This window comes from Parus major, chromosome 1, assembly GCF_001522545.3.
Source record: "Parus major isolate Abel chromosome 1, Parus_major1.1, whole genome shotgun sequence".
Classification (NCBI taxonomy): domain Eukaryota; kingdom Metazoa; phylum Chordata; class Aves; order Passeriformes; family Paridae; genus Parus; species Parus major.
Window position 1 is genome coordinate 25,866,968 of NC_031768.1, and position 267,917 is coordinate 26,134,884.

The 267,917-nt window shown below is 40.8% G+C and overlaps 3 protein-coding genes across 5 annotated transcripts in view; 1 reads left to right on the plus strand and 2 right to left on the minus strand.

Annotated features, from left to right (window-relative positions):
- Positions 1–22,111, plus strand: part of TMEM255B (transmembrane protein 255B) — a 66,344-nt gene extending 44,233 nt beyond the window's left edge. Inside the window, exons 6-10 of the mRNA XM_015637556.1 lie at positions 5,530–5,610; positions 9,476–9,561; positions 12,302–12,461; positions 18,500–18,643; positions 21,446–22,111. Coding sequence (XP_015493042.1) covers positions 5,530–5,610; positions 9,476–9,561; positions 12,302–12,461; positions 18,500–18,643; positions 21,446–21,613 — 639 coding nt within the window. The 3' untranslated portion in view covers positions 21,614–22,111. The remainder of the gene's footprint in view (positions 1–5,529; positions 5,611–9,475; positions 9,562–12,301; positions 12,462–18,499; positions 18,644–21,445) is intronic.
- Positions 22,112–26,128: 4,017 nt separating this feature from the next.
- On the minus strand, positions 26,129–65,992 carry GAS6 (growth arrest specific 6). The gene is made up of 15 exons (XM_015638645.1): positions 65,881–65,992; positions 65,361–65,527; positions 51,804–51,828; positions 50,945–51,007; positions 46,100–46,222; positions 44,426–44,545; positions 42,305–42,430; positions 40,978–41,099; positions 40,745–40,863; positions 40,166–40,355; positions 34,438–34,602; positions 32,803–32,971; positions 31,055–31,227; positions 30,042–30,267; positions 26,129–26,709 (listed from the first exon to the last, which is right to left on the minus strand). The coding sequence occupies exons 1-15, from the start codon at positions 65,948–65,950 to the stop codon at positions 26,558–26,560; spliced, it is 2,010 nt and encodes a 669-aa protein (XP_015494131.1). The 5' UTR covers positions 65,951–65,992; the 3' UTR covers positions 26,129–26,557.
- Positions 65,993–114,303: 48,311 nt separating this feature from the next.
- Positions 114,304–242,773, minus strand: RASA3 (RAS p21 protein activator 3). 3 transcript variants are annotated; one of them, XM_033513158.1, is made up of 24 exons: positions 242,679–242,773; positions 205,716–205,833; positions 194,359–194,462; positions 182,403–182,497; positions 170,142–170,218; positions 147,977–148,057; positions 145,172–145,244; positions 140,827–140,906; positions 136,787–136,891; positions 136,130–136,286; positions 135,169–135,317; positions 133,163–133,277; positions 132,225–132,299; positions 131,387–131,510; positions 130,123–130,229; positions 129,405–129,482; positions 128,413–128,490; positions 127,787–127,860; positions 124,043–124,149; positions 123,029–123,111; positions 119,495–119,706; positions 118,640–118,743; positions 116,696–116,879; positions 114,304–116,140 (listed from the first exon to the last, which is right to left on the minus strand). In XM_033513158.1, exons 2-24 carry the CDS (start codon positions 205,790–205,792, stop codon positions 116,065–116,067), a joined length of 2,415 nt encoding a protein of 804 aa, XP_033369049.1. In that variant the 5' UTR covers positions 205,793–205,833; positions 242,679–242,773; the 3' UTR covers positions 114,304–116,064. The 3 variants fall into 3 exon arrangements, with proteins under 3 accessions (XP_033369049.1, XP_015495570.1, XP_033369051.1); XM_015640084.3 differs by lacking the exon at positions 242,679–242,773 and adding an exon at positions 241,762–242,005; XM_033513160.1 differs by lacking the exons at positions 140,827–140,906; positions 145,172–145,244; positions 147,977–148,057; ... (3 more) ...; positions 205,716–205,833; positions 242,679–242,773 and adding an exon at positions 137,142–137,165.
- Between the last annotated feature and the right edge of the window lie 25,144 nt (positions 242,774–267,917).

A 267,917-nucleotide genomic window follows, 5' to 3' on the forward strand; every position in this document is an offset into this window, starting at 1 on the left:
TGTTGTGAGCAATGTGAAGTATTTTAAGACCAGTCTGTCAGGAATACTTTTATAGCTTTAAAGTATGTCTCATTTGCCTTTGGTATTAGACACTCCTATAAAGTCCAGCGGGTGCTTATGTGGTATGACATACTGTCGGATAACTTTCAAACACTTTTTAATATCTATGTGGTGCCCAATTCATATAAACACCTGAGTGGACAGACAGACAGACCACAGCACCTGTGTGGCATGAAAATAGAAGCTTTTACCAATGCAACCTTTTAGCATCCCCAGTGCACCTTTACTTAAAAGCTGTGCACTTTAGGTGTTGAATTCTCTAGGTGTCTGGACAAGGCCAATGTTATCTAATCTTTGTTATTTTTGTTCACTCGATCATCACTCATTTATTTGGTTGCACATAGGGATGCATTTAGAAAATGGACTGAATGCAGAAGGCTGGCTGTACTAGTGCAGTAGGCTTGCTGTTCAGAATTAGGTGCATGAAGGAAGGTGATCGCTTGCCATGATTGTGCATGCAAATGTAATAACTGTATTCACTGTGGCCGCTTCCAAGACACAGCTCTGGCCTTTTTACTGCACAGCAATATCAAGCCATAATAGGTGGTACAGATAAATCAATGAACTCTTACCTCAGAGGACAGTGCTGCTTCCAGTCACAAGCACACTTGGATGAAAGGTGTGCTTGTATTCTCCATCAAAGACCAAACCAATAAAAGAAACAATTTATTTTTCAAGAGGAAGAAGGTCTAAGAGGTAGAAAAACTGTGTAAGGCAAGAGGTCAGGGCCAAAAGTGTCTTCCTGTACTTGATGGAGGCAGATTAGACAGCTTTCTCACTGCCTTTAAGAAGGAAGATATAGTGGTGTCTGGGGGCAGTATCTTAGCATTCAGGGTCAGACTCAGCCTCATAGTGTGACGTGGTAGTGTCACTCATCAGCAACCTGTAGTAAGATATGAGTGCCCCAAAGGTAAGGCCAGGGAACATCTGTCTCCAGGTGCTAAGGTATATCTGCTAAACTCATAACCTATGATACTTTGAGAGAACTTGTTGATCTGCTCATATCCTGACATAGACTCTGACCCTCTTCATAGAATCAGAGTTGATGAGACTGGGCAGAAACTCTGGAGATTTCTAATCAACCACCTGTGCTTAGAGCAGTGTCAGCTAGTACAGGTGGCTCAGAACTGTGTCCAGTTTGACTATCTCCAAGGATGGAGACTCCACTACCACTCTGGGAAACCTGTTCCAGTGTTTAATCACCAATAGAATAAAAAATGGTTTCTTCTTATGTTTAAGTGGAATTTCCCATATTTCAGTTTGTGCCCACTGCATCTCATCATTTTTCTGGACACTTCTGAGAGAATTGTGGCTCAGTCTTCTTCACTTCCCCATCAGGTATTTATCCATATTGATAAGGTACATGGGAACCTTCTCTTGTCTAGGCTGAACAGTCCCAGCTCTGCTTCTCTTATGACAGGTATTCCAGTCAGTTAATTCACAGACCATGTCTGGGGTTGCTCTCATACTGGGGAGCCCAGCACTTTACCCAATATTCCACATGTGTCTCACCAGTGTTAGGAGGAAGGATCACCTGCCTGGGCCTGCTGGTGGTGCTCTTTCTAATGCAGTAAAAGGTACAGCTGGCTTTTCTTGCCACAAGGACACACTGCTGGCTCATATTTAACTTGCTACCTACCAGGACTCTCTGTAAAGCTGCTCTCCAGCCAGTCAGGCCCCAGTCATTTCTGGTGCATGGGATTATTCCTCCCCAGGAGCAGAATTTGACATCTTCCTGTACTGAACTTGTTGAGGTTCCTGTGGGCCATTTCTCCAGCCCAGGTCATACAGAACAGTGACATGGTCCTGTGGTGTTTCAGCCACTCATCCCAGTTTTGTATCATCTGCTAGCACTCTACCCATCATCCAGTTCAGTAATTGAGATGTTACACAATATTGTCCCCTGGGTAGACAACTATTAAGTCACCTCTGGTTGGACTTCATGTCACTGCTCCCAACACTACAACCTCAGCAGTTCTGCCAGCTTTCAGTCCACCTGGCTCTACCTTTATTTAGCCCATATTTCATCAGCTTATCTGAGAGAATGAGACACTGCCAGAGGGATTAGTGAAGATAAAGATCCAGAAGCAGATGAGCAAGAAGTTCCACTCATCCACCAAGCTAGTCACATCCTTGTAGAAGGTCAACAGGTGGGTCAGACATGACTCTCCCTTTGTAAATCCATGCTGACTAGTCCAAATCACCTTTGTGTCCTTGAGATGCTTGGAAATTGTTTCCAAGATTATTTGCTCCACCCTTCCCATCAGGGTATTTTTCCCTTGATTGTCTTTCTTGTCATCCTTGAAGACCGAATGTATCTCCAGTCTGTTTTAATGTCCCAATCCCCCTTTAACAAGGGTAATTCTTTCTTGTGCCAGACTTTCTCACTGGTTTCCACTGTAGGCCAAGGCAAAGAAGGCACTGAATACTTAGATCTCATCATGTTTTTGTACAGTGTTGCCTGCCTTATTCAGTAATGTGCACATATTTTCCTGATATCTCTTTTGCTGCTAATACACCCCACAGAAGCCCTTCTTCCTGCCCTTTACAACCCTTGCTGGACTGAATTCCAAGTGAGCTTTGGCATTCCTAACCCCATCTGTGCATACTCATATAATTTTTCTATTTTCCTCCCTGGTGATTTCCCTTTTCTTGCAGTTCTCATAGACTTCCTATTCATGCCTGGGTTACATCTGGAACTCCTTGTTTATCCACACAGGCCTCATGCTGCCTTTGCTTGATTTCCTGCTAGATGGGATGAACCAATTTGGAGGAGATGAACCTTGAATATCAACCCACTTTCCTGGACCTCATTGCTTTCTAGGACTGCATCCCATAGAATTCTTCCAAACATAAAAATGACATGAAAAGTCAAAGTCTCCTTTCTTCAAGTCCAGAGTTGGGATCCTGCTCCATCCTCTCCAGATTCTGAACCCCACCACATCATTAGGGGCAAGGCTGCCCCTGACCTTCACATCCCTGAGCAATCTTTCCTTGTTTGTAACTATGAAGTCTAGCAGAGGTCCTCTCCTTGTCAGCTCCTTGTTCTGGCAGAGATATTGCAATCCTCTTGGACCTCCAAACCAGATCTGTCCCTGGAAGTCATGGCTAAAGGCTAATGCTTTCCCAGGACTGTGGAAGAATGTTGGCCTTGTTCAAGACACGGCATGCTGTTCATGTGGTATTTGCGTTTCCTGTAGACAAAAAAAAAATTACTGAAGCATTCTTTCTTACACTTGTGTAGTATAAATAAATATTTTTGGATGCAGGAAGCTAACCTTTCTCTAACCCCTGAGAGCTGGTGTCCAAACTTGCTTAAGCTTGCTGGAGTAATCAGAAAGGCAAACAAGCTGATGGAGGAACTTTATTCATTGATCTAGCTGCATTCCTGCCAAACTCTGCATTTTAACTAATTATGTACTTTGGATCAGCAGATGTATACAGTTCACACTTCATTATCCAACAAGCAGAGAATACTCTGCTTGTGATCTGAAGTAGTGCAGATCTTTCTGCAAAATCCAGATTATTCCTGGATGGATCTTAAATATTTAAATTGCAGTGAAAGTTAATCAGTGAAGATTTCTGTTAGCAACATAAATAGTCCTTTGCTTGTAAGTTGGCATGGAAAGAGGGGATGGCAGAGAGTGTTTCCATCTTCTGTCTTGGATCTGATCTGACTGACATACTGAGGAGCAATGAGCATTTGAGTGCTTTCACAGAATCACAGGGTTGGAAGAGACCTTTAAGATCATTGAGTCCAACCCATGATCAAACACCTCAACTCAATCATTGCACCAATGCCACATCCAGTCTTTTTTAAACACATCCAGGGATGGTGACTCTACCACCTCCCCAGGCAGACCATTCCAGTACTTTATCACTCCTTCCATAAAGATCTTTTTCCTAATATCCAAGCTATATTTCCCTTGATGCAGCTTTAGACTGTGTCTTCTTGTTCTGCCAGTTGTTGCCTGGAGAAAGAGATCAACCCCACCTGACTACAGCCACCTCTCAGGGAGCTGTAGAGAGCGATAAGGTCTCCCCTGAGTCTCCTTTTCTCCAGGCTAAACAACCCCAGCTCCCTCAGCCATTCCTCACAGGGTTTGTGTTCCCAGCCCCTCACCAGCCTCACTGCCCTCCTCTGGACACACTCCAGTGTCTCAATGTCCTTCCCAAACTGAGGGGCCCAGAACTGGACACAGCACTCCAGGTGTGGCCTCACCAGTGCTGAATACAGGGGAAGAATGACCTCCCTGCTCCTGCTGGCCACACCATTCCTGATCCAGGTCAGGATGCCATTGTTCTTCTTGGCCACCAGGGCACAGGGCTGGCTCACGTCCAGCCGGCTGTCACCAGCACCCCCAGGTCCCTTTCCACCTGAGCACTGTCCAGCCACACCATCCCCAGCCTATGACACTGCACGGGGTTATTGTGGCCAAAATGCAGGACTCAGCACTTGGACTTATTAAATGTTATCTTATTGGACTCTTCCCATTCATCCAACCATTCCAGGTCTCTCTGCAGAGCCCTCCTCCCTTCCAACAGATCGACACATGCTCCCAGCTCTTCACATTTTGAAAGCACAGATCAGGACTAGATAAGTGACAAAAAGTTGGAAAAGCCAACATAAGTAATTCCAACACTGCTTTGGGGTAGACACTGGATCACAGAGGACTCAAGTTGTCAAATCTTTGCAAAACAAACATGGTCTAGTCCTGAAAGTAACTGAGGTATGCACCCTCCAGCTTTCAAAGTGGCTGTTTGCCAAGGTCAGAAACACACATTTTCCATCTGGCCAAGGATATTTCATTGTGTTCTTCCTTTATATCAGTTTGTGGGAACCGTTACAAACAAAATATGAAATATGAGCAGTAAATGCATCTTTTGCAATAGCATAAATGGAAAATAAGGCAAAACCAAGCAATGTAAATTGCTTTCTCTTTATGCCTTAATTTCTTCATTATTCATTGTTTTACTTCTGGGGTTTGGAGTGTGTGTTATAAGTGGAATATCCAAACTATTATCTATTTTACTTTGTTCTCACCATGGACACTGTGAAAATTCTTTAAAAAGAAAGTCCCATATCTTGAAAACAATCTGCAAAGTAAATCTTGGTTCTTAGGTAAGAAACTGTACCAGCAAAAAGAGTGACTGGACCATTCTCAGAGCAGTACTATTTGACGTCAAGTGTGGTTAAATGACATCAAGTGGTTAAATGCCAGAGGTGATTTACTTTAGAGAAAAATAGGTGAAACCAACATAGCTTAGTGGTAGAGTGAGGATGGAAAATGCAGCCCTGAGGAGAACCATTCCAGAAAGAAAGCCAGCATAGGGGGTGTGAGCTGTTTACTCAAGTGACTGTGTTGCTTTACCTCCACAGAGCTGTAAGCATCTACATGGGGATGTGGGACATGGTGCCTTCCCTTCCTCCAAACCAATCACTTTTTTTGGCTGCTTTTCTCTTTACAGGAACCCAGACCTCTGTATAACAAAAGATGCCAGTTTTATTCCAGTGGAATAGGATTCCTGTATGATGCCTACCAGACTGAGGTAAACAAACTCACCTCATCATGTGTTCATTTCTGCTGTGCTGGGGAGGAGGGAGGGAGATGTTTGAGAGCATGTCTGTGCACATAGATCGTGGGTAGATAGAAACCTTACTGTTTTTCTCCCACAAGTGACTCCCTGCTTGTCCAGGCCTCTGATGATTCCAAATCACTACAGTCAGTGAGGTTTTGAGTCATCATCAGTGTTTGTATCCAGTACATTACTCTGGGACAGGAATTTTTCCTAGTCCATCTATTCTGTAGAGTAACTGTCTGGAATGTGTTTGTCATATTGGCATCTTCCTCTGAGAAGGCTTTTGTAGACTCCAGGTGGAATAAGAAATATCTAAATTAATCCATTTGTATCATTCAGAATACTTCAAATCTCTGTATTTATCCAGCACAGGCTAAGAACATCAGTGGTTTGAATGAAACATTTTTATTATCTCAATGACATTGTCATGGTCAGAAAAGTGGCCATATCCAAATGGCTATCTTCCTAAGAAGTTCAGATTTTGTTTATTTTCCTATTTTATTATTGTGGTAAATTGGTGGGAGAGAATAGAAAAGCAAAATGGAGAGCAGCTAAACAGTGATATAACTTTCAAGAAGCCAGTTGTTCTTCATCACTGTTCCTGCCATGGCTAAGAAAAGGTGTATGGGGAATGTTACCACTAATATTTCTAGAAAGCTTAGTAAACTCTACTACCAAATTTAGCAGCTCCTTAAATCCTGCTGCTAGGGCATCCTGTTGTTGATTCCAGAAAATGCATGACAAAAATATTTCACTGATCTCCTCATGTAAAGACTGACCCAGACAAACCTCTGCAGTGTGACACCCTTTCCTGTAATATTTACTCCTTCCTCTTCTAAAGTGTGTATGCACACTCAGACATGGCCTGAGAAATGCTTCTGACTCCTGTAATAAGCATGTAGTTGGCGTCACACTGACCACAACTCCTTGCAGGTGACCCCAGCCTCAGGCTTCTGGTCAGACAGTTTTCCACAGCTCTGTTGATTCTGGGAATGTCTAAACTTGGGCACCCAGAACTCCTTCCTCTATTCTGGAAAAAAAACAAACCACATATCTTTTAAAAGTGTAGGTAGTTTCTAATAACATTCTTGTCTGGTTGTTCACTGATTTAGAGTTAGGGTATGCTAATTCAGAGTTAAGGATCTGTGGCATTTATACTTGGCTTTTGCTTTTCCAAAGGTAGCCAGCTAGTGAGCAGGAGACATGCTCTGCATGTCAGGCAAACACTTAACTAGGAAAGCAGATTATTTACTGGCTGCAAGTTTCTTTTTGATTGGTATCTCTCACCTGTAAGTGGTCTCTGGCTCATTTGGTGTGCCTGTTTCAGTTGTCTTTGCTCAAAGCAGAAAGTATTTTATTTTCTTGTAATTACCATGAGAGGAGAACATATCTTCAATTGGTGCCTTGGAGATAATCAATCACAAATGTCCAGGACATGAAAAAAGCTGTTTGTCTGGTCACTGAAATGAAATGATAGGTCTTGACATGCAGAATGCCTACAAATGGCCTGTTTCTTCCACCCTTGCTCACACCACACACTGTTTTATTTATTTTGGTTTATTCACTGTTCTCCTAAAAAGGAGTGTCTTGTTCTATGCATGTTTTAAAAATGCAGTGATAAAAATAGATAGCTACTGTAACTTTCTTGGCCAAGAATATGTGTCTTGTAGTGTAGAAGCAGCTAAGAACATGTTTAAGATCATGCTAATCTCCCTGTTTTGCACTTCTAGCCTTCTCCAGTAAAACAGACAGGCTGGCCTTGTTATTGTTTGGAGAGGGAAAAACTACTTTTATTTCCTGGTGGTCCCCAAATCATGCATCAGAACAAACCACATTTTAACAGCCCATTCCATCTCATAAAGCCCTCCTATCCCAATCATGTATGTGTAATGGGAAAAGGGTATTTTAACTCTGTAGATCCTAGGCCATTTTTACCACATACAGGAGGTCAAAACCAAGGTCTGACAATACACTGAATGCAAAAGCATAGGGCATCCCACAAAATGGCTGAGGTGGCACACTGTGCTTCAGGATTGGTTTTCAGCCTTCTGTAGGATGTAGCCAGGTGGGATGGTTCAGTCACTGCCTTGATAAAACTGATGCAGTCAGTGGCAGTACATGCTTCTCTTCTGCAGTAAACTGCAGCTCAGGCTGACAGCTGCAGCTGAATGTGACTTCAGGCCAACAAAGCCCTTAGGTTACACTCCAGTAAGTTCAGACACAATGGAGCAATGGTGATGGAACAAGACCCTGTCTTTGTGACAAGTGGGATGTGTCTGTATCAATTTGTGAGCTCCATTTCCAGACTGCAACTTAGACTGAGACTGTCCTTTCATAACCTAATATTTCAGGATAGAAGAGCTGATTTGTATGAGATACTAACCACAGCTACAGCCTTGTCCTGAGCAGCAAAGCAATCCCAAGGAATAATTTTAATCTCCTTCTGACTTCAGTTTTGTCACCCATCATCCACTGCTTGATCAAATCCTGCTAAGGACAAGTGTGACAAGTCTGAGACCAGTTGTGAGATGAACTTCCTCTGTTGCTGAGTGTGTGTGTTTAAGGCTTTCCTTTTTGCTGGAAACAAGCACGTGAGGAGTACAGACTCATCAACAGTGACAGTTTTCATACTAAAATGATACACAGATCCAGAACTTAGGAAGTGAGAAACATCTGATTTAACATCTCTTGTGGACACTATTCCGTACAGTAACACGTTCGTGGCTCAGCCAGAGCTGTCTGATAAACTGTATTCCTAAGCATGCTCCTACTTATTCATTATGAAGGGTTTTCTATTCGATAATACATTTTAATTGCATTTTGTGAACAAAATAGTTCTCAGTTGTTTCGGTTTGGATTTTTTTCCCTATCAAATAGAAGCTATAGAAAGAATTTATTTTCTGACTGCTAGCTTTTAAAAGCTGACAGCTCTCCAGGATTTCAAAGTCAATAAGCTAAAACCCTCAGGAAAAAAAAAAAAAAAGAAAAAAAAAAAAGCCTTACTTATTAAATATTTGGTCTGTAGTGCCAAATAGAAGTGATTACTGCTTACCACACTTAAGGAGTCATTAAAATGATTTTGTGTCTGGATGGAGAGTGGCTTACATGTGCCTGCCTTTATTGTTCTAACATCTGTCCATCCCTGCAATTTCTCCTCACATAAATAAACCTTTTCAGTTTTGTATTCAAGAGCCTGCAATAAACGGTACTCATTTGCTGGAGTGCTTGGATCTTTTCTGAGTTATTCTGTTTGTGGGTTTGAAGATTGTTCTCGCTGCTGTTCATAATTATTTCCTTCTTCAGGAGGGTTTCACTGAAAGGGGAGAGCTCCCATTTATTGGGAGCTGTTCAGATAAATTGGCTCCCTTGCCATTTCCCCACTATTACAGATTGGTTCTCTTATCCACTTCAGTGCTTGCTGTAGTGTAGTGTATTTCTCCAGACCCGTGGTCAGTTCATCACAGCTGTAGAGATCTGAGGCTCATGACTGCACACTCTGGGTCTCAGCAGAATAGCACCAGGCAGTACAGCAAAGTGCTTGAAAACTCTGGCAGCCCTGGCTGCAGGCTGGTGCTGGGAGCTCTGGGCTTCACGGTGCAAATACCCTCACACTCAGGGGCTGTCATCCTGGCTAAAACTCCTGTGAGCTCAGGGATGTTTTTCTGGCTTCCAGTCATGAGTTTTGGAACCTCAGTGTCTTTCTGCATAACAGGTAATACAACTTGACAATTTTGTAGTAGCTGTTTGTTTTGGGGTTTTTTTGTGGTCAGTGCAGTACAATGATTCACACAACATTGAAACATTGAGCATAAAAGTAATTCTGCTTTTTTGGCAGGTGACATGTCATACCTTAAACAGCAAGTGCCAGCTGAAAGTGAAGAGTAACACATGCTATTGCTGTGATCTGTACAACTGTGAGAAGTAAGTACCTGTGTGCATTCCATGGCCTCCGAGAAATTCTTGATAGGTTGTCCTTATTCATAAATGGTAGGGCCTGAAGAAGTAACACAAGGAGCTTGTATACTGAGAAATCCAATTCCTCTGCAATTGAAGTCCTGATGCCAGCATGAAGTAGGTCAAGAGTTGTTCATTAGTGTGCTGTGTGATCAAAACTGATCACTCAGTTACATTCCTGTTCAGATATATGTTGGTATGGCAATGCATCTTCCCATTAGATTTACTGAATCTTCTGCTGGGCTCACCCTTTGCACATCTCACTGTTATAGAATGGCAGAATGGTGTTGGTTGGAAGGGACTTCCAAGACCATCTAGTTCATTCTCCCCTGCCATGGGCTGGGACACCTTCCACTGGACCAGGCTCTGATCCAGTCTGGCCTTGAACACTTCCACTAATAGCACATCCACAAGTTCTCTGGGCAATCTGTTCCAGTGTCTCACCATCCTCACAGTGAGGAATCTCTTCCTAATATCTAAATCTTCCCTGTTTTGTTTTAAACCATTCTCCCTTGTCTTATCTCCACCTGCCCTTGTATATCATCTTACCATGCTCTCTCATGCAACCTCTGCAACCACTACAGTTCAGCCACAGGCACTTTTCCTTCTTTCCCCCCCTGTGTATTTCTCATCTTTCTTCCTTCCTACATCTATCTGATTTTGGTTTTGCCTCATCTTCACATGCTAGCAGCCCTGAATAACCCCAGTCCTCTGTAAGACTTGGCTTGTGTGATGCCAGACATAAACACTTTAGGCATGGGGCAACAAGGTGGGAACAATCAAACTTCTATAAAAGGCTTCTGCATGAAAAAGTAACTCTTAGCCAGATGATATCTCAGCTAGAGAAGTAAAATGACATTTGAGACTAGAGGGAAGTGATTTATGCATGCATATTTCTTATGTAGATGGGAGACACAAAGTGAATGAATTTCTATGGAGTGGATTAAAATCTTCTGTAGAGTCTTTTGCTTAAGTAAGAAATGTTAAATCTGTACATGATAGAGGTATACAAAACAGGTGGGAAAGGTAGAGAATGCTCAACTTTGGTACCTTTTCTATGACAGACAGATGATGGAACATCATATTTGCAATGCGGTATGTATATATTGAGAGTGTTTCCTTCCGTGGTAGGCTGCTCATGCCTGCATGTTAACACTGAAACAAACAGCCCAACTCAACACAGAAAAGAGCAAGGGTGTTAAAGGGGTGAAAGTATTTGAAGTTGTCAAAAAAAGTGACTTAAACTGTTGCTTAAAGTATAAAGTAACCACAAGGAGAGATGAGGCATATTTTCCCTTTCAGATGGAGATCCTCAGTACCATTTTTCCAAGATATTGAGTTTGTCTGGAACACTTGGGACTGATCACTGCTGTGACATTATTCAATGATATAATTAAATGTGTGTGTTCTACTATTGTCAACATTCTACAGTGGACAGCAAGATCTTATGCCACTGGCATAGACAAATCCAGGGTAAATAAGCAGTCACACTTCTCGAGAGACTTGGCAATTCCAGTTCACAGGATGGCTAGAGAGAAGTAGGAGGAGGCACAGGCCCCAAAAGTGATTTTTTTATCAGCCATGGAATAGACTGATATGAAGGCAGGGTTGCAAATCTGATTTTCTCAGCCTTATGGCAGCTGAAGCTGTAGATTTATTTAGTTAAGATGGGCTCATAGCAGGGCCCAGGTGAACTCAACAGTAGTGGTTCTTCAGTGCCAGAGCTATGAGCTGAAGCCATTGATTGGATATTTCCAGAAGTTACCGTGCCTGGCTTGGTTCTTCCCAGAAATGTTGTGGACTGCTCTGCAGAGCTTTCCCTAACCACACATGCACATGTACTGGGGATGGAGGAACAGAAGAGTGAACACAAACTGCTCACTTCTGGTTTCCACCATAATCTGATGGCAATTTGCCAATTTCCTAACAGTGGAAAAACAGGCTTGGCATTTAAAAAAATCTTTCTAACTCAAATAGCTGCCCTAGGAGCTCATTAGTGGTCTCATATTAAGGCAGGTACTGGAAAGAATTGCAGGAACCCATGGTTTCAAATTTGGCAGTAGGATATTTCTGGCTTTTGGCAAGGCACTGAGGTGTAACTTCACCACATGCCTGATCTACAATAACCAATGTGGTATAGAAATATGAACAAAGATTTCTGGATAGTGCAATCCTGAGTGTAAAGACATCTTTACACTGTACTGTGTTGCATTAATTTGGAACCACAGACACCATAAACAAATGTAACCAGCTGGCAATATCTCTCTTCCTGTGGTTGAATTAATGCTTAAGCAACTTGCCTTTCCCAATTTCTGAGATGCCAGCAGATTTCTAGGTGAGCTGAGAAGAAAAGCAAAGCAAAGCAAGCTTTATCTGGTAGCTAAATGACAAGGGCAGCATCCATATACCGAGATTATGTCTCTGCTTAGAGACACTGAACAAAAAATAAAGAAGGGTCCATGCTGGTAACCACCACCAATCAGCCAAACTAGGGTTGGTATCAGTTGGATTACATTTGATGCTGGTCTTAGCAGAGCCAGTTTTTCAGCAGGGCTTTCTCCAGTTGTTCTGAGCAGTTTTGGTGAGAGCATGGATGTAGTACTTTGCCAAAGACAAAAGCAAGCAGGAAGGAGTCAGATGCTGTAGTGCTCTGCATTATGTGCAAAACCATTCCTGCCCCAGTGATGCTGACTGCATTCTCTTTCAGTTCAGACCAGTCCTCCAGCTACTATGAATTTCTCGGTGTGAGCAGCTGTCAGGATGTGCTTCACCTGTACAGACTCTTGTGGTCCTCCACAGTCCTCAACATCATCGGCTTGTTTCTGGGGATTATCACAGCAGCCATTCTTGGGGCATTTAAAGACATGGTAAGGCTCACAGTATTTTGCCTTATGTGAGGGCTTTCTGCTTGTCGGCATTATCAAATTAGTTAAGGACGTATAAATGTACAAAGGAGATGCTTTAAATGTGTTTCCTGAAGTTGTTGTGGGAGTCTGGAGTGTTGTGAGTCACTGCAGAAGATGAGTGTAACCCAGATTCTTGTTAATAGCTCCTTTGGGGCAGATTAGAATGAAACAACGCTGAATGGTCAGTGCTCTTAAATAAACAGTGTAGGGTTTATTATAGAACAATTTGGTTGCAAAGGAAAAGAGGTATGGAGCCATTTCGGTGGTTATCATCTATAGTGACACAACAACACAAAAGCATTGCAATAGAAAAGCACAACATCACCCAAGGACACACACAAGGGAAAAAAAGGGAGAGAGAAAATTCAAGAGTGTGAGGATCTCACCACCCACAAGTGACAAGACTTGGTTGCTGCACAGTCTTGGTTAAAGTGGTGGTGGCTGACCACATCTGTCTGGTGGTGGAGGAAATCCCCAGAACACAACAACTATTGGGTCTATGTTCACTGTGGTTCAAGAGGGAATGCTCAGGTACCTCCCCCTAGGTGGGGAGCTTGATGTAATAATGTGAATCACCTTCTAAGACAACACAGCTGCCTATCCTAGCAGCAGTTCAGTAAGTTAAGTCCCATCAGCAGAGATAAACATGTTGAGGTCACAGGCAAATAACCTGAATTCCCTGGTACCTCCCCTGGGGGAGGAGGCGAAGCCCCACAACTCAGCGGTCTGTGCAAGGGAGCACAGCATAGCGTGACAAGGGGCACAATCCTCTCCACTGGATCCACAGCCACATTCATCCTGTGCCTTATCAGATCAGAGGTTTAGCCACTACACACCCAAAAGTTCACCTCCTCCATCTCAACGCAGCACCCTGGGGTCTCAACAAAGGTGGGGATGTTTTGAGTCATTGTCCCTTAACAATTCGGCCTCTTTCATGGGTTTATACCTTTAGTCGAAGCTGTTGCCAGCTGTTCACAGCTAAGTGGGTCAAGCCCAATCAAATACATGAATGGACGAAAACAAACCTCAACAGTGTGAACAAATGCTGGCAATTCATTTAGCGGCATATTTTTTTCCCCTTCTAATTCATTGCTGAATGTGTGGGCCAGCACTGGAGTCTGAGCATGCTAGTTTGTAGCTAACATGTGAGTCAAGGCCTATGTGTGATTGTTCTACACTTCAACATCCTGTTTTGTTTCACTAAGGAATTCCACCTTCTAACTGCTCCCTGTGGTGTTGTGCTGATGTGCACCACAGCATTCAGAAGAGACTGTGTGGTGGGAGGGATTCTCCAATAAAGCCCCTCATTTGATTGGGTTTACTGACACCTTAAAGGGTGAAGTTGTGCTTCCTGGGATTATCACTGTCAGTGGCCATGTTTACTAAAGCAATGCCTAAAGACCAAGAAAGGGGCTCACTATTTCCTAGGCTCTCAGGTGAGTGGTAGAACTAAATGGGCAGAGGCTTGGAGATGGAGGTGAAATGCAGGAACCAAAGGGAGGTGTGATAGCAGCACAGGTCCTCTTAGATCCATGACATGTCTGGTCACTGTTGCAGAGGAGGAAACTGAATAGAAAGATGGGTAAAATGAATAAAAAGAGAGAGAGCAAGGAAGAGAAGGAAAGAGATAGCTAAGGGGATAGCTAAGATCAGGACAGGAGGGGGAACAGACTGGCAGGAAGGGACTGCTCAGAACTGGCATCCAGTAAGCCAAGGACCCAGTCAGACTGGAGGCTGTCCAGGCCCAGCTCTGACCACCCAGCATTCCTTAGGAAGCATGCCCATGTAGGACATGCTTCCTAAGGAATTTAAGCACCCAACACATGATGTAGGCTAGCTACAACACGTGTTGGGTGCTTAAAATCATGCTTAAAATAGAGCAGGGCCATATGAGTTGATTGAAATTCACCTTTGTTAAGAGTTGCAACATTTCCTGGAAATATTCCTTTATCCAGCTTAAGCCAAACAAGCGCACTGAGCTATCACATGTAAGAAATGTGCAGCTGAGGTCTCCTTTTTGCAGGGGACTCCTGCAAGGAGTTGATGATAACATCTTGCAGCCAGCCACTAAAGAGCTGCCCAAAGGGAGTAAAAGCAGTTTTCCCATCTTAATTCATCCTCTTCCTGTGAGAGGAACTGAAGGGGAACAGAAACAACCACAGAGGAAATGAGGGGAAGAGCAGCTTGCATGTAGAGTGAAGGCAGCTCTCATCTACAGTAAGTTTTTGGGAGAGCACTGCAGCTTAGTGCTGCTATAAATGTTTTCTCCTGCCTAGCAGATGGGTGCAAGTGCAGCTGTGGGAAGCATGCAGAGAGCCAACCAGAGTCCACCTAGCGTGTCTTGCTCAATGCTAAGCTTACATGAGATTTGGGCTGATGCTTTGATACAGCTCTGTGCTTTGCTTTCTTGCATTGCTTGTGAGGAGCACCAAGCCAAGGAGATGTTCCTGGGAGAACTGCAGTCTCCATGATCTGGCACATTCCCTTTCTGGGAGGCAGAGTCTGGTCTGGCTCCTCTGACTGGGTGGCATAAAAGCATGGGGGGAAATTGCAGCAGCAGTGGATGTGCAGCTTGACCCCAAGCTTAGCTGGAGTGAGTCTGTCAGGGCTCCAGCTAAAAACCTCATCTGAATCTGAATCTGTTCAGTGTCTCCACTGAGTGTGAGCAGGAAAAGGATGTCATAGTCCAAGGGAAAGATGAGTTTGTGCCAGTCACCTCAGCTACACTTGTAAAAGTCTTACTAAAGCACCAATCCAAAAATGAATAATTTGCTCCTTGCTCCTGCCTGTGCTTTTCAGGGTTCTTCTGAGTTAGTGCCAGAGATAATTTTCTAATCTGCTTCTCCCTTTCCTCACAAAAGGAGTAACTCTTGGAGGAAGACGGGCCAAGAAAACATCAAGCAGAAGAGGAAAAGAAAGGGGCATGGGACTGAAATAAAAATAGCAAAAAAACCCATTAAAATATGTGAGAGAACTATTTGCTTTGCTTTAAGATTTCACCTTCTCACATAAACGCTCACTGGCATTTTTCAGAGAGAGCTGCAAAGCCCCCTGAAATGCCTCAGGGCATTGCTTTGGGGTTGACTTCCAGAACACACAAGGCCAGGTTGACCAGTCAAACAAAAACCACCATGTTTATCTCAGGGGAATGCTGGCAGCCAAAACATGTTACAAAGGGGAGAGTTTGCAAAACAGTGCCCTTTCCTTTAAACCTGTCGTATTTCCTGGACAGAAAAATAAGTGTTTTGGTTGTTTCAGCTTTTCTTTCTTGTGACAAATCCCTGGCACACTCCCTGTGGTTTTGCTGCCTGCCTGAGGGCTGTGCTGGCTCAGTGGGACAGTATTTCATTCTCTTCTGACCCCCAAGGTGTCAGCTCAGTGGCTGTTGTGTTGCCCATGGGGCTGCTCTCTGTGGTCTGCAGGATGCTGGGGGAGCTGCAGTGCTTACAACAGGAACCCTCCTTTTAAGATCTACAGCATGCTTGGATATAGGACATGAGACCAGTTCCCTTAAAGTCACCTCTGAAAAGCAGATTTAGATATTACATCAATACATGTAAGAGCCAATAGATATAATAGCCAAAGAACCCAAAATGATAACGCACTGTGATTATTTGTTAGAGAAGTTGCAGCTAAAGAATTACATGGAAAATTTCACTTGCTGATGCTGAGTTAATCTAGCAACTCCCTTCCCTGTCCTGGTATTCATTTGATGCCTTCTGGATGTTTTTCTGACACACCTTGCCAAGGAATCTGCCTGCCCTGAGTTTAGGGCTGCATTAATCTGAATTACTGATATTCCTGAGGGGAGCATGGTGGGGTGGGAAGGGGATGCCTTTTAAAATGTTTATTAATTAGTCTCCTTCTTGCAGTCCTTAAAGGAATTTAAACAGATGAAATAGCATTGCTTTATCCCCTCTCCTCTTCCCTCACCCTGCTCTAAAAAGGAAAGCAAAACTAACCCCTAATTGCTGAGCTACCTGGCACAGGTTTATGTCTTAGCACTCTTGCAACTAAAGGTGCAGTCAGATGTAAATAGTAGCTGGAGGTCAGACATAAATGCTCTGACAGGTCTGTTTGAAGCCAGTGAGCTGACACTGTTAGCACTCCCTGGCTAGTTCATAGCTCCTTATCAATTTGACTTGGGTGTTGGTGCAGTTTAGAACGTCTCAACCTACCCTTGTATTTTCGGTGAGTAATTTGACACAGAGTAATTACTGGAATACTCGATAAAAGCATCCAACACACTTCAATAACTGCAAATTGTTGCTAGCCCTGGGCTGAGACCAGACAGCATGTTAATAAGGTGCTTTGATTAGTGTATGTGGCATGGATGATTCCCCAAATTTGTCTTCTAGGACTCTTGAGATGTTCATCCTTAACAATTAGAGAGCCCTGCTCTGTGGGTGGATGGAATGTGAGAGGACTGAGAGAGGTTCCCAAGAGAAGACGCCAAAGGGGGTCAAACAATGGCACCCAAAGAGACCCACACCAGGAAGTTGGTGACAGATGCAGAGCATCTGCATCTGTATTCCACATCTGTGGATAAAGCAAATGTTTCTTGACTCACTTATGTCAGAGGGATCTGATTTCATCCCTCTGAGGGAGGAAGGGCACACTCTGGGGCTGTGGCACTGGCCCCAAACCTTTGGGTGTGAAGCAAGCAGGTTACCTGTTTCTCCCTGCTCCTGAGGCACTGTCTTTACATCTCTCCCCACCATATCCACCCAGCAGGGCAGGTAGAAAGCTGGGTACCTTGTAGATGAGAGTGTTTTGAGGAGGGTGCCTTGAAGATGAGAGTCTTGCCTTATCCCATGAAATAAGCTCTCTGCCTTTGATCCCAGTCTTTCTCCATGCCAGCTCCTGAAATGCCAAATTTCTTCAGGAAACTAAGGCCTGGGTTTTTCAGTAACCTCATGTGGTACATCAGTGACCGAGATTATGTTTTCCATGTTCAAATACCATTAATATACCTCTTTCCCAATCACAGAGAGATCTCACACTGTCTCCAGAGGATGTAGCAGTTTATATCTCCCACTGATAAATTTGAAAGGAAATTAAAAAAAAAAAAAAAAAAGTCCTGGCTGCTGGTTTCAGCGTTTGTCTGGCAACTACCATATTTTATTATTTCAGTGAAAAGAAAATTCCATGCTCTCATGTGGAGGAATCTGCTAACAAAAACAAAGGAAATAAAAGAAACCACTGGATTTATCTTATGAAAATATTCCACAAAGCTTTGTTGCTCTGCTGTCCTTCACAAATTGTTATATGGCATAGGGTTTTAGGGTTTAACACAAACCCTTTTTCACATTTAGCATTTGGGGTTTTTTCCTGACCACGATTTTTTAGCTGGTTTAATGTGAGTTATTACTTCTTCCTGCAAACTTCATTTTGCATTGTAATTAAAAGACATGCCAATAAAGCCATAAGAGAAGGATTTTCTGCAGTAGGGATGAGGTAAGCACACTGAGAGTGATGCTGGTGAGCCAACAACAAACTCTATTTTCCAAGTGAGAGTGAGCTGTGAAAGAGGAGCAACTGGTCTGGAAAGGGAGATCTAGGTAAATCTGTGTAGGAAAGCAGAGAAAAAAGACTTGAGGGCATCAGGTAGTTGCTGCTGGAAGGAGTCTGCAGCAAGTGGTGAAGGACTTGGTGTTTGGTGCTGGATGAATAGGAAGAGGCAGCCAAAGCTCTGTGCTGTGCTCTTCAGGGTGTCTCAGATCTGGAGCCCTGCCAGTGCTTCTGTAACTGTTGCTAGGGAAGCACCAGCAGCCTTTTTCCAAGGGAAAAAGATTAAAATAGCTGCGTATTTTTACTCAGAAAATTAATTCCGGATACACCCTCCTCTCATTCTGTCTGCTCCATGGTTTTCTGTACTACTGGTATTGTGTTGGAAAATAGAAAGTTGTTAAATTGTCTTGTTGCTTGTGTTAGGAGCAGCTCCTGCTTCAGCCCCCTCTACATTGTACTGATGTATTGCTGTCTTCTGTGCTCAACAGGTACCTCTGTCCCAAATTGCTTTCAGTGCTGCACCTCCTCCTCAGATCCTGTACAACCCTGCCCAGCAGATCCTGACATACGCTGGGTTCTGTCCTTCTGCGGCAACCATTTCTACATATCCATCCTACCCATTACCTCTTCAGGTACAGTACAAAAACACACCCTTCTCACACCATCAGAAAAGTACAAGCTGCTATTTGCTCAGTACAAACTTTGCAGATCTTAGCTGGATCCCAGCTCCCAGGTTTGTCTGTGGGATGATTTAGTCTGTGCCTTGTTTTCTGGTCTGTTCTCAGACCTCAGGCTTCCTCTGGTTGTACTTTGGACTCTTACCTGCTGATGAGGTAAAAATAGCCAAGAGTAGAGAGAGAAGGGGATAGAGACACATGAAATTAAGCTGAAAATATTCAGGTAAGTAGTCATGAGGATCCATTGTGACTGTTCAGTCCTGTGTCCACTGAGAAACAAATACATTGCATTTACTCCAAATTCTTATCTGCACTCCAAAAGAAACACAGTTATTTCCCCTAGATTTCTACTTTTTCAAATAAGTGTGTTCATTTATCTTCCTTCCTCTTCATGACATTGAGGGAGACACCACCAGCTATCCTCAAGTCAGGAGAGGTTAGTCAGAAACACTGGAATCCACTGGAATGGTTACTAACAAACAATGAGAAAACTTAACTCTATTCCTGAGGAAAAAACATAAAAGCAAGCCACCTCTCTGTATGTATGAGCTCATTATGTTAAAGTTTGGAGAGAAGTAATTGCTGCATCAGTATATGAATTGAAAAAATCATAATAAATATATTCAAAGGTAAAAATTGTGAATGGATGATTAGGAGCAGCCAAAAGCTTAACTGTCGTCTGCTTCTATAGCTTGAAAACTGTGGGCTGAATCCATGGGACTGCAGGTCTGAGGTCTTCATGTTCCATTTAAGTACTTTAAGCTACTGGGTTCAGGCCTTCACAAGGCCTGCTCAGATGTAGCCCTTAATCCCAGTCTGGGTCTGGGATTCATCTGACTGAGCACAGGGGCTGTTGGCATGTAGGAATCTAGAATGATAACTGTTTGATAATGAGATCAAGTAGCCACCTGTCCCCTGCTGCTGCTCTGAGAGGGCCCAGGTTCAGGTCCCATTGTCTCCAGATCACATCTGTGTGGACATCTGGGATATCCCATGGCATCCCAAAAGGGCTGGACACTTAGATGTGGGAAACTGAATTAAGTTTTAGCTGTCCACAGAGTATAGAAGACCCTGCCTGAGCTGGTCTACCCTTTAGAGCCACCAGTGGATTATCTCAGGCTAAAGGTATATGACATTCATTCCTGGACCTCTGCTGAATCCAGTATCTCACTGAATAAATGCTTGCCAGAGAGGCAAAGTCTATAAAAGAGATCAGCCATATGGCAAAAAGGAAGGTTTATAGCAGGAATGCATTTTGAAAGGATGTAACCAGCATTTATTTTGTTTACTGTGACAGGTGCCAATAAAATAATACATCCCTCAATGGTACAGTTCAGCCACAACTGATCTTGGTAACAAGCCTGCCAGCTGGGCAGGTAATGGTCCTGATTAGCTGGGCAGGGACTGGTGATGACAGCAGTTATGGGTTGTGCCTGTTATTCCTGCTAGAGAAGAACTCACTACAGAAACAATTCCAGGCAAACAGATGGAAGCAGTGGTTGCAGTTTGAGAGGGGAGGGAAGCAATAACTCCAAAATAAATAAAACCCCAATCCAACCCAAACCCACAACAACTGGAGGTTTGGAGCTGATGTATCTACCAGGACTGTCAGTATACCTGCCCTGCCTCAGAGAGTTAAAGGGCAGAAATAAGCCTTCCTGTTGGGATGCCCCCATTCTCACTCACTAAATCACCGTGTGGTACAAATGCAGGACAACATTCTCTTTGTCAGGAGGGTTTGACCCAGGGCAGCAGCTCCTGCTCACATGGAGACACATAGAAGAAGCAAACACCTTGGCATGGGGTCTGCCAGCCCTGGACAGCTCTGAGATGCCATTGTCCAAGGGCCAGCCTTGGTCTTGGCCTTCTAGATTGTGGCTATTAATGTTTTTAGCAGCAGGGAATATCACTTGCCCAGATTTTTTATTTCCTTTAAAAAAGATCCATGATTACTTTATCTTGTTTTTAAATTCCAGGCACTTTAAGTTCACCTAAAGTCTGAACCTGAGGGGGTTGAGCCCAAGTCTTCAGTTGAAGCCCATAGACAGGCGTGTGCTAGTGTATGAGAGGAGGAGTAAAATCCTCACCCTCTGGAAATCAGTCACAAAACTTGGCTTAAAGCAGTAGTAGGATTTTATCCTGAATATTATTCCCTACATGAATTCTTTTCTTTTAATAAACCCTGCTTCTTCCTGAAGATGGGCTACTTCCAAAGCTCTATTTATTTTTCATGCCTTTTTCAGCTAAAGCCCCATTACAGCTGACTACCAAAGAGGGAGACACGTGCCTACCTGTAAAATTTTCTCTTAAGAAGAATCTGCATTTGGCAAAGGAGCAAGACCTTGCATTTATGCAAGTATTATAGCAGAGATTAATTACAACTGAGGTAATTTAAATTTCACAGCGATGCCTGGAAACGAGCAGCCACACGTAACCTAATCAGTCAGGCAGGTGCTGTGCCTCACCCAGGAAGCCAAGCATCTTTTCCTGCAGAATTTCCTGTTCTGCTCTATTGCCTAGCTGTCTACACAATGTCTATTAAAAATGACTTGGCTTACAGATGGAATCTCTCTTTTTTCACTAGACACCATCATTGTTACAGTTAAGCAGGTGCTTTGGAACTAAAGTTAATGTTGTGCTGCGATGCATGAGAAATTTAATCATGGAGCTTGTTATGTAACACATGGCAAACAACACCAAACTGCAATGGGGTTGTACTCCTTTACTGAAGAAGTTATTTCTCTTTGTCTCATACAGCCTGCCAGCAATTTTCCAGGAACATCATCTACTGACATTTCTTTATCAGAAGAAACCCAGCCTCCTTCTCAGTCCAGCTCCAGCTATGCTCTTCCCCCAAATGCTCCAGCCCTCTATACACCAACCTACTGCTTGCCTGGAGAAAAGCCTCCACCATATGCACCATAGAACAAAGAATTTATTTCAGTGGCTGGTAGTCTTTTATTTTATTTTATAGAAACCTCTGGAATCTGTGCTGTGCAGGCACTAGGCTTCCCAAAGGAACCCAGCACAGCGTGTGCTACTGCCACTCCGCTTGTACCCACATCTCCTGTGAGCAGGGCAGAGAGCTGGAACTCTAGGGACAGGAACATCACCACTGAGTTTGCCTCAGTCAGATGTAGTAGAACCTTCTGGCTACTGTAAGCATGAGATGTTTCCCTCTCACTCCACTGCAGAATTGATTTTCTTCAAGAGGAAAAAATGAAGAAAACACTCTGGATATGTGTTCTGCTTTCATAAACCAGTATCAAAGGGTTTTAGCCTGCGTTGTCTGAGCTCTCAGAATCAATCATTTTGGGTAGCAAGAGTTTGTTTGCTTGTAGTGTTTGATAACTCTTCTGGTGAAAGTGTTGTACCAATAAAGCGTGGCAATTATTTTACAATAAAGTTCACAGTGAATATTTATACTACACCTAAGGCTGTGTATATTTGGAAGGAAAGGAAACAAGAGAACAGAGGAAGAAGTAACCTACCAAATAGTCTCCCTTTTCAAGTTTCAGATAGAAAGGCTAATTCTATTGGGACTGTTTTAGCTGAACTTCATGCCAGTCTAGCCTACATAGTAAAATGTCATGTTAATGCACTAAAAATACCATTTCCAGATGTGTATTTTAGGCTACACTTTAGTGTTCAAATTAATTCCTTTCTAGTCAAAAGAGCACCACAACCAAAACCATCTTAGGATAAATGCCTCTTATTTATTTTTAAGTTAATCCAAGACCTAATGCAGGTATTTTACAATGACTGAAACAGAGTGAATGAAGGGGTCCAATTCCTTTTTTAAGTTGTTTATTTTCTCCTCAGGCTGAGCAATACCTTTGCTCAGTGCCATTGACAGGAAAAAAAGCCATTTTTCTGTTGTGTGCACCCTGCTTCCTCACCATGTACCACATTAGCTGGGATTCCTTTTGGCACACACCTGCCGTATTTTGGGATGGGGTACTCACAACCAGCATGAAATCCCATCTGAATGCTGCATCCCTTTTTGTGCTCCTGCAGGAAGGGTGCTGCTTGCTTCATAGATCTTACAGTCTAGACAGCAATGAAGCTCTAGAAATTTCCGGAAATGCCAAAAACAGGGAATGGAAGGTATTTCTCATTTACATTTTAAGCAGCTGCTCTGTATTATGAAGATATTGAAAAAAACTATATAAACAAAACCAGCTTACTTGACAGTTTCCTTTGAAAGGAAGTGACACCATCAGACCTGCTGAAAATAGAAAAAAGATGATCATCCTTTTGCATAACACTTTGTAAGTTTCAAGAAATATCTGTTAATTCATATGTTTTACCTCTATGCATAAAAGTCAGATTCAGTACTGATACACATAAGAAGAGAGATTAATTTATGTGGACCATTAAAGCCACCTTTTGTTCAGTTAAGGTTTTTCTGAGATGCAAAGTTTTAGTGAGTAGTGATGAGGTGTATTGTTGACAAGGTGAGTTACAAGAATGTGGCTGAGGGAAATTAGACATTAATTTAATGCATACAAAATGCTTAGTTCTTCTGGAAATAGATGCTGTGAAACACACTCTGATTATGAAATAAGTGAAGTTACACATCTACTTCTTTACTTGCTAGGAATACTATCAGGGGAACCACCTGGGTTTATTTTGAGGGCTCAAAGTCCAGAACAGACTTGATCCCTTTGGGTTGAGCACCTAGGCTAACTGAACAAGGATGAAATCAATGTTTCTCTTGGGTTGAAACAAGTGACTGAGAAGGAATGAAGGAATGTTTATTGCAGCTGCTTCTTCCTCCAGACCTTTCTCCAGTATGGAACTGAGGTAGGGTATGGAAAAAATTCACCTTTACACTACCCCCACCCCCCCCACATACTTCCCCACCTCTTTTGTCATTCTCCAGACTGAGAAATTCTGAGTTTCTCTTCTAAACCACATATTGACTCAAGGGTGCATTGTGGACTATGCAAAATATCTTCATATATATGCACAGATATGCAAAGTCCAGGAGCAATTTCTGCTCTGAATTAGAAAATTAAATGTTCTTGCACATGTGACATTTAGTATGGAACTGCAGAGTACCATAACATACCACAGGACTCACATTTCCAGGACCCAAAATAATTCTGGCCTCATAAATAGTGTCACTTTCATTAACACAAAGGTCAGACATGTTTGTGATTCATTTATGCCACATGGTAGTTTTGTGAGAACTACCACAGAGATTTTACAAAAATACCAGACATGAAACTATTTTGCTAGCATATTTGATTTGAAAAGAACAAAGTAAGACAGGGCTTGTTTCATCTTCTTTGTTTAAAAATGTGTCTTCCGAGTCTGTATTTTTTTTTCAGTGGAGTTTTTCCAAGTTTAATAGATGGGAGATTTTTGTGGTTAAATCCCAGCCGGCAGCCTGGCCCCAGGCAGCCACTCGCTCACTTTCTGTCCCTGGGACTGGGGAGAGAGTCAGAGGGGTAAAAGTGAGAAACTCGTGGGCTGAAATAGAGACAGTTTAATAGGTAAAGGAAAATCTGCACACACCAGCAAAGCAGAACAAGGAATTCATCCACCACTTCCTGTGAGCAGGCAGGTGCTCAGACATCTCCAGGAAAGCTGGGCAACGTTTCATGAAGAAGTGACTTGTGACTTGGGAAGACAAAGACCATCACTCTGAGTGTCCCTTCCCTTCCCCTTTTGTCCCCCAGCTTTATGTGTTGATCATGAGGCCATATGGTGTGGGATATGCTTCTGGTCACTTGGGACCAACTGTCCCATCTGTGTCCCTTCCCAACTCCTTGTGCACCCCCATGCCCAGCACTGGTGGTTGGGGTGAGGAACAGAAAAGGTCTTGACACTGTGCAAGCCCTGCTCAGCAATGCCTAAAACACCCCAGAGTTATCAACATTGTTTCCAGCACAAACCTAAACTACAGCCCCATACTGGCTACTGTGAAGAATATTAACAAAAACAAGCACAGAGTTCTATTTCAGTAAAGGACTAAAATAGCTATTAAAAACGTACAGAAAATAAAACACTGCAGTGTGGACATTTCATTAAACAGAGTATCTTTAAGATTTCCAGCTCCTACTGAAGAAACAAATCTAATCTTTCTTGGGTACTCCATCAAATCACAAATTGATCCAGTGTCACCAGCTGTAACATTAAGCACCTTCAGGAACAAGGTGGTTTCCCTTGCTCAGCTGAAAAAAGCAAAAACATAGAACTCTTCCTTGGTTTTCCTCTCCATGCACAGTCTGCCACTAAGGTAGAGGGAAATTTCCTTTCAAACTTGTGTCTGACCTGAAGTAGATCCTTCTCCAAGTATAAATGAGTAGGTTGGTTGAAAGTGATAAAGTTCTGTTCTTTTCTGCCCTATTGCACTACTGCTAATTGATTTGCTCATGATAAGAAGCTATGATGCCATGTCTAACAGCAAATAGGGTACCTTCCTCTTCTCTGATAATCAAAGCACGGATCTTTGCCAGAAAATATGCTTGGAACAGTCTTCCCTTTCTTTCCTCTTTTCCTCTGGGACAGTTGTATCTTCACAGTTGGGTCACAGATGTCACCGCACGTGAGGATTATTAGACTAATGTGTCATCTCCTTATCTGCTTAGGGAAAATAACATGACTGGCCAAGAATAATTTATAAACGACCTTGTAGAATTAGGCCTTTTTCATGCTGATCCTCTGAAGGGTGATGTAACATTAGCCACCCAGTACTTGGATTTTGCACCACAGCATATACCACTATTACTCAGTTTATTTATTTGATGCAAGACAAAGACCAATTAAAACAAGATTTAAGTGACTCAAGACAGGCTAGGCAAAGCCCATCCCAACTTCAGAAAGATAGCTGAAAAGCTGAACACACTTTATGGCTCTAAAACCTTTCCTGCATAAACCCCCACAGATATTCTCACCTCATGCAGTTCAGCCTGGCTAACTCTCACAGCTCAAGCCTCTCTGCTCCCACTAGGCTCACAGAGAATGAGCCAGGCTAAGAATGCAGCAGCAAAAACATGTCATCACCAGATAATATTCCCCAATTCTCAACACCTCATCATTTGCTCCAGCAGCTATTGACACAAAAGCCGTATGGCTTTCAAGTTATTGAGTCTTTTCTTCTAAATGTTTCCTGCTGACCCAACTTCATTTTCCATTTTCTGTTGACCAAGAGTTTTTCTAAAGGTCACAACAGAGTCTTCTTTCTGTGGTACCAGAAAGAGAAACTCTAGCAGCAAGAATAGCAGCCACTATTTGCTCTGCAGCTGAGAAGATATGAAATACTGATGTAAGCATTAAAAACCCCCAACCTCAAACTAAAATTAAAAAAAATTTAAAAAAATCCAAACCAAAAAAGCAGCCCTTTCCCCTCCCCCCAGTGTAACCTCCACATCATGTACAGTCCAAGTCATTGTCTCCAAATACCAGAACACAGAATAATCTCAGTACAGGTAAATTAAAAACTTGTATGTAAATATTTTATTCTCTCATGTTTTGCAAATCAGAAAGCAATGTTTGGTAATAAAAAATAATACAGAATTATTATTTTTCTTCCAGTCCACACTCATGTAGGTTTCCCACATTACAGATGAAACTGTCTCTTACAGTCTAAAGATAGCATTCACTTTCAGTATATTCTGTACTTTTGACTTATTTAATATTAGTCTTCTGAACTATTTACAAATATATTACAACCTTTAAACCTCAAAGCAAAGAGTATTTCAATAATCAGTCTGACATAAGGATCAGTAGCTTCTACATAACTTCAGTGTTTAAGAGAAACTATACACGCAGTGCGGTAGATCTGAATAATTTATATCTTTTAAAAAAAGAAAAGCACTGAAAGTTTCTGAGTATAAAACTTCCGCATTGCAGGGGTACCTACTGACCCTCCTGGACTGGAGGACAGGAATGTGAGGTGATATCACTGTGCTTGTAGAGAGCCTCATCTAAGTCCAGTGCCGTGTTGCTCAGCTTGAGGGTCATGCAGCCGTGGTAGGACGCGGTGACTGGAGTGGAAGTGACAGGAACGTCTGTGGGAAAGGGGAGATATTTATCTCTGACAGCTGCTTTTAAATAAATACCTACCTAGGCTCATTGGCTCTCACTTCAATGAATTCAAGCTCACCTCTTTCCATGCTAGTGGTTCTACCTCCCTCTGCCCAGGCATGAGGAAAACACCATCTGTCCTGGTGCACAAAAGCCCTTCTCCCAGGCTGAACCCTTTCTCAGCTGTTCTGTATCTCTGCAAGCTCTCCAGACGTGATGAAACCACGAAACCTTGTGCTGCACAGCAGCAAGGCTTCACTGCAGTGGCACAATGTGCTCACACAGCCCCATGTTTTCCCCCCTCCATCTCCAGACCCTCTGCTTTGTTATTGGAGGAGACATTAGACCTTCCCCTAAAGCTCTTTCTCTTCAAAATAGCTTCCAAAAGATTATAGGAAGAATTTTATGACAGGAAAGCATTTCCCATATGCAACCTCTAGCACTTGCTGGACTCGTCTTTACCACAATTTTGCTGTGTATGAGCACAGGAAGGTTGCTGGCCTTCATCAGAAAGGTGCTGGAATGCATCAGTTGAATTGGTCAGACTAATGAGACTAAATTTTACTGTGGAGATCCACACTGATGTTCTTTTAATCAGTTTACCAGAGGCAGAAAACAGATGGCAAGGAAGAAGACAATAAGTACAATCCAATAGACTAGAGGAAATTAGTCAGTCTAACTACTAACTTCTGTAATATCATATGCACCCTGACCATAAACAAACAAAAAACCCCACACACTAACATAACGACAAGAAAACCTACATGAGCTCTGTCCTCTACCTTTCCCCAAAGGTCATTAGTTTATTTACAACCCAAAGCTGAGCCAATCAAACTGGTTGTGCAATGGAAAATAATGAACACCTAAAAGAATATTTAACTTTACAGTGATTCAGGTAGCTAAATAAGTCACTTATATTTGCATCAAAGCAAGGACAACTAGAACAATAGGTTGTCCTGTTGACCCAAGATTATATGAAATTTAAAGTGTTCTGCCTGGAGATATGCAGGGCTGATGTGATCAGACACAGCTCAGACACAATCTATGACTGAGTGAGAGACAGAACATTTGTGGGAGATCTGTAAGCCACAAAGAAATACTAAAAATCTTTTCAGCTTCCTAGATGAGAAGTACCATTACTCAGTAGTTGTTTTAACTAATGATGTTATCTATTTCCCATTCCTCCACATTTACCAAAGTTTATCTGCAAAGTCTGCTTAAAGGAATGCAGCCTCTCTGTTGTAATACCTCAGATAAATGTAAACTAAATTTTGAGTCAGAAGTTGAAGCTCTGTCTTCACAGCTTGAAGACTCCTCTAAGGAACGAAGCATATTGCTGTTACATGTGCCACAGGGCTGGCTGAAACACAGTGTGTGCTTTCAGATGGATTTGTTAGAGATTAAAAATTATTTTTCTCTGTGTTGTAGCTGTAAATCAGATGAAATACTTCGTTTTCTGTTTTGACTAGAAATGGATCTGTCCAAAATGTGGTCATGCAAAGATTTTAACTTATTTAAATTTAGTTTAAATTTTTATTTAAACTTTGTAAAAGTTTAAAGGTTCTTTCACCTGGTGGAATGCATATTTCCTGAAAAATCACCTATGCATCACATAATTTAGGACTTACCAGAACTGAAAAGCCTATAGAAAATGTAATAAATGCCTACACATTCCCTCTTATCTGTTGCAACTCTTGTATTTCTTCCACATTTGCAACACTAGCTGTGCTTAGGATGAGATATATTTCATATTTGGATCCAGAATTCTTTCTTTATTTGTGCAAATGGAATAAAGACGTGAAGTTTGACCACTATACTGTTTTTTCCACACAGTATGGAAGTATGGAAAAAACGAAAAACTACGTAATGTTTTCAAAATCTGAATGAGCCAAACTCACTTAGATCTGACCATTCACTATCATTACTTAGCCCAGAGTTATTAATCCAGCTGAAGTGCTGAAATGTTTATTTATTTGGCAAATGACAGGGTTTCTCAGTGCTGGGTTCCTCTCAATGGCAAAAGCAGAGTGCTGGCAGGAATCCCCGTTGCTAAGCAAAGCAGATCAAAGAGGGGATAGTAGCTAAACCTACAGCAGCCAGCTGAGTCTGAGCTGCCACAGCCATGGTATCTCACACTTAGTTCTGGCAAATTAAAACCAGCCCTGCACCCAGCACAGGTAGCCTGAGCAAACCACAGAGAACTTGGGACAGTGACAGAATGGGATAATTTTCTGAGCTGTGGAAATCTCTGCTGTGCATCCGAGAGCTGCTTAAAAGAAAGCAGGCAACCTCTCCTGCCTGTGCAATGGCCAGCTTACATAATTCAATCTGAGACTGGAAAATGCTGTGTTTGGGATTTCAGCTCTGCTCCTGCCAGAGGATGTGGCCTCCCCCTTTCAGGTGTGACTGAGAGCCATTTGCAACATCAGCATAAAACCTCTGTGAACTCTTGCTCATGGTGGAGACAGCCAAGTGTCCTAGCTCATGTGGCACCTCAGCCTGACTGCTTCAGGCAGCTACCAAGGGGCCAACATTTGTACCTCTCCCTTGCTTGGGCAAGTAAGGGCAAGATTTTGCTTAGCTGCTGGCATCATGTGCATCAGAGACGTAAGTGTTCCTTTAAGAGCATTCCTCAGCAGAAGGGACTGATAAACCAGTTCAGGCAGAACAAGAAACAAACTCCCAAACCTGGCCAAAACTCACGATTCAGATGAAAGTTTGATTTTACAGGTTTAGAAAAGAGGAGCAAACTGACCTCCCAGAAGAAACCCCTCTGTTCCTGAAAAGCCAAAGAAACTATCAGTGGTGTTAACCCCTTGGTTCTGCCCTACGTGCCCTCTGCTGGGAGGCAGTCAATTAACTGTGTCGTGCTGTGACCAGTTCAAAGAGAGCATCAGCCAGGGAGAATCACCACTCTGGGCTTGCCAAGTTTCAGGGAAAACAACTTGAGGCCCTAGTACTCCCCTCAAGCAGTGCTCCCACAGCTTCATTACATTAATGAACCAGCAGTCCAGCTCCTCTGGATTTTACCAGGTTTAAGATAATAACACAGTTTACAGCAATCCTTCAGATTAAATCATTCCTGTTGTTGAACAAGCAAAATCCCCTCTATTTTTGCCTCCAGCTGTCCTGAGAAGGACACAATCATTCAAGGAAAGTGCAACCCCAGATCCATTATGTTCCTGCACTGCAGACAAAGCCTGCTCAAGCAGAAACAGAGGAGTCTCACAGCTTGAACAAAAACAGTTTCCCTGACTCCCAGCTCACCAAGGCAAGTTGGAAGTCTGTGGTCCACGGTACAAAACTGGAGGCTCACCTGGCAATCCTCCCACGTATGTCTTCGTTGACTGCAAAGAGCTCTCCAAGATAGACAGACTATCTTCCAATTCAGAGCTGCTTAGTTCACTCTCTCCTGCTACCCCATCTACCCTCAGGGATAAGTGATCTTTCTGGAGGAGGATGTCTACAGAGTGTTCCTTCTTATCACAGAGATTTATTGCCAGTCTGGACACAACTGTATTCTCCAAGGCCACGATGATAAACTGAACAGCAGGGGAAAGAAAGAAAAACAGGCAGTGAGCAGAAAAATACCTAGCTACACTTACCCTGTACCAGGATGAGCCCAATGTGCCCTTTATTACAAATATTTTGCAGAGCCTCCAGAGAATTAGGCTTATTACTATTGCTGATTGTGTTCTGAGTTCATTGCATAGATGAAAAACCAATGAACCAGTGGGACTAATTCTTGAAATCATGTTTTGTCAGAGAGAGTTCTTAGTGGGTCTTGCTGAAGTCATTACATTGCACTGGAACTAAACCAACAGAAACAACTATAAATGAAAACTGGCTCATGTGAGTTAGTGAAATCCTCCCTGGTTTACCCCTGTGGAATGCCAGAATCTAGCCCTTTGTTATGAATGCCATTAAATAGTAGCTTCAACACTGCACCAAAACTGGTCTTTTCCAGCATCTTTCCCACACCTAAAGCCTGTCTCTTGGCTACTTTGGGACACATACTGATAAGCGAGAATAGAAATCCCTGGTTTATGGCACTAAACAGTTTCTGTGCCAGGAAAATGAAAAAAAAGCCTGCATTCAAGAGAGCAGTTCTGTCTTTTACCTAAGCCACATTTGTCAAGAGCTCTCCATTAGCATCTGACACACACCTGTAAGGCAGAACTTCAGGCAAGCACTGTTGTTTCAGACTGTGCTCTGAACAGGTGGGACAAATAATGAGGCAGGCAGCAAACCTGACAACTGTTTTTGAAATTGACTTCCAGTTACCAGGAAACAGCAAGGAAACTTCTCTACAAAAATACTTGTTTGTACCTGTTGTTTCAGTTTCTTTGTGGAGTGATAGTCAATCAGAGATAGTGATAAAGGGACAGATGCTTCTTCTGTAACCAGGGCAAACAGCACACCAGTGTCTGTTGCTGGCTGAATTACAGCATTTACTTCAATTTCCCAATTTGTCTTGGTTTCATTTCCAGAAGAAGGTTGTACTGCAGAAAAATAAATTCATAGGACAATGTGTTAAGTGGGTAAGCTGTTCAATTCCTCCCTGGAGAAGAGCATAGGCAGATGAGCATCTGGAGGGACTGTCACATTTTTTTATTTAAAAAAAAAAAAAATCATTCCAAAGCACCTGAACATAAAATTGGACAAGAAAATGGCATCAGATTCCTTGTGTTACCTTATGCATTCTGCTGCTTTTCAGAATTCAAAGGATAACATTAAGCTTTTTTTTATCACAAAGAGTTATTTTGTTATAGTCCCATGGCTGCCAATCTGACACATTCAAAGAACTGCTGAAAGATAGGTCAATCAAAAACCATTTTTTGAACCAGTCTGCCCAAAGATTGTTGAGAAATCTAAGTTGAAATTTGACATGCTGGAAACATTTCTATGAAAGCCTGTATTAAACTAAAAAATTGTATAAGCATACTACACTCAAATTCTTCCTGATCACCAATCTCTCAGAAGTGTGGTGTGTTTTATTTTACCTGTTGAACCCTGAATTAAACTTTCTGGTCTCTTCTTACTGCCTCAGTGCCCTTATAATTTAAAAGGTAATGCAGGCTGCAAAGAAAGATCTCAGTCCTGCTCCTGCAACCTCTCATCACATATTGAAATACAGTGATCCATTCCTTATTAAGCTTACCACTGCAAAGCAAAAAAAAAAAAAAAAAAAAAAAAGAGAGAATAATTGTTTGAAAAAAAATGCAGGTGCTGAGGCCTTATCTTGGCTGAGTCCTGTCATCTCCACCTCTTCACCTGCACTTTAGATGCTCCCTTATCTTCACTTTGCAACTTTTGGATCCATGTGCTAAGTAATATGACAGACACCTGGTACTCCCTAATTAACCATGGCACAGCGGAAAAATGCACACAACGCTGAACAGATGGCTCTTGCAGAGCAGGACTTAAACACTGAAATAGATGGTCTGCATTTGTGTGGATTCAGAAATACTGAGAGTTGATTACACAGATAAGCAAACATAATAATTTAGAACAATGAAAGATGCCTTTCTGAGTACTACATTAGTATGGACAAGTTTGATTTGAAGCCTATTATTACTGTATGCCAATTTCATTGGCTTCTATCAGAGATATGCTTAGTGCATTTGTCCCAAGTGTAAGTAATGACACCCCATGATTAAAAGTGAATCCAAGACAATAGACAATATTAATTTTTCTGTCTATCATGACCTCAAAATACAGCAGTATGGCTTGCAGATCTCTCTGTTGAGCAGAAAACAATGGTAAGGACCAGAAGCACCTAAGCTGCTGACAGAGAGATGTAAAGCCTCTAAGGCTGAGGATGAACTTGAGGCAGTCTGGGTGTAAAATGTATTACTGGAGCTACACAGAAACCACCTAATCCATGCTGGGCATATTTGCACTGGCTTGAACTATCATATATAGGCCCTCCTTCACAGGAGAAGAGCCACAAGTTTAGTCTTTTCTGCACCAATCCACAGTGAATCTGGCATACATCTAAATGTTACACCGTTTGTTAGCCAGGTATGATTAATGGCAGGACAACAGCTCAGAAATAAAAATCCCAGCATACTTACTGTAAGTAAGATTAAACACAGCAAAACCTCGGCCAGGATAGAAAGACCCTCGTCCTGCTACAGCAAAGCACTGCATCTTTTCGTTCATCTTTATGGTCTCCTGGATAGAGGTGTCCTCCCCATTCAGCCAGTTCCACGCTCGCATGCAACCATCCAGACGAGGGTTTATCTAGGAAGATATAGCAGTATCTTATGTCTCAAACTACTGTTCAGTGAAGAGGAATTGTGTGCAAAGGAATACTGAGTTATACTATGGTACCAAACAGTAGAAACAATTTTGACTTATTATGCACATTCAAACCAATAGGCTGCAACCCCAAACCTGCAACCCCAAGCAAGTGAGTGGTCGGTATTTCCCCAGAAAACTCCCCTGAGCTCAGCCTGTTTACACAGGCCACAAGGGCACTAGCTAGTGCAGGTGCTGATTTGGTTGTATTGATTCTGTAAGCTCCTCTATGTGTTGCCCATCATTAGTATGACTTATTTCTAAAGTTCTGTAGCCAAAGCTCTGTAATTCTGCATTGCAAATGCTGGAGGCTAACTTATGGCTGAAAATCCCATTCCATTTTGTCATTGCAAACACCCTGACACACAAGACAGACATTGAAGATGATCATGGTATAAGTTTTAGGTTCTGGCTCAAGGAGGGGCACCTGCACCATAAGACCAGCACACCATTCTGTACACACCTTATTCCTTCCAGCTTCTAGTTAGGCTGTCCTGTACCAAACATCAGCATTAAAATGTGAGTCAGTGTGTAAAGAGAAGGCTCCTTGCAAAGCCTTTAAACCAGCACCACTCCCCCCAATTAACTGAATGAGAGAGAATTAAGTGTCTGAGCCAGGATAAAAACCTGAGGAGTTTCTGGCTCTCAATCCTAAATTCTGACTACACCCTAAAGCTTACTGTTTCTGACATGCAGTGGCCCTGAATGACTTCTTGTGAGGCATAGGAGCTGTGAGGCTCAGCTGCTGCACTCCCAGTCACAGAGCCACAAGCTCATCACCTCATTTAGGAATAAACAGATGCAAATTTGGATTTCAAGGTGCCAGCTTTGCTTGTGGTGGACATTCAAACCAGCCTGAGCAGCAGCTATTCCAGAAACACAGCAATCATCTAATCTCACCCAAGCACCCAAAAGAATAACTTTTATTCATGTTCTTAATCTACTTCAATTAGGAGGAAATAAAGAAAAATAAGCTTCTGTTTTTCCTTGTGTCTCACTAAACAGGAAACAGCAAACTGTGACATGTTATACATGAAGCACAAAGTTTGATCACAACACAAAACATGCCACTAATGTTGGTTCCAGATTCCCCTGAGCCACTCATGCTCTCCAAGCCAGCAGGACCACTCTGCATTCTGTCACATGCTCCAGTTTTGCTGTGCCCTAACTCTGCAGGTGGGATACATCTCATCCAAACTTACCAATCAAAAAATCTGGAGTCTCAACTTTGCTACTGGTTTAGGCTCCTGCTATAGTCAATGGACAGAAAGCTGTATCCAGAAGGTGATAATACACCTGTTTCAGGGCAGGTGGAACTGCTCTCAGGAATGACCTACATTACCCCAAGAGAAGATGAAATCAAGCCCTTCAGGCATGCAAAGGAACACAAGTTATCATGCTATACTTACTGGTAGAATAAGGTCTTTTGTTTTGAAAGGAATGCCTCCTACTGTCAAATTCAGCTGATACACTCCCTTGTCTAGTGTAAACAGGTCCCCTGAGACAGCTATTTTCATAACTGCATCCCTGTTGACCTTTACAATCAAATTTCTTTCGAGTTCCTCAACAGAGATCTGAAAAAGCAAAATTTCAAATTGAATAATTCAGTATGAAAAGAACTTAGTATCTGCAGCCTCAGCTACAGGACAGACCCCAGAGAAATCCCCAGGACAAAGAAATATTTTCGGTCCCCAAACCTCTTCATTCACCTTTTAAGTTACATTCCATCTTGATATGTAAATCTACTCTACAAAGCAGTCTGTGATTACTCTTAATAGTGAAGAGACTCCAGCTACTTCAGAGCAGTTACATGTGATAAATGTGACTGGATTAAATACATGACTTTTGTAGGCTGTTCTATGCAAAATGTAAATGAAATCATGGCTTAATAATGAGAAACTTCCTATTGCAGCTGCAGGTGAAAGGAAAAGCTGGAAAGACAAACAAGATGTATTTTGTTGGATCAGTGGAAGATAACACAGAAGACTCCCTGATCCAGTCTTTGAATACCAACCCCTGCAAAAAGCACAACAGAGGATGTAATTCTTGAGAGGGTAATAAAAATGTGTAATAGGCAATAATTTTTCTCTCAAAAAAGCATATGCACATTTTCCCTCCATGTCTCTGAAAAGCTACTTCTAGGAAGATTCTATTACCACTGAATTTTTTTAAAAAAATCTCATAATTTTGATTATAATCAGACTACATAGACAGGCACTATAAAGCTTCTGTGGAGGGAGAGGAGGTGATACCCAAAGCTGAAGCATCAGACTGATGAACAACAGATGAGATTCTACTGCCTTGGGACATGGGTCCCACCACCAACAGGGTTTTCTGTGGCTGTAGCAGAAGACAATCCCAGTCCTCCTGCAGAGAAGGAGAAGGGAACACACCTCCACTATTTCATAATCTTCCCACTCTGACAGATACTCCACCTACTCATTCTTCATCTCTACAGCTCTGTCCCCTGGGACACCCAGATGCTGCTTCCATCAGTGAGCTGCTGTACAGACAGAGCCCATTATCTATTTCAGAGGATGTTTAGACACGTCCTTCCCTCTCCCTGCTAGCAGGCCAGGTCCTGAGCACCTTTCTCTGCGTTTTGCAGTCCCAAATCCAATTTGCAATCCCTTACCAGCCATTCTCAGCTCTTGCTCTGTGGCTGTAACACAAAGGAGGACAGGGTTGAGCAGGTTTGTACCTGGCACTCCCTTTGGATTGCTGTCTTCAGTAATGAAGATAAAGTGAATTTGATAGTTGAAAAGATTATTCAGAGACTTTCTTCTTCTCATGAACCTTTTTTCTTCTCTTGTGGATTCCAGTACAATCTGGTTCATATTGCTACAGCACTGTTTACACCTGGTGTGCTGTCCTGTGCCATATCCTACAGGACATGAACTTATTTGTCTGCAGCTTGCTTGTTTAAAGTAGCACCTACACCTCCAGACTGCATTCCATGGAGACACACAAGCCAGTCTCAAACAGGCTTTTTTTGGATATTGGATGGCTGCAAAGCTCATTCAGTGTGTGGGAACCTAAGCCCACAGGTCCTGGCAGCCACAGCTGAGCTACATGGGCTGTGTAGCCAAAAACTCACACAGACACCTCCGCTCAGTGTCGTGGTCACCACTGCCCCAATGCTCTTGGGCCACAAGGAGCTGGCACAGACCATCTCCCTGCTCCTGGCACAGACAGTGGGCAGACAAAGCACATGGGAATTGGGAAAAGCTGGCAGCAGCAGTGCCCATACTGTGAAGAAATACTGCTACTGACAGGGTCACCAGAAATCAAGGGCCTTCTAAAATTTTATTAGATTGCATAGCAAGTAATAACATAAAAATTAAAAAAAGAAAAAAAAAGAAAAAATTCTGAGTTCTTAGCTGCATCTGATCTTTAATACAAGCAAACTCAAATTAGTGAAGACTTCCATAAGAGAAGGGGCTAATCCCTGTGGGAATTCTCAACAGATTCCAGTTTAGGAAATTACATTCTGCTTACTTTACAATGCCCTCTGGCTGTTTAAGCTCCTGCTTCTTACAGTCAAAACTTAATTGCTGGTGCACCACCATGACATATAAACCAAAAGAGGAAGCTCTTCAGTAGTTAGCATCCTGATCCAGTCCCCCACTCTTGTGGCAAGGAGAAGCTACTTGTGCCTGCCACCATGGCTTAGGGACATTCAGGAGGACAGTTCTCATAGTTAAAGGTTCCCATATGGTTAGTCATAAGGCATTCAGCTTTGTGTTTTGGATTCATGTCCTGGATAGCTCATAGCACATAGCCAGCCTGTCCACTGTTTGCTGAAAAGCAAGTGGACAGCACTGAAAAGGGACAGAGCTACAGTCAGCTGCAGGGTTAGAACCAAATACCAATCTTGTGATTGCTTAACTTTCAGCCCTGACATTTAACAGCGCAGGTAAGTTATTATTTTTGCTAACCAGACTGTGTCCTCAGAGCAGTACCGAACTGAACACTGAAAATAAGACAAAATGAGGGCTGTTTTTGGAAATGAAAAACAAACAGAAGGAAAGTGCATTCTCTACTATCATAATTTCATATGTGCCACTTCATCCAGCTGGGTTACACACAAATAACCACATTAAATTTTTTCCTGAGGTTTGCTTGTTTGTGTTTTCAATGCTGGTTCAATGCTCATTTCAAAATATCTTAGGAAGGATTAACACCAGTGAAAATACCTAGGCAGAAATATTGGCCTGAAGTTTTGAAAATGCCATTGTATTTCCATTAAAGTATGCAACTTTTGCTCAAGAGATGGGAACACTGCTTACGCTTTTTCATATATTTTGCTTTTAAATACTTGTTGTTTTTTCATCCACTGAAAGTCAAATACTAAAACTGCTATTTTCTCATTACCCATAGGAAGTTCTCTCCAGTATCCAAAGACCTCTGGTTAATATCTAACCAAAACTAAGGGTTTGATTCTGTGCATACTGAAGTCCAGACTAAAGCTCACAACTGCACTTAAACCTGGACTGTGACGTCTGGAGATTGTTGGGGCTGTGCTTTATGGAAAGCGAGCTGGCAAAGTACACTACACACAAGTTCATGCTTACAATGAAATGTGTGGCTACATGTTTTGTAATAGGAGACAGTAAAAAGAAATCCTTCAACAGGATTTCCTAAATTAAAAACCATGCCAGACAAAGAAAAACAGAAATGCAGGAGGAGATAAAACATAGGAACATATTTATAGTTGTATCAGTCAGCCATATAGATTAAATTGCATTTAGAGGTGTGTGACACTAGATGTCAAGCCGAAGAAAGCCAAGTATCTCTAAGGTGAAAGCCAGAGATAAGAAAATACAGCAGAAAAAGGAGAAATCAGCAGCTCCCCAGCAAACCAGGCAAGGTCCCAGGTCTCAAAGGTGTAAACTATGAAATCAAGAGACTAAAGGCTCCTTCCTCCTGCTGCTGTTCATCTGTGAGTAAATCCTTGTGCTTTGGGGCAGTATCAGCACTGCACTGTGTCACTTTGGGAGGCAGTCACCAGAATTATGGCCATTGACCTGCTCCAGGCACACATTCCTGTGCCAGCACTGCATGCTGCTCTCTCCTCCACTCGTGCCATACTCTCTATGCCTCTGGCAGCTGCCCAGCCCTGCTCAGCCCACATGCAGGGCAGCACCACTGGCTGCAGGGACACATCTGCCTCCACCCCATCAGTGTGGCTCCTGCCCCACACAGCACCCACAGCTTGGTCTGGACTGTCCCAAAAAGGCTCAGGGAAGGATTTCTGGGGGAATCACACAATCCCTCAGAACATGTGCAGGGTGCATTGCTCCAGCCACTCAGCCAGGCAATTTCTTGGTTAGAATGATACCTGGGGATAAGAGCCCTGACACTGATAGCTGGCAGGAGATATTTAACTCTTGTCTAACCATGACACTTACTTTTATCACACTGCCTTTCTCCCTGAAGAAAGGAAACACATTTCAGCTGTGTCCCCTCAAACTAATATGGGGTAGTTTGTAATTACCTCATAATGAGTAATTACCTCATAACAAGTATGTTAGCTCCTGTGTTAAACTAATTAACTTGGTAACTGCTGATTTTTGTGACTCCCAAGTCACCCCAGTGGCATCCACTCTGCTTTTGACATCTTCTGTCACCATCCTCTCTTTGCAGACAATTACAATTGTCATATTTCAGATTAGCAGAACTACTCTTACCATAAAATTAAGTAAGAACTGGCTTGAAGCTATTCTTATATGTAAAGATACAGCATGTCACATATTTTATCTACAGCTTCACTGAACCTCTCCAGTTCTCCATTTGGAATCTAAAATTATTTCACTGACATTAAAAGGACTGAACCAAACATCACCTCATCTGCTGGAAACATTACCAAATGTCAGTAGTTGATAGTGAATGTATTCAAGAACTTCTTCATTTATTAATTAGAAACAAATTTTTCCCTTCCTTGTTTTTTTCTTTAATGTATAATTTTGATTTATACTAAAATATTATTTAAAATATAATATTGATTTTATTTATATATATAAATATATATTATTTATATAATATTTTAGTATAAATCAAAATATAATTTTGATTTATACTAAAATATTATATAAAATTATACTACTATAATTTTGATATATACTGAAAAATGTAAACCAGAAAATGATTCACAGTTACCAGTATCTGCATTTGTCTCAAATGTGAGTTAGCTGTGAACTTCCCACCCACTCCCCAAGAGGCTCATCAACTTAAAAGTTAAAAGAACTAATTAAGTAAGAAAAAATTAAAAGAGAAGAAAAGGCAGAAGTGAGAAAGCATGTATAAACTGCTCATCTAGTGTAGATCATACTGCAGGATGCTTTTCATGATCCTGGCACAAATGGCAACAAGCATAACACTCCCAAAATCAGCAGTCGATGTTCTGTGAGATGCCAAGAAGAACATGAATCCTGACAATCTCATGAGATTGCTGGGATTATGGTATCAATAAAAAGATGCTTTAGGGGTTAAAGTGGTGGTGCTGGGTTGACAGTTGGCCTTGATGATGTTGGAGGTCTCTTAAAATCTTTTTTGGAATTCTATGATTCTAGAATAGACCCCAGTATCTTTACAAGGGAAGCAGTTTATTTTGTATATCAACAGGCCTGAAGATTTTATAAAAAATATCCTGTACAGTAAGAGATTTGTCAAGGCCTCAGAAAATCTGAGGCCTGTGACTAAACAAATGAATGAATAAACAAAAGCAACCACGCCCCCCAACACACACACATCAAACACACTTGGAAACGGTCTTAAAAGAACAGATGCAGAGTTCCTTCCCTCTTACTCACTTCCAGCCCTCATGCAGAGAGCATCTCCTTGAGCTGACATGAAGTCATCCTAGCCCTACTGCATCTCAAAGGCACTGTTTGTGCAAGTGGTTGCTCTGGTTGTGCAAATTAGAGATGCAGTCTATATTACAATGGATATAAAGTATAATTCAATCTATTAAGACAAATATCCCCTTCTCACCTTAGAATGTATAGCATTATCCATTAATTGATAGATAGGTTGGAAAAGCATTTTCCCATGAATACACGAAGTCTATCTGCACTTGATGAGCACATCCCAAACGAGCCAAGAAGGAGTAAGGCCTCAGCAGGGGTGTGGACTCACCGTTTGCCACATGCCATGGCTGATAAGTGGTCCGGTGCTGGTCACACGGCCGATTCCATTGTATTTCAGCTGCAGCTCCAGCCGTCCTTTGCGCAAAGCCAACACTATCCATGTGCTGTCTTGATGGCCTCCAGCAAAGAAAAGGATACCTTCAGGATCAAAGGTTCTAAAGTCGAACTCAGCCACAAGTCTGACCGCACAGGTGCCAAGAAATAAATTAGTTATGCAGAGTTCAAAAACCACAGAGTACTTTCCATACAGATAGCATCAATTCTAGCAGCTCTAAAGCTCTAAAACTTTCTAGCTTTTAATGCAGTCCTGAAAGCCTTAAGATGAAAATACAGCTTTTAAAACATCATTAAGAATAAAGATTACAATACTATATTTCAGTAATTATCCTAACAGCTCTGTGGTCAAGCCTGCCTTTCTTAATTACTGGTTTAGGTAATGTTTAGCCTTACGGGACTTCATAATCCAAGCAAATAATGATGAATGTAGGGTAAATTACTATTGTAACAACTTCCTTGCATGCATCAGAGCCAGTCAAAGCGTTTCACTGTCATTCTAAATTGTCCTCACCTCGTCAGTTGTTTCCTTTTGAAGCGCAGCCTGATAACAGGAGTGCCGCTGAACATCCTCCCCAGGTGCAAGGATTTAACACTCCTTCCAACAGCAAAAGGCACACATGGTATGATGTTCTATAATCAAAACACATTTCTGAGTGCTTATTCTCCTCATGCAGCAGAAAGAGAATCAGAGAGTGCATTAAAGTAAAGGTCTGTTTGCAGTTACTGTAATGAACACTGACATACCTCACATGTATTCATGTCCTGGGAAAGTTTCACTCCCCCTCTGCCATCACAATGACAGGTGTAACTCCCTGGTGAGTTGACACAGGTCTGCTCACAGAGCTTTTCTTCGCATTCATCTATATCTACACAAGACCACCAAAGAAGAAGAAACTCAGTTTTTTTAAACGTGATGGAACTGAGAGAATGGCCTGAAGTTGTGTCAGGGAAGGTTTAGGTTGGATATTACAAAAAGGTTCTTCACCCAGAGGTGGTTGGGCACTGGAACAGGTTCTCCAGGGAAGTGGTCACAGCACTAAGCCTGACAGAGTTCAATAAGTGTTTGGACAATGGTCTTGGGCACGTGGTGTGACTCTTGGGGATGGTGCTGTGCAGGGCTGGGAGTTGGACTCTATCCTTGGATCCTTGTGGGTCCCTCCCAACTTGGCTTATTCTGCAAAATTTATTTTCACAGGGAGATTCCAGCTGCCCAAAGATACATAGCAAGTCAGTGGGAAGGCTGGAAGCAGAACTCAACTACTTGTCTGCTGGAGCAGAGCCCTAGGCTTTCACTTCTAGACAAGATTCCACCCTTCAGGCCCCTTCTGCTATGCCTGTACTGACTGGCTCCTGCTCCTTGCAGTCAGGGACTGCACATAAAACCTGAGTTTCTCATTCACTGCTTTCTTTCCTTTTTTCTTCATCTATTTTTTATCTTCTTCACAAGCATGTGCAGGAAAGCAAACTGTGACAGTCCATGGGGATCTCTTCAGGCAGAGTTTAGCGCTTAATGTCCAACAGAACCGGTTGGAGTGTAATTGGAATCATTACATTAACTTAGACGAAAGGCAGGGAGCAATGCTGGTTTTGGAATACTTTCAAAACTTACTCTGTTGAGAAAGCTTGCAGCAGTGTAGCCAGCAGAACTGTGCATGGTTCCAGTATATATTAAGTTCCTAGTTCAGAGTAATAGCACAAGACAGGTTTTGAAAAAAGAGCTACTGCTTTGTAGCTTTTCTTGTCCTATGAAGAGAGACAGCAACATGCACAGAAGCTTCTGAGCTTTCACCAGATCTTGCACTTGCTGAAATTTCAAGAAATCTCAGTACTTTTGCTCATACAGCTTGATTCAAGTCATCAAAGATGACTGCAGACTCACTGAACTCAAAGATGACAGCAAGCTCGATGAACTCAAAGGTGACCGCAAACTGCAAACTCACTCCCAGCCAGAGAAAGGGAACAGAACTCCAGTGTGTAAGCAAGATTAAAAAAAGAAATAGCCTGAAACTAAATTCCTGGGGTTCTATAGATTTAAATTATGTAATAAATGCTAACATTTTTGTTGACTTACCCTGACAAGTTTTTCTCACATCATCGTACTTGTAGCCTGCATCGCAAAGGCATTCATATGAGCTTATTAAATTTTTACAATGAGCTTCTCCACAGATGTCTGCTGATGCTGTGCATTCATCTATGTCTGCAAAACAAGCAATTAAACAACACGACTTCAGAGGAGTATAATCACATCACTGTTCACATGGAGTGATCCCTGCATAATTTTGCAAACTGAAAGAATCAGTATCTTTAAGAATCTACTTTTAGGGTTAGCTAGCTATAAAAAGTGACTTCAGGCTTCAAAAATTAGTTGGTCCTTTTTAGCTTAAGCCATTAACCACTGTTGGAAAAAGCAATGCAAAATTAAACAGGAAAAAAACCTGTAAAACAAAACAACTACCACAAAACCAAAAAGCCCCTCCAATCAGGGGGGCTGAAACTGCAGGTTAAAAAAAAGCAACAGGCAAAAACTTAGGAGCAGCAGCATGAATTTTACCAAAACACTGAAGGAGCACTCAGCTTGTGGCACTTCAGAGATTTCTGTTCTGTGTCATCAGACAGGCAAACAATAAATTTTCATATATTCACAAAGCTAAAATCTAAATCTGCTAGTCTGTAGTGGCAAAGGAGAATTGAAGCAGCCCAATTTGTCACAGAGAACAAGCCATGCCAGAGAGCTGTGGAGTTTCACCATAAAGCAATGAACTGGAACTGGCAGCCCATAAAAAAATCTGTTTTCCTCACATGTTAACTAAAACCCTGCAGAATCTCAGTGTTGACAAAACATTTGCAGTATACCGAGAGTTAAATATTTACTTTTGCTTTCTAGTATGTGTTCAAACTACAATTACACACTGCTCTTGTTGATTTTCCCACGTTTGAGTGAATTGGCTGAGTACCCTATGTAGCTTAGGCTGCAAATCACAGCAAGAGGGAACATTTGTGTGTATGCTCATGATGACAGGAACAAACATAAGAAAAGTCAAAATGCAATGATAAATCTGAGCTATCAATAACCACACCTGACAGTAATCCCAGCAGCTGGAAGGTCACACGTTGAAGCTACAGAATGCTTAAATAGTAGTGCTCACAGTGCTCTAGGAGACATTACTAGGGTATGGAACAAATGTACATACACAGGAAAACAAACACATATGTGGGCCCCTCGCCATCCACCTGTCCATGCTGCTGGCAGTAGAGGACAATTCAAAAGTTGGCTTTTCTAAATTGCTGCTCCCGTTAGGAAGGGATGCCATGTAATCTACACAGTCATCACTCTTTTGAGTGAAAGTGACATAGAAACAAAATCTTGCTCTTTTTCTTTTTGCTGGTAGCATTAATAAGCTGTTCAGGTCATGTATGCAAATTGTTTAGAAATATGTCATCACATCTATCCCTAAGATATATATACCTGTTTTTTCATAAGATGAACGTAACTTTAACAAGCCACCTGTTGTTGAGTTATTGAGTATGTCGCAGCATGCAGCTTCTTAACACTTATAAAATCTCAGTTGCTTAAGTTCTGGTTATGTAAATTCATAGTTTCAATCAGAAACTTCAGGTCCTCACTTTCTGTTCTCAGCTGGTATGTAAAATAGCTGCCAAACTTCTCTAGGGCCTTTCTACACCTATTAATATTGAGTTTCAGTGAATTTGAAACAGCTATCTGTATCTATCTGAATGCATTGGCTGCTGCACACATCCAAATCCAAAAAAATAAAATAAGAAACACACAAAAGAAAAACAAATGGCTCACATACTACAACACTGTGAGACTGGAAAGAATCATAACAACACATCAGGCCAGCACTTCCTCCTGTCAATGTCAGGATATGAGGACTGATCAACTAAACCAATTTAGCACAATCCAAGCCACAAATCCTCAATGAATCACGCCTGTGCTATGCTTTTGAGAGCATCATGGTCCAACTGCTGACAAGCCCAGGCATGTAGGCTGGCTGGAGCACCCAGCACAACCCCAGTGGAGGGGCTCGTGGGGAGTAGAGGAGCTACCAGCAAGTTTCTGCTGGGCTAAGGAGCAGACCAGCACTGCTCAGGGCAAGCCAGCTCTTCAAAATAGAGACACAAGTCACAAGCATCCTCCCTGAAGCAAACTGAGAGTCCCAGGAAAGCTTACCTTCACATATTTTGCTGTCTTTAAGAGCATAACCACTGTAGCAGGAGCACCGGTAGCTGCCTAGCTTGTTGAGGCAGAGCTGGTTACAGCCACCATTCTGTGTTCTGCATTCATCAATATCTACATCAAAAGAATGAAAGTGAAAGCTTTTCACATCTGTAAATAATCTACAGGGTGAGAGTGGAATAGGCGTTGGAATGGAGAAAGACCAAACAAGAAACAGTATTAGAGATGCAACACAGTGATAACAAAAAGCACAAATATTGCATTCAAACTTCATGCATATAAGCTAAAATTTGTTTAACTTACAAAAAAAAAAAAAAGGGGGGGGGAAGGAAGAGAGAAGGATCTGTAACAGAATAATATCTCCTTCACAGCTCTGAGAATACATAGAAGTATCTTTAGTAACTCTGGAGGCAAAGAAGCCTGTTTGCAGAAGCAAACTAGTTATGTATTTTATATCATAATTAAGTACTAAAATTATGCTATGGCCAGTAAGTTCAGGACAAAAGCTTTAAATAAAACAGAAACACTCTATTGTTACTACAAAACTCATGAGAACACAGGAAGTTTCAAGTTCACACCTGCTGAACATTGTGAGCTTAACTGTGCCCCACTGAAGTTGGCAGCAAAAGCCTGTAAAATCCAGCAGAGCCTAAGTTTCACCCTCAATCTACCCTAGCTGCTCATTATGTCCTGCTTGTCTATGGGATTCCAGAGTTAGCTGATGGGTAGAACAGCATGTCATGGCATTTTATTAGAAAATAAGAAAATATGTCTCAGACTGATCCGTGTCTGAGCTCTCAGAGCCAACTGGATACTGACTGGTCTGCTTTCTGAACTGATTAGATAACATGCTTGAGTGATCCTATAAACCCATCACAATATTTACATGAGAAGGAAAGGCCTGGATCTCCTGCTGCCTTGGTTGCCACAATTCTGGACTGTCTGAATACTATTTCTAGTCATTACTTACTATTGGCAAGCAAAAAAGCAGTGGCCCTGAAAGGAAGCCTTGCAGTCAGAAGGAAAAAACACAAATAAACCAGAAAAAAAGAGGAAGGAAGAAAACTTGTAGAGAAAGCTCTGTGGACAGCTGGAACATCTTGCACAAATAGTTTCTGTCTGAAATTCTCTTTTGAAGTGATGGAAATACACCAATGGAATATGTGGAATAAAGTGGACATGGAATAAAGTCGTACTAGCAAGGAGGCTTTAACAGACTAATTTAATCAGTCTGTGTGTCATCAGACTCAGACTTCAGCTTGCTGACTGAAGGTCGTTGTTCCCACTGCAGGGATGCTAGGATGGGAATATGGGTCAGCTTCTCTGGCTCTATGGTCTATGAACACCAGGGTTCACAGCAGCAGCTGATGCATTCTCCTTGAAAAGCCACTACTACTCTATTTCTGCTGCTGCTTTCAGAAGGGTAGAGCAGAAAGTTGGAGATCAACTTCTTGGATTACCTTGCCAAAACCAAGATGAACTCCACTCGAGTCACATAAAAATGTTGATGTGAAAAAACTGCCTGTTTTCCAGACGAGTAAAATGTGTGTAATCCAGTTCAGTTCTGTGACTTTTGAATTGTGCAGCAGAGTATCAGTGACCATTTGAAAACACAACAAAACCCAAAATATCTTTGTTACAGGAATAAAAGATAATAAACCAAATTACCTTTTTCACAATTTTTCCCCTGCCAGCCATGCTTGCATTCACAGTAGAAATCCCCCTTGAGATCCTCACATTTGACAGTCCCTTCTTCGTGACAAGGATTGGGAGAACACTGGTTTGGCAAATCTGATTTAAACAAGGAATAAAAAAACCAAAACAAAACAGAACAATACACTGAAGTCACTGACAAGCAGGTGTTTCACTCTCATTAGAAGATGGGAAGCTTGAACAATATTGGGGAATCACTCAAAAATACTTGCAGCTGGCAAAACTATAAGCTAATTCTTAGCTCTCACATGCCAAACGAGGTGTGCCAGGAATTTTGCAGTTGAAGTGGAATTCACTTCATTGCGAAAGGGAGTGAGCTACCACCCCCATATCTGAAAGACACATTCTGAAACAACTCAAAGTAGCTTATTTTTCTACTCTTGCTCATTTTTGAGGAAGGAAAAAAAAACAAAACAGCATCAACTAAAGTACTCAAGAAAGGATGAGTACTCTTTTCAATCATTTTTGGAAGTTCAGCTGAGGATCTTACCAGGGCTGATAGATTTCTGGTGAGCAGAAGTTTATAAATGAAATTTTTTGTTATATCTTTTCTATTACATAGAATGAAAATAAAAAATCAATACCCATATATCAACAGCCAAGGAACAGCAAACCACTAATCCAGTTTACAAATAGCACAATGTTCCTATGGGGGTGTTTAAGCCAGATTCCAGGATTTGGCAATGAGTTTTTTCATTGGAAAGAGGCAGGGGAGTAGTAACCACACTTTGGAAACGATCGAAGGAATAAATCACAAAGTATCATGTAACTACTCACCAGCTGTAATCACCTGTCCAAATTTACCTATCCACTTACCTGCACAACACCCAGGGACAGCACTTCACAGAGGTAGCTAAAGGAAGGATGAGAGAATACCCTCGTTTCCACAAAAAAGTGAGTTGCTATCTATCATGTACTAGTAACCCGTTAGCACCAGTGCTCTAGACCAGTGGTCTTCAAATACAGGAATGTGTTAACTGTTTCCACAGCTTCAACCAGAAGGAACAGTGCAGATTCTCAATCTCATTCTGCAGATTGCAAACCTCACCAGTTCAAGAGCCTTTCTTTTCATGTATTTCCTCCCAGCATTTGAAAGTGCCCAGTGTGTACACATTAAGGGAGCAGCAGCAGAAAAGACTTGCACTGGTTTCCATGCACTGGTTCTGCTGAGTCCAGTACAGACTCTTGATATTCTGAAATAATGGCTTTGTAGCATGGCAGGAAAGCTTTGAGGAGAGGAACTGTTCATAGATTAGCAGCCCCATCCTCAAACTGAGAAAAGTTTAGACTCCTACTTTTGTCAGGATTATTCTACTTCTACATGTCTCTTCTTAGCTTCCTCTGTGTGATCCTGAAAGTCACTGTCGTGACTTTGTGCTTGGAAAGAACTTTAACACTTCTGTGAGTGCAGGCATTAGCAGCTCTATTTGATGTCTCATAAAGCACTGAACAGCAGTTTTGTTTGCAGTGACTGTTCCAGATTTCAGCCTCAGGTGGTTGAGGTTGGCAGGCATCTCTGGAGGTCCCTTGAGCAACCTCCCTGCTCAAGCAGGGCCACCTACAGCCAGTTGCTCAGGACCATGGCCAGAAGACTTTTGATTATCCCAGGGATGGTGACTCCACAAGCTCCCTGGGCCACTTCTGCCAGTTCTGGTTCACTCTCACAGTAAAAAAGTGTTTCCCAATGTTCAGATGAAACCTTCCAGATGTGCAGAGCTGGGGCAAAGCCACAGCCAAAGAGGCCAGGCCACACAAAACAGAACACAACTACATGGGCTGTCTTAACATCCACCCACCGGAACACCTCCCAGTAAATCGCTGCCCAGCTGACACACTGCTGGAGGTGGAGGAGCTGAGGAAGGAGAGACCAGGTTAAGGTGGCCATGAACCACAATAGAGCAAGTCTGCTCAGGATATTCCTTTTCCTAGACAGATCAGAATGTGTACATTAAACAAAATGCTTTAGGTATAGTAAGCCAAGTATTTTTTTTTTAGCAGCATACACTAAGCCTCCTAAATATGGCAGTGTTTTCAGTCATTTGATAAGCAAATCAAGTCAACATGGTCATGCACAACTCATCTGGTATATCCACAATTTCTGATTCTTCCCCTCAAACTGGACTCTGACATGCCTTGCAGAGCCAGATGGTAGTAACACTGCCCAGCAGGGTAACAACCCATGGTATAATCCATGGATATCAACCACAGAGATTTCTATCACATCACTACTGTGCTGATGGTTTGCTCCCTCTTATGAGAGTTTGAGAACATAAGACACACTCTTATACTCTTCTGGTGGCTTCACAGTTGTGAAGCCATTCTCCTGGCTTCATAGAAGGTGCTCCTGATTGAAACCATTGCAAAAGAAAAAAAAGGAGCTTTTGTTTCCATTCATTTACATGACAGATTTTAGTAAAGCTGTTAAAAGTGCTGAGCATGACCTTTTCATGTGCTTTAAGCTGTGTCTGATAGCACCTATGAAGTTTATAAGTGCAGGCAGACAATAGAACTACCAATTCCGTCTTTGAAATCTGTATGGAAACAAGAATATGCTTATGCCCACTGACTGTCACTTTCAGTTCATTACTTTGTTTTGTGAATTTATTTTTTGATACTTCGATACAAAATGGTTCTTACTGAAACTTCATCAAATGCTAGACTGCAAATAATATTGCACTCAGTAATATAATAGTAAAAAGCAGGCACTTGTGACCTAACAAAAAATCTCACTGTGTCTTTTAAGGCCATGTGAAGCTTCACTTTGCAAAAGTTCTGTAGTTTTCCACAGCCTTGCAGAACCAAATCCTTATTTCCTACATGACCTGCAAGATCTCTTTTAGAAAAAGATCCAGATATGCAAAGAAAGTATAGGTATCTAAGTGTAAAGTAAGCATCTATCTGCAAAGCAATTATAAATACTCATTGCAGTCAGTGGAGACAGTACAATAAAGAGAGGCTGTAGAGGATCTCAGGTTTCCCCAGAGCAGACAGTTTGGTTGGGGAAATCCTTCTAGAACCAGAGGAGATTAACTCTCTGTTACCTCTGATGGGAATACTGCTCATGTAAGCACCCATGCTGGAAATACCTGCTTACACACTGTATTGAATCCTCTGAACCTGGAGATGAATCCTAGCTGTAACTTCACCTCAAGAGTTTATGAAACTAGGAATCCTCATATATTCTGTCTAAGATGTCTAATCACTGTCATACTTAAAATTTCTACCCTATTTCCAGCATAAACTAGTGCAGTTAATCACCCTCCAGCCCTTAGGCTGCTCAGTGTCTTTGTACACCAAGTCAAAAGAACCTTCCACTACCCGGTTTTGAGAAGAGAAAGGCTGTTAAGAAACAAAGTTTAGAAGTGTCTTGCAGGCACAAACCCATAGAGCTACATAGTCTTTTGGCACCATCTGTGAAAAATTAAGAGACATGCTAGAATTGGCCAAGCACAAAGCCTGTCATTCTTCCAAGCATGTTTCAGACTCCTTCTCTGTTACTTCTCCTGTGAATTGATGATGGCTAGCCAAAACTCAGCCTTTTTAAAAACCTTTTAATATTTTAATGGGGGAAAATATTATCATTTTCTTTCCAAACCATTGCATCTGCAATGGGCAGAAATCCCTGAAAACAAATATTGAGTTTTTATTTGTTCAGATTTTTTTATCACTACCCTTTGGACTCTCATTTCCACTGATCAGCTGTTTGGAACAAGTGTTCCTAGTCATTAACACCATTTTCAGCAGAAACTCCTGCCTCTTTGCTGTGCCACATGCACAAGTAAATGTAAGCATTCGGCCTCACATCCCACTCTGGACCAGCTGGCATACTGCAGCCAACACAGGTACCACAGGTCTGAGAATTCCCAGTTCGAGGGACTCAACATCCATAAGTGAAACTGCTGCAATATGTGAGGGAAATTCTTCACATACCACTTATTAATCTCGGAATTCACTCTTAAAAAAGGTTGTTCTAATGCAGTTTATAAATGTGAAAAGTTGACTAAATACTGATCCTGCTTTGGAAGCACTTGTATGAACACATGATTAATTAAACTTATAATTATTTAAACTTAAATCACAATAAAAGGCTGAAACCCAGGGCTAAAAAGAAAATAAATGTACATACATCTATTTTTTTACCATATTTGAACAGCTCACTGGACATATTTAGAATACTTATGCAGTTTTCTACCTTTAGCACTGCTAAGCTTCAAAAGGCAACTAGAAAGGTATTAGAAGAATTCATTAAATTCTCTTATCTAGTACTAGTGAAGGACAAAAAACCCTTCACCCTCTACAACGTTATCAGTTTGGCTTCCAAACTGATTTGAGGTTTTAAAGGTAGCAATATTCAAACACAGTCGCATAATACATGAACCTGTTCTCTTAATGTAAAGAAGGCTGACACAAGCCTGATTTGACTTTAAACTTTTCTTGAGGTTCCTTGAGGAACCAAAGCTAGCATTCAAAGGAACAGAAAACGAGGGGCCAAACATAGTGTACAGCCTTATGGTACCTCCTATTTCTTGTCCCTCTTGCTTCTCATATTATTCAAACCTTGGGAAACTGGTGGGAAAGAAACTTGCACCATAAAATATCAAAGCACTAAAACATGACAGCAAGATGGCATTAGGTTATAAAATAGGAAAAATTTTGTTTAGTGATATAGAGTCTTAAGCCTGGAGAACAGGAAGAGCAGTATTGAAATATTACCAAAAATAGAGATGGCTGAGCTAGTTCCACACCTTCAGGTAGAAAGAGAGAACATTTAACTACAATATAACAACCAAAAATGCTTACTATGAACACATGTGAGGAAATCTGGATTTCTTGTATATGGAGACCCATATTTCGTAATACAAGCTGAAAAACAGAAAATGAAATTGTTATTGTTACTGTGGTAAGGGACAGCTGTTCAAAGCACACAAAATGATACCTGGCCTGCAAGGATTTGGAAGGTGGGTGCAAAATCTATCCTTAAAAAATCTATATTATCATCTCCCAGATGCCTTAAAATTCTGAAGTTCATTAAAATCTTTTCACTTTGATGTACAGCAGTTAAAAGCCATTTGAAGAGGATGATCACTTAACAAGGCACTACTACAATTCTAAAACTGTGGTAACTACTCCAATTTGACCAATGGAACTTCTTAAAATATCTGAAAAGCACATGTTTTTTTTCCCACTGTGGCATTTGTGATCTAAAGTACAACATGTTAAACACTAATAGAAAACAGTATGATGCCATGGCTATGATATAGTCAATAGAATAAGAGTAGTTCAATCAGGCACCTTTTTTTTCTTTTTTTTTAAAGGAGATTAGTTAATAACTAACTTAATTAAAATGGGGAAAAGGTAGAAAACTACAAATTATGTCATAACACTGCAAGTCACAGGTATATATGCAACATCAAGATTTTAACATGGAGAAAACACAGAAAGCATCTCTCTCTGCAAATTTAGGTGTAAATAAAAACACACACCTCAAAGTACAATAAGGAACATAAAGTCTATCTGAAAAGCTAGCAATACATGTTTATTGCAGAGACTTAGCAGAGACTTCAGCTGTGAGACTTAGCAGAGACTTCAGCTGTGACAAACTGCAGTGTAAGGCATATACCAGCACTCCCACAAAGTGAAAATAAAAGCTGCAACTCACCTAAGTATTTCGGGTAAAAATATTCCTGTAGAAGGGAAAAAAAAAAAACAAAAGCAAAGATTTACTGAATCATATTTGCTTCTATTGTCATGCTATTTAAGAGCTCCTGTTACTTTAGTGGTTTTGTTTAACAGTTCCAAATACCTAATTTCCTTTTATTCAGAACCAGAAGCAGCACAGTATTATACATGTATTATGTCATTTGAAAAGGAAAAAAGAACATTAGCTCATCTCAATGTATTTTTTGATGTCAGCTAATCCGGTCAGTGCTTGAGCATGAATACACCCTCCAAGAGATAAAGCTGCTAATGGCATGAGATAGGGAAAGGAATTGGAATCTAGGGGCAAAACCCTAGAGGGAAGGGTACAGGATGGTGGAGTCACCCTGTGCCTCCTCAAAGGCATTCTGCTGATGCCATGGCCAGCACATGAACACCACAGCCACTAGAAAAAGTACCTTTTGCTCTTGCAAGGAGCACCCTGCAACTCAAACAGTGCCCATTGCTGTTCCACCCACACATCACATCCTGGATACTCAAAGAAGGGAGCAATGACACTTTGCAAGAGAGGGAAAAATTGATACCCATGACTCTAAAACCAGACTGCAAAGGACATTGCCATTTCTCCCGTGCTACATGGTCACGCATTACTGTTCCCTACTTTCCATCAACAAAGTGTAGCCATACAGTGAGAGCAGCATCATTTTGCTGATGTGCTGTGACTCTAACCTTGCATGGTAGAACAGCCAGCCTGGTGAGGCCTTGCAAGTCATAGGGCTGCTTGCACCAACATAGGGAAACAGCAGAAAAATGCAGTTGTGCTGCATGGAAGAATGGGAGATTGGCTAAAGCTGACAATTGCATCACATTATTAACAAAATACAAAACTTCATGGCCAGGAAATAAGCACTTTTTTCCCAGCTTCATGCTGGTTTTCATAATATATAAGTCACTAATTCAAGTGCTTTTGAAATGGTAATTTGGGCATTGAATGAGGAAAACTTATGAATTGTATCAGTGCTTAATTTTTATTTGTTTAAATAAACCACTTTTCAGCGAACTATGAAAGCATATGCACAGTATAATTATCTTTTATGTAAGAGGAGTAATTTCCATATAACACTATCTTCAGTGACATTAGGACAATAAATACCCTGTATTCGACAAAATTTAATTGGTCTATACAATGTGCAAGAGAAGAAACTATTTTATCTTCTCTTTTACCGCAGATGCTTGGATTGGATCTATACAGGTATGTATAAACAACAGAGACAGGCACACACCATGATTCAGTCTGATCTGGACTCTCCAGTGCAATCAATGATGCTGCTGTCATTTACCAGAAGAATCAATTGCTTCTGGCAAATATGCTCCAGTTATTGAAATGCACCAGCCTAAATTATGAAAGCATCATCAAAGACTTAGAAGCAGCAACTTATGTTAATTTTCAATTCTGACATGAGAGCGATATGCTTGGCATCTTTTGGGGTTGAGCTTTGAAACATTTCTTCAGCTTGAAATGTAGTGATGAGCTCAGAACCCACTATGGTCCTTGTTCCCTCCCTTTTTATTTTTTTTTTTTTAAGGTTTAGTTTGGAAAAGACAAGTCAAAAAATGCAGTCAAAATAAAAACAAAACTAAGCAGTCTAAGCATTTAGATGTGTGCCCATTTGTGCTATAACCACAAACTGAACTTCAACCAGCACTTGAGGAGAAAAAGATAGGGGCATGTAATAAAATATTCCAAACATTTATTTCATTATTTCCCCTTTATTCCATGGACTTCACAAGAATGTGCAGATGTATTTAACCACCAACAGGATAATCCAGACTCTGGCAAGAACAACTGTTTTGGCACTCACAGGACAATAAATAGGAGCTTTCATATTCAAGGCTATCAGCCTAATTGCTCCATGTCAGTGGTGGCAAAGGCATTTTCTCCTTGACCTCTGATGAATGAGTTGAGTGCTAGAAAAGTGGTATAGAATTTACTTTTGTAAAAGTAACTTCCAAATTCAAACTGACTGTGTATTGATTCAATGCCAGTTGAACAGCAGATAAGTGAAACTTCAAGGTATTGTACCACCCCAAGCTTCATTCCACAAAGTATGCAGCCAAGTGATTTAAACAGGAGGCTATTAATAGAAATTTAACTCTTCTTTCCCTGTCTTTCTCATTTGCTTATGTTATACAAAAGCACTTGCTGATCAGTAGCACTTCTCCAGGTTTACAGAACCTGCTGATACTATCATTCTAAAATAAAGACACATGTTCACAAGTTCTAACATCATTTATTCTTGTATGTTTAGCTTTTAATTTTTTCCATACTCAATTTTTCTTACAGTTGGCTTCTGTAAATACAATGACAATGTATTTACATTCAGAGAAAAGAAGAATGAAGAATGAGATCTTACACCTCAAGAAAATGAACCTGCTTAAACTGAAGTCCCTTTTCAAAAACACTGATGAGAAATTTTCTCAGTTAAAAATTCAAGCTGCACGTAACCTGATACAGATACTGATTATTTCTCACTTGAGCACTCAACCCTTCAATATTTTTTCATAGATATCTATGATGTACTAAGGTACTTAGTACCTGTGATGTACTAAGGCTTAATGACCCCCAGATGTCAATGAAAATGAAAATCCTATGCAGGGTTAGGTCCCTGTTAAAAGTGTGCAACTAACCTTCTCTCTACTAGAAATCCTCAATTGTATTTTCAGGATTCTACAAAAATGCCAAAAGAAATGCTTTGAGACTTGCTAAGGACGAGTTGGCAAAGATTCTCTGTTACTATTTTTCTGATTTCTCAACAAGCCACCTTCAATTTCAGGCTCAATAAACTTCTCACCATCCAGAAAGTCACACACTGTTCACAGGATCAAAACACAGGAAGTTATTTAACTGTTACCACTAGGGTGGCAAAAATCACCACAGAATTATGTAAGTGTTAAATTTTCAGCTCAGATTCTTACAAAAAAGGTCAACATTTAAGTGTGGTCAGGCCTTCCCCTTTAGATTTGCTTCCTAATTACAATAAAAGCAGGAGCAATTGGCTTTTTAAATAAAAAGCAATAAAAAAAAATCATGTTGGACATAAACATCCTCTGGACAGGCTGCTGTGCAGATGCTGACCTCACCAAGCTCTCTAACCCACCTGTCCAGAAGTAATGTCCCAGTGCAGGCAAAAGGAAGACAAAGGCTGCAGAAGCTCCCACCTCCAGAAGAGGTCAAACATCACAAATGTGGCTTCAAGAATTCCAACATCGCTGACTGCTCCCACCAAGAAAACTTCAATGTATTTCCACCTCTCCTTTGTGACCCACCAAACTTTCTGTCTGTCTGGTTTCCACGTATCAAGCATTATGGCTGGGATAGAAGAAGCTACAATAGTCAAGGACACTGGCAGCCTGTGGTGCCCTGAATGATCCTTTTGTAAATGACATCTTTTATCTGCTGCCACTACAGGTCAAACACGTAGTGGAGCTAGACACCAGAGCTGTAGCTCACCCATGAGTTACATGCCATGTGCCACCCAAAGTACAGCTCAGCAGAGATCTCAGGTAAAGAGGAAGAAACAGGAGAGACTGGGAAGTGCCTGACATCTGCACATCTCCACCCTTTCAGTGAGGTGGAAAGCACGGCATCAGGCCAGTCTCCAGGCAGGTCCTGGCTTGCTTGTTTCAGCTCAGTTCCACAGACCTTTCTCTTGCTGCCCAGGAGACAGAGCTGTGCATTAATAGAAAAGATTTAAGCTCTACAGCCCCCAACCCTTTCACACAAATATATGTACATGCTAGAAGTAAGTCTTCTGATGCATGAAATGCAATTATTTGCTTGCACAACAGTGTTGCAAGATCTAAGTGCAACACTGTTGTGGAAACAAAAATGCATGCTTTTGTTTCAAGGCAGAGCAGCACCAAACATGGGCATAAGAATTCTGTTCATGGGGCTAAGGTTCTCCTCTCCCACCTGCAGCTAAAGTTTACTATTACCCTGATAAAACAGCCACTCAACACTTAGTCTGTATACCTAGGAGAGTGTAATTCTAAAAGTGTCCTCAAAAAAGCTAACCCAAGGAAACAACCCCCAAAACTCTAGCTTGCTCATTTTTATGAGTTTGGATTTTTTCCCTCCAAATGATAAGAGCAGTTTCTCTGGGGCCACCCCCACAACACCTCGCATTGAAACAACTGAGGAGAACAGCAACATTCACACTGTGGAGTGGAAGGGGAAGAAACACCTAGCCTCCCTGCCAAAGGAAACCTACATTGTGACTGGGGTCACCATCTATTTTCAACTCCATGGCCAAAGTCCATAGTGGTACAATCCAGAAGTTTGTGTAATTACACTGGGTATGCATTAGCCCTGCTGCATTTTTAGAGAAGATGGAAAAACACCAAATCAGAACAGGCGTTAACATGAGTCACTGTATAAAAATAGCCCTTCTGAAAACATAACAATGACCCTGTCGACACCAGGAAAATGTTCTCACTGTTGCTTTACTTGAAAGTAATTGGTAACACTGGAGACCTCAGAAAAAAGGCCTGCTTACTGCTTCTGTTTATTTTGCTTGAGTGCCAGGTCAGGTAAGACTGTAAGGCACGGAATCTAATGAAAATCATGTTTGAGCTCTAGAGGCCACAAATAAAAGGCGTAGTTTATAGGAAGGTTGCTTGTGTTTCTGGACATCTGGCTCTTGGTGGCCCTGCTTGGGCAAGGAGGGACCAAAAGGCCTCCAGAGGTGCCTGCCAACCTCAACCACTCTGTGATTCTGTCACTGCAGACTACTGCCACTAGCACTGGAGCATTTCACTGGCTTGTGTTAGCAATGGTGATTTCTAAAAAAGCACTTTCTTAGTTACCTAGTTACAACTAAGAGAGTAGCAACAACTCCCACATTATGCCCTTTCCTTATTTCCATATAATGACTCTCCCTTTTCCTCTTTCCTTCAGGGCTGAATGTTTGTCTTGGACATGGCCAGACCTCATTTATAAATGTTCTTCATGTTTCCACACTATGGGCTTGCATTATCCTTGAAGAAATTACTGCTACCAGCCATAATTGGCTATAACTCAGTCTTTGCCAGTTTTTAACTGTTACAGCCTGAGAATGCAAATCTCACTAATACTCAAGAACTGTTCTCCTTTTTTCAAAATCTCATCCCTAGACTTTAGGTGCATAGCAAATCTCACACTGCACAGTTGGGCCCTTCCACCTATATCAGGGCATTAAGCAGTTCTGCAATTCAGAATTTTAAATATGTAGAACCAGTAGCTATAGAATTTATGCTCAAATGAATGCCATGTTGCCTGAACAAGCTCTTCTTTTCATCATGAGGAATCCATCACTCAGCCAGGTTAATTTCCTTCCTATTTTGCTTTGTGGCAATCTGTACTCTCTATATGAAGAGCAAAGAGAAGCTCTCTCCACAATTTGGCAATTGAGGCATTAGAGAAGCAAGTAGGTCACATTAGAATCCAAAAGCAGCCTCCAAGTCTCATCTCCTACCACCCAAGTTACAGCTGCTTAGGGTAGTTTTTAGGTTTTTTGTCCATTTGTCAAGTATCCACACTGTCCAGCTATTCAGGTGCACAAAGACTGGGATTTCCCCTTCTACCAAGCTGCTGAACTTTCCAAAATAAAAGCATTCAGGACCATACTCTCCAGCATGACATCTTCCATAGAGACTAGGTACCTCTGCAGAATCCTTAAGTCTGAAATAAAACCCCTCTATTGTCATAACTTCCTTTGCTCTGTTCTGGACAGCAAGACTGTTTCCCAACAACTTACTGAGGTGCCACTTCAGCAAAAATTGTTTCTCTGCAATGAGGAAATACCCACCAATTACTGGAATGCACAATTAAAGGGGATAAAAAAAATACTGAAAGGAAATACAAAAAAAAAGTTGGCATATGTCACAGATAACTTCACATTTTGTGAAGATGCAGGGGGCACAGGGATATGATTTCTACAGGTGGCCTGAGGCAGGGTTTGATTAGACAGTGAACAGTGAAATTGATATAACTGATGCCAAATACTTCAACAATAATTTGTAGTGTGATTCCAATTGGTTGCATGTGCTTCTAAGTTATTCTGGCAGAAATCTGATCACAAATGTCTTGAGGTTTCCTCCACTGCTTCAGAACTGAAAGGCTACTTTACCTCCAGCTGCAATAATGTGCAAGGTCTCAATTTGATGACAAATTTTCACTCAATGTTGCTTGTTTGAATCCTTCCTTGTTGCAAGAGTTACAGTATTTGTATGTGGGTAAACTAACACTCAGATAGTTTAGTCAAATTCAGGAAAACAGAATCTGACAAAACACATAGCATAAGTAAAAGGCTGTCTCTCCAACAACATTATATTCACTCTGTAATTATTTTAGCCATAGTTGAAACAGAACATGTCATATATCCCACCAAACATGATTTAAATATCTACGATTTCTCATAGGTTTTGTGACATTTTATCCCTAAAGTTTTTCCCCTCCTGAATAATGTAATCACACTGTTTCTTTGGCTCTTGTTTATCTGCAGAGGTTGCAACTCATACTAACAGCACTCAATCACACTAAGGCATTTAAGGATTTGGATTCAGAGGGCACAGGCAAATAAAGAATAGGGAAGCGACATCTTAGATGACACCAGGCCTTTGTGACAGAATCTGATCTCATACTTCCCTGTTCATTACTTTAAAAATTAAGTAACTTTTGCTTTTCTGTTCATGTCCTAAATATTTTCTGGAATTGAACTAGGACTCCCTTTTCCAGGAATCAGCCAAATATGGTAGCTTTCCTGGTGCATGTGTTTCTGGGCAGTGCAAGCAAGACCCGTTCTCCATTTATCTCTTCATTTATGTACCCTTCTTCCTGGCAGGTATGTAGAGTGAAGACAACACCAACACTTATTCCCCTCCCTGGGTATCCTCCTTACTTCCCAACTTTGCTCTTCTTCTAGCTCCCACTGCTGGTGCTCAAAGGAGTATAAGTAAAAATAAGTAAATTTCCTCACAGATGTCCATGCATGGGGAACCTATAGAAGAGCAGATGTAACAAAACTGTGATGAAAGCAAAGATACAGAAGGGACACATGCTGAAAAACTTCAATCAGATTCTCCAAGGCCTGGTTGTTCATTCATTGCTTTGACAGGCTGAGCTGTGACAACCATTTGTGTTTCTATTCCAGCACCTGTCTTTCCCATACTAACCTCAGGCTGTCCTTTCCATTGTGTCAGTCCCCACTGGACTGGGGAATGGATCCAGCTGCAAAAATTACCATTTTTCTCTGCAGGTTACTTTTCTTTAGGTTAAGTTAGTTTAATTGGTCCATGCAGTCACCCAAATTGCTGTGCAAGAAGGGTGAAAAGAACAGGTAAAGGAGTTGCTTATCTCTGCTTGATTCAGCTGAATCCCCAGTGTGAAACCAAAGCTTGAAAAGTAATGTGAGGGGAGAAGTAAACCTTGTTGCTCTGTTACTTCTCAGTTTCTTCTTAATCTGTGGTAGTGCCTCCATCCTTATTCTTCATACTTAATGGAAAGTGACTGCTTGTAATTCATGAAGCTCACTCAGAGTATGGAACACATATCAATCACAGCTGCCAATTTATACACATTCATGTTTGTCTTACCTGATTCTTAGGCAGCTGCACTAAAAAATTGTATTAATTCCCAGTAGGCTGCTCCTTTTTTTTATAATAAAAAAAAAATAAAATTAAATGAGCTCATGGCCACAAAACTGTTTTCTTAAATTTTAATTGTCTTTATTCCCCTCTCACGTATTTACATAAAACTTATTGTACTGCTCTAGAAAACTGACTTACCCTAACTTCATCACTTTTTTCATTATCATCCATTTTGAAACCAGTATAAATCCCCCACTTCAGTTTGTCATTCTTAGCACCTTTCTCCACCCTATCTTCAAACAGCCCCTCAGCATAATACTGGTCCCTTTTGTCTTCTCTTGCTCCTTCCCTCCTGCTGCACAGGCCATTTAGAGTATACTTCTTCTGTGATGTGCTGTGTCAGTATTTCCAGTCTATTCTGAATTTTTGGGATGCTGTCCTGTGAGTGGAAACTGATACAGATGAGGTAGGTATGAGTCCAGCAGAGCTGATGAAGTTGTGTCTGCTTCCACGAAAAGCAAACTTGGCTCACTCTTCTCAATAACTTTTGAAAAATCAGCATTTAGTCAATAAATGCATAACCTACTTCCTAAGGCAGACAGGGAATAAATATTCCCATATTTTCTTTCTCAAAAGCTATTAAGCAGGTACCACTGTGCCTGGGAATCCATTCTTCCATGTACTGAGTCCAAGAAGGTTAAAGCATCAGCACAGAGTTTTCAATAACTCTTTCTCTGCACCAATAAGAAGAGATAAAGAAATTAATACCAGCTATTAATCTAGCCCTTTCTCCATGCTCTGCCAAAATGTCAAAACAAATCAGTATATTGAGAAGAACTGTCACAGCAAAGAAAACCAGATTCTTGCCTGGATCTAGGAAGGAATATTCTATACAGGGATGATGACATCTGTATCTAAAGATGATACCAGTATTTTTCATGTCTAGACTACACAACATTCACTAAATTACTTGAAGAAATTTTACACTGCTTTATTCTCCCAGTAGCTCCTTTCTTCCCTCTACACGCCTTCATGCTTTCCTGATTAATATTTACAAGTGTGTCTCTACATTGTTATTCTTAGAAATAACATCTAAACATTGCCTGACAAGCATGCCTCCTAAAAGATCAGAATGAAGATTGGATGACCCTAGTCCATGGATGAAGCTCATCTGTGTTATCAAGACATCATATAATGGTACACATAAAAAATAAAACCAAGTGAGCCATCAACACACTGAAAACCAATCAAACTGACCCTTATCACACCCTATTCATTGCTTCATCTGCATCTCAGCTTCTCAATAAACCCAGCCTTGCAGAAAGAATGCTGACATTACTGGATGTTTAGTTAGGATCAGTAATTTTCAAGAGAAGATTGTTAAAAGCCCCCAAAAACTTGGTCTGGTGTCACTGCTGTCCTTGCCATGAGTGGGAGAGAGAAGTAGATTCTTCTTCAGTCCTAAGTTACGCTGTGATTGTCTGCCAGTGTTTTGTGTATCTGACAAGCAGTAGATTTTAATAATATTTTGGATGCAAGTCCTTCAAAAACCAGAATTTTCACGTGTCTGCCTATGAATCAGATGTCCGTTCTGCACGCACATGGAAACCAGCTGGCTTTCCACAGGGCTCTGCTGAGGGCCAAATCCATAAACAGTAAACACAGGTGGCCAGGCTGACCTACATCAGCGTTTCTGGTGTGCCTAACAGTTTTCAATGCATTCAGCACAGTAATTTCAATGGTGAGCTGCAGGAAGGGCAGGAATTCTTCAGCAGTAACAACAACAAGCAAGATGTGCAGGGACAGATGCTCTACTATGGTACCAAAGGATAAGAGGCTGCATTCAAGTGTCTTCCCTATGCTGAGCCTTTTAAAACAGAAAAACTCCTTGCACAAGGACACTTTCTTCTTCAGTGAAATACAATGTTTCTGAGAAGATCAGGATCTACACTCCCTTCTGCCCTTTGTTTTACATGCTTGGATGGCCAGATTTTTAGGACTGGTCAACCAAATTCCAGAGTAGTTTATCAGTCACTTAACAAGCTGTAATACCTTGACTGCATACCAAGGTCAAATATTTCTGCAGTGCTGCTTTTATAAGGCCTTGTCAACATCTTAAATAAGATAACATTCTTATCTCTGTATCCAAGATATTTTGCAACTTCATCCCATCTATCACACTTAGCATATATTTTGAATAGATCACATTTAGAAACAGTCTGCATACCTCCCATCAAGATGTTTTCTATCCTCCTTTTTATTACCACCATATTATCTTTAAATTTTTCTGTTTGGCACCTCTAGCATAAATGAAATTATGAAACAGGAACCACCCCAGAATTCTGCAGCAATGTTTAAGGATGTTATAATCAGCTTCATAAAAAAGGTAAGCTGCAAGACTCATTAATCCAGACTACTTGCTTTTACCATGTATAGTCATACAAGTGGCACAGACTGAGTTTTGTCCTGCCTCTTAAAAAAAAACAAACAAAAAAACAATCTAAAACTGTTTCAATTGATCTTCCTTCCTCTAGTCTGAGCGAGCTGATATTTATATTTTCCGTAACATAGAAGACAAAAGCTGCACTGCCCTGCACATGAATGGCTCTTGGGCCCCGCCTGATACACTATTCTTAGCAGCTGATGTCAGTAATCCCACATGTGAAAAAACCCACATTCAGGTTTCAGAGAATGTGCATCTTCTGCTGACTGCCTGCAGATGTTGCTTTGAAAAGCTGAGCACTGAAACAATGGAAGACACAGAAAAAGGGTGCTCTGGTACAGGTATGTGACACTATTTCATTTATTGATCTGCCCAGGAAATAGGTATCTTTCTGTAAAATTCTTGGCTAGATGTTACAATTGGCTGCATAGAGATATGGCTTTACCTGGGAAGCATCACGTGAGCTACATCACAGCCTTGCTTCATCTTACCTCAACTTCTGGAACTGTTTTATTGAATCAGTAAATGCAATTTCCTATCACATCTTTAGGTCTTGAAATTAGGCCTTGAAATTCTCCTCACACAACCACAGGATAGTCAAGAATGGCAAGGTTGGTAAGGAAGACTCATACATTTCATTAGCATCTAATGGAGGGGAAAAGGGAAGAGGGACAACACTTTTGGTCTGACATCACAAGCCTTCCTTGAGGCTGACCCAAGAAGCATCACGACTGATTAACTAATCTGAACCTAACTTTCAGTTGTCAAGGCTGCAAGACCTGTTCCCATGGGACAGAAAACAGCCAAATGCCTTCACAGATGCTCAGCTGGTGCTTTAAAGCCTAAAACCTGGGAGATGCAACAGGACAGACTGCACTGCTGAGTTTGTCATGGCTTGCCTGCATAGGCTCACAAGGGGTTTTTTTTGCTGTAGCAAACAAATGCTGTAGCCGTTTCTTTCTGCTACAACCTAGGTAGTTAATCCCTGTGACCAGGTTCAGCAGGCATATGTAGAAATTTCAGCCCTAAACTACAAGGAATCATCTTCTGCCAACAGAAATCTCTACACTTCCCTGGTCAGTAAAAGCTCACTTTACCAGCATGGATAGCTGCAGCCTGGCAATATGCTGAAGCATAACTGCAGTTACTGTAGTTCTTCAAAAAGCTTGGTGTTGTTTACAACAGCTTTTGGCTTTCCTAAATCAGGTCTGTCTCAACTAGCTCCCTTCTTCTGTCAGTCACTAGGACTGGATGTACAGCACGGCATCAGTGAAATGACAGCACAACAACTCCCTGCTGATTAAAATACACTTCCATTGTGAGTTAATACTCTGTCCATGAAATCCACAGGTGCTGCTGGAGGAGTAGTCACCTATGCATTACAAAACAGTGAAGTCTTCCAGTGCAGAGCAGCAACAGCCCCCATACATAACCTCTGCCACCACGCATTAGAAAGCTGCTACTGAACAGTAGCTGCTGCTTTCATGTCACATACTGATTGCAAAAGGGACAGGAAGGGTCATAAATCCTCCTGATTTATTACTGCACACTTGCTTCTCAATCAAATTGAAGCAAAGTAAAGCAAGAAGTAGGGCATACTCCACTTAAAAAGAAACTTCAAAGCTCTTGGTAGGTTTGTGTTAAAAAAGGGTAGGATCTTATGTTACTGCAGATGTAAGTGTCCTGGTGTAGAAGGACATGTTAGGGGGCACGGACATTAGAAATCCATCCAACCTTTCTTCAGGTTCTCAGAATGGAGTGAAACCTAGCAGAAATAGCAAAGGAAGGGCACCAAAAAAATCAAAATCACTTGCAATGACAGAAAGCCAGCACTGTCCTACAAAACACACAAAGTATGAGGGTATCTTAAAGAATTTATATTATATGTGAAAATATTTTAAACCAGAATTGTTTCACTATTGTCATTTCAGTAGGAGAACTGTGTACTCTTTACAATTTACAAAAATCAGTACCCAACACTGTTAAAAACTCCTGACATATTTGTACACTATTCTACCCTTAAACTGATCTATCAATGCATTGCCTTTGGCTACTTTCTTGGCCAGCAGCCAGCTAGTAAAGTAGTGACCTTAGATCACCTTTGTTCCAGAAGGCTACAAAATCACACTCATCGTAGCTTTCCCTGTAGTCACTGCTGTGCAATGAATATTTACATCGAGTTTAAAGTTATAGTACTCAACAAGAATATGGAAGAAGTTGTGCCAGCCACTCTCACCCCATTACAGTTATCCACATTCTGAAGTAGCTCCGTTTTTGCAGAACAGAAGCAAACACATGCAGGTGTGACTACACATACACATAAAAGCTGTAACATTAAACGCCGCCTGGGAAAGCGTTCCATATTAATCTTGAAAATAAAGATTGCCAAAAATCTCTTTTGCTTTTGCTGTACTTACTACTGCCTTGTGACAGCAAGCTACTGCACTGTCTATCCAGTGCTGAGGCTGCTAATGAGGCACACATGTCAAGACTTGCCTTACTGAAGCATAAAACATCTCCTCTGCCGAGTCCCTCCCTCGCCTGTGGTTTGTGTCTCTGTGTACACACACACGTGCTCGCTTGCTCTCTCTCCCTCTCTGTCCTATCTTCTCCCTGGAGCATCATACCATTAACAGGAACATGCTGTGCAGAACTGAGCTTCGGTTTGAACACCAAGAAAATCCACTTCCCACTACTAAATCAATGCCAGATAGTCTTTGCAATGAGAAGAGCCTATCCAAAACAGTGTTGAGAGGAGGTGTAAAGTGACTGGAGGAGTAAGCCAAGCTTAGTAAAGCATCCACATGCTGCTTGAAGTGGGAAGACTGAAGTGAAAGTCAGCCTTGATAAGACTGGAAAAGACAGCTCTGCATGCAGTGTGCAGTCTGCAACTGTGTGAATCCACAGTGTTAGAAGTACAGCAGTACTTCCCATGTATGTGCTCTCCTGCTGTAGTGACAGGTCCCGAACCTACTGATTCTAAGGCGTTGACCAAGCTGAACTGGCCCCCAGGGATTTAAGACACAGTTAGAACATTCTGAGAAGCCCAATTGTGACAGATGCTGCAACACTACAGGGATTTTAAATACATCAGGGATGGGAAGTTTGAGCGAAGAGCAGGGATGGTAAAGTATCCAGACAGAGAAGCTGTATCATTATGATGCACTGGTCTTGCTTCATGGCTTTAAACCATGGGTGAACAGGATCCTTCCACTCTCCAGAGACAGTCCTGCCAGCCGGTGCCAGGCTGGGCTGCTCACCCAGACCCCGCTCACCGAGGCGCGCCTGACTGCACAGCCCTGACACCGCCCTTGTTCAGGCTGAGCACCAGTGTGTCTTCCAGTCATTCACCCAATGGCCCTGGGTCCTCCTCCTCCCGATGCCTTTCCCAGCTGTGCCGGTAGCTGGCATCCAGCCGCGGATATAGGGTGGGCGGGAGCGCAGAGCCGGACACCCCCCCAAATCTCCGCGGCGGCTCTGCGTCCTTACCGTCTCTGGGTCATTCTCAAACACCTCCCGGGCCTCCTCCTTGCTGCAGTGCTCCTCCACGCACTCCCTCTCCAGGTGTCCTTGCTTGGTCTCCTCGAAGATCTGGTAGGCTCGCCGCTGCCTCTGCCGCAGGAACTGGGCAGCTTCCGGGGCTCGCAGCAGCACGGCTGGGCAGCCGAGGGGGAGGCCAGGAGCAGGACGAGGAGGAGGAGAGGAGCAGGAGGAAGGGCAGGCAGCGGTGAACAGCTGAGCCCGCCTGGTCGCCCCGGATCCCCCGACCCCCACCCCGCGCCCCAGACCGCCCCTGCGGGGGGCACCGAGCGCTCTCCCTGCTCGGGGAGCCGCCCGTGGGTGCCCTCGGCCTCACCCGCGTCCCCCTGACCCCCCGCAGCCGCTCCCGCTCCGCATCCCCCCGCCCCGCAGCCCGCTCCGGCGGCACAGCCCGCAGCCGCGCACCCGCAGGGCGGCGGGGGATGCTCGGCGGCGTGTGCGGAGGGACGAATCCCCCCGCGGTACTCACTCTGCGAGGAGTCCGCAGCCAGCAGGACGAGCAGCAGCGCGGCCCCGAGGGGCACCGCGGGATGCGGCATCACGATGCGGCGGTGGCCGGGGCCGGGGCGGGGGCCGGGGCCGGGCGCTGGCGGCGCGGCGGGAGCGGAGCGGGAGCGGCGAGGGCGGCGAGCACGCTGCTCGTGCGGGAGCGCGGCGACGGAGCCCGGCGGGGGAGCGGCGGAGCCCGGCGGGGGAGCCGCGGAGCCGCTCGCCCGCCCTGCCCAATCCTCAGAAGGCAGCGCCGAGCCGCGCTGGGACACACCTCGCGGCGGAGCGGCCGCCGGCCCGGCCCCGCGTACCTGCCCGGCCGGCCGTGCCGAGCGGAGGGGGCGGTCACGGGGAGCCGGGCCGATGGGCGGCCAGATGGACGTGGGGAGCGGGCGGGGAGACTGCGCCCTCACCTCCAGGCGCATCTCTTTAATAGCTCCGGGGCTCATGGCTAGGAAGGGAGAAGCTGGCACCAAACCCAACCGAGTCCTGCCGTAAATCAGGAACTTGGGTTCTCCCCACACACCAACACAGGTTTTCGTCAGAAATGCGTTTTCAGTTTGTTCCAGCATTTTAGGATGAGCTCCCCAGGAAATGTCGTTTATTACCAATATGTTGCAAGCCATGCTTTACTGTCCTTTGTCCATCTGTAGTTACACAGGACACGTCCACTGTGGAAAACCCTATTGGCTGTAACCTGGAGCTGTAGGGTCAGAGCTCAGAGCTGCACTTAGGGTATCAATGCCACTCCTTTAAAGCCACCCCTTTTATCTGTACTGCTCTGTCGAACGGTCAATGTGACCTATAGCTCCAGTAACATCATATCTATACATTCTTCAAGAAAACTTCACTGAAATAATTTGTTTCAGAAAAAGAACTTCTCTAGTTTAACTTTGTTATTTAGGTATATCTAATACAGACTTTGTGTCTCCACAATAATTACTGCAAATATAACAATTGTAAACAATGTATTCATATCACATGTAGTTGAAGTAAAGTAGGTGAAAACAAGAGCCAGCCTCATTCAAAGCAACTGTCCCTAGGCTGGTATCCTCTGTCCGACAACAGCCAATAGTAGAGATACAGGTAAGAGATAAAAAAAAAACATATAAACCACCATTTACTGGCCTTTTCTTTCTGTTTTCAGCTTGTGAAGTGCAGAGGAAAAACTCTCAGGTGAAAACTATATCCACTGCAGCCCTAACAGCCAGAAATGTACCACTTCTCTATGACTTTGTCAAATAGCTTTTTGATCTCTTGGTACCCCTGGCCTCCAGGAGTGGTGGGAGCGTCTCAGATTTGCACAAAGGCTAGACAGGAACTTTTTCTCACTAGTTTTAAATCCAGTGCTTAATAATTTTACAGGGTACTTGAATTTTTGTCGTCTGAGAAATAGTGAATGATCGTGCCCTATTTGTTTTCACTGTAATGGTTTATAGACCTCTCTCATTTTTGAGACTTCTGAACCATCCTTTTTCCTGAACTATGGAGCTTTGGTCTCTTGTTTCCAAACCCTTTTGAACTGGTATTGCTCAAAGGAGCAGCGCTTCCAGTCCCTGTTGCTTTTTCCTGTCCTTTGGCACATCCATTTTTTGTGCTAGCATGCCGCAAACCCAATCAGAATAATCCAAGAAAAATTAATTTTGTTTCAGATCAGCTCCCCCACTGAGCTGCTGAACAGCTGCACAAACACCAAAATGGAGAGGCTTTCAGGGGTAACAGCAAGTTAAGCTTGTAAGTAAGCAGGCAAAGGAGGTTGGGCCTAATGTCATCAGCAAAGCTGGCCAAAATGGTTGCTGCAGCTAGAGCTGAAGGTAGCCTAGGACTGGCTGCCACTTTGTGTCCCCCTGCCCACATCCACAGGTGTGGCTGTGCCATTTCAGCTCAGTCACCTGGCAGGGGACATTTTTTTGGCGTGTATGTATTTTCTACCATGTTACTGTGCTGAACCAGCTCAGTGGCAGCATGAAGCGTGGAGTGGGATTGCGGCAGTAAATCCATAGTCTGTTCTGGGATTGGAGCCTGAGCCTCTCAAACAGAAGCCATTCCCCATCTTTTCATCCTGCCCTGTATGTTTTCTATTTATACTTCTTTTCAGACAATGTGGACAAAACTACAAGCAATATTCAAGATATGATTTTATAGCAATAGTGTCCTGCTTCTTTCTGTTTGTTTCCTTACAATTTTCAAACATTGCATGGGTCACTTCTTGACCTCTTCTTTCCAAAGAGCCATGAACAAGAGATCTGAGATCTCTTTCCTGAGTGGAAAACACTTTTCTGAGTGATGATTTACCAGTGAAGGTGAGGGTAGTCTTTCATGGGTGTGTCACTTTGTGTGTCTGTATATTAAATTTTGCTTGTCATTTATTACCCTGTCACATTAAGATGGTACCAAGTGATACAGCCAAGCCAACTGAACAGCTTTCTGCTGCCAAAACAGGATGTCCCACTCTACCCTCTCTCTATGCTTCCACCTCATCCCTGGATGTACAATCTTTGTACACTTTTGTCACTGATGTGACCTCTCTGCAAGACAATTCAACTCACTAAGCCAAGATAGAAGTTGGGTTTTTTTGCTAAAAGTCTTTTGATATTCTTGATTACCAGTTAAAGATTTGTCTGTTCAGATGAATTTTGTATTATCTGCCAACTGACCTCATGGCATTAAGCTTCTCCATAAAATTTCTGAAGATGTTGAGCAGCAGAGATTTTTGTGGGTTCTGGAAACTGCATTATATTGTGTAATCTAATGATGAGCTTTCTTTCAGATGGTTTTTTTTCCTTTTCTGTTTATCCCATATGATCACACTTTGAAAGCACATGGTAAAACACCAGCTCAATTTTCTTTTTCTTTAAATCCAAATATCTACTATTATCAGAACCATCCTTATCTAAATAAATATCACTCCTTGAATCTCAAATAGGTTTGCAAAGCAAGACATCCTTCTTGGAATGCAATGCTGATTTTTCTCCAACATATCATTCAGTTCACCAGTTCTATTCTTTATTATGTTTTCCAGCAAGTTACTTGGCAAAGACATCAAACACTGATTTTGGTGAGCTCACAAGTCTTTTCAATAGTTGTATTTTCCACCTTCCATTCTTCTGGCATGGTAGCATTTCAGGCAGATTTAAGCAATGAACTGAATAAAGCAACAGTTTAATTTTCTTCAGAATTCATGTTGTGGGGTTTTTTTGTTGTTATCTGGTCTCAGCTGTCCCAGTAATATCTTAGGGAACATGAAAAACAGGATAGAGAAATAATGCTGAAAATATTAAAACAATTTTGTACTTTCAGCATGTCCCATTGTAGACTCTCTTCTGATTTTAGAGTAAGCTAGACACAGAGGTTTCCAAATATAAATATGAACCTGTAGGATTAGTTTCCAGTGGTTTTTAGATACTAACTAGAAATATGCGCCAAATTTAACAAGTTCTGAGAGTAGTGACTAAAAATACAACTAGAAGGTGTTTGTTAAGGACCAAAAAATCTAAAAGTGATTCATTGGTTACCAGACCTTGAGACACTTACTCCAAATTCCAATTGATGTCCTTTGGTTTCTTTTTCTTAATTAATCCCAACAGAAATCAGTGCGTAGTGTGTAGCCAAGCTGCACAGGTGTAGCAGAAGAGGGTTTAACTGAGCAAAGATCCTTTAGGTTCCTGTAACTAACTAAATTTGTAATTTGTCACCAAACTGCAGAATGAAATATAGGTATATATTATATAGGTATATATCAGGTATATAAGTATATAGGTATATAAGTATATAGGCCTCACAACTTTGGAGTTGAAGAAGAAGAAGAGTTGAAGTTGTGAAGGAGCATAAATCATATGAGGAGCTGCTGAGGGGGCTGGGGTTGCTTAACTTGGAGTAAAAAGGGCTCAGGGAGCACCTACAACCACAATTACCTGAAAGGAGGCTGCAGTGAGGTGGAGGTCAGTCTCTTCTCCCAGCTAACAAAACATATGACAAGAAGAAATGGCCTCAAGTTGTGCCAGGGGAAGTTTAGATTGGATATTGGGAAAAATTTCTTCACTGTAAGAACAGTCTGGCATTGGCACAGGCTGCCCAGGGAAATAGCAGAATCATCATCCCTGAAAGTGGTCAAAAAAATGTGTGGGTGTGGCACTTGGGGACGTGGTTTAGTGGTGGACTTGGAAGTGCTGGGTTACCAGGATCTGATGATCTTAGAGTTTTTTCCCAACCTAAACAATTCTATGATTCCACATATTCATTGAGGACAGTTGAAGGGAAGCCTGCCCTTCCTTCCTTCCTTCCATCAGTCCTCTAGCCAGGGACACTATGAGGTGCACTGTTCTTGACTTCTACCCATCTGTGTAAAGTACTTTTTTGACCCCAAGGTAGAACTGGTTAGACATGTCCTACGGATTGTCCTGCACTGCCAAAGTATCTCAGATTTTAGAGGAAGCGACTGTTTCACATGCTCATTCCACATTCATTTCTTGTTATTTTTCCTTTGAAAGTATTCCTAAGATGTCATTTCTTTTTTTTTTTTTTTTTTTTTTTGTATTCTATGAGTAGGGAGAAGTAGAAGGCTATAAGATTGCATCAGAATATTAGGAAATTAAATGATTGTAGAAGGCAACATACTTAACCAGAAAATCCATCTGAGAGTAAGAAAGCTGATTCCATGATCCTTGACCTCAATGCAGTACAGGCTGGCCATATGCCAAATATACTCAGCACATTAAGATTTGGAACTTGCTGCTTAGTGTCAACTATAATTCATGGGCTGATGCTAGGAAATAAACTGGAAGTTTCAAGGACGAGGAAGTTCTGAACTGTCATCTTGTTCTCTCCATGCCTGTCTTGGTTCCAGGTGAATGAGATTTCCTGTCATTACAGGCTAAAATGGTGGCTGAAAATGGCTTTCTAGGTACTAGCAAAACCAAATTGCTTATCTGGGCAGTGGCACACCATCTGCAGCAAGCAAAACAAGCAAACTCCTGGGCAGAATGCACCGCTGCCATCCACAGGTGAGCTCTCAGACTAAATGGCACCGACCAACACCACCAGACCTCCTGCCACAACCCACAGGACATCACAGCTCCTGGTTTATTACATACCTCTGCAGGACATTGAAGGGTTGAGGTGGGGATGCAGGACCCCAGGATCTGTTTTCTGTGCAGTCTGGGTCATCACTAAGCACTTGGTGGCAGGAGACCCAATGGGGCTGTTGTATTTATCATGACAAGATGCTGTGGAGAAGAAGAAACTAGAAGAGAATCTTCCATAACTGACTCTGCTTTTTGCTTCTTACTCCCTTTGAAAAGAATAGCTTTGCTTTTCTCTGTTTTTAAAGCAGCCTCTGTACCTCTGGGATCCAAGCATTAGATTGTGAAGTTGACTGCATTGTGGAGGAAGCCCAGCTCCTTTTATCCCACTCCTGCCTTTGCATGTCTGTTATCCAGTGGAATTCAGTTAAATTCAGTTGTAATAGATTTCTTGCTTGATGATTAAGTGCCCACTGCACCATCACTAAACGTTTCTCTAGTGTCTCTTTATGTTGCCATTTTGCATTAGAATTTTGTAGAGGTTTAAGTTATCTTGATTTTCACCCACATATGACAAGGCAAAGAAGGGAGCTCACAAACTGGAACTACTGTGGGCAGACAGACCACAGATAACTCTAGAATACCCCTGACAAGTAATTTACATCAAAAAAGTAGAACCCCAGATATCCTATTGTCTACACACACACAGACACACACACACACAGGAATCTTGATTGCATGGAAAAATCACACAAAAATTCCTTACCAAAACAGCGTCATTTTGAAGACCTGAGAATTTCTAATTTTGTTTCACTCAAAGATGAAAAAGCTCCTGTAGCAGTGTGTGTAGCTTGCCCAGGTGGACCTCAGTTAATTAGACAAAGTATGGGTTCCCACACCAAAAATTTAAGATTCCTTCTTGTCATCAGCAGGATTTGAACACAGACTGCAAGACAGGAACCTTCAATGGTACCAATGCAATCCCTGCTGCTTGGGAAATCTGTTTGGTTCATCCATCTGGACCTTCTCCTAATGTGCCTCTGCCACAGATGAGCTGGAGCTTTTTTGCACAGCCTGCACTTTCCATTCTAAAAATTCAACAGAGTTTTGAACATGTCAGCTTCATTTAATGCCTGGCTGTAAAGTGAGTCAAAAAAATTAAAACTGTCAAGTATTTGTGATGATGAGAATTGAAAGTTGGAAGGTAACAAAAACGGGATGTGAGCCTTCCAAGAACATTTCCAGGCACTCAGCATGGTGCTGGATAGTCATGCAGCTCTACTGAAGGACATTACTAACAGATATGTGAGACCTCATTCAAAGACACACATTGATGTAGAATGGAGGTGGTGATGAAAAAGAGTGTCAGAAGGATGAGAAACTGCAATTAAAAGCTATTAGAAGCCATACTTAGATTCAGGGATAAATATGAAAAACTACTTTCTCCTCTTCCAAATATAAGTCCTTCTTGGAGCCACAACAAACATGTGTCTTAGTTTAGATCAGGCTAATATTTTTGTGTGAGAATGTGAAATTTCATTCAGAGGTCTTTAATAATGTCAATGGCATAAAATTCCTCTTCTCTGGTGTGTTCAAGTTAAACATTTTCTAATAAAAACAATAACAGAAAAGGTGCCCTTATACTGCACAATTCTTTTGAGTGATTAGCATATAGTAACTCAAGAAGAAAAGGGTTAACTTTCAGACATGCTTAATTCTAGTGATGATGAAATGGATGAGAAGAACAAGTAAATGTAGATTAGAGACAGAAACAAAGACTTGGGTAAAAAATGGAGCTGAATGCATGGAGAGAAATGTAGAAGAAAGGTTGTTCATCTTTCATGCATGTCATTTACTCAAAAAGAAATTTCATAAAAGGCTCTGTAATTAATGTCTCTCTTCAATAACTGATCCAAACTCTATTTTTTGACAGTGATGCATTATGATGGAGGGAGAAGGAGAAAAGCTTCTTTTCCTACAGTTGCTAGTCATGCCTGTGTCCATAAGCTGAATTGAAGGGCCAGAGGAATAACCTTTGCAAGGGATCAATTTCTCTTCAGCTTTCCTCCTGGATGCTCTGCAGCTGAGACGACTAAATCTTGCTTTGAAGCATTGCACCAACATGCATGCTTATGTTTCTTCTGTTTTCTCTGATGTCCTCAGCCCAGTGGAGGTGTGCTGATTTAAAACAAGGGCACCCTGATGGTGAGGAAATTATCGTGACCTGCGAGATTGTCGGGAAAGAGTTGAGAGAAAATGCAGAGTCAGCAGAGAGAGCCCAGTTCTGACTTACACTGAGGACAAGAGTTCAAGAAACCTGAATCCCAAACCAGACTCTGAGCAGGAATGAACTTTTTAGTAGTGTAAGTGGTTTCATAAGCATTGGTGGTGGATGGGATTTGTGTTTTATTATTGGTGTATCGATGTACTGTGAGGTCATCATGGCTTCCTTTCCTCTGCATTCCACATGTGCTTGTGTCCTAGGGAATTTTTAGTTGGTTGAATAAAGCCTAAAATAAATATAAATAAATTCAAGGGTGACAGGAGGAGGAGAATAATATTGCAGAAGAACTGTAAGAACAAATATAAGCCCACATAATGTGTTCTATCCCACAAAACCTCACTAGGATTGATATAAACACCACAATGGCAAGTGGAGTTGCTGAGACATTCCTTGAGTTGGAGCTGTCTCTGCAAGGCAGGAGACAGAGTACTGATACCCATTCCTGCCTTTCAAAAGGGCTTCTTAGCAGAAGACCATGATATGTTCTTTATCATTCTCATTAACTCAAAGCAATAAACCCCATAGCTTAAAAAATTATTTGTGGATTGAAAAAACAATTAGCTTATTTCAAGTCAATGGCTAAACACCCAGCTGTATAACAATATAATGTGACAGTGAGAGGCAAAAACAGAGTTTTAATGAAATGTAGCTCTTGCCAATGCTTTGAGCTCTTGAGAACAGAGTTCTGAAGCAGCCTCCATGCATCAGTCAGGGTTTGGAAGAAGGGAGAAGAGCTGTCACTGTAGAGCAGCTCTCAAACCCTGATCCCTGGGGCAAGCTACTGATGGTTGGGAAGAGTTGCCTGGTTACAAGGAGCTTCCGCCTTCTCATTTCCAGCTGTTAAACTGCATTGGAAGGAGCTGAATAATACCAGAATAGAAACCTAGCTTATAATTTGTGGTTTAATGTAAAAAATTTAAAAAAATAAAATTAAATGAAAAAAAAACCAGGAGACATTTTATGGCATCTCTAAATTGTTTAGGACGAGTCTTTGCAGCAGAGTTCTAGCAAGTCCATGCTGCAAAATGGAAACAGAGATTTCTGTAATCTTTTATTGATCAGCTTCCTGTTCCAACAAGATTTGCCAGTGGAGTGTAAAGGATGGGGAAAAGGTAATAGCAGAGGGGATTTTAACAGAGCAGCACAAGAAACAGACATAAACAAGAAAACAAAAACTCTTTTTCTGGAAACTGTATGCAAATCTATGTATTAAAATATCAACATTTATATTTCATTTTTGAATGGAAAATACAATATCTAATGTGCTGATTTCTTCATGCAAATGGAAATGTGTACATTTACCTATTGGTAATAACAACAACAACAACAACAACAACAACAATAATAATAATGATAATAATAATAATGAAAATAATAATAATAATAATTGTCAGAGTTTAATTCTAAAACATGTGTTCTGCTTTCTTTTCTGGAATGGAAAGTCTAGCTGACCAGTTTGAGAGGGACTGAGATGTGAATGAGACCTGTTAATATCTCTGTGAGAGACAAAGAAAAATGGAAGTGTGGGTCAGGCCAGAGCAGAGGGTTATCCCACCAGAAGATATCATCATTGAGAGGAGGAGTTTCCAGATATGTCGTTGGGCAACCTGTAGTGACCACCATGAAGTTTCCATCTTCAAAATCTGGAAGAAAGGAAAATTCCTGCAAAAACCCAAAGCAGCAGATGAAAAGGAGGTGTGAGCCATCCTCTGAAGTCCTGGGAACAAATGGTGGCACTGATGTGGGCTTTGGCAGGGAAGGCAGTCATGGGGCCTGCTTATGTTCTTTCAAAGGGTTGTAAGCAACAGAAAGAAAGTATCAGCTTTGGTTGAAATTTAAAAAATCATAGTTCAATGTTCTGCTTTTGGCTGGGGTAGAGTTAATTGCCTTTATAGGAATAGCCATTATGGGGCTATGGCTGTAAGAGTGTTGGTACCTTGGGTTGTTTTAGCCATTGCTGAGCAGGGCTTGCACAGTGCCAAGGCCTTTTGTGCCTCTCACCCCACCCACCAGTCAGCGGCTGGGGGTGCACAAGGAGATGGGAGGGGACACAGCTGGGACAGTGGACTCCAAGTGAGCAGAGGGAATATCCCACACCATATGGTGTCATGACCAGTGTATAAAGCCGGGGGAAGAAAAAGGAAGGGGATTGTATGGATTGATTGTGTTTATCTTCTCAAGTCACCATTGCACGTGATGTTGCTAGCCTTTCCTGGGTTGACTGGATACTTGCCTGCCCATGGGAAGTGGTGGATGAGTTCCTTGTTCTGCTTTGCTCACATGTGTGGCTTTTGCTTTCCCTGTTAAACTGTCTTTGCCTCAACCCACGAGTTTCTCACTTTTACCCTTCTGGTTCTCTCCCCTCTCCCACAGGGGAAGAGCGAGTGAGCAGCTGTGTGGGGCTGGAGTTTGCTGGAGTCTGGAATACAGAGTGTGTGCCCTTGTTTCTGATACTTAGTTCTAAGATCCAGATAAACACTGAATTTCATATAATATGAAATTCATGAGCATGTTTTCATGGTGATACATGAAAACAAATGTTGAAGTTAGATAGAAAAAGCTAAAAGTGTAAATGTGTAGATTAGAAAGTTTTTTTTAAATCACTGGGTGAAAAAGTTAGTTTAGAGAACAGGAGACAAGATGGAGGATTTAGGGTGTTGTTCCTTGTCCCTTCTTCTTTCTTCTTCATGTTCTTCTCCTACAGGTTTTTGGGTAGTAGTAAGTGATTGGACAGAGAATGCTGCAGTGCATCACAGAGGTGGTGGGTCACTGGGTCATTAAGAAAAATAATATATGTCTCTATTGTTAATTGGGTAAAAATAGGTATAAAGAAAAAAGAACTATGTATTTCAGGGCCACTTTGTGCATCAGGCATGAAGTGTGCCACAAGGTTTTATTTGTACCATCAGAAGAAAGAAATGTACCAGATTGCAAAGATTAACCTTGTGCAGCCAGTCTGGAGAGACCTGCCAAGTTTTGTGATGACCTTTTAATAAACACAAGAAACAAGATTCTAACGAGCTTGGGAGTTTTCTTCAAATCATAAGAACTGAGATAAGCAGGGCTCCCCACGAGGGAAGATCCCAAAATAATTCAGTGCAAAGGAGGCTGAGAAATCCAAGAATAAAAAGAAAAATACAAAAGAGATGCAGCAGAAACAGAGAAACAGAAAAAGGATTTTTTAGAGAAAAGTTATGGAGTTCAACCATGGCATTCAGAAACATGGTATTTTAACCAGGAATATTAGGGAGGGAGAGGGATATCTAGGTGAAATATGACTTCCCATTACAGATTGCTCTGAAAGATATGGTAGTGTCACAATACATTGCTAGTGAGACCTGGTTTTGAGCCTGTGTTGTGCTAATTTTATCAAATACCAAAACCTTCTAAGACTGTTACTTAAAATGGGCAAGAAATATGTAAAGCAAATATGTTTCATTCATGTGCAATCTGATCCTCACTAAACGTACAAAAATTCTCTTCTCTACAAGAAATCTTTTGTGTATAAGGAAGACAGTGATAACGTGAAAACAAAAAACAGGAGGCACACAAAAACAAAATCAGTCTGCACCCCCATCCATAGAGGCATATAAATATGCAAATATATGTATATCCATAGCCATGCATGTATAGCCATGTCCCAACATCCTACAAACATGAATCAGTTAAGCTTCTAACAACAGTCTTCTGAGACAGGAAGGTATTATTCCTGTTTACAGATTAAAAAGCAGAAGTCTCAGGGAAGTTCAAATGTAAAACCCAGGAAGAATTGGAATTGACTTTATTTTTTAAATTCCAGTATGGGGGGTTTATGTCCAAGATTTAGGATATCATAATTTCATTTTATTGTTTGACTTGATTTCAAAATTTCTATGACAAAGAGAGAAAAATCATGTAATAGAATAGTGTTCAAATAAAAGGAGAAAATTGTTGTTTCCTTTTAAATTGAAAGAGGGAAAATCTTTCATCTTAGCTTGTATCAGAGTGGTAATTTAAAAATGAAGTGCTGATTCTTCAAAAAGAAATTTTGTTTTTCTATCATTGATGCCAGCTGGGTCTGCAAGCTCTACCACAGGAAGAGATGAATAAGTGGTTGAGAAAACCTGAATGGATTACACTTGGACCACAGTAATTAAAGCCCTTCTTGTATCTTAAGGACTGGAACCAGAAAAACAATGATCCAAGAGACCCAGTCCAGCACCATTGCATTTTGGTGTGGGCAGTCCAGTGCATAATAAAAACTCAGCAGCACCTTGCTTTGAATGGGATTAATGGGGCAAGGCAGGTCTGGAGGGGCAGCAACCCCTTTTACAGACTGGTATAAGGGGCAAATAAATCCACCCCCACTGCAGGACACAGGCAGGGGCTTTCTTCAGCCTATGGTGCAGACTCCTTGTCCCTGAGGAGTGCACCTTCACTTCACCATGTTGTGAAGCAATGGAGATGATGGAGAGACCTGTGATCCTGTGGTGCACGGAGAGGATGCTCAGGAGGGAATACGGTGTCTCCTACATTAGCCTCCTTCAGAATTTTTATGATGTTTTATACATTTATATAATGTACAATATAGAGTGACTGTATATTGTATACAACACCCATCCTAACACTGGATACTGGCCTCTGCTGCAGATTCTTCTCTAGATTTACTGAGAGATTATTTGTATTGACTCTCTTCAAAGGAAACCCGGTCACCAAGTTGTTGCTCTTTGTCTATAATCACTTTGCTTTCATCTATTGTTTGGCACCAGCTACATGTAATTACAGTTTGATTCTAAGTTATTTGACCAGAACTTCAAATTCTAAGTCCCAGAAATTACACATTGGTTATAACTAAAAAAAAAAACAATGACAAGTATTCTGTTAAGAAAATGGTATTAGGCAGAATACTCCTAAGTCAAACTTATTGCAAGAAAAATACCTTAGTATCTTAAAAATCCCCTCAAAATAAAATAGACAGAAACTTTAAATGTTATCTGGCTGTAAAATTAAGTTCAGCTGTTTTCTTACTAGAGCTTCTCAGTTCTTACTTTTATTGTGTGCAGTGTTTATATATTGTGCTCTAGAAATATTTTATTGCATAAATGGTTGGCTTAAGGGAAGGAGTAAAGTGTGGGGAAAAACCCCAACAAATAATCCAGTGTATTTAAGGATTTCAGCCTGTATATACACTGCAAGGAAGATTCCAACAGTGTGGCTTTCAATATGCCAGGTGCATTTGCTGCCTGGAAACAAAGCTCAGCTTTCCACAGCACTTGCCACTCCGTTGAAACTAGAAATCTTCAATATGCCATCACATGTGCAGACACCAGCTCTTAGGGCAAGTGTAGTAAATGCAAAGGAATGCAGATTTTGGTGATGAAGCCATCTAAACCTCACGTGCAGCATCCTGAAGCAGTAGACTTGCTGTGTGTGGGTGGAACGAGTTACGTACCACGAGCAGAGGAGCTGCCCTCGCTGTGCAGTGGTGGGTTTGCAGCAAGGCCAGCCAGTGCAAGGCACTTGATGGGACATGGAGGCAAAAGATGCTGTACCAGCTGCACTGCTGCTGTCCTGCAGCGCCACACTTCAACCTTCAGTTAGAAAAGGGCACATGAGGCCAAAACTTTGTGCTGGGTGTCAAACATAAAACCCTGTGGCACTGCCGCTGGTGTGACTCCTGCACATGTGTTAACCCATAGCACAGGAGCTCATGTGTGGCCCCATGTACACACATCCCACACAGCTATACAGACTCTGCACACGGAGAAGGTGATTGCCCTCAGCAGTGCTTCAGGTGTCTCAACTCAAAGCTGTGGCTGCATCCTGGGTGCCATGCAAGGAGCCATTAAATCTGGGCCCAGAACCTCCCCAAGCACCAGCACACACTTACCTGGGGTGCAGAGGCATAGAACCTCCTACAGCCCTCTCCATCCTTCTCTGTGTGCCCAGATATCTCCAGACAGATCCTGTTGCTTGAAACCCATGGATGGGAGCCACAGAGAGCTGCAGCACAAGTTGTTCCCATGTGATGTTCCCTGAACCCCGATCTTGTCTCCCTGTCTCTTGCTGCAGTGCCCCTGTAGCAACATTTACCCCTGGGAGTAAATGGAGGGGCTCCTCTGGTGTTCACCCAGCTCCTCCTGCTGTGCCTGGGAGTGCTGTCTCCACCCCAAAAATTCTCCCTACAAGTGCACAAGTGCACTGCCTTCTTCCTTCCCTGAGTTCAGCTTTTAATATGCATCCCTATAGCGTTGTGCAGCTTCTGACAGGGGCTGATAAGCAGATTGCTACTTTTATTTCTTTAAAGGCAAAAAACTAATGCAAATGACATTCACTGTGGGTTTTGATATGTGTGGCTTGATGCTTATCAGCTCAATTATACTGCAGGGAAAGGAATGGCAGGATTGTTCTCCTAGTCCTACAAGGAGTTTAACAAGGAAAACCGAAACTCTGTGTTACAATCAAGTGTAACTGTGGCCTTCACAATTCCAGAAGTAAAGTTGGTTCTCTGGCCAAATTAAAGAAAGTGGAGAATTGCCAAGGAAAAACGTTTTTGTCCGGTTTAGCTTATCTGATGTTACCAGCATGTAGTGATACATTATCATAGAGAGATACTTCCTCTGTTAAACATAGAAGCAAGAGTAAGGATGGATAAACAATGCATGCAAACAAACCCTGAGTGTTTAATTATTTTAGCTTACCATGGTGGGAAGCAGGGGTGGAGGGGGAAGGAGATAAAATTAAGCATTCCTCAAAGAACCCAGCTACTGCTTTCTATGTAGGAATTGTCTCCACCAGAGAAGGAAGCCTGAAGCACAGAGCAAGTGGCTGTCCAGCAGACAAAAGGTCTTGCAGAGACCCAGTCTGTTGCAAAAGGGGAGCCCTCTGAGCAAGGTTGTGGGGCTGAGTCAGGGTGACCCAGATCTCATGGCCTGGGAAGTGCACAGGAGGAATCAAACATTTTAGATGTGTCTGGAGCAGATATTTGTGTGTGATCCACTCGCTCCAGGCTTTCCTCATGGCAAGCAGAGGGATGCAGATACGGGCATGGCTCATCTGACACTTATTTCAGGTGTCTGGTTTACATTATACATTGGTTAAAAGGAGGCTATTCCATACTAAATGTCTATGTTATAAATATCAATATTTCATTGAAAGAGCCCAAAGGCCACCACAAGATTTCCTTGTGGCAGTTGCCATCAGCAGTCATTGCTGACCACAGGGATCTGTATGGCTTTGCACACCCAACAGGCAAAGAAAGTGAAGAAAACCAGAAATCTTCCTCTCTATGAATAAGATGCTAACACTTCAAAGCAAATGAGTGAAGTTGCACTGCAACAAGGAAAAGTGACAAGGCTTGTCTACTCAGTTAATGCAGTTTCACAGGCACTTATCCCTTTAATGTTGAATCCCATAGTTGAAGTATTTAGATAATTCCAGTGTATCCCAGACCAGAAGTCTCTGAGCAAATCAGAACTTACAGAAAAATGTCAAAGAGAAAGAATATGGTACAGTAAATGTTGCTAATTACCACTATAAACCAGTCTTTAATACAGCAGTTTTGCTGCAGAACTGTTTGCTAGGATAAATTTTAATACTGCCAAGATAACATACAAAGGACCAGAGGGATTTTTCATTATGAAGGGCTAGTTTATGTTAGTGTGGCTGAGATGGGGGTTTTGTGTGGTAGCACCCCATTACCACCATACCTGGAAGATGAGGAGCAGAGCTTTGGCTGAATGTCCAGAACAAGTTCTGGGTTGTGAAATCTGTGTGAGGGAGCAATGACAGCTCAGCTGACCTTCAGGTCTGGCTCAGGTAAGGCGGTGTCAGCACACTGCCTCCCCTCCTATTGCTTGGAGAGTAAACCATGAATGGGGGTGTCATTTCCTCACTGATAATCTGCAGGCCACTGGATCCTTTTTGCACATAAAAATGTATTTGACATGCTAAGATACAGCTCCTGATTATACCTTTTTCAGTTAAATTGTGCAGGGTGAGACACAGCCTCTTCCAACAGCATATTTTGGTTCATGAACTAGGACATTCATTGGCACAGCAGCAAAAAATGTGTTTGCTAACCCTTATGTACAACAAACAGGTGTTGATGGCAAAAACTTGTTTTGCAGAAGGTCCCAAGTAACCTCAAGGCTGAACAGAGAGCTGCAGAGTTGTCTCATTCCCTGCCAGCAGTCCTAGGATGTCATCCAAAATTACCCGTGGCTTCTCGAGTTTAGTTCAGTTGGAGCTGAGAATCGGCAAGATAAGTGTGTGTAAGCACCTATATATGCAGAAGCAAAATAAGTGACATATTGAAGACTGTATCTTGGTAGCCTCCAGGTAAGTCCAGGGGAACACCATAAAAAAATACATATTTAAGCATGTATACATTTTCCAGTAGCCACTTGAGAGCCTCAGTTTTAATTCATGATGCTGAAAGTCTTGATTCAGAATGACATCAATCAACACTGTCTATCAGAAGCTGGTGCTTTGGATTTCACTACTTTGTCTCACAGTGGTGTGGAGCAATATCTCATGGGGCTTTCTGTACTAAATCCAGTCCAGACAAGCTATCAAGTGTGTGTTACTTCAGGTGTGTAGAAAGTCATTTGTGCATCTTGATTTGAGGTAGACTGCTTATATTCTTTTGTGGTGTGGAGCTGTACATCTACATTCATGAGTGGGAACCAGATGCTAAACAAGAGTTGAGAACATCAATGTCTTTGTAAAATTAAACCTCTAAGTCAAGCCCTGGATATTTTCCTCCAGATAATCCTCTAAACTAAAAATTATAAAGAAAGAAACCAGCCGAATCTTGAATCTAGGTGTGGTCTACTGAAATTTTAATCAGCAACAAATATTCCTATTTCAAGAGAATGAAATAAGATAGGGAGAGCATGGTGAAATCAGCAGAAAGTATCTCTAATCCTAAATTTCTTAAAACTAATTTAAAAAATAATGACTCAGTGACATTAAAGCCTAGTCTAAGCAGTCTCTTGTTCTCTTTCTCTAACTAATTTCTAGAAATCAAGCTAGAACAAGCCCCAAGTATAAAAGGCTCCAAAGCTCACAGGAATTTTTGGAAGTTTCCAATAGGCTGTGGTGGGACTCATCTGAAAAGGACAAAAAGATAGGATAAACAGTAGATGGACATTTTTCCTTGTGTGCTTGTAGGCATGTCCATGTACCATCTGAAACTGAGTCTTGTAGACACCAACAGTTGTGTGGGTGTGAGAAGAGAGAGAACTAAGCCAAACAAGCCAACAGAGAAGCTGTTCACCATTTCTGTGGAGATAGGGTAGTTGCTCCCACATGGAAACAGCTCATCCCCACATACCATGTTCCACCTGCCAGGTGCAGTGTCACTGTAGTTCACAACATCAGTTCAGAGCTCTTGTGAAGCTAGGAGAGGGGCATGGGGTATCCTCTGCTTTAAATGTATTTGCACACTGCACAGTGAACTTCAATAGGTGATTTCATGGATCCAGCTATAATACATGCAGGGATTCTCAAGACCAAGCCATGCCCAGCAGTCTGGCTGCCTCCACCCATTGCCCTAACAGTGGCACAGGCAGTGGTAGCAGAAAGCCCAAACTGGGTCAGACTTTGCTATTGTTTCCTCATCTGTGGGAAGTGTACAGAGGGCTGAGACTGGAATCAAAAGGTCTACAGTGGGGAAAACTAAAAAAGCCTAAAGGGATACAGAGTGGTTTAAAAGACTTCAAGTTTGTTTACATCCGCTTATTTTTCGTTTTTCCTTATTCTCTGGTACTTCAAGAGTAGCAAGAAACATCTTACAGTGGAAAGGTTAGGCCAGTCATGGAAAGATATACACTGAACAAGGTTCTGGCATCAAATAAAGGTCTTCCTACCACAAGCAATACTAGCATGGTCAGGGTTAATTTCGTGTGTGGGATTGAAACCTATGCAGCCTGTTTTGAGTCAAAGGACCTTTTGGCTCCCTGCAATAAAAAATTATTGAATTTTTCATCAGCCCTGTTTATACTTACACATACTTGTCTGGTTAAAATGTGGGAGTTTTGTGGGTCATTTGTGTTCTGTCTCTGTGACTGTGGCATATTTTTAAAAAAAATCAACCTGAAATATCAACAATATCAAGAGGAGACAACAGTGACTGTCTGAGATTACTCTAAGCGCTCTCTTTCTTACAGAGGAAGAAAAAAAAGTTTATATCTACTTTTATATGTATACACATATATATACTTAATGCATTTTATTATAGGATTATAATGATAATAATATATAATTATATATTATATAATGAATTTATAATTAATAAATTATAGGATAACTTATGAAGTCTTTCAGGAATTCTGTACTGTTCAGACAATTTTCATTGTCATTGGGGGGCAACAGCAAAGTTTGGTACCTTGCTGAGGAACGTTTGTGCCTTTGGCATCTCCCAAAGACTCATCTGCAGTCATATTGTACACCACAGTGATCCATTCTGCAGGTCACTTCAAGCCTAGTTCTGATTTTAATGGGAATAATGGCAGTTCTGAATACTCTCTTTTGGAGCAAGTGAATACAGTACATTCATTTCAGTTGACAAAAGTTAAGTATATGTAATATTTTCCTTCTGAAAATAAATGGAAATATCTTTAAACATGAGCCTGAAATAGATATTTACATAAAAGACTGCTCCTTATGTTCTTCCAATTTGTATTCATTTTGGCTCCTTCAACAGCAGCTATTGGTGATGAAGTAGTTGAAAAAGAGCATAAGTCATTGAATCAGAGTTAAATCACATAGCACCATGACCCATATATTCCTATTAGGTGACTTGTTACACTTGCATGGTTCCAAGTCGAAAGGAATGTGTGTTTCTCTGGGAACATATAGCTTGGAAAAAGCATATATGCGATAATAACAAAAAAGCATCCAGCCGAACATGGAAAGATATATCTGTGAGTAACTGCTGCTGTACTTTTTCTCAAAATACATCTATTTATCATAAAATACATCTATTTATCATAAATTTTCATGTCTGTGCAAGCATATTAGCAGATATTGGGTGATGTGGTAGTTATTGGAATCATTACAAAACCAACAAACCTGAGGAGAAAGCCAGTTTTTCAACATTCTATTTACTATAGAGGACAAGCAATAGAATACACTGGTAAAATTTTTAAACTTCACGGTTACAGTGAGTAAGCACTCAGTAAGAAAAGCACCATTTTGCAGCCAGTTTCAATTACACCCATAGTGGATTTCAGGGCAGTTACATCAGCTCCTATATGCTGGGTAAATCAAGAGACTGATCAGCATGGATGAATTGTGCAAATAGAAGCCTGTGCTTCCTCTCTCAGTAATTTCACCTCCATTTTCTTCTGTGAACACACAGATTTCTCAGGAAGCAGTCAATGTTTTCAAAATAGGCCTGTAATGAACTGTAGGCAGGTTTTGCTTGTTCAGTGATCCGGCTGCTGATGAAATTATCTTCCCTGAGAACCCAGGAGTCTGTGATCATGTTGGCTGTTTTCAGTTGTCTGTTCAGAACTATGTTAAATTCTTGCCTTATGCAGGCACAATTTCTATTGCACTATTCACCAGAAAAAAAAAATACCAGCAACACAAACATTTTCCCAGTTCAATCACTAAGAGGCAGACTGCCATTTGGAAGTATATTTTAAATGGGAAGAGGGAGAGACTTCACAAAAGATTATGTTGTTTGATGTCCTAAACTAGGACAATACTTTAAAAACAAACTGAGAATTGGAAAAAAATCTGTAGGATAAATATGGCCTCTATAAGCTTTTAAAAACCCCAGTTTTTATACTGGAGTTTATACTGGGGTCCTCTAGGGCTACAATTATAAAATCAGCAAGCCAAATACCATGATCAATTGCTTGTGTAGACATAAGCTTTCCACCTCCTTTCCAGGCCTTCTCTGTCTCAACAGCCATTCCTGAAAAACCTCAGCAGTGACTGCCTGCACGTTCTTGTAGACAAGCAAGGAATCTCCCTGTGATGGTCTGAACATCCCAGTGATCTATTTCATTCTGCAGTTTGACTTGGGGGAGCGAGCTTCCTCTGAGGCGAGAGGCAAGGGACGACGAAGTGTATCTCCAAAATGATGCGGTAAGAAAAGGTGAATGCAGAGATGTTTTGAGCAGATCTGAGAGGACTGGTGTGTGTGGCTGTGGTGGAGGGTGCCTGAGAAGATGGTGAGGTTGTCAAGCTGCCCAAGCTGGGAATTGTTGTTGACTTCAGCAGTGCTGGCAGGTGCAGCAATGGGGCTCACGTGGCTGCAGGAGCCATAAGATACCTGCGAGGAGAAGATGCAGCAGCCACAGGAAGACTCTTTGGCTGTACCCCTTTTGCCTTGTCTTCCCCTTCTGCTCTCAGCAAACCTGCGGTGAGGAGAAGCCTGCAGGAGCTGCAGACAATGTCTGCAGCTGAGGTGGAGGCAGGCAGGGCAGATTCTGCTGCCCACCAAGTGTCTATAGCCATGGGCCACACATGGAGCTCACAGCAGATCTGTTTCCAAATGTGGGAAGAGGTGGGTGGGATGAAGATTGCCTCCCTGAAGGGTCCCAGGACTGGTGGACAGCACAGTCCTTGTGTGAGCACTGTGAGGGCAAGGGGCTGGTGGACATACAGGGCTCTCAGTGGTTAGAGAGGCTGGGAAAAGAAGTTCTCTGCAAGCTGGGATAGAGGGCTGGCTTTGCTGGAGCAGCAGAATAGGGGTGCTGCAACCCACAGAGCTAACAAAGGGGAGCACGCTGAAAGAGCTTCAGTCGATTGAGGACTACAGTGATCTGTCAAAAAGAAGGACAAATCCCCATCCTGTCATTGCATGGCTGGCCAAAAACTTCAGAAAAATTCAGTGCAATTTCCTTTCCAGAAGAAAATGTTGTTTTGAAGTAAGCCTGTGCATTTCACAGATGTGCCAATATACCGGCTGACACAGCTCCTATTCCAAAAGAAGAATATATTATTTCTTTTTGATAGGAGGTCAAATAAAGAAGGGAATGGACTGAAACCAAATTCCAGTATATTTGTTATTTCCAAGCTCCTAATTCAGAAACACAGTGTTGCACAACATTTTTTGCGATTTCATCCATGATTGTTCTCTGAGGGATCAACATTACAAGACACACTCATGTGGACTGCCTGGGCAAATATCTCCTTAAAAATTCCATGAGGATGAAGAACAAGGCTTTCTGGAAATCACTCAGTTCAAAACACTGTCCAGATTCCATTTGAAGAAAAAGACATGTACACTAATCAAGCACACAGAGAAACTTCCAGACTTCGATGGCAAATCTCATTTTGCTTTTACTTCTGCTCTCAGATAGGAAGACTGCTGTGCTCTTAAAAACCCTGTAAGCACCAATACTTCTTCCTCCTCCCTCTGTCCCCCAACAGGATCTTCTGGTTTTAGCTTCTCACTTTGGGATTTTCATAGCTATTCCACTCAAGAAAAAAGGGCAGAGGGTCAGCTAGAGCCCTGTACTGCCTGCACACTTCATGTTTAGCGGAGTTCTGGACTGCTCTGCACAGCTCTCTGCTGCATGTGCCTGACCTAGAGAGCCTTAATCAGCACAAATGTGACCTGAGGTCTTGAGTGATCCTTGAGTCCTCCAGTATCCTCTGATACATGGTCCTTGCCAGTTTAGCTGAGAAGAACCATCCTCTAAATCCTGCTTCTCTGAAAGCAAAACCAGAGAGCTCCACCCTTTCCAGCCCACACTGCTGCAGCCAGGTGTGCGTGGTGTCAGGCAGCACAGCTGGCAGGGTTGCACGAGCAACTAAAGGTGACATGGGAAGGAACTGGGAAGAGGCTGGGAGTCTTGGGAAAGTAATATTCCTTTGGTTTAAAGTTCTAGTTGTCTTCCCTCATCTCTCTCTTTCGAGTGTTTGTTTTTTTTTAATAATGATTTATGAATTCATCTATACACAGGATAGCCAATAAGCATGGCCATAAAAATAAAACGAAGTGAAAGAAAAGGCAGTGCAGAGGTTGGAACGGTACCTGGAGTTACAGCAGTAGGAAGCAAAAAGTCACAAAAGAAAAAAAAATCCACATGAAAACAGATTTTGTTGACTCTTCTGTTGCCAGAACCAGCTTGGGTTATTTTCTGGGACTTCTTTCACACTTTTTATAACTTTCCAGACTGGCTAAATTTCTCAATACTCTTCAAATTCAAAAGCAAACTGTGGCTATAGTAGCACATCTGTCTCAGCAGTCACAGAATCACACACTCCTCTTTTCCCTTCCAGCACCACCAAGCACTCCCAAGTCACAAAGCTGAGGTCATTGCTTGAAGTTTTGCACCTTTCAGCCCATGCATGCCTGAGACCTTGCAACATGAGGATGTCAGCTGCAAAATACCCACCAAAACAAAAACGGCTTGAGGCATCATTGTCATGGTCTGTGGGTCATCTGTGTCAAACAGATCAAGGGTGAAAAATGTTACCAAACCAGAACATCGCCCCTAGCCCCAGGTGAAGGGGAGGTTGGAACTCTCACAAGTTGTGGGAAACAAACTACAGAGAGCCTGGGGCAGGATCTGTACCTCTTCTGAGTAGCTGCTCTCCACTGTAATCACAAGCTGTCCTGAATTCACCTGCTTTTAAACCTACTGCAAAAAGATATCCTGAAACAACAGCAGTTTTGGAGCAGTGTTTATGCAGAGTACCCACAAAGTATTGGAGCAGCAGTACCTAAAGGGAAATTCAGGTTTGTTTTTCCTCACAGGTGGCAGCTGCCAGCTATGCACAGATGAATGTGCAAGGGTTCAGCTCAGCCTGCCTTCTTCTGAGGTTCCCAAAATTTTTATCTTTTTGCCACCCAGCAAAAAGCATGTTCAGCTTTACCTCAGGCTATCCCTTAGTGCAATCTCAGACATCTTTATTCCCTCAGGCACAGCCCATTGCAGCAGACCCAGTTTAGAGGAACTATCACCTCACGCACCAGAGACTGCATCATGTCCTGCAGGTCCCCATGGTTCCATCCCTGCTAACACTGCTGATATTCCTGTTAATCCATGCTGCTGGTTGGGGAAAGCCCACCCCAGATGTGCACCCCTTGATCTGTATCTATGGAAGCTGGGCTCCCACTCCCCATTACCCTGTGTCACATCAGGATCAAGTTTGTCTCATCCCAGGAAGCAAGAGGAATTTCTCCTCAGGTTATTTCTCTCCGAGACAAATACTGAAAGACTCTTAATTCACAATTAGCCTCAATAAAGGGAAAAGACTGAAAAATTACAATATTATGTATTTAATCTCAGGGCAACTTCACAGTTGCCAGCTTTTCCTGGGAATCCATCCTGAGCTGCTTCAGTAGCTCCCTCTCATTCTAGATGCAGATGTGGCCTCATTTTCCAGAACAAGAATCAACAACATAAATGTTTACATTGCAATAAAGCCTAAGGAGCCCTCCATTTCTCAGCATTTTCAAGGTGATCTGTAGTCAAAAGGCACCAGTGAGCAGCCACTCCTATCTGTCAGCCTGCTCTCTGCCATGCAAAAGTCAGTGATTTCTGCTTATATGCAGCAAAAAGAATCATTATTGTTTCTGACTCAGCTCAGAGTATTTTGTCATGTCTGATTTTGCTGGAGGCTCCAGCCCTTCACGCCAAGTTATGTTATCACACAGCAAGAACAGCTAAATAGCCCCAGATGGCCTGGTTGGTTCACATTAGCCTCCTAGGTTTTTAGCAGCACTGTCATCTACCCTGTTACTCTTGGACAGTGCAGAGATTGCTTTCTCCAGCCAGGTTTGTGAGCAGTCTAGGTGGATGCTCCAGGGCTCTGTTCGGAGACTTGGCGAGCTTTGGCTTGGCGCGTGTTTCAAGTATTCTGGGTTTGAAAAAACCATATCCCTGTGTACTACCATAAAGGAATGTGGATGATACTCTTGTGGTTATCCACAACATCTTTGTGGACATTTTGGGAAGAAAAACAAATAGCACCCTTCCAAATATTTTGAAATGCTACCTCTGACTGCGAGGGAGAAAAAGTTTTAAAAGAAATTAGACTGTCATGAGTTATTTGGACTAATAACCACCAGTAGAAGAATAAGTTAACTTCTAAAAATATTGTTCAGCTGAAACCTCTGTGTCTGGTTTTGGGGGAATTTTTTACTGATCCACTCAGTAATGCACACACTGTTAAGATTAAACTTTCACCAACTTGATAGGCAGATTTAAGACATTTAAGACAAATTCATCACACAAATGTTGTCCTGAATAAACTGAGAGACAAGGCATGGCTGGTACTGAGTGCTGTGGAGAAGCATCATCACCCATCTTCTTTTAAGGTGGCTCATTTTACTGGCAACAATTCCAGTGGTCTCAGCCAAGGTATTCTAACTGCAAAAGTTGAACAGTGGTACAGTATAACAAATTTGCTAGATTTGCTGAAGTGCTAGGTTTGGAATTTGTGATTCAAGCATTCCTTCAGTGGGACACAACAGATACTTTGACAACTTGTTTAAAAGAAAAATCTGGTCTCCATTATGTGCAAGTGCTATGTCATATAAAGTTGAAATAGGAAGACACCATTCTTTTAGCTCAGTTTTGGTCATTATGACTATATCCTGCCATTGATCTATATCTAAGTCTCTAAGCTGTGTCCATTAAAATGCCTGAAAATGTATCAATGGCAGGATGTGGCCCTTTGTTCTTTCATGTTACAATCACAAGGAATTTGAATGGGATCTGGCTCCCAGGACTTTGGGCTGGCCTGCAGCTTTATGAGAGTGGTTTGCATCCCTCAATGTGAAAAGCCTTTGGAAAAACAGGCTGCCATCTGACAGCTTCCAGGCTCTGACACTGCCAAGTACAAACTCCTTTCTCACTATATGAGCATACCAGCCATTGTAGAGCTTCAGTGATGACTTGTAGTTGATAGCAGGGTGTTCTCGGATCTTTCTGGCAACACTTCTTGACCCACCTCCATTTATTATTTTTTGATCACTCATCAAACAGATGTTTGATTTCCCAAGTGCTCTTGCACACTACATTAGTTGTGTGTGTGCATGATTGGCTGGACAGCAGCAGGGAGGAGGGAGGGAGAGCTCTGACTGTGTTCCTCTTTGAGTGTCCAAAGCTGCCTGGTGGCTTAGGGCTCCTCAGAGTCCTTAAATTCCAAACATCCTTGCCACATAACCCCGTAACCTTGCATCTTCTGTGGCTATGCACTGTGTAAAAGAGAGGAGTACTCTTGGTGGTCCAGAGGAAAGCTCTTCCTCTCCAATGTCATAGCCAGCACCTTCCAGTGCCAGGAAAGGGCAGAGCTTTCAACCCCCAAACATGTGGGATATGTTTGCTATGGCCAGAGAGCATGGTGTCAGCTCAGTAAAGCAGTATTTGCTCTGCTGCCATAAATGTCCCTGTAGAAGTAAATCTTGCCAATAATGAGCCAAAGAAAGGTGGCAACCTTGCAATCAGGGATCAAAACTGCTTCCACCCACTTCCATTCACTACCCATTTCATATTTTGCATTTAATCCTAACCAGAAACCCATTAAAGCTCTCAAAGTATTTGACCAGGAATACGATCTTGAAACTTAGGTCAAATAACTTAGACCATTTTTCTAAATAATTTCCTTGCAGAAATTCATTTTTATCCAGAACACTGTTGTGAAAATTATTTAGGCATTGATTCTGTACTGAAAAAAAAATGTCCTCTATAATTTTTTAGTCTTCTGGGGTAGTTTAATATTGAATACTATTAATAGATTAGGTTAAAAATAAGTGCCCTTTTTAATGTCAGGAATTTAAATGAAGATTTTATTTATACAGAACAAATGCAAGGTCACAAGACGTTGTTTTTATACATATTACATTATTAAAAGAGTCACAATACCCTTCTCAGCCATTCCAGGAGTCAGTTTTACAATTAGATACTTGTTAGTGAAAGGACTGTAATTTTGATGATGATTTTATGGACAAACATTTTCTAATCTCAGAAAATTTGCAACTTCCAAAATTTATTTTCTTATTTATGTATGATGTTAACAGATGTGAAGAACATCACGGTAAAGGATTATTCAGAGCAAAAGGTCTTTAAGCATAACATTATGTGATGTTCCAGTGTTTCCTCAAATGGACTTGGATTCTAGAGGATGCACGACTGACCAGACTACAAACTCCCAAACAACCAATACTAACATATTGTTCATGTACAGCTGCTAATGTACCCATTTTTAAACCTTTTGTACTTTAAAACAATACTGAAGTGAGAAGGTTGTGGTGTAACTCTTTCAAAATAAAGCATTTTACTTCACTATCAGTAGCAACCTTTGCATACCCCAGTCAATGTCAGGCTGATAGAGATCACTTGCAGTCTGCAAAATGTGGAAAGCAATTTCAAATCCACCTTCTTTGTCAGGTGCAAGGCCCAAAATCACTGGAAGGGGCAATGAGTAGGGTACACCTGGAGCTCAGGTGGGTTCACCACTTGCTCTGTTTCTTGACTCTTGCATGTTCATTTCTGGCATTCCTGTATTACTGTATTGCTCATGTTTGTACTGTATAGTTTTCTTTTGCTCTTTTGATCAGTTTGGAAGGAAGGATTTGCTGTCCCCAAGGGCTGAAGGCAGTGAGCCCTGAGCAGCACAGGTGTGGAGCTGTAAGTTGCCTGGGAGCTTTGCAAGCTGTAAACCCATGGCATATCCTCCACCTCACCCCTTTCAATCCTTTCCCTCCTGGCTCATTGAAGGAACCTGCCAGGTGAGCAGGAACACTTTGAAATTTGAACACAAAGAGGCAATTATGGGGTTCAGGAGAGGATACGAGCTTGATCAGTAAAACACTGTCACACTGAGCTTCTTCCCATTGCAAATCTCCTGAAACAAGTAAAAATGCAAAATTATGCCTCCTGATGGCTCCAGCCATCCCTACATAGGAGAACAGTTCTGAATTAATTTTCCACAAGAGGGATTTCTTTTTCTTTTATTTGGATAGTTCATAAAAACAATATTTGGGTTTTATGTTGCTTCCAGCCTGAAACAACACCTCCCCTGCGTGTCCCAGATTGCTGCTGCTGTACGATGGAGAAGCAAAACACAGGCTCTTGTTTTGGACTGATTACTGGTTAGGAGGCATTTCATGCCTCATCATTACCCGATGCTCAGAGCTCTCCTGTGTTGCACACACTATTAACCAGCCAGCAATTTCAAAAATATTTTTATTGCTGCTAATTACCCTTCAGGGAGACTGTAAAACAGAGTCTTTATGGCAATCTCTGATCTATCCATGCCTGGAGGAAAAAAATGTGAGAATGATTAGCCATGTTTGCTAACCAGAGCATCACAGTGATTTTCTCTGTGTTCCTGTGCCTGACTTGTGTCAGGCTGCTTGGGAGATGTTTACAGCTCCCCTTCTCACAGATATTCTGAACAGTGATACTCACTTGGGAGGGAAAAGAGCCATAGCGTATTAAATGTGTTTCTGTTTCTGAAATAAGCACTTCATCCAACCTTCCACCATTGGACTGAAGATGTCCCAGTTTAAAATAACTACACTCTAACTGCAATGGCTTGGTCTAAGGCAGCCAAGGGATTTGGTGTGGTGCTGTGGAGAGAGGCTGTCCATGCAGTCCTGAATCCATCCAGATTTACTCCTAATGTTTGTGTCCACCATATCACCCATGATATCCATGTGGGTGAGGTGCTGGGGAAAGAGCTCCTGTGGCTATCTGGGGCTTCAAGAGCTCCTGACCTGGGCTGCCCTGCCAGGGCTAGGTCCACATGGAACCAAAAACCAGCCCTCCCTCTGCTTCTTTACATCTGATCATATGGGATGTCCCCTTTCTTTAGTGCCAGAATCAATCCTTGTAACTCCAGAGCTGACATGTGGCAGATGTGTGAAAGAGGAGCGTTCAGATGGCTGGGGATTAGGGATGGCATTAAGATGCCTCATTTTGTCACCATATAGTTTCTATACAGAGAGAGAGAGAGAGAGGGGTTGTAGCAGAAGTGCATCATGAAGTCTCACCAGGGTGTCCTCAAGCCACACACCTGCCCCACATCTGTAGAATAGGTGCTGGCACCTGGTTCTCAGGTTCTGTGGGTCTGCGTGACACTGATGAACTGCAGCAAAGAGCCAGCCCTGAACACTGCTGCAGCAAAGAGAGGGTTTATTTGTGCTCAGGAGGAAGGAAAGAATTACACTCAAAAAGGGAAAGAGAAGTGAATAAAGACACTAGCATGATTCCTTCTAGGGGACTGAGAAAAGGAGAGATGGAAAATAAAGCTACTGAGAAAAAATAATCACATCTCAACAGCTGCACAGCGAGCCTTACCGGGGCAGGGCTGCCCAACATTGCTGAAAAATGTCAGTGGGCAGCACAAAGTTGGGGAATATTGTCTTATCCATGCCCTGCTGCCACTCCTGCCTCTCTGAGCTAGCTGCCTGCTCCTCACTGCCCTCAGCATCCCTCAAATGGAGAAGAAAGTGCAAATTGTTCCCTTCATGCTTTTTCCTCAGCTGCCACACAGACACTGAAGACACCAAATGCTGGTCCCTGCCTCCACCCATGGAAATCTGGATCTGCTTCTGGGTCCAGCACAGGGAGGTTAAAGGATGGTGAGTCACCATCAAGAGTGGTGTGAATAGCACCTCATTATGTGGATTTGAACATTGCAGGGCAAATTAAGGATAAAACACTTCTTCTAAGCTTAAAATTTCATATTTTTGCAGGACTTCAGTCACACTTGAGCTATTTTAAATATCTCTTAGAATGCTTACTTTTATTTTTCAGGAATAATAAGTAAGATGGGACAAATTAAAAGCTGTGGCCCAAGCAGTGCTGAGCTTGTGTGAGGGTCAACAGAAGTCTATGTTGCAGTTTTCCAGTTTGGCTCATCCTCCTGTAGGAGACTTTTGGAAACGATCTTGTACTCAAATGCTCTTTGTGCTCGAGGTTTTCCTTCCACAGGTAGAAAAGCCCAAGATCTGGTAGATCCCTGACAGACTGAACTGCAAAGTGGAGTGGAAAGCAGCAATTTTGATTTGAAGTCCCATATAAAAAAACCTTTCTATCCCAGGGGATCTTGAACCCAAATAGCCTTTTCTCTTTCAGGAGCCAAAAATTTTTCGCATGAAACCCTTCCTGGAAAGATTTGCACGCTTGCCCTGATGTGATCATGCAAAAAAATGTTTCAGTAACCACAGAAACTGAAAAATCAGAATGTATCTGCTAAGCCTGAGCTCTGTTTCTGTCAGGAAACACCCTCTTTTGTTAGGTCTGAATGCCTGCTCCTTCTTCACCTGTGTCATGCTTAATTGCCATGAGCACTGATCCACCAGGAAAGAGGTATCCAGCAACTGCCTGGTTTTATTCATGTCAATTCAGGGTTAGAACCCACCTCATTGGTATGTTACCCATTCCCCTTGATGTCAGATTCTTCTTGAGATTTGGGGCAGCAACCTCTGAGGTCCTGAGCAGTGAGCAGCTGTATTTACAAAAAAACAAAGTCAAATTACTGTCATCCCTCAAGTGCACTTGCTACTTGGGTGAGCAGCAATGCTTCCCATGAGTACTGTCACTGCTGCCAGCTGGAAATGGGTCGGAGGTGTGGGGTTGGTGGCATGCTTCCAAGGTGTGCCTGCTGCTGGGATGGGCCCTGAAGCCAGGTGCCAGGAGCCCAGGAAGCGATGTGGTAGGTGAGGTGGTGCCACAGCAGCACGGGCAGCAGGGCTGGGCACACACAGACAAAACCAGCGCTAAATGAAGGTCCTGCTGGGGTGGAAGGACACGTGCACACAACACACACAGGTGTCTCCTGCTGTCCATGCCACACTAAAAGGACCACCACTGGACTTTCCTGGGTGCAGGGGCTCCATGAGACTTTGTGGACCAGAGACAAAGGAGCTGGGGGTCAGTCAAGGAAAATACAGCCTGATGCCTTTGTCATTTCAACCCATGTTCCTCCGTGCCCTTCCCCCAGAGTGTGAGTCTCATAAGTAACCCACTCAGGGGGTTATCTTTCTCTTGACAGCCTTCTAGGCCTTAGGTTTGAAGCCACAAAATGCTTCCAAGCAATGTCAAATGCAAGGAAAGCAGGTATCTGCTGCTAGCACTTGCCTTTTCACAAGCTTTCCCAGCACACAGAGGTAAAAATAATTGTGAAGTTGTTGAAGGTGACACCTTCCTCCGTTCACATGCATTTTTCTGAACTCTGTAAAGAGCAATGACAGACGTTAAAAGAAATTAATTTAAAAGATTGCCAGGAGGCAATTGCAGACAAGCCTCTCTCATGACAAGCCTCAACTTAGATTATTGATTTATAATTTGTGCACTACACACCTTGACATTTCAAAGGCCAGGAATTTTTTTGCAACAATGCCAAAACATGAGCAAATAAATTAAATATCCACAAGCAGAAGTATTATATGGGAGGTTCAGTCTCAGGAACAGCTCTACCTTTGGGTCCTGCCCAGCGTGGGCCACTGGTGCCCTGTGGGATAACCTCACTCAGATAAAATGATTGATTGCTACAGGGCCTTTCCAAGGAAGTTATGTGCTTGCTAGGAGCTTCTGTCAAAGTGAAATCCTACTGTATCATCCCACTGAGGTTGATGATGATCAGGCCCATCAGAATCTGAGGTTGAAGGAGAATAGATGAGTTAATTTTCAGCAAGAGCATAGAAGAGGAGTAAATGTGAAAATGCATTGCATTTTCTATGACAATATTCTGTATAGAAATTGGAAGTCCTGGGCATGGGCACACCCAAGTCATTATGCTTTGTTTCTGGAAAATAGAAATATGAGAAAAACACCAAACTCTGATCACAAACCAGTTGGGTACCTTCCCTATAAGCAGCTTCTTTCCCATGTCATTCCCAGTTTGATATCAACTAGTGGGGAGAGATGGTTATACAAAAATCTCTGCTTTCCATGTTCATGAGTAGACAAGGTCCAGGCTGGTAGAGTCCTTAGCAGTAAGACTTGAATGGTGGTTTGTGATCCAGCTTGCCATCCTCAGAGCATGCATGAGGAGAAAGCTGGAATCCTGACTTTAGACAATAATTCACAGCAGTCAGCAAAATCAGACAAAGTTCCCTTTGACTTCAGCAAGGGCAGGATCAGTCCCAGAGGACAGTGTAGCTTGCTTTGGCCAAAGGCTTACAGTATTTAATCTCACAGTAATTTCCAGTGAAGAGAGTCACACAAGCCCTCGCTTACATCACCATGTCTTAGTGCTCTGAGGCTGCTTAAGGAAAACATCTGCTGAAGAAGGCAAGGGAAGAAAGGATGGGCCTGACTCAGGTAGAGGCCACTCATGAGTTTCAGGTGCCCACTAAAGCCACTCTAGCAGTAAGTGCCAAAGTGCCCCGCACAGCTAAAGGTGATTTTGCAGGTGGGTTCATGCAGAGGACCTGCCAGCCAAGGAGCAGGGCAGTGTGAGCTGAGGCCATGGGTGTTGACCCTACCCTGCAGCTGTGGTGAGGGCTGAGCAGCACCTGGTCCTGGTCCTGGTGCTCCTAAATAATCTCTTTAGTGGTAAAACAGTAGGGAGGCAGCAGCTGAGAGGTGTTTCTGTGGGCTCCTGGTTCAGCATGGAGGCAGGCTGTTAGAGGAGACAGTGAAGGTATTTGGATTCCCAAGCCCTTTTGTTGTGAAATTCTGGCCATAGCGAAGCCGGTGGGAATGCCGCCACTGCCTTCCACCAAACCATGATTTCACTCCATAGGTATTAGTTTTTCCTCTCCTCCCAAGACCAGTGCAGATATTAGGAAACCACATTTATCAGGGTGTTGCAAATAAATACTCGTTGTCACAAACCTGCTTTCTTTGTCAAGAGGGGCCCAATGAGCCTAAGAGAACAGGCTGAAGAGCAGCAAGGATACAATGCAACAAAGCACAAATAACACAAGAAAGGACTAAGAAAAGCAGATTCAGCCCTTAGGAGGAAATAACACTCTGTTCTGCAAAAATAATCAGCTGACACATGCAGCCGAAAGCACTCTATGAACTTTGTTCTCCTACAGTTATAAGCAGTGTCTTCCTGCAGTACCCAGCACACAGCCTTCGCTCTCTGCTCAAGAAGCAGGCAAATCAGATGAGATGGTTCATGAGCAGCATGACAGAGAGAAAAGCCTTTCCTGACAAAAGATCATTTTTTTGCTGAACTAAGTCTAAACACAAACCAAGCCAGAGGTGATAAAGAAGGGAGATGGTGGTGTGTGGCATGGGACCAGCAGAATAGAGATGCTTCTCTTACGTTTGGCTTTCTCCAGCCTAGACCAGAACATGCACCAGGTCCAGCCCTCATGTCAGGAGAAGGAGAACAATTATATTGACTAAAACTTATTTTTTCTGTTTTTTATATCCATGTGGCACCAACTCATCTGGTCATTGAGAGGGATCAAGTGATGGTGCCACATACATGACACACATGGTCACAAAGCACTTTCTACAGGTGACTCTCTCAGGCTGACCCCTTGAGTTTTATCTGATAATTAACTGTTTTAAGGCAGGATGTCTTATATGAATGTCTGGCACTAAGGGAATGCTGCACAGTTAACATGGCTGCTTTCTTATAGCATCTCATCCTAACCTGGAGCGTTGCCTGTTTCTATCTGACACGATAAAAATAAAGATGCTGTAGCAAGTATAAATGAAACCAAAAAGGGAAACAAAACTGATGGTAACATCAAAAATATGGATTTGAAAGGACACTTCCTAAGTGAGGCTTTTTTATTGTAGCACAGAGGAAATTACCTATGTTGCATATTTTTTTAAAAAAGGTTCAAACTTGAAGTCTGCCAAATGACCCAAACCCAAACACAGTCCACATCAGTTTCCAACCCACAGGTATGGAGGGAATTTTTCTCAGTATTGCATCTAGTAACATGACCTGAAGACCAAAATTTTTCACAGAAGAGAAATTCCTCCTGGCAAAATCTGCTGAGGTTTAATGGCCTCTCTCAAGACAACTACTGAAGATACAAATGCATTTACATACTGCAGTCAAACATGAACTTATTTTCAGTGTTCCTTTGACAGCTGATGTGCATATGAAAATATGCAGGTATGCTAAGGGCTCTCACCTGACCATCCCTGAGGACCTTGCACAGACAAAAACTCAGCACTGACCCTCTGGTAGGGCTGCAGCTGCCTGCAGTGACCCTGAAGGAAACCAGCTTAGTGAGTCAATGGGATGTGGATAATGTGGAGTGTTTGCTCCTGTCACCACTAACTTTCCAATCCAGAAGGAAGCTCCTCTGTGGGGAATGTATTAGGCTCTTGGAACTGGTTTGAACCTGTATTTTCCATTGAGGTATTATCCCTACTTGGAGTTAATGTCAGAGTTTGGTTATGGGAGGGCAGTGTTTCAGAGAATTAGGCTGTGAAATTTGCTCTGATTTTTAAAATCTACAATGAACAGGGGACATAAGCCATGAGCTGGGGAAATATCTCCAATGCCATCAGACATGTGAAGTGCAGTGGCCAGGGTAAGAAAGTCACACTGCAGCACGTCACATCTGATGATAGCAGGAACATGCCTCAACCACAGCTGATGTGCTGCTCCTGCAGAGACCAGAGCAAGCTGGAGGTCCCCAAAAGGGTTTTCTTCATGCAAGATTGCAGGGGGCAGCCCCCAAGAGACTTGTCCTACCATCAGCTGCTTGGAAAGAAAGTCTTGCTGATGTAAAAGCTCAAGGATAAAAGTAGAACTGTCACTCATTCTTATCCAAAACAGCAAAATCCTGCTGGTCTAGCACAATGCAGCGTGACATTTTGTGACAGCAAGAAAACATGCCCACAGCAGTATGGGCTTGAGCAAGTGGGATCCATTGAGGGCTGTCCCAGGGCATCACACACAAACTCATCACAGCAGAGACAGGGAATATAATGGGAGCAATCTGTAATCTCTGGGGGCTCACTCATACAGCCTGGCTCCACTAGTCATGCCCCTAACCTAGGACACCAGCTTTTTCTGATTTCCAAAGGAAATCAGGAGAAATATTTAAAATTTATTTTTGGAGGTTGTTGGTACATATCGAAACTGGAACAATCTTGAAAAATGGGATTTGGAGCTCATGCAGGTGGAAAACCCTTATTCTGCTGCACTGTAGCCTAGGTCACGCTGCTTGGTGAGTCCTGTCTGGAGGGTGATGGTCCTCAGAGGATGAATGCTTATAATGGGCTCCTGAAAGACACTAAGAAAAGACAGGGAGTAAATAAATACAGGGAACCCACTCTGACACAGACAATTGTTTAAAAGTCAGAAAACACACGGTTTGTATTTCTGGCTGCTTATCCTGTGTGGTTTGTCCTGTGGGCTTTTTTAGTTTTTTTTTGTTTTGCATGGATTACTACATCTTGCTTGTTTTGGCTGCCAGTTGGAATAGGTATGCCACTGACAAACAGTGGGGTAGAGAGTGCTATTTGCATATCCAAACAACTGGATTTCACACAGAGTCATGCTAAATGCTCTCTGTGTGCATCCTTCAGTCAGGGGTCCCTGCAGACCCAGATTTATGACAAAGTGCAGTGATACTGGAGAAACTGTCTAATTCACTTCTAGTTAGTCAGCTTTAGTATTCCTTGTTCTCCCTATCATTTCAGCAGCTATAAGCACATAAAAGCAGACAAACCAGTGAAAAGGCCTGCTCTTGACTTGAGAATCTTGAGTATTTTTTTTAATACCAAGAACAACTGGATCATATTTTGCAATTTAAACTTTAACATTTTATTTTCTTAAGATGAGACTGCCAGAATTTTGCACTTTTGCAAAAGCAGTACAATTAATGTGTCTCTCTGCATCAGCACCACAGAAAAGAAGTCAAGCTAACATTAAACCCATCCAAAGACTGAAACTTTCTACACCACATGTCAGTCAAGACCTCCCACAGGAGTAATACCGAGTCTTTTCCATGGGGTTTTCTAGTGACAAACTTGCCAGTTTAAATTTCTATTTCTCAATGTTTTCTGAAAGAAAAACGTGCCAAAAAAGTACTTTGGCTGAGCTCCTCCATCCCAGTGGCTGAGTAAATGTGCAGAGCCAGCACCTCTTCTGCCAGGCAACCTCTTGGTGCCTCTCACATGAGCTCAGGGGATTCTTGGAAACTCTGTGTCCCCACAGCCAGGAAGCAGGCCATGCTGGGACATTGTGTAAATCTTCCTGTAACTCACTGACTGCTTCTTCAAGGTCCCAGCCCAGAAGGGAGGAGCCTTCCTCAGCTCAGCATTCATTCATGTTCAGCTGAGAGGTAGGTGATCCTTCTTTAGCCCTCACAGATCCTCCCTTCCAATGATGCTCCTCCAGCAGAGGAAGCTTGGGGGAAACATCTTCAGAGCTGACTGCTGCTTTCAGGATACACCAAGAAGCTCTGGTCAAACAAAAACCTTCATTTACCAATTGCCAAGAGCAATGAATTTCAACCAGATTGGAGCCTTGTCTGCAGACCTGTTCCCATCCATACAACCTCCTGCCCTGTGCCTCTGCTGGGAGGGAAGCTCAGGAAGACACAGTGCTCTTAATGCCATTGCAAGGTGTGAAGCACTGTGTGTTTTTCACATAAGTCTGAAGACTGACCAGTTTTAAAACAGAGCCCATCTGAGGAGGACAGCTCTCCAGCTCAGCTCCAAGGATGGTGGCACTGCTGACACAAAGTTGTGGCTCCTCCACCCAGTTCCTGTATGCTGGTAAAGCAAACCTCCTGCCAGATAAAGAGCTGCAAACACTTTGTTATGGAAGCTTGCCTCTGTCCCTCGGTAGGATTGCACTCCAGGTCAGTTCAGCTAACAAGGTGTGCAAACCACACCTCCTCAGGAAAGCAGCAGGAAGACACCAGTTACAGTGGTCCAAACACAAGTTTTCCCAGAGGGTGACTGTTTTGCTCTTACAAACACCTGATGTGTCTCTGTCACTGGGACCCTAAAATCTTGCATCCTACCAGGTCTGATACAGTGTATATGAGGCTCATTTTGCAATATAACTTTTTTCAGAACCACTGAAGGAGCTTTTGGCAAACAGAGCAAATTTCTGGTGCAGAAACTGGACAACTATTACTCTGTCTGCTACCCCACAGAGAAGCTGTCCTGGCCCAGTGATTTGATGAAGGAGAGGTGGTGCCAGTCCCAGAGGAGCTGTGGGCTGACCTCAGTCAATGCAGAGCCACACCAAGCTTATCTCTGCAGGCTTTGCTCTCCATCTGAGGCTTTGAATCTTTGCAGCAAGTGGAGGTAGCTGACTAGTTGGAAAGCACTGACTGTGGGGACACACTCCCTCCCACCTTTGGCATCCAGCTGGAAAGCAGCTGCTGGGGGCTGCACTGTGAAGCCACACAGTATTTCTGGCCCTTTGCACCAAAAGGAGACAGCAAAGCACAAACATGGCTTTGAGACCAAGAAGTATCACCAGGCTCAGAAGAAACCCGAGGTGGGTGTGATACAGCGTGAAAGCAATCAGTGTGGCTTAAATCTGCCTAGCATGGGGCAGGTAATAGCCAGTGGCCTGATGATGGGTCCCCAGTTCTCTTTTATTTGGCAGCATAGAAATACTCTGTGTCAGGGCTGGAAACAAGGTGGTGAAAGGGAAAGAGGGGTTCCCATGCCAGATCAATTTTCCAAATCATGAGTCACTTCTTAGTATGCTTTGGTGCTTGATCTTTTTCCAGCTAGTATTGAAAAGAAGACAGTTGGCATCCAATGAGGGAAAGAACAAAAAGCCCAAAAGAATCAGGCTTCCATTGGCAACTCTTTTAGAGACCTTGAGCAGTTTCTTTTTGGCTTGTTCCTAACTTCATCTTTCCCAAGGCAGGGCATGGTGTTTGTAGGGGCAATGCCAGCCAGTTGTGGTGGCTGCACCACTGTGGCCCCCTGTGCAGGGAGCTGGGCAACAGAGCTGAGAAGCTGCCCCTGTGCCCAAGAGCTCCCTGTCTGAGATGGGTACAACACTGCTAGGTAACAGGAGAAGGACAAACAGAAACTTTGTATTCAACAGAACTACTCTGTGAACCTTGCAACTTTTCAGTCTGCACTTCACCTCCACCAAAAAAAAATAAATAAATCCCCATGTATGCAGCTGGATGCTTGGATGTACTTGGAACATTTGTCCAGCAGTATGAAACTCCAGTGGCAAGTCTTTCACTTACAGGATAAGTTAAAAATTTAAAAGAAATAGAAGGGTGAAGTAGTTTTCTCTCTCGCCATGAGGTAGCACTATTGAGCTATTCACAGCTAAACCCAAAACGAACCTGCCTCGATTTCACAAGCAGCGTTTCTGCAGGCACAAGTTGCCTGTCATTTGACATTGACCAGCTCAAGAGATTAGGTTTACCACTGTGCTAATTTAGTGATGAGTCAAGCCATGCCAACCTCTCTTGGCCATTTCCCCCCTCTATGATATTTCCAATTCCACTGCATGAAAATCAGCATTTTATTGACTATGTTCTTATCAGGCCCTTTGCCAAGATGTCTCTGGGCCCCTGGTGAGCGCTGGTGAATGCAGACTCTGCCAGGCTCTCAGCTGACCAGGGCTACCCTCAGCCAGCCCCACCACACCACTCCCCAAGGATGAGCAGAGAGAGTGGGACAGGCTCAGACTGCAAAGTAGGAGTTCCAAAAGATATTTACAGGTTTGAGTGGGGAGCTCACTTTGAGCTCCTAGTGGTGGTTTTTTTGTTAAGTACATGAAAAGATAGATAGAAACAGACAAGTCAAATCTATTTTTGGAAACCTGCATTTGATTATATTATCCACCTCTTGAAAACATTGAAGAATTTGAGAAGAGTGCACTTTGCTGGCAGACATTGTCTGGAAAACATCTGACCATGGCCTACAGGACATCCACTTTCCCTAAGGCAGCTCTCTTGCATTGTTTTTGGGTACCTTTGCCAAGAAAATCCACTGGTCAGAACAGAGTGAAAAAATCCAGCTTGCAGAGATGTCTTCATGACCCCCTGCAAGCCCAATGCTTTGAACAACTTATTTCCTACATCAAAAAATGATCTCAGGGAAAATAATAGCAAAAGAAAGATAATCTTCTGAAAAGCTATTTCCATCTGCAGCTGCACAGTTGATGGGACCCACTCAATGGCAATCAAGGAAACGCTACCCTTAGCCTTTCAAGGAGGCTGCATGAACTTCAGACTAAATTCTTCAGTCCCAAATGGCATTTACGTCAGGAAAAGGGAATTATGCTTTCCAGAGCTTCTAGAGACATAGAGTGTGCTGACATCCAGTGATATTTACTTCCCTGTGCAACATTACCAGGGGCAATACAAGAATTGCCCAATATTTCCTGATGATGTATCTGATACACAAACTTCTTTTTCTACTTTTTTTTTAGTGATTGATTTGGTTGCAGCAAGAGAAGAGAAAGTATTGTGCTTTTGAGGAATACAGCAGGGCTTTCCATGACAATGGAAAGTTGCTGGCAGATGTACACTGGTAACTTTGAAGAAAACCTGTCAGCCCCATCGAATGAAGGCAGAACAGAGAGGGGAAAATGTTACAAGAGAAACATAGAGTAGGTAGGAGATTTTACCCAGCCTACCCACTATGCTGCAGCAAACTTTGTGCTTTTTAAGATGGAAAATGATCTGTAGTTCCAACAAACACCACAGGGCTGCTGACGTGGAGGCAAGGAAGGAAAATGATAGTGACCTTGGAATATATTTTGGATGTCTCAGCCTGAGCTGGAGCAGCTGTGCTCCACTGAGGACTAAGTGGCCACCCTCGGGGATCAGCACTGCTCAGGCTCTTCAGCCCTCTGGCAGCCTGACTGCATGAAGATTTGCTGGGAGGTTTTGGAGGACGGCAGATTTCTTTCATAATTCTAATAGTCAACAGACATGGTGTCCTCAGACCTCCCTCACTGAAGGGCCAGCTGACAGACAGAAAGCTCACACTTTAGTTTCTGCTAATCCTTGGAATACCTCGGTGAAAAGCAGTCCCTTAGGTAAGAGACAGCCACAGCTCCAGTAGTGCTGATGATAGGTCCCAAGCACAGACAGTGAGTGTTACTGAATGTGACAGGGGCACCTCCACACCCCCAGCATCTAATTCTGCACCTCTCTCCACTGAATTTAGGTTAACAGTGGTGCCAGAGGAGTCTGGCTATTTTTGCACCTTCTACCTCAGAGATTTATAGATGAAAGCTCATGTTGTCCAGAGGGCTTATAGGGCAAGCATCTCTTAGCAAAAAATGGAGTAGGCGAGAGAGAAGTTTAATAACTGCTGTCCTGTGCTTAGCAGGGCTCTGAGGTGTTTCTTTTTTTTTTTTTAGATTACATGCCAGCTCTTAGTTTTGGTAGGATTTTAAAGAATCTAAGATGGCACAGGCCTTCCTCTCATCACGGAAATCTGAGCAGGATGCTCAGCTCTTCTGTTTCAAGGGAACTGAATGATGAGCCACTCCCATGACTTGCCTTGCCTGACTCCAGAGCTTATCAGGGGCCCTTGAAGTCATATCCCCTGCACCTACTCCAGAAGCAGTTCCTTGGGGTCAGGAGCTGTACAGGCAGTGACAGATCATTTCTGCTTCTCCTCTACCACAGCAGAAACACATTCTCAGGAGTGACTGCTTGCAATTGGCTCAGGGTTCAACCAAGGAAACACCACCAGCATCCCTCAGGGATTGTGTGAGGTGGAATCTGTTGTATGCAGAAGAGGATACACGTACAACCCCCTTGTGCCTCCAAAAGCCTTCAGTCCAGAGAATGGCTTAGGGGAGAAGAATGGGATGATGGAGCTAGTTCACTCTGGGTAAGGCATAATCCACCAAGGCCTCACTACTGAATCCAAGCCTTGTTTTGTTTGCTGATAATTCACAACCCTGAGGGCAAAGCTTTTAAAACCCATTTAACAAGAGAAAGTGTTTGTGACTTGGGCTGATCTAAGTGTTTCATACATTCACTCTACCAAAAACATCTCCCAGAGCAATTTTCAGATCTCTACTGAGTGAGATGGGGGAAGTCCTCTATTAGGGAGTGCCAGACTGCCAGACTGCCCAGCTATCATAAAACAGACTAAAGTATATCTGGATTATGAGTTTTTGGCTGTGTGGCTCTCACTGCACCAGGAAGAGGTGGTTTACCTACACCAGTGTGTTGCATGTTTAAAAGCAGAAGTTTACCTAGAGTATGCAAAACCTCTCTCACCCCGTGAAGCCAGCATGCCCTGGGGGGCAGCAAAGGCAGAGATTTAACCTCCAGCAGGTTTCTCATAACTGAATTAGCTCTTCATTCACCCTTTTCTTCATTTTCAGTTGCAAATCGCAGAGAGCTTCTCAGTGCTGGAAAATGTTTCTGCTAGGTTTCAGCCCAGTAGTGCTCTCACCAGCCTCTGAACAAGCACATGGAAACACACAGCTTTTATCAGTGGGAAGCTGCCTCTTCACTTTTTCCTGAGTATGAATCTTCCAGTCATCTCATCTGTGTCTGTTATAAGAGAAACAAGTCAGACAGCAGGGGAAAGGAATATTGTATCTAACACTGGTTTCTTCTCTCATAGGCTTTTCTATTTGCCACAGGCAAATCTATGAGAAGAGCAGCCTGAGCCAAACCCACCTCACTGGTGCAAGATGAACCCAATTTTGTGCTTTGCCCCCAGCCCTTCCCACCAAAACTGTACTTTGTACTACAAAAGCAATGACCATGGTGAAAGAAGAAGGTAAATTTTAGATGACAGAAAATGGGTGTGAGACAAACCAGCAGCAGGAATTTAAGTAGCAAGTAGGGTGAGAGCAGATGCTCACCTAAACATGAAGCCACACATTGCAAGAAAAGGAGCATGGCTTCAGCATAGCCCCTTAGAAATAAGCATTAGGGATCACAGCCTCACCCTGCACCAACTGTTGGAGTCTGAGACACTGAGTGTGTGCACTTGTTTCTGATGCTTGCCTCTGAGATCCAGAACACTGAATTTCATATAATATAAAATTTTCTATCTAACTTTCAGTTAAAGTTAAATAGAAAAACTAAAAGTTTTTCTATTTAACTTTAACTGAAAGTTAGATAGAAAAACTAAAAGTGTGTGTGTAGATTAGAAAGTTTTCTTAAGTCACTGGGTGAAAAAGCTAAAGTTTAGAGTTTAAAATAGTTTAGAAAGCAGAAGACAAGATGGAGGATTTAGAATGTTCTTTTCCTTCTTTCTTCTTCATGTTCTTTTTCTAGAGGTTTTTGGGTAATAGTAAGTGATTGGTTAGAAAATGCTGTAGTGCAGCACACAGGTGATGGGTCATTGGGTCATTAAGAAAAATAATAGATGTGTCTATTGTTAATTGGATAAGAATGAGTATAAAGATAAAAGAACTGAGTAGTTCAGGGCCATTTTGAGCCATCAAAGCCCAAAGTGAGCCACATGGGCAGGATGAATTAAACTTGTGCAGAAAGTCTGGAGAGACCTGCCAAGTTTTGTGATAACATCCTAATAAACACGAGAAACAAGATCCATAACAGGCTTTGGAGTTTTTGTCCTGACCCTGAGAACTGTGATAAACGGGACTCCCCATGAGGGAATATCCCCAAGGAGCTCAGCTCAGAGGAGACTGAGAAATCCAGGAGTGGAAAGAAATGCAGAAGAAGCACAGCAGCAGAATCAAGAGAGAAAAAAGAAACAAAAAGAATTTTAAACAAGTTACACCAACCACAGCCCTATACAATGGATGTAAATCCTCTGTATAAGGTGACTTGGACATACAGAAAATCAGAATGAAGCTCTGTTTTTCTGTTTTAATTAGCATCTGCTTCTCAGCTGGTCCATGTCAAGCCTCACAGCCAAGAAGGAAATACTCCAGCATCTGGAGACAGACAGCTAGCCACTGCACAAAACATCCAGTCTCTGGCAAACGTAGCTGAAAGCAGCCTGTGCCACCAGCATGCAGCTCCTGCCAGCCCCCATGTCTGCCCAGGGGAAAGGCAAAATATGCTGACAATTTTGGGGTGTTGCAGGGGAGGAGCTGGCTGAGAAATGCTCTACTCCCAGGTCCAAGTGTTGGCACAAATCTCAGGCAAACATTTCTTAATAAGGGATATCTGCAGGCCATGCATCACGTGAAAAAACAGAGCAAACAAAAAGAGATCAGCTGATCCGTGCAGAGCACTGGGAGAAATCCACACAGCCAGCGTGATTTATGCTTCCTCTTCCAGGATGTGTCCTGGGGAAGTGCTCCATGGCCACATGTCACAGCCTCCCCAGTGCCAGCTGGGCACTTCTCTGGCAAACTCCCTGGGCTCACACAGTCCTGCCAGGGGTGGCTGGTAGTCTGTAGGGAGCAGGATCTGCTCCTTCCAGGAGAGCTGCCAGCAGCCATCCCCCATGCCATGGGAGGTCACTGACACCAGGAGGGGCTGTGGAGGTCAGGGTTTGATTAAGGCGTGCCAGGGAAGAGGTCTGAATGTGTGCTGCTCAAGAGGGGGCATGGAAGGAAGCTGTGGAGAAAACTTCTCCCGGTCCAGCTGAGGTCCAGATCCCTCCCCAGATCAGGTCTGAGCAGCTCCCAAGACACAGGTGCCTGTTCAGCACTGCTCCTTCTCTCCTGTCTTGTCCAGCCTTGGAGGCAGCCCAGCTTCTCTGGTGCCTGGACACCAGGACAGAAACGGAGGTGGTTTGCCAGCAGCTCCCTGTTAAGGACTCCACACTGTTGATAAACCCACCTGATCCCTGCACACAAAACAGTAAGGCACAAGGGATACTTTCTGTGCCTTAAGGATGTGCTCGAGAGTTGTTCTTGGTCAGACAGTAGAGGAGCTCTGAAGAAGTCTCAAAAGATTCAGGACTCACAAGACTGATCAAATATAGCAGTATTCTTGTTCTGCTAGTGCTTGCAAAAAGAGTAGGATGATGTACCCACTTTCAAATTTAGGAATGCCAGTATCCTTCACATTGTTTATAATTCTTTTTTTTCAGAACACAAATCCTTTGGGCCAGCTTTAATGTGGTGTGGATGGGGATGTAGTGTATGAATGCTGTAAGGCCCTCTGGCCTTGGCTTTTCTTCCCAGCCACCCCAGAAATGACCACAGGGCCACCTGTACCTCTCTGATCCACAGCACAGGAATCACTTGTGGCACTGGAGACTTAAATTACAGTAATTTTCCAGAGTGAGTTTAACAATAAGGATGTACAGGTCACCCAGTCAAGTGCATTTCCCTTTGCACTTTGGAAAAGAGGACAGAACAGCAAATCAGGGGGCCAGAGATTGTTACAAATTAGAACAATATCCCACACATGCAACATAAAAAGCATGAAGTAAACCAAAAGCAATGACCAGGAAATCCATTGCTGTTTTGGTGCTCTGGAACTACGTGGTACCACATGAGGATTGTCACTCTCCTTGTTCTGACACAGGAGGATTTACCTTTCTCATCTCTGCCAGGCAGGAACATTGTTTTATCTGGCATCCAGTACCCAGCTGAAAGCACTGTGGAATCGCCATGCAAGGTTTGAACCAAGCTGCTCGTGTTCTGCCAGCCCAGGTCTGTTCGGGAGGGCGCACTGGGTCCTGGAGCAGCCCCAGCTTTGTGCCTGACGGGTGTGGTCCTGTCCCACCACAGGAGGCAAAGGAAAACCAGCCCAGTTTAAGCCCTCAGAGCATGTTCTGGAGAGTCGATGGGAACCCATGACGGGCTCACACCCCAGCTGGGTCCGTGTGTGGCAGCAGCAGCGCCAGCAGCGCACAGGGGCAGTGCTGCTGTCCCAGGAAAGCGCTCCGAGCCTCCCCTGCTCGGGATCAGCGCTGAGCGGCACGGCCCGGGCAGGACCCTGGGCTGTGGGACGGGTCCTGCAGCAGATCCTGCACCCCCATCTAGCGGCCTCAGCCGTCCCTGTGGCACCAAAGGAAGGAGGGAAAACCCCGTGAGGACATAGGGGACTTGCAAGAAAATCACCAGCTGCACAAGGGGGGTGAGTAAAGAGTGACAACACACATCAAAGCAGCTGGGATTCCCTCCTGGCACCTTGGCTGTGCTTCATCTCACCAGCTTCAGACGTCTGTACTGTAAGAGATCATGCCAGGTTCTTTGCAGTCTACTGAATGGAACTGAACATTTTTAAGGTTTGATTAATTTCATCCTAAAGTAGACATTCTAAAATGTGTTGTGAATCACACTTTAGAGAGGCCTCTCTCTTTCCCCTGACTACTGGAGGATGAGTAACTCATTGAAATGCCAGCATCCACATATTGGATGCAGATATCCATGGTGGATATCTGCAACTGAGAGGCAGATCCTATATTCTTTGTCTTATAACGTCTTATTGAATTAATTTAAATACAAATCTTGCTTCTCACGGATGTCCCAAGAGATTTGAGATTTCTTGGTTAAGAATCAGTCTAACAGGGCTGTCAGAGTTGTGTGTGAACATATTCAGCAGAACATTATTCCCCATCTCCTGCAAAAGAAAACTCACTTTTGGTTTATGCCATTTCAAAGCCCCTAATGTCTGGTTTTGAACATTCAGCCCCTGTCACACACAAATACTCAGAGGAGTGAAATTTTACAGGCAAGGATGCTGGCAGAGTTGCCTTTGGCATGTAAATACTTCTCTTTGCATCCCATTATCTCTAAGCAGCACTGATATTCTTGGGAGAATTAAACTTCCCAGAGAGCTCACCAGCTTTGTTCTTCCTCTGGTGCAGCATTGTATCACTGCCCAAGTGACCTCCTGGACTGAGTGAAGTGCCAAAGACAAAGGCACTATCAGGAGCAGTCCTGAGGGGCAGGTGGGATAAGGGGTCCCATAGAGGTCCCTTCCACACTGAGTCTTTTGGTGATGACAACCAGCACTAGGGCAATGGTGAACACAACATCTGAGACACCAGAAGGGGAAACAGGCTGGGCCTGCACCTGGGACAAGAGGAAGGTGCGGGTAAGCAGGGTCTGTCTCCATCTATTCTGTCCAGGCACCAGGTGAGGAGAAGAAATTGGGATAGTTTTGGAGGGGCAGGGCCAAGGAAGGAAGGAAGGCAAAAGTTGTGCCAACCTTGCCTGCAGAGCTTGGGGAGACTCCCAGCAGCCCTGTCCTGCAGCACCCATATGCAGGGAGTCAGGGAAGTGCCCCACTCTCCTCCTTGCTGGCCCCAGGCAGCTGCAGGTGTTCCATGCACATGTGGCTCCATGGTGACTCACAGGGTTTTCAGCTCTGAAGGAACACAACAGAAAACAACAGCTCTCTTTCACAGCAGGAATTCCTTGGGCAGGAGAAACACAAAGAGGAAATTGATTACTTGACAGCTTGATTAAGAGAGCATCATTCAGCTTTGGGAGAGCAATGAACAAAACCAGTTCTGATTCTTCTACTTTAGGCTGCCCATACCCTCCTGCTCTTGTTTTACATTGACTGTGTCAGGTCTCACCTTAAGAACTGAGCAGCCCCTTAAACACCAGAGCACTTGGCCTTTTCCAGCTGTTCCTGTTCCATCAGGAAAATGGATCTTGCCTTCCCATGAGGAATTTCATACCTTTCTCAATGAGACTGATAGTATCTGCCCAGGCCTGCCAGTATATTCATCCCCTTTCCTGTAGTCACAACTTCTAAATAAAGCAAAAGCACCAGCCATCTCTGACACCAAAATAGCTTGGGAACCAGCTACACTTTGGTGAGACTCAATGCTAAGTCCTCTCAAAGGGCTCTACAAACTATGAGGGTTTTTTGCTTACCCTCTTCCTGCATCTTTGACAGAAATTATACCAAGGTAACTTCTCTGAAATGAAAAAGAATGACAATATTCAAACAAAGGAGATCGAGGCCCAGATCTCTAGTGGGAAAACCAGCCTGCCTTTGCTGCCTCTCAGTCTTCACCACGCCAACTCGAGTCAGCAAAGGGCTTGTGGGGAGGGTGCCAGAGCAGCTGTCACACATTCTCTTTGGTGGTAAAGCTCCCCAGGTGGCTTGTCCTCATCTCATCAGCTGTGCTGATGCAAGTTATTTATTAGACTGCTGTAAACCTGGTTAGATAAAAGGTCCAGGTTTTTCCAAAATCTCCTCCTAACAACTCCCAATTATTTCACTGATTCAATTTCATCAGTGCAATCAACGGCATACAGGAACACAGCCAGGGCAGGCAGAAGAATCTCTTGAAGGGGGCCTTACCACAAGAGGAGACACCACTGAGCTGTTCTCACAATGATGTGGCACAGTGGGATGTGAAGTATTTGCATCTCCAGACACCACAGATGAATCTGTCTATTTTTAAAGTTGCTTTTCTCAGCTGTGATCCTCTCTAGTCATACACTGTCACGGCTGCCAAAAAGATAGCTTCTATAGAGAAGTAGGAATTCTAGCTAAGCTGAAACTCAGAAAAACTTGCCAAAGAAAGTAAAACACAAAACAGGGTAGCCCTCCTTTTTTTTTTTTTTTTTTTTTTGTGCAGTTTGTATTTTCCTCAAGTATTTCTTTCTTCACCTTTAAGTCATAATTCACTTGTATTCCCATCATCAGGTTTCTCTACACAAACAGAACGACTACAGCTCTAGCTTCCAACCCCAAAGAAATAAATGGCTAAGTTTATCCAAAGTATAGTTCTTAGTCAATTAAATGTACAAATTCATACCTTCAGTACATGATGGCAATCCTGTGCACTGCTGTCATCTCTATCAAAACTTACTCATCTGCCTCTAAGTCCGTATCTAGTAATACTTTTGTTATAGCCTCAAGTAAACAATAAAATATGTACTTCCTTTTGACAGCTTTAGGACAGAACAATGCAATTGTGACAGAGGCTAAAGATGATGAATGAATTTAGTAAAAGTAAGTCAGACACCACACAGACCCCACACTTTTAGAGAGAATTTGCTCTCAACACTAACCAGACCAATGTCATCTAGGGCATGCTTTTGGTTAAGATACAGCATAGCAATGTTTTTAAACTAGTAAAAAGCCAGTTTCTGTTTTGACCATTTCAACCCTCCTTACATCTAGCCCATGATGCTGGTGAGCCTTTTGTTTAGTCAAGATTTCCACATTATTTTTGCAGGCAAACCTACTAATACCAGGCAACTTTGTGGTTGAAAGTAACAGCTTTGCTGAAAAACAGTTAACCTGATGATGTTAAATTTTCAGGTAAATCAGAGGCTCAAATGGAGTAGCAGAAGAAAAATAAGGATTGAAATGAAAAGACACATGTAATTTGTTCACAAGTTAGGAGGGCTGTTTTTTATCCTCAAGATTAATCTCCTAGGATCCTGTTTTATTTTAGGAATCCAGAACAATTGATTCATGATGACTCTTTGCAATCTTATCTTTGACAGATCATATCCAGAATCTTATCCATATAGGAATACAGCGCTTCTGTCTTAAAACTTCCTCCGTTCCTCAGTACCCACTAGAGCTTTGGAATAATTTATTTACCATTTAATGGCAGTAGCCCAAGAGCCAGAAGGAAATGCTGTCTTCAGTCAGCCCTGCTAGCCCAGCTGCAATGCACCCACAGGAGGTGGCTCATGGGAAGATGCTGTTCTGTGTCTCCAAGCACCACCCACCGTCAGTCCTTACACCACGTCCCTCCTGCAGCACCCATTTACTGGACCTAATAATGGGGCTGGCAGGGTTCACACATTCTCCTGCTATCCAGGTGAGCTTCTCACACAGACCTTTAAAAACGTGAAACAGCACAGAGTATTGCAGAAAGAGGATGGGAATCACATCGAAGGTCAGGTGCCTCAGACAGCTGTCTCACACAGCCAGCTGTCTTCTGTATCTGGGTCCTGTCCCCACATCAGTCCTGCCCTAGCACATTGCGTCAGCAAGGGAGAAAACAGGCACAGGGCAGCAGGAGTCCAGGAGAGAACAGCCCAACTTCTAATTATCTTTTCTATCAAAAATGATTTTGGTGCTTTTCAACCTCAGAGAGAGCAGAGAAGAAAACTGACCTGAAATGCTTACTTATGCCTATGCTTTTTTTTTTTTCCCCCTAGTTTTTTCATTCCAGACACAAGGGATGCTGTCCCAAGTTTCCCAATCAAGCTATCTCTCTTGTGGGAAGGATTTCTGAGAGTTTCTGAAGATAGCATTGGAAACATATGCTGCAGACAGACAGGAGACAGAGACTAAGCAAGTACTGGAAGCCCAATTTTAACACAACCCCCTCACCAAACACATAATGTTACGCTGTAAGAAAAGCAGATTGCAAAGACTTCCCATTGACTTAAGCTAAGATATGTTAGTAGAAGAAAATTATTGTATACACTGGATGAGACTGAGTAAAAAGAGACAGAGCTGGAAATGGTATTACACTAATTCTGCATTTAACTCTCCTCATTTCTTAGAAATCTTGTGTCTGTTTCCTACCTTCATTTTATTTAAAATTTTGTTTTCAGAACAAGACTTACAGTTCCTCAGCAAAACGCCACATTTACACAATTGTGGTCGAGTTCACCTTCACAAGGACACTGGTGATGTGTCTTCCACCATCAGTTTGGTTTTTGTTCCTGGATGTGGTTTATCTGTTAAACCGCTACTGTCACTCAGCTCGAGCGCGCCTGCAGCAGCTCATCCCCAGATGCTTCTTGGAAGCTCACACCTGGGTTCTGCGAGAGACACTCACTACAGCAGTGGGAGTTACCTCCAACATAAACTGAGTGAACATGCCCTGAATGCCGGGGTCAGCAGCTTTCCATCCTGTGGGGGGCCACTGCCCAGCCTCCCTGGAAACACTCCCCAAGAGAACCAGCGTGTGCAGCTTGTCACACATCTCAGAGCCAGATTCCGTGCACATGATTATCCAGAGAGGACTGGTAAACTCCAGGAGTATGACTAGCACAGACCTTAGCAAGTCCAAGGTTTTGTCACAGAACATGTCCTAATCAGAAGGGTGGTGGTTCCATAGGCCTGTGAGCCAATCCTTAGGCATGCAGGGTGCCGAGGGCTCAGCTCGTTCCTCCTGTCCTTTCAACATCGTCTCAGCTCAGTTACTGTGCAGTAACACAAGGAATCAGTTCAAGATGCTGACCTAGCTGAGCAAGCTTCCTTTGCTAAGGTAGTTTATGGCTGGCTCAGACGCTCAGTTTGGTTCACTGCAGAGTCCCATGGCTGCAATGCTGACAATAAAAAGGGTGGGTGAGGATGAGACTAGGCAGGTAACACTCACAAGGATCTCCATCCATGGCCCCACTCCGAGAAGATGCTGTGCCAAGAGGCATGCTGGTGGCCACCGTGAATTTAAAAGGACTCCAGACATGGACACAGTTTTCAGAAATAAACCATTTCTTTTAATTGGCAAGTAGAACACACATTACAAGTCATTAGTATTTTATAAACAATATTAAGTTACAAATACATGTTAAAAATTGCAGTTCATGGCAGCTAAAAGCTTGGAGTCCTAAATGCATCTTTGCAATGCTTCATTACTTCCCTTTCCCCAGTCTGCTGGGTGAAGATGAATAAAAGATCATTTATCATCTACTAGAAGGTGGTCTACTATATATTTGAACAAAACCAAAACTTAATTTCTAAGATCACTAACAAACAGAGGCATTCAAAATACTTTAGCCATCTTAAATCATGTCAGATGCAATGAGGACACAGTTAAGAATTATTCTTTAACACTTGAACACAGACATCTTCACATTAAACTGATCAATGCTTTCTGATCCAACTCAGCTTAAAATCTGTACTAGCTTCTACCCCACAGAGGCCTAACATCCATCATGCAGGCTTCCAAGCCATCACAGCTAGATGTTTGTATATCAGACCCTTACACAGAGAAAAATTATGGTGTACAACTAAACAGCATACATAAATATGCATTGAGTATTTAGAAGATCTTTATTCCTCTCCTTTTGTTGGTATTAGTGAGATACATAGCTCATTCCATTTTTACTACACTCATAGTATTAACAAGTTATCATTATGCATGTTAATATACTAAATATCATTTAACAAGTCTCTTTTAAAAAGTATTTAAAAACATTTTTTGGAAAAGTAGAAATCTATTTTCCAGAAAAGCAAGTGGTACTAGGATAGCATGGACTCCAGTGCATAAACATCCTTTCAGAGAAAACCCATCTTGACGGCTTTTGTGCCTGGGAATCCGCATGTCTCGGCTGCCTGATTCATACTCTTATTTGTCCTTCTCACTGTGGTGATAAAAGACCATCAAAATCAGCTTACCTTGCCTTTCAGTTGGCAGACTTTCAAAGATTACCATTCACTGGACTGTGTAAGAGACACGTAGCTTTGACATGAGTTCATTTCTTTCATACTCATATTTATGAGAGTCAGTTTTATTATACTGCTGAGATCGCATCTTCAAATCCAAAGTCTGCTGAATGTGCCTGGAGAAATGACTTCGTATCTCAAAAATATCAAGAGTACCATTCAGATTTGAATTTCTATTAAAAACTGTGCACAGTTAGCAAAAATTACACTGCTGTAAAAACAAAAGGCCTGCTCCTTGGCCTGCTCAGAATACAAGCTACAATGTAGATGATTACGCCAGAGGGATTTTTCTCTGCTTCTTTTCTAAATGCAGGCATTAAAAGTAAAGTGTTACTAAGCTTTTCCTAAGAGAGCACGCAGGGGGTGTGGCATAATATACATTAATCAGGAACAAAAAACAGTAACAAACAACAATTCTAGAAAATGCTGCATATTAGCAGCATGCTTGGTTTCCAAAACACAAGGAATTGCATGGGAGTTGTCAAGATGAAGTCCACACACCTTGATCATTGAACTGATCACTAGATTCCAAGAAACCAAAGCAAATTTAAAAATACACATGACAACTGCCTAGAAGGCAGGGTTTTATCATCTGTCAATAACCAGATGAATAAAGTGCACAGCAACTATTATAACAGTTTCTTGAAAAGAGAATACGTTTACCAAGTCTCAAAGTTTGTAAGCTTGACACTTATCCATACATTTTGCTACATGTGTGGCTTCCCTTTTGTTTGCTATTTAGCATCACTATTCAACCCTTCAGCACTGTCCTGTGATTTCCTTTGCACTTCATATGGAATGTGCTGAGATCTCTGACTGTTGCCTGATGTATGTCTGGAAGCTCTTGTCACCAATGGGATGTTCTCTAAAAGAAAAAAAAGAAACCAGTACTGTACATAGAACTTTCTGTCAGAACATGAAAATGGAACATACAAAAAATTTTCCCTAAATTTGATTTTCAAAGTTGTAATTTTAATGTTAACACTACATTTTACTTGAGCTAGAGCTGACTGAATTGAACCTCTTTTTTGTCAGCCATATGCAGAATGCTTTAAGTGTACACAAAACACAGCCATGTGGCTGTCTCAGTTTTTCCATTTTTAAAACAACACTCCAAGATAAGCTGGTAAACACACGTATCTTCTGCTATTAACTCCTCAGCTCACCAGCATGGGTTCAAAATTTAAAACCACTATAACAAAATCACATTTAAATTTTATGAATGAAACTGCACTAAAAAGAAGCATTAAAAAATTCCTTTCAGTGCTTTAAAATATTGTGATATAAATCCTAAGTCACGGTGTTACTCTGTATGTATTTACAGGACCTTTTGTTGACAAAATATCATGAAAACCAGAACATAAGCAAGGGAAATACCATCTTCCAGGACCACTCTTGTTGGACAATCCATTGTACTTACTGGCTTCCATACTTTGTCTTCTTAAATTTATCTCTCTTATACTGAGCATGCTCCTGCTCTAAAGTTCCAACACCTTCAATAATCAGCTTTAGTGTTTTATATGTCTCCTTAGGGTCATCAATTATGAACGTGGAATACTCTTCCTCTTCAGGTCCATCATACACAGATTTGCTCCCACAGGCCTCTGGAGAAGAAACATAAAGTACAGGAACAGATATCAGGCAGGGGGGGAAAAGCAAGACAAGCAGACTAAAAATACTGAGTCTGGGCTTCATACCATGAGTCTTGGTTCACTTCTGTGTGACCACCACAGAACTGTGGCTGACATCCACAGCAGAAGTTCCCTGTCCTTTTGCTGGGCTGTTGGGAGGCCGAGAAGCTGTCCCATGCCCCCACTCCCTCCTCCTTGTCTTGTACAGAAAGGGCAGCAAGCCTGGCAGCTGCTCCTGGTTTGGTGGGAAGCTGTCCTTTGCTTCACAGGCAATGCTTTAATCTCAAAAGCCACTCTCTGCACCCCATGCAGACAATCTGGAAACTCTCACACAGCGTAAAAGTACTGCCTCTGCCACTGTGCTGCAGGGTTGGCCTGCACAGAATCAAGTATTCACTTGTTGGGACAGGTTCCATCCCCAGGCATCAAGTACAGGCTGAATTTGAAAACATTACAGGTTGAAGTAGTCATGTTTTACCATATTACCCATAAAAGATTTATACAATAAGCATAATCAGAATATGCCACAACTACTGCCAGGCTGCCTGCTTTATGACATACCCAAAGTTATACTTCTGTACCTTCTGATGTTACCAGTGAGCCTTCCTGACTAGGAGATCTGGACACTGACTACACATGAACATCCACATATTTCCCACGTGATCTACTCCCGCACTGTAGCAGAGTGCATTAGAAGGGGAAAGAAAGGGAAAGAGTATTTTACTTTGTCTCTCCTTCTAGCTTTACTGCTGTCCCAGTCTCGGCTTTCAAATCCCCTTCCCTTGCTGCACTGTCTGTGCCAGACCTGCGTCCTTTTCCCCAACACCGAAATCCGATGCTGGCATTGGCAGCGAGGATTCGGAACAGGGGAAAGCTGGGCACCAGTTCAGACAGCTCGGAAGTGGTGAGGATCTTGAGTTTGCAATTGCACAGCAGCCAGGGACAGATTAAAGTGCTTTCCAGTCTGTGTGTTTGACACCACTGGCTTATCTCATATTATAAAATAAAGTCCTATTTAAAGATCAGTGCCACAGTGAAGGCTTCCCCGCCACTCCCTGAGCTAAACTGGGATTTCAAGTCTGGCACTGTGTACACCGGATACTTCTCTTGGCATGCCTACTAGTACCAACTTCCTCTGCTGTCTCTTCTTTCTTTTATCCTTGCCATCACATCTCTGCTTCCCTCAGCTTCTGAAAGTTTCCCAGCCAAAACTCCACTTTTCAGCATTTCACAGGCAGCCACAGGTAATTTGACTGGGTAATTCTGAAAGAGACTTTCCAAAGAAGCCGTTTGTATCCAGCCGGTTCTTAGGATCTGAATCAGGGAATGTGCGTGCACATGACTTCTGGTAACACAAAACCATATTCCACTGAAACCTCAACTTTGCTGGTGCTCCTTGTCAGGATCAGAAACCTCTGGTTCAGTGCTGCCTCTGATTTGTCAATTCAGAGCATCCAAGCAAGGCTCTGTGGCTATGCTATTTTAAGACGATGTGGTTAAGACCGTATTTCAAACAACTGTTATTACGCAAAGAACTTTTTACAGACCATGAGACTGCACCAAAAATAATACACATAACTGCCTCAAGACAGCAGAAGGGAAAACAAGTGGAATAAAACCCACTATGTTCTAGGATGTGATTTGCAAGGCTGGTAGAGCCAGAATATCCAACTTTTCACAGGTATTTTTGCCTTGGTAAGTGAATTGGAGATGAAATGATCTTTAATACTCACCTTGCATTTTCTCCAATTTTGGCATATACAGGTTGAAAAGAGAGTAGATGCGCTCAGTTTCTCTATCTCCATCTATATCCAGTTGTATATTTGCTGGCAGGCCTCTGGAAGAGAGGTGAAAGTTATATGCTAAACCCTGTGTTATGGCACATAAAGCACTTAGCAAGGAAAACCAAGTTTTGAAAACAAACTTTGAGTGAGCTCTCATGAAAACAAAAAGATTTTGTGTAACAGAGCTCAAAACCTTCCATTTTTTTCCCAAAAGAAGAAGTTCAAATTTCTTTATGCCTCTATTTATCCAGCACACTTTCACTGACTTGAAAGAGAAGTATCCAGACATTTTGGTGAATTAGTCAGCTACAACCAGATGGAGGAGCCAAAGCACTGAACTTCCAACTATGCAGGTCTTATATTGTGAGCTTAACTACCATTACAGTCTTGTTAAGTCTCTCAGTTTAGATGAAAATTACTTCCTACAAACCAGACAGTACATCTTCATTTAAGAGAGAGCATGAGTATCCCCTTGAAAAGATCAGTTTAGAATTAAATCTATCAGCAGATGAATGCTTCAGGAACTTACAAACAGTATATTGAAGGGATTTCAAATGTTTTTATTAATGACAGATGATCAAAACCATAGTATTTTTAATCCCACGGTCAACTCCTATTACCATCTCTAACTCTTAGAAGAGTCAACATTTTGATCAAGACATGCAGAATCAGGAATACCAACAGGTGGCCTTTGAACACCTGTACACCTGGCAAACCTTGGTTATGTGTGCACCCGCAAGTCACCCTGCAGAGACACACGTACCCATGGCAGCAGCTACACCCATGGCATGTAAAAACCCTTACCCTGTGCAGGGTGTGCAGCCAGGGGTGTTATCTGCAGTAGCTTTACAGCAAAGCCAGTGGCCATTGAGATAGGCTGAGGGATGGTAAACCGTGAGGCGCTTCTTGTTGCACTGGCTAACTTTGGTGAGGATATCAATCCAGTCCTTGGCCTCCACACAATTATTTGCTTGGATATACAGGACTCTCCTTTCAGGCTGGATCACCTGGAACATCTGCAAATAAACCACAGAATAAAGCACCAGAATGACTCAGTGAACCTAAGACTAGCCACAAAGTGAAAATTTATTGCAGGAAAAGAAAACAGTATACTAAAAGAATAGACCAATAAATACATTTTAGCACAAATCCAAGCAGCAAATGTGCCCTTAAAAGAATAAGACCTTTCACCTGGTACAAGAAGTAAGATATCATTCCTGCAGGAGATGATTTACAAATAGATAATATCAACTTGCTGCTTGGGTCTCAACAAGATTGGTTGTCAGCCTCAGGGAAGCAATTTTAGTAATGCTCAAACTCCAAGTTTTGGAAGGCTGACAGAGGAACCCAGTGCAGGCCTGAAAGGAAACGTCCATCAACAGGAAGCAGAAAAGAAAAAAAAGGGAGTTTGGAACCAGCCTTAGTGACAACTTTGCTTTAATACTGCCATTTCTCTAGTCCTTTTAATAGCTGCTTCAGCATGACCCTTGCCTTTTAATAATTTCCATGCTTCTGTACCCAACTATATCTTCTATTAGAATCACAGAAATACTGTTTCTCTTTGACTGACATCAGGTGGTTTAAATAATTTCACATTAATTCTGTGTTACAGCTTGACCACTGAAAATCTAAAGCTCTTCTGCCTGTTCAAAACAGCTTACAACTTAAAAGAGTATTTATTTTCCTCTTCTTGAAGAAGGAAATTTTTGATGCACAGCCTAACTGCTTAATTACACTGATATTCCTAAGTTCAAGTTAGTGATCCTAGTTGAAAATTTTGGAAAGGTAAATTTCCTTCATTTCCTCTAGCTTCTGCAAATACTTAATTTTAATGCATTTTCTTCTCTTTTTCAGGTATGCCTAAATTGTCTTTCTCCCCTCTACTTCTTCATTTGATTATTCAAATTATTAAGACATTACATTGCCCGTATCATATGGAATACAATTTTTTAAACAGCAGTTTCCTTGTGCTGCTTTAAAAAGGAAACCAGAGGAGTTCACACAAACACACACAAAAAAAGAAGCCCAACAAAAAACATACAAACCAACCAAGCAATAACAGCAAACCAGACCAAACAAAATTGAAATTTGCCTTTGTTTGTTCCATGGAGATGACACATTGCCTTGAATTCTGCACCCAGCTGGTTAGGAGGATGTTGCAGGGATGTGACACTTTTAGATGTGCATCATTTCAAACAGCAAAGGGAAAACTCAAGCAATCATTTCCCTGGATTTAGTATCCCTATTGGTATCAGGCAATAATTAGAAAGGCACAATACACCATGGAATTGTAGGAGCTGCTTGGTGCGGTAAGTCCAACTGTGCCAACGACACACCAGAGACTTCTTTCAATAAAACTCTTCAGGGCATGACTGGCAATTTGAGTTTGGGAAACAGGGATGGAAGGAAGAAAAAGTAAGACAGGAGCGTGCAGTTCAACCCTCTATTAACAGAGAGCTACAAGGAAAAGAATTTTAATGTCCTGCTGGGTAAATGGAGCCTCCTGCATTGCAACAAAGGAACACTTAAGGAGTATGGCTTTGTGTAAGGGGATACCAACCAAAGTGATCCAACATATGGCAACAGTTACTGAGGAGCCCACAACTAAGCCAAGAATTTCAAGTGGCTGCAAGACCTTTACACTACCAAAACCACCAAACAACACAGAAGACCCAAAGAGTATTTAAAGCCACCCTCACATTCCCAAAACTGTGCTTAAGAACAATAAAGGCAACTGGCCTTACTGCCAGACAGGCAGATTTAACATGAGTGACAAAGACACACTTGGTGCAGTTCAGAGTACTGAGAACATTTATACAAAATGTGAATTTTTATCACACAAGCGCCCACAAGGGAATATCCATTGCAAATATATCTGCTGGGGTGTTCTGAGAATTCTGATCTTGCTGAAGTAATCTATTTATGTATGGCAAGAAAAACAGTAATACATTAGCACAAGGAGGTGGTAACACTATTTTCTCCTGTTTATGGAAAGACTGAATATTATTTCCTGGAATGGGTGTAGTCACCTAGATTTCCCACATAATACTGAATTTAAGCAACCAAAATAGCACAAGGTTTTTGATGTTAACAATAAAGATGTACTTTTCCAATAATGAATCTTCACAACCCAGACATATTTTGGATGCTCAGTCTAGCTTAGTAGATTCAGCATAAGTTACAGAATTACAGCTCACTCCTCTCTAGAGACAGTGAGTTTTCTCTCAACTGTGAGGCTGCTTTCAGTTCAATCAAGGTACTTTGCAGAGTGCACTTGGCAATTTCATCACATGTTACAGCTGCCATCTGACAGCCTAAGTTATTTTGCAGCTTGGTTGGTTTTTGCCTATGTAGTAGAGTTATAAACACCTGAGCAAACTACAGTACAATTGAGACGTGTTCTAGAAGCAGGTGGAACTGAAACTTTCTCCATGTTTTAGCAGAGAGACAGAGAAGCTACCAAAATAATACCTTAAACTGGGAAATACTGAAGAGTCTAGAACCGTATGTCACTTTTAACAAAGAGCTGTTTGAGGAACCTAATGCGTAGGGTAGGATTGGCAGTGAGCACGGTGCTCACAAGCAGGAAAGATTTAAAGGCAGAAAAAGATAAAAATCACCACCATTTACATGTATAAATAAGTCCGTAGTAGATGCATGTTCAGAACTGGAAAAAAACCTGAGTTTCTTTTGAAGGACTGGACTCAGCTTTACAGGCAGAGCTGTATGAAAAAGGCTCCCAACATCACCCAAACTGATCAAGTCTGTTCTTACGCAATGCAGAAGTTGGCAGTAGTGTTCCATGCATGAGAAATACAGCTGTATTTTATTCCCTAATGTGGCACTTAAAATGGTAAACCATACTAGCACAGCACAGATGTTTTGGTACACAACCTAATCCAAATTAAACATAAATATACAAATCCATATATATATATATGTACTTTCATGAACCAGTAAAGAAACCTAATAGCTAATAAAGAAGTTGTGAACCTTCCCAATTATAAGCAGTGAGTTCTTCCCACCAGAGAGGCCTGGCAGAAAGGGCAGGGACTCGATCATCTTACCTGTGTGTGACCTTACAGAGCTGGCAGCTGATCAGCAGCACTCAGTACTGAGTGTGCTGCAGATCACGAAACCCAGAGGCTGCTGACTGGGCTGTTAAGAATCTGAATGGGCTGTACTTTTGGAAACTCCTGCTGCTATATACAGAACAAGCAGCTGTGGTTGTACATCTTTCAACAGAAATTCAATCCAGGTTACAAAAGGGAAAAAGGAGATTAGGCTGGTGGATCTGGAGCAGCCTAACAAATACATTAATGAAGATGACCTACTTACATTTTTCATTTTAAAGGATTCCTCCTCTAGTCTTTCCACTGCCAGAATGTTTTCAATTGGAATGCTACACAGAGGGTGATCACCTGCAGAACACACAGACACACAGATAGTGAGCCACTTACTCACGACTCGTCCTTGCCCTTTTTCTAAGGGCTGATTCAGTTTCTTTGAAGATCATTTTGACAGCATAAGAATAGAGGGAAAATCTTTCACTCAGCAGGGATTTGCAGGCATGGTCCTTAAGTATTATCTTAAGTACATTTCTGTATTCAGCTGTGCTACCTCACACTAGCAAACCTCTTAGAAACTGATTACTGCAGCAGGATGCAGTATATTTACTGCAAAGGTGACAATGAAATAAATCATTCCTGTCAGCTGAACTGAACTAGTGGTGATGCAAGATCTTAAAGCTGAGTGTGAAATAATGACTGGCATGATCTGAACATACTTCCTTATCTTTCTTTCTCCCTATGTACTTACATGATGGAAGGAAGTGGTACTTGTTGTGTACTACTGAACAGACAGGAACAATTTGAAAAAAAGCAAAATCTCTGCTATTAGGCAACATTAAGTGAACACATTTTGAAAGTTCAAAGATTGCAGGTGAATCCCTGCTTACTGCATCCAGTTGTGCCAACACTACAGAATTTATGAGCACATGCTGAGATGCATCTGAGAATGTTCAATACAAACCCAAATTCTTGCTTGAGGTTTGTAAGCTCTGTTTCCTAGGACAATCTAGGCAACAGTGAAACCTACAGATTATGTAAATAACTGATTAGACAAATATTATCAAATACTTTGCTAACTTACAGGGTATTGTGCTATCCAAGAAGCTTCTCTAACTGTCAATACAGACACTAAAAAAAGAGCAAGAACATACAGGCTGACAGACATGCCAGCACTGTGTCTTCTACAGTTGGAGATCTAGATCTCAGTCTTCTACTCCTACACAATCCTTATGTTTAATCTTTGCTTCAATGTATCAAAACAAGACTGACAAAACTTTGTTACCTTTGCTTTTCTGATAGGTAAACTCATGGTTTGTGAGGCGAAACCATCTCTTTTTGAAGTTTTTCATACCAAATCGTTTTCTTCCTTGTGCTCTCTTGATCATGAACCTAGTAAACAGGGCACCAATTATTAAAATACATGCTTATGTATGTAGATTTATATATACAGGTATATACATACATATAGATGTCATTGCACTTGCAAAGCTTTAGGAAGGGACACAAAATATTTTCTAATTATTGTGGTCTTTTCTTGGCAAGAAAGAGTGTCACATTTGGATAGGTTTAGTGCATCTGTTAGTGAGGGCTGTCCTTTTTCCAGATCTAGAGGAGGGACAAAACATGTAACTTGACTTGTAGTTAGTTAACTGAGCTGCAGTTTGTGCCCTTTCTGCAGTTACAAATGCAGCTAAATGGTTTCCTAGTACAGCAGAAAAAAAGGCAGAACACAGTTAGTACTGCTCTGCTAAGCTTGACCTGTTGACACTACAAGCTTTTTTTTATTTTTTAAGCTGTGAGAAAGCTCAAAAAGTTTAGACTATGTTTGATAATTAAAAGGCAGGTGTGTAAAGCCTCTGGAGCCCAGGGACTATAGCATCACATGCTTTAATCACTCTCCAGCTCTAGAAACAAAATCAGGATGTTCCACAGCCTCATTTGCAATTGCACATAGATACTGCAGTTGAAATGTAATTTCAGTAACATATGAAGTGATCTCATGGCTGGAAAGCAGAGCACCCCTATCCCTTTCTAAGCAGATATGGGGTGTTCATTTAGTGAAATGTCAGTTTTAATTAATTTCAGATTTGAATGGGTTTATTGTGAAATTAGCTTACTGGGAAACTGTGATGCCTCCACCACTTTCTTAACCACTAAATCAATCCAAAAGCCTCACCATGACTTTGGCGACTTCATACTGCTTAGCATCACTTTTTTAAGATAAAAATGTGTGTGCATATGCAATAGAGAGTTGATAATGGCTACTCTACACATTACATTAACTACTGTGCCAAATACAAAACTCTATAATGGAGCAGGTAAAAACTACTTATTACAGAGTAGTTTTTATCAAGTAGGAAGGCACTATACAGCACAAAGAGCACACAGAGAGAACAGCAAATGAACTGGCTTAAAAATTTTCAGTAGCAGAGCTAAAATGCTTAGAACAGCTAATATTCTGTTTCTTGCTGCTGGTACCTTCAGTCACAAATAACTACAATACATCTGACCAGATCACAAATCTGTTAAAAGCTCAAACAGAAGCCCAAGTTCCTTCAGACTTTAACTATTTTGTAACCAGCTAGGCTGGTGCCTGCTGCTCATTCCAAGCTGTGGGGGAAAAAGATGACAAAGACTGTCTACAGCAGTGGACTTTTTTTTTTTAACTGGTTATAGTTATACATCTCTCATTTTTAAAATGGCCAGACAGTTACTGTCTTGGTTCTCATTCTTGGAATACTTAAGAAATATTTAATAATATCATGTGATTCAGGCTGTCACCAGGTCCACTGACAGTAGCCCTCATAACCCCAGGCTAAGGCTAATTTCAAAGGAAGAACTGATACCCTGGAGGAGGACACCATGCTCTTCAAGTTAGTTTCTAGTGTCCTTCTCATGCCAACACTTAAAGGTGACTTAAAACTGCAAACTCCTACAGAGCTCCCGTCTTTGAAAAATGCAAACCCCACACAGCAGAGCTAAGAGCACATTTTTAATTAAATTCTTCATGGCTGACATAGCCAAGAGAAATATGTGCTTTTATTTTCCAGAGACAGGTGACTAGCATTCAGTCATAGAAGTTAAAAGGTCAACCTCTTTATTTCTAGCAATTGCAAAATATATGAGAAGTCAGAGCAAATAGAAGCACAAATGGAAAAAAGGTCCAAGATTAAACCCATTTCAGTACAAGGTGGTTGGAGAAACCTTTTCTTCTCATGCTTATTGCAGACCTGAATCTGGATCTGCCTTAGCTTTGCTTGGAAGTATTGACATGCCCTTTTCATCACAAAAAACAAACAAAAAAAATAGTTCTCCTTTTCATTCTCTTCCGTTTGCAAAGAACGAGGCAGGCAGCTGTTAAGCAGTGATGGCATGATTGATGTCAGCAAACCCAAGTGCCAATGACTAATCTTTTCATTCAGAAGTACTTAGGCTATAGCTTTCCATTTGATACTCTTAATAGAGGAAAAAATAGATTAAAAACACAAAAGCAAGCAAAAATATTACAAAGGCAAATAGAAACCCCACTAGACAGCCATTCAGTCTGGAGAAGAATTAAATCAAAGGCTGTGAAAAGTCCCACAACAAAACATGGCAATAATGCAAAATATAAAAAAATAGACTGCTGAAGGCCACTTCTTAACCTTGAAAATAATTTACATGAACACTACTTAAGAAGTGCCTAGAATATGTATGGTCTCTTCATCACCTTCAGTAAATTCTTCAGGATCCATACAGTGCTTCTTGGTGCCCTGCCTACAGACAGAAATCCTTTATTCTCTATTTAAAGCAGGATTTTGTTTTAAGGAAAATAAAAGGTCAACATCAAGAAACGGGGAACTAAATGTTCTCTGCTGGGTTTACACAGGCATTTCAGGATGGTTAAACAGAGTACTTCCTCCCCAAAGTTAAGTCAGACAAATCTACTGCTGCGAAGGACATGCTGTCAGCCAGTAGCTACAGCAAAGCAGCAACTGCCTCTACCATCTTACCTGCATGAACTATTACCATCAACTTTCTTTACTGTTAGTTTAAGAGTCCTTACAACAGCAGCCACAGGCCGAGCAAGAAAAGACAGAAAAAAATCAGACAGGAGCAAAAGAAAGACAGAGGCAGAAAAAATGTTTTACAGTTAGAGGGTAAATGTTACAAACTACAAATTAATTTTGAAAACCAAAAGGATGATAAATGTATGGAATTAAAATAGACAAAATTGCTTCTAAGGACAGAGGTTTATCAGAGAAGTGAACTGTCAAGGTTAAATAGAAGAGGTAGTCATGTTTTCACTGAAAATGCAGTTTTTGCATTACTTAAAATGACCATGAAGGCTTACTTTCAAACAGCATTAGAGCTTACTGAGCTCTAAAAAATTTGGATTTTTTTACTTTCTTCCTCCCAGCTCAAAGAATCTGTTTCTACAGTGCATTTAGATGATCTTAACAACCCAGTTTTATAACAAAAAATGTCAACAATTGGTATCTGAAACTAACACAGCATATGGAACATCCCAAAAAAGGAAAGGTACTAAAATTATAAACTGTTCCAAGTGCATGTCAAATTTTCCTCAAAATGGCCATGATAATAGTTAGCATATGTATCTCATAGGGCAGCAAAAGCAAATTCCATTTGCAGGCTTTGCTCTCATGATGTTATTCAGTATCTGTCTTCACAGTCTTCCAGTGTCTTCACAGTGGGATTTTAACAGCTTTTATTCACTGGAGTTCAGGAAAAAGACACCCCAGCTTGATTTTAATACAATGCTGATCTAAGTTTACTTTGCCTTAGCTACAGGCTCTACTTTCCTCCACTTATTTCAAAACACAAATATAGTAAGATGTTTAAATCAAATGAAAATATAATTCAAATCAGCTATAGCAACCACAGAGAGCAGAAATTGCAGCACAAGAATTTTCCTAAATTCTTCTCTGATTGCATGAATGGAATAAGGGTGGCAGAAAAAGAGGTGGCTGCCTCAGAATGGCAGTAAGCACTCAAGTAGATGGTTTGGCTGCAGATGCATACTTACCCTTCTTTAAGCAATATAGGTTGCTCTATGCTCTTGTGATCTCTTCTTCCTGAAGATGAAATTAGATCTAGAAACTAAAAGGTGAACAAAGAGCAGATGAAAAAATGACAGGACCACACTACCCAGATTAAAATCTTTCAACATTAGCATAGCACAGAGCTATGAGAGTATTTTTGAAAGTAGTTAAACAAAAGGTAACAAGCAGAAGCTTGAGGAATTTGGAAGGTTTCCTGGGTTGCAACCTAAAAATAGCACAAATGCTCTTAAGCAGTAGAACTGCAGATGCCAAATACTTCTCGTGCTTCTCCTTTGTTATATGGATCTTTCACTTCCTTTTTGGACTAAGCAATTTTCATCACAGATCTGCAGCACTCTACAAAGTACACACACCTCAAAAAACTCAAAGCAGCAGCTTGTTAATCCAACCTATTTATTAACTAGAAATAGATGCAAAGAAATTTTACTATTGAAACAAGTATAATTTGATAAAAGTTTCTTGAGTATTAGTTATCAGGAGTCTGCTTTTCTCAACACACTTCCTTGATTACCAACAGTATGTATTGCTTTCTAGGACTCAACTTTAAAAGCACAGCAGGATTTTTAGAACCTTCACACACGTTACTTACATTTTTTACTGCATCTGCATATTTCTGTTCATTGAAATAGTCATAAAATGTAGCCATGTAAGACTCCTTGAAATTGGCCTGAAACACAAAGCCAAAACCATGTGTATCATCATACAGTTTATACAGAAAATATTATTGTTAATAGCAACAGGTCAGAAGAAAAGCCACTGCAGGTAGACAGAGGGTTTTTTCCCGGCCAAAAATAAAATAAGTGCTACTTTCATGTTATACAGCACACATTCAGTAGTACCAAGCTTCTATTTCAGAGAGGCAGTAGAACATATTTCATATGTTCAGTTACTACAGTTAATAATACATTCTTCAAATGCTTCAAAATTCTGCTTTGGCTTTAAATTTTTCTCCTGACAAGAAGTGTAAGAAAAATAATTCTACTGTCTTGAAAGACTCATAACTGAAGTACACAGTCACCCACAGCTGCCTGTGTGAATCCTAACAAGACCTCAGCTACCCCAAATTACCACCAGCTCCAGCAGTGCGGTGCCTTAGGTACACTTATTTCAATCAAACATCCAGAATATGGGCATCTAGATCTAATCTCACCACTGACAGAAAACCAAACTGGTGTGAAAAGGGAAGTACAGCCCTTGCCATTACTGGGAGATTTTTCTCAGTTCAGTTTTAAAACGCTGAAATAATCTTTAAAGCCTTGTAGAGCTGCTAATAATTTATCACAGATAAGCAGAGAACTTCACAGGTTTTCTGATCATTGTCTTTCATCCATAGGAAGGAATGAAGAGCTCTGAAAAAGACTTCTAGATTGGTCACACAATTTTGCTTTACTGAAATCTAGTTCAGATTAAGATAATTTAGTTTTCTTCTAAACATGAGAGGCTTATAATCAAAGTAAACAACCAGTTTTGCATGAGCCTAGTGCAACTCAAGCATTTTAAAGGCTTAATTACAATTAATGATAAAAGATTAAAAAAATCACTTTCCTAAATTAAGCCATTAAATGAAAATTGCATACTTACAGATTTAGATTTTGATAAGCTGCCTAGTGTTTGAATGGTTTTAGAGATAAGTGTCAAAGTTCGAGACGTCTGAGGATCCTAGGAAGGAGAACAATATTATATGGACTAGCTATAATAATGAACAGAGGAAGGTAAACTATATTCCTTCTTTCATATTTCATTTGCAGAAGAATAAAAAAAATTAGAAAAGACCCCTAATAAAACACTGCAGGAAAAAAAATCTGGTTTTATATTAAAAGGATTTTGGCTCATAAGCCATCGTGCTCCATAGCTACCCTACTGACCTTCAGGGATCCCAATGCAACCACTCACAAAACAAAATCAAGGCTGTCCACATCCTCTCCATCCCAATAAGAACAACTACTAGAAGCCTGATATACATTATTTAACATCCAAAATATTTCCAACACTGCTGATAATCAATCCAGCATTAATGTGATTTGGCGAGAACAAAGCAATGACCCTATTTTTCACAGCAGCTTAGATCATCTACCTTGTTTGTCCTTAAATTTCACTCTTCATTCAGTATCTCCCAAGTTCTTCACATACAAAGTCATTCAACATATGCTTCATATCCAAGACAGATATAATAGATCTTTGGACTAACAAAGGCAATTTTCCTAAAGGCTTTTACAAGAATTGAAGAAAGAATCTCAGTAGACAGACTATGGTGACAGGACCATAAACATAGCTAGAAAAAAACTGATACAGTACTTACTGGATGGTGTGGTGTAAGCTGAAAGAGGTTTGGAGAAAGAATGGCAGGAGCAAAGAACCTCAGGAAAATAAAGCTGCTGACAGCTGTGTACCTTACATCTAGGTCACCTATTTTAAAAAAACAGACCTCTAGTCAGCATTTCAATAATCCTTCCTGAAAAGCCTCATGAAATTAATCAGAGCCTTGAGAGAGCTAACTTGAGCATGTGCTGGATAATGTATATATTTGCGAGTTACAGGATTAACTGATGATAGAGGATTTGGAGCCAGAGATCAGCTAGCCTAACTCAAGGAAATGTCAATGAGAGCCTCTTTAAAAAATAAGCAGCATAAGTTGCAAGAACGCCATTCACTTTTCCACCACACAAAGAATTTCATAGACATCTGCTATTCCATATATGCACTGACGTGTGATGAATAATTTATATAGTTTATGAAACGTTCAGTAGTTCAGAGGCCAAGTCTCACTTACTTACTTATAGCCCTGAGAACAAGTGTTGTACAGATTCCTCATGTATCTATTCTAGTCGGTAGTTAGAGAAAATATATTTTACTTATTTATTTAAACATAAAATAAAGAGCACAACAACACAGTCAATGGTTTTCCACTTGAGCTTGCCTACTCCAAAGTGACTGTTTAAAATCTGAATCCATATTACTCTTTCTAAAACTTCTCTACTGTAACCTGCTTCCCTTCATGAAAATACATAGCTTGGTTGTTTTGCTTAATTCTGGTTTTACACTGCCCACTTACTCTCACAGAGTCAGAACAACTAAGAGGGACTGGAAAGGACTGTCTCTTGATAGCCAGAAAACCTTTGCAGCACATGGGTTCCCAGAGCAGTGAGCTTGCAGTAACTCAAATTTATAGACTAGCTTTTATTACAGATTGACATATAAGCAGAAAACAATTCCACTGCACCAAATCTGAGCCATTACAAAATCCTGAACATTTGAAAACTGAATATACTTTGCAAATACTGAACCCATAAAAGACCATCATAATAATCTTTTAAAATGCTGTTTTCCTTTGAAAAATGTTTAAGAAAAAAACTCCAATCAACATCAAAAATCATGTTATTTTGTGGAATGAATAATCTATGAGAAAACATTAATAATCAATGAGAATGCATTAACAGACTGCAAATATTATTTTGGATAAGCTACTGTTCAATTACTAAATCCAACAAGGATCATGCAGACTGCTGGACTACATTTGTATTTAAAAGTTATCAATTATGTAAAATAAACATATACAAACTCACCTTGAAAACGTTTGGCAGCTGATTCTCTCAGTGAAAAGAAAATATCACACATCACTGTAGGGCAGCTTACACCAGATTTTGTAATTACAGTAAAAATGCGATCAACATATTGCCTCAAATTTTCCTGAAAAAATGCAAAGATTATGACAAAATTAGTATAATTTTCTGCTGTGGAAAGTGGTGCTATTCCTGGTTTCATTCATGGTGGCATCATTAAAAGATTCCCAGTTTCAACATTATACACTTGAAAAACAAACCCTCACTCAATTATACTGTTTGGGAAACGCACATCTTCAAGAAGAGTAAAAATATCATTCCTATCAAACCAAACATTAAATGATATGGCCATATGGCAAATCATTCCTTCTTCTAGCACTGTTTACTACATCATTGGGAGAATCATAGAATCATTAAAGCTGGGAAAGATCTCTCAGATCATTGAGACCCAATATGCAGTTTAAGCCTCCCCTGACACAATTTGAGGTCTTTTCCTCTCATCCTGTCACGTATTACTTGGGAGAAGAGGCCAACCCCACACCTGGCTACAGCCTCCTTATAGCTGAAGAGAGAGATCTCCCCTGAGCCTCCTTTTCTCCAGGTTAGCCACAGGCTCACAAGCTATCCTTGTCCTCAGGGCATCAGGAGAAGTCATTAACTTTCTACAGGCATTGCATTTATAGCATAATGTAAAGCTGTTGTGAAATAATTATAAGGGTGGTGTCAAGAAAGCTTACAGTGTATTCTAATGAATGACAAAATTATTTGTGAGATCAAACTTCTGAGGACCTCAGTTAAACTTGATGGCATAAACAGACTGTCTTCAAAATCTAATGCATACCCTGTTATTTTCCAGGTTTTCACCATCTTTTAATTTCACAGGATCAATTTCACAAGGTTTATGGACCTGGCAGATCTAAAAAAAAATAAATATATAGTGAACAATTGATATATAAGTCTATCTACAAGTACAAAGTTTTGTAAAAAGCATAATCTGTTAGCTTTTGAGATGGGAGGTAAAAGGCAAAAGCCAAGTTTATGAACAGTATTTTTTTCTTTTAACAGCAGAGGTACATTGTGTGTGATCTTTATTTTTTCCCAAAAAGTAGCATTAATTCACTCTAACCTTTCTTTCAACTGATGTGCAGAACTGTTCTTTAGACTCTCTCAAGCAAGGCTGTTCAAGAAAAGTACTATTTTTCCAAAACAGTCAACTTTGAAAGTATACCCATATTCTTTAAAACTTGACATTTTCTGATAAACATTAAGAGAAGAAATTGTCAAATCATTTAAAGGAAGTCTGTGGTCTGAAAGTATTGCCCAATTACAGCACTAAAATACCCACACCCACCACTCTGGACTGGATAGATAATAAACCATTGTTCCAATATGTGCATCACATGTACAGTTATCTACAAATAACTGTATCCCTTTATTCCCACTGGATGAAACTCATTACTTATAGCTTCACAACAGCTTTGTATTGTAAATACTAATTATTAATTTCTCAGAAACAATATATACTAGTTGTTATAAAACAGAATAATGTGGTTTAATAAAATAGAAATTTTCCTTTAATGCAGTCCAACTGTCTCTGAATTGGGGACTCAGCTGTGGCTAACCTAACACACAGGATTTTAATGAAGAAACAAGCTATTAACAGCTATTAAGCATTATTCTTACAAAGCATTCTTAGAATGAGAAGTAATAAACAATATTTGTTCCCTGAAGGCCTTTACCACAACATTTTACCAAATAAACAGTCTGAACTGTTCTTACCTCATCTATAATTGGCTTTAGTGTAACTTGCAGATAATGCATCCCTGCCAGTTTCATTGTCTCATCAATGCACTTGGAAGTTAACGAGTTTCCTCTGAAAATGGTGTTTGGATCTCTGGAAGTGAACAATTTTCTGTAATTTAGTCTCTTTGTAATGAACTGCTAATACATGGAAATAAAAACAGCAATGAAAGGTGACAGAATCTCAGGTTTGAATACAGAAGCAAAACCTCCTTTTGACACCAGGCTGCCATTAAATGCAGTCACACAGCATTTAGAACAGTTCCAGGGTGTAACAGAAAAGCAGCAGCCTTGGAAAATCCAGAAGGGGCTACAGATCTTCATTGTATTAGCATTGTGTGTTCAGTGCACTATCCAAACACACAGTGACACACAGGCTCAAATCAAGGAGGTCTGCAGCACAAATCTGGGAAACACATTTGGTTTTCACATACTACTGAACAGTGCCAATTTGAAAAAGGGAAAGAGGCAGTGATTTTAGTCTCACAACTACATTGGACATTGCACACAACCTACTACTTTCACCTACAAAATAAGTACTTGTGAGCTGGGAGGAAGAAGAAAACACAGGCTACAATAACACAGCCATATTTTTAAGGAACTCAGAGCACTGCTCTGTGGTAACAGTGCAGACTCCACTTCAGCCCTGAGAACTGTGTGGCAAGGTGGCACCTTGCAGACTCTCAGGTTTTTCTAAAACTCTCTTGCACAGAACTCATCCTGTACTATACATACAGCCTCAGTGACTGATAAAGCTTCAGCCAGCTGCTCTATTACATACCTGTACCTCCCTGCTTAGCAATTTACTTCATGCAAATAGGTATATAACCAATGATCTTATCTACAATACATACAATCAAAACCTGTACTTAGTGACAGTGGATCAAACCTGGATATGAAGTTTTTTCCTTGCTCATATACACACTGATATATTTTCTGGTTTTTTACAGCTTACTATGGTTGTACTCATTTACAAGCAGTGAGTAACAGGATCAATTACTTCACTAGGTTCATCATTTTGTTTCACAAAAAAAAAAGTAAGCTCACTGCCTGTTACAAATGCCAGGAAGCACTGAAAACAAACACCATCTTTGCTGCTTTATCACAGGAACACGACTGACTAGGAATCAGTGAGTTTCCTCATGCTGCAGCAACCTTGCTGCTTCAGCCAACCTGCAGCTCAGAAAAAATACACCTACCTACAGGAAGGAAAACAGTTCATTCCTCAGACACTCTGAAAAGAGCCAACCCACACAAAGATTTTATTTTGTGCTAAGGAAGTTTACAGTCAGTACCAGTCATTCCCCTTGACTCTTCTACTGTTAGTCAAGAGCAGGACTACACAGGCACAGGGACTGTGGTAAAATAAATATTCTTTAGGATCTGCTTGGTATGAACATTAGATCTTACACTATTGAACTATCAGCCCACCAGTAAGTCAAACCAAGAACTCAGAAGAAGCAGCCAAAAAAAGCCCAACTTCATTTTCTGTCATCCCATGCCAAATTCAATCTCATCCTTAATCCTTCACCCTCTAACTGGGACGATTAGACACACAGCTTGCTTAAATATTCATGATTAGGAAGAAACTTGCTTGTTGTTTAGAACAAATTCAACAAACACTTACTCAGCACTAAATGATTTATTAGCACACAATAATGCAGAAATGATTTCATACGAACAGTTGAAGGTAATGTAGAATTCCACTTATATATAGTTATGACTGAGCAAAAATCCCTGTTCTCACATGTTAGAATAGTCTTGGAAATCATTTTCACAAAATATGATGGGAACTCCTCCTAAAGGTCAAATTAACCAGATCTTGAGAGAATTTAGAAGGAACTCTGCCACTTGGCTAGGAAGAACAGGAACCACCCCAACATTTTCTTCTGAAATTGCACATTTCTAGAAACTGAGTGGAAGATTCTAGCACTAGCCAATGTAGTTTAGGTCTTTTTGATAGCAGTTTGTTTTTTGGTACTTACTGAGTTCTCTTCACTTCAGCATTCGCAATGGCACTTATGAAAGGCACAATTCTGCCATAGTGTAAGAAAAGCCTGACAAGAGGTATGGCCGCTTCCTGTTTTTCTCTGCAAACTTCACCCAAAATATGTGCAGCTGATGCTGAAACAGGCTGAACAGTGGAAAATAAAAACTTTGAGAAATACTTCCAGAACAACCATTCTTTTTTTCTATTCCCATAAGCTTCTTAATGCAGTACCCCCCACAAGAGTTGCAATGGCCAGTTACCCAAAAGTCTGTATATAATGCGGGTGGATGTTACATCCCAGTTTCGTGAACAGTGAGCTCCGGTCACAAGAGGGCAGCAATTTAAAAACTATTACAGTACAGTCTCTTTTTATCCCCCACATTTTTAATGGCAGTCTTTTCAGTAAACGTCATTTGCCTGGGAAGCAAGTGAAGAGAAAGAACTCTAACCCTTCACAATTTCACATCTCAGTGAGTACAGAACTCAGTTCTTTTACTGAAAAAACAAAAGCATCATTACAACTGTAAGAAGTATACATAAGGGCACACATGGTCCAAACCTCTGATGTTTCAGGATTATTTCTTGGTTTGGGTTTTTCTCAGTTATGCAAACAAACCTGTTCCTGTCCAGTAAAGGAAAACAATTGATCAAACTGAAGCTTTCTTGACTTTTTCACATGTAAAATTAAAAAATCACAGAGAATGTGCTGCTGCTAAAACCACTGTGTTCCTGGGTCTGCCTTCACCTACCATACAGAATGCAGATAAAGATCTCTGCAAGGACTGAAGACAAGCACAAGAGATATGCAGAGCTTAACAAGGCTCTGAGGTCTGAAAAGGAAGAGCTGCCCTCTCTGGTAGTTAAACAACTACAGTGCCAGCAAGATAGTGACAAATACTCAGAAACCCCTGTGAAGATGATCTGCAAGTAAACAACAAACAACACAAGCAAATTACCTCAACATCTGCAGATTTTAGCAGGACGTCTCTCAGCGGACTATAATAGTCTGAGGAAAAAACATGGTCCTCAGTGTAAACCACATTTAACCTTAAGGAACCGAGGTCATCAGGTTTCAATGATTTGTTACCATTATCTCTGGGCTGCAGAAAATACCTGATATGCAAAAAATAGGATAGAAACTTAGTGCTGAAACACAAGATTTTCTCAGGCTATACATGAGCATAGAGGAACTGTACTGACACACAGAGTATTTACATATGTATCAAACTCTTGAGAGTTCTGAATCAGACTTCTTAATTAAGTTTGCCAGTCTGTTTTGCACCAACTGCAACATGGGAAGTTCTGAACATAAAAATTTATGTAGGTATGATTAAAAACCCACACACTAAAACCATAGCACTGCTGATGAACTGCAGTAAATAATATAAAAACAACATACTAGAACTCCCATATGCTACAGAGAGGCAGACTGCAACCTCTAATCACATTATCAAACCTTCTTGTTCTTACACTTGCTAAGATTACTTTGGCTTGCTTACAAAAAAGATACAAATTTAATCCATTTAAACTTTATCACATAGCAGTAATTACTCTTAAGTCTTCGGAGTAGACATATGTTTCTACTTATTCTCCAAAAGAAAAATGTCAAATACCATGCTTCGTAAGAACTAGACTGTCGGAGAAATTTCAAAGGGAGTCTCAGTTCTCCTAGAAACTCATCACCAAACTTCAAGTTACTGGCATTCCAAAGATCAACCCTGTAATAAAAACAAATAATTTAAAATACTACTAAGAAATCAAAATAATAATAATTTAAAAAACCCCAGTGTTTTTTGCAAATTTGTTGGGTTTTTTCCCCTCAAGTCTACGAGTTACAAAGACTTGAAACTATACAGCAATGGTTTCCAAACAGTAAAGAGATAACTTCACCTTAGACTTCTGAAGCCTTACAGTTCACCTCCATAAAACATTAATGAAAAGTATCATTCAGATTAACTTTTTTCTCACCTGTACTGTTTCCACTGTCCATATTGATAAAGATTCAGATGGCTGTCTGGTTATCCCAGATAATGGAAAAATACAGTTAAAATGGACACCAGGGGAAAAAGCACAAAATTACTTAAGGACTACATATTATCTGTCCCTGTCTAATTTGGGATTACTAACAGTTAAGTAGCAGCTTTACAGAATTAGTTCTCCATAATTTTTCACAGTTTCTATCTCCTAGGAAGATTCCTGTGTCAAGCATACACACTTATGGCACCTAAATTAGTTCTGCAGAAATATTCAAAGCTGTAGGATAGCTCTACATTTTGGTAGAATCTGTGTATTGGCTGAAGCTTACACAAATTTTGGCACTCAGTCCCTCACATTTGGGAAGTTCTGCTATCTGTCTGTAGACAATCCTTTCTTTCTTCCCTATGTTCTTCAAAATCAGGATGGAAAACAACTGCACTGCAATTCAAAGCATGTAGCTAAACACTACCATACCCACCTTGAGGCAAAGGTTTCAAACTCCAGGGTATTTGTTTCTGTATGTATTTTAAGGTTTTCTCTAACAGCTATTTTTATTAAAAAACAAGATCAGCTGACTATTTTGCAGCTAAGTGACAGCTTAAATGTGCCTTAAACTTTTGGAGGGAAAAATGGTACATGGAAATAAATACATTAGTTTTCAACTAATGACAATTTTTAGAAGAGCAACTTTAACTTGGATAAGGTACAAAATCATCCAGTTGTGGACATATTTACACAACCCTCCTGGTGTCAAGCAAGTCACAGTAGACTGGCCAAGGAGCAGAAACCTTGTTAAAGGTTTATCCTATCTTATGCAAACACAGAACACATTACTTTTAAGTCCTCTGATCATTGCATCTCTCAGCAGTGTCTCCTGCATCAGCTGTCATACACCAGACACACCATCAGCTCACACTGCATGCCTACTAGGTAAAGTTCTTCAGACTCTGATAACTTGGACAGTATTTCTGCAGGGCAAGAACTCTCCCAATGGAAAAAAACTTATTTGAAAATTCAACCTTCTCTCTCTTTTCTCCATATTTGATGGGTTATTATCTTGCTAACCAGCTCAGACAGCTAAAAGCAGTTTTCTTTGGGAAGAGAGGAATCTTTAAGCCTATTTATACAGTCAAACTTAAAACTTACCAAGTATTTACAGGCTACTTGTTTCTAGTTTATCTAAACTCTTTCAAGATGCCAACTAGCAGTAACACTTTCAAACACAGACAGCTAAAGGGTTTCACCACAGTTACAGAAAAAACATCAGTGCAAGGGATCTGTACAAGAAGAAATAACAATTAAAGTAGATCTCACACTACACAGTACGCAAAGCAGGCATGCACATTCTAAAGTTATTGGTTTGTGCTCTTCGAGTACAAAGAATAAACAGAAGTTATTAAAAATGTTAATGCACACATCTCAGAGTCTAAAAGATCACTGTCTCTCAAGATTTTTAAAAGGCAAAACTATGACAAGTGTTATTCTGAAACTGGTCAGATTGTAGTCACAGAAAGAAACAAACAGGACAGAGAGGGAGGATAAACCATGAATTCACCAGAACATCTGGTCCCCAAGTGTTGATATGCCCTGCCTACAACTTCCTACACCCACTCAAAAAGAGAAAGCTTTTCATAGCTTTAGAGAGAAATCGTGAGAGACTAAGTCTGCTCTTTACCCTGTGGAATTGTATTTTTCTCAGGAGAGGAAAAAACAAACAAATCCCCAAACCCATAAATTGTGTGATCTGTCCAGAGGGCTTGGGGGCAATCTAACTCTCACTAAACAAAGTGGAGGAAGTGAGCGGGGGTGGAAGGGGAACCCAAGATGGAAACAAAAACACACTGTCCCAGAGGGACAAAGGCTCTAAGGAGAATTTGCCCAACCAAGACTAACACTTTATCTGCTTTTGCTTGTTATTTAAGTGCTTAATCTTTTTCCAACTATTTTTCAGGCCTCCTCTCAAACTATTCATCTGTGCCACATTGTGATACATTGGTTTTCAGGAATGACAGACTTTTATGCAGCTCAGCTCCACATACATTATTGCTGCAGATGAGTCAATTGTTCAGAAAATATAGCAAGTAAACAACTGTATAATTTCATTTAGTCCAGTAGTATAAAATGAGAATCATTGAAATATTAAGCAATATGTAACCACTGTACACAAATGTCTAGCATCTCCTTCAAAACTATCAAAAAACCTATCAGAGAATCCTAGCTTTCATTTAGAATCCGTGCATGGCTGAGCATCATGGTTATGGGCCTTGTGAGACATGGTGTCGTTTCCCACTTCATCACATACATGCCATGGAATATTGGGCCATGTTATTTCATATCTGCCTACACGATGCAAAGCTTTGCAGATATTTAGCCTAGTGCTAGGACTAGTTCACCTGCAGTGCTGCAACACTGACACCACCAAAGCAGCCCAGCACTGCACCTGGGCCTTTGCTTTTACTCCCGTGAGTCAGCTGTGGGCTGCCCCCAAACCAGCTACCTTTGCACTGCCTGACACTAATGTTCTCTGTGAAAGAGCACAGCTCTTGCCTCTCTCACATATAAATAGTTTCCCTTTCCTACCTCAGAGCCATGGCAAACACCAATCTATTAATGCTCTCCTAGTGCTGTGACACTGTATTGACAGGCTACATGAACCAGCAGCTGCCACATCAGAACAGTGCTCAATCCATTCATGAACTCAGATGTGTTTTGCTTGCTGGGAGTTAGTATTGTTCCCCTTTCCTGGTTTCCCCTCCTTTCCTTACAGCCAGTTGTGACTCTGAAGGAACTACAGAACTTTCTGGGAGACACCTCACTGCCTCTCTAGTGAGAATATATAGGGAGGGAGGCAGTGCTACTATTCTTCCTCCAACTACTAACATAAAGGAGAGAGAAATTTCTCACCACCTGATGCAGAAATAGCAGTATTCATTTACTGTGCATACAGATCATGAGATGGCCCAAGCCTCCAAGTTTCAGTGGTATGTGATGCATGTGACACTTTCAAGTTTTGCACCTCCTATTTTTTTCTCACCTCTCTTTATACTCACCTGTCCCCACAGACACTGTTGACTGGCCTCAGCAGGTTTTAGAATAGTACTAAGAGGGTGGCACAGGGTGGGATTCTTTTGGTTTTGAAATCAGAATTTTTTTTCTCCTACTTTTATCATACCAAATCTTGCAATAAAGGGTTAAAGTTGGAAGGCAAAAGAGAACAGAAACTGTCTCTGCCTCAGAAAAACTCTGACTTCAAGAGTCTCCTTTCAGGGAAAAAGGACCTCATACAGGTTGCTAAAATTAAGTGATAGAAGAAAATATACTCTGTATCTAAGAGCATCACAGAGGCTCTGAGATGTCCTGGAAAACTGAGGGAGGGAGGAAAGGAGATCCCAGACATAACAGGTTGTTCTTAATGGCAACTGCATATTAGTATACACACAGTGCCTATGAGAAACAAAGGAAAATAATGAGGATGTCTCCTGCATCAGAACCAACACACATATTCAAGATAGAATCTACAAGACAGTGGAAATAAATGAACATACAGATACAGTGATAAAAACTCATCTTGATTTATCAACAGAAAAACCATGCTTGCCACTTTGCAAACAGAATCCACTACAAAGTTACACAACTCTGGAAGAAAATTTTGTGCTAATAATTTAGTTTATATTACCTAATCTCCATTTTGTCCACTTCATCTACATCTTCAATGTCAAAATGGGATTTCTTGTTGTAGCTACTGGGTCTTGTAACCTAATAAAAAGGAGGAAGCTTTTAGGAGCTTGATCTGATACAAAAACATTCTGATGTAACTTTTACAAAGCTTTGGAAGAGCACAGTATTGTACTACCAGCAGTGACTTCAGTCCCGATACTGAAAACATCCATGCAAATGAATAAACATGTTGACTAAAGAGATTACTGACTATAAAGTGGTGATTACACAATCATTTCCAAGAGTAAGCATATACTCCATACTTTTTTTACAGAGAAATACCATCTTTAATATTACTACAGCACTTCAAGTTTACATTGACAACAGAAAAATACCACTGAAAGGAGCACCACTTTCATAATCCATTAGGGAAAGAAAAGGGCAATTAATATTTGTGTTTTAAATACAGTTGTACAATGGATGTCCTGAAGCACTCTGCAGAGCACAGGGGAGGAACCACAACCACCCTTAAAAACATTTTGCAGTGTATCCAATCAAAACTGGGAGGTTCTACATGTCCTGATATTCTGGAAGCCAATTTAACCTGCCCATACAACAAATACCAAGCAGACCAAGAGACCCTAGCCTGTGCTGTGCATATCAGAATATAGAAGCAGCTGCACAGTTCACCAGCCATATATGCAAGAATGATTAACAGGAAAGCACAGGCAAAAAAAAAAAAAAAAAAAAAAAAAAAAGGAAAAAGGAAAGAAGTACAGAGCATTAGCATGAAAAGTTTTTCTACAAATGTTTCATAAAATTTGTTTTCTACCATGACTGTAAAAACACTTTGGTGGTTGTATTTTTGCATAGTGCGTCAGAAACTTAAGAAAAAGGCTACCCCACCCAGCTGAAACCACAGCAGGAACTGATCAAACACAAGGGTGTATGATGATGTGTGGGTTCAGCTCTTGGTTGCACACAGAAGCTGAACTTTATTGTATGTTTGAATATGCTTGTGGCTTAATACTCCCCACCCACAAAAACTCTCTTTTATTATAAACTTGACTATTTGGTTTTGCACTGTACATGAGATACAAGTGGCAGTTAAGGAAGGCAATGATACAGTTGCCTAAATGGAGAGGAACCAGAAAACAGTCTTTGGCAGGGGACACTCAGAGCCTTTTGTAAATTTGTATGTGTGAGGAAGGCAACATTTTCAAAGTGATACACGAAAACTAAAAGGCATCACTAGCAGCACTGAAGACCAAATGCTCCAGATTGCTGGCATCAAATGCACCTGGTTAACCCAAGAGCACAGTTTATTTAAATACAGTCTACAACTTCAGCAGTTAAACACAGGTTTCTTCACTCTAGCCTTGCAAGCACTTTATGGTTTCTGCAATGTATCATACAGGCCTGCAAATGACAGTTTCTACTACCATTGTGAAGCAAATGGTGTAATTTTTAATAATTAGCAAACTTTTAAGTCTCTTACTATCTGTAACACAGGCGTTGTTCCAAAAAGCTGTAGCATAGGTGTAATTTATGGCATATCCCTTCTAAATAAACACTTTCTCAGAAGTTTTGCTGGAATCTGCATGTATGACATCTCTCTGTCCACCCACATGACTACTTAGCGTGCACATCAATACAGCTCAAGAGTGGTATTCCAAAAGGGACAGCTGTATGGAACTGGAGATGAGGAACCTGGAACCTCCCAGTCCATAGTGCTGAAGTAGCTGACCCATAACATTGTACAAAAAAGGGGGCACAACTCTGCTGTGTTGGTCCCTTTCATCTGGGAAAGCTGGCAAGCCATTTATCAGCTGCTCAGGTTTTTTTCAGCACATGCAAGTTTACAAACAGGTCCCCAGCACTTCCCTCTTGAATTCCTGTAAGACCACCATTTTCCTGTAGCTGCACACACAGCTCCACATCATGCTGCAGCTGAAGCAGTGCTGAAAATGGCTCCTAACTATCAGGTGCAAGTTTCATTCACTGCACCCCTGAAATAAGTCCTTCTGTTTCCCAAACCAACAATAAGCTATCTTTCATCTAGAAAATTAAATATGTGTGACTTTTTGGTTGTAGAAAGGAAAGCACCCATTCACTGTCTTTTACAGATCAGCTTCTTCCTTGGAGGCTTGGACAATCACTGTGCTAGCAGGCTGCAGAAAAGCTGATGAAGCTGTTTAGAAGCAGAAAGTGACACCACTGTCAACAGCATGAATGTCTCAGCTCCACAGGAATCAGAGCACTTTGTTTGCATGCACCAGCCACACAGGTCTGCCCATGTCTCATTAGTGAATGTATTTCCCAGTCACAGCAGTTCTACTGAACCTTGTTCCTTGAAGACATTTAGCCTGAAATGTACTAACTACTCTCAAAATGACATAAATCTATGATGGCTCTGTCTGCACTAAGGGTATGTTTATATTTCAGAGCTCTGGCTGATTCAGTCATTTTCCAAGCTCTGCTCTTACCAACACAGAATTCATTTTGCTCTGAGTTAGCAGAACAGCTGGGGCACGGGCTTGAGCTCAGGTTTTGCTTTTGCTGGTACTTGCACGCAACCCAGCTCTCACATAAAGGCAAGCTAAGCAAGCCCCCGACCCCTCCCTCCCAACTCCAGCTGGAAGATGCTTTGTTTCTCTCTTTCCTCTTCCAGTATGGCACCACCTGCCAAATTCAGTATTTAAATACCAAACATTGGCTGTTTCTGTAGCACACAGAAGGCCAAGGAATCAGGTGAAGTTTTTGTGGCTCACAGTCTGAATTCCTGATTACATTCTCATTAAAAAGTTCTCACTGATAGGCTCCTCCAGAACTGACTATGTCAAAATAAGGAAGCCCGTTTTAGTTTATTCACATATAGCATCACTCTTGTATCACAGCCAAAGACCACAGCTCTGGGCCAGGTGAGGGACTGAAATCCTGTGTTAACACAAAGACACCTCAATGCAGTTTCAACACTTGGTCTCACATGATCTCTGTCCCTCTAACTGTGCCCATGCAGCAATCCCATAGAGCCTCATGGAGGCAGGAAGCAGGCCCAAAAGCTCACTATGAGCAGGGCAGCTATATCCTAGGATGAGATGTGCTGGGTTAGCAGAGCAAAGATCACCTTAGATAGCTATCCTGGCCTACCTTCATGGCTTCCAGCCCTTCAGGCACCACAGAAAGTGCTCCTACCAAGCAGGTATCTTGTATCTGTTCTTGTATCCAAACACATTACATTAACAAGAGCACGGTTCTGCTGGTGTGACAGACTTTATTTAGATTGATCAGTACAACCATTGGCTTCTAGGCAAAGACAGTGGTTTGTAGGAGAGGGAAGACAGCAATGTCAAGAATGGCATGTGCACCTGTATGGCTCCACTCCCCCCAGCTCCCCTTCCTGATGTGGCTGTGGCCCAGAATTGATTTGAGAAACCACATTCCTAGGTGCCATCCCTATGCCAGCAATGATTTCTAATGCAAATGTGACCTGAATGACGCAAACCACATGAGCAGAAAGGGCTTTTCAATCTATGCCAGCTGCACTGTGCTACTCTAGCTTTTTTTCATCGACTCGATAATTACAGATACTTTCTTGAGGTGTCTACTGAAATAGAACAGTCAAGCATAGACCAGGACTATGATATCCAAGAGAAAAAGAGAATGATACACATACTTTAGAAGACAAAATGAAAAGTTTCAAAAGAGATCTAAATTATAAACACATGCACATATATGTATGGACACACCACAATTAGAGCTACTCCTGCCAGAAAGAACCAAAATGAGGACTTTCATATAAGTTATACTTTATCTTAACTGGACTTGTTGAAAATGCTCTGTATTAAATAAAGCTATAGAGGTTTCACCCACTTGGAGAAAAGGCACTGGTATTGCAGCAGACTGGTATACAGCCAGAACAACCAGTTTAAGTATATTTTTTCTCTGCAGTTTTCAGTTTTCCTAGGGAGATAACCTTCCTCCCATTGACTGGGAAAGACAGGGTGGAGCAGCTATAAAAAGACAGACTAAGAAAAAAGTATAATTTCTCTCTGTGTGTGGTTCCTTCGGGTTTTTTAAACTCATTTTTAAATGTGCTTTTTTCAAAACTCTAATGGGATGAATTGTGGCTAAATGTCAAGCCTGCTGCTCAGAAATGCCCAGCTTGAAGCTATTCCTACAGAGCACCTGAGTGAAAGCAGGATAGTGCTCCTTCAGCAGACAGCCAGTCTGAGCCCGGGTACTTCTTCATCCTGTTTGAAAGTCTTCAAGGATGACAGCTGGCACAACATGGAGCAGGATGCCGTGCCAACTATCCACAGTATAGTGTTTCAGCTTATAACCCGTTCCTTTGAAATACCAACCTCAAAATAAAACACTTCATCAAAATGTGGATTGTTGGTCTTCTTTTTAACTTTAGTCTTTTTGGCTTCTGATCTGAATTAAGGAAACAAAATAAACAAAAAAAAGAGTAAGAAACAACATTAGTAGAAGTGTGATCCTAGAACAGAGCCACTGAGGAGGAAACAGCCATCCACTTGATTTATCTGATAAAACTGGAATGCCGTGCGGCTCCAGCACAGCAAGGCACAGACACTTGCACACATTTAAGAGAGATTCAATGCATTCCTATTTCTCTAAAGTGGCAGCAATCACATTTTGTTATCCTATTTTAAACACGACTCCTTCAACCCTTAGTCAATCACTTGCTTGACATAGTGGAATCTTTTATCTGTACAAACTGGCAAAAATGGGGCTCTCATCAGCAACATTTGGAGGATGGTCTCAGTCTTGACATGACTCAAAAATTCCTCATACTCTAAAAACACAGGAGATGAAGACTAGCATAGCTGTTTCTGTGATTCATATTTTACAATTCTGGTCCGAAAAATCAATTGCTGCTTTTCAGTGATAATCAAAAAATCCAGAATGGTTTCCTCAGTAAGAATATTTTCATTGCTGTACAAGCATCCCTTTCCCTGCAGCATCAGCAGCACTTAGTTAATATGGTGGTGAATTATTATGACCAACGCTGAGCAGAAGTCTCTATTTCTACTTTCTGTAGGTGTAGGACATGGCAGACCTCCTTCCAGCCACTCAGTAGGCCTGACCAAGTTCAGCACTGCCCATTCATCCCCTACGGGCTGTGCATCCGCCTGTGCCTGCCTTTGAGAACACAGACGTTGACTGCATGGTCCTGGGCTCAAGCCAGCCAATGCACTTCTCACAGGCCAGCCAACAGCTTGTTTGATGGCTTCCAAATGTTAGGAACCTATGCTTGATTTGCTCTCACTACCTACAAGAGAAAGCTGTGTGCTGTCCTGTGTCACCAATCTTACCCTACAGCTCTGCAGGCATAGATAAAACAGACGCAGATGGAGAGGCACATCAGCCATGTGGAAAACTGACCTACTAATCATTTCATCCCAGAATCTATCGTTCATTTCTCATGCACCAAAGCTGCTTAGATGGCTTGTAACTGCTTATATTCACTAGACAACTCTGGGTATTTCACAGAGCTCGAGTAAAGCTGGGTCTAATTCCCAGTGCTACTCCAGACTTCCCCTGTGAGTTGAATGGGCCTGTTCACCAGTATACAATATTTTTCCATCAATAATACAGGCACAGAAAGAGTTTTGGTCAGGAAGTCTGATGACTCTACGTACAAATCACACAATAAACAGCAGCGTGTTTGTTGAAATTTTTATGCTTGTCATTGCATAATTGCAGCTGAGTAAAGCAGCTTTCCTTCTCTAAAATGAGAGGCACTGGAAAATCCAGAGAGGAGAATGATGTACAGATTAAGAATATCCCACTATTCCTAGGAGAAGCTCAGAGATAAGAGAGACTAATCTCCTCCAGGACACAGGACAGATTGCCAACCCCATCTTCATCAGTCACACTTGCCAATCAGCCTCTTTACCGATAAACCCTTCTGGGAGGGGATGGGAAGCAGGATGTAGAACAGGAGGCGATTAAGGCAGCACAATTATTGAGCAATTACAAAGCAGTGAATGGGAATAAGCTGCATGCTGCTTGCTGGAGATAGGAGGCAAGCCTTCTCCCCCCCACCAAAACCCAGATAGGAATGGGATAAGGCTATGCTCCTTACTCTAAAGAGAGTACATTACCAATAGTCATACATTAACCAGACTGGAGGGCATAGGGAAGCAGTCAAAGATACACTTGGACATTCAAAGGTTAGTCAATCAATCAATCTCATTACAATTTCAATAACAGCCATCCAGCCAGTCATTTGAAACAAGTTACAGGCTTAAAACAAAGTGTACAAGTCAAATATATAAGTCCATTAATGGAGACAAGGCATAACACACCTGAACAAAGATACAGAATAAAGACAGGCTCAAAGACTCCTCTGCATGCAAGGTAAATATTTTTCAAGAATGCTTCTTATTTATAGTATTTTCAATAAATTGATGTAAAACATTATTAATAACCCATGTTACCAACTCTGATTCTTTGAGGTCACAGCAGAGCTGTTTTGTTTCTAAAATGACACAGACCTAAAAGATTACTAGATAAGCAGAAAAAAAACAGGGACATCCAACAGCACAGGGAATTTTTATAACAGATGGGAAAATTGAATCCCAAATTTAAACTGAAGAGTATTATGCAGAATCTCATCACGAAAACCTCATTCCAAATTTTATCCACGCTGTTATGTCTGCATATATCAAATTACAGGACTGAGCCATTGAGGGTTTTTGACATACACATTAATTTGTCACACCTTGAAAGTGAAGACACTAAATATTCACATGCAAACATGCATACTTGGCAAGATGTTGATGTATTCACATTTTTCTTCTACCCTGCCCAAAATTAGGCAATGAATTTGCTCAAAAACTGGCCTCCAACTGTGAGGTGAGAAGATGCATAAATTAAGACTAACCACACATTATATACTCTGCGATATTCAAATTATTCAGTGATTATTCAGATCTTTACATAAATCAAAACTGAAACAAGTCTCAAATTACTTACTAGCATAATTCAGTAGCTCATACACACACTCGCCCCAATACTTAACATATTCTAGCAGTGTCTAAATACTCCCAGCTGTCCATCAGAGAAAGTGGATTTCTAATAGACAAAGGAAACAGAAAATATCCTTATAAAATGGAAGCTCTTGAATGTGCAATACTTGCCTGGAAGGTCCTGCTAAGGTAACGGTGGCATAGGGATCACATTGCCCATTCACGATGGGCAGCCCTTGGCACTCCAAAACTCTAGAAAGAAAGAAAATGAAGACAAAATAATTAAAGACTGGAGTAAAAATAGAAGTGATGCATTTTCATAGGTTTATTTGGGGTTTTTTTAATGATACTTTACAATAGTCAATTGAAATGTGACCAAGCAGAAACATTTAATTTATACCTGAACATTTTGTTCTTAAATACTAACTTTAGTAAGGGTCAAAAATACTGTTAAATTACTGAGAAAACTTAACTCAAAGGATTCTTATTATGCAAGCACAGCAATTTAAGGTTCATGAAGTAGGAGTCTGCTGTCAAGATGGGAGCTGTCAGCACTTTAAAATTCAGTGACAACTTATTCACCAAAATACATAACCAGAATTTATTCTGTAAATATAAAAAAACCCACACAGACAGATCCCACAGATCCCAGAAGCAGTTAAGACATTTTTCAGAGTAACATTCATGAAGACCTCAGTGCTTTTGCAAAATTTAGCATGGACTTATTTGTAAAGTTGTATTAATTATAGACCAGGAAACAATATGACACAGCCATCCTTCTCCATGTTCAGCAGCTGTGCAGTCAAGTAGTAACAGGGACATTGGAGGAACAAAATGGAACAAATTGGGGTTTGCTGCACACAATGGTGGGAAATCTGGACTTTTTCACTCATTCCAACATCTCTTTGGGGGAGAAAAAAAGAAAAAAGAAGAGGAGGAAGGAAAAACCCAACACAACTAGCTCCGGAAAGTGAAAAAATGCTGCATGTTTCAGAAGTTAAAATCTACTGAGGAACGCAGCACCAAGTGGAAACAAAGTCAGACAAGCCAGTGGCCACAACTCTTTCCTGCAACAAGTTCTGCTTCCAACCTGCTGGGCTAATCTATCTGCACAATTTTAACTGGAAAATTTCAGCAAAGACAAACCATGAAGCTCTTTGGTCAAGTGAGTGGTACTATTATTGCAATGTGAAATATCATATATAACAGATAGTGAAGGTAAGTTAGTTGGTAAAATATAGTGTAGACTTCAAATACAGTTTAACTACAGGCCTATTATTACTTCCTCTCAATAAAGGGAGAAAAAAAGTAATATTCTGCATCAATACAGGAATCATTTTGGTACCAGAAAAGGTACAACCTAGACAGGTTCACAGAGCACTACAAGTAGAAGACTGAAGATCACACTAAGGGGCACACACTGGTAACTGAAATGATACATTACATTTATAGCTGAGTTGTCCTACTCATGGCCCCTCAGAATGAAGGCTAGGTAGCTGTCTTTCAATACAGACAGCCCCCAGTAATGCACTGACCCACAAATTTCTGAATTGCACAGCCCTAACCTAGTCAACTCCTCACTGCTAATTCACTAACACTAGTACAAAATTATCTTCTGTTTTCTGGATATACAAGTGGAATCATAGATCAAAACCACAGAGGAAGTTAGGAAAAGCCTGGATTGCATAGGCTATGTGATGCTTTGATTTCTGGACTTTATTATTTCACTACAAGTTTACCATCCACAGAGACAGAACTTAGAAGCCCCTGAGCCACCTAGCTTAAGCACATATCTGATACTGCAGTGCTACAACACAAACAGTGAAATTCAAGCCACAGATTCTATCCCAGTACCAGCTGGAAATACATGGTGTAAGCTTCAGGAACCCTCAACATCAAGCAATACACAGAACACATGATCCGGCTGCCTCAACGCAAAGCATGCTGTGCCATTTGGAATGACTTAGTTCCTTTCACCATCGCTTCACACTGCTCCAGCGAGGCAAGAGGTACCCATGAAACACATGAATTTGACATCTCCACATCTCTCAGAGGCCTCATAAATAAACCAGATGCCTGTTTACAAGCAATCAAATTACAAGCAATCTTACCTTACAGAACAAGTGTAGAATAAGTTTTTTTGCACATGTAATACAAATACTCAAAATTGTAAGGGAAATGCCACTTTTTGAATTTAAAAAGGGCAGATGTGAAAAAAAGAACGTTATGGGGAATTTTACACTGTAGCCTTCTGACAGAGTGCCTGTCAGCACAGGAGGGAAAATCAGTAAGTACCAGCAGGAAGTTTTTATGGAGAGGCAGGTGCAGCTTGATTTTTTTACAAGTAAAGGACAGACCACTTTCCTTCCAGTGTCTTTACACCAGTAGGACCACATTCACAGCAGAAACACTTTCCTAGTGAGCTACAGCAAGAGTACTGGTAATTCTTTTAGGATGGTAGATGTAGCTTGAACATATTCCTATTTAACAGAACAATTGTACACCAAGTGTCAATGTCAAACCAAACTCCTGTGTTCCAGTGCTTCCTTAAAGCAGTATGGAAGTTCCTTAAAATGAAACAGTAACTCAATGGCTTTATAACAGTCAGCCAATTTTCTGCTGCTCATGAATGGATTCCAAGTGAGCTCTCATCCATACAGGAAGAGCTATGTGAAATTTAAACAGCTAGAGCATTTGGCCAGAGAGAGAAATACTCCTGCATTAGTAAAAGCAGTTCTTTCAAGAATATGCAGAAAATAGAATGTGATCCTAGAGAGCATAATCTACACTTGAGGACATAAAGAGTTTGCAAATCACTACACAAAAAAACCAGAAAATAAATTTTAAAATGTCACAGATGAATTGGAATGATGAGAAGTGTGAACTCATCCAAACAAAAAATATGTACACCCCAACTGTACACATGTACAATGACAGGATCTATTCTAATATTGCCACACAGAAGATTTTAAGGTTTTTCTTGTGGGTAGCCCTCTGTTACCACATCCATCATCAGCCATGGTTGAAAAGGCAAGCAGTATCACCAGCTGGTTGGAGAGAACACATCCATGTACATCACTGGACACCTACAATTTGAATTGTGTGTGCTCTCCAGAACACATGGAGAAGAACAACAGATAGCTTCTAACCACTCATAGCTCTCCCAGGTCTGTACTCTCCAGCTCAGAAAACAGAAGTTATCCATCCACAAACAGCTTACAAAATCATGAATGGTGTGAAGAGCATTTCCTCACAAAATAATTATGGGGCACACAATGAAATTACCAGACAGAAGGTTTAAAAAGAAACAAAGGAAGTACTTTTTCTACACAATGAAATTGCAAAACTTACTGGTGTGGGGTGTTGTGGAGGTTGAAAGAATATGTGGATTAAAACCAGCACTATAAAAATTCATGGAGTATAGGTTTGTAGGCAGCTATTAAAGCTTAATGGTCCAGAAGCCTCCTTCAGCTCAGGAAATCCCAAATTGGTAATCAGGAAGGGTGCAACACTGAAGCAATCATACCACTTGAAATATCACTCACCAGGGAGCATCAGTACTAGGCTAGACTAGAGGGGCATTTTACACAGTAGGGTAGTTGTTCTGTTCTCTGGGGAAAAAGGAAAAACCAAAAGGAAAAAAAAGAATAAAACAAAATACACAGATGTTCTTGTGCACTCATGATGACTTAAGAGCAAGATCTTTCTTTGTGTGCAGCTGGAATAAGAAAAGCAAAAACAACCTTGAAAGAAATGAAATGTGGGAAAACAGGAAACACACCAACAGACTGTATCACAAGTCTTTCAGGTAATTTAAAAGCAGTTATTGTTTAAGAATGTTAAAGAAATTAGGCAAAATACTTAATACTTAGAATTTTGAGGAAAGAAGGCTGTGTTTGGAGAGATGCTCATTCTGATTCTTGTCTCTTACAAAGCATTATGAGGCGAAAAAATAAAATTCAACAATGCACAGGTCTGGTTGACTTATGTTAGAATACTCTCCTTAGCCACAGGATACTGTAATGTTAGGACAGGTTTTTTTACAGTCATTTTCTTCAGTCATGGGAAAATTGCTAAGTCAATTAATGTTCCTCTCTCCCAGCCTGGTACCAAAACACTGGCTTTACCTGGCAAGAAGGAAAAGATCTAGAACAGAATGTCAGCTACTCAGAGACAATAAAATGGAATCTCAGTTATGCCATATGGCCATCATGTTATTTAGATTGATAGTTCATATCTGGATTAGATGAAAAAGGAAAAAAATGTGTAATAAAGATATGATCTTGGGAAAGTGGGGGGGGGGGTCTAGTGGGAAGCAGTGAACAAAGTAAAAAATAAAATGCCATTGGCTATAGTCATCTGCAGAATTAACTTAACTTACATTTACCAGAATAATGAAAAAAAATCCTAGACAATAAAGATTATTCAAGAATTACAAGTCAACCCATCAGACCCCAGAGAAAAGAAATAGTCCAGTGGCTGCCAGAATCTTGTCTACCCAACTGGTAATTTCTCACCATCAGCTGTCTGGAGCCCAGCTGGGGCAGAGTGAGCCATCCCTCACAGCTTGCCTGGCTGGGCAGAGCTAAGGTTAGTGCTGGGTCATGTGAGAAAACTCTCAATGCAGCTGCCTCACTGTATTTTGCTTGTGGTTTATAAAATTAATACGTTTCAAGAAACTAGGCAGTTCAGTTTTCAATGTGGTTCATGACCAAACCTTCAGAAGAGTAAACAAGCTATGGAAAATTCCCAGTGGGTAAGAGAAAACCTCAAAAACCTAAACATGCCATAAGTATGCCCTGATGTCTACAGAAGCTGAGAGGGTGGCAGGAGCAGAAGATCTTGAAGAAGAAGAGACATTTTTCAACAAAGACTAAGTAGCTCATATCTGACAGTACAGGCATTTCCTCTGCCTCTGGGTTGCCAGCTAAGCACTGGAGGCTGTAATCTCTGACACAGCCCCTACACAAACATACTCAAAACCAGGATTAACACAGGTGAGCAACATCAGAATGATCCAAGCCCACAGGCATTCCATGCTGCTGCCCTGGAACAGCAAAAATTATTTAGAAATTACAGGCTTTGTGATTAGTTCAAGATGCACATGTGTCATCAGCCTCCTTGTGTGTCAGAATGGACAATCAAGGCAAAAACAGACAAAAAAAAAACCAAATCAGAACTGACACAGTTGCTCTTAAAACTCCTATGTGTATTTACTATTTTTCCAGAATAAATCACTTCCAGTCTACTGAGTCAGGCTCAGTTGTTTCCCCCACTTTCAGCCTAGGGTAGGGACCAGCACACCATTCCCATTCTCCTTCTCAAATCAGACTCTTGTCTCACTGTGATTCCTCAAGAGAAAATAAATACATCATTTTTTCAATACAATTTCTTTCTATTGCTGTACCATACATTTTAATTTCTTGGTTTCTGAGATCAATATAGATACTTAGCAAGTTTGCTCATCTATCTTACCATTCCTCTATTTCCAGCCTCTATTTCCACCTCTCTTTCATTTCTTTATCTTGAGACTTTCATTCCATCTCACATGCACATTTTTTTGGCCATACTCAGGTTCTGCTCTGTATCATTTTAAAGACAAGAGACTTCCTCCTTGCCTGCTCCAGTGATCTAATGATTACTTGAACACTCAGTACTTTGTGAGGTAAGCCTGACTAGACAAGGACCAACTTAAAAGCAAACTTGTGGTAGATTTTTTAGAACTGTCATCAAAACAATGCATCTTTGGCTTATGCTAAGTACTTGTTTGGTAAAGTACATTTCCCAGAAGCTGGGTATATGACTTAGCTTCTGAAGTCGCTCTAGATCTCTCACTTTTTTTTTTTCCTTCCCAATTTTTCAAGATGACTAGAGTAATCTTGTAATATATGTACTACCCTGAATACTTTCTCTTCCAGGGGTAACAGAACACCTCTACACAGTCTCTCCTTGTGACTGGGCTTCTCATGACACATAAAATAAGGTTATAACTCTTTAACTTCAATAATAGAGCAGTCCAGTCTTTTCTGCCTAGTCTGACAGCAAAGACATAGTATCCTTTCCTTGTAAGGTTCAGTTCATCCTTTAATATTCTTTTCTTTTGGTGCAGCTTTGCACCACAAGCTGAGCTCCTTTCTCATTCCTAGTGGTTTAGGAGGAGCTTTGCTGTAATGCTGCATGACAGTCTTTCACATACACCTTGGCCAAGCTCACATCTGGGTGAGCACATGGTAGCTGCTCTCAGACCAGTGAACTGACTTACACCTTCCACTGCAAGCAGGAATTATTACCAGGCCTGCTTCTTGTTCCCTTTATCACAGCCTTAATAAACCAGTTACATTCACACGTTTCAGAGGGGCTTTGTCTGAATGTAAGTAAGACAAAGTGCATTCACCACTAATAAGCAGAGAGGTGCCATGTCTAGCTCATAAATTCCCCAAATCATAAATTTTCAGAGGCCAGGAGAGTGTGTCACTGTATGACTGTGCTTATAATTCTTTATCTCCTAGATAAACTTGGAGTCATCATCCTGGGCTGAGTCTGACCAAGTACTACATCTGTTTGTGTGCCTTCAGACAAGCTTTGCACGTCCCCTTCACTTCCACAAAATAATCTACTGGATGTCCACTGAGGATTTAACAAACACACAAACCCTTTTTGTCAAGGGGCTGACCAAGTGGCCAGTTTCTTCTGGAATATGACAAACTTTTTTTACAGTTTACTCAATCCTGGTTTTAAATTCCACTCTGCCTTCATCATCAAAAATACTACAATTATTGTGTCCCAACCCTCTCAAAATTTCTTTACCAATCCATACTCTAAAACTTGCCCCTGTCCCCAGGGAATAAGGAGGCTAAGAAAATGGAATCCACATATTTGAATCAAGTCCTTGTCCTCTGGATGATCATTTGAAGCCAAAGGATCATACCCACTTCTCAGTAACTAAACTCCAGTAAAAGATTATTTCAGAAGTCCCTATTCCTTGACTTTTGTAAGTGATCTATTTGTACCAAAACAAGATTTCCTACTATTCTTCTCACCTGAATGTTGTTTTGTAGTGGGAACAGACCAGTTTCCTCTGATAGCAGTTCTCACATCCTGGGAATTGCCTACAATGATGTGCCCTAGTTCACCTTCCAGTTATGTCCCACACAGACACAAAATGTAACAGCACTGTGTAGTGTCTGGTGACCACTGACCATGCCACCATGGGAGAATGAACCAGGGAAAGGAAAGGATGGAACAATGTCCAAGTAGATAGAGCCATACTGAACAAAATACATCAGTACTTGATTTGCCATCATGATTTTTCAAGACATTGTCCCATTACTTTATTTCATCTCTCCAGGAAACCTGCAACCAGAGTCTTTATCTAATCCTCATCCACATTGCTGCTCTCCAGTCTGGCCTCCCACCACTCTCACTGGCCCTCCAGGAAAACCACTCTCCTTGAGAAACTCCAGCAGTACCCTGTCTTATCTGGATAATACTCTCCTCCTTCTATTTTCATGAACAAACAAGTTCTGGCTTATAATGCAAAAATAAACACTTGTCATCTCCTTAACATTTGAGAGGATTAACAGTTAACTGAAGCTACTCTTCCTCCCTTCATGTGGCAACTCATTCTGCCACAAAGATCTGTGTCACTAAATGAAATCTTGCCCCATTCAACCAAATGGGACTTCACTTGGACCAGCAATTCACTCAATGTGTATTCCCTTAGAACAAAGAGTTTTACAGCATTTGAGGTGTTGACTCTCAAACCTTTATATACAGAATATATTTATACACACAAAACTACTCCCATTTTAATTGACCTTAAAGACATAAGACAAATAGGCTGTGCAGGCAACTACTTTGTTTTTTTCCCCTTTAGAATACTCCCCAAAGCCTCTATGGCAAAAGTACAATAGAAACCTTGAAACTGAGATTACAGCTGCAACCCCATTTAAGCACAACCTTTTCTTCCCCATTTCTAGTTCAGCTGAAAATTGTCACAGTCCAACAAATTTAAACATGTTCTTAAACCCATGTTACACTGAATAGATTCCTTCCCAAGCTGACCTACATGAGTTTTTGCAGCCTCATGCAGCATGCAGATTAGCTTTTTGTCTTAAGTGGAAAGCTCTGTATGCACAGAATTTCTGGCACACACAACTCTTGTTAACACAAAGCTAGTAATGGTGATTTCCTTCTGAGAGAGCAAAGGAAGAGGAATTGACTGTGTCTTCGTTCAAGCAAAAATTTCTTTCCCAGGTATTTCACTGAAGATATTTTACAGAAAAAGAGGGACAAATATTCCTACAAAGCCAACAAATAACATATAGAAAGCTAATGAGCCCCTACTTCCCCATTCTACCAAATCCTATTACAGATATTACAGTAAAACTACCTCAAATACAAAAAAACACCCCATTAACAGTAAGGAAGATATATACTGTCAATACGTATGCATCCCTAAAACCAGTATTACTTCAAATAAACTGCAAACTTCTCATGTGGTTAAACAGCTACACATTTTGTAGAAGTTTAAAAACAGACTTTTTTTCTGCTATTAATATAGGAGATGCCCTCCATACTACAGTTCAAAACATCCCATTTGCTTTCCAATACCCACTCTAGAAAGACCTTTAAAAGGACACATTTACAGAGTACCATCTGTACTCTATACTAAAGAGAGCAGACTAAAAAGTGTGTGTCAGCCATCCTGTTCTTGCAGGACAAGGAATTAATCCATTAGTAAAGTTTATGAGCCAATTACAGGAGAGTTGCAAGCTTCCTAAAAGCCTCTTCAGAAAATTCTTCAGTTATGTCAATACTAAAAAATGGTTAAATTATCCTCTATGACAGTGTCCTGAGGCTTTAAGTAGAGACACAAGCTCACTGAAATTTTCAACTACTCTGATTTAGTGACTATTCCTGGCACTGACATCATCATTTCCTTCTGCCTTGGTCTCAGACTGGCAATCCCAGCTATTAACAGGGAACAAGAACTTAACAACAGTAGAGAAAAGAGAAAGGCTAAGCAAGAAGTTATTTCTAGTACATGCTGGTATTCAGAGCAGACAAAGGATGCAGAAACAAGTTAAAGCAAAGCAAGTAGTACATAAAAAATATAATGGAATAACAAAACAAAAGAAGCAGCACAATCAGAAAAGGTATTAATGATAATACTGTATTGGTTCTTGTAGGGGCAAGTGAAGAAATCTGAATTTCATGTAGTATGGCAGGAAGCCAAGATATGGGTCAACATATCAAGGTAGTTGCAGAAGCACCCATGTTAATGCAGTGTGGTGAGAAATGCAAAAGATGTGAAGCACAAAACAGCAACGATTACAATACACAGCAAATGATTAGAGCCCAGCCAGCAGCTTTAGCTGAGCTGACTGTGGCCTGTGGCAATCCTAAATGGAAGCAATGAGATCCTGTCTGTACAGGCTGATAAGAAAAGAATGAAGACCAAAAGGCAGCATGGGAGTCAGAGGCAGAATGCTGTTATGGCTAAATAATGAAGCCAGACCATGACACAAAAATCTCACATGTCATTTTTATTTGCTTAGAAAAGTATTTTGGTCTCAGTGTTCTGTATGGGAAATAAAGGTTTTATGCAAAGAAAACTGAAGTGATCTCTGACTTGAGACCTGTCCAAGATTAACCTGCTCCCAGGAAGGAGCTGCAGGGACACACAGCACAACCTTTCCTTTCAGGTAGCAATTGCATGTCACTGTGTACATGAGTAAGCACATAGCAAACAAAACAAGCTGCAAGAACATGTCCTGACTTTTCCCCTCCACCAGCCAGCAGAGGCCAGAAGCATCCACAACTATTAGATGTTTGATACCCATATGACAAGAAGGAAGACAGAATGAAGAAGCTGTCAGAATAACTGACACCTATCCCTAAGAAACAGTGATACATGGCAGAACAGAAGTTACCAAGAAATCACTCAAAAGCTTTTGAGCCTACTGGCAGGAATCTGATTATGAAGTAAAAGATAAGGAAAAATTTAAAAGCAGAAGCTTTCAATTATGACAGAGAGAAGGAAATAAGGCACCCTGGTGGGGAGTGGGTAAGTGTGGGTGTGTGAGAGTGGGAGTATTCAATGCTAAGAAACAAGAGATAAACAGGAGCATCTCATCTTAGGGCTTTCCTACCCAACTGGTGAGCAAGAGTTTCCTCCCAAGTGCTGAGTACGGTCATGTCAAACAGATATCCCAGGTTGGCCATAGCCAGTAATATTTTAAATAAAAAATTAGACATGGTAGTGAGTGACTTGAGCTGACAAACATCTGGAACAACTGGGAGAACATGAAGCATAGCAGATTGGAAAAAGAGCATCTAAATTACATGTCATGACACATTTGAACCACAGAGCCCAACAATCCAGAACTCTTGGGCCAAGAGAATGCATCAGCTGAGAAGCATCTTTTGGGTGATGGGGGATGCACACAGGAAGGGAATACAAAGGAATGAGATGGTTTAATGAAAGCTGTAGCACCACCAGAATGTAAACCCAGCCAGCTTCTTCTCATCCCTACCCAAGTATAATGATTTTTCTACCAAATAAATCCTTGAATACTCTTCCACATAGATTTTAACATTATATATTGAATTAGATGTAGTAACAAATACACCTTTCTAAATGAAAGCAAAACAAAAATAGGTTTCCATTTATAAAGAAAATAAGTAATTATCTGTGGAACAAGAAAGCAATCAAAGGTGCATTCAAACCCTTCACAGAGGCTACAATCCTCTGTAATGAGAATGCATTGGCACACCTGAGGTAGGTGGAACCTTTAATGCTTTAAAAAACTCAACTTGAAACAGCTCAGAACAATGCTTGATTACATTTATGTGAATAATCAGACAATCTGGGATCTTGATTAACAATAGCTATTATTAAAAAGCAGCAATTTGTTCTACACTTCCTACTTTCATTAAGGAATTCAAATTAAGTTGATTCATCAGCCCTGCTGAGACCTGATGGCAGTTATGTTTGCCAGCTAAGTTCCAAAGTAATGCTGATACAGTGCATTTGTTCTGATAAGAGAACTGGGCTAAAGTTATACAAATTGTGTCACAGTGAACATAAAAATGGTCTCCAACTAGAATTCACAAAATTAACGGAAATGTTATGGAAAAACAAGATGCAAATTAGGGCACAGTCAGATAAGCATGTTGGTATAACCAGTTTTAATTAGTAGCCCACATCAGCTTTTTAATTCCAGTTATTGCAGAAAGAGTTCATACTGGTGTTATGTTATATTTATCCTCATAGCTTGGGACAAAAAGGGATCATTGGAAACACATAGTCTGGCCTCTTGAGACAGTGGTGAAAGCCTACACCTAGTAAATGTGTGCAACAAATTCATGATGCTTACTTCATCTTGAGATCACGTTTCTGAAGATAAATCAAAATTTAACTCAAAGGAAACACAACTATTAAAATATCCTCTCAGTGTTCTACATGAAATTGTTTGCTGATTAACGATCATGACAAAAACAAACTCACTCCCCACCCCCAATGGTTTTACAGTTTGTTTCCCACTAGTCTTGAGCTTCCAAATATTGGTTATCACTTATGGTAGGAATAAGTAACTGTACATTCAGAAGGACTCTTCTAAATAATGTGCATACTGAGATTACACTGAATCATCGAGGTAAAAGACCTCTGAGATCATCAAGTCCTTATCACCTAACACCACCTTGTCAAGTAGACCATGGCACTAAGTGCCACACTCAGTCTTTTCTTAAACACCTCCAGGGATGGTGACTCCACCACCTCCCTGGGCAGCCTTTTCCAATGCCCAGTCACCCTTTCTGTGAAGAATTTCTTCTTGATGTCCAGCCTAGTCCTCCCTTGGCACAGCTCAAGACTGTGTCCTCTTGTCCTGTTGCTGGTTGCCAGGGAGGAGAGGCCAACCCCCACCTGGATACAGCCTCCTTTCAGGTGGTTGTAAAGAGTGAGAAGGTCCCCTTGGAGCCTCCTCCTCTCCAGGCTGAACAACCCCAGCTTCCTCAGCCACTCCTCACAGGACATCCATTCCATATTCTTCATCAGCTTCACTGCCCTCCTCTGGACACACTCCAGCACCTCAAGGTCCTTCCAAAACTGAGCCCAGAGCTGGACACAGTACTCAAGGTGCAGCCTCTATTGCTGGTTCAGCCCTTCAATCCAGCCTGTCCAGGCCCCTCTGCAGAGCCCTTCCTACCCTCCAAGAGATCAATACTCCCGCCCATCTTGGTATCATCAAAGTTTTTCTTGCATAAATCCAGCAGTCACTCAGTATAATACATATTTACCAGCTCTTCTATTTTTCCTGTAGCTCTTCCATGAATACTTCTGAGTTTAACAACATGCTTTTCAGCCCAGTCTCCTAAAGACAGAACCTTAAGAGAAAATGCTTTCTGTCTATACTTGTCAATCAATCACCTTTTTTATTTTAATCAGCTGGCATTTTCCACAAAATTTGAATAAGTGGTAAAGATTTCAAAAGATACTCCAGTTCTACTATTTTTATTAAACTCAATGACTATGCAGAGAAGAAAGCACCCCTGGATGCCCCTAGGGAGGATAGGGCTGCACACAGCAGATCTCAGCAGCTTCTGACTGAAAAGCACATAAATAGTGAGAGTCTGCTGTCACACTGTGCCACCTTTTACAAATATGTTTGGGCTGGTGGGGAATAAAACTGGACAATACAGCAGTGACTGTCAAACAACTAAAAGGGTCAAACTGTACACAGTGAGTACATCTGCAGCTGTATAGTCTAGCTGAATTGTTGCCTCTATTTGAAGCTTGTATGAAATTATTACAAAACCATCAGCTTGGAACCAAGTCAACAGTAACATAAGTTAAAATTAACTGCAGACATTACTACCTCCAAAAGCATAGCCTCCTAGACAATTTCTGTGCTTACTGAAGTTTCTTTCAGAGTATTTCCCTTTTCTCTTAGTATTTGTGAGAACAAAAAGATTAGAGAAACTAGCAACCTACCTTGTAGTGAAAATGATAGGTCTCAAAGTAATGTTAAGTTAAAAATGTGTATTGAAAGATTTTTAATCTGACTCAGAAGTGCTTTTTATGTTACAAATATATAACTGCTAAAATAGATGAATTTTTCCACAACAAACTCTTACTGAAATTTCCAAAAAATGGCATCCAAGTCAAAAATTCACACCAAGACAGAGAAATAGGGGGACATACAGTTGACAACAGGTGATTTTAGCACTGTGGATACTGGAAAGTACTCACTCATAGTACGTAACTAGTTGAATTCTCAGTACAATAACGTACACAGAAGCATGAACATGATTCCAGATGGACAAGAGATAAGCAAGAGATACTTTTTCATTATTGCCACATCCACTATGTAACTTTTTGCAATAACTTCCTCTCAACAAGTCCTTCTGTGAACAGTGAAGTTAATGACAAGTGCTTCCTTGGTATTGTGTACCACGTCTCTACTCTCCTTATATCTGAAAAAAAACAACAAAAAAAACCCAACAAAAAAAGAAACCATCCACCCTCAACACTTGGTGCCGTGCAGCTTCTTCTTTACCCTCCAGCTTCCCTCAATTCTATCCTACCTTGATGTCTGTTCCTAGTTCCATTCTGCTACCTAAGTATCATGCTGGCAAGTGTTGCTCTTGGAGCAACAGATAAAAATTTTTCAGAGACAACTGTGATTTGTAGTATGTGCCTCATCACATTGCTCCTTTACAAACTTCTCCAGCATTGGTTTTGGATGGAGTCTGCCACAGAAGCTGTAGAAATCTCAAGTCACTCAGAATGAAACAGGGTATAAATTCACCCTTGTATTATGCTAAATACCATGTACTCCAAAGAAGCTTTTGATATAGGTCATGTTGCAAGCCAACTAGCTGGTTTTTTCGAGGGCCCTACCTCAAATGTAACTGAACTCCTCTAGCTGATCATCATTGAAGGACATCAGTGAAGTAAAAACTGCAGATATTTGGGGCACTGACAGCCTATTGAAGGTGCTAACAATTCACAGTTCTCAAAATCCAGGCACTTTTTATAAACATGGATACTACAGGAATGTTCTCTAATGCCCCCAAAACACCCAAACACTGTGACCTCAAGCACGTTTAGAAATGAAATCATTTACCATAAGGATTTATGCTTGAATAATCTGCCTCCATTTATAATCCCAGTCTGTGTCTACTCTGTGTAAAACAGGAAGCACTGTCACATTACTTACACAGCAGCATTTACTGCTGAAACAGAATGGCTTAAGACTTACATTTGAGTCTTTAATTACAAACCAACTTTTATTCCAGAGAGTCACATGATGACTTTCCAATCTCAAAATGGTGAGCACTTTAAAACAAGTGAGTCTAATTGAAGTTGCTGTTGATTTGGATTACAGGTAAAATGACACTTGTATGTGATTTGCATAAAAATTTCATGAATAGAGGAGAAGCACTGAAGAAACACTGAATACAAAAACAAAGAAGTGCTAAACTTCATTTAGTGGAAACACAGCAGAAGACAGTATTTCTATATAAATATATAAATCAGAGGTTTAATGGAGAACAACTGAAACTTGATTTAGCCCACAAAACAGTCAACAGAGGTTTTGGTGAAGATGGAGAAGCACAGCAGAGAAAGTGTAAACTCAGTGTTATGAGAGCTGGGAGGAAAGAAGAAAAAATTGATGCACTATGTTAAAGCCTTATAAAGATACATATCTCTTCCCCTCTGTACTCCCAAACCCCACAGCACTGCAGCATTTCATGATAAAAGTACCAGATACTATGTGATTTAACCTCTGACCATGTTCCCCCATCAGTTTGTTACAAAACCCACACAAGAATAAAAGCATGATCAAGCTGCAACCCTGCAGGAAAAGGCGCAGCTTGATGCAGGGCTTGCCCTCCAGAGAAAGGAACACATTTAATGGATGCATGAGTTTATTCAAAATTAAGCCATGAAACCACTTTATACCTTTATTAGTATTCCTTCCCAGGAGGAAACAGAAGTTGAAATTTTTCAAAATACTCTGAGTTCACCTGATTGATGCATACATTAAACTGGCCTTCTTGTACTTAGCAATACCTTTTTTTTCCCCTAAGTGATGTGGGTCATGTTTTAGGCAGGAAAATAAGCTTCATTTGACCCTGAAGTGAATTCAAAGCTGGCTGTGAGTCTCTGCAGTGGCATGGAAACTTTTCTAAAGCAACACAAATGTATGCTCTCTAAACGATGCAGCAAACCCAAGAGGGATGGGTGGCTCAGGGACCCATTGTGGATGTAAGCAAAGAGCACCGAGAGCTGTAACATAGGAAACAGCTGTAACAGGAAAAGCAGCCACTGCCAGCTCTGGCCTCAGGCTACCTCCACACTGTGGTGCAGCCCTGCACCACACCAACATATCCATCAAGAGCCTGAGACTGAGCATTACTGCCTTACAAAGCAACAAAACAAAACACCCCCTGGTTCCTGCTGACACTTTAGCAGAACACCAGCTTCAATTTGGAAAAGGAAAATACTGTATATAGCACACCACACTCAAAAGAGAGGAGCAAACCCTGCTCTACACCACTGACAAGGAACTAGACTTCACCACCACCTATTAAAGAAAATCTGACTACTATAAGAGATTTAAGAAATTTCATCAAGCTAATGAGTCCAAGTGTTTTCTGCATTAAAACTGAATTCAGAAAAAACAAACAAACAACACTCTCCCAACAAAACAGCAGAGAAAAGTATTTTCTAAAACTTCACTGGTCACTCTGCCTGCACTCCTGCTCTCACCAGCATTAGAGAGAGTACCACAACAGAAAGCCAACAAAATTTGGTCTTCAGCATCAGTAGGTAAATATAGCCATGCATTTCCAAGCTTTCTCTTTAATCCAACCCTTTAGACAAATTCTTTACCTCTTCGTGGTATTTGATTAAGATAGTTATGTACTAGAAAGTCAGCTAGCTCCAACATAAATGAGAAAAGCAGGAAACAAGCTAGCTAGTAAAGAGAAATTCTCATATGATTCAGAGATGACGCCTGTATGTTTTAATTTTACACAAATGCATTTAAACAAGTTCCATGATAGAAGGACTAGCTACACTCCTGTAGTTTTTCAAGGTGTCTCCAAATAGAATCACAGGAGGAAACAGCAAACCTGCACCAGACAAAATGGGATCGTGTTTTCCATTTGCGCTTTAGATTAGGATCCAGACTGCTGATCCAAAAGCAGGAATGGCCATTATCTCCGCCCTTACAACCAGATTTAATGGTTGGTAATGGTAACTTAATGGTAACTTTGCCCTCTGTGAGTTGTGACCAACAAAACAAAAAGGATGAGACTCTGAAATTTTCAAATTGAAGCATCATTTACCTTAACCTTAGAAAGTGCATATTGCATAAGAGACTTTTAAACAGTTACATAAAGTCAATCTGATTTAGGGCGATGATTGTCAACCAGTGAGCAGCAATGCTCATGGACAAGGAAATTCAGATCTATAATGTGAGCAATCAGAGAGGAAGGTCAGATGCTGCCCACTGCATGCTCTGTGCTCTATTCACATGGCAGGGAAGGCTAGGGAACCATCACCAAGTCCCAGGACTCCCACCCCTAGGCAGAGGGTTTAACCACACTTGACAAATGAAACCTTCTTCCTTATCTCCCTCTTCCTCTCCAGAAGGCTTTTAAAGCCCATAGATCAGTCACTGTTCTTTTAATAATTTCTGAAGTGTTTATCTCACGGATGTCATACCTACTTATTGTCTCCTTTCCTGCTTGCTCTTGTAAACTGCCCATTCAACTTTGTTCCATGTGGTTGGAATACACCTTGTAGAGCTCTCAAGAGAGTTGCACAGCATTTAATTCATAAATTAATGCAGAGCAGCCATGTCTTCCATACCAAAGCTACAAAAGCTTCACTTACCAAATAAAATTTCAGCATTGATAATGTATTTGTAGACTTCCAAATTGCTTACTGGAAAACTGTGCTACATATGAAAGACAGCAGTGGCCTCTGAAGCACATATGTTGTTATTTAGCTATATAGATTTACTGGGTGGGAGAATAAAAGAAGCAGAAGGGAGGAGGGGTGAGCTCTCCAAAGCAGATGTTTCCAAGCTTTTTTAAAACTAAGAGACAAGACATAAGACAACACTTGATGGAGCAGCTGGGGACACTGAATAAATACAGACATTTAAATGTGACTAATTACATACACATGCTGGAATTCTCAAAGGATGATCAGGGAGCCAGGCTCCCAGCTCACTCTGACTTTCAACAGGAGTTCAATGGCCTGTTCCTTCAGGCATGCTGCAAGATGTCATCTTGCTAAATACAGAACACTGCCTCTAAATGTTGCCTCTGGTAGCTTAACCACAGCAAAGCCTACAGATTGCTACAAAGCTATCTACAGGAGCCCTCCTCTTTATTAAATAAATAGAAATTAATGTATCTGTTGTTCCTTGGCAGTGTGGCTCTGACTGATGAGACAAAGTTGTTTGGACAGCCCACAGGCTTAAAGCCTCTGAGGAACCACCTTTCTGTGCTAAACACAAATATGTTGCCCCAAAACTGCTCCAGCAGTGGTGGGGAAAGGTTTACAAAAAGTCTAGGGACCCTTTACAAGTACTTTGGTTGCAAAGCAAGAAAAGTTTCTGTATATGGGAAGTGGTGGCTCATAAAAGATATTTAGGGAGAAGTACATACCACCGATTTACAGATGTATTCATGTAATACAGCTAAACACATACTGCTCATTACTTAGTTCAAACACTTCCACCCAGCATGGCTGCAGAAAGAGAATCTTTCCTTGGTCATTTTCCTTCCTCTGCATTACAGGAGAAGAAAAGTGCAGTTTCTAGGATACACAGGATTAAGGCCTGTTTCAGCTTAAAAAGTATGAGGGGGAAAAAAATAAAATACAACATTGGTCAAGCAGCTGCCAGAAGTTGTGTGGCAGCACAAAGGGGTGTGTATGGACACAAGCAGCCAGAAGCATGGGAAAGCCTGAACCACTTCTTTCCATGGCCTATCTTAAAAATGTTCATGAAATTACAGACAGATTTCTGGCAGGTAACAAACAGGAGACAGCCTTCACTTCACCAGTGGAAGGTGAGGCCAGAGTTGATAGTCACAACAAGCAGTGATGGTGTGCAGAGGGCCAAGAAGTCTGTGGCTGTAAAAAGTGTGGACAAACACAGCACAAGATCTTCTGTGAGTGAAAGAAAGGGGAGAAGCCAGACCTACTGAGTAAGACTTAATTTCCCCAGCACTCAAGATCACTTACAACATGGCACAACAGTATTTAGTACAAATACAGCTACGGGAAGGTGCCAAACCACAAAGTCCATGCATGTAGTTTTTTTATCTGACACACTTGGGCAAGGGTCTGTGGTCAGCAGGCTGTACCTCTGCTCTCTCTGTATGGTGTGAACATACACATCAAGAGCCTGCACCCCAAGTCCTGTGACTGGGACACAGGAGACTTACGGGGACCAGTCACAAGGACCACCAGGTTTTGCACCAGGTCCCACAGGGGGAGCCCACAAGTAGGAAACTCTTCCCAGAAGGAGCATCCAAAGTGAGAGCTTGTGCTTCTTTACAGAGTATGACAGAAGATGATGCTGGGGGACACAAGCAGTGTGAGTGTGGTGCATATTTCTGTACTGTCAATATAACTTTTAAATCCACTAATGCTTCTCCTTTTAATCTCTTTTGCAGGGATTCAGTCCAGGAGATTGTGCTGTAGCAGCTGGCTGAGACTACGGCCTCTGATGAAGCACAACAGCTTAGTGGTTTAAGACTAAATGAAAGTACTGAATGCTTCCTAAGGAGATGCTATTAGGTAACAGGTTTTGAACCCAATATTTTGCTTCCTCTGCAGAGGCTGAGGAAGCACACTTACCTTTTGCATTTTTTAATAATCTACTTTAATGTTCAAGAGCTCAGCACTTAAATATTTTAATTTGCCCTTCCATTCAGATGAATTTTTCCAGCCATTCATCCAGCTGACTGTTCACAGCATGCTCCACAGGACTGCAGGCTGGCTCAGCCCCAGCTGCTTTCCAGGCTTTCTGGAATGCAGAGGTGGCAGCAATGTGAATGGGCTCAGAATGAACACTGATAAAGACCTATGGGTAAGATCATATCTTCTGGAAAGGTAAAGAAGTCTCCTAATTGGGCCAAGTCTTCATTTAGCCTACATACATGGTCTTTGAAAACAAGCACTATCTGGGGCTTAAAAAAGCAAGTGTCTCTAAGGTATTTTGAAACAGCTGCCCACTGGATGCAGCTTTTGTTCTCCCTGCAAACCTGAACTGTTCAACCAGTTATATGTATGAGGTCATTTTTAGGGTATTGTTTATCTCTGTAGCTAAATGTTTCCTTTTAAAAAACCTAGACATATCTATTTTTTAAAACGAAGTCAAGGACATTCACAAGACAGACATTAGATTCATCAGAACAAGTCAGTTTTTAAGAATAACTGATTCTAGATTCTCGCTTATATTTTTCAGCCTTCTCTTATTTGCTCACTGTAACATCAACAAGATTTTCACAAGAAAATCAGTTATTTTCACAATACTCAATTGGAAGCTGCACTTCCCTAAAGCAACTATTCTCTGCTTTTCACTCATGATCTACCTCTAACAAAGGTTCTGTCTCTCCTGCCTTTGCTGCGCTCCTCACTGGCAAATTCCAGATGCACAGACACTTAGCTGAGCATTTTTTCTTACATGCTGAAGTGCTAGAACCAAGATATCTATTAAAAAACTTGAAAGATATTTCAGATCATGTGGAAAAATGTTAAGAGCTGCAGCTTGCTATAGACCTTCCTGAAGCAAGCAGTGTGGCATGAAGAAAATGTTGGACTACATTCTGAAGTGTTTTTTCCACCCAATGTAATCATTCCCCTTCATCACTCCCCTCCTCTTTCTCACAGCTAAGACACATTGCCATGAAAAACTGCATCAATGGAACTACATACTCTAGAAACATTTTTCTTTCTCATTTTCCTTTTGAACTGCTAAGCTCTACTGTCACTTACCACTCAAATAACAAATAAATGTGCAAACCAGACAAAGCTGAAGTGTCCATGTCAGACACCAAAGAGAAGGTGGCAATGGGAAAAGCCAGTTTCAGCAGACAAAAGCTTGCGTAAGCTCTGACTCTCACATTTTGTTTCTAAGACACCTGGGCTCATTATGATTCTGTGGTTAAAACCCCATGATTTTTCTACACATTGCAGGTAATACCCTGAACAATACCTAGCAAATCATGGTTACAGAATGCTTCACAAACCAATCTAAGTTTTTTTCTCTGCATTGTAGAAAGCTGATGAAATAGTCTTCAAATCAAGAATATACAAGTAAAAATCCGAGTAAGTATTTGAAAGCTGTCTGTTCAAATGAATAGAAAGCTAGAAAATCACACCGTAAAAGTAGTCATTGCCTTACTGCTATTCATGAAGCAAGAAGCTGCATGTAATACATATTAAGAAGGACCTTTTCAGACACTTATTTCTAGCATTTCAGGAAGTTCACTGAAAAATCCATTGGTACTGTCATGTCACCAGGTCCCACTTAAATGAAGACAAAACCTTTAAAAGACATCTGGCTGTGGTATGACATACTCTCTCAGAATAAAACAATCAGAGGCAAACACTTCTGAAGGTTCTTCAATATACCACACCTAGCTATTCAAAACAGATGAGAGCAGAAGGGTGTTTTAATTGAACCATGTTTGCAGAGTCATGGACATCACAGGATCTCAACCCACAATTAGGGCTCAAAGGATATGGACAGAAGGCTCTGTGGCTGTATCACATCTAAGGACTACAGTACATGCCTTCAGAAAGGCCAAAGCAAAAAAAAAAAAACCTCAATGTGGTAATCAGGACAACTGTACTCCTTTTCCCTCTCTAAGCACACTGTCCTCCAGGCTTGCTTCAAGGAGTCCAAGCTCAGTGATAAACCCACTGTCCTCTATGTCCCACACACATACACCCTCTCTGACAAAGAAACTGCCTTTTCCCACATTCTATTTCCCCCTGTCCCGCAAAGTCTTAGGGACCAATAGCAATACAAACAACACTTAGATTACCAGCCTAAGACTTGGTAGATACAGGTTTGAGCCCTGGTTTCTCAAGAATGTGGATGACCATCATCACTTGGTCATATTCAAATTGGGCAATGGAAAATGACATAACGAGAGTCCTCAGGTAGCAGCTAGAGGAAGGCTGTGCCCTCCAGGTGGTGCACAGCTATACTGACATGGCAATTTTTGTTCTCAAAGAGGTACAATTATGTTTCAGCAGCACTTTGCCCTGGTTAACAAGTTCACTGGAGCTCAGAGCCTACACAGCAACTTGTAACAGACTATCCCCTGGTATTCGATCTGCCCCATCACAGCAGACTGCAGAGAGAAAGAGTTTGAATGCTCCTGCTGCAGAGCTCTGGGAGGACCTGTGTGACCAGAGGGTACATGCACAGGCAGGCAGGACCACTTACCCCAACACATCCTCCTATCAAGAGTGGGCTTACAGTGATGGAGGTCACCATATGGGTCACCTGCATTTCCTAGATGTCAAGACGTTGTCAGGACAAAGCCTTAGCAAAGGCAGCAACAAAATTATATCAAATACCGGTCTGAAAATTTGGCTGGTCAGAACTTTCCCAGCAGAGCATTTATCACATTGACATGACTCCCACACAGCTAGAAGTGTACGATGCCAGCAGCCTGATTTTGACAGCTCTTCTGCCAGAGAACACAAAGCATTCCTCACAGAAGCCAACCAGCTCTGCCACTACTTCTGAGGAAACCTGAAAGGCTTTGGTGTGGCCAGAGAGCAGTGGCCTTCCAGACTCCTCCTCAGAGGACAGAGGAATATTTACTGCCATTTGAGTCCTGTGGCATCTGTTTCAACTTGAATGAGACTGGATAGCTGATTCTGAGGCTGCCTTAGTGATAGCAAACTTTTGTTTTAACTCAACTCTCTATCACTCACCACACAAATTGTGCTACAAATTTACTTAGCTGGTAAGGTCTTTAGTGCAAATTAGAAGGACATTAATATTATCCTTTGATGTCATTTTAGTATTGATGCCATGACTAAATTGGATAAGGGATTTACTAACATTTAAGACTATTAGGAAGAAAATGACAGATTTTGTGAAGAGAAGGGAAAATGGAAAAAATCTCACACCCTATAAATTCATAAGGATATTTCTGATTAAAAACATTCAGTGTGTCCAAATAAATGTGTTGATTCCTCCAACTATTTTTAAATGAAGCACTGCACACTGCTTGCAATCTGTTTCTCATAACTTTGCAGCCACATTTCAAGTCCTACCGTGTTGCGAGCTTATGGCAGACAACACCAGTGTCTGTTATGACTTCACTCAGTCTCAGCTCCAGGTGGACCTTCCCCTGAAACACACCAAAAACACCACAGGAAAAGTTAGTTTTATGCATAGGTAGTCATGCCATTCCAACTTCAACCAAATCAAGCCAGTTTGTGCAAGTAATTCCAGGAGAAGTCTAAAGAGTAAATAAGAGCTGTATAGTTAAGGTCTTTCCACTGCCAGAGAATCCAGACTAGTTGTCATCCAACTAAATTTGGGTGCATAATTCCCACCATTATATAATCTCTACGTTGTACTAATTGAAGGATATGGAGTGTCCACAGTCTGACACAGAAACGTTGTGTTGAAGTTGTAGTTAGCATTTTAAATATTAAGCAAGTTAATCTGCAATGCTATTGTTAAAAATATCACAGAAGTGCGTTATAAATTAACACCTACATGTTTTAAACATTATAGAAATAAAATCTATTAAGCAATACAAATCATAAGGCAAGTATCAATAAAACTATATCAAACAACTATTTAAAAAAAAAAAAAGTTCAATCATGTTGCTAGCATCCACAGCATTTACTGTTACAGTCTTCAACTCCTTACCATCACATCATTTATTATGACTTGGGCCAAGATACTATCCCTCAATACACTAAGAAAATAAAGGCAAACAAATACCAACTGTATTCCTCTTACTAATTCCATTGTATGTCAAAATGTGAGTAGCCACTCCCACTGACAAAATCTCAGCATCACTTTTACAGTGTGTATGCAGTAAATGCAAAACACATTTTGCTATTGACTAAATCTGACATGCCAGCAGTGCCCAGTCATCTTCTGCAAATTACCATAGCCAAAACTGAGCCTTTCATTTTCATTACTGTCCCCTTCTTGGTTTGTACCAAAGGATGCTGAAATCCACCTTGCTAATTAGTCACAGCTCTAACATGGGTATCATCTTTAGTTCAAATCACACAAAATTCTTTTGCCACCCCTTTTATAAGACCTTTGCCCTTTTTTGCACAGGACCAAAACTCTTGCCAGTGACTTCACCTATCTCTTGTCATTAGTTACTACAATGTCCTGCTCCACGAGGATGTCTGTCCTGGGCAACAGAGGAGAGTAAAGATGAAACCCTGGCCTCAAGTTGCACCTATGCTGCTAAGATTCCCTCTCCCTACAGCAGATTTGTCTGGACAAAAGCTGATGAAGGTAGCCCAAAGCACAGCAAGGAGTGCAGCAATAATCAAGGAGCATGGTCACACAGAAGTTCAGTCCAAGGTCATTCCCTGGTCCTCTCACATTAAGAAGCACAAACACTGGACTCAGTGCCCGAATACTTGTCCTGAAGGCTCCTATAAAGCATTCTGTTTCTTACTGCTACAGTCATTCTCTCCCCTTCCTAGTGTATATCCTTTATTCAGTACCGTTCCTTCTATACTACCTTGAAGGCACACTTCATGCTTTCACTTCCCAAACCTTGATCATCTACTTGTACCTTCAGTACTCTGACTCAGTAACACTTTTTCCTATCTGAGGGCTGGAACACAGACCCTCCAAGTACACGTGGCAGATGATACTGCTGTTCTTCCAGAAAACAAGGAAGACAACCTCTCCAATTGAAGACAAGCTCTTCAATCTATATAAAGTTGCAGAGGCACCACAGCAGCTCCCTGGCACTTTGAACAGGGAAGAACCCAGATCAGACTGTGAGCTTCAAACAAGGCCTCTGCCATGTGTCTTCTGCATCATTTAAAAAAAAAAATTAATTAAACCACCGCCACCCCCAATGCAAAAACCAAATGTTGCATTCAGCTGTCACTCCTGATTTGTGTTTCAGTTACACAGGTATCCTCCTGCGCCCTGTCATTGTATGTCCAAGTCAGCATCTGTCATTGGCTTCCAAACTGAAACCTGTCCTCATGCAAAGAGCATGTTTCTCTGCACAAATGCATGAAGTCACTTACAGACCCAGCTCTCTCAAGGGATCGGTACCACTGCAATGCCCACTGTAGCTGTACATGACAAGGGCTGGGCATGTAATCAGATAAGAATTCTGCTTAAGCAGAACAGCTTTCTTGCTTTTGTTTTACTTTATTTTCCTCACATTTCAATGTTCTCTCTCCCACTGGCTGCATATTCTATTACAGGATCTAAACCATTAGTCTCTGGAGAATAAATTTATATTATGAACCTGTAAAACTCACTACTGCTATCCTTGTTGCTATCCTGCTAACTACCAGAGAAATCAACATTAATACAAATTTTGAAGAAATTAAGAGACAAGAACAGAGATTTAGCAACTTCACAGAAAATATCTCATTGTAGAAAAATACCAAGGTAAACATATGTTTTTATAGAAATATTTCTGCTGGTCTTAAACAAAAGTGAGACCTACCCTTCTCAGTAAACAATGCTTCAATGCACTTAACATGAGCCCGAGAGCAAACTCAAAGTGGCCATTTGCTTAATCTCACACAGACTGAATAAAATGGAAGCTACTCATTTCAGAAATTAGGTTGGGAAAAAAAATTTAAAAATCAGCAGTATTTCACACATTTTCCCTGCTACATTAAGCATAAAATGATGGTGCTGCCCCTTCTGGGCGAAAAGCCATTTTTTCTTGTAGCTTTCATCTTTCTCTTGTGAAAGCTTTGAAAATGGTCAGCTGCTCAAAAAGAGACTCCAAGCTTCCTACAGCAAAACAGAGGTCATGGGATCGCTGGAATCAGTAGCACACAACTATTCCCAAAATATCTTCCAGTGTTTTGTTACCAGTTAAAAACTCAAATACCTTGAAATAAGGCTACAGTAATATACTTTCAGGATTAATTTACAGAAAATATTACTCTTACGTAAACAGAAGGCTTTTTCCCAAATCAATTATACCATTATGCAAAATATAAGGATTCATCTAAGTAAGTTCACTCCTCAGAAATGGCATTAGTTGGGTTTACAAAATACCAGATAATTTATTTTGCAAAGGGAAGACAGAAAACTGCAAAAAGTCAGTATCATTAGATCTAAAGTTAATTTAATAATAACAAGGTCAACCTACAATGGATTAAATGTGTCACAGAAACAGAGAATTGCTATGATCTTTGACAGTTTGTAAGAAAGAAATTTATTTTTTCATTATTAAAAGAACTACTATAATAATAACAAGGGTCTTCTATTCTAGTAGGTCTGCAGAGTTTACAAGCAGCAAAGATTAGACAATGCAACAGAACAAAAAAAAATAATTCTGTTTTACCGAAAGCTGAAACAGTGGCTTCATCCTGCTCAGAGAGAATCCCTCCTTTGGAGCCAGGGATTGAGCCTAGGCTCAGTCCTGCATTATGAGGCTATAATGCTTTTTTCCCTTTAGCAGAGCAAACAAAAAATTGGAGAAAAAATCTGGAGGTTTGACAATTCTGAAGCAGCATGTATTAATCACTCAAAACATTTCTATTAACAAATGTATTTCAGGCTGTTCCTAGAAGCAGCTATGCTTATTAGCATAAGCTTCTCCTTTGGAAGGGTAGGACCCCTTTCCAAGGAACAAGCTGAAGGAGCGCCAATTCAACTGCTGAGCACTTCCTTTTCCATCAGCTCTGGCTGATATGGAGGGTGGGGTCACAGGTCACACCTCCTTCCTAACCACATCTAACACCACATAATGAGGCCAGCCGGCTTCCAGTTTTCACCTACTGATTAAAGAATCCATCGGATGACTGAATTTCTTGTAGGGAAGCAGACAGTAGTCAAAAGGAAATCGGTAACAAAAAAAACTTTTGAAAGGCCTTACTGAGGAAAACACAAATTATACTATGCTTGTTAAATATAACCTTTACTACACACTCCGTTATCTGAAAACTAAACTGAAACTGATTGCAAGTTGGCAAAGAAAAGAAAAAGCAGACTCTAAATCTTGGTTTTATAGATACAGGAAAAGCCTGTCTCCAACCACCTCCTTTCTGCCTGGAATGCAGTTGTGAGTCACTGTGGATTGAAACACCAGAAAACAGTTAAAAAGCAAATAAAAGCACAAAAATCCTACCTAACTGTATCATGTTCTCAGCAGTTGCAAATCTGTGGTTTAATTCAACCACAGTACTTTGAAATAAAAGAAAATGCATGACCACAGATTATCCTAAAGTTACTCTTATGACAAAGTTCTGCCATCCTGGCATTAAGTAGTTTTAGCATCCTGAACAAGGTCTCAAAGGCAGTGCTTGCAAGGTCACCAGGACACCTCTGGGAGCCGTGTCAGGGTGCAGTTAAATGCACAGTTTGCCCTGGAATCTGGCACACCCCACATGAAACAGTGACTGTAGATTCAGATGCAGCATCCACCCTAGCTCAAAACAGATGAAACCTGGTTTTTCAGAGAAATAGTTATGAAAAAGCACTGACAAATACCAGGAACTTCTGTTCCTATCTGAGGCTCTAGAAGATGCACAGAAGACTGACAGTCTGCCTAAGTTCAAGACAGGAGCCAATTCTACCCAAATTTTCTAAATAATTTTAAAGCAAGTATCAGCCAGGCCTCCACCCTTTTTGTTACTGCCAAATTTTAGAAATCTTTCACTTTTTAAAAACATCAAAGGAAAAGAACAAGGTTTCACTGATGATTTTAAACAAAACCAGAAAATATACAGTTTGCTTGAACACTGAGTATCAGATCAATAGTCTTAATATCCAGGGCTCATACAGCATGATAATTCACTTCTACAAGAGAACAACAGTTGGTATCACAAAAACTCCTAAGTAAGCTATTTGTTTACTATTAAACCTGCTGGACAAGAGGTTTGTGGTCACCCATCTTTCTACTGCTCACTAGCCTGCCCAATTTTGCTGGGAACTTTCCACCTCCAAGGTGGGAGTGCACCTGGATGAAAGTTTTTCCATTTATTCCACATGGGGACACTTTTCCCAATACAACTCAGCTCTGCTCATTGCTCAGTAGCATGTAAAGAGGGACTGGAACCCACTTTTGGCTCCTTTCCCTTCATGCTGGTAGAGTGTGACTGCAAGCAGTCTCATCCCAGCTCTGGAGATGGAGGAAAGAAGAGACCTAACAGACATAAGCTGTAGGAGAGGACTAGGCTAAGCAGCTGACATGAACCACAGCTCATGACTGACTCATGCCAGTACTGCATATTTTTTGGAATCTCAAATTCAGGACTGTGGTAACACTGGTGTGTTGGTTTATTTTCCCTTGCTCCAAAGAGTCTGGAGAAATGAGCATTGGAAGAACTCAGCACTGCAGACACCATGCCAAACTAGGGAATAACCTATGCCATTGTTTTCTCAGTCTTTCCAAATTTTATTTCAGGACATAGCAAATGTTATTGGGTAGCTCCTGTCTACTCTGAAACCTTTTTAGTTAACCTCCCAAGAAGTTACTTTCTGCCATCAGTAAAACTTAAAAGAAAACAAGAAAACTGAGCCAAACCCTAAGGACTCACTAAATGCTGCCCTGGAGGGAGCAGGAGAGGAAAGACCAAGAGTACAGCTACTGATTTAGGTAAATCCAGCCCTGCAGTATTATCAGCAACCTCATGTAAGGTCAGGCCGAGCAGCAGGTCTGAGAGTAGGAGGAGGAAGGAGTTTGTTTGCTGTCCACATTTGCTGCTTGTAACAGCTCCTTCCTCTAGCAGAGGGCAGCGGGTGGCTGGGAAAGGTCTAAGGATCATGCTAGAGATCACAGCCTGCCTGCTGGACCACAGAGCAGCTCACAAGAAACTGGAACAAAAGCCAGCTGATTGCTGAGGAAAGTGCAGCAACCCTATTCAGCACTGCATGGATTCATAAATGCTAAGCAAAGCGGAACTGATATCTGCTCGCTCTCCGTATGTGCAAGCATGTCAGAATTGCTCAGTAACTGGCAAACAACTTCACATGGCATAATGTCAACCTTCCTGTTTCTCTGAAGGAAGAATACCACCATATGGTCAAAATCCTTACAATTAATCATGTTTTCTTCTCAAAAATAGTTTGATGGGATATAATATGTAGATGTTGTAAGTGAAAGGGTTTAACTTCCCCAGACAAATAATGTTCTGCAGATACAAATTCCATGTATGTTACTTTAAAACCATGTACTGTTCTTCGTTCAGCAGTATGTGCTCCTCACCACTTCGTGTTACAGACTAGTTATTGAAGAGTAATAGACCAAAACTTGATTAGCTGTCTTAGCCCTTTGTGCTGTTAACTCTGAATACTGCGCTCTTACATTCACATAGGGAGGAAGTCTTGCCACAAAGCAGGATCTGGTCAATAGCTGCTCCTTCCCTTTACCACAAAAATTATTTACCATCGCTGATGCATGGTTCAGTTGTCTCAAATAATTTTGTCAGTAGGCATTTAGCCTTGAGATTCTCCCCACCCTATCAAAACAGACATGTCATCTCTCTTCAAAACAACTAGAAGTTTAAGTGCCACTGTTCAAAACACAGAGGGTAGCACCCATTTATTTCCTGTGTGTGGTAGAAAGCTGATACCAAATCTGGAAGCAGCTTCTTTTTACAATTTGCATTTACCCATGCTTATACAGTAGGTTGCACAAAATGCATCAGTGACTGATTTTTATGCTAGTAGTGTTTAAGTACCTGCACAAAGACAGTAAACAGCAGTGTTGGACAGTGGGGCATGCAATGCCCTTCATTGTTCAACAGATAATGTAATTCCACCAGTTATGGAGTGACACTGCCCTACACAGTTGCTCCTAAAGACAATTATATCTTGAATCTTCAAACACGTATTTTAATTAACAATTAGCAACATAGCCATTACAGCTCAACACAACTTGCTCCACTTATACAGAGAACACTGATTTATATAGAACAGGAAGCAAGCAGACGCAGGAGAGGCCTTGGAAATTTCAATAAGGTGAATAAAAATAACAAAGTAACACTTCCAGCTTCCTCCATAGATGTAGGATAAACTTCCCCATCACACAAGTTTCAATGAAGAAGAGCTAATTAAAAAGCTTGTGGTGAAACCTTGGCTCTGATGAACTCGTGGCAAAACTCCCACCCCAAGAAGGCCAAGATCTCATTCACGAAGGCTGACACTTGGGATACAGATTCTGCATTTAACGGGAAGGTGCAGACAAAAAGGTAATGCTTTTTTGAGGACCACAGCATGCCTTAGCTACATTTTTCTAGCTAATACACAGGCAGCATTTCAGAGCCAGTAGTTATGTCCAGCAAGACAAGAGGATTTTAGGTGTACTCTCCAAACATACCCATAAAAAATGTTTTCCACTTATGAAGTATAGCACACCACATGACAACTGATACCAGTCCATGCTCAAGAACAGGCATGTTGAATCAACAATAGTCAAAGGCCTGCACAGACAAAACACTAATGTGGTGAAAGGAAGAGGAAAGGCTTTTGGTGTCTGAAGAAAGTATTTAACATCAGTAAATCTTTGGCACAAAGCTTTGAGTACAGAAGGTTAAAATGTGAGACAATTTACTTCCTCAGTGTTGATTATCTGCCCTTTACATGCCTTTTATTAAGCTGATAGCCAAATAGATATCTCAGACACATCAAAGTTCTTATGAGAAGGAAGGGGAAATGAGCAATTTTCAAGTTTTTGTCAGACTTTTTTTGCCCCGACAATGACTTTATATAAGACCTTGAGTATAACTGGCTTTGGAAAAATCATTCTGTCATTTAAAACTGAGAACTCAGCTGTAAAAGGACATGACTATTTCACATTTGTCAATGAGATGGAGGAAGTAACTCAAAGCATACTGGAAAATGAGAACTTTTAAAACAAGAGCCTGCACAGGAAAACATGTCAGAAAAATCTAACTCCTTGCAAGTCACCCTCACTTTGGCATATACAGACAACATGGTTTGGAGTATGCTGGTGTATATAGATATTAATCAGAATATCTCTGTGTCTTTAACCACTTCAATGAATACATGTACACAAAGGGTATTCAGCTAGCAAAGCTCAAACTTCACAAAACAGACTTGAACTATAAACTTAATGTGAAAAAAGATTCAGGAGAAAACTACTCAAAACCAGGAAAGGCCTTTTAAAGTGCATGTGCACTTGGGCTTAAATTCCACTGAGAACACATTGACCACTGAGAGCATCTGTCATCTACAGCCCTAGGCAAATATCTGAATCAGTTACTGTTGGGTAAACTTCCTTCTGTGAAGAAAAGGAAAACATTCATGGATCAAAAGAAGGGCATGCACAATAGCATGGCAATTTTTGATTCCAGACCTCAAAAAGTGTGACAATGAGAATACAGCCGGTCCTGAAAGACAAATGACTAGTAGAAAAGAAACACGTCCCATATAAAGTGTGCAATATCATGCTTGTACTGACCTCAAGCAGCTTACAATGTTGTCTCTCCTGCTGCTAGCCCCTCCCCTCCAGCTGAAGCTGCCTGATTGTTCATAATCTATTTCAGTGCAAAAATTAAAGCATTTTCAGTAATGGCTCAATTCCTGTTCTGCTTCTCACATGGGCTCGTGTACTGTCAGACACTGGACATTTAACTCTGGGCACAGTACTGAGCAGGAAGCAGGCTCCATTAGAAAATGGGAACTTAAAATTCCTTCAGATAAATGCACAAAAACCCACCTGGTTATAGTTTTATACTTTCAGAACAAGTTTCTCAGTCTGGAAAGTTAAGCCATAAATTAAGCATTAATGGCTGCTGTCCACTTCCATTCTGTACTCTGTATAAGAAAACGTCCCAATCACATTTAACATTTTATTCTGTATTTAAAAAAGAAATATTCAGATATCATGTATGCCAAACACAAGTACAAGCTGGAGTTTCATCATTTGTTCTCCACAGAGCAGCTCAAACTTAACTACCTAGAGCACAACTGCTGTTTCATCACCTAGCTGTATCTCAACAGCATCCACTGACAGGACTAGAGCAGACTATGTAATGTTATTTTCAAACTAGTGAGAGCAAAACCAGACAGTAAATTGTGGGGGCATTGATGTACCAAGAGAGTAAAAGCCTGTCAACTTCAAGGGGCATGTGCTGAATGACACAACACTGTGCTCTGGAAGCTACTGTTTTCCACAGACTCAGGCAAAGGGAAATTCAGATGCACCTGAAGATGCTGATTATCTCACTAGGTAGGTTTGCTAGGCCAATTGGTGAACCAAACCCACAAAAGGCATGTGGGTTTGTTGCAATGCCTGCTCTACATCTGTGGGCTGAGCAGCTGCACGGTTCCACCTGTACAGCTCCATGTGAGATTGAACACAACGTGCTGTGAGATCACAGGGCTCTGAGCAGCACTCAGCCCAGACACACAATGCCCTCATTTCTTCTTCAACATGAGCAATCATGCCAGACTCCTTCACTTGCTGTCAAGCAATAATGGAGGTGGCATTAAAGCATCTGACAGCAATACTCATATCTGTGTAGTCTGACAATTAATGTAGTCCTGCTGTCAGTAACATCCTTATCTGCAATAAAATTTATGAAGCCATAATCTCACTCCTGACAATACAAAGCACCTTTATAAGACAGTAAGAATTGGCAACATTGTAAAACCATAAAATGAGATTCAAAGTCTCAAGCTAAACACCTTGAAAACAATGTGATGAAGTTATACAACATTAACACTCTACATACTGATTTTTTTAAAGCATACAGGAAGTCATACAAATGAGGTGCAAGCTATATTGAACAAAATTTAAAATTCTTCCCATTAAACATCAGATAGCTCAAAATATCAGATCTTACATCACAAATGTTATTATCTGTAATTTCAAATCAGTCTTTCTGTTCTGAAAAGTGAAGGACCGTGTCCCAGAAGTGGGCCACAAGAAACAAAGCATCCAGTATCACTAATATTTGAACAATCCATTGTTTTTAAGGTGGTTTTCACTTTCTGACTGTGCTGGCTGCTCTGCTTAAAGCCTGGGTATTTTCAGCCTTCACACAGGGTAAAGCTAAGTCCCTCATAAGTTTATTATTCTTACCCAGTTTCTTTCATATCACAGCCTAATGTATCAGAAATAATTAGAAACCTGGTCTCCTTTTTCTTTTTTAATTTCTAGGTCTGACAGCATAACCCCAAGCCACATTCTTTCTGACATTTACTCTCACTGTATTCAAAGCGTGGGAGTGACAATAGCTTACCTCAGTAGAGTGCTGTGATGCATAACTAAATAGCCATGAAGTCATGTACAACACGGAAAATAGTACAACAGCCACTGGCTGACAAAAGCAGAAGGTGCCGGATTTTCCTGGCATACAGCTCAATGTTTAATCCATTAGATTACACTGGAAAAACTGCTGCAATGATAAAACTGATAGTCGGCACATTAAAACTGCCTTTGTACTAGAATTTGCGTGATTCACTGCAAATGTTAATATTAAAAAAATTTCTTCAACTATTTTCTTTAAAATTGGAGGGAAACTGAGTAACACTGTATAAATACTCATCGTTAACACAAGTATTCTATTTTCCCCTACAAATGAAAAAGTGCTTAGAAGGACAACTGAGATACAACAAATGTAAAAGATACAAACACAAAAATATTTAATTTGGCTATTTTCACTTGCATAAGAATTCATACAAAATATTTGCAGATCTGCTCCCACTATTACAAAACCAAGCCCTCTTGTAGTCTCAACATAAAGACCAAGGAATATCTAAATAAATGGATAAAATCAGACTATCATGTACATCATATTTACACTATTTGTAATAAATGCTTATCATGGAGCCCAGAAACAGCTTTTAATGGTTGGGCTCTAGTAAGGATGCAAACAGAGGAAGTGATAAACTGTACAATTACAAACAGAGAACATGCTTCCAGCAAATCCTGTGTTCCTCCAAAAATCACTCCAAAAGCTAGAGCAGCCTGCAATTTGTATTACCCATGCTGCTCTAGAAAGCACTCTGGTCTAAAAAGCTTCCACAAACCCACTCTGTATAAATACTGTAACAAAACAATGCAGAAGCTTATCTAAATGTTGTCTTTATTCAACTGATAAATTACAAAGGGAAAGTTTTCATATCCTACAGGAAATAAACACTCAATCTATTGTTCTAAAGGTACTGTCATAAAAGGCTTCGGGGTAAGGAGACAGGGACACCAGGGTAAACAGAATAGATCTCTTAAGTTAAAAGCCTGTTAAAAGCCTTTCCATCACCAGTGACACTGAAATGTGGCATTAAAGAGGATCAATATTTTACAAGAGAATGTCACAGGCTGAATAGGCTGTCCTGAGGCTTTGTATCACATGCATGATGGTGTATTATTTGTCTCTCCAAACAAAAAAAACCACCCTAGTTTTACATGTTTTTCCACATATGTTTCAGCATACATGACCATACTGTATGTTGGAATGTGTATGCATTTTAAGTGTCATTTTCCAGCCTGGTATGTGCAGACCTGCACACAGACTGAAAAGCCAAGACACTGTGTCCAACCCTACCATACAGAACTATCTAAGAAGCATTTCCCCTTGCATTTATCTCAGACTTTTGCACAGGTCAGATATTCATGTCTCATCCTAAATAAATATTGTGGTTCAAAAGTGATTTTTAGTAATATATATTTACAGGAGGAAAAAAAAACAAAAACAAACTGGCACAGTATCCTGCTTTATCATTTTGATTTCTTGCTTTGTTATAATGACTGTTTTCACAAGACCTAATGTCATAATAGAAAACAATCTGCTTCAAAAGAAGGCAAGTACAGAAAGAGGAGTTTCACTGAGTACAAAAATTTCCAAAGTACCAAAACCTAAACATAATTTAGGGCTGAAGTAATACAATTATCAGCATTCCCATTGTTTGGAAAGAAAGCTGAGAAATCTAGCAAGGAATGCTTTTCCACATTTAAGATGTACTTGTTGCCATTCCTGTGGCAACCTGCCAACACAATTATTTAAAGCAGTACCTGTAGATACTGTTTTCAAGATGAATCCACTCCCTGAAGAATCAACTGTTATTTATAGGGCCTGAAGTTATTTGATACTTGAGATAAACACATCCCTCCTTGTATCAGTGACCTGATAGTTCACATAGTTTTAATTATTTCTGTAGGCAGAATCCTGACCCCCAATGATTTCTGCACACTTGTAATCCACCCTACACTTATCACTAGTTAATAGCTAGTGATTAGTAAACCCAAACCATACTAATGGACAACGCTTCCTTTTTGTAGGGAAGCAACGCATCTGCCCTAGAGTTATGAAACCACGAAACTGTCATGGTCTTATTACAAATACTCCTTTGCCAAGATATTTTTTTAACCATCTCACCTGTACTTCTGAATCAGCATCAACATGCTGGAGTTGAAACCAGGTGTCTCTGTTATGATACTTCTGCAAATCTTCTTTCTGTATAGCTACCTTTCCTGAAATAAAACAAATGAGAAGCACAGTTTAAGACATGCTGTAACTCTACCAAGATATGTTTCCATCAAAACCAAGTTTCAAAACAATGATTTAGGGCCTGTCCTATTCAAGAAAGGCTTTAGAGCAAGGAAATTTTTTTGGGGGGGAATACTTCTTTTCACAATACACAATGATGAGCACAATGCTGATGAATTGTACAGTTCTGATGAGAATCTTTTTCCACTGCATTTCGTGAGTGACTTGAAAATTCCTGAAGTCCTACTCACCTAAACAGAGTAAAGTACTGGACGCTATGGACAAGCTCATAAATATGCTTATAACAAAATGTCATTATTGTGCTTCTGACATGCAATTAAACTTGTGGGAAGAAAAACTTCGAAACTGTTGCAGAGATTTTTTTGTGGCTGATGTCTGTAACAATCCCAAATGCATATGTTAGTGCCAACAATATTTCAGCATGAGGCACTTCACTGTATAGTTCTGTAGGAGAAGGGAAACAACTAGAGATGTCAAGTCACAGCAGACTCCCACATCTGCATTATGGGGCCCTGCCAACCTCTCTCTCTCACTCAAATCTTTCAGACTTTGCATTATGCAAGCCACAGCCACCCAAGGGCTATCCCTGTAGAGAAAAGCCAGGGGGAAAAACCCACCCCAAAACACTGAAGAGTTTTAACATCCACGTTTTTATACTCATCTTACCACTAGCAAATTATCTGTTTCAGTAAGTACGGTAACAGCAGCCAGTGCTATACTGTGAACTAAGAGTCCACACAAAAGCAAAGGGTCAATGCAGAAATTTCTGTCCTGCTCAATCTCTCCCAGGCAGTATGTAAAACACTCTGAGGGGCAATGAAACTTTTTCCAAGTGTCTGTATACAAAAAGCTGAGCATGGCATGTCTGAAGAGCACGTGATCCTCAGATCTGCTATGGGTTGGGTGGCTCCCCAGGCACTGGACAAAGCAGCATGTTTGAAGTGAAAGAATCCAGGGCAGTCAGAGACACTGACAAGGCTTGAGGAAGCTGAGGTTTGGCAACATGGTTGGGTAGACTTTTGCTGCTAAAGGGAATTGCTCACATACAGTTTGCAACCACTGCTTTGTCATAAAAACATAGACTTTATTTAACAAAATGTTGTTAGATAAAACCCACCAATGGATATAGTTGTGTGGGAAGATTACCAAGGCTACCTAAATTCATGCAGTTTGACTAGATGTCAGTAATACGTTACCCCAGCAAACGTTAACAAAACACATTTATGAAGAAAAGAGAAAAGGAAGAAACACGATCAAAGAGTCTGAAAGTGGCAAACACAAAGCACTCTCCCTTTTGAAATCTAAAAGCTCACAGAAGTCCTAGCAGCAAGTTATTACACACCAATTTATGGCCTTATTCCCTCAATTTATGACCTTTTCCTTTAGCTGGATGGCTTCACCCAGCCCTCCTGCTTGCTGGGCTACACCCTCTACCTTGCTGCAGCTTTTGTCACCTCAGACAGTTTCTGATGACAGTTTCCAGATTTCCAGTGACAGTTCCTAAAGTACCCTGCCATTCTTCCACAACTGCCCTCCATAGTATCTTCCAGGGCTTCTGCTCTAGTTTCCCTTTCAGAACTTCTGACCCATTATTTATACATCTTATTCATTCTGTCTTCAGTACCATCCTCCTCTCACTGCGCGGCCTGTAGAGGTTATCAGATCCATCTCCTGGCAAACATTTAACTAGAGATTAACAAGGGAGACTCTATATATATATATATATATAGATATGCAGAGCAAGCCACTTGAAACTTCTCAGAAAAGCAATAATTAAATTATACAAACCTATAAAATAGTATGGCAGGAAGGGTAAATAAGACATCTGAATTGTGCTTAACAGAAGACACCAAGTTATTCTGCTGAGAATCCATGAGATGACGACTCTGTTTTCTCAAAGCTTCTACTTTTATTTACCAGCCACAGTGGTTTGTAGGGAACCTAGTTTCTTTAAAAGACTTTGAGAGGAATACATTGGAAATGCATGACCTTCCACTAATTGCTTTGGACCTCACTTGAAATTGTTTACTTTCACTGCTTGCTATCCTCACTCTACCCTTTAATCTCTTGCAGAAACCCTCCATTCAACTGCAGCATTGCACACACTTTCCAAACACCATCACCCGCAATCAGTCTCGTTCACAGTCACCTCCCATGTAAGGAGTGCCCTGCAGAAAACTCAAGGATGATTTCCCAATATCTGTGTCTGTACATAGCATAAATGGTGTGATCACTGCCCCTCTTCCAGCAGGGAGTTCCACTGCTCTCTCCATTAAGGATGGCAGGGTAACCCAGATGGGTCTGGCCACAAAGTCAGTACATGACTGCAGCACAAAGTGTTCAGAGGCAATGGCACGTGCCTCCAGCTCCGAGGGAGTTAACGTGGTGATACAACTGTTTTGATTAGGAAACTGTTTGAACAGCGCTGTTTGCTCTGCACACAAGCAAGTTTTACTAATGATTGAAACTTACTGACTGGGCTGGCTATTATCCAGGGGTTTTCATTGCATACCAAATGATCCTCAAAGAAGAAAAATCTACTAGGGAGAAAAAAGAGGGTGGCAGTAAAAAGAGGGCCTACAGTTTGGCCAGTCTAAACATATACAAAAATACATTACTGGTAAGGCAGAATATGTTTGATCTTCCCTATTAAACAGTTTTCTGCATGCACACAGAGGAGCTTCCCTCACAATTTTTTAATAACTCTTTACTTACACCAGCCATGTCCACGTGCTCATCCAGCTCACATTCCTCCTCCTCATCACCAGAAATAACACAGTGCAGGTACTGAGCATGGTCATGTTTCTTCCCTGGTCTACACAATCACTGCTCTTCCACTGGCTGACCTATGTCTGACCTGGTTCAAACTTCCAGCAGCACCAGAACTAGGTTAAATCTAGGCCAATAATCACAAGCTGTTGGCACCTGTCATTTGACCTGACACTACACGATAAGAACCTGTAATTCTCCCTGAAGATAAACCCCACACAAGAGGTCAGAAAGATTTACCACCACTCATTTAAAGGATGTTTTCCTCTTTGTGATCCTTCAGCACGCTCCCAAACTTGAGCCCATTGTCTTGCACTCTTTCTCAAGACTTGGGTGGTTTCCAGACAGCACCAAGAAACTCTAAATCCTGCACCTGAGGCACCCAGCCACTCCTGCTGGTTTCCTCAGAGCAGCCCCAGGCTGCACAGTCTGCGTCTGTTTAAGCTTTTAGACACTGTATGGAAAGAGGCAGGAAATAGCCAAGCTTGTTGAACAATACAAGGTGTAATTTCAAAACCTAGTGTAAGTTACATTTATAGAAGTTAGATTCTCAGCAATAACCAGCAAAGATCAAGTAAAAACATTCTTCTCATCTGAACTAATTTCTTTCTGTAGCCTGATGCTCATCGGAACCTCAGACTGGTAGGAAAACTCCACACACTCCTGTGTATTTTCCATCCATGTGGCAGCATTTTCCCTATGACCCCCCCACCCCCCCCACTTCAGACTGAGCAGATCTTCACTGGAACATTTAAATCCTAAGCCCTGTGTTCAAAACAAAGGTACAACACATCACAACAGAGCTCTTTCTTCTGTGAACCTCTCTTTAGGAAAAAAATAAAATTAAAAAAAAATATATAAAAAACCCCAACTATTATTAAGGAGACAGCTTACACATTAATATGTTATTATCTAGGCCCTGGATGGTTTTAAAGCTGCAAATTTAATTTTATAATCCCTGGTACAAACTGATTTAAGAGCCTCCTACATTCTCCACCCATGCATCCCTGTCCTCTCAGCAGGGCATATTGAAACTTGAGGAAATTAAGCAAATGAAAAAAACCCAAAAAACCAAACAATAGAATTACACATTCTGTGCAAGAAGAGAAAAAGAAGTAAGTTTCATGGGTCATATGTGGGTGGTGTTGGCGTTTTTAACACAAAGGTCACTTCAACTGACCTGTTTTAGAGCTTCCCCATTTAGGAATTTTGAACATGAACATAGCTAGAAGACAGAAGGCAATCAGTAATTTGGGCACAGAGGCAGAGATTTTGAACAGAGAAGGGTAGGAATTGCTGGTTATACCACCTGGGAAAGTGCCTGTGGAAGCACCACAGCCTCAGTGCCCATCCCTCACTGGTTGCAAACCATTTTCCAGAGCAAGTCGGTGCAGCCCATTAACTTGTCCCTGAACATGCCTAGGCTTGTTAAGTCAGGGTCAACATCTCCATTACAAAGACTAACAAAATTGATAATTTGCCTCAGGCATTCTCCATCTGTACACAACCAGCTTCTGTCTGCATCACCTATTGGTGACAAAAGGGTTTGGCAATGGTTGAAGGATTACATTCCACCTTTTAAGAGAAATTTTCTTGTTTGCAGATGAGATATGTGAATATTTATGACAGATGCAACTGCTAGTAGCAGATTTCTTTACTGAAAAAGTAGTCACAATGGCAATAGGAAAGGAGCTTGTCATTTTAAAAGGGCACAAAGCCCTACCTATCATGAAACATGATCCAACACATCTGGATGCAACAGTTATTTTACAGAAGCCTAAAACCAGAGCATTTCAAGAGCTCTTGTATCTTCTCTTTAGGTCATCTTTATCTTGGAATACCTACACAGTGAAAACAACAGCATTTTACACACTGCTTCCAAGGGAGCTGAAATAATATATTTTTTTAATATAATATCCTTAATTAATAATGACTGCAGTACAGTTAATTTACAGCAAAGGGCTATGTCTGAGTCACACATTAAAAGGCCCCAAAAGCCTAAGAAACTGAGTCTTCTCTCAGCTCTGAACAGACTTTGACTCCTTCCTATATAATGCAGTATTAGGCAATAAGCAAGCCTCAAAGCTACTCCAGAAGTTGCTTCCATGCATGTTAAGAGCACAGGCACACTGTATCACTGTGTTGATTTAATGTAGCTGATATGGAGGTGCACAAAGAAAATCACTCTCAATAGTTGGAAAGACTAAGGACAAATCGGAATCAATTTTAAACAACACTTTAGGCTGTGAGAGCCTAATTATCTTGAAACAAGAAGCATCACTGCTATTCCAGCCTACCTAGAATTTTATAATTATCTGTATGAAAAGTTATTTGTCTTTCAATGAAAGCACAGAAACGCTGACTACCTTGTTCAGGAACAGCACAAATTCACTCACTTCTCCCATAACACAGAAAAGGATCAAAACAAGGAAACTCCCTATTTCAGAATTGCAAAGATAAGGATGAGAATTAGGGGCACCATAACGTTTCAGAGGCTTAGAAGCAGCAGAATCGCTCCCTCACGGCTCCTGTGCAGTGCACCATGAAGCACAAGCACTATTAGACCATCTGCTGCAATGGGTAAGAATTTAGTGGCAATAATAGCAGAACAGTTCCAGCACAGCATTAGTGCATCCACAGAGAGTACTGAGGTATGTGATATTCATGACCCCAATTTCATTTGTTTGGGTTTTCTAAACTAGTCCAAATATCCTAAGAATATCACTTATTAAATCCTTTTTTCCCCTGTTTGGGATTTATCTTGGATAATAAGGCAGAGAAAAGCAGGACAAAACATAGTGGACAAAAAGTGGACAAAACATAGCTCCTATCCTTGAAAGCTGAAGCATTGCCTGAACTATCTTCTATCAGGGTTGTTTTGCTGGTCACAATGCAAGAGATCTCACTTGGCTTACATCTGAATTTCTGCTCTCCTTTCTTGTTAAAAACAGCAAAACCCCCAAACATACAAAAAAAACCCTTCCTCAGCCACACCTCTGGTATCAACTCTGTCAGCTGCTCTCTGTGCCCTTAAAATGGCCCTACATTTGAGACACTGGGTGTAGCCTGTGGTTGGTTGCAATGAGAGAGGAGTCCTGAACTCCAGACTTGCAGTCAACACTGTCTGCCTTACAGCAGGCACCAAAACCCTGAGCCTGCCACCTGCACTGAACAACCACCTCATTCATTTCCTCATTCTGCATACAGACAATACTAAAACTTGCCATCATGTCAGGACATGGAGGGCACCATGAAAAGACAGTCGAAGTTCTAACACATCATGCTCAGTAGTTTGTTTATATCTGCACTTCTAGGATGAAGAAAAAATATCACTTTCTGAAAGCTCAGCTTTGTTTTCCTACTCTTGTAGGAACGCTACATTAAAACATTAAAATGTGATTAAAACTCACATATTGTGAGTGTATCCTAACAACTTATCCTATGCAGAAAGTATTCACTTAAGCCTTTCTATGTAGCTGCAGAGAACCTTTCAAAGGATAATTCTAATTTATATATTTTTTGAGACTTGTCATCGTGGAAGAGTCATCTGTTTCCTTTATTTCATTAGTACTTTTATTTATATCATGCTGAGTAGATATATTACTCCCATGACATCCACCAGTACATTAAGGAAACAGTAAACCACTGCCTAAGCCGTGGTCAGGCTAGAACATACTAAGGAACACTATTTCCTACTGAAATTTTGGTCTCTGCTTCATGCTGTATTGGAGGATCTTTCCTGCACTTAACTAGCAAGAAGCAGTTAATCAGGGATGATTATTTTCATTTGTTTTCTTTTAAACCAGTAAAATAATGAAACAAAAAAGGTGATGCTTCTGCTGCATTTGCTAACAGTTACCTAATGACAGTGGATGGTTTGCTTGGATATTTGGCAATAAATTGTGGCAACTCTGCAAACATGCCTCCTCAGCTTTGGAAGTAGCCATTAACAAAGGCAAAGGTAACTCAAACATGCAAGCCTCAAACAATTCAATTACAATGTGTTTTTATTTTGTGAGTGTCTCCAAGAGCTATGATTGGTTTCATCTACTTTAGCTAAGTTTAACTACTTCTGAAGGCAAATTTGTTCTAGTGTTTTACTTTGTTTCACCTCCTCCAGCATTAAGCAGGAAGAGAGTTACAACCTGCCAGCATACAATTTGTCATACAAAACACCCAACAATCTGTAAGAAGGTGATTTAGAGCAGTTAAGTTGTAAATGTAAGACTAGTCTTCTCCCACTGACTTTCAGCTCCTTCACTGAAAACATTTAATGTGTGCTTTTTTCAGCACCATTCCATCCCCATCAGCACAGCAGCATTTTGTTCTATCCAGCTCCTGCTTAGCACAGATGTTGGCAAGTCAGTTTCATACACCTCTTACCAAAACAAATGAAGTGCTGAGGTGAAAAAAAACCAAACTGACTTAAGTAGAGGATAAATAATTGTGTAGTTGTCACCCAAAGGACAGATGATATCAACTAATCTCTCATCGAAGTTTTAAGTGATTTTGGTGTGGCATATTTCCTGTTTTTGAACTGATCTGTATGTTTAAGGTCACAGCCTGGCAGCCTGAGCTATTCATTACACACCCAGAAGAATACCACCTCAGGACATAGCACAAACATGGTTTTTCTCACTAAATCTAGCTTAGTAATTGAGGTGTGAGAAGCCCAGTTTATTGTACTTGCAGACACAGCATGTTTCATTCAACATCTCTAAAAAGCTGAAAACGAATCAAAACAATCATTAATGAACGTTTGCCTGATATAGCAGCACTACTATCTTAATATTCCTTCTCCTGCATCTAGTCAAAGACATCTTTTTTCCCCCATTATTACTGGAGGGGCACCAATTGACAGTTTTTCAAGTCAGCCCCATCTTGTTTATGTTTTTCTCGTTGTAATTAGATGGAATTAGCTACTCTACATATTAGAGACATATTCCAGCAAATTGGTCTACTACTGCTATTTGATCACTCAGAAACAAGCAAATGTGATTTTAAATTGCATTTACCATTGCTTTCAGTAGTATATTTCCTACTCAAAGCATCTCAACATACTACATAAATCAGTACATAAAGTCTAACCAGTACCAGTCAATATCAATTAAACAACAGCTTAAGATTAGTTTACTTTCATAGTAACTATTTGCTATTTTTATCTAAAAAAAAAGAAAAATATTTCAGATCCACTGAACTCTGCATTTTCTTCATTATATTTGCATTTCAACCAGTATCTAAGAATCTTCCAAAACACAATTGTTCAAAAGTTGTGTCTGTTAAAATAAAATCCCAGGTGACTTAGCAAGTATGATTAAGAAAATGCAAATGTAATAAGCAAACATACAAACTCAAAAGATATCTTTATCTGCACAATCCTCCCATCCTGTATGCCAAAATAATGTTCCAGAACATATCTGCTACACATGTTCCATTTTGAGTTTGTTTGGCTCCTCTCGGAAGTTTGTGTCAGAGGTTTCTTGTTTCTCCTAGTCCCTCTCCCACATCTTCCGCTTCTGGTAGCTTAACCATTCTCATCTGTCACCCACCGACTTGCATTTCTGGAGTTAAAGAATTTATCATCGCAAACTTATACTTCAAATTCGAATTAATGAAAGTATGCCTGAGCTCCAGTAGCCCTGGAAGTCAGTACTGTAACATCAAGAGAAACTCTTGCAAACATTTAACAGTGAGCCAAAAGGAATTCTGCTAACCAACCATCTTCAAAAATAGCTACTTGCCAAATTTTCACCATTCTGACCCATATGCACTCAATTCTCTGTCTCAAAACTCCCTCAAAACCAGCCAAAAAAACAATGCAAAGAGATGTCAAATATTGCAAACTACACACAGGTAAATTCACAAGCTCAGTAACATATGGACTTAAAATTAGTCTCTTCTGGATAGAAGACAACCCCACAGCCCCCTCCTCTGAGGAAGTTCATTGCTGGATGAGCAGGAGTAACCACATATTCTTCAACAGAAGTCTCTCATGATAGCAGAATGTTATGAGTGATCCTTGGAACACAAACAAAGGGACCCTGACTGCAGAATTTGGTGGCTCAGTGGAAAAGAGTTCATTCTAGCTCTGCTCAGACCACCCCTTTCAGTAGGGACATATTCCAAACCTTCCTTGCTCAAGCCTCTTCAAGAAAAGGTTTAAGTCTTAAAACTGAGCTGAAGATACACATAGAGCGACTATTGCTTTTAAATGTTACAGACTTTTATCAAATAAAAGAGTTCACTTGCTCAAAAAAAAACTTCTACTGCTGAGCTTTGCAGCTGCTGACTCCCATTCAATAGGAACTACTGAGAACAGCCACAAGCAGTTACTCCAGAACATTGTTCTCTTCCTGGAAAATCTTCCTACTACAAGTCTAACCTAGAGAGTAGTATCAAACAGGCATGAATTCTGGATTTAATATTTTTCTTCTCTCTATTGCTATTTATCACACTTCCATATCTTTGAAATGCTTTTCAAAATAGGCCTGTAATAAGGAGGAAGGGGAACAGAGGGAGGAAGAGAGGAAAAAATACTACAATACTACAATAGTAAAATCTCAATGTAGACAGGAAACACCAGAGGTTTGACTTCTGGTGCTAGATCAACCCTGACACCAAGGTATGTGGTTTGGCTGACACACTGGAGAGAAGGAATGGCATCCAGGGGGACTTGGACTAGCTGAAGAGGTGGGACCATCCCAGGTGGGAGTTTTGTGGAGTTTAATGAGGCCAAGTACAAGGTCCTGCACATGGGACAGGGCAATCAGAAGCTCAAGGACAGGCTGGGTAGAGAATGGATTCAGAGCAGCCCTGAAGAGAGGGATTTGGCAATGTTGGTGGAGAAGAAGCTCTGTATGACCCAGGAACATGCACCTCAAACTTCCAAGTCAAGGTACCCTGTGACTACAACAAAAGCAGTGTGAGCAGCAGGTCTAGGGGGGTGATTCTGACCCTCTAACTCAGCTCTTGCGAGACTCCAGCTGGTGTACTTTGTCCAGGTCTCAGGCCCCCAACACAAGAAGGATGTGGACCTGCTGGAGCAAGTCCAGAGGAGGGTCACTAAGTTACCAGAGGGCTGGAGCACCTCTCCTGTGAAGACAGGCTGTTCAGCCTGGAGAAGACATTGCTCCAAGTAGATTTTATAGCAGCCTACCAGTGCCTAAACAAGCTGACAAGAAGACTGGAGAGGGACTTTTTGCAGTAGTAAATGTAGTGACAGGACAAGGGGAAATGACCTTAAATGTAGAGTAGGTTTAGAGTAGATATTATGAACAAATTGTTTTCTGTGAGGGTGATGAGGCACTGGAACAGGTTGCCCAGGGAAGGTGTGGGTGCCCCATCCCTGGAAGTGTTCAATGACAACTGGATGGAGGTCTGAGCAACCTGGTCTAGTGGAAAGTGTTCACCATCTTTCAACAAGAGGTGTCAAAACTACATGGCCTTTAAGTACCCTTCCAACCCAGGCCTTACTATACTGGTCTTAGGATCACAGAAACACACTGGTTTGCCTAACTGTGGATTCTGCAACACATACAAAAGTTAACACTGCCATTTCCTGAAGCAAGTGAAAAATTAAAACCTGATCAATCATTCAAGCATGAAAACAAAAGTCTTTATATTTTCTGCATGTCCTCTTCACAAATTGCTCCCAGTACCTTTAAGATTACTCTAGCAGCTCCTGAATAATTCCCCTCCAACATCAGAGCTTGATTATTAAAACATGAACTTAGGAAACATGGAGAAAGTAATATTTTCATTTCTCTACTGGCAATTTCGTATGTCTGACATCTATTAAGTGGTTCAAGAGACTACTTTTCCAAGAGAAGGAGTAAAGCCCTGAGCAAGAAAAGTCCCTGGCCTGTTGATAGGTTTCTACAGCTGCTGAAAACTGGTGACACACAAGAGATCAGATAATTTCAACAATGAAAAACTCATCAGTTGAAAGAAGGGAGGTGTTACTTTCAAAGTACAAGGGAAGCTAGAGATCAGCGAGAACAAAAAGCTTTGCAAAAGTTCACTCAATAATCAGAAATTGACTCCCTCCTCCCCAGGATGCTATACACACATGAACTCACTTATGGACAAAGAGAATGATGACCTGCATTCACAGCTCATATGTAAAGTAATAATTAAATAAAATGCTTGTGACTGCATAACAAATTACTATTATATAAAGATAGATGTAAAATATCTGCACTACCACCCCATGGTTTAAGATAATAAATTTTATGCCATTATACAAACCGTTGCTCAACATCTGACAACTTCCTCACTATAATCTCTTGTCAAGATAGCGTGAGCCATGATAGTCACACACAACTTATTTCAAAAGAGATAAATAACTGGGAAAAAAAAATCAAAAATATTCAAGTGACTTAAAATATAAGCTGTTTTCCCTCAATAACAACTAAGCCTTTACAAGGCTTTTATCCCCAAAGAGATAAATGGAGTGTCACACAATTTGCTGCAGATGAAATACACAGGAAATAATACCTGGAAAAGCCAGAATCTTGTCAATCTCAAGCAAGCACTGGAAGTCTTTTAGAGCTATGTAGGTGACAGCTTGCTCTGATACACTCCACAAAATTCTGTCATCACTGTACTTGGGGAACCTACACCCAGTAGCTACTCTTCAGCCTGTTGTTAAGGTTGCCACAGTTTAACAGTACTGCGGTGCAGGCAAGTGTCAGGGTCCTGGAAAACTGCACGACTAATGGCCCTCCACTTAGGAAAAAAAAATAAGAAGTAACACTTGCAGTAACAAATGAGGCTGTCAACATTTAAACAAGATTTCATAGCCTGTTTTAATTAAACTGCAATCTGCATTCACTATTGTAACAGACAGTGCTTATCTTCCCAACGTTTTTATATGTAATATGTAATATTGAAGGCATTTTTGACAACAGACAAAAGAAGTACAATACTGATCAGCACTTATCACTATGATCATGAGTCCTATTAAGACCCCCAACTCATAAGACTACATATGATGTAAAAATTAAAATCCAAGAAAAATAAGTTGTAAGAAAAGTAGTAATTTATGAACACATACCTATAATGGAATCCCTTCGAAAAACATCTCTGTCAAAAATATAAAATGACAGATGGCGAAAGGTCCGAGGAATTTCACAGTAAAAGTCTTCTCCATAGAAGGGGCTGAGTGAACAAAAAGAACCAACACAGACAAACACATACACACAAAAAAAAAAAGAAAATAGATTAGTGTTGGTATCCTGTACAAGGCATTTCACACCCAGGAATATCACTCTGGATTGTGATGGTCTTTCCCACCAATGAATGTGCACTTGCAAGCACTGTTCCAATCTGACTCTTCCTAAATATCTTAAATACCCACCAAACAAGATTTTTTAATGAGCAAAAAAAAGAGCAGATACTTGGTTCTATCTGGAAAAAAAGTGTCCTTTTACAAAGGGGGCAGAAACCACATTATTTGTTAACATACAGTGCCTTGAAGGAGAAAGTAGAAGGGGGCCCCTGCTGCCTCAGAATGCTTACATTAGAACATTAGGATAGAGATAACAAATTACACATAGTTCACATACATGAACAGGATGAGAAAAACACAGTATGATTCAGGGCTTTTTTTAAAAAAACATTTAGTATACTTAAAATAAAATGCCTACAGCCACTGCATCTTTTCTCATCCCCTGTGAAGTTTCTTATTTGAAGTCAGATTCAGTCAACTGACAGTAACAGCCTTGGAGCTGGCACCATACCTCAGAGCACTGAATATCTACTTTTGTATAGTGGAATTGTATAGAATATTTTTTTTTATTTTTTACAGTAAGACCACATTTTAAAAAAGACGAAAGTACTATCTCAGCATGAAAAGCTCTTTAGGGACCTAAGGGGCTTCTTTGGATCCTACCAATTTAAATGGGGGAAAAAACTCCTCAGACACCTCACAGCAACCCTTTCAGTTTCTCTCTATTGAATTACATGGTTAAGAATTTACTCCTAGGAACTATAAGCATATATCAACATTATTTATTCATTGACAGGTCTACCATTTTACACAGACCTTTCATTCCGAGTAACTCATGCTTCAGTAGATCTAAATGAGTGCATGCAATTCAAGTCACATGGACAAATACAGCAAGCACTGCAGATGTAGACTTAAAAATAAATCTAATTCCAACACGCCAAAAGCCAGCAAGTTTTTTCTTCCCCTCTTAAACAGAGACCTCCTTATTGCCTTGGTTGAGCTCAAAAATGAGACAGAATTGTGCTGTAGTTTAAAGCAATATTATTTTTTTTTTATGTTAGAAAATTAGATATGCAAAAGTTATTAACAATTCCTTGGATTAACTAAGAAATTTTTCAGAATTTTGTCAGGAAAGGTCATTCCCCTGGCTTCTTTCAGGGATGTTTTACACCACCATATGTTTTCACTTGTATTTCTGCCTATAGGAAAAACAGGCTCCCTCAGAATTACCACGTCCCCTCAAGAGCAAGCTGACAAGTCTCCCTTAAAACACAAAGGCACTGTGAATTAGCTAATCAGTCCTTGTTTGAAGGTAAAATGGCACAGTAATTTAATGAAATACAGAGGCATCACCCAGCATTCACCAAGAACATTATTAAAGTCACTAACTCCACTAGCCACACGGAAGAACACATGTTGGATGAACAGCAAAGCCCAAGGCGTACCCACAGGTTAAACTTCCACCGCTGAAACGGTTTCCCATTCCTTGGAATAAATGCATCCATCTGTAAGTTATGAAAACCAATGTGAGGCCCACTCAGTCATCCCTACTGTGAAGGCAGGGGAGAAAACCCTGACAGCTGGAAATGGCAGCTGTTTTGGCTGTCCCAACTGCCCCATCTGATTCGGCACTCTTTGTTACATCCTTCTTCACCCATTCTGCTCTGAGATGTTTTATTTGGAAGAAAGAATTTCACAGCCACCATTCCAGGCACAAGATACTTTAATTCTTTGTTACAAGCAGCTTCTACCAAAGCCGGTAGCTCCATGACTGTCCCAGCAGCCATGCCTCTGCTGGCAGCCCTGAGGGCCTCATTCAGTGCACATCACATGGTGCAAGTTTTCACGCATAGGCTTAACCCTAGGGGGCCAAACAAATGCACTAATATTGCCCAAATATCTAGCGCATTATACATGCGGAAAGAACACTTTCATCATTCTCAGCTTTAATACTCTATTCAGCCATAAAATTATCCTTTCTGCTGGAAGAACATGACAGATTAATTTATTCACTAATGACCTTAGAATGAAACGATACTTAATGAACTGTGGATTATGTATCTGATCCTCTATCAAAAATATGAGAGAAGCTTCAGTGTACTGCAAGTCTAAATGTAACATAAATACAAGTGACTTATACTGAGCATAATTTAATGATTCTGGGGGGAAGAGCAGGGAAGAGCCATCAACTGGAACCTTTGGCAAGTCCTCCTATTAATGTTTGCCATGGTGTTAAACAGAGGCAGAAATCAACTAAGATCACACCACCGCAAAACAAACAAGAGTCAGGAAAGCAGCACGGACAACAGGAGGAAATTAGCCCAATGCACAGAATAAGAAAGAGACTAATTAAGAGAAGAAATGCTGTGAAGGCTGACTTAGCCATGCAGGGACCACATCAGGTCACTACTACTGGCACAAGGTTTATAACTGAGCAGTGCAGTCTGAGCCACCATCAAATGAAGAGAAGCTTTGTTCTGTTCTTGGCTTCTCCCCTCTGAGATCTTGAAACCCTTGTAGATTCACAACCTCTCATCACTCAGGTAACACCCCTGGGGCACACTGGTTCTTAATTAATTTAAGCAAGCAGATTTCCAACACAAGCACACTCACTCTGCACTGGGTAATTAGCCAGCAAAGCTTTAACTTAAGAATACACATCAAGATAAATCTGATATGTTCCCAACCCAATCTCGTGTAGTTCTGCAGAAACAGTAACTTCTTTCTGAAAGAATCAAATGCAACCACATAAATACTTCCAGCTTCCACTTAAATGTGTGCTTTTTCTCCATGTATCTCTTCAGAACAGTACTTCCTTTGTCTACCACCAAGACCTGAAGAGCAAGAGGTCGCAGCAGTCAAATCCTATAATTTATTTCCCAAGCTAACTTATCTTGAGCGAGAACCCCAGGGCTCCAGAGCCATTTTTCCAAAAGAACAGCTAAATCCCTCCCTCAGTGTCTCCTCTCTCCAAAAAGCCAGAATTTGTCTGATGGGGATTCAGTGAGTACTTTTATTTTGACAGAGCAATTAATGAAAAGCAGCAACATCTGCCTACCCAGCCCTCAGGAGTCTGACAACATCCTCCAAAACAAATACTAGAACTAGCCCAGCCAAAAACTCAGAAATCTTACAAGAACCAAGTAAGTTCAGATTCAACTTAGAGGTTTTGAGTTAAACTTTCCTTATAGATGAATCAGCTCTACACTCAAGAGAAATTTTAATCATTCAAAGTGGACAAGTAACAGTGAGGGCCTCCTCCCCAACCCTGGCAGCATAAACTGCACACAAACATGATTACAAAGGAAGGGCATGGCCAAGACCAGTGCTGTCATTATTTCAGTTTCTTCTGGTCTTCAAACAAGTGATAGGAGACAACTGCTGAGAGCACGAACTTGCACGGCCAGAAACAGTGGCTCTCCCCTGAAAATGCAATTCATCTCCTTCCAAGCTGAACACAATTGCATTTTCAAACCCAGCTTCTTCAGTAAGGACTACTAACTTTAGAACAGCTATGATACTTTCATTTCTGTTTTGTCATCAGAGCAACAAGAAGAGTATCAGCATAGATATCAGCTAGCCTTTAGTCATAAAACGGGGCTTGTTCTTAAGTAGCTGTCTCTTGTTTTCCTGATGGGATTAGAAACGGAGTAAGACCTGTATCAATTTTTAAATCTTTGCTCCAAGATTTCAGGCACACAAGGGTCTGATTAACCTTCTATTCCACATACTCTCACTTCACAGCCCTTTCTCATTTCTTTTTCAGTACATGCATATCACCCTAATACGTCCTGAAAAGAGGGAAGCCCAACCTCAGCAGTCCTTTTTCCTCAGGAAGCACAGGGCTCTCTTACTGCACAGCTTTTGTACAGCATGTGTACCAACACATGCACTGATCAATCTCTCCTCAGGACACTTCCCCTAATATCCTTCCATGGCTCTCATCACAGAAGATACACACAGAAAATATAGTCAGATAGATGCATGAACAGTGCAACGGATTTGAATCTTCAGGCATACTGCCTCTCCCCTCACCAAAAACCTACTTGTTCTGAATGCTCATGGCATGGGAGCAGGAGTACCAAGAAAACAAAACTAAAAAAGATCCATCTAGGTATTGTTTCACTTTCTTACAGCTGTCCAGCCCTCCCCATTTCAAGCTATCTATTTTTGAACGTCTTCTAATGCATGTTTTGGCAGTGGATATTTTCAGAAGGAGACAGGGGAGAAGAGAAACAAAAATTACTGTGCAGATCAAGTGGAATGAAAGCAAGTAAGGAAGAGAATCCTTACTTCAAACACAATAAACCCTCTAAAAAGGGTTCAAAAATTCTTTATATTTATATATTTTACTAAATTCCAGAAGCATACTTCCAACTTTATTTCATAGTTTCATATATCCACTGATATCATCACAAATGATATTAACAGAAAAGAAAATATTTAATATAACAAATGTTAGTGTAAAAACATTTCTTTAGTTTCAGGCTGTGTTACAAAACCTCATGCTTGTTTCTCAATACTCAGGATTCGCTAAAGCAGTTTTGTTTTTGTGCTGGCATCAGTACATCAGTGGATGAAGTGAAAGAGCTGCATGATGAATAATAATGAAACCCCTCAAACCAGAATTCTTTGTGTATGGATTTTTTTTTTAACTGCTTTTGTGATTAAAAGTAAGCACTATTAACATGCCACAGACAACTCCACATCCTCTGACTATTTTAAAAGGTTTAGAAATACTGAATTCATCCTGCTGCATGAACTGAACACCAGAGTTCACATCACCATGTGAGCAGGAAGCAAAATCAGTCTGTACAAAGGAGCACACTTGTTTGTTTCTACTACTAAGCTTTTTCTACTACTTGGCTAATACTTTTTACACTATGCTTTGAAGCATATGTAAAGGGAGTGGGGCAGAAGAGAGAAGGTTTATTCAAAGCAGATACAGAAAGCCAAATAAAATCTGAATGTACTTCAGTCTCCTACTGGACACAAAACTAGAAAAGAACAGGCAAGTAAGACAGGCTCTGTAAAAGCCAGAGCTGGCAGATGTCACCATAGCTTTCTGACACAGTTTATTAAAAATCATTAATATTATACGTGAAGCACAGATTTGGCAGAGGACATGCAACAGGAAGTAGGTGGCACAGGAGGCAACATCTGTATCCAAACATGTAACTTATGCCCACTGTTGAGAGTGCTGGCCGCAGTCTACCAGACACCCGCTGAGCCTAAGTGAATTTTGTCTCATGTCACTGTGCAGAGACACTCAGATGAACAGTGCTTTATTATACCCATAACCAGCCCAACTACACAGAGAAAAAAATAAAGCAGTGTGCATTTTCTCAGTCCTGTGCTCAGAAGAGACAGACAGACACATGAGCTATAGTTATCAACCTCACTTGACAGTTGCTGGTTTGGCTCAATGAGGCTTACAAGGATTATGATAAATTGGAGCAGCAGCCGTTTGGCCCCTGGTCACCTCCCAAAATATTCTGTAAGACGACACACACAAACAGCAGAAGTCACATTACAGCTGCATTTACTTTTTTTTTTAATCACTCAAAGCAGCCTACAACACCAGCAATTGTTACTCACATGGGTGGCTTTTCATACAGATAAACACTCTCATTCATAAACCCTGCCTTGGGTCTCAAGGTTCACTTCATTCCCCTTCTTCCATTAAGTCTTGTTTCCCTTACTGGCACTCTTCCCAGCTATATTACTTCCCTGCAAAGCCATGCAGCCCTCGGCTTCAATAATATCCCTGACCAGGCTGAAGTTGCACCCCTACCAATCTTAAGCCTTTCTGTCAGAAGCTTGGGGTGTTCCAGAACTGAAGTTTATTGTTATTAGGAATGCAAGCCACAGTTAGGTGCTGTCACATGCAGAAGACATCAGACCCTGAGAATATGCAGGAGTGAAGCTGCAGAACACATTACAATATCCACCTCAAAGCCTCTCTGCTTAAGGCCTCTGGGCTGGGGAGAGCTGTTATTTAAAGGAGGCGAGCTGGCAATGTAAGAATGTAGAAACAGCTAATCGAGCTAACTCAGATACAACAGCTAATTTTGGCAATGCTCCAACTAAGGGAAACAACTTTGTGTTTAAAATTTGTTAAGTGGCCAGCATCCAAGATGTTATCAGAACATGAGAAGTTTAGCTATGCATCTATAAACTCCAAACACACCAGGAGAAAGGATTTAAGCAAACCTTGAATTAGAAAATAGCATAGAATATGGCAGTAAAATAACTTAAAGAAAGTTCTGAGAGCAACTAGATGAATTTCTTACCAGATCTAATTCTAAAACAAAGACGGAGCAGCCACTTATTAAGGAGAACATAGCCTTAACTATGAATTTACAGCACATTTCAATATACAGTCACAAGCACACTGCAGACTTGTAGGTCTCATTGTTATGTTCACCAGAGACGAGGAAAAAAAAAAAAAGAAAAGAAAAAAAAAAGGAGGAAGGGAGGACTGGGGGTGGGAAAGTGGGGAAAGTGCCTATGGCTTCATTTGCTGTTTCATTCAGGCTTTGATCACTATGTTTAGCACGTGAAAAATCCTTCAGTGAAATAGTGGTGAACTAAATAATCACAGACACAAGATGCTTGGCTCACCTCTCTAAAGCACACACTGTCAGACATTTGAGTCTTGGCGTACGACAGATTTTGCCTTTATTCATATCCTTGAAACAAATTTAGAGATGTCACATTCCTTCCATTCTTCACCTATGATTTGAGAAGCTGCCTTGATTTCCTGTTGCAGCTGACACTGCCCTTTAAGTGAATGGGCACATTTGATGCAAACTGCAAAGGCAAAGTTAGTCTTAACACCAACAATCCAAGAAAGTTCATCCTCGGAAAATATCTGTAAAAACACTCCTGGATGGTGGAACCTGAAATAGGGTTCCCAATGGAGGAAGGCAAGTAGTTTATTGAGCAAAGGGAAATAATAGGCAAAATTCTTGTCAAACTGTTTACTTGCAGCTCAGAACTAAAGAAAATTTGTAGATCCCTGCATTTAAAAAGCACGGCCTTTCTAACATTGCTCCTCAGGACATAAAATACAAGAGTCCCTTCACATACATCATTGCTAGGTTATATGGAATGGATCCAAATCTATTCAGTGTTTTTGTAGATGATGGTAATATAAATATTGAATGACAAATACAAAACAGAGAGCATATTAAATCCTGGCTCTAACTGACCTCTCCCTCGTATCTTATGACTTGCATGTGACCTTCTTAGAATTTAATAAAAGCTTGTGCCAAGTTTACAAAAACAGTGCTGCTTGAAGAGTTCAAGATTCTCTCCCTGAGAACCTGGATTTCTTGGTCTGACCAATTCACGCATTCACTATTCTTGCCTGAAGATCCCCAATGAAGTGGGATGATCCTGAACTACCCATATTTAAGCAGCACTTTCAGGTTGCTCTGTGGTTTCGTAGGAAGGCCTGCCCCAGTGGTAACCAACACTTGACTTGTTTCAGTTAGACACTACTAAGTTTATCACAGCAGCCCTCAAAATCTTCCAGCACGTGTCCACCATCCAGTTTAACAGCAGCCAAGAGGCTGGGTGGCAGGAATGATTTAAGTTCCATACTGTGATTTATGAGCCCCACCTGACTGCTGAACAGAGGAGGTAAGATTCACCATGCTGGCTCCTGTCAGTTTTTGAGACACAAATTTAGATAAAGGGCATCAAGCTCACAGAGATTCTCTTCAGAGCACTGGTAAGGGCACTTGACTGGACAACAGGATGTGCTAGTTCAATTTTTTTGAGTTCTGAATGATTCATGCATTGTTGATTTAAAAGGTTACTGCTCTCAACTGTCTTCTCATGCCTCTGCCACAGTCTAATAAAAAAACACATTGCAGAAGATTAGGACAAAACTCAGGGAGGCAACTTCTTACACTGTCCCAGCATAAAACAGGAGATGATGAGTCAGAGCCTGAAGGTTCTATAACAGATATTCCAAGCAAGCCAGAATTGGACGTTCATCCAAGTCCCTCTGGGAAGGAGAGATAACTGCTTCCTTTTTTTTCATCTGCCAGTCCTATTTAAGCTTTACACCAGGAGAAGGCCTGCATGGAAAAATATACATTTATGCAATGCCTAAAAGAAGCCTGAAGAAGCTCAAATGAGAAAAAAGAGGGGGAGGAAAAAAAAAAGTAATTCCCAACTATAAAAGACATTGTAGCAATTACAAGCCTTTTCATGCAGGTGAAGGAAAAAACCATTCATAAATATTGCAAAAAAGATGGGTTTCTCCAGGATAAATCTGAACAAGACATTCTAGAATCAGTACTGCTAGGACTGCACATGAAAGACCTCGTAACTCATATTTTCACACAAAGCATCTTGTTTTCAATAGACTACATAAAAATAATTTTTGAGCTTATTGGAAGACAAGGGAGTTATCAGCAGTAGTAAAAATACAAGCAATTCTTAAAACTTTGTAGCAAGCCAGTCCCATGCCAGGCATGAAGTGACAGGAAGTAGAAAACAGGTATGAACAGATCTGAGACAGTGCTTGCCCCTTCAAACTATAGGGGAGAACTGTATCAAGCTGTGTCACCCACTCCAATGCCAGCCACGCAGAGTTTCAGGCAGAACTCAATTCAGCCAAGTATTGTCTTAGCTTCACACATCTGCTCCCAAACATTGTGTATCACTGCAGCAATACCTCAGAAAAAGGGACCAACAGAATTCATGACTAAGGTGGTGAGTTCCTGCCAAAGAAGCATTGTATGTGAGAGCAGGAATTTCTCTGCTGCACAGAAATTAACATGGCCCATAGGGCACATAAGCCTCACCTGCCTGGTAACCCACTCAATGAGTTAAATCAATCTGCAAACAAGCACTAAAGAATGAACAGTATGACTGGCCCTTCAGCTCATCCCAGAATGCTACAAAAAACAATAGGTGACTGTAGTAGTGCCTGGTATCATCTGAAAAACATCTTCTGGATGTCTATGTACGCATTTGTTTTAAAAGATGTAAACACAGTCATGAAAGATAAAGAAGTTGTTTGAGTGTGCCTCACAAAGTAAGAGAAATTCCTACCCACAGACTGGGAAGACATCCCAAGATTACCACTCATGTATTTGGGATTTTTGTCTGCTTTTCTTTCATATCCCAGAAAAACAAAGACAGGGAAACATCTATATGGCTAAATGCAAAACTGAGTTGATATCAATGTCTATAAGTGGATATTCAGAGACTGTAAAGCAGCAAGTTTTCCAAAAATAGTATTTGAAAACAGAAGCTCATGCAAGGAGAAGGCAGGGTCCCATTGAAGACAGGAATTCACTGGGAGAAGAAAGAATGAGGGAGACCATCTTTAGTCAAGCCTTAGATCAAAGGAAATAGGTCCATAATGAGATTTTTAGAGGTCATCTGGTCCCACCATGGTTTCAAAGATGGAAGATCCCTATTATTTAGTTGAGACTGATCATATAGAACCTATTAAAAGCCATCAGCAAAAAACACAAAAACTAACAAAATCTACTCCAGTGCTTTAACAGAGATTCTTCTTCACAGTTAACCTTAACCTCAATTTTGTTCCCCACTGCAGTTTGAGTTCATTACTTGCAATATCCATAATGGACAGACAGACCAGTTCCCTCCCTCTCAATTTTTTGTTTTGGTGGGGGAGTTGTTTGGAGTTTCTTTTTTGTTTAGCTTAATTTTTTAATTTACACATTTATGTCTACTCCCATCCCTCTTCTCTAGGCTAAACAACTCCAATTTTAACCTTCCTTTACCAGCTACATTTTTCAGACCTCTGATCATTGCTCAGTTCTTCCCTGAATTCACCTCAATAAAATGAACTTAGTCCTGTCAGGAAACTAGAAACCCTCTGGTTTTGCAAAGCCCCAGTGTACTTCTCCATCTTTATAAGAAAATCTAAAGAAAGATGAAACTTTTCCCACTGAAGGAATTATACTTGTTGCATATTTTTCTTACCAAGAGTTTATTTTTTCAACAGAAAAATGCTTGGATTAATTCAAGGAAATTACATCAACTATTTTCACACATCCTCACTTCTCATCTTCCATCTCCCTATGAAGCACTAATGATCAACCAGAAAAAAAAAATTAAAAATCCCAAAAATGACAAAAAAAATGTATAACACTTACAGAATCACTTTTAAAGAAACAACTAGTTCAGGTTTATTAGGTTTAAGGACACTACATGTCAGCTACAGGGGTGAGGAAGAAGGCATAGGAACAAATTTTTGGTTTTTGTTCATATACTATAAAAAAAAGAGCACTAGCATCATCACTCAAAAACAACAAGGCTTAAAGATAACAAAAAATTATGTGAAAGAACAATTAAAGAGACTTACAGGAATAAATCCCACTCACATTCCTGAATGTGTCAGATACTTCTGAATTGTTGGGAGTGAGGTCTAGAGATACTTCCTGAAGTACATTATTTGCAATAATAACAAGACAAACAGCAAATTCCAAACATATTACTCAAATTGGGAAAAGGGTGAGAGTTATCACTTAAGATAAAAGTTATAAACTCGACTGTTCCTTGTTGCTTCTTTCCTCTCTACTCAAAAAAAGCCTTGCTTACCAGAATATACATATATGCCCAGGTTAGTTCTCTTTATTATTTGATGTCTAAGGATTTATATAAGAAAGCATTTTAACTTTTGCTACATGCTTCTCATTGTGTTTCATTCTACATTTGATCTCTGCAATCTCCTAGGAAGTGTCCAAAATAATCAGACAAGCATCTTATGCTCAAACCTCTCCTTCCAGTTACAGCCTCATGACAAGAAAAAAAAATTAAAAAATCTTAACTCCCTAAAGCAGACAGACCAATGCAAAATTCTATGCCTAGAAGATACAAAATGGAGTTTAGTGCACCTTTTATAAATTAAGATTTTAAAAGCATAGGGAAGTACAAAACAAATATTGCAGAAAGAAAGGAACAGTGGTTAGGAAAAAATTAATATGGGTTGCCTTGGTGAAGGCATTTTCCCATAAATACAGATAGGTATCATGACATTACTGTTTCTACCACTAGTGTTTTTAAAACTAGAAGAAGAATCCTATTCATCCTCTCTTCTCCCTGCAAGAAAGTATCTTTGGAATATTAAGCAAACCTAGCAAGCAGAGAATGAGAAGTGTTAACAGAACTTTTATACATGTATGTATTACCATAATGACTTCTCCACTATTTTGGTCCTGAAAACCTCCTCCTGGTCCAGGTTTACAGTACAGTAGCAATCCCTCATCTTGTTTGGCCCCGGATAGGTAGGAAGATTTTTGGCTTCACCTAAAGACAACAAAGAAAAACCAGAAAGTTTATATAACGTTATCCGTAAATTAGTCATCTGTCAATTAATGCAGTGTCAGCAACATGCCTAAAGCAAAGTATTATATTTTCCTTCTCAAATGTGAGGACTCTACTAACCTTTGCAGTAGAGTCCTGTTTTCAATGCAGCAACTCCTGACAGTCACTAGGTTTACAGCTCAGCTAAGAACTCAACTGTTTGTTGCATCCAATTTATTCACATGTAATTGGATGCAGACTATCTCCTTCCAAACAATGTCTAGGTTTTGATTAATGTTCCCCTAAGATACCAAGAACAGCACACAACATAGCAATCAAGCTTTTCAATACACCCCCATAATTTTATCCTAAAGCCATTAGCAGAACACGGCAAATGAGCTCGGAAGATCACACTCCACCACTCACCATGGATGTGGAGATGAAAAAAAGTCACTTCAGTTACAGCCAAAAGCCTTAGATCACAAGCTGCACTTCAAAGCACTCTGGTGGGATAATCAGCACTTGTGAAGCTGCCTAAGGTCCTTGCACAAAGGTACCATGCAAGTCATGAATATTCTTCACAATAAACGTTTGTTTCAAAATGACAGCAAAGAAGTAAGAATGCATAAGTAACAACAAAGAGAACAGGACCAAGGAACTCGGGGTAACCAAGAGACTACCAAACCCAAGCATATGAAACAGGAACAAGATCACAGTTTTCCCTCTACATATCCATTCACAACCACAGACAAGCATTAAAATTCTTTGGCTGACTGATAAAAATCAAAACTCTCCAACAGGAAACTGGACAATGCCCCTCATCGTTTTGCTGAACTACTTATCACTATGTGGTTGAGTGATTTAATTCTAAAGACAAAACTCAGACCTAAATATAAGTCTGCAATGCTCATGACCTTATTTACTGTCACTCTTCCAGAAGATGGAGATTATTAGCACTTAGCAGGGGTACTAGATCATTCTCTCCTGGTAAAAATATAAGGAACAAAACTAAAACTTGCACAGAACAAGGGAACACAGGCTTGTTTGCCAGTACAGAAGGAAACTCTAAATGGTGGTAACAAACATAACTTTCTATCCAGCCTCCACAGAACAGCTTTAAGTGCACTTTACTAGGTATCTTGGTTCCCAGTCTCCACTCCCAAATACCTTTATACTATTAACAGAATCACCTTACTTTTTTCAGCCCTATCTTCAGTAAAGACATACTCTTTCCTTCTGGCAGATTTGTTCCACAGCAATCTGATGCATGTGCCTGTAAATACTGAAGATGTATAGCAAGGAAATGCTGAGCCTACCTGCACCCTCAGCTATAGAGAAAAGGCAGAAAATGACATAGGACTATGTGTTTTTGCACATATGATCTCTTTCTGGCACAATGTTCACACACTTTAGCTAACTGACCCAGGCATACCCTTGGAAACACCACACAACCACATGTCTCACAAATGGCCTGTATATGGGTGACTGTATGTGTGTATGTTTTCTAAAGCTAACCATGAAGCATATATAAAGGCACTAAAAAGGGACTTGAAACTGTTGCTTCAGACACTAATGCCTCACTTCAGAGTTCTTCTAAATAAGTTTGTTCTCTCAGATCAGCTGATAGAACTTGATAGCATTCTTCCCACTTCTTCAGAGTTGTGAGACACTGCATTAAAAAAAGCTGTCTCCACTGTAATTTGAAGGTGTGACTGGAACATCTGTTGGCACGCTCAATGTAGTGTTAAACCAAGCTGAAATGTTAGCAACAGTTTAACTGCAGCAGCTCTAGACAAAAATATACCGGCAATTACTGATGGCTTGTTCAGTCTGCACTGAATTCTATCCTGACATACTAAACCTACAAGTTTTTTTCTTTCTAGTCTGAGTTCAACCAAGTTACAAATCAAATGTGCTACTCTCACACAGACTGAGGCCTCCAAGTCAGTCTTCTCTCCCCAGGCAATCAAATTCCTATTAATTTTTCCCCATTAAAGTCACATGAGGCCAGCCTCTTTCCTGGATAACTGGGTACAGTTCCCAAAGAGACAGTGTCAACAGGAAGCGTTTCAATAGCAGACTGATAAGGAAGTCTTCCTCCACGGCTGGCACACTGTTCTCACGGTTCTTCCAAGATAAAGACACAAAACTTTTCAAGCTCAAAATCAAACCAAAACAGTAACACAGCTTCCCTTTTTCTTCACTCTTCCACTTCCTACTTCAAGATTAATGCATCACATGAAACCAAATCTGTTTTTCATCTTGATTCTCATTTTTTTTGATGCACACAATATTCACTTAAGCACTTAAAGGCAATAGTTATGTCAAATACTCTGTAAGAACCACATTTTGAAAACTCAGTTCTCTTCCTTCTTAAAGGGCAGTAGGAAAGCCCAGAATCTTGAAACGTAAATGCAGTGTGAAGGAAGACACCATTTAGCATCACTAGAAAATGGCTGCCTTCACAGTCTGTACAGCAAATTAAAGGTCACCACCATCACAATGTTACAAAGTACACAGAGGGAAGACAGAGGGAGAAGACATTTTACAGTAATTTCTTTCTTCAAAATGAAAAAGACCCTGAAAAACCACTGAGACTAGAACAAGGGATTAATTGACCAACACAATATATTAATCATGTTACTGACTTGAGTAGCTTACAAAAAAAATACTGTTTCTTCCCAACACCGGCAGCAGCCAATGGCTGCTTAAATTCCTCCAGCACTCAGCAGTTGAGAAAGAAAAATTTATCAAGCTTTCAAGCATAGCTAAAGACTCAGCTCTCTAGCCAGACATTTTAGATCAACAAATGCCCTCTGTTACAGCTTCAGTTGCTTCTTAGATTCCTCCAAGACAAAAAAGTTCCCTCTGTGACACTTTTTGCCATTACAATGAAGCTGAACAATTTGATCAGCATTTTTTTGGATTTGCTACCAACAAAATGAAAAAAAAAAAGAAAAGGCTTGAATACATGATACAGTCATGCACCATTTTCATTTTCTCAAAAAACAGAGCTGATAATTTATTTTGGGCAAGAATTAATCATTTAACCTATCTGTATAGAAAAGGCATCTTCATCAATTGCATTTTCAAAAGCCAACTCCCTTTTCTTTCTCCCCTCTTCATATGTGTGAAATACCTGTACACTAGAGAATTTGGAGTGAGTTTACAGATGAAAGGTCAATACACTCGCCTTTAAAACCTTCAGTTTTCCACTTCCACTAAGAAGAAATGGAATGTTTCTTAAGATGTCTAAGACCCTGACAATTTAGACTACAGAAGCACTTTGTTTTGGAGCATAAGGCCTCCATTTGGAGCCACAGCAGCAAAATAATCTGTTCAAGTTTGCCGTAGCTTTTCCTTCTATCCCTGCACTTCTAATGTACATGGGTCCTAATTTAACTGTGTGCTGAACTCAATTTAGCACTAAGTACTAAAACCTAGCAAAGCTGATTTCAGCTACACAGAAGGTAACATTAGGTATTTTGGACAAGTCTTAAAAAATTAGACAATACAATTCTGAGTATGTCACTGGTTTGCTATCTTCTGCCCATTCCCCTCACAGAATTACTACAGGGTGGCTACAGTTCAAAAATAGACTACCACGGCAGCACAGATAGCTTGAGCCAGGCACAGGGAATGGCAACAAGCTGGAAAAAGATGAAGGAAAAACTCAAAACTGTATTCATCTTCCTTGTTCTTTCCAATGTTGCATATTCCTGCCCTGATAAAACATTGGCAATAAAAGGAAAACAAGTAAAAAGGACTCTCCTAAACATACAGCAAGGAAGGGCACTGGGATCATAACTGGTAAGAACTAAAAAAACTTGGAAAATGCTTCTAGGAATAAACAAGTGTATATATATACATTTCCTTAAGGTTGAATTTTTTGAAGCATCTCATATTTTTAATTGAATTTAGATACTTAGCATTGTGCTATCTTTGCTTCTGATATATTTCCCCAGATGTAACTTTTTGAAAAGCAAAGACTACATGACAGCCACATATCATATCTACCCTTTGCAACAAATTTCCTGCTCTTGTGCTGCCAAATATTGGGTCACCAGCACACATCTGCCAATCTGCATGTATTAAAGAGGACTCTGTAATGTGTTAACAAATTTAGCTTGCTGTTTTCTAGCAGCAACATATTTGACCACAATGGCATGAGAGAATCATTTCTCAAACTGTTTCAGAAAACAAACAAGCAAACAGATACCTACCTCCACAAAATAAATCCAATAAAAGCAGCTGAGCTTTCAATGCCAGACCATTTGACTTCAGGGGGAATACTGAAAGACTTAAGTACAGAAACAAAATACCTAAAATCTGAAAAGGGCATCGTATTCAAACCCACAACAATCCACTTTGTTTCTGCTATATTCAGAAAGATACTCTCCAAAGAAGCTTGCAGGGAAGCATTTCAACAACAAAAACAGAGCAGCAATGTACGTCAAAAAAGAAAAGCTTCTCCTGTTCTCCTTTAAGCTCTCCATCTCAATAGAGATGCTGGAAATCTTGAAAAATTATCTCAAGCACTCCTTTCAAGTTTTCTTTCTTCTGTAAAAACATTATTGCTTGAACATCCACAGATCAAGCAAAAACAGAAAAGGGAAAATGTATGTACACCCAGACCTCCGAGTACCACAATTTATACTTAAAAACTACTCATGCACAAAATTCAGCATATATGTAAAACATCAAGATGACAGCAAGTTTCTAATTAATACTTACTTTTACTTGAAACAGAAATATAATACCACTGAATGTTGATTAAAACACATAGAAATACCTATATACTGAATATATAATATAGAATGACTATGCATTAAACTTAAATGCAACTGTTTCTGTTCAGTTTATGTTGAATGCTGAGAAAGCAGTTCATTTTCTTGCAAATAAAAGATCATCTTTTTGCAGATGAGATGGAGACTAGGGGAGGGATTTGAGTGCAATACCTCAGGAATAATACATTGAGCAAATAACCCCTTTTAGCATTGAAATGGTCACAGTTGAAAATCTTCCATTCACATCAGAAACCAATTTTGTTACTGGACTGCTGATGTGATAATTATATGAAATTAATGTAATGTTTGAAAGCAGAACAGATTACATTTGTATATAATTCCTATATGTAGAGATACTGTGTGTACTCAGAAAAGAGCTTGAATTAATTTTTTCCTGTCCAAATAGAAAATAGCAATAAAATTAAGTACATTTTAAAAGTGAATTTCTAAGAACCAGTGTACCCAGCACGCAACTATGGAGCTATGTAAGTAGCTCAGTGCTCTTTGGTACCTCTGTAGTAAAACAAAAACTTTCTAAGCAATATATGCCAAGTGTCAAAAATATTCTTTTCCTTTCACTTCTGTGTATAATTCTCACAGCCTGAAAGTGAGAAAATCTCATGGAAATCAGATATCTACTAAGGGCATCTGATATATATTTTTTAAAAAGTATTTATTTTAAAACAGATGTGGCTAGTAACGCTACTTGTCCAACAATTCCTCTTTGCATTGACCACTGGCATTTATGTGCACACAGATAACTTTCATCTCATGGAGAGACAGATTGCGTTAGATTTCAAAACCAGGTCAACAATAGCCATCTGTGAAGAGATTTTGATGATCTGGAAAATGAGATTTTTAGATGACCTGTTCTTAATCTAAAAGCCCTTGCCTGCCTGCCTCTTTCCACGTGAAATGGTCATCACATTATCAGGGAAGGCATTTCCTCAACAGAACAGTACTGAAGACCCGGGCATTAGCAACAACCCCTGAACAGCTCGATACCACAGCCTAGGTAGCACAGCCTTGCTTCAGCAAGCAGCCACCAAGGAAAGTGCACTGTTAATGTTAATGTAAATGTTAATTACAACTTTTTAGATAATGGATAAGTGTGGAAACCCTCTTGGCTTCAAGGAAAGAACAACCCCAAATCTTCTGGCATGAAACTAAAGACCAGCACCAGCTGATACCTCTATTCACAGCCTAGTGACAGGAACATTTGGCATCTGTTGAAATCCCATCTGTACAATCCACTTCACCAGTACACCCAGTGCCATACTACTGTACTACCTTCCTTTCCACCTCACATGATTAAACTTTTTCTGGATCAGTTAGGAACCTTCATACAGATCCTTCTCTGATATGGAGCCTGTTCTAGCACAGCATACAGGCCTTTCTGTCCACTGTAAAAATTTCTAAACCTAATCAGCCACAGCCTGCATGGTGAACAGACTCAGACCCATCACTCAGAATGGCAAGTAGCCAAACTCACTTTTTCCCTATATACATGTGATCAGACATTCCAGTTCTCCTTCTGCAGCCCTGAAAGTCCAATAAACTTTCCACATATCTTGCTTTATTTCTCTGGGTGTAATAGAAGCAGCTGAGGATATTTTCACTGGAGAGCAATGAGAAGCTGCAGGCTGACAGTCTTACTTTCCTTGTAAGAAGAATGAACAGAGAGAAAGCTCAAAAGATCTTGTCGTGATCTTAAGTACTTAAGTGCTTACAGCACAAGGGCTGTTAATCAAATCCCAGGTCTGAGAGGAAAGATGCCTATGAAGCAAGTTTCATGAGAGCTGCTTGCAAAGATTTTAGCTTGTACAAGGGAAGCATAATTTTCCTCAACTCTTTAATAACTGGTTGCATGTTACTTGCCAATATTGTGGTCAACAGAAGGCATCAGGTTTCTCTAAAGATCCCCTTAGAATAGTAACTTAATCCCACAAAATAAAAAATACAGTCCAGCTGCTTTTTAACAAAACTGAAGTTTTCTGTGTAAAGGGACACTTTGAAGGTGTTCTACTATTTTAAAGCAGAATACTGCCAGGAAAAAGGTGCTCTTGAGGAGTTTACATTTGAATTCAGTTTTCCTGTGGCATTCTGAGGTTAGCATTATAAATTGCTGTGATTTTTTTTTTTCATATTTCTGCAGAAAAACAGATTAATTACCTAGACTGTGTTGACACAAAGTTAGACTCCGTTCCACATACATTATTTTTCAATCCAGCTTGTGTTTTGAAGATGGTACTTTGTATCAAGACATCTCATGCAACTTCCCAGCTGCACTTGATAGAGACTTGTGAGGTTTTTCCTACAGTTTCAGTACTGCAGAGACTGGCTACAGATTGTTCTGAAACCTCTGAATTGTGACCTTAGTTTAGACTGTGGCTTGTGCAGCTCTTGGTAGGTTTTTGGTTTTTATTGTAAGGTGGGGCATTTGTAAGGGGGAGTTGCTTGTTTTGGTGGTAGTTGTTTTTTAAAGAGGAAAATCAGCTTCCTAAAGTTATAAAAGACCTTCTCTCAGCAAAGTTTAAGTCACTGAACATCTGTTGTGGGAGGCCATGAGGGAGAGATTCAGGCTGCAGGAGGGGCAGAGTAGCTGAGAGGAAGTAAACTTAAACAGGCTATTCCATCACAGAGCTGCACTGAGCAAACAGCAAGTAATTTCAGCTGTTTTTAGAAAAAACAGTATGACACAGGAAATACAAGCAAATTATTTACAACATCAAACAACAAAATCCAACAACAATTCAAGCATTCCCTTTTGAGAGCCTCTGTACTTTAGTAAAATTTAAGACTGTTGGTCTGTAGTAAGGTACCTAGTCATTGCCAAGGAAAGAAAGTACTGTTCTCAAAAACATCAGCATAAGCAAAAAGAAATGTCTGGGAAAATAAGTGTTTTTACTTTTATTTATATTATTTACAGACAAAACCAAAAGTCACGTCACAAAAAAATATGGAAAAGGACAATTTTAATCTATATATATCCCATCATTTTTAATTATAGATCTAAAAGCAACAGCTGTGTGGAAAAACCAACAGAACACAAGCAATGAAAAAAGAAGTGACCCCCTCTCTCTTCCAGGACAATAATCACAAGCGACACCAAAAGTTTTTAGAATAGAGTAGCATGAAAAGTACAAATCTGCCAAATGCTGTGTTTTGCTTAGATTAAAAACTACTAACCAAAAGCAACAACTGCTAAAAAGCCAAAGCTTTACTGGTACTGTTAAGAAACTGTAACTGTTTCCTCAAATGATTCAGCTGTCCACAATGGCTCTTGCTTTAGAATCACATCTTCACCAAGCAGAGTCTCATAGGATCAAGTTTAGATCGGGTTCAGTTTGGTCCTCTGGATCCACAGTGTTCAAACCAAAATAAAACATGGCTATTGAGAAACTGAGCGATTTTGAGCACAGAAGTTCAAGGCAATCTTGAAAACCATCTAAGATTAAGGAATTAATTGAGAAAAGAGTGGCTTCCTCCACATTCAAAACATTCTTCCTGTTATGAAATTAATCATTGTAAGGGCAAGAACAAGGTTTTTATATCTCCTCAACTTGCTTTAGTCTTTCTTCAAGAATAGTGAAAATAGGTACTTTCCTACAATGAGATCAAATTCTTTTTTCTCATTTAAAGAATTATTCCTCATGTGTTTCTTCACACATGACAAGCATCTTCTGCCCTAAGGAACAAGATAAAAGGAAACCCTTTAAGAAAACTGTGATCATTACCAGTTCTCAGTCAACATGCTTATCAATGGGTTTTGAATGGAAAAGGGAAATCATACCTTTTTAGCTGTAGTCTTAGGTGGCTGACAAATGCTATGGTACAAACTGAGCTCTTAGATTAGGATATTATCAAACCCATCCACAGTATTTGTTTTACTTTAACTACCGGGCCCTTAGTTACATAACAATTTTTCCAATAGAGTGAAACAAAAATAAGTTCCACTTGGACATTACTAAGGTTGATACCTTATGTGATTATGGGTGACTTAAAAATATTTCACTGTTGAATAGCCTGTACTGCACAGATGCATGAAAACAATATATAAGAATTTACATAAATTATACTAATTTTCTTGTTGCTAGCTTGCAGTTTCTTTAATAAAGCAAAACCAATAGCATCTCCCCCTCCAACATTTTAAGGTGCCTAAAAACATATCAAAGCAATCACTTACAATCACTTACATGAACATAACATGTTTACTGAATTATAACTTGTTGTCCACTGACTAGATATGGAGCTTAGCCAGATAACAGCAACATCTGGGTTATGTGTTTACAACCACACTGCATATCTTTTCACCTCTCTCCTCCTGCTTCACATCTGGCCACCACACATTTTCTGCATTAGTTTGTCTTTCAAACTGCTACTTCCCACAATGAACCATCACCCCTAAAATTTTCTACTACCAAGATAAAGAACTTTGAGAGCCTTCATACCAGCATATCACATAGTAGGGACACCTCTTCGTAGAGATAATTCAGCAAGAAGAGTTTCTGCCCCAAATACTGAAGATTGATTCAGCTACCATGATAGTAAGCCATCTATGTAAACAATTTTTGTTATTACCACTGCTTTTATAAATCCACAGGTTTCACAAAGTTCAAGCTACTACTACATTTGCAATGTAGATTTTATTCTTAGTAGTATAATGAAAGAAGCCAAGTCTAAGCAAGATGTATTTCAGCACATTGAATTACTTAAAATTCACCTTCCTTATAGACAATTCTTTGCTAGTTACTGTGAGTCCCAAATTTAGTACACTAATATCAGTGGGATTCCAATAATATGCCAGTTACCATGATTATAATATATTTTTCAATATAACAGTGCTGCTGAACCCAAACAGCAAGCAGTGGGGGAGCATGTAACGGGTAAGCAGGCAACAACCTGTGGTGCAATGTATTTTTTAAACAAGATTTCAAACAGTGACTAATCTGATTGCCCAGAGAAGGGGAACATCACATGAATCCTGGCCTGAGGAACAAACCTAATGAAGAAAGCATGACTCACTGTGCAGGCAATGTGATGAGAACCAAATGCTCCATCATCCAACTTCACTAACTATGGGAAGAGAAAACACATTTACTTCTTCACTCCTCAGCACAGTATATATAACACAAGCACAACACTACAGAAAAACAGGCAAGAAGCTGAATATAGTCATTTATTTACAAGCAATGATCAAAACTGCAGACTTCAGAAGTTTGTGTAGCTCTGTGCTCCAAAAACACATCACTAGATATAAGCAGCTGAGATTCTGAAGAAACGTCTAAGCCAAAGTTACAATATTCCCCTGCAATTTCCACAAACATTCATATGATTAAAATTTGTATTTACAGGGAAATGTATAACTTTTTAAGAACTGTCTGCAATCCTGTTGGGTTTTTATGTAAAGTATAAAGTGGGTATTAAAAAGGGAAAGTGACCTACTTTCCTTTTCTAAATTATGCAAAGTATTAATATAATGAAACTCAATTGATGGGGTTTTTTTCAGTCTTCTGGTTTCAGTTTAAAAGTTAGTCATATCAGCTGCAGAAAGTGGAGTAAAGTCACACTGATTGTGAAGTATTCATAAAGTGTTAAATATTTTGCACACTTACCACTAGTGAAAAAGTAGAAATAATTTGTCTATGCAGAAGTGAAGGAATTCAAAAACATCAACAAGAGGAATATCTGGCAACTGCTCCAAAATACATTCACGAAGTTTTATTGTTATACTCATGTTTCAAAATTCTGTCTAACATAGCACAGACCTACTCTGACTTCACCTCAGTAGCAGAGATCCACCAGTAATGAGAACTGTACTCTTTCTTAAAATGCTTAAGCCTACACAAATATTCATACATGATAAGGGAGGATTAAGCTTTAAAAAGGGAAGGGCAGGTAAAGGATATTTGACAGGATGCAAGTACAAAAGCACAGCATTCCTAAACATAACACAATACAAAAGAGATACTGAAATGTAGTGTTAATCTTAATTTAGAGGTCTTATTCTGAAAACTTTGCCAAATCAAACCAAGATCCAACTTCACAGTCTTTGAACCAGCACAGCTATTTGGTGACAGTGGTTTGCTTTCATGACACACAGGTGGAGAAGGCACTGCAACCAAGCTTATTCCTCAGCCCAACAACCAAAAAGGACAACACACATTTAAGTAAATTTAAACTCACAGTTTTGAATCACAGTTGTGTGGTGCAACTACTCAGTCATCAAAAGCCCAAAATACACAAAACCTTGGTTAACTCTGCCATCAGCACTTTACAGAACACATCAAGCAGGCAAAAAATGATAATTTACCCACATGCGTCAACTTACAGTTCATCTTTTTCAGAGCCCAACAGAAGTGAGAAAATCATGTTTTTCTTGCTGATACAGCATGTACTAGTTTTATCTCAAAAAACAAAAAGCAATAAATCCTTTCATATTTATTGAGGATCACATGGAACTATGCTATGACGTGCAGTCAATGTCAATAGGTATCTAAAGGCCGAACTATACATGTGCAATATCAAGTTGTCTTGAAGTAATCTTCTCAAACCCCTGTGCAAATTCATGGCTTGCAAAAGAACAGGAGACTGGAGTCAGGGAAAGCTACTGATAATAATGTGTAAAATGAAGTTGATTTCTGGATTATATCACACACTTTCACAGACTGTAAGGAAGCTCTTCACAGACATTTACAATAACCAGCCGCAAAAGTTAAGCACGTAAATAGACATGCCCATCCAAAGACTAGTTGTTGGATAAAAATGTTGCCTTTTTTTACCTTTTAAGGTAGAACATCAGTTACATAGAGTAGATAAACACAAATCCATGTGCATGCTGTAGTCATAACTTCTGATGCTGTGGGATGGGGATAAATACGCAAGAGATTTGGCTACCAAAACAAACTATTGCTTCTTTGCAGAGTTTGCCCAAGAATGGAAAGTCATTCAGCCTCAGTTAACCCCTTTCTCATTTTGTCTGGTTTCAAAAGCGGCCCATTTATTTTTACAAAGCAATACCACACAGCAGAGCTGCTCTGTGCAGGAAGGTTCCATTCTCATGCAAGAAGCTGTCTCTTTGGTTGAAGACCTGGATTCCATCCCCATTCTGCTGCAGACTCCATCTGTGATTGTGCATAGTAAGTCACACAGCCAACTTCCTTAGTCAAACTCCATCTCTCTCTAATACTACATAATCAAAACTGCAACTTCAGATCCCTCAGATGAGACTATATGGGAGCAATTCATTATAGTATTTGCTAATGCAACTGCATGAGAGATTGCAGAAGCTGCATTTGAGGGCCAGCAAAGCCATCCCAGCCTGACCCACCTGCCTTACATCAAAGGGCTCTCCTGTGCAGCATGTCAAGATCAACACCTTGGTGTCTGGGAAGCCTCTTGCCTGCTGTCATAACAGCACAAGGGGGGAAAATCAAACACGAAGTAGAATTTACCAGAGCAGGAGTAGACAAAGAACCTGGTCCTTTTAACAAACAGGTAAAACAAACAGCTCCCAGTAAGCATGACAGGAAATATCTCATTGATAACAGTGTACACTTCTAGCAGTGCTCTCACATCCATACAGAGGGAAAAAAATGGCCCCCAAGGGCTTTATTGTGGAAAGAGCACCAATTTAGGAGGCATGAAAAGGGTACTATAACAGTTACAAAGCAACTTGGCAGAAAAATGCCATGTGACAGAAATTACTTTGATAGGAAAGACACTCTTCATGTGACAGCTCACAGCTGACTCTCACAGCTTCATGGGAAGCTACCTAAGGTATTCCAGACCAAAACAGAAGGGCAGAGGAACTCCCAAGTGAAAAGAGGGTATGCACCCACAACAGAAGCACAGAGTAACACAGACATAAACCCAACAACAGTTCCCACTAAGGCAAAGTTCACCTCTATGTATTCCAGCACTGTTACATCTCAAATAACCACGCCATAACCACAGCATAACCATGCTGCTGCCAGCTATGGAGTTAAGGGATCAGAAGAAAGAGTCTTTCTTCTCATCTTCCCCAGATGAACCATTTGTGAATCGGAATGTTAATTATTTCAAAAGACATGCAGTCAGAACAGATCTTTTCTATACTGTAGACTTTTGACTCGTGAGGGCTTCTGCAAAAGAAACTACTTGTTTCTTATTTCCAGCTCTAACTTGTTCAGAAAGTAATATACTTGCATTATAAATTCAGAAGGCAGTGGGTGTACCTGCAAGCAGGAAAACAAATGCAAGTTGGCTATTCAACCAAAGAAACTGTCTATAAAGCAAATAAAAAATACCAGTCTTTGGAAGAAACATCTGTGTAGATAACAATATTCAGGGTCACTGCTATCTGCTTATTTGGGAGTTCTAATAATTATCAATCAAAGCTTCTCTCCTTCAAAAGGCAGATAGATTCTCGGACTAATACATTCTTAGCATATGTAAGATATTCCCCCAGAGAAACAGGAAACACTGTTTAATAGCGTAAGTTCGGCAGGAAAGCCCAGAAGCAAGTATAGCTGATTTTCAACTGAAGTGCAAGTCAATGTCTTCCTTTCCTGTACTCCAACACACTTATTCTGCGTCAGAAGACAAGAATTATAAGGAGTTTTTTAAGCAGGGAGCAGCAATGTCCTCACCTGTTTCAGTAACACTGCAGCATCACAGCGACTTGAAGCCACCACAGGCCAGTGACTGCCCACTGCCCATCTTCCCCCACGTGGTACAAAAACACACATTCATGTGCTACACAAACCCATTAAGTAGAAGAGACCACATTAGCTCAAAACAGATCTTGTGTAGCCATTAGCTCTGACGCTGTAAAGGCTCCTGATGGATTGACACCACAGCCTTTTGCCTTGTTGCAAGAACTGGAGGAGCAATGAGAGTGAACAGGACAGGGCTTTGCGCAGCTGCATGGCACTGGACATGTATTTCATACAGGTTTATGGGGGTGTAAGCTCCTGGAAGAGCTGAGGCAGCAATCTCAAGCACTACAGGCTCATTTTTCATGGCTACTCTTGCCAGCTTTGTTCTATAATGCCACTGATCTAAAGACTCAAGCAAAAGCAACAAAGTCTCTGACAAAAAGAATCTGGTCTACTTACAGGAAGATCCAGTTCAATTCATCATCATTCACCATTTAATTCTGTATTACCTGACCACCACTTAATGCTCTCTGCTTGGTTAGCCTCTCCTCTCTTTTTACTGTTGACCTCTTAGAAAAAAAGAAATTATTAGTCCTGCGAAGTTTTCCAGACCAAACAAAGTCTTTCTATCAAAACCAAAGGGAAATAAGTGAAAAAACCCAATCTATGTAAAACAGTACTGAATCTTGGCCAGCGCAATGCTCGAGCTCAAATAAACCAATCAGAACTTTTTCCCAAGGCATTCTTTGACACTCAATTACTCTACTTTCATTTATCCTTCCCTTTATTCAGTTGAATCACCACTGTGATTGAAGCTTATACAGTACATCATCTCTTTCATGAGGTTTCTCACTCCTTACCAAAATGAAGTCTAAAACACAATCAAGAAACCCACAAGGTAATCAGCTATTCAAGTGCATCCACACCCTACGTATCATCAGTAACGCTTATTCTGCATTGGAGAATTCAATATTTTCCCCAAAATGGTGTCACCTGCTGATGCACATGTTACCTCTCATTCCAGATAACTGCATACTGTCAGCTGAAGAGGCCAGGTCACTGGCTCTCCATCTCCAGTGCTTTCCTGAGGTCAAGCAGAGCTGTTGTCTCCGCTGGCTCAGCACACTAAAGATGGCATGGTGTGGCTACAAGTTGGTTTTTACATTGGATCAGCAGGTTGAGCCAGCTCCATAGCTGCCTGCCAACCACTGCACTCAAGGGCAGAAGCTGCAATAACAGCCCCTCTACAAGACAATGCACAATTTCAGCAAGTGAAGCGTGTCCCATTAACACTGATCTCTCCAGCTGTATTCAAATCCAGCTATGGAGGAGACATATGAGAATCACTGCTTTACCAAATCCATTACAGTTCCTACTGCAAAACCACATTTCCCCTCCTAGCCAGCAGAGTCAATCCCTGTGATGCACATGCAAACTGAAGGTAAGCAGACCTATTAGACTTTATTAAAAATACTGTCTTGAGATTATTCACAACAGCTGCTTCCTCTTCAAGCTAGTGGAAAACAGATGGCAACATAACAAGAGCTAGATAATTTTAAAAATTAACTCTAAAACATGACACTTGTACAGGATGTCTTCCACTCATGCATCTCCAAATGGGATAGTAAAAATAAATTGATGCCAAATGTCATTTTGCTAGTACAATATAGCATAATTAACATATCAAGAAGAAGGGCAGAACAAAGAATACTTCAAATTGCACAGAAAAGCTGCATGTTGTGTAGAACACAAAGCTGTTATTGTAGATTCCCTACAAAACCACTGAGAACATTGTTTATCTCCTCTGTCAAACACCTACAAAGCCTGACAGCATCAACACCTACAAAGCATCAAGACAGTGCAATTACAGGTGTAGAGAACACAGGTGTATACTTTTTAATTATCATTAGCAACTTTAGTCAAGATTCACACGGGTGGGAGACAGCAAGGAAAATATTTAAAGTCATACTAATTGTCTCTGTGAACATAACAAGGGGATTTGAGTCTGTCTGATTTAACTGCAGCCCATCAACTGCATTTCATGAATATTCCATATGCTTAAGAGTAGAATTTAAGAAACTATAAATATACCACTGTAACAGTTTAAACACACATTGAGGGAAACCATGTGTTATTGAGCTACTGCACGTTGAAACAATTCTTACCAAAACATCAGCATTTATGGACAGATACCAATGAATCCTCAATCAGTTATGCATCTGCAGGACCAATTTAGAGCCAAAGGAAAAATTCTGGACAGAAATGAAAGCTATGCTTCTGACCACCTACTTTATGGAAACAGTTTAAGATATGTGGTTACCTTTTTTTTCCTAATATGCTTAGCACTGAAATGCAGTATGCAACAGACCCCTGAACTACCAGCTCACATTTCAGGATCTACTAATGCCTCTGAGTCTCAAATTTGGAGTAGTGAAGAAAACAATGCTACAACACTTCATTTTTCCAGGGCAGACTCCTGGAAGTGACTACTTAAGTCTGGTATACACTGAAGAACTTACAAGGTGCAGCTTTTTTTTCCTGGCAGAAGAACTTATTTATTTTAAAAGCTAATAAAGTAGTCTCTGCCAATCCAGACATCTTTCCAAACTACACTGCAGATCTGCCGAGAAATAGACTCAACTTCTATTCTCCTACTCCATTAACATTCCTGGTACGAGCCTCCACCACCTATTCTATTAACATTTCTAAAAAACTAAGAAGTAAATAACATGAGCAGTTAGATACCATCTTTACAGTACAGCAAAATTGGTAAAAAAGAAAACTTATGTGTTTGTACATCTGCTCATCCCCCTTCAAAAAAACCCAAACAAACAAACCTCAAGCATACAACAAACCACATACATAAATTGTGCCAGGTGGCTAGCACATTTAGAAACAGAATGGTCCTAAAATCAGCTCTGGATGTACTCAACCCTATCATTGACAGCACAACCCAAGCCATAGTCCCTGTGATTCTTCCACCCATCATGTTTATTGCTGTAATTTGAAGCCAATGTGCCTCAAAACAGCAAGACACGTAGTCAGTAAAGCATATATACAAACTGAAATACTGTTCTCCATAACAATATATAGCATGTATTAATAAAATACACTGCACACAAGCATAACCTGCATTATATATACTGTAAAAATTATGTAACTGTTCTACATTATATGTTTTTTATATTGTATAGTCATGTGTTACAGAGATATGAGAAACCAGATACAGAGTTACAGGAAACCCTACACAACTTGGAAGCAACTTTTAACTTTGAAACTCTCTATTCAGCTGACATTTAAAAAACCTTATGTTCGTTTTGGACTACTTATTCTGCTGAGTTTTGATAGAGCTTTATCTGAGATGAAAGAATTCTCTCTTCTCCTTCTACAAGCATAACCAAGTATCACATGTTGCTAATCTTTTACTACATCATAAATACATCTGAAGTGTCTGGAATAGTGAAAGTGTTTGGTGTATTGAAGAGCCCAATTAGAAAAATTGAAAGAGACCAATTAGAGCAAAAAAATTTATTTCCTTCCACACCATTTTATCTTTCTGACTTTCATTCTAAGAGCAGAAGACTGAAATTTGCAACTTGCCCGCCACATTATTCAGCAAATTTGTGATCTCAAGCAAGACAGTGAAGTCTCTGACATACTCATGCACTCTCTAACTGTGACTGTATGAATTGACTTCCTCTATTTATGGAAAGCGGGTACTAAATTAACTCTTGCCTTGGCATTCATCATCTACAAGCTTCATTCTCAATTCATGGGATATCCTCTGTCCAGCACAGTCTGCCAGTCCAAGTAAGTTGTGTAACTCCTGCTGGCATGGCTAACCAAAGTTTACACATGTTCATATTGCAGAGGTAAAAAAACCAAACCAACAAATTGTTACTGTCTTGTGAAACATAAAACTCAAGTAAATGACACCCAGATTGCCATCTCCCATTATCAGACCCACACCCAGACCTGTTCAAGTGGTACTGCTTCCATTAGTTCTCTCCCTTCTATAAAGGCAAAGGAGACATAAACATGTATCAAAAATTTGTCTTGTAGATTAAGAACTGAGTTTCCAAATCTCAAACATAAATCCAGCCTCATTCTCTTCAGGAATCAGAAGTCGTAAGTGCTGCCAGTAAGGCTTACATTTAAATGGAAGGAGATGGGACACATGCACAGTTGATAACTGCAAAATAACCACCTAAAATAAACACCTAAAATAAATCTTCCAAGGAATCCAATTACATCATTAAGCTTTAACCACTTACAGCGTACTTGCAGGAATGAGAAGGACACCCATTTAACAAGCTTCCTTCCTCTTTAACAAGCTTCCTTCCTCGTCCTTTTGCGCCCCCCCCCCCCCCAGATCCCCATTTAAAATGCTTTACAACAACGACCTATATCATGTGGACTATCCCAAATAAAGTTCTCTCCCTTGTTATCATTAAGAGCTGCAAATTAGCAACAGCTAACACCCAGGGGAAGATGTTTACTGAATAGATAGTACAGCTCTGCGGTCTTCCCAGCAGGGAGGAAAAAGCCACTTAACCAGATAAGCCCTCCTTTCAACTTCTCTCCACTTCCACCTCCCTGCTGTACCCTTCAGCTCAAAGAAGCACCTAATCTAACTCAGTGCCAGAATCAACACTGCACTTAAGTAAAAGAACTCGTATAAAACTCCAGCACTAACCAGTCAAGCCAAGCTATAAAGAAACATTCAGTAATTTACTGAATACATCTCGTGGGCGCTGTCTGCTACTTTGTTTTGGGAGTCCTATACCACTTTCTTTACATAACAGTTGTGAATTTTTTACCCCCAACTCTGCAACTGCTGTCTCCTTAATCTTTGCTTAACTTGACTGCCTGTCATATCCCTGCTCTTACACAAGCAAGATACACTTGAACATATGGGAATGCTTGATGTCATGCAGCAAGGAATTACTAAACCCACCAAGTGCAGACTTCATGTGCATCTTAAGAAGAAGATAAAAACCTCTAAGCAATTTGATTATGCATAACAAGCCTCAGATGCATTTCATAGTAGTCCAGTATGTGAATTTACCCTGATACACATTTAGACTACAATTCAAAATATTTTGCATGAGCCGCCATTGCCTTTTAAGGAAAGAAAAAAAAAAAAAATTAACAGTGATAACTCCTAACTCTTCTAACCAGGCAGAACTAAAGAGGAAGATGAAGAACCACATGCCTATCTATAAAACTGGTCATTACTCTCCCTTCTGTGGAAGGAGCATATTGCAAGTACTGCTGTTCTGAGACACACCACTGTCTTTCCAAAGCACTAGGAAACTCAAATGCAAACACAGAAACAACCCTTTCATCTCAAGCACAGGTCTGCAGGGAGAACCATGGTTGAGTTCATAAGCTAATTTCTACACAACCCTCTGTCTGCTGCAAAGACTCCTTCAACACAGCTCCCACAGAAATAACACAGAGAAATCTCTAAAAAAATCCTTCTGGGGAAGGGGAAAAGAAAAGAGGCAGGAAACAAAGGAACATTGAACTCTTATAGGTCTCTTCTGCTAATCAACAGAATTCTGCTGACATGATGTAAGGGCAGACTTGACACAGCCTGGAGAGAAGTAAGAGCATGCACCAGAAACTGCACAAAAATCAGACACGGTTTTCAAACCACGGAAGGAGGGAAGAAGAATAAATCACTAAAAAATGTCACAGAATGAGAGCAACATATTAGTCAAAGTACATGGATGAATAAAGACACAAAAACACAGCTGCAAAAGGTTAAAGAGACTTCAAGAGAATTTACTTTCTGTAAAAAAAAAAAAAAACCCAAGAAACTTTCTGTCCATCCCAACAGTCTAATTAGCAATCACTATAGCATAATGTAGCAATAGCTACCTAATACCTAGTGCCTCCCACACTTGCCCTTATCCACAAAGAGCTGTGGCAAAACCCACCATCCAAAGCAAGTCACAGTGGCTGCAACAATCACAACGGGGGGCTGGCTCCCCTCACACACAGGATGTGTTTTATTGCCACAGGCAGTGTTACAAAACACACAGACCTATTTTCTGTTATTGCATCTCCACTTCCTCTTTTCACCCTTTACGATTCACACCATGGTTATCCCAGGATCAGGAACTGCAGAAGGTTTTGTGTGATCTAAGGCTAGCCCAGACAAGATCTTACCCAAACAGAGCGGTGCCAGGGCGCTGAGCAGAGCCTCTCCCCCAGCCCTCGGGGGTCTGGAGGCCTCGGCTCCAGGCCAGCTGTGACACAGTGCAGCTGTGTAAACTCAGAGCAAGCTGCTGGGGAGGCAGCCCTGGGAGAAAGCCCTGGAGGAAGCCTCACTGAACACCCTTCCCCACTTCAGGGCTGCATTCCAGCTCAGACCCTTGGCCCTTGTCAGAGCTCTGCAGGTTTGTCTGCACCTGGTCATTTTCCTTACCAGCCCTGACGACTCAAATTCTGGTGTTACCTTGGAACTACTACCGAGTTCTCTGGTGGTCACCAGGCTCTTCGTTGGCCCTGGAGAACATCATGAACCTTCTCTACCCTTGTTTGGCTACCGTATGATTCCCCACCTCACTGGCAAGATCACTGCCCTGCTCGCTTTGTTGTCATGCTCAGCTTCCAGCCTGCATTTTTTTATCAAGTAATCCACTTTGTGCTCTGTGACAAGTGGAATAGGATAGCCTCACATTAAATTAATCTTTTGTTCATTCAGTTCTGCTCTAAATATTAATAAAACACACCCTTATACCAGCAGGGCACTGGAGTTCTGTTACCAAGGTCAAAAGGATCAGTGGAGTACTTAACCATTGTTATTCAGAACAGGGCAACACTTGTCAAGGCTAAGCAAAAGGTTATGTTGTAACATTAGTGAATAGCAGCTCTTCAAAAAGGTAAGCAGCTAGAATGAAAAATGAAATCTATTACTTTATTATTTAATTTTATTATTATTATTAATTTATTACTAGACTTCTCTACATTGTCTAGACTCCAAGTAACATGAATAAAAGTTACTTGCATAAAATGATGCTCTATGCCAAGACTGAGACCTTGTTTGTGCACTGCTCAAAATTCCATTACTGTTACCTTACAGAAATGCAAAAACTGTATTAAATCCTGCAGATGAACAGGGAGACTATCAAGCAGGGGAGGATGGGTACATAGGGGAAAGAAAAAAACAACAATTAAGTACTAGCTTCTTAATAATAGCTTTCTCTTTAGCTTCTATATAAATAGAGTACTAAAGCTGCTTTCTGTTAAACTCTTCCTACACCCCTCAATTGTCTCAGCTAAAACAGGCAATATCAGCTCAAGAGAAGACAGCTTGCCCAGCAAATGTCCAGGTGTCAAAATTAAGTATCAGGCTTTTGACCTTAAATACTTCAACCAAAATCCCAGAAAACAGAAATCAGCATCTTTTTTGATCCTTGTGAGAGGTGTTTGCTCTAGTACTGGTAATGGCAGGCAGGACTTTCACTGCAAAAGCCCTATCATGTCAGGCAGACACAGAAGGCATTTGACTCCAAGTGCAGATTGACAAGAACAGCATCTTGAAAGGAAGGAAGCGAGACTTGGCTAGGCAGAGAAACAGAATCCTGCTTGTCCTCCACTGTCCCTACCCCTGGCAGGGCTCTCTCATCACTCTGGGCACTGCTTAGCCAAAGCCAGTTAATTCCATCTCTACATACAGCTGGGAGAGGTGCTTATGAGGCATCTGCACTCTACATCTCAGCAGGGGAAGAAAATGAATTAAGCAGGAGGAAAAAAGATTGCTACAATGGAATAACAATGGCTGGATAAATATAGACATCAGGGCAAAGATCCTTGCCACTTCAACAAAATTGCCTTCCAGAAAAATGTAGAATTAGATAAAAATTGGCACCATGACTGGTAAATACCATTTTTCTATCCTGTCTCCCACTTAAGAGAGTCAACTCTACCTTGAAAAAGGTCGAATGATTAAAGATTCCACTATACAGTAAGGAATGCAGCAAAAGAGCTCAACAACAATGTCATAGTAGGTTTTGAACTAAACATATGGGCAGAAATGCATGTATTCCACTACAGGAACAGAATACAGATGATGGCAATGATAATAATAATAAATTACTTATTACACAAGTACCACTCATCCCATGGGCTGAGAGCAATATAGTAGTTTTCTTTTAAAAGTAAATATATAATGTTGTAATGGTAAGAATGTTGTGTACACAAAGGGACACAAGATTACAATGAACAACCCTTATGGTGGTAACCCTCAGTTTCAAGTGTTTGACTCGGGAAGCTCACCGGTGCTTAGCAGACACGAGTAAACAATACAAGCCTTTTAGACACTGTTTCCAGCTGCCAGGAACATGAATGAAGACATATGTCTGATGTCATAATGTCACACTGAGACAAATATCCAGGCTGTTTTACAGGCAGAACAGCAGATACGTGTTTCAGTGACTTTTCTAAATCAGGCTGTCTTTCAAATGATTAGCATAAAAACCCATTTATCATTAAGGCTAATTAGGCAATTAATGAACTTAAAAAATTACACCTGAGGAGACTGTAAAATGAATTAAGTGGGCCAGGTCAAACTTACTGTCTTCTATCTTGAAGGTTTGGGGCTGAACCACCCAATCTGGATTATTACAAGAGTACAAACCAATTTTGTATCACAGTGATTGCACCGTCTACAGCTAAGCCGTAACTCCTGATACGATTCTTAAGCCTGGGTATAACTAAAGACCTTTTCAGAGGTGTCCACGAAAGATGTACAGCCGCATCCTTTTGACTTAGTTTTCATTTACAAAAGTCTCAACCTCCTTCCCTTCCCCCCTGCAAAATTCTTACGACAGAATCCACGTTAGTCCTCATCAACATCCAACTAAGTGCTCCATTCCTCAAAACAAATACTTAAACTTACTCTTGATATTAAGCTGTTTTGTTCCAAAGATTTTACGTGAATGATTGTTGAAAAAAATTTTTAAATCCTGATTAAAGTAAACCTAACCCATTGGCTCAAAATCACGTTTAGAAGCTTTATATTGTCGTCATCTTCATCCTATGCTGGCCTATTTTAGTGCTAATCTCATGTTCCCAAAAGAAAACCATCATTCAACAAACAAAAAGCAATGAAAAGCAAAAATAAAAAAAAGTTGCACACAGTCTGAGCTATGGCTCATCCTTCCCACACCTTGTTCCCCCACAGCTCTGAAGGCTGAGTACTCCAGCAACTGGTTTCAGGTGTACCACAGAGGTCAGAGAAGCAACAAATACTGTTGGGGAGGTGGAAAGCAGCATGCATCCATGTCCAAAACAATGGTAAAATGACAAGAAAAAATATCAAAGAAATGCACATGACACCTCCATTAGATCAAAGTGCACTGTGCTTTGGCTCTGTAAAAACCGAACCTACCCCAAGAGAAATACCCCAATTCTACCTCCTGCAGGCTGATACCCTAGAAGACACATACACTGCAAAATAAGTTAGTATTTCACCATGACACTGAAGACACCCAATGTTATACCTACAATACAACAAAAGCACTGATTAATCACACTCACTGCCTCCACCAGAAGTACAAAGGAAACCAAATTCCTGGCACAGCTACAAGGTCCTACCTTGCTACTGATCCCATACTCTGAAGGAAATTGATAGAAGCGTCTGTCCACATCTTGCATTGTGGAAAGCAATAGGGAATCAAACCTAGCTCCAGGCCCAGTGTTTTCACACCAAACAAGTAGTGGGTTTTTCAGATGACATTCTGTAGCACTGAGTTAACCCCACGCAAGGCCAGAGGAGTTTTGGCGTATCTGCAGCCTAGCACTAATTCACAGACATCTAAGCTCTCATTTGGTTCTAAGCCCTTCCTGGATAAGATATTCATGCCTGACCCCATTTCATTCTGCCACTGTGCATGGTCTGTAAGGCACAGAACTTCCTCCTATATGCTTCTCAATGCAGTGTGCATGGTAGTGCTGAAGTAGAGACCACACCTTACAAGCAATTGGTACTTCTGGTTATAGCTCAAACAGCCACCGAACATTTGAAAAAAAAAAAGAGTTTGACACAGTACAACTAAACCTGAGCAAGATTCCACCAGACCAGGAGAAAAATATTCCTTAAATTCCAGAGATTCACTCTGCACAAGAAAGTGAAGCCCATATTCAAGAGCATGCAGTACAAGTTACTTCCAGGACTAGACTGCCAATTCCCATTTCCAGAACCAGCTTACCAGTAATTTGCAGGTGTTATCAGGAAACTTTAATAATGACATTTTGCACTAGACTGTTACAGAGACTGGTTACATTTAATACTGAAGACGGCTTTAAAAGTAATTCAGCTAATTTTTTTTTTTCCCAGTTTCAAACTCACAAGTTTCTGGAATACTGTCACAGAATTGGGTGTCAAAACACACTATCAAGTCTGTTAGAGTATCACTTTTACTGAAATGATTTTGCTCTATTGCAACATTCCAAATTCCCCCAGGCACTTTTTATTCCCTGTCAAAAATCAAAGAATCACCATTCAAAAACAGACAGGCAGGAGTATTGGTCTGAATAAAAACTAGCTTTTTTCCTCCCTCTCAGGCAATTTTGCTTAGCAGGCCTAAAAAATAAAAAGCCATAGGGGAGTAGGGAGAGGCACACTATCTTGAAATCTAGTTCCTTCCAACTCTAACATGCAATGCCAATTTCCTCAAGTCCATTGCAGGCACCACCCCACAGAGCACAGAGGCTGGCTCTACACATCAGTAGGAGGGGGAAGGGACACTAACAGTTCCCCCAGCTTTAAACAGGGCTGAATAAATGACCATGGACCACAACCTCCCTTCTATGCCGTCATCATCTCTGAAGCACCTAAACTTATTCTGTAGCAACTACCTAGAGCTCCTGATAGTGGGTCTGGTGTTCACAGTGGTCAAGCAGAGTCATCCAAGAGCTGCTGGCCCTTAGCATGCAGCAAAATTAATTATGTGGAACAATCCACAAACACAGGGTAAGACAAATATTTACAGAAGTAAGAGTAGTGCTGGTCAACTCCTACCTTACACTTAGGGCAAGATATGCTAATAGAGCACAAATGTGGTTCTTCAGGTATCTTAACAATTTGAAATCTGAATATTATGCAACATCAACCAAAGTCTTAAACATGAAATATCTACACTGTAAATGTTTATAAAGAGGAACAGGCCACAGAACATTTGCAGAAATAGCTGATGGGTCCTCTCTCTTATCTACCAGGGAATACTTCACACAAAGCTTAGAACCTGAAAATTATGTTCCTGGAGGTAAAATGCAATTTATCATTTGAGGAACTTAACTAGTAGGTTAATGAACCAGCGCTGTAGGGATAAGTACTCTGAAAGAAGTCTCTTGGGATCAGACTAGGTCTAGTCTACTGAGAACTTGCATAGATGAAGACAAGGACCTTACAGACAGTTACAACAGTGCACAAAACTTACAGGAGCACAGCTCCTCTAACTTGAGCAGAGCAGTGCAAGTCTTCTAGGACCTTTACTGCATCCCTGAAACAGGGCATAATACAGTCTAATAGCAACAATAATCACCTACAGAGCAAAATAGCTTTTAGGTTTACCAAATTCTCAGACACACTGAGCAGCATGGTTATTTTTATGTAAGTGCAGAAGAACGTGAGAACCTTAAAAATGGTTCTGTACCCATATAACATGATGAAAGACATAACTGCTGGAGTTTCACAATTCTGTATATTTCACTTTTTTTGCATACCTTGTGGGAAACAAGTAGCTCTTCTCTCACCGCCTTACAATATGTAGAAAGAATATAATGTGCAACTACCTCCACGTACAACCTATTTCATGTAATCAATTACATTATATAGATACATATATATTATACAATCTGCTGTCAGGGACATTTGAAAAAAAACCAACATCAAAGGAAGATAAGAAACTGCACTGATCAGACCTGTAGAGGAGTTACAGATCTCAATGCTAGCATTCCTTGCTTATCTCTGCTAAAATGTATTAAAAGCAGCTAAAAATAAGACAAATATTTTCCCAATATTACATTCTCCATGAGAGCAAATGCTGCCATTTCAGAGATATTCCTCAAATCAAAAATGGAGAGGAAAACAGCAAGTGCATTTATAAAGAGAAAAAACAATGCTTTGAATGCAAGTCTCATCTTAAGAACAGATGCTTTGTGAAGAAGTTTTTGAACATGTACTGAACCACCACAGGGTTTGCATGACTTGACTAGTGACAGCACAAAGAACAAAATCTGCCATCTCACAAACAGCACACAAATGGCAAGAGAAGAGCCAACCACTGGACTACAGAGAACTTGCATTTGTTCTTGAAAACTTGGGGCAACCACTCACATACATAAAGTAGTCATAAAAGCACAATTTTTTTCAGGAAGAACAGAACAACTACTGGCAAAAAATGAGAGCAATTCTGTTAAAAAACTGCACCTCCTCTCTTTTTTACTGACTACGAATTACCTGCAACAATGCAATCCCAACCAGTAAATCTAACTTAAACCTGATTGTTTTGGAGAGAGAGGATGGATTGGTTTTGTTTTAGATGCATACAAATCTCACATCGTGTCACAGTGTCAGAGCTCAATTTTCCAAGGTTGTGTTCATGTCTTCTACAGCAGTCACCAGCCTTTCAAACCAGAATCAAAAAGCAACTGTAGGATGTCACACCCTGTGTCTCCTGCAAAATAGATCTAATTTTCCATTACAAACTGGTGATTGTTCCTGGGCAGGGGGAGGGAGAGAGAGACTAAGAAAGGCAGCTTTTGTACTATCTACCAGATTTTTCTTCTATTTCTACCACCCTCCTTCCTACAATTCTACAAGCTGAACGACAGCCAGATAAATCAACCAAACTATTTTTCACTGAAATGTGACAACAAAGCATCTGAGAAGTTTCATAATACCGTTCAGCTTCACTGTTCAATTACACTGTTAAACACAAGCACATATAACTACCTTTAAGAAATCACTAATTGGTTTAAAATGCACATCTTAGAAGATGCTGAGAGAAATAGCTTTCAGAATGTTGCACTGTAGTACTCAATGAAACAGGAAATGAGGAACAAAGAAAGGAATTTCATAGATTCCAGATGTACTCTGACACCAGCTGGGAAATACAAGCAAGAATCAACTACAGCCTTGTAAAAAGCTACCACTAACTGTTTTCTTCTAGAGTTCTTGAAGAAAAGTAAGTAGCTGTAAACAATTTGTAAATAGAAATATTTTTAGAAGGAATTGGAAACAGTAACAAAAATAAACTTCTTCCCCTCCCTCCTATTTTTAAGGAGTTTAAAACTCCTTAAGCCACCAGTTCATCTGGTTTTTTTTTGAGTTGCTTTTTTTAAACATAAGAAATCTGTATAAATCAGTCATAACAGAAGCACAACTGTATTTGTTTTCAAGTTGTGCATTTTTCAATACTTGGAATATTAAAGCTGAATGAAACTCAAAAGCAAGGAAAATTTAAAAAACAGTAAAGCTGATTTATACTACATGCCTTCCTTACAACTGGAACTGAATGGAATTTAAATTTGCAAATTGCTATAAAACAAGTTATCAGTCACTTAAAATTTTTATTCCTACATCTATAAAACAAAAACCAAAAACAAACAAACACGAAAAACCCACATAAACAACACAACACCACTCCAGATTAAAAAGAAATCCTGGAAATAAAACTCCTTCACAAGTTCAAACACCCTTCCGCTTCCTGTGTAAAACAGTATGTCCAATGTTTCATCTTCCTTTTTTTGAAATACAAACTCAGGCCTTTCAATGCAAACTTCTTCTAAATGGATTTTGAAATCTCTTAGTAACAAGTTTAGAGACAAACAGACAAGTATATTTCCTCCCAAAGTCACTGTAATGTATGAAAAGAAAGCTTAAGCATGCATCTTATGGAACACAGATCTGTGTGTCCCCCTCCTCCCCTCATCATAGAAATAGGTGTTCTTCCCTTCAAGACTTTTCATTCATTTGTTGCACGTGGAAGAACTGAGACACTTCATCTAATGTTCATCCACCTACTATCAGCATATAAATGTACATTAATATTTAGGCAAATTAAACATTGCATCAAATGCTACCTGTTCAAACCTACCAGTCATTCTTAAGTGAAACCCTCTTACCATCACATCACACTAATCCATTTCAGTCAGTGGCAATGCAGTCCCAGCTACACACCCCAGGAATGGGGAACAAACAGCAAGATTCAGCTGTTTGGCTAATGAAGGGGACCTTCATTCTGCCTCAGTGCTCCCTGAGAGGTAATAACAGACAAATGCACAAGTCTCTAGCTAAGTAGAAAAAAAAATTATAATACTTCTGAGGTCTGGAATGAAAACTGAACAGCAGAAACATTAATCAGAAGCCTCACAAGTCTTCAGCATTTGTGTTCTTTCCTCAACAGACTTCAAAAATACAGATACACTATTTTTCCCCTCCAGGCAGAAGGGAAAAAAAAAACCAAAATAAACCTCAAAGACCTCAAACTTTCCACTGAATATATGAAGTGTTTTACAGCTGGCAATGATCCATTAAAATTTGAGAAAGGAAAGAAGGGGGAAAATACTCCAGTTCTTCGTAATTTTTAAGCTTTACATATCATTTTGCAAAACTTTCACCCAGTAAGTCTTCTATAGGAGGAAAACAACATGTGAAATTTCAGGGAAGTTCCTTTCCCCTTGGTGGAGGTTAGGATGGGAGAGGAAGGAAGTTAGATTTGTTTTGTTTTTACTCCAAAACAAAGCTTTTATTTGGATCCTAAATTCAATCACCAGTCCACTACACTGTAGAAATCAGACACTGCTAAAGAACAAACACTTCATAAGGTTTAGCAAACATCAGTAAAATCAGGTTAGAATTTAACAGCAAGAATGGGCAAGTCCACAATCAGCTTTTCAGTTTAATAAAATATAACCTGTTATTAATTCCAAGCTTCAGCTTTTCCTTGGTGTAACCACAAAACACATAAACCTCCAATACTAGAAAGTTTAAAAGCACAGCATTAAGACTTAACTAATGTGTGTTTTGACTATTAATATAAGCCTTAGATGACTCGCTCCCCAGAAGCATTAATAGTCCACTGGAACACACATTTTTCTTTGATCTATTTGGCTGAACATTTATTGGTCAGATCAATATAAGCAATGTAATTGTCTGATATTTACATCTTTTACAGTATGCAGCCAAGTCTGCAAGCCTCTGATTTTATTCTTGTGAGAGCTTCTTTCTCTCACAAGAGCTATCTGTAAGATTTATTCTCCAAACACATTCGTTTGCAAAATGAATTGTAAAAACATGAGAGGTATTAAGTACTCTTCAACAATCCAAAGTGGATTTTACCTCATCCTTTCCCCCACAGCCTCCTCCAAGAAAAAAAATTGCTACATGAGATACTCAAAGACTTAATTTAACTCTCATAGAACTGCAATTACTGGCTTTTTAACAGAATTATTCCTAATTTACATCCTGTAATGGAGATCAGTCAGTGAGAAAGGACAGAGGGAATTTAAATCTGATTAATACTATCAAAGGTATTTTTGATGAGGTTTTTCAATTTTATTTTCTAATCTTGGTATAGGCAACACTGTCCAGTGTTTACATGATGTATTCCTTAAATGGGAGTATCAGTGCAACGAATTGCTTCATACGATAACAGTGTTTGACAACACAACTGTATAAGTAGAAATCTTGCTTTGATGCAGAGAAAGGGGAGAGGGAGCTCTGTTAAGCATAAATATGATAATCAACATTAGGTGCCTTAGCTTTAAAAGACAAGTGTGTGATGGAGGAATGGGGCAGCATGTGTGACTATTAATTAATAACTAAAACACCTAAACTTTTATGAACAGCTAAAGCTCCTGAACTGAGTGTGAGATTCAAGTAGTTCTCAAGCAGAAGGTCAGAGATACAGACACCTCAGTTTGTCAGATTGGCACTCTCACTGGAGTTAGAACATTTGTTCTCCAGAGCAGCTGACCAAACTGGTGTGTGCTGGCAACTAACAAATACAGCACCATCAAGAAAAGCTATAGTAAGGAAAGGAAGTGAACTGAAGAGCATAGAAAGAGTCAGGCAGTGTCATGACACTGCCAGTACCCACACAAGAAGGCAAGGGATGCACCTCCTGTCTCCTCTGATTTCCCACACACGCACACTCCCAGTCAAGCCCTTGGATACTTGTCCAGAAACATCTCCGACAACCACTGGAGTGTACAGTTCAATAAAATGGAAGAAAACTAAACCCAGAAAGAAAATTAAGTTACATTCTTTGGTTCTGCTTTCCAAATTGAACTGGATTTTCTTTTCTGTGAGCAGAGAAGCATCAGTCAACATCAGGTGTGCAAAGAGCACTTCATGGCTTGGAGTAGGACGAGCAGGGAAGAGGAAAGACAAATCCTGCCTCCTCAGCAGCATCAAGGTATTAAGTTGGGTGAGCATATCATGATTTCATGCTTTGGACTGCAGCTATCAAACAAAATTGAACCAGTATGCAAAACAACAGATATCAAGCAGAAAAAACATAAGAACAGAACAAGAGAAGCTAATACTGGCATCTAACTAACCCAGCAATTTCAGAACTAAAAATCTGGTTTTAACCAACGATAGTGAAACAGTAAAAATAAACAAACAAACAAATAAATAAATACATACAAAAAACATTCATTGCCTTGAATTACTCTTCAAACTGATCAAGTTTTCAAAAGCATTTTCTGGAAAACTGAGAAAGATATGTAGGACTTGTATGTCCTTATGTAAGAGCATTTGGTACTCTGACCACCAGACAATCACTTCCATGAAGCAACAAGAAAATACTTATTTCTTATGAGTCAGATTAAATACCAGTTTCTTCAAATGTACCAATTCCAGAAGAAGACCAAAAAAACTAGTAAGTTTTCTTATTAACATCAGAGGTCCTGAGCAGATCTGTTTAATAGATTCATTCCTGTGAATTTACCTCTACACACTCTAAAAACCAAAAGACATGAGCTTCCTCCCATATATGAATCCTTCTCTACTTAAAAGAAAGTAAGGCTATGGATTTTAATGTTAGGCTGACAGCCCCAAACACAAGCATCTTCTATTTCTTCAAAATTACATTCACTGCAGCATTTTCCACTGCTACCTCTGTTTCCTCCCGTCATTTGCAGAAAATATGGTCTCCATTTTTGCCACAGCTGTTCTTGACAGTCCATGAACAGCCATGGCAAACTGCCTCTAGAAACAGCACTGGTCCCAGACCTTTTCCATTCAGCACACTGAACACAAGCTGGTCAGAACACAACCACTACCAAATCTAGTGACTTCAAATACTGAACCAGCAGTGACAAATCTGCATAATTTATTCTGCACCTTCCATGGCCTCAAGACTCAAGCCTTAATTAGCATTGCTACAGTCAATCAATAAGAACGTTAAGTTGCCATTTTATTTTACCTATGCAACATCAGTTTAAGCTATACTTGTTAACATTTTAATGTAAAGAAAAGATCTCGAGAAGTCTTGAATATATTCAGCGTGAGATGCAAATAGCTTTTCTTCCTTTCTTTACTTCTTGGTCCTCTAACTTAGAAACACCGGAAAAAAACATTGTTATCTTTATAAGAAACATTTCACACTTCCTAAGCAATAATTTTACATTTACATACATATATATATATATATATATATATAGATAAATCTCAAGAGAGATAGAAAGGTACCTGGGAAAAACTGTCATTCTAAAAATATCTATTTCACAACCTTTTGCCCCATTTAAATGGGAATAATCCTTTTACAGTATTATGCAATGAACATATTTAGTCGTAATTACTTCTACAAGTAACCACTTAAGGCAGTAAATCCCAGTAGACAACATTAAAAGGGACATCTTCTCAAGAGAAAATGGATTTCCCTGAACAACCTTAGTATTATTAGACTTAAGGAAGATCTTAAATTTGTCAGGGACAAGTTTCTTCTTAGCCTGGGAAACACAGAGACACCTCTGAAATATTTACTTTGTACCAAGTTTAATGGTGGAAGCTTGTAAATACCTTCTCTTGGCAACTGACCTGCTTAAACACCAGTAAACTAGCATTTAACTAATTTTCACAAAGTTTAACTGCTTTCACAAAGTCTTAAACTACAAAGCTCTGCATGTGCCAGTAAAGAAGGCACAGGGAGAGTAAGAGGCAAAGAAATGGCACATCTACACACCAACCATTCACATTTTGTCAGCTGGACTTAAACAAGGTCATACAGTTCCTAGAAAATGGGGTGAGTTGAGAACAGGGTAAGCTGTGTGTGAAGCACCAACCTACATCAGGTAGGAGGCAACTTTTATCACAAATATTTCACTGCCTCATGATTCTGATCACACTAAGGATAGCTTATGCTGCTGGAATTCCCAAATTTTAGACTAAGACTTCAACACCTTGTAACCACAAAACGGCCTTTGTGAAAGATGATAAAAGAAATCTTCAGAAGTTCATGAATGTCTTAAATTGCAAGAAGCACTCACAGTGCATTGTTATTATCTGTCAGGTCAACAGAATGATGAGTAAAGGGTCCTGCTCATTATATTACAGCCTCAGTAAACTCTCAGTGTGCAATAACCTCCTGCCCCAGTTACTACTTTCAAACTATCAGACAGACCTGTAACAAGCTCTATTACTGCTAGAAAATACTATTTTAGAGCAGAGCCTAAGGTCCCCAAGTACTAGATTCCAGAGACATGAAAAGCTTTTTAAAGAGAAAATTCACAAATGAGCTGTTTCTTTAGATTTTCCAAGTATAAACAATTTCACAAAGCAAAATCTGGCAGCAGGTTGTCTACTAGCCAGCGTACAGCTTTCCACAGCAAAAATGTTAAACATGAGTTTTATTTTTTCAACTGAAAGTTTAATAGTTGATGCCATTTAAGGAGAAAAAAGTAGCAATTAAGTACAGCATATTTATTAAATATTAACAGTACAACAAGTCATGTTGTCAAGCAGAAGGACTCTCTTTGTAGTTTTTCCAGCCAATCATCAGCCATAGAGCCTTATGTTGTTTCCTTTCAGGTTTTGAAACACTGACTCATGGAAATATCAGCACTGCACACTTCCTCAAAGTGGCAATCTTATAGGAAGTGTTTGTTTAGTCTTACATGACACATTGTTTTGTTTATGTATAAGGGATTCCGGTAAAAATAATTTTCAATTAAGGAAAAAAAAGGACATAAGCACAACGGTTTCAGTTATGGGAAGCCAAAATAAATCAATTTCAACTAGACATCTGAGCAGCACGTTCATTAACACAAGTACTACTTTTTTCTTTCTACTGTACATTGCTTCCTTGCAACATGAGCAGAAGTTGCCAGGCATTAATTTCTTTCAATTCAACTAACCACAGAAGGAACTGGACAAGAGGTAGCACAGTAACAACTCCTCTTAGCACTAGTACCCACATCAACAGTTCACACTGCTGCTCCACAGCTTCAGCACCTCAATGAGACATCTTCAGGAGGTGCCACACCATTGTCAGTTCAACTGAGTGAGGCAGCACAGCTTGCTACAAAAGCTCAACTGTTTCAACATTTTCAAAAAAAGGAGACAGATGGCTCAAGCCAAATCCAAGCATGATTAGAAGCAACACTCCTGAGAACATGGACGCGCTTAGGAGATCCAGGATGTAATAACCCATCTAGCTAAATATGGCTGATTCCATGCAGCCCATCAGTCCCAAAAGAACAAGTTACACAAGCAGAAGAAAATGCCTTCATTTACCTGCAGCTTCTTGGAAATACTGGACAAGCCAGCTATAGCAGTACATTACATTAGGGCATTCAAACATCTCTAGGCTACAGATGTTTTGCAGAGCCAGAAGCCTCCCAGCTGCATCTGCCTCCCCATGCCAACATGGGTGTCCACTCTGCACTGATTCCTCGATGCATTAATCCTACATTTCATCCAATTCACACCAAGGCACACCTGTATACCAGTATCCCCACTGATTATTTGCCAGCAAAGATGCTACAGAGAAGGAAACATCAGATCAAGCATAGAATCCCTGAAAGTCAGAGATCAGTCAGAGCCTGGCCATGAAACAAGCTCCCAAAGAACAGAACTGACCATTTCCACAGCATGATATATCAAAGCAAATCAGCATGGAAAATGACTTGTCTTTTTGCCCTCAAAAAACTTTTCTCTTAAAGCACTGAAAGATTCAATCCCTCCTGCCACTAGCAGAGAAAACTATAAAATACCCATGAATGGGAACTGTTAAAAGAAATGTACTATTGGGAAAAGCTGAAAAAATTAGTGCCCCTCCAATGTTCACCATCTTCTCAGTGGTGCCCAGCTACAGGATAAAGAGCAATGGCCATAAATAGAAACACTAAGTTCCACCTCAACACGAGGAAAAACTTATCATTGAGGATGGCAGAGCACTGGAATATGATGCCCAGAAACGTCACGAAGTCTCCCTCGCTGGAGACATTCAAAACCCACACCTGGACTCTTTCCTGTATAACCCATACTGGGTGACCCTGCCTTGGCAGGAGGTTTGCAGTAGACGATATCCAGAGATCTCTCCCAACTCTAACAACTCCGTGAGACTGTGATCTCCCTTCAGATCCAGTCACAGAATCAGTTTTTGCAGGGAGCCTACAAGCTTCCATATACAAATTCTAGAAGATCAGGATTGCTTTACGAGGCCAGTCTGAATAAGAATACTCCCTCAACCCATCAAAGCAATCCTGCCGCTTCCTATTTTCCTGACAAATTTCCGAAGAGACAGTCAGCTACAGAGAGGAGCGTGACTTTTGAACACGAGTGGCAGCAAGCCGGCGCGCGTCCCTCGGCGGCGGGCGGACGGAAGCGCTGGGCTGCGCGCCCTGCCGGGCAGCGGCGGAACGGCGGCGCAGCGCCGGGCATTGTCCTCAACATCCTCCGGGAAACACCTTCCGCTCCGACGGCACCCGCCGAGCACCGCTGCGCCCGGGATGCTCGCGGCTCTTCCTGCTCGCTATGCAGGCTAAAAAACAGCAGGGATCCTTACTGCAGTTCTACATTAATCAAGTGCTTAGCTCTGGATAGAGGCGCCGCTCCGACCGCTGAAGTCAGCAGCAGGAGTAACTTTAGTCAGCTACATGATGAGATTCATCTTAAGACTTTTGGTGCTGTTATATTATCTTCAAATTCCCACACTCTCGTGACTTCATTCAGGTATAAGATCATCACCATTTTCTTCTCGAAATAAACCCCAACTAATCAAAACCAAACACCTTAGCCACAAGTCATCATCCCATACGCGAGATGTGTTCCTAGCCTTTTTACTAAAAGTCACAGAGAGAAACAACGTGCAATATCACCACTCACATAGTGTCCGGATTCCTCCCTTGTGAAAAGACCTTCCTTATTTTCCTCTCCCCTCTTTGAAAAGAGACAGAGAACAAGTCTCCGACTACATACCCTGTAGTTTTGCTGAATCTCTTTTCTGGATGCATACAAGAACATAAAATGAACAACATAATTTTTAGTTTATATGGTAAAATTTTAACTCTTAAAAACTGATATCACTAAACTAACTGTTGACAATTAATGAGGAAGCGATCCTAGCAATGGTCTCTTTGAAATGCTAACTCCACTGTCCAATACGACTTTCTACGTAATCTCACGTTTCAGTTTTATCTAACACGCCAATTGGTCGCTGCAAATTTCCTTCCGAACGCAGGGAAACGCAAAAGGAGATTTTTCAAGAGCTTTATTAGGAAGCCACACACCCTCGGTACCCACTGCTGTGAGCCCGGCGCTGAACTTCGCCACTTCCCCTGCAGCTCGCAGCTCCCGCGCCCCATCCCGGGGAGGAGAACCGCTCTCTCGGCATGTGGGACTGATTGTCTTACGGAAACGAGGGATTTCCCTCCCAGCCGGCACACTCAGAACTCGACCAGGGAGAGTTTAATCCGCTCGTTGACATCTGTCGCTTACTTTCTAATAATGTGGTTTGGAACTCACTCAACGGCAAGAAGAGCGAATCTCCAAAAGCGAGAGTCGGAGGAAGCGACAGCAGCCCCTGCCTGTCCCCCTCGCAAAGGGAAGGGGCTGAGACAGCGGCTCCTGCACACAGCCGCTTTTGGGCCGGCTTCACACCAGCTTTGACAGTGACACATGTGCTGAGACTCGGTGACCGCCTTCAAACTTTTAGAGCGTAGCTTAGCAACAAAAAATGAAATAGGAAAAAAAGAAAAAAAGAAACACCCTAACAAAATTTTTTTAAAAAAAACAACAAAACCCGCGAAATCGGCCGAATATCCTGCGCCGCCCGGACTCCCTCCGGCCGGACGCACCGCGCTGCCCGTCCGTCCCCGCAGCACCGGCCGCCTCCCAGGCAGCGACCGCCCGGCCCCGCGGAGCCCCCCCGGGCCGCGGGCACCGCCCGCCCCGCCGCCCCCGGCGGGACGCGGAGCCGCGCCAAGGGGCGCTCGGCACCTCGCCGAGCTCCGCTCCAGCCCCTGCCCGCTGCGCTCACCGATTTTAATCCTGACGCTCTGGAAGACCCGCAGCCCCTCTTCCTCCACCGCCATGGTGGTGTTGCCGCCGCCGCTGCGCCTGACGCTCAGTAGTGCCGGAGCCCCGCCGCCGCGGAGGCGCGGGGAGCGGGCGGGAGGAGGCAGGCGAGATGCTCCGGCAGAAGGGAGGGCGGCCGGACGGCTCGGGACGCACGGCAAGCGGGCTGGAGCGAGCGAGGGACAGAGCGGCCGCGCAGCCCAGCGGAGCGCAGCGCCCGCCTCTCCCCCCGCGGCCGGCAGCGCCCGCCCCGCCGCCGCCCCCTCATTGGCCGGCGGGGCGGCGGCCGCGGCGCTCATTGGCCCGCTGCCCGCGGCGGGGGGAGCGTGCGGGGGGAGCCGGAGCGCGGCAACAGCTGGAGCGCGGCCGCCCCCCGCAGCCCGGCCCCGCCGGGACCCCCAGCGGGCACCGCGGGTGCGCCGGGGCTGAGCAACTCCGCGGGCCCGCTCCGGGGCCGGCCCGTTGGCGTCATGGCGAGAGAGAGGGAGGGATGTGCAAGTCCTCATTCCCACACAGCCGTGAAGAGAGGGCTCTAGCGATGCCCCAGGTTGAAAGCTATTCATTAGTGAGGAAAAGAAGTCCCGTATTAAATAAACAAACCCGTTTGGGCGCTGGGAGCAGGCCAGTCTGTCTCCTGTCTCCATTTGATCAGCGGCAAAGCTGGCTCTACCTGGTTGCACAGGGAGAGCAGGGAATTCAGATTTCAAACTTGCATTAAACAGCAAGAAATAGGACCTGTGTAAGTGTTTAGTGCCAAACTGCGTCTTGTAAAGTCGGTAATTGAAATACGCCTTCCCTAAAGGTCTGGCAAAAGCAGAGCACTAAGTTCAGTGGAGGTCTACGGATTACATTATTTCAAAAGATAAAAAATCAAATTACCTTTGCCGCAGTCACAATCCCCTTAAAGAAGCCTGGAACATCCCTATGCAGAACAGCCCAGGCACATCGCAGTCCCACGTGTCTGATAAGCACAACAAAATTCCCTTTCTCAAGCCTGCAAACAAAAAAAAAAAAAAAATTTAAATACATCCCTGTTCTAGCTCTAATTTCAGGAGTGAGAGAAACGCAAGCTCACTGAGGACAATCTATACATATATATAAAACTAGTAATGAAGGACAGCAAGAAATCAGAAGGCAAATCAGTCACATGCAATATGAAATCTGTACTAAAGAGGTGCATGCAAGCCTGATGAAAACAGTTGAGCAATCCATAATTGGTTGGATCATGGAAGGTTCAACATGTAATGAATGCCCTTTATTAAAAAAAAAAAAAAAAAAAAAAAAAAAAAGGTGAGATATTGAAATAAAGAAGAACAAATGAAAAGTTGGGAAGGAGCTACAATAGCAGAGGAAGTCAGCCTGTAGGAAAGCCTGAAGCAGCTGAGTTTTCCCACTCAGGCATGGGCCTAGCTGAAGGAAACTGGCAAGCTCACAGCAAAAAAAGGAAGCAGTGAGTTATCTTAAGGAGCTGCCTGACTTACTGTGTCCTCCTTGTCTGCATAGCCAAGTGACACATGTAATTTGATAAAAATACTTTAACAGCACAAGACTACAAAGAGATTTTATAAAGTACAGGCTTCCATTTGCTAACATCCATGCCATAATTCCTTCTTCCTTGATGTAATATGCCAGTGTCCTTTGTGGCCTCATTATGCCCATTCCACCATGTGCCATCTTTTCTTTCATAATGCTCTCAGCTCACTCCCAGCAATACTTAAACCCCTCTGCCTGCTGGTCCTTCACAACCCCTATGATACCTTCAGTGCTCCCTGCCCTAATAACCTTTAGCATTTTCTGCACCATAACCCAAATTTCAATTGTCACAATACTTCTGGTTCCTTTATTTTGTCTTACCTTCTATCTGGAAAAGAGGCAAGACAAGCAGCAGTCTGAACAGAAACTACAGGAAGGTCTGATCAGAGAGCTCACATTTTTAGAAGGATATTGTCTCAGAACAGCTAACCTGATGTTGCCTCTCAGAGGCTGGATGCGACAAACAAACAATTTTGGGGTATACATGTCTGTTTTAACACTCTGTACATGGTCAGATATAAAAAGGAGTATACAAAATCTGTTGCTTTTGCTCCTTCACCACACATGCACATTCCTTGCGCATATTGGTACAAAATAAATACAAGCCCACTGGGCCATCTCACTGAAGAAAAATGGCAAGCAGTTGTTACACACAATGCTGTACACAGGCTCAAACAAAGAATTACAGCTATAAGAAAGTGGATAATGTTTATCCAGGTTTATATGTTTTAATAAGCAAAGGTAAATGTATCCTGTGCTTAGGATCTTTATAAAACTTCCTCAACAGCATCAGGGAGAATCTTGCTTCCATGGTCTAAATATTAGGGACATCTTGAATAAAATATTTTACTTCTGTGTTTGCCTTTGCTACATAAGGACTTCAGCTGGCCTCATTTCCCTGTTGGAAGCTTTTCCTATCTGCAGAAAGTTGACCCCAAAATAGTAATTTTTTAAAAAATCAATTTTTCAATTCTCTTCCCAGCACATGCTGCTGTAAGAGTTGTTCTCAGCAGATATTGAACAGACCATTCTTCCCAATTTGCCATTGTGTTCTTTTCAGACAGTCATGGCACTTTTATCTATATCCTTTATGCCCAGGAAATGAAAGAATATATATACCTATAATACAGTAATTTTACATTCACAAAAATCAAGCTATACATAAAATTCTCCATGCCTTTATGTGCACCCAAATTTGCAGTCAAAGCCCACCACCTTAAATCTAGTGCCATTTGACCCAGCATAAATTCACCTTCTAATTTAAGGTGCTGTTTTTCTCCCACACGCTAACCTCAGGTGTTGTTTAAAACCTCTCTGTGCTAATGCTGGTCTCACAAGGGTGTGTGGTGTAACACATTCATTGGATAAAAAAAAAAATAAATACAATGTCATGACTCCCATTTGTGTATTGTGAAAAACAAGAGCCCCATAAGCCATGACACTTGGAAATTCTTTACCCACAATCACAAGCAACCTGATCAGAAAGCATCTCAGTCCAAAGGTGTGGTTAGGGCACAGTGGCATGCTGGGCAGCTTTAGGAGTGCATACCTGCCCTAGGCCACACTTCCAGGCTATGTTTCAGGATGGCCTAGCTTTCCCAAGAGCACAGATGTGTCCAGGAAAACTATGGCAAAATTTAACCATAAACCCAACCTTTCCTGTGAAATCATAGTGAAGCATAATTTAAGCATAACAGAAACTACCAAGATGACTACAGAATCAATTAGCAACAATTAGAACAGAACAACATTTAAAAACATCGAAACACACAAAAAATTAGTAAATGAAAAAACAGTGTATAGCAAGAAAAAATACAGAAAAAAGCTGGCGCCTTCTTAAACTTTTTGTCATGGAATAAACTAATATTCCTGACATGAAAATCTACAAATGATTGTTTGCAGCTCTCTGTGGGGTCCAACTATGCTTCTGGTTTCCCACCAGATCTTTTCTGCTGAAGCTCTTTGTCAGTTCTTTGGTGTATCAGTGTGCTAGTTTATTTTCTGTTGGATCTTGTTTTCTTGACATATAGCTGAAAGCTTGTTGCTTCCTCTGTAATAAACTTGACTCCAAATGTTATACAGTCCAATAATGTAAATGCAAACACTGATTCAAAATTCACATGAATATGTATTTTTAAAGATGTTAAAAGCAGTATAAAAAACAGCCAAAGAGTGTGTACGGCTTTTTCAATTTCTCCAACACTGAAATGAGACCTCAGCAGCAGCAGCATCACATATGTATGTGCATATTACACATAGCATGTGCAGGCAACATGAGGTGTGCAGCTGCAGCAGTCTGATCAAAAAAACCTAGGCAAACTGAAATATGGCTTTTTAAGATGTGGATGAGTCTGTTAGTGACAATGTCTATCCCAACTTTCTTCATCCAAGCCATATGGATTTATATTATCAGCTCTTCAGAGGATTCTTGAATCTAAATTAGACTACAAAGAAGGTCATTTTCTGTGACTCATTTGTGCCAAGCAAGGAAATCATTTCCTCTCTTGATCTACATGATAGCTTTCTCTTGGGAGGAAACAGAATATAAGAAGCTCTCTAATCTCCTTTTGCATTATGCAAGAAACAAACAAAATATGAACCTTCTATCCCCAGAGTAGCACAAAGCTGCTACCTATATTTATGTGAAGGAACAAGATATCTAAGACAAATCTAAGGAAATATCACTGTTATAAAAAGCAAGACAATGATCTGATGACTGATGTATTGTAATTGAATTCTAGGAAGATATATACAGTTTTAACTAATAATATCTGTACCAGGCCTAAAGGCAGCTACTATCCATGTAGAGATGCAGCATGATATGACAACTACGCTGATTAGGGTGACCCAATAAACATTTATCCCTGGTAAAGTGAGTGGAGAAGCAAAGAAGTCTTTGTTAGAGCCTCTGCATCATATTCCCTGTCAGAGTGGTAAATTCAGACCTTGCAGTGATACCTCTCACAGGAAGATAGCAAAAGTAGCTGGGTATTTTTGCTCCTGAAGTCCTAGAACCAACCAACTGGTCAGGAAAAGGCTGCAGTCCTTCTTTCAGTCTCCATGAATAGTGAGATGGCAGAAATATACTATGCAAGTAGGAAATTAAGACTGAGTCTGTGATTACATGTGTCTCCCCAGGCTAAGAGTTCGCATCTGATGTAGCTACAGAGGAATGATGAAACAGCAGTGAAATTGCTTGTATGATTAGTCTGGCAGAAAAACATTCCAGCCATTACATTAAATTAAAGAAGAAAAGAAAGAGAATGATGACACGAAGAAACCTTTCATTAGCAAAATGTCAGCAACAGTGTCAAGAAAGCACAGATTTCACAATAATACAGAAGTGACAAAGTTTAATTGAAGAAGCATGGGAAAGAGCAGATACCACTGAGGTGGCTGTTACTGAACTCTGTGTATGTATGAGTACATATGGTACTCTCACACACTGGATAAAAATAGATTTGTGCATCAGAATCGGGTAAACTGGGGATTGCATTGCAGTTGCTACACTTAAAGAAAGCAAAGATCTCCCCTGTGACCCCTGAGTACAGGAAGTAAAGCATGTCTACCTGTTTTTCTTACTAGTTGCCTTTTCAAAAAATCCCACATTTTTGCTGCTTGTTGCTGGAACACGGGGCCAGGAAGAGGCCAGAAGGGGGAAAAGAAAAATGGCTTTAATTACAGGAAAAAGGGGCCAGTAAGAACTGGTTGTTACAATAGCCAAGACAATACAACTAACTTTCATGGTGTATGCTTTTTAACTTCTTTTTTTTTTTTTTTTTCTCTTTTAATTCTTGTTCATCACTTCTAAAAATCTGTTGGTCTAGCTTTCTTCTAAAATATATCTCTATGTTAAAATCCAAGTCAGTTCAGAAGCAAGCACAGAACATTCAGGATTCCAATGAAGTTTATCAACATGAAATATTTTCTGGTTAAACTTGCAAAAGCATTGTGTTCTGGGCCATATCTGCATTACTTGAGCCTATAAACTTTGCTTTCCTATTAAGGAACAAATCCCTTTATCCTTCCATAAAAGATTATAATGTAATAAAACTGCAATATGATCTTACACAAAAACAAAACCAAAACAAAACACTAAAACCCCAGTGATTATGTACAACAATGAAATATAGTGAATTTTCCTGCCGTTTAAAAGGTGTGCATCTATTCTTCTGTCTTCCACATTAACCTTCTGTGAAACTGATAAGTGAAAACAGTAAATAATATTGAGAAAGAAAACTGAGCAGCAGTAGGACTTGCTACTATCTTAAAAATACTGAATACTTCTGTTTACAATAAATATATGGTTATGCAAAAAAGCATATAAACAAACATATTTCATGAGTAATTGCATACTGGCGGCCATAACCATCATTTTCATATCTCCTTTGCTTTTAAGTCATTAGCTCATCTGCAGTCTTCTCTGCTCTTTATGAGAATTAATTTGACAAAATAGGACTCCATCCTTACTCTCCAACTCCAAGACAAATTTTCAACTCCCCTCAGTCTGACAGCACCAGTAGTATCTCTTTTGAGGGGACTGCAAAGAGAGTCTTTACTCTATCTTCTCCCCCTTATCCATGCCAGGGGATTGTACAGCCATGCAGAGGAAAGCCATTGGGATTATATTATGAACATCCACCCCAAAACACAAAAAAACAAACACTTCTCTGCCTTCGAGATGTGTTCCAGTTTTGTGCTTATAAGCAAGACCTGTAAGACAGATGCTCTGAAATGTACACTGACTTTGTGAAGCTTTGGATCATTCACCCACAAGCAGGGGGCACACAGCTATCCCACATGTTGCTGTAAACCTTGAACAGACTTTTCCATGTAGTCACGCGTTCAGTATGGGTCAGGTCCTGTGGTCTTCCATTTGCTCAAATACCCCATTGAAGCCAGTGCTGGAAGGTCAACTTGCAAATGCCACCCTCTCTCTGTGTGGTGAATAGCTCCCATTGAACACACTAGGATTACTCATGTGTGTGAGTGACTACTAACAAGAGCAAAAGGAGCAAATCTGGTCCTCATTAAGGACTGCTAATCTGAAAAAAACCTTCTTCAGTCAGTAGCACCACTCAGGCAGAGCAAGCCTGCCAGTGAGAAGCTACATAGGAAAGACAATACAGTACCATTTGTCACTATATTTTAACATATAATTCTTTGAAGCATCAGTTAATTAACCAGGCACGACTATTTGAAGGAGCTCTATCCCAACACAGCTGATGAGCAAAGATAATCTTATACCATGAAACACAATTAGCCAGACGGTTATTTGGAGGCTTTAAGAATAGAAGCAATTTCTCTGATCTGGGAGATTAAAAAAAATCATGGCCGAATTTAAAAATAAAAATCATACTACACTTGATACCCAAGTATTTAATTACATATTATCATGGGTAACTACTAAAGGGCTCCAATTACAGTCTTAAGTTTATTGCTTTCGGAAACATTTATAGCCACTAAATAATGTGTAGCTTTAAGTCAATATCTGAATAAACAGCCTGGAAAACACATCATTTGTACCCAGATTGGGTTACTTGCATGATTATCATCTGCCACCTGCTGGAAATAGCTATGATAATGCAACCAAGTTCCACAGATGGAAGGTCTGGTCACTCACGGAACAAGCGGAAATGTCAAAGAGCAAAATACATTCCTTGTACCCAGGAGCTTATTCCTCTTGCACCCACAGGGAAAGTTTGATTTGCCAAAGAGGGATATTTGTGAGCATCCACAGAGAAGCTTTAAGGTGACTTCGTTTAAACAAATAGAAATTAGTTTGTTATTGAAAATAACATTATCTGCCTGTGTGTGACCAGAAGGCAAAATATGTAGTCTGAAACTTTTGCACCCTGTTTATTCCATCTCAGGCTGGCATAGCTGGCTTGCCACTCTGCTGCAAATGGCACGATTGCAGGTACCCCTGCACCATCCCCACATTGTCTTCAAGCCTTATTCAAAGAGATTGACCACTCTGGCTTTATGGTGGCCCATAAAACCCTCAAAGACAACATAACCTGGCCATTCAAGACATCTGCTTTCACTCAAAAACAAAGGACAGTGTTTGTATGCGGTATTCTTCAGAGAGCCAGAACCTTGTAAATTGCTTCCTCTGTGCCAGCAAGCCAGAGTGAGTAATCAAGTGAGCCTGAGGGTAAATCCAAATGCAACACTGCAGGACTTGCCTCTCTCTCTCCCTTGAGCAGAACAGGCTGAACAGTATCAGGATACACAGGTAAGACTAGCAGTTCTTGTCAGGGGGCTGGCTTATTGTGTCCCACTAGCTGATGACAGGACTAATTGTATTGGTGTGATTTTGTAATTGGCAGGTCCCCGCAAGCCAGTAGGGAGAATGGGACAGGTGCCACTCTATTAGAGATTCAGACCTCTTTTTTTTTTTAAACCAAAATCAAACCCAGGCCCTTAAGCAACCAATTTTTGCATGCCCAACTGGTTTGGAACATCAGCCAAGAGTTAGTGCTTAGATGGTTCTTGCATTCAGGGAAACAGTGCCTTTCTCTGCATACATTTCAATCATTTCTGAGGTCAAAAAAGGAGAATAAAAAAGGAAGATGGAGAATGAAAAACCAAGAAAGAGAATAAAAAATGAAATTATTTTTGAAGGTTATCCAGGTCTGTGGAATGGAGTGGAAAAAGAAACAAGAAAACACATCCCAGGACCTAATAAAATTCTAATTAATTCCTCTTTTTATCCACTAACTTGTTTCAACCATTATAAAGCAGCCAGCTGTTTATAGCAGTATGAATTAATATGAGCCCTGAATGAAATATAAAAAATCTAAACCACTGAGCTACACATTAACATGAATTAACAAGGGCATGTACTGCCACATGCCTCCTGTGCAGGGGAAGGGCCAGAACCATGTCCCATTGCAGTGCAGCATTCCCTCCAGGAACACTGGCCACAACCCACACATCCAGAACAATGTTTCTGTCAACATTTGCTTTCAGTCGAAGCCTTTGTTGCTTCACCTTGTCTGTTCTTAGGATGCCACTGTGCTTCAGGCCCCTGAGTTTCCTCCTCTGTGCTGCTTTTAGGAGGTTGACACCTCTCTTACAGCAACACGGTCCTTGACTGTGTTGGTAAGTGGCCCTCATTCCAGCCACAAATTTAGCTATGCTTCATGCAGACAAGTTGGCTGATTTACTCCTGGAAAGCTTGCCAAGGGTCTGATATAAAGAAAATACCCAGAAGTAAAAACACCTGCCAGCCAAAGAATCAGAGATCAGTCTGCATGTACAGAAGTCTGACACCCTCCCTGCAGCCATTGCTGCGGTGGCATTTGTACCAAGAGGGGCATACGGCTGAACGCAGACCCTCGCCTGGGAGCATACAGGCTTGCCAGGAAAAGCAACCCAACCCTCTGTCCCCAGACACGCTGGCCTCTGACTACAGACCAGTCGTTTGGCAGCAAGAGCCTACCCCACCCAAGTGCCTTCTCCATACCAACCAACACCAGGACAGGTAGGTTATCGCCTAGAAAGCGCCCCCCTCCTCAGGCAGAGGTGGGGGACGGGTCTCTGGCCGTACCTCTGTGTAACTACTCTGTATCATTCATCCACCAGCCAGACCAGCCTTCCCCAGAAAGCCAAGGACTGCTGCACAAGCAAACAGACCTCAGCACAGGAGCTCAGTCAATTGCCCAACAGTTGTGTTCCTGTCCTCTCCCTCTGTGTCCTCCTGCCACGTTAAAACCACTCAAGAACATTAGCTGTCAGTGCTAGTCTTCTTGGCAATTTTTCTGGAGATCAAGGAAATCGTGTATTTTAGAAAACATAGTCCAAAAGATTTTAAATTGTTTAAGTAGATAAAAATACGTATAGATAAACAGAACTCTGTGTGATTATAACAATGTTTTTCCCTTCCTCTTCCTCTCTTCCCGCCTCCTTTCCCTTCTCTCAGTTTCTCAGACAATAAGTGGAAAACAATCTCTTTTTTTTTCGCCAGCCAAAAATTAATTCTTGCTGAGAACTTCCAGAAGGGGTCAAGTCTAAAGGAAGCATCTGGTCAAGATGCTTTTGTACTGCAGTGGTTGCCATCCCATCCCTCTGCACCACTCAGCACTGCAAGCGCTTGTGCCGCTCTGGGGAGCCTTTGCTCACACTCGTGCACGAGGGCACCCTCAGTGTGACTGCTCTTAGATGGAAGCCCCTAGGTATGCTGCACACACAGACAGAGCACATCCCACTCATCCCAGCACAGCTTCCAGTTGCTTTTTTTATCCTCCTGAGTACAGATGGACTCTTCAACTACTAAGTCAGGTGGTTTGCTGGTGATTTATCTGATAAGGGGGTGTGCTTGCACGGTCAGTCACAGCACGGGGTCCTATCATGTAACATACTGAACTGACCAAACAATAATTTGGCTTCTCTCAGCATCTTGAAATGCACATCCACAAACAGGCAAGGAATGAAGGCAGACTGGGCTTGATTCTCAAACACACCCACAAGTGGCTCCCATCCTGTGGTTCAGTCTGTGCATATGTTCAAAGTCAGTCAGCAAGAAACACTTCATAGAGTAAAGTAAGAAATTGCGACAACTTTAAAATAGTCAGGAAAGCTGTCAACAAAAAAAAAATACAGCACATATTTTTCTCTTCATACATACAGAAAAGCTTAAAGCCTTAGAAAATGTACATTCACCATCTTGCATTTTCTTAGTAAATATATCAAATTCACAGCAAATGAAAAACATGAAAAAGGCACTTCTGGTCATGGTGAGCAATGGTACTGTCAAACATACAATCTCTATGGGGTGTGCAATGGCAGAAGAAGCATTTTTTTTAATTTACTCTGTAACTGGGCAGTAAACACAAGCAGTTGCTGTAGCTAGCAGCTCTTGAGTCTGCCCGAGCTCTTCTGTGGGCAAACAGGGTGGGAGAAGAAAGGGCAGCGACTCACTAATTTGGAACACGGTGGCAAGTAACTCAAGAATCAAATCCTAGCAAGCAATGCCACCGGCAGAGCTTAGAGCCCAATATATTTTACAAAGAGGTTTGCCTAAAAATCAGACCAAAACAAAAGTGAGATTAAAAAACAAACCCAGAAACCTCTTGGAGCCATAGAGGGCTGAGATCTCCAGTGAGAAGGTGAGCACTCTTCCAAGATTAACAAGTTAACAAAGCAGTCTGGTATTGACTACCTTGCTCTCATGCTGCAGAAAACACAATTCTCTCTGCTGTGTGTAAAAGCTAAATATGTTTGTGTCTTAATACACAGTGAAAAGTGCAATTTTTGCAAAAATAAAAATATTCTTACATTCATTATCTACTCATTTCACTCTTCTTTAGCAAGTAACTTTTGCTATTAAGAAATTTTGTGCAAGTCCAGTCTGCAGATTTTTAAGGATGCTTCAGAAGACTGCTTTTACTGAGCAGTGAAGCACCATTCTAAAGAATTTCCTGCTGTAGCTCTAAACTGAGAAGTGAAATTAGAACTAGAAGTAGGAACTATTGTCCCTGTCATCCATCACCACCTTCTGACAGAAAGGACCTGCTGGACCTTAGGTAGCTCAACATGAAGACAACCATTGAAACTGCTGAGTTTTTCTTTCCTTATGTCAAAATAAAACAAAACCTAGCAATAAAAATTTCCCTCAGAACCCAGTTTAGAATGCACAATACATGCACAGTTTCTGAGGGTAGAAAAAGAAGAGGCAACCAAGGAGGAAGTTCAAATGCACTTCCTTTCACAGAATTTAATTGAGAAGCAGCTGGGAGTCTGTGCCAGGTGATTTCAATTTCTTATTGGACCATGTTTCCATCAATCTAAGATTCTACATTTTTCTTATATTTTAAGGGCTTCATAGAAATTAGCAAAAATATAATTACGTCCTTTAGATCATTCCATAACAGATCATTAAACATATAGCATTGAAAAGACCAAGGCCAAGGCTCTGCCAAGAATTTTTATTTGTTTAAGAGCAAAATATAATTGTGTTATGTGCACAGTTCAATTTTACATAGGTATTTGAAAAAATGCACTTAAATTCTGTACTCTATTATTTTGACTGACGTTCTCCACATCTTTCTTTTATATTAAGAAATTAAGAACACAAACAGTGGAAAAAAGCCACTCTTCATTTCCTTCCATCATTTGTCTGAAAATAAGTGTATTTTCCTTACAGCTCAAAATTAGTAGGTATCAAGATTTTAATTATATGTCTGTTTCTGCTGTTTAAGCTCCATTTCACACCAAGTGTGATAAAAATCACTAATGCCTATAATCAACTCTATTTCAACTACTGAAATGAAAAAGATAATCAAGATACAAATTAAAAACAGCACTGGCCCAAATTCTTTGTTGAGTAGCTTTGTGACAGATGTGCTGCTGCATTCACGTGAAACACTGTGTATGATCAACCTGCACAAACAGCCTTGTAGTAAGAAGGAATAGCCCCTGGTTCATCCTTGAGCAGACCAGTTCTCACTAGTGATTTTGGTACTATCTGCCAAAGGTTCCCTCCCTGCTTCCCAGTATTCTTATACAATGTGCACTAATCTACCTGTTTTAAAAGGCCCATGGTAGCTGCCAGTTGTAATTCAAGTCTTGTCCTTTGGAACTAAGGACCTTATAGAGAAAACACATGAACCAAAAGCAAACCTCTTCAGCAGTCTGCCAGACCCAGCTTCAGGGTACTCCACAAGGACAGAAACCTCAAATGATCTGTGTCAGCACAAAGTCATCTTTGGAGGAGACAGAACTGATCTTGAATGAGCAGAAGAACCTTTGTTTATTTTTGAGAGGACCTGAGGAAATATCTTTGCCCATTCACTTTTCTGCCAAATATTGCCTAGGAGGAATGAAAGCCAAGGTGGTCCTGGATGAGAACCAGCAGTCAGCTTGGTAAATGCCTTTTAGAAGTCTATTTGTCTGTTTTTCTTAGCAGTCAGATATTAAGCAGATAAAGAAAGTTGAAAAGGCTATTAAATCCCAGAATTATTTCAGTATGAACACATGTGCCCTGGATTTTGAAAAGTGCATTTTTAATCAACAAAAGAAATGTTTTTAAAAATGTATTGCAGGGCAAAAGACCACACTGTGGGTTTGTTCAGATCATTACTGAGGTGTGCCATGCAATTCAAGACTCAGTAAATATAGCCTGCTATGCAGTACTTTACATATTTGTATGGATTACTTATGTAGAATCATAGTTTGGTTTGGGTTGGAAGGGACCTTAAAGATTGCCTGGTTCCAACCCCCCTGCCATGGATATTATTAATGGCTTACACCCCTCTCATTCCTTCACCAGTGAGGAGGGCTGGTTTGTGAAGTGTAACTGGTAATCCATTTAATGTATGAATAAAATACTCTTCTCTATAACATTCAGTTCTTGTTTTCTATTTGTTAAATGTGTTGTTTGAAATGCTACCACCAGCTATGCATTCTTTTTCTGAGCAGTGATGCCATGACAACCCCCACGTGACAGGCTACAAGCATACCACAAGTCTCCAGGGCTTTGCTTTAGAAAAGACTCCAGTTGGTTTTACTCACACTTTTTTTTTTTCTTTCACTTTTGTTTTTTTAAGAATCCAGTTTCAGACATGCTTTATTTTTTGGAAGATGCATCAAGCCTACCTATATATTCTACAAATAGGCAACAACTATTTCAGATAAAATGGGAGAAAGTATGAAGAACTCAAGAAAAGGGTGGGTAAAACTGTTTGATAAAGTGCCTGTTCTTTAAGACTTCGGTAAAGAATATGCTTATACAAGAGGACTACAGCATCTCTCTATTCATTTTTAATGTGTTGTGAAAGCTACTGATGAGCAATAAGGTAGAAGAGACATGTTTTGAGAATATCCAGCAAATATATGTTTAGCTTTTATGTCCATTTAGGGTATCACAATGATTTCACCAAATTTAGAAGTGAAAAAGATTTGATTAGTCATTTGCTCCAAATCAGTAATAATGCAGGACTGTGCCCTCTTCAAAATCCCTAAGCAGTGAATAACAGCAGTGATGATTCAGCTGCATTGCTACCTTAGGAAGATTGTATCACAATACAATTAGCTTTAATATGAAGAAATAGTTCTTCATTATTTCCAGACGGGGTCTGCTTCATTAACTGTGTAAAAATATCTTCCTTCCTTCCTTCCTTCCTTCCTTCCATTGTTCCTCTAATTTGACTTGCAGGTGGAAATATGTTAAAGATGAGTTAGAGAATTGAATTTGACATATTCTTCTAACTAAATTGACAATATTGAAATAAATAAATTTATTTCTGTATGAATTAACCTCAAGAGGCTCACTACTGTTTATAAACATGGCTATTTAAACAGTGACTCTTTTAAAGCATGGAACTGATATCAGTATAGCTGAAATACCCTCATCATCCACTGTTCATACAGAACTCTCCTTTGTTCAGTGTACAGAGCAATGTACTTCATATATGAACAAAGGGCCAAGAATAGAGGTTAGAGATCACCATGATATATAGTAAATAAATGTATTTATAGAGAACAAAATATTTCCCATGACTCAATTACTCTTGGATTTAAAAAGTATTAATTTCTGAATGCAAGTGAAAAGAAATAATAACTATCATGTTGAGAAAAGGATAGTTTAGAAAGTAAAGAATTTTGTTTCTTGTTATGGGGTTCACACCAAGCAGTGATTAACAAGGTTCCCAGTGACCAAAGATTGGCCTTTTCAAGTGCCCCTGTGTTGTCATGCTGGCGCTTCTAAATCCCCATACTGGTTTCCCAGAAAATTCACTGTGTCTTCTCCTGGCACAAACACAGGCTTGCTGCAGTGAACACCAGCTACCAGAGCAGAGGTACCTGCAGCTGTGATACCTGGGGGCAGCAGGGCAATTTGGCAGGTTGTCCTGAACGACACAGCCCCCTGGGGGCTGGGCTTTTGATCTACTGAGACAGACAGAGATCATTCTGAGAATACAGAAGGTTTCTGCTTGGTGATGTGAAGACTTTCCATTGAAAGAGCTCACAAAAAAAAATGAACCAGAGCAAGAGAGAAAAAGGAAAATAGGAAGCAAGGTAGAAAACAAGGTACATTTCTTGGAGAAGATCACTAAAAAGATGGCAATGTTTAGGGATAAGTTATCATTTTCTCCATGCTGAAAAGGTACAAAAAAATGTCAGCATGTTTTTATGAACCCAAGAGCAAATGCATCCAGTCCGAATAATTTTGATATTTTCTTAATAGAGGAAAGGAGAAGGGAAAAAAATATAAAAAGTTACATCTCATCTGCAACATTCTGCACAAAACTAAAATAAAATGGTTCCAAAACCATCTGTAAGGTGCTGCAACAGAGATAAGGGTGGGCTTATAAATGCTAGGATTAACCTTTTACTGTCATGCATATAAGAACAAGACAGAAATTGTTCAAACAATTCCCAGAAAATGAAATTATATTAACGTGAATTCTACAGAAGAAATCCAAACCCACTTCTGTTGTTTCAAGTTTGAAACAGTTTGTATATCTACAAATTAAAATCAGAGTTTGCATAAATATCATGTTTTGTTCTTCACACTGGTGATTTGTACTGACTGGTGCAGTAACAACCCTCTTTTACAAATTACATGTCTTCTTAAAGTTATTTTTAAAATAACTTAATAGTATGATAATTAAAGGCACCCAAAGAATCAAAGGAGATAGAAGCAGAAGCCAAAACTCTCACATGTTTGCCAAGTTTAGTTTTGCTATCCAGTAAAAGTCAGCTACTTAACATGATGGGATCTAGAAAGGATGCAGATGAGCCCTGTCATCATCCCCTGAAAACAGTTGGAGTAGAGAGCAGTTTCCTTCTGGGATCCTACCTCCTCTGAGATGACTGCCACAAAAAAAGCAGATGAATGTTTTCACAGGAAGCCAAGCAGCTCAAACAAATTTCAGACAAAGTTAGAAACTGCTAAACATTGTCCCAGTCAATGCTGTAAATTATTCAGTTTGTTCTAAAAGCAAGGAACCTGTCCTGGTAGTATGTATGCCAAGTCTGCTATCAGGGCTTCAAGCCTGGTCTTTGGCTTATCCCAAAGGTACTTCAGAAAGAGACATGGAAGACTTCTATTGAATTCAGGCAGTGCTTTGGTCATGTCCTATACTGAGGGGTTCGTGTTGGTGATGTGCTTGCTGCTTTTACTTGTCAGTCTCTTATTTTTTAAATAGCAAGTATTTCTCTCTTCTTTACATATCACTGAGTCTGCCTGAGATGGAAAGTTCATATATAAATTATGAGAGGGGGAGAATGTATTTCATGACAAAAATTCATTGTTTCAACTGATCCAGTGTCATTCCCTGCAGAAGCCCACTCTGAGAGGAAATGGTCTCCCGTCTTAATCCTCTCTTGCTCTACTTCATTGCCAGCTTTTCTTCCATGGGGTTTACTTAGTCCAACACAGCTCACAGATTAAGATTATTCTTCTCCCTCGTATGTTGCATGGCTGTTTAGGTCAGATGGAGATAAATATTATTATGCCACTAAACTACCAACTCCATTAGAATTATTAGATCTACAATGAGCTCTTAATGATTGTTCAAAAACACTAATAAGAAGAGACCTGGGAACACTTCCAACACAAGAAGTCCTTTTCCAGTATTCTTACCCCTCTTGCAGCATCCTAATTAGGTATCCTTTTGGAAGACCTGACTTGCCTTAGGAGTACCTAGTGCTTTTTTACACTAGTCTTTTTGTTTCTGCTGGATGCCTAATGAAAAGTGCCTGCCTTCTCTTAGATAGTCATTTCTGTATCATAACATCAACACAACTGTAACCAGACTGTTTGTATTTCCTACATTTTTCCAACATAAAGAAGACTTCACATCTCCAGCAGATTTTAGAGCAACTTTCTTTAATGTTTTCATTTTCCACTACTCTTCTGGGCAAGCCTGGCTTTGCCAATAGAATGAATCATATGTCTAATAGAGTTACTGCTGGCTAACAAAACAGAACACGAATTAAAAGATCTTCTGTAATGATATGGAAGGATATTTCCAATGAGAAATGATAAACATTTCATTTCTGTTGCAGATCCAGACAGCAAAACCATTAGTAGACACACATGCCCCAGCAATACATGGCCACAAGCTGAAGGTATAGTATTGGCTATTTCACTGGGCCTTCACATCTCCTCTCAAAGGGAATAAAGAGCCTAGCAGATGGCCACAATTTCAAGGCCTTTTTTTTCCCCTCAGTGAAGTGATTGTTACAATAGGACTATCAGGATCCATGAATAGCACATTCCTGGGAACATTAAGTAACTTCTTTTATCTTTATGATTATTGATGAAATCAGAGTTTCAGGTTAACAAGTGATAAAATGTTCAAATAGCCTCCTAAGATGTACTTCTGCACAGCCAAGAAAATACCATTGCAAATAACAAGAATGGCACAATCACTAAGATACAGAGCAAAGAAATGAATAATAGGATGTTAACATATTCAAAGCACAAGAAATAACAATGGGTAGCCTTTACTGGCAGTTATCCTTCAAAATCTTACTGCTCCCAAGAGACAAATTTTTAATAAAGGATGAGAGTGGAAAATAAATTGTTAGCTAATTTTCTCTGCTCACTAAAAGGAAGCAACAACAATTAAAAAAAAATTTAAAATTTAAAGAAAAATTTTAATGTGAGCAAAGTAGAAAATACATGCAGCTAAACCCCGTCAAAGACTTAATTTCCAACACAGTGCCCCTCAGGCAATGGGAGCATAACCCATATAAGAACTTCAGAATTAATTTCCTTAAAATTGTTTATCATCTCACTGTGTGACATAATAATCCCCAGGCACCTTAAAACCATTTCACTAGCAAAACAATTAATTTCTTCTTCATGCATAAATTCACATGCTATATTAGGATGTGGGTTCAATTGCTGATGTTAATTTTTTCCCATTACTGTAAAAATAACTGCTTAAGTTCCTTTGAAAATGAAACACTGCATAACCCCCCCCATACACACACAGTGGTTAACAACAAAAAAAATCCAATATACTTGTTATTGGATTGGCATGCCCCTTAGAACTACAGATCCTGATACCTCAAGGTGAGACTGGTTCTTTCTCATACTCTTGATTTCCATACTCCTAGAGAAACAGGGGAGAAAAAACATATTTTGTGATCTTCTGATATCCAGTTCTTCTTTACAATCACTCTCCTCAGGGTTATTTTGTCATGGGAAGACTAAACACCAGTTTTAGGTACCTTTATACTACAGCGTGACCAGCATCTGGCCTGCTTTGGTTACAAAGCCCAGCAAACAAGGCAGATGCACCAGATTTCCTCCAGAAACCTGCTACTCTAACATTAGCCACTCAAAACTGTCAGATCTGGGTGAGCAGGATTTACTATTTGTTTTGAATAGGACTTGAAACATCTTTGGAGCATCTAGAATCAAATATGGGGAAAGAAAGGATGAGGAAGGAGAAGACTGAATTTGTATGTTGAAAACAAGACTATTCCTTCAGCAATTCTGTTCTAAGAGCCTTTTTAGGACAAGATTTTGAAGTCCTAAAAAAAATTGTCTTTCTAGGACATGAAAATTGTGCTTTTGCTGCTTTATTCTGTCCAGCCTCTCTCTGCTTATCTTCCATTCTTCCCTTCCAGAAAAGGGATTGTTTGGCCTCAGACAATCGTATAAATAAGTTTTTCTCCTCACCCACCCATTCCTTCCCAATCCCCACAAACACACTTTCAGCATGGATATGTGTTCTTTGAAAAACAGCATGGTAACATTTTTTACAAACTAGAAAATGCCTCAGGATGTCCAAAGAGATTGTATCTCTTCCACTGGACTATTTCCATTTTTATCCACTGTCGACACAGTTAACTTTAGAGATTGAGATTAATATCTTCCATTTTAAAGTCAAATTTAAAAAGGCTTAAAATCATGATAATGATGAAAAGAACTAGCTTATACTTCCTCATACATGTCTCTCCATTTGTTCATTACACCCAGTTATTGCTCCTCTACCCACAAGAGACTGCAGTCCCTCCAGGACAAAAATGGCCTGTGACTGGACTTAATCCAAATCTCACTGAAGTCAATGGAAAAGTTACTATTTGATCCAAAGCCCATCAAAGATCATGAAGAGGATTCCACTGACTTCACTGAAGTCTAGATAAGTCCTGTCATGTGCTTGTACACTGTCCATAACAATAGTAGCTTTTTATAAGAGCCTATGAAGGCTGCTAGAGACAAAAAATTATGATGATGATTATTGAAAATATGTTGACAAATATTTATAGAAATTCTGCTTACACTGATGAAATGCATTCACTAATCATGCAGACTCTGGCTGTGGTTGCAGGAGAGTGTTTCAGGGTCCAATTTACAGCATTGCAAAGGGCTTTGTCTCCCTATGTCACTATGAAAATGGTGAAAAAATGGGTTCTCAATAATAGCACAGGGCTTTACCTGATCAGTGTCTGTTGTATGCTGTGTAGAGAAGGCACAGCAATTTTGAGCACCCCTTTGGGTATCCATGATACATCTCTGCTGCTTTTTATATCCTTGTAGAGACAGAATCATTTCTTTATCCCTTCTGTATACAAAGTTGAAGGAACACCAACTTTCTATCACTGAAAGAGACAACTGCTTGCTGCTGGAGAAGATGTGCTGCATCATGAGAACAAAGGGACAAACTGACAACAAAAATGACTACAAGGCCAAGAGGTAACATCAGCAGCGCTATTTCCATGTAGTTATCAAGTTTCCTTCCCAGTGATGAACGTAGCTAAGGATAAACTTCTCTGTGAGGACACATTTAAAAGGCAGCCTAAGGTATAATCAACACTTCAGAACGCCATTTGCTTGTCCTGTCACATGAAATCTAATGCCAGGTCATTTTCCTCCTACACTCTGTTGAAGAGAAGATGGCTTTAAATTAGTTTTTCAGTTTAATAACTGAGGAAATAGAAACAAATAGAGAGGGGGAAACCTTGCCCTACTTTAAGAAAATAATTGAAGCAAACCTGTTATGTCTCAGCAAAGCTGTTGATCCTGCTAAGTGAGTCATTGTTGCTGACTTTGCCAGTTATTCCTACAGACACCACCGGAAAAAGGGAGATCCAAAGCTGAGAGATGAAATAAAGCCAGAGCAAAAATATAATTAAAATTCTTTAAAAAAGTAGAGCAGGAAGCAAACAAAAGTGAAAATCTAATTTATTACTTAAACAAGACCAAGCAAAATGTGCCTTGAAGATTTATCACTGGAGAGAATCGTCTTGAATATTTTTGATTCAGCAGGAAATTCACATCCCAAACAGGGCACAACAAACCAGTCAAAAACAGGGACAGTTTTTGAAGTGAAGAGTTTGTATAGTTCAGGTGGTGGCTGTTATCTTCTGTGATTCATTTGCAGCCAGTCTACTTCTTGATAGACTGACTACTCACCAAGCCCTGAGGTGTCTCCAGAAAGCAAATGCTGCTCCTCTGAAATGACCCAGGTAGATCTCACTACACGTCACTGTCACAAATATCCTGACATTTGCACAGTTCCTTTACCTAAGGCAGAGTTGGTCATGGCCACATCATGCGAATCTTACACCTTGTCACTAGTGAATAATATCCAGATCTGTGCAGGGATCAACAAGAATTACTTAATTCTACTGCTGAAGCTGTGATTACACAAGATACAGAAGGAGCAGAGCATCCTTCTCCTTTCCATTCCTTCTCTCTGTTCGTGATTCAAAAGAAACACCTGTTCTCTTTGGATCAATTCTGGTTTTCACCAAACATCTCCATTAGCTAATTAAATTTGTGATAGCAGCAGAAAACGAACACAACAAAACCAAACAAACCTGTTTGGTTTTTTTTTTCTGCCACTTTCTGCAAAGTCATGAATTGCAGGGCTGTTGCAAGGGATGGAAAAGACCACACAGTGGGAGCAGGGGGGAGATGAGCAGGTGAAGGAAAAGTGCAGGTTCTTTGTTTTTTTGGTGGCAGGAGACTGTTGTCAGACCAACTCCACTGCCTGGAAAACTGAAGAATCTAAGAAATCACAGAAAATTTCCAAGGCATTTGAGGAAGTAGACTTATCTCCACTATCTTCATATGTTTCAATTCAGTGTGTCAGATATGTACACAAAAGAAAATTATAAACCAAAGTAACAGAAATCAATGATTAAGCATTTCAGACACCAGCCATGCCCTCATCTACAGTATTTGCACTACTGCAATTCCAAGACTGGAAGGTTGGCACTAATCTGAGATAAAGCTATAGAATTGTTCCTCTTGTAAAATGTCCCAAAATTCCATATGGGCGGGAGTTTGTTTGGAAGACACTGAACAAAGTCTGTCCTCTTAAGAAGGATAAAAGATTGGGTTACAAGGGTCAGCTAATGCAGATCAAGAAGGAGCAAGTCCCTGTAGCGGAGATATAAAATTTCAGGAAAAATTCCCCTTACAAATACTTCACATTCTGGATTCCCAGACATGGGAACACAAGCATGAAGAAGTCTGATTATACTTGTATGGTTTTATTTAGTTAGTTTAATTGAAGAAAAATGAAAGCAGGAGCTGTGGAAAGTCAACCAGGAGAACTGAGCCATTCTGGATAGAATTACAAAGTCCCAGCCTCAGTATCAGGTTCAATGATGGCATAAGGATTGGCAACAAGCTGAAAAATGCATGGCCAACATTGCTAGATATCCTCATGAGCGGTGTAAATCACAGAGCCAAAAGGTAGCCCTGAGCTTCTGTTCCTTCCTTCACAGTTATTTCTGGATCAGAACTGCCCATAGAGCACATTTTGCTGCACTTTTGTTCTGGGGATTAACTGCACATGGCAGCCAGCCACACAATTAACAGCCTTTCACTTAATGCAGCCACTCTTATCAAATGAATCCCAGAGCACTCTTCAGATTTTATTAGGCTATATAACTGCTGTAGTTTCTACAGACTGTGCACCATGGAGAAATGGTTCTCTCAGAAATAATCTGAAAATTACTGAAGAAACCAGAAGCAATTGTTACCAGTTCCCTGAGAGAAAGCCAGACACTGCAACAACATTTAAGGTGACCAGACAGGCACATATATTGAGGGCTCCAAAACCTACACTGGCAAAGTAACCGGGTTCTTATTTTCATCAGTAATAGAGGTAAAGAAAATCAGCAACAAAAAGGCTACAAGAGGTTTTAGCAAGTGTTTCCAGAGAAAGAAAATAGATTTTCTTTTGTTTTTCCATGTCCACCTAGTGGGCTTTGAGCCCTCTAAGTCAGAAATTCCCAACTTTCCTCCCACACAAACCAGGGGGAAGCTGCAGCACTACCCATCAAGCAGGGAGCTGGCACCAGCTCTGCCTTTTCCCATCCTCCCTATTGCCTTGGACTGCTAGGCCTCTGTGGTCATGTGTCTTGATTTTTGACGCATGTCCTCTGTCATTTGAGTCTGATTCAGTATGTGGCTCGTACTATCTGTATGCTCACCATAGTCACCTCCTTACCTCTACCCTGAGTTCACTGAACTAAGTATTTTTGAAGCCAGTACTTTCTGAATACATGTAAATGGATTTTCAAAGTTGTAGCTCATCAAAATCTGCCTGAGTCTTTGGATGACAGTAAATGGTATGTCTTCTATCCCAGGACTATGCTTTTGTCAAATCTTTGGTCCCAGTTCTAATTCCAGAGGGCTTGTTCAGAAAAGGCAGAGCAGCTAAAAGAAATAAAAATTGTGGCACTGAAAATAAAAACTACCTCAGCCTTTCCCTAGCTTTTGTCTGGACACAATTCTTGAATACAGATGCATTAGTTTTACCAAAGCTTCCCAAAACTGTTTAATCAGAAACAGAAAGCAAAATGAGAAAGCTTCAACACAGTTAAGACTGGACCAAGAAACTTCCAAATAAAAGAGAGGCTTCTACTATGAAAAATATGAGGCAGCTTTAATTGCTGTGGAGGCAACATTACAAACCAAATAATTATAGAAAAAGTAGTACAGTTGGAAATCCAGGAGCTTCATAGTCAGAAAGTTCCAAAATTACGAAAAAATAAATATATACTGCAGCCTTCCCTATGTCAGCTGTTAAGTCTGTGATCTGCAATTAACTGGTACTAGAACATCTGTTAGAAATAGTCATTAGAAAATACATTTTTCCACTCACATTTAAGAAATGGTTAAACCATTTTGAAGGACATTTGTCTTTTGACAAAAAAGCAAACTTGATGCAGATACCTGCTGCAAATCTCTTTATCACCAGGGGAAATTCAGTAAAGTTACACATGAAAATAGGATCAGTGGAAGTATTTGGCAAGATCTGCCATAACTTGTGCTACTCTATGATCTCTCTGCGATTTTATAGTTCATCTGACACCAGTCCATGGTCAAACTTTAATAAAGTACAAGTCATACCATTTCTTGTCAAGTATTTTTCTACTCTCCCTCTGTTGCAATTGAAAACTTTTTACTAGTCACATGTATGCTCTAATGGCAGGAAAAAGTGAGACTCTTTTTTACATAAAGACATTCTTTACCAATCCCAACTGAAGAAATAATTTATCTGAATCAGCCTTTCCACTGGCCTGACTGATGGAAATTGCTCTGACTCTGGTGGATCAGGCAGTACTCATGAATGAAAGAAAAGGAGAATTCCCTTTCTTTCCTTTGGAAGAGGACAACAGCTGTATCATCAGCAAGCACTTGTCAGCTTTCTTTGCTAACCAAGCTTTGGTACCAAGAGAACAATCCTGAAAATAAGACATATAAGGTTATTAAATCAAGGCAGTAACAGGTTCTTTATATTTATCTTTTCTGTCTGGAAGACCAATTTAAAAAACAGACATCTAAATGAGATGGGGAAAAAAGAGAAAAACAGCTGAAACAAGTGTGAAAAGTAACATAAAGGAAAAGAGATCATGTTAATCATGGAAAGCAAAAGAACAACTAGAACAAGACAGGGTTCCAGAAATAGCATTATTCCAGTAGTCTCCTGTGAAAGCAATTTAGGAAGTAGCAAAGAATTCTTACTCCCTCTTGGATGATGACAGCATTTGGAAATTTTACTGTCCTTAGCCTTCCCGCTTCATCCTTATTCTGAAAGTCAGTCCTTTCCTGGCACAGTGAACCAGCAGAAAAGAGATCACAAGCCCATTTTGTGATTTCAACCCTATGCATCAACATATTTTGATTTCTGTTGTTTAAGTTAAAATACTGTTCCTATGCAGATGATAACTTCCAGCACCAAAAACACAGACTTGTGAGAGTACTAACCTTTTTAACTATGCAGCTTAACTTAGTAAAATTTGTAAACAGAACTGTAGAATTAACTGGAGTGTGTTGGACAATCAGGTGGAAGGATTCATATAGTTTAGGATACTAGGGGTTAAGTATGCTGTAAGAGTGTAGATATTAAAGACACTATGTTTTCAGTAGAGTGAAAAAAACAATGAAGCAAAATTACATAAAAGCCATTTCCATTACAATTCCCAACAAAATTCCTTTGAGATTATAACAGCTAGCAAAGAAAAAGCTGAACTGGGAAAATGACCATAAACCAGCAGTCACTGTAGCATAACTAATTGATCTGATTACAATATGGACTTTTTTTCCACGTGACAATTTTCATCTAAGTATCCAAGGTCTCTCCAGCAAGGACCCAGTTGGCTGACAGCACATAGTTCAGAGTGAGGCTTTTGGAAATCTTCAGAGGCTCTGAAGCCCCCTGAGCCACTTGCCACAAATGAGGGAGAGTTCTTAGCAGACAAATTCCCTCCCACTGCAGCAATACTTCCTTCTTTACTCATGCTTTCATGCAATTTTTGTGTCTGTCACAGTAATTGCATTCACAGAGTGAAAATACTAAAAATATATAAAATTTGTTTCAAGCTTCCCTTTTAATAGGATTTAGCAGCTTGAAACAAGGAGAAGCAGCACCACATGATTGATCAACTCTCTGCATGTTACAATCTAACACTCTGTTATACCACCATTGATCTATGGTCCAGGAGCCAGACACTTTTGTTCTGAAGCACATCTTCTGTATTTTGGTTACACTTCTGATTTTAATTACACTTCTTCAAAAGAAAATGTGTATTAAAATTGCTAATTATCTTAGCATAGCCAAGCATGGTAGCAGCAACTCTCTCAGAAGGGTTAACAATCAAAACCAAGACTTAAACCAGTCTTAAATCAGCTCTTCCTTTATCTAACATAGAATTTCATCTACAGCCATGTTGGAGGCTGCCCTTGGATATATTTCCAAGGTATTTTCTCCTTTCTCATTTGCAATATGGATCAACAGAAAATGTTTGAAGTGCTAATGATGAAACTTATTTTCTGAAAGACAGGAACTCTAACAGATGGGACTATGACTTTTTAGTACTGAGCTAAGAGCAGAAATACCACCTGCCATAACCACCACCTTACAGTACTTCAGTGATTGCCACACAACTGCAAACTCCTGGCTTCAGAAAATTGGCAGTTTCCCAGGGCAGGTTCCTTCCCAAACCCACCAAGCCAGAGAGAAAAGCTTCACCATACCTAAGTGCCTGGATCAAGAAGGAATAAAGGATTCTTAGTTGCCCAAAGCAGTAGGAGTCTGCATCAACCCACACCTAGAGTGCATTGAGTATGTCCAGACCCTGTGTGGAGGGGGTGACCACCGTGCAGTGGTCAGCCACAGAGCTCCATGGCTGGACAGAGCTCATCTCAAGCCACCAGCCATGATGGGAAAAATGCCAGGACAGACATACTCAGCTTCTGTTGTGCACCTCTGTTACAGCAATCACATTGGGCAGGCACATATAATCTGTTTCCTTCAACAGTAACTCATTTCTAAAAGAAAGATTATGAACTCTTTAAACAAGAGCCAGAAAGTAATTTAATGAACCAAAACTTCCTTCGCTATCAGAAGGAAGATGACAAGTCAGCTTTAGTAGCAATTCTGCTTTATAATGAAAATGTCCTGTGGCCTTATGGCTGAACTGAAACATCCTGGAGGCCCCCTGCTTCATGTGGCTTTAGATGGGATCACCAGGGCACACTGTAAGGGGCCAGCTATTCATAACGAGTTACATCATTGAACCCAAAAATTTCTTATCTCCTTTTCTTCTTTAAAAGCTTCAGTTTGGAATAGTAATAACCTAAAACACTTGGCAAAATGTCACTTCCCTTATAATTAAGTAGAAATCTTATTCTCTTCAAATCCCTGTCTCCAAAGTTAAAACACTTTACTACTAAAGCACTGGTATGACTACAAACTAAATACTCGAAACAGAAGAAAACTAAAGTACCACTTATAAAAAAGAATGTCAAGAGTTATAGGAAATATTAATCTCAGGGTCAAGCTCTTCTTTAATTTTCACTAATGTAAATCCAGGGTAGCAGCATTATCTTCACTGCAATTGCTATGGATATTGTAGCCTTACATTAAAAACCATATCAAACCCCCCTGATTAACTCATTTTGAAGTTTTGAGGACTTCTGGATGAAAATTAGCTACCAGCTCACTACCATGGGAAACAAGAAGTCATTCTTCCCCTTTAACTGCAGTCCTTGTGCTTCTCTTCCATTCTGTTTGCTTGCGCTCTTGAGATCCTGAGCAAGGTCAACTGCAGGAGAAAAAGCTTGTTTTTTTTGAAAGAACAGTTTTCCAGTGGGGG

Excerpts from the sequence above, each read along its gene's own strand:
- GAS6 (XM_015638645.1), bottom strand. The coding sequence starts at position 65,950 with ATGCCGCATCCCGCGGTGCCCCTCGGGGCCGCGCTGCTGCTCGTCCTG. Across the intron at positions 42,431-44,425 it reads AGACAGCAAAATATGTGAAG|ACATAGATGAATGCACAGCA; the intron begins GTAAGCTTTCCT and ends CTTGTTTTGCAG. Across the intron at positions 41,100-42,304 it reads TGTGAGAAAAACTTGTCAGG|ATATAGATGAATGCGAAGAA; the intron begins GTAAGTCAACAA and ends GGTCTTGTGTAG.
- RASA3 (XM_015640084.3), bottom strand. The coding sequence starts at position 241,816 with ATGGCGGTGGAGGAAGAGGGGCTGCGGGTCTTCCAGAGCGTCAGGATT. Across the intron at positions 124,150-127,786 it reads CCTATATTGCTTAAAGAAGG|GTTCATGATCAAGAGAGCAC; the intron begins GTAAGTATGCAT and ends CCTGTTTACTAG. Across the intron at positions 116,141-116,695 it reads AAGACAAAGTATGGAAGCCA|AGAACATCCCATTGGTGACA; the intron begins GTAAGTACAATG and ends TTTTTCTTTTAG.